This window comes from Brienomyrus brachyistius, chromosome 8 (genome assembly GCF_023856365.1).
Source record: "Brienomyrus brachyistius isolate T26 chromosome 8, BBRACH_0.4, whole genome shotgun sequence".
Taxonomy (NCBI): Eukaryota; Metazoa; Chordata; class Actinopteri; order Osteoglossiformes; family Mormyridae; genus Brienomyrus; species Brienomyrus brachyistius.
In genome coordinates, this window is record NC_064540.1 from 21,334,134 (window position 1) to 21,606,683 (window position 272,550).

At 45.7% G+C, this 272,550-nt stretch overlaps 6 protein-coding genes and 3 long non-coding RNA genes across 24 annotated transcripts; 5 read left to right on the forward strand and 4 right to left on the reverse strand.

Annotated features, from left to right (window-relative positions):
- The first annotated feature begins 40,916 nt into the window (after positions 1-40,916).
- Positions 40,917-152,158, forward strand: ephb2b (eph receptor B2b). Of its 6 annotated transcripts, none has more exons than XM_049022134.1 (16): positions 40,917-41,127; positions 84,998-85,077; positions 94,974-95,658; positions 116,802-116,957; positions 119,796-120,134; positions 132,529-132,653; positions 133,800-133,962; positions 135,251-135,359; positions 135,470-135,537; positions 137,368-137,490; positions 138,060-138,307; positions 142,796-143,011; positions 143,419-143,568; positions 147,324-147,517; positions 150,134-150,289; positions 151,514-152,158. In XM_049022134.1, the coding sequence occupies exons 1-16, from the start codon at positions 40,938-40,940 to the stop codon at positions 151,620-151,622; spliced, it is 3,111 nt and encodes a 1,036-aa protein (XP_048878091.1). In that variant the 5' UTR covers positions 40,917-40,937; the 3' UTR covers positions 151,623-152,158. The 6 variants fall into 6 exon arrangements, with proteins under 6 accessions (XP_048878091.1, XP_048878093.1, XP_048878092.1 ...); XM_049022136.1 differs by having other exon boundaries at positions 137,377-137,490; XM_049022135.1 differs by having other exon boundaries at positions 135,473-135,537.
- A 2,426-nt stretch (positions 152,159-154,584) lies between these two features.
- On the reverse strand, positions 154,585-155,129 carry LOC125747211 (uncharacterized). 9 transcript variants are annotated; one of them, XR_007399246.1, is made up of 3 exons: positions 154,896-155,129; positions 154,792-154,843; positions 154,585-154,713 (listed from the first exon to the last, which is right to left on the reverse strand). It is a non-coding gene; the product is annotated as an uncharacterized LOC125747211 (long non-coding RNA). The 9 variants fall into 9 exon arrangements; XR_007399251.1 differs by having other exon boundaries at positions 154,792-154,817; positions 154,870-155,129; XR_007399245.1 differs by having other exon boundaries at positions 154,612-154,687.
- An 11,067-nt stretch (positions 155,130-166,196) lies between these two features.
- Positions 166,197-185,336, reverse strand: LOC125748130 (uncharacterized). The gene is made up of 3 exons (XR_007399474.1): positions 185,211-185,336; positions 175,411-175,470; positions 166,197-166,846 (listed from the first exon to the last, which is right to left on the reverse strand). It is a non-coding gene; the product is annotated as an uncharacterized LOC125748130 (long non-coding RNA).
- Positions 185,012-208,403, forward strand: lrrc38b (leucine rich repeat containing 38b). Its single transcript, XM_049023982.1, has 2 exons — positions 185,012-185,697; positions 203,319-208,403. Exons 1-2 carry the CDS (start codon positions 185,070-185,072, stop codon positions 203,570-203,572), a joined length of 882 nt encoding a protein of 293 aa, XP_048879939.1. The 5' UTR covers positions 185,012-185,069; the 3' UTR covers positions 203,573-208,403.
- A 4,450-nt stretch (positions 208,404-212,853) lies between these two features.
- LOC125748042 (uncharacterized) lies at positions 212,854-214,703 on the forward strand. 2 transcript variants are annotated; one of them, XR_007399443.1, is made up of 4 exons: positions 212,854-212,988; positions 213,287-213,394; positions 213,794-213,955; positions 214,382-214,703. It is a non-coding gene; the product is annotated as an uncharacterized LOC125748042 (long non-coding RNA). The 2 variants fall into 2 exon arrangements; XR_007399442.1 differs by having other exon boundaries at positions 214,387-214,703.
- A 28,346-nt stretch (positions 214,704-243,049) lies between these two features.
- Positions 243,050-253,131, reverse strand: dhrs3b (dehydrogenase/reductase (SDR family) member 3b). Its single transcript, XM_049023738.1, has 6 exons — positions 252,342-253,131; positions 246,785-246,928; positions 246,058-246,177; positions 245,093-245,331; positions 244,436-244,561; positions 243,050-244,335 (listed from the first exon to the last, which is right to left on the reverse strand). Exons 1-6 carry the CDS (start codon positions 252,534-252,536, stop codon positions 244,251-244,253), a joined length of 909 nt encoding a protein of 302 aa, XP_048879695.1. The 5' UTR covers positions 252,537-253,131; the 3' UTR covers positions 243,050-244,250.
- A 2,395-nt stretch (positions 253,132-255,526) lies between these two features.
- On the forward strand, positions 255,527-263,507 carry aadacl4 (arylacetamide deacetylase-like 4). Its single transcript, XM_049023046.1, has 4 exons — positions 255,527-255,774; positions 257,144-257,369; positions 257,452-257,515; positions 262,335-263,507. The coding sequence occupies exons 1-4, from the start codon at positions 255,598-255,600 to the stop codon at positions 263,116-263,118; spliced, it is 1,251 nt and encodes a 416-aa protein (XP_048879003.1). The 5' UTR covers positions 255,527-255,597; the 3' UTR covers positions 263,119-263,507.
- Positions 263,508-263,857: 350 nt separating this feature from the next.
- Positions 263,858-265,812, forward strand: cfap107 (cilia and flagella associated protein 107). Of its 2 annotated transcripts, XM_049024014.1 has the most exons (4): positions 263,858-264,058; positions 264,638-264,754; positions 265,114-265,279; positions 265,414-265,812. In XM_049024014.1, the coding sequence occupies exons 1-4, from the start codon at positions 263,963-263,965 to the stop codon at positions 265,686-265,688; spliced, it is 654 nt and encodes a 217-aa protein (XP_048879971.1). In that variant the 5' UTR covers positions 263,858-263,962; the 3' UTR covers positions 265,689-265,812. The 2 variants fall into 2 exon arrangements, with proteins under 2 accessions (XP_048879971.1, XP_048879972.1); XM_049024015.1 differs by lacking the exon at positions 263,858-264,058 and having other exon boundaries at positions 264,669-264,759; positions 265,127-265,279.
- Positions 265,813-267,014: 1,202 nt separating this feature from the next.
- On the reverse strand, positions 267,015-270,786 carry klhdc7a (kelch domain containing 7A). Its single transcript, XM_049024013.1, has 2 exons — positions 268,188-270,786; positions 267,015-267,588 (listed from the first exon to the last, which is right to left on the reverse strand). The coding sequence occupies exon 1, from the start codon at positions 270,614-270,616 to the stop codon at positions 268,193-268,195; it is 2,424 nt and encodes an 807-aa protein (XP_048879970.1). The 5' UTR covers positions 270,617-270,786; the 3' UTR covers positions 267,015-267,588; positions 268,188-268,192.
- Between the last annotated feature and the right edge of the window lie 1,764 nt (positions 270,787-272,550).

Here is a 272,550-nt window from a genome sequence, read left to right on the forward strand (position 1 = left end):
GCTTTCTGAATGTTTCGTCATCATGCACTAAGGAACTGAAAACACTCAACATTGAGGAAAGCTATGCTGGAATAAAATATAGTGATCAACTGGCAACCTGCTTTTTTAAATGAGTTGAGAGAACGTTAAGTGAAGGATTGGGAGCAAAGAACAGCAGTCATACAACACAGGCACGGCTTGCTGTTGCAAGGTGCCACCTAGTGGCATTTAGTTATATTACAGCTAAACTCCAGTTAATTGTATTGCCTGTACTGGGAAACAGAGTATGGTTTAATACAATTAATGATACTAATCAGTAACACACAAACAAATTAAATTGCATAAAGGAAACCCACTGAGTTTTACTGTGTAATTAAACCTTACCCCCCCCCCCCCTCCCGACACATACACACACAAAATAACTATTTACATATGCTCCATTGCTATAAGCACCAAAGAGACAATACAATTACAATAAAGAGAATAAATGTTCAAAACAATACATTAATTGTATTGCTCCCAACACGCTTTTCGCTACCAGGAAGTTATGGCCAGAGATACTTTAATGCACGGGCTTACAAACACTGAAGCTCACAGGGCGCCGCTAGAAAGGAGCTTCAATTAACCTTGTTTATTGATTTATTTATGGGATCTTCCTGTATTGAAAGATGAAATGCCGCGTCTTGTTTTGAACCAGTATGGCAGGGTTGCCCAGTCTGCAGCACAATTTGCAGATTTCCCTGCTCAAATACACCAAATAAACCAGGAAATTTGCTGATTAAGACATGATTGAGCAGGGAAACCTGCAAACAGTGACCCACCAGGACTTGAACTGGGCAACCCTGCAGTATGGGATGAAATTCATACCAATTTTTTCATGCCCAGACCAAAAAAGAATTTAATAAAGATCATGTGACCAATCATTCCCATCCATCCATCCATTTTCCAAACTGCTTATCCTACTGGGTCATGGGGTGTCTGGAGCCTATCCTGGAAGCAATGGGCACGAGGCAGGGAACAACCCAGGATGGGGGGCCAGCCCATCGCAGGGCACACTCACACACCATTCACTCACGCATGCACACCTATGGGCAATTTAACAACTCCAATTAGCCTCAGCATGTTTTTGGACTGTGGGGGGAAACCGGAGTACCTGGAGGAAACCCCACGACGACATGGGGAGAACATGCAAACTCCACACACATGTGACCCAGGTGGAGACTCGAACCCGGGTCCCAGAGGTGTGAGGCAACAGTGCTAACCACTGCACCACCATGCCGCCCCCTCCACAATAATATATATATTTTAAAAATCTTATCATTTGAGGCAAATTTTATCTTTGGGATCCCCCCGCCCCCGAGGATTTTTTTTGCTGCACCCAACTATTGAACCAAATAAAACACCAAAAATATCCAGCAATAATTTTCCCAGTCTCTCTCCTGATTTCAGCTATCTGTTTGTTTTGCTGGAAACACTCAGGCGTCAGTCTGCTGTCGTCTCCCAGGGAAGATCCACCCTTTTTATCCTAGTATGATTTTTTTCCAAGCAGCCCACTCACCTGAAATTTTAAAATCATACAATTTGATAGATATCAAATCTTCTCTGTTATTTGTGAAGTTAAATACATCCGCAGAGCGCAATATTCGGTCATCTTCCGATGGATCTGTGAGTAATTTTGCTTTTTAACAATTTGAAAATGGTTTGACTAAAAATTTGACTGATTTGAGAAGGATGCACTTTCCCCTTGTGATTTACAAATGGTTTAGGGCAATGTTTCCCAATCCAGTCCTTTGGGAACCTGCAGACAGTCCATGTTTCTGCTTCCTGTCAGACAGTCCAACTGCGAGGTGGGAGGCAGCAAAAACGTGGACCATCTGTGGGTCCCTGAGGACCGGACTGGGAAACACTGGTTTAGGGCACAGCCTGAAGTTACAGTTTCATTATAACCTCATTATAGCTTGTAACCTCATTATCAGTGAAATAATTCAGCTGATCAAGGGTTTGGTAAGGGCGCAATGAACAAGTCCCATAATAAAATAATGAACAGCTGCTTTCATGTATAATACAGGACTCCATGTTAATAAAGTGATTAACTGCATATATTATCGTTTCAGTTATAAGCCGATTTTGAATTTTTGATAGATGGTCTTAAAGATTAACTTAGTCAGTGTCTCCCACTCTAAGGAATTGCTGTAAATTTACTAGATGTTTTAATGGATGGAATTTTGTGCATGTTTTTGCCACATCCCTTATTGTTTAAAATGTCCGTACTCAAAAACTGGACATTTCTGTGTTTCTCTGTGTGGTTGATAGTAACAACAGTGAAATGTCTCTCCTGTTAATCTTATCCATTGTTAGGGAGTGATATTATGGGTAAATTGTTGTAAGGAAATGTTAATATGTCGATATATTGGAACAGTCAAAGAAGTTCGGTCAGAGATCAGAAACTTCCATCAGAAGCATCAGTCTGACGAATCAGAGAACTGGCCTGAAACGTGCTGAGTGGAGAGACCAGAGTACTTACAGCACACGCAGCCTGGACCAGCGCCCCCTTGTAGTAGCAAAGAAGTACTGCAAGACGAGATTCATTTTTTTAGCTCTGCCTTCAACCAAATAAATAGCGTGCAGAGGAGAATCAGACACATAGTTACGGATCATCAATTGGCCGATCGGCCCCTCTGCATGACTTTGTTGTCAAGTCCTGTCTCAACATTTCTGAACCAACCCTGCTGTCATCTCTTGGATTGTCGCCTGCTTTTACCTTGTAGAAAAAAAGCTATTAGCATATTCCTCCGCCCAGTCAAGCAGTTCAAACATTAACATATTTCAAGCTTTGCATCCGTCTTTTACATTCAGCCACTATGATCAGTCACGACAATGACGAGCCACTAGATGGCGCTCTAGCTCTTCAGCTGCACCTGGTCCTGAGAAGGGGCTTTCAGAATGCAGTTCAGGGTTTTATGCAGTGAGGTTAGTTTGGAAGCTGCTTGCGTGTAGTGGGGTGTAACCTCCCTCCCTCTGACTTGCCCTGAATGGAATGCGAGGCGTGTCCCGCCATCACACCAAGGTCGCCGCATGCGGTTGGTACGGAAACCGCCAAACCGGTCAGGACATCGTATCTCCGACATTGTTCTGGCCCTGTCTCTCTCTGGGCCTGCAGTGACTCCGCTGCGTAATTCACCGAAATCCACACAACGCTCCTGCCAGCTGTTATAAGCCATGCCGTTCTCTTATTTTAACTCATATTTTTTGTCTCCGGCACAATATTTGCAATCAAACCATAATCGGCAGCCAATTTGCAGCTCCATTTTGTGTTAGAGTGTGTCCCTGCCGGCTCCCCTGTGCCGGACCCCAAAATTCACACTCAACACTCTCACTCTCACACCAATCATTCAAAGTACCAGTGATGTAGAAAAAAGAAAACAGTATGTTAATCTCCCATTACACTGCATTTATTTTCAATGAACATGTATGATTGTGGATCACCGCAAGTGAAGTATTACACAGTGCAACGTGTAATTTTCGTTGATTGCCGCACATAAATGTCTGGGTTTAGATGTTGTTTCTTGTAGACTTCCTTTGTCCTCTCCGAATCAGCTACACCAGGCCGTTGGGCAACCCAGTTCACTCTGCATTCTTGTTAGCGTCTTTCATCGATAACAATATCCGACTGAACCTGAACAAACTCGTGGACCGGCACGCGCAGTTTGCAGTGATTTTCGCCTCCTGTGTCTGGTAGTAATCTGCGCTCGGATCTGCAGTCTCGTTCACACACACGAGTATGTTTCTGCAGATGCTCCATTTCGACCTGATCCCAGGACCCACTGGACAGGCCTGGGTTATTATAGCTGGGTAGGCATGCGTTACTACCCTGGGTGGGTGCCCTCAGCCCCCGCTTCATTTGTTACTCTTGTTGACCCCTGACTTCTTTTTCACCCAGTATAGCTTGGGGGGGTGCAGTATTCAGCCTGCGCAGTGGTTTTGTTTAGATGATCGTGGCCCGATCTGGGTCAGATTCCCACCGCTGGCTTCTCCACTGTCCGCACTGGGTCAACGCACTGCTCGGCCTCCCCGCTGTCCGCACTGGGAAGGCACACCGCTCGGCCTCCCCGCTCTCCGCACTGGGTCGACACACCGCTCGGCCTCCCCGCTCTCCGCACTGGGTCGACACACCGCTCGGCCTCCCCGCTCTCCGCACTGGGTCGACACACCGCTCGGCCTCCCCGCTGTCCGCACTGGGTCGACACACCGCTCGGCCTCCCCACTCTCCGCACTGGGTCGACACACCGCTCGGCCTCCCCGCTCTCCGCACTGGGTCGACACACCGCTCGGCCTCCCCGCTGTCCGCACTGGGTCGACACACCGCTCGGCCTCCCCGCTGTCCGCACTGGGTCGACACACCGCTCGGCCTCCCCGCTCTCCGCACTGGGTCGACACACTGCTCGGCCTCCCCGCTGTCCGCACTGGGTCGACACACCGCTCGGCCTCCCCATTGTCCGCACTGGGTCGACACACCGCTCGGCCTCCCCGCTCTCCGCACTGGGTCGACACACTGCTCGGCCTCCCCATCTGCTGACTTCCTGGCTTTTATGCGTCCATCAATTTAGCCTGTTTTTAATCATCATGGTTATATCTGGCTACCATACAAAACTAAATATTTTGGAAGTACTTCTTTAGATTTTTTTCTTCAGTTTTTTTTTTTTTAACTTTCTGCTTTGTCTGGAGAATTTAGTTCGGATGGAATCAATTAATTTAACAAAAGACACAATTATATTACCAATCCCTAAATAAATTTCCTAAAAATGAGCTTTTAATGTAAATATTTATATGCATATGTAAACAGAATCTAACTTTTTAAAAATGTGCCAAGTGAAGGCGTTGTGACCTTGACCAGAATGAGTAATTAGAAGAGCGATAACGAAGTAAAGTTTCAAGACATGGATCACTTCAGTAAGTCTGCCTTGCTGATTCAGGAACAGGGTTCTCACGTGTCTGGCTGCCTGTCATGTGACTAGAGAGCTCCGTAACTCATAATTACATGCGTGTGTTTGCAGTCGGTAATGACAGGTTTGAGATGGAACAGAGATACGTCTCACTAGTCCAGAAGGAGCGCCTCTGGGTCCAAACGGGCCCGCTTTATCTTATTAATGCGCAAACCTTATTTCAGAGCCAATTCGGCACGAAAGAAAGGCTTCTTAAAGAGATTTGAGCAAAGAGTAGGATTTTTAAACTATGGGACTGCATTTATATACATTGTATTTATTTTAACTGCTCTCTGAGGTTTGTTACAAAAGGTTACAAAAGGTTACAAAATTATGACTTTGATACACAATATGGGAAACAAACAAATCCCGATTCAAGAGATTTTTTATAATGCAAGTAAACCATATCGTTTCGTAGTGCGTTAAGTTTCTGTTGCAGTAATACAAGCTATGTGAGATCCCAGCATATGCACCACTTATTCTCTTACTGGTACCAGTATAAATGACCCCTCAACCAGTGCCTGGTTCAGCTATGATCTTCTAGTGAAACACCGTCTAGTGGACGTGAGGATGTGTTGGAGTCTGGTCCCATGTTGTGGTGGCCCCAAACCAGTCAGTCAGTGATGATGTGAGGATGTCTTCATTAACGTCCCTGTGGAATGTTGGCTCTGCAGCCTGAGGATCCCTTTCAGCTGCCACGGAAAGTAGATCCTTTGTGGTGCTTCTCTGGGGATGTGGTCAGTGCTATTCTCCCACTTAAGGTCTTGGCAGATGATTGTTCCCAGGAATTTGAAGGACATGAGCTGTGGCTGGTAAGGGGGGGGGGGGCTTCTCCTAAAGCCTAAATCATCCCTACTGTCTTCAGAGCATTAAGCTACAGATTATTGTTACTGTACCAAGACTCCAGCCGATATGTTTCCCATCTCTATGTAGGCCTGTTGCCATTTGGTATAAGTTCAGATGTGTCATCTGCACATTTCAGGAGTTTAAATGTGGGGTCACTGGAGGTGCAGGATACCGGTCATGTAGGGCTGCAGTGTTGAGGGACAGCGTGACCCAAGTGCGCTTCCCATGCAGGAAGTCAGTGCGCCACCAGTAGGTGGAGTCAGGTACAGCAAGCAGAGAGCTTCATTTGATGGACTTCTGGAAGGATTGTATTGAGATACAGAGCTGAAGTCCATGAACAGAAGGTCTTTGTAGGTCCTGGATGGCCTACAGGATCTAGCAAAGGTATATATATATATATATATATATATATACAGACACTCCTCTACTTACGAACTTTCAACTTACGAACTTTCAGACATACGAACGAAGAGGACTGTAAGTCCAAATTGTGTTCATTGGGCTCCCGTTTGCTGTCCGCAACATAATTTTTTTTTCTGCAATTCCGTCTAGTACGACTTCTGTCCGCAGTGTAGCATTCTTACTCCCAGCATCCTAGTTCTTAGTTCTTCCGTATACCCTTAAAATGATGTTGAATAACCACTTACGAACATTTCAAGTTACGAACGGCCATTAGGAACGTATCTCATTCGTAAGTAGAAGAGCATCTGTATATCACACAAAGCTTACCAGAAGCTTTGTGTTTATGGTCGTGTGTTCAGTAACACACGTAAAATGTGCATCTTCAAACTAGGGTGAATACACACGACACTCAGTTCTGGAACATTTCTGCTAAATTCACTCACAGCATGTGTTTTTTTTTTTTTTAACAGGATTTGAATTTCATAACTCAGTTTTTACCTGGAAATGGGTCAGACAGTTCACTGCCAGAATATTTTTCTTTTTTACCTTGTGATATGGAGGGAAAACACAACCCAGTTATGCACCGCAAAACAGTGTGTATTTCGGCCTTGATTTTCTGTGGTTCTAGGTAAAATCGAGAATTTCGTCAGAGCACTTGAGACAGGTCTGAAATGCTGATTGTCTCTCGGCGGAAACAAATAATTTTTCGCGGAAAATCCTCTTTTCGGCAGTTTAATTCTAAGTTTATTATAAAATCTCATTTCCCTGAGTTTAAGAAGATGCCAGTTTAACACTGAGGGCTGTAGCATGGCTTCAGTTCTGGATGCTACTAAAATCCAGTGCAAAGTGCCGTGTGAGGAGCGAACTCCCCAGGAGGCCGTTTGCAGTGCTGCTGGCATGTCCTGCTTTTCAGAGGAGGGGGCACACTGGCAGATTGTGTAGCGTTCGGCGGAACGGGTCAGAAACCTGATCCCCCTGTTTACTTTTTCAAGTTGATTTTATACTGCTGGATCTCCCACATTCTGACATGAACATAATTCTTCCTAAACTCTAAGCACTTTAAAGTTCTCACAGACGGCTTTACGTAAAGCTGCTCGTTCGGCTCTCACGTGTTCTTCCCTTGTACACAAACAGTGGTTTCCTGGGACTTTACCGAATTGTTTTAATTGCTCATTGTCTTTCCTGTTCATTGTTCTCATGTATCTGTTTTGATACAGTAAAGACAAATGTAAAGTTTACGAAGGAGCGAGCAGCACAGTGGCGCAGTGGGTAAGACCCTCGCCCTTGCTTAGAGATTAGGCTCCTCCCCTTCGATTTGTGTGAGTGGAGTTTGCATGTTTATGTGGGTTTTCTTTGGGTTCTCTGGGTTTGTTCTGCAGTCCAAAGACATGCGGTTAAGTGAATCAGTGCCTCTAAATGGCCCATATCGTCTGAATGTCTGCCCTGAGATGGATTGTCATCCATCCGTTTTCCCTCCCTCATGTTCTATTCTGTTACCCGGGAAACTGGATGGATGGATGGATGGAGAATTAATAACAGCAGGCAGGAGACTGAAGTTCTTGTCTCTGCCTTTGTGTTGGCCAACAGATAAATATACACCTCTTCTTGACCTGGACAAACAAGCAGCCTGCTGGACCCACACGCTAGTCCAGTCCTGCTCCATAATGGAGGTTCTGCATCTGCCATGGAAGCCTGGCTCAGATAATGTGCTGCCCAATCAATGCCTGCACAATTTTATGTTAAAGTGGAGAAAGAAATTACTTTGGGAAGTATTGAGAAGAGAAGAGAAGAGAAGAGAGGAGAGGAGAGGAGAAGAGAATAGAGGAGAAGAGAGGAGAGGAGAAGAAGAGAGGAGAAGAGAAGAGAGGAGAAGAGAGGAGAGGAGAGAGGACAGTTGTGGTGCTTAGCTAGACTAACAAAATGAAGGAAAGAGGTTTTTGAGAAAATACTTGCTATGTTTAAGTGAATTACTGCCAAAGGAACAATTATGAAAGAACACTGTTAGCCATACACACGTTAATATCCAAAGAAAAGATTTTAAAACAGTTATTTTAGATTAGCTTTATAGGAAAAATGCCAAGGCGAAAATAAGCGGCTGTGTTTTTTGTGTTTTTAAAAACAACAAAATCTCCAATACATGAACTGAGTTATGAGTTTAATTCAAGATGCATTTGCAAACAGCTAGACTGGGTCAATTGTATCTATAAAACTCTAAGTGTTCTATTTATTTATTTATTTGTATTTGTTGTGATCGCCCGGGAAGCGGGTGAACGCGCTGGCAGGCGAGCGAGTAGGAAGCAGGCGAGCCAGCAAAAGCAGGGTGAACGGGGATTTATTTAGCGAACAGGGTGCAGGGAACATCTCACGACGACTAACATCAATGACAGACAAGGGATACAGGCAAGACTTGGACTTAAATACATAAGACGAAGTAAAATAACTAGACACAGCTGAGTACGATCAGGGAAGCACACGTGGATAATCAGGGGGGCGTGGCACACATGAGGATCGAACGAGCTGGGAGTGACAATATTTATATTTATTTATTTATCTATTTATTTACTTGTACTGTACTTAGCTTAGCGACCTGAGATGCTACTATATCTAAAAATGACTCGGTAATGCAAGCTGGTGATTTGGGCTGCCCTCTCCCATTGTGATAATGCAATATTAACACCAGTCTATATGTTCTTATTGCCCCCCCCCCCCCAATCATTCACTCTCTAGGGGTGGGGGTGGCAAACTCTAAGTGCCTTTAGTTTTCAGGTCTTTCTCTCCGGACATTGTTGACCCCCCCCCTCCCCCCAAATAGCAGGGGACACTATGCAAACCTCTAAGTGCATTTTTGGCTCGGAGCGGCTGGGTAACTTAACATGTCCGAATGTTTCCAAACAAAAAGGTGGGTGTGCCGGGCCCCAGTGCAGGGGCAAAAAGCCGTGCTCACCTCCAGGAGAAGAGCCTGGGACCCATATCCTGGCACGTGCCTTGGCGCCGTTCTGTCTGGGAGATAAATAACAACTAAGGAGATTATGAGAATGATAGACATACATTCTTGTATTGATTACCACTCAAACTTTTGACTTCTTTAAAGCAAAGCCTATTGTTTTAAACCTCAAGTTTAGGGTGATGTGAAATACAAAATAGCTATGTGCATTCTATAAGCTCCAGATTAAATCACCGTATGTCCACACAGTTCTTGGAGATGACTTTATGATGCCCCAAACTGACCCAATCCTAGCGGGGCACTTAAAAATAGCATTCAGCCTCTTCGGTCATGGTAACCCGATCAAATTCTTTTATTTGCTGTAGTGCATTTCCACGAAGTGATTGTCACAGAGTACTTTATAGTAGAAATAAAAACAAGTGAAGGAAAAAAAATCAATTTGCCAGTAGGAGAAGAATTGAAAATGATTGCCTGACCCGTACTATGGACTCCTGGGGGCGATGTGATCGGACTCGGAATCCTGCTTAAGCTGCCTGCAGGTTGACGAACGTCCCATAGGAGCCTGATTTAAAGCGGTTTAGGAAACCTCAGCTGCTCCGGATGTGTGATACAAACCCGCGTCGTCTCCCGGCCGTTTGCTTACGTGATTCCTGTACTCTCCAGCGCATTCTCATCATTTTTATCAGGAGGAGACCAGTGCTACAGATTTGCTTACTGGGAAGTTACCAGTTTCTGTTACTGGGGAGCATAGAGCACTGGGTTACATATGTTTTCTAATATGGTGACCTTGCTAACATACACACAACTGATGGATCCCTTCCAGTTTCCATAGCCGCTTGTTCAGTATGGCATTACGGTTGTGCATGGGACAGGATTGGGCACAGAGTACAAGCCGGGGACGTCCTGGATGGGACGCTAGTGTAGACTGAATACGTATTCAAGTGATCACTCTCTATGAGCAATTTAGAGGCACCGCTTCTGCCAACAGCATATCTTCTGCAGGAGCACAGCGGCACAAAACGCAGAAAGAACATACAAACGACACACAGTCAGAGCTGCAGGCCAGAGCTGAGTCGTAGTCATGGAGGTTGGAGGCTACAATTCAGCCCTTTGAATCACCACCCGTGTCCAGAGAAGTTTTGCCTTCTAATAATTGTGACTGACACTGACGTCTAACACAGCACGCCCTGAGATTATTATTTTACTTTTAAAAACAGAACAAATGTGTTTTCTTTCAATAAACACACAAAACGTGGGATTGAAAGAATGGCGCAGACAGATTTTCTGCCTTTTTCTCTTTGAACAGTCTCTGCTGTACACTGCCTGCCCAAAAAAAAGTCTTAGTTTGAATTTATATCAGCAAATACTTAAGAGCCAACGTCTGGATCATTATTACAGCTCAGCAACGTCATGCAGCAATAAAGTGAAGTCAGCTGAGTACCTGAATCTACTGACTGGCCAGGTTACACTTCCATCCATCCTCAATGGGATTTTTCATCCCTGTTGGCATGAGCATATTCCAGGACGAGAATTCCAAGATTCATTGGGTTCGAATCGGCAAAGAGTGGTTCAGGGTGCACGAGGAATCATTTTCACGCATGACTTGGTCACCACAGAGTTGTGACCTTAACCTCACTGAAGGTCTTTGGGACGTGATGAAGGAGGCTTTATGGAGGTTCAACTCACTTGTCAATACAGGATCTTGGTCAGAAATGAATGCAAATCTGGAAGAAAATAAAGGGTGAGATGTTGCATAAACCTGTGGAAGCAACGAGCGCCATAATCAACACTAAAATCGGTCCAACGACACTGGCTGGGCAGTGTGCAAACATTGGGGTTTTTCCACACAACGTATACTTATTGATATTTTCACTGCAAAAACCTGAATCTGAGAGGGTCTCTAGCAAAGGGAAGAACCTTTAAAGAATAATTCAAAAGAATGAACATAATCATTATTTTCATTCATTAAAAATGTATTATACATATAAAAAAACATTTTAATAACGTGCCGTACATTGGCACATTTTACACAAATGTATTTTTATCAATATAAAAACCACTCAGAAAAATCCTCATGTCAGAACCTCCGACGCAACAATGAGACAAACTCGTTTATATCGATTAATTTGTTATCATTTATTTAATGTTCGACGTCTTGTGATGAAACCCGGCCCTTAGCCAGTTGTCAGTGTTTTGATCCAGTTACTTCAGCAGAGTAATTGGACTGAAAGCCATGGCAATTTAAAGGACATGTCACTTACGTTAAAAGCTTTCTAAGAGAATAGTTTGATTTATTGTAGATGCAAACCGAAAGGATTTGCAGTCAAGTGTGACGTATTTGGCTGTGAGAGAGGTTTTCTTATTTGATAAAGTTGATTGTTCTACATACATACTGAATAATTGCTGTGGTTTTCTCTGATAGTGAAGTAATAGTGAAATAACATTTGCAATAAATAAGATGATCTCTGCCTTTTATGCTCGAGTTCTGTATTTAAGGTATAACAGCGTAGCCTTTGCTGGCAACTGAAAGTGCAGCCTTTAGGCAACACCTTTGTAGTCCGACTGAAATGTGCTGCTGAGAGTCGATGGAAAAAGACCCCAAGCAGGAAAGCGGAAGATGCGTCTTAGGGGAGAGCTTTGAAAGATCATCTTCTCCCACCCCCAGCAAATGCTACCAGTCTCCCCGAGCTAGCTGGACACGTCAGACTCCCTGGGCCGTGCCGGAGGTAACAGCATGCTGACAGTCATCGATTTCCTGTCAGAGACCTCACTGCATCCTCACTGGAGTTCAGGGAGTGGAGGTGGCCCTCCAGCTAAGGGGGGAGGGGGGGGGTGTGTTTATATAAGCCCTACTGGCTTCTGTTGATCTATATTTAGCTTGTGGTTGGGTCAGAGCTAGTAGGCGTTACGCAGCATTATGCGTCCATGTCCTGTCCGAAGGTGTCAGGTAGAGGGCGTCCCCATCTGGCCATTGGTGTAATCTTTCTTTAAACCACCAGCCACTGCTTACCCAACACCTACTGGGATGTGCTGCTTCACCTGCACAGACAACACAATAAATAAACACGGGTTCATTAACACAACCTCCAAACTGTAGGGGCATTACTAATAGGCCCCCAGCTAAATATCAAAATTCCAGCAGTCGTTCTGACTCTGACGGACATGAAAGGTTTATGAGACGAATTGTGAGACCTATGGATTTCCACATCGAATGTACATTTAATGTGTTTTTATTAAGACGGGAAGCATTGTTAGAAGGAGAGTAATGTCCGGCCATTGTCTAATCACCATCTTTCAGGAAGCCCCGCCCAGCAGGACCAGCCAATCCTGGAGCTTCTGAAATATAGATGAGAGCATGTGTTTACGGCGAGACTGACACCACCTCAGGCCGCAGATCTCCAGGCTGTTTGTCAGTGAGGTGTCACTGCTGTCAGCAGGAAGCTTTAACACGGGCCTGACCAGACTGTGACATCACTGAGCACTGATTGGTGAGGTGCATTCATGTGATCTACAACACAGAACAAAATTGTATTTTTATTAAGACTCTTTGATATCGAGTCTGTCAACCAACGAATGAGAATTGGTACCGGAATGTAAGTAACTGCTGGGACGCGTCACAAGGGCGGAGCTGTTGGCTTCACTTCTGTCTGTGTCCCAGTCTTTTCCAGCCTTTGAGATTCCACGTCTTTAATAAATCACAGTTGGTGGGGTGCGGTTGAGCAGGCTGTGTGTAGTGTTGGGGGGGGGGGGTGGGGGTCTGCCTCTAAAACCTGCTTATCTCTGAACCCTCCCAGCAGGAGCACTGAAACATGACAGCAGGAGAAGATGTCCTCAGCTCCTTACCCCCTCCCCATCAGGCCATCACCCTGAGGATCATTGTGTGTGTGTGTGTGGGGCGAGGGGTCGGGGGGTGAGTGAGGGGTTCCCTGCCCCTGTCGTCCATGATCATGATCAAGCTCTGTTACTGTACGTCTGTGCTGGTCCTCTAGAGAGAGACCTTGTTCGCGTTCCAGATATTAAATTACTCATGAAATATCTGCCCCCTTGCCCCCCTGCCCCCAGGCCTTGCGGGCGCTCCATTTAGCCCCCACTAACGTCTCCAAGTGCAGGGCCCAGCGTCACCTTGCCGCTCAAGGTCAATTTTTTCAATTTAGAACGGCGGCATTAGAGGGCCAGGCGCATTTCATCCTGCATCAGCGTCAAGGCCACTTCCTCCGCCACCAGGGGGGGCTTTCCCCTCCCCAATGAACCCCCCCTCCCCCAACACTGCCCTGTATTTAACCCCGACAAGTCTTCAGAGGCGAGTCTCTCAATACTAGAGGACACGTCTAACCGGGCGGCCAGCAAGGCTCGATTTTCTGCTTCAGACACCAGAAGCTGAACCCAGGGGAGGTTCTGAAGATGAGGGAAAGTGGCGCAGAACATTTTTCCCTGTTTATAACGGGAATTACGGGAGGCAGGCTGCTGCTGTCACTGCTGTGTGTTTGATGTTTGCAGTTTCACTGCTTTCAGTGTTTACATCGGTCTCCTTTGGGGACTCCAGTTTCTTCACGCAGTCCAAAAAACATCCACTCAGACTGACTCTAGATGGGCCTGAGTATGTTTGTGTGTATGTGTGTGTGTGAGAGAGAGAGAGAGAGAGAGGATGTGCCCTGCAATGGACTGGCATTCCATCAGTAGCATCATTTGCCTTGTGTTGCCAGGGATATGTACTACATTAGTATGTTGCCTCTTTCCAGTATTATCGATTAGTAAATGTTATGTTCTGTGTAGATTTACCAGTTATTAATCTGAATACATTTCCAAGGCCTTCTCACATGTGTATGTATGTACTGACAGCAGCTACCTACAGTTGCCACAGAGATTGATCCTAAACTGTGGTCTACTCTTCTTTCAGTCAAAGACGCTATTGTTTCCCTGGAAATGCGCCCCCCCCCCCCCCCCCATCCTGCTAAGTCCTGCTGAGTGTGGTTTCATGACATCATTCCCGTTACTCCTGATTTTATTCCGAACCCTCCGCTGGAACAGCCGATCAAAGACAGGTACGATCCATGGTAATCCATTGAAATGCCTGCATCTCAAACACACCCGGCCACACACACATCCCGAGATCACCTGACTGGAAAAGAGGGGCGAAAATAAATAAAGAAAAACAGCTGGACATGGCAGCATAGCAAAATAGGGGGGGGGGGGGGGGGGTCAAACAGTTTTGGCGGCAGCTTGTTGTCAGCTCCAATCACAATCTTTGTGTAAACTGTGGTTTGGGTATAGAAATGTTTGAAACTATAGAACCGCTGTAGGAAATGTTAGGGTTCAAATCAGTAAATTTTATTAAAATACTGGGTTTCTGGAGTTTCCTTTCACAGCATAAATAATTTTCTGAGTAACTGCATTGAATCGTTATCCCAGAGTAGACTTCGTGCTTTGGTCAGGGTTACGTTCACCAGCATCAGCCTAAGTCTAGAACTTTCTCGGTCCAAGTGATGAAGGACGATCTAGAACACCCTTTGGACTCCCTTTCCACTTGTTGCCTTTCCAGGTTTTCTGCGGGTGTAGGGGTTTTCACCAGGAAAATGCACCTCACTGGTACCCACACTGCAGCCTCTGTGTAGCTGGAGAACATTACTGGCTTTGCGGGCAACGACTTCAGCGACATGCATTAAGCAGAACTAGCTGGGACAAATGTAGCGGTAATGAGAACACAAGGTGGTTTCCAGAAGCTTCAGAGAACCTAGCCTTGATACTTAAAAAAACCCCTTTCAAAGTGGTGTATTTTTTGTTCCTTTTTAAAAACGGCATTTGTGAAAATTGCGCTTACTTCTGAAATCAGATTAGTCATGCGGATAGAGGCATGGCAGTCATTCAGAACTTAATTAGGTTACTGCTGATTTTCCGGATAAGAGTATTATTCATGCAGCAGTCTGATTTTCATCTGTGAAAAGACACGGCTCTCCTGTTACGGGAGTGTGCCGGGATGTCATGGGGGCGGAGCACCAATCAGTCGCCACGTCCCGTTTCCCCGCACTGCCAGCCCTCCACGGGCGTGTCCTAAACCCCTGACCCACAAGCCCCTTTTTCTCTGCTTGTGCCACCCCAACCCCCGCCCGCCGAAGTTTACACTGTGAAAGTAGATGATAATGATGGAGAAGAAAAAAAAGAGGGAAAATAAGAGAAAAAAGAGAAGGTGAAGAGGAAGAAAAGGATGGAAAAGAGAAGAAGAGATAATCCAGTCACCCATGGATATTAATTGGTCCATTCATGAAATTTGCAGCCTAGAGGTGGGGGTGGGGGGGGGAGGGCAGATGAAAGTAGTGCAGCATTATTGTTTGCCTCCTAATTATGAGTGGGGAGAAAGCTGATTGCTATTTAAAACAATCGCCTTGAGCCATTTCGCTTTTATTTGAATATTTAATTCCCCTCTGTTTTCCTTTCTAAATCTAAACAAATCAGCCCCTTGATGTAGAAAATGCATGTCGTGTTTGTCAAACAGCATAATTCCTTTGACCTCGATTAGGACCTGGGGACAGGCCCGACGTCTCGGGGAGGGGGGTGAGAGGGGGCCCAGGTGGGAGGGGTTGCGTGTCATGGGATGGGGAATTATTCGTGGCAGGCCTGTCTAGGGGAAACATTTAGGTTTCACAAGTTGGCACTACAGCCATAATAAGGAACCTCTACTTATCCGCAAGAGTGACGATTAAGGTCTAAAAAATAGATATGCTCATTATCTCACAATTAATGTCGTCTTCTTAGTCTTATGACAGATTTGAAGAGTCATGTCCAAACAGTCTTGGTGGATGAGTTTTACTGGAAGTTTCTGTAAGGTGAGGTTAATTATCTCATTCAAAGAGCACATTGACTAATTGTACTGCATAAAAAGGTGCCAGCACTTAATGTATTTCTGACACCTGAATTCGATGCATTGATGTTGGTTTTCAAAAAAACTCATATTTGAATAATCTTGCCTTGCTGGAGTACCACGAGATTGCAAATTGACTGTTAAGAGCAGCTTAACTACAGAATGCTCTCACTAGTTCCTGGATAAAAAATGGTTTGTGTGGTAAATTTCCCTTTTCACTAATCACCTGACTATTTTAATTAATCATCAATCAAGCGTAGTACTTGTGTCACATTGGGTAGTCTATGGAAACGTGTAACTACTGAGTAAAATCCTTAAATCTGCCAAAAGCAGGATATGATGTGTGACCTGTGGGTGTCATTGACGGGCACTGCTGCGATGTCCTGCAAACATGCTGTCTCCGGTTCAGTGATGAGGACGGTCCCTTGGCCGTGATCTGGAGATCCAACAGATGTGATGGGATGGTAGATCGGTGCCAGCCAGCACAACCACAAATCAAGGATGTCCATGGAAGTATTGGGTCGTGAGGTGTCGCCTCTGCACTCAGCGAGGGCTCTTATGAAAACATAACTCCGATCTGCTTAACGATCCGCGAGCTGTTCCCCCGCCTGCGTGGTGCTAATTCATGCCTGATTTGCTGTTGGATTTGTTGTCCAGATAATTACACCACTGTGACCTCAAATTAGCATAATTATCCACCCTGGTATAAAACATCAATAATATGTGGTTACATGCATCAAAACACAATATTTATCAGAGGGAAAGACAACTGCCTTCTTAAGATATACGCAGCACACAGCAGGAAGGATAGGTGCTGATGTAATGTGCTTTTTAAGTATCTTCTGTGTACATTTTTATAGGAAGTGGATGGAGCACTGGTAAAGGATGGATCTCACCAGCTGAAGCTTCTTGCAGTGGAGGTTGCCTGTTCAGATCCTGGGGGGGATTCTGCTACTGTACCCTTGACAGATATAGTTGACCTGAATTTCTACAGTCACGCATCCAGCTCCGTAAAGATCAAAAGACTTGCGATGAGAGCGTCTTGCTAAAGCAATCTGAAGCAGGGATGTGCTTTTATCGAGTTTAGAGTCGACCTACGCTGAGAAAACTGGTTGATTTTAGTATACTACAAATGGTCGTCGGTGATTGATTTTATGCCGTTGTTTATGAGGGGTAATATTGAGTATAATGAGGCGGAGACGTACAGCGAATGACTCCGGTCTGGAGAGCGGAGCCTGTCTCTGCTTTGTGTCAGATTATGGCAGTTATTCTCATGCTTTATGGGGTTTGCGTTTGGATCTGTGGCTCGTAAAAATCTCCAATCATTCCCCAGACTGAGAACTGCTGTTCTCGCCAGGGTAGAAGCCAGACTGGGCTCACTTTTCCAGGGTTCTTGACACGTCACTGTGGCAATGTAAGGCAATGCCATGGCTTGTTCTGTCTGTTACGGAGGCTTTAACGAGGGCTTCCTAAGTTCCCATTATGCTTGCAGGGGACAACTTGAAAGCTGTAAATTACACATATTGGCCTGTAGCATAACATGAAGTTCATAAACTGCAGCTCTTCCACCAGTCTGCGGAGGTGAAATCTGACCCCGGGTCAGTCAGTGCGACGTGTTGCGGAATATGGTGAGAAGTATGTTGTTTAAAATGGCCTTCTGACACTCCCTGGGGGGAGAGGGGGGGGGGGCACCGGGAGAAAGGGAACAAGTCAAGGACCAGGGGCGTCATTAAGCCTATTTTAGGGGGGCTTTGCCCACCCCCAAAAAATGTTTTTTAGGCTTGTTTATTGGCTTAAGTCATGAATACTTAGCCATCAGCCTCCCCGTCCCCCAGTGAAAACCCAGCCACCCTATCCATTCATCTCTAACTATGATCCTGTTGAGGACAATCTCAGGTCATGCTCTGGGGGATTTCATTGGAGGACGGAGGTGTCCAGTAAAACATTAATTCTTATAATGGTTTGTCATTTTGGGCCAGTCAGAAACATCATGCAGTACAATAAAGCGTCTTTCTTGTTTACTGCTTTTCCCAGGACGTCCGGGTTACGGCTTACTGCTATGGAAATGTCGTCCTCTCCCTCAACAATGTGACTGTATTCAACTAGTATGTAACTGTGAAGCATTAGATTAGGTGTAATCCATTGGAAAAGCCCTGCAGACATAGTTTTCCCATAATTCAGCTGGGTACCCCTCCATAAGATGAAGTCAGTGACCTGTGTCTGATTCACTATGTGTGCCAGTGGGCCTGCGTTTCACATTAACTTGGAATCAACTCGTCTGGTTGTTCATCTGTAACGTGTTAAACATGAGTTAGCTCTGGGCCTTTCACTGACCAACTCTGTCACCAAGGGAGGTGCGATGTCACACACGCTGCCTGCACTCTCGGTATATGATCATGCCTTCTTCAGGGAGTGGGGAGGGGCGCTTGGCGCCATGGTAATTACGGCGTGCCCGATTGGCTGGGGGGGGCTGCCGGCTTCTCCTAACTTCTGCTGCGGGGTTCTGGGAAATCCGAAGACGACGACGGAGCCAAACAGTGGACCGCGGAGGGCATGGTTCTCCATCTGTCAGCAGCCTGTTCTGCCAGAGTGGGCCTCGCTGTTCCAACAAGGAAGCCCTTCGCCGTTGCGGGCCGTGCCTTAATCGCGGCGTGGGACTCCGTCACAGCATGCGTTTGGGGAACGTGCCAACAACACGGGCTTAACCTCCGTCTTGCTCGGTGCCCAAACCAACCTCAGAGAGGAATTTCCACTGTCATCCCAGACAGGAGCCTGCGGATGATAGCCATGGTGCTGAAACCCTGCATGCAATCAGACCTGAGTGGAGATGTTTGCCTTTTTATTCGTGTTCTTGGCTTCAGTACAGATGAATACATCTTCCAAACCATACAAACTGAATTAATGCTGCTCATTACAGTGTGAACCTGTGAAATGCATTTCAAAGTGGACAGATTGACACATACACTTTATTGATCACAGGGGGAGATTTACGTACAACAGGGAGGAACACAAGGCATGCAGATAGAACACAATGCAAGCTCAAGGTGAAATGCACATGTGATCTACATGTAGTTGTAGCACAGGTTAGCATTTTCAGTGTATTTTCATATATTTTTAAATGTAATTCGTGTTAAGGCTCGGGGGGGGGGGGGGGGGGGTGTCTGGAGGATGCATTTTGGTGTCTGATAACAGTAAGGAAGGGGATCTCCAGTAGGGCTTCTTAGAACGCTATAGATCAAGGTTTCCCAAATCCAGTCTTGGAGAGACCCACTAAACTTGGTACTTAGCTATTAAGTTATGTGCTGAGCCAGGAAATCTGCCAGCTTTGCTGGATTCTAGCCTTCCAGGACCAGGACTGGGGAACCTTGCTGTAGTAGCAAGGTTCTCGAAGAGAGCACCCCATAGAAGAGATGGCCAGAGTTGTTTATAATGTTCTCCGCCACCATCCTCTTCACTGTCCCCCATGCAGTGGGTCCAGGGTCAGTCCTGTGATGGAGCGAGACTTCCTGGTGAGTTTTAGCAGGTATGAGCATTTGGCATCACAAGAACCGATGCTGTTCCCCAGCAGATCACTGCGTTAGACGGTACACTGGCTGCTGCGGACATCCCCACCAGCTTGCCGTCTTTCCATAAAGCGGAGTCTGCTCTGCTTTTTCTGCACTGCTGTGTCGTCCATCCAAACCATTCTGGTGCTCAGGTGGACCCCCAGGTACTTGTAGCACTGCGCCACCCCCGTTTCCTCCGAGCCGTTGCTGAATGGTCTCAGAAGCTCCCTGTCACAGCAGAAATCCATCACTAACTAATCGCTTTGCTGATCTCGAGCTGCAAGTTGCTCTCCCTGCACTACAAAAACAAAGATCTCCACTGACCCCTTATACTCTTGCTACAATGGAGGAGTCGTTTGAGAACTTCTGTAGGTGGCATCCACTGGTGTTATACAGGAGGTTCATTATGTAGAGCAGTGTTTCCTAACCTTTTTTGAATTGTGTACCCCCTGAGAGATTTTCTCATACCACAAGTACCCCCTTTGTCAAATGTGTTGATGATTCAATAAAAGTAGAACGTACAACTGATTATCAAATTTAAAACATTTTATTAAATCTCCATAACTTGAACATTTAATTCATTAAGCAACACATCCCAGATAGATTTTCTTTCTATACCAGGGCACAGCTAATGGAATGGCTGATAATATTTACCCATCATCAGGGAAATTAAATATAAAATTTTTTTCCACGTACCCCCTGTAATGTGCTCGCGTACCACTAGGGGTACGCGTACCCCCGGTTGGGAATCACTGATGTAGAGGGTGAACAGGAATGGAGACAGGACGGATCCTGTATGGTGACCCAGGATAACTCGTCACCAACTTCGACACACAGCACTAGAACCTCACTGCCGTCTGTTGTTCCGGAAGCCTGGCGATGGTGGAGGGGGGAAGCTGAGGCCCCTGAGCTTGTGCCTAGTTAGAGAAGATCCATTAAGGTACTGGAGAAGTAAAAATAATCATTTTGATTCCATCCATTAAAATAAACACATTCTTAAAGATGAATGCAGATGACAGTGGAAGAGTGATGCTTGTATATTATTACAGAGTATCACAGAACGGCAGAGTATCACAGTTACTATTAGCAAGAGTATATAACAGAGGATGAGGTATACTTATGCTTTTAGGAGAGTAATAGTCATGTGTTGTCTATTTTTCTTTTCTGTGAAAAGTTCAAATGAATATTTATTGCCATTTAAGTGAAACTAAAGAGAGCTTTTAATATATAAAACCTACACAATCAGATTAACAGTCTGGCACTCAAAACACCAAAGGCTCACAAGCAGCAGGAAAGTCCTTTATTTCCTGATAGAGATGTTCCTGTGGCAGCATAATTCTGTTTTTAAAGAGGTCGGTCAGGAACTTGGCAGGTTTTCTTACCATCGTTATCGTTTATTTTTTATTAAAAACAGCAGCAAAATACTGTTTTCTGCATTTTTAAATGTGAATTATTATAGCAAAATGGCCTTTATGATGAGAGAGCGTGCTTTAATACAAACTACACATGGTAAAAAGGAGGAAGTTAAAAGGACAAAATTAAATTTCCTAAAACCGAAACAAATGTTTGGAATAAAATAGAAATCATTTGCTTTTTTTTTTTTTTTAAAGTAATGCTTCACTGTGACTCTATACTGGAGAAGCGGTTTTGGAAGATGAATGGATGGAATTTAACATTTTAACTCCAGAATAGTACATTTTGATTCTGTCTTTAACCCCTCCCCCTCCCCCCCAGGCCTTGTTCCAGTGGTACGATCCCACTTTTCCATTTCTTGAACCCCCAGTGTGATTGATTCCAGCGAGAGATTATATCTAGTTTGCTGGGCTGTCTTCTGTGCCTGTGCCGCGTCGTCTCCAATACGCTGCGGATTCGGGAATCTGGAAACCGCCCACAGGCCCCCGCCTCGTGCCAGGAGAGACTGGCATGCCGGGGAGCATTTTTGGGTCTTCTTGTCTCGCCAAAATCCTACTGTGGTTCTTTGGAGCATCCAGGATTTGAAATGGTGACCGACTGGAGCCAGTACTGGGGCCACGCCAACCATCGGGTGGGCATGTGTGCCTCATCATAGATATACAAATACATTTACCTGCATAGCCATTACTTCTCACTGACAGGTGAACCAGACCTGAGACAATCAAGTTTGCTTCTGTTTCATGGTCTAAAGCAGTGTGGTCAGTTGAGAGATGCATTACGTGTCACTTAGCATGCAGATTCCATGCGTGGCCTGTCGCATGTTCGCCCGATGCAAGTCTCTCAGTCTGCTATGGAATCAGGCATCGCCAGTAAAGATACTTGGACTAGCTGTGTACCTGTGAATTCAGTGAATCCAGGTTTAATCTATTTAAGGCAGACAAATATATACTTGTTTTCTCGTGCCAGGCATAGAGGTTGAGCATTTACGGTTAGAAAATAAAGCATCCAAACACTGGGATTCGCTGGAATGGAGCTGGTTGGTTTAATAAACATCGTTCCTTCCTGGCGTCCTTTAAATAACTACTGTGGTTTTTCACAGTCGTCATTTCTCTCATGTTTTGTTTTTCGTAAACCATTCATTCCCCCTTCTGCTCTTCGGATGCTCTTGTGCTCCCTCTTGTGTCCGGTGTGTGTCGTCGTCCTTTGAGTGCCCTTATGTAATCTTTCAATCCATGTCTTGTTTGCTATGGACTGATTACACGACGGTCTGTTACCTTCCTCCTACCCCCCAATACCCCTGTTTTTTTATTTTATTTCTCCCATGGCCAATATTTCATTTTAATATCTGTCTTTAATGCTCTTTATAGTCATTTCAGCATATATTAGTACAGGCAGTGCACATTCTCCGCTGAGTTAAACAGGAGAAATTTGGTGTGTCTCCCATTGCTTGGAGCTGTATATATTTCCAAAGGGTGACAGCTTGAAGGCCTCGACTAATCAATGTAACTCAGAAAAGCGTAAGAAGCAGAACTATAAAATCAGCAGGATTAATTTTTCAATGAATTTTCCATGCTTCCTCAATCTGCCGCTCGTCCTGCTCTCACAGGTAAATCCAGACTGGCTCATTTACTTTACTGTTGACTTTATTCAGGAGGGAAGGAAGTGGGCTGGCACTGCTCCAGGGTCACCTGCCAGAGGATCACGAAGAGCTGCCATTGGTGCATATCTCATCACTCCTCCAGTCAATGTTTGGCCCTCCTACATACCAGCATCTGATTGGCAGTTTGAAAAAAGAGATGGAACACGATTGGTGGGAGACCATGTCACATGGCAGTTCCACCCGGGAATGACACAGAACTAGTAAGGCATAGAGTTTGGGTTTCTGTTGCTTAGCAAATGCTAAGCCTGTATCAAAAAGGGAAAGTATGGTAATTAAAATTATATTGCCGATTTACATTTGAATTCAGTTTAATATTTTTTCTGGCACAGTGGTTCAGTGGGTAGTACTCCCACTACCCTCATCTCAAAGGTTCTTGGTATGGTTCCAGCCCTCAGCTCAAGGTGTGAGGAGTGCATGGTCTCCCTGTGTTTCCAGTGGTTCCCTCCAAATTAGTGTCTCCAAATTGCCCATATTGTGTGACGGTGAGTCTGATGGACTGGCATCCCATCCAAGGTGTTTTGCGGCCTTTGGATTACAGGAACTGGATGGATGGATATTTTTCTAAACAAAAAATATAGGTTAAACAGCTTGTTCCCTGCTGGGATCTGATCAAACCACCATGTGCATTTCAGTGGTTGCACCATAACACCATAAGCGCCAGGTGTGGGTGAATTGTTTTGTCTTTTGAAGGATCCATGCTGGGCCTTTCTCATGTGAACATGCAAGACTCCTCAAAAGATGGCATCTTCCCATAACATTTGAAGGCCATAAACAGATTTTTTTCCTGGCTGTGAGATAAACCCAAGATGGACACCAACTTTTGTGGCTTAATGTATAACCCATGAGACAAGCCGCGTCACGTCTGACATGCGCAACCTGCAATCCGTATCGCCAGTCGGCAGGTTGCTGATCTCCCTGGGCAAAGGTTTCCATGGGAACGACCTCTGGACCCTAGTGTGCTGCTTTACAGTCGGGGTCTGTCTTCAGATCTGCCTTCTTCTGCTCTAATTCCTCACTCCCTTCCAAGCTCTTCCTCTCTGCCTTGCTCTCCATTTGATGGATTCCCAGAATGCTCCACTTCATTTCAATGCCTGCTATCTGCTGCAATTAATAGCGTTCCCATCTGGTTACGTTCTCTCGTGCTTTAGGTTGCACACGCGTGACACGTTTGCATATTCAGTCAAGAATATTACAGCAGGCTCCTCTGATGAAGTACCACCGGGGTTGTCGGGGGATATTCTATATATATTACATTTTATATCCTGCATCTACGAAAATGTGCATGAAGGCATTTTTCCCTCAGTGTCTTTGTGGCCCTTTGAAAAGGGGGCCACCGAAATCAGAGCTTGAGAATGCTTCATCCGGAGCAATCACCCGTAATCAAGAGACACGGACCCAAGCACAGAAGCCCTCTGACCTGACTGACCCCTCCGGCTATTAAATCTCTTTCAAAGGAACTTATACGTCTCAAAGCACCGTCTGGGCTCACCGAAGGCATTAAACAGCATACTGATGCAGCAGTGCACACACTAACAGATACTTGGTGGTATTGGATACTTTATTTAAAAAATGCATAATAAAAATATATGACAAGAAGGTGTTTGTTCATAAAATCCTCCTACGGGTAAAAGAAGTTGTCCAATGATTACATGGTTCTGAAAGAATTAAAAAAAAAATAATGATGATAAATTGTGAGAATTTCTTCCAGATGTACAGGGTTGTTAATCTCCTTGGTGAATGGGAGCATACAAGGAGAGCAGAAAGACTGTGTGTGTGTGTGTGTGTGTGTGTTCAGGGGCCTCCTCGACGAGGAGACTGGTCACAGCTCCTGGCATACATTGGGGGTGAGACACGGCCCGCCATTTCCGCAGATGGCACGGCTCAGACAGACCAGCCTGCCTTTGGCTGGGGGTCAGAGGTCACAGTGGAGGGCTTTGGGCTTGTCTAATCCCTGGCTCCCCTTAAATCACCCCCCCTGCCACACCCTGAGCAAGGCTGTGGGTGAGGGTGGGATGATGGTGGGGGATGTACTTGAGGGAAATCCTCTTAGCTCCTAAATCACACTTTCACACCTCCTCCTGCTGCTCCACGGGCATGGCGTCCTCACAGGAAGGTCTGGCAGGGGCTCAGTCTTAGCACAACCTGCAGCGATGGGACGTCTTCATAGTGGAAAAACGTGCATTATTATTAAAGGTGGGGGGGTTACTTTGAGGGGGCAGCAGCCTGAAACAAAGTTGGGGAAAGGAGGAAGTTAATCGAGTCCATAAACAACATTTAAGGTCCAGATATTGTAAATTCACGCTATCAGTTGGAAACCGAATCCGGAGATTATCCGGATCGAGGTTAAACGTTTGACGGATCACTTTCCAAGTCTGAATGTTCACACTAATCTCTTCTCACTCCTGGGAGTTCAGTCCCTTGCTCTTTACCGCCAAAGGAATCTTAAAAGCACACTGAAATTAAATTCTTCATTTTTTGTTTTTTTGGGAACTGAAGAACAAACTCGAATCTGCAGAGGTGGTATGTTTTCAAACAATCCTGCACATTCCGCGGAGCTACGATTACAAAGTCAGAATTTATTTGGAAAACGTGAACTTTTTCAATTTCAACTTCATTTTAACTTAAAAACCTAATCAATAACTTGCAGTCCCAAAAATGCCCAGGAACATACCTGAGGTACTCAGAACCAGAACTTTATAACTACTGTTGCAATTCACCAAAACTCGTTCCAATGACGAGTATCTTATAGACAGATGGAACCGTTCAGGACCATTCTGGATGCCCCCCCCCCCCCCCCCCCATGCATTTATTTGTTTATTCCAACACTCTGTCATCTAAGGAAACAATCCAGCTAATCGTGGAGCCTCCGATAAGTCGAATCATGTGTTCTGGTGACAGAACTCAGCAGAAGTTATTAATGGTTGTGAGGTTCCCAGACAAGATGATTTTGGCGGACGAAGCTAGCAGATCTATGAGCAGGATTTCTGGTACGGAGTGATCTCGCGGACCGCAGAAATGCAGGAATGTCCTAGCTAATGCTTTTCCCCTTTGCCGCTAATCCCTGGGCCGGGCCGCTCCTACAGTAACATGCACGATTTAGCTCTCGAAAAACCAGCCGATGAGAGAACTGTTCTTTTTGGGGAGGGCTTAGCACTCAACCTTGCATCCTGCCGCTACATAAAAGGAAATATATTACAGTTTACTGCTTTTCTGGTACTAAATTTAGGATTACTTTACTTTAATAGGGTTAAGGTCTGTTAGTCACTTATATTTCATTTGCGTTTTATATTTCAATATTGATATTACATCTATACATCAACCATCCCCTTGGTTGGTTACCTAATACATGGTCATAGATATTACATATATTCACATATATGGTGCAAATTTCCAAATATGTGCAAAATATGCACCATATGTCTAAAAATATGTGATGTCTTCGCATACGGAACATAAATATAATGTAGCCAATTTTTTTTATATTTAAATATATGTTTATTTTTTTTTCTCTTCCATATGGGTACAGTCTATCCCTACACATTCAGAAAAAAAGGATGAATATTTGTACCTTTGCTTGTCACTGGGGCTGAACCACCAGGGTCTGTCAATTGTACCCTTAGCTGTAGGTAAATGTTCCTTTAAAGGTACAAAACTGGACCACTGACGGTACAATAATGTTGTACCTTTGAGATGTTCCTCAGAGTACCATTTCTGTACCTTAAAAAGTAGAATTACAAGGGTACAGCACCAGTGGCAAGAAAGGTATAAATTCTTACCCCTTTTTCTTAATGTATGATATACTATACATTAATACTATACATAAACAGACGTGTAATATTTACTTTTTTGCATCAGTTCAGACATATGATCTCCGCTGTAGAACATGATACAGATACAGAAAGCTAATAAATTAAGTTATGCATCTATTTATCCATCCATCCATCCATCCATCCATCCATCCATCCACTAACCACTTCAGGGGGGGCCTGGGGCCTATCCCAGGCAGCACAGGGCACAAAGCTGAGATTTCCACTGAAATCCACTGAAGAATACAAACACACTCACAATGATACTCTGTGGGTAATTCGGAGACACCAATGAGCCTAAATGCATGTCTTTGGACTACAGGAGGAAAGTGGAGGGACCCGGGGGGGGACCTGCATGACACCGGGAGAGCATGCAAATGCCGCACGCACACACAGAGTGGAGGTAGGACTCCAATTTAGATAATAAATTAGATATATTAGAAATTCATTAAATTGATAATTTAAATTTAGGTTATCCAAAAAGTCAAATCAAAGTAAAGTGAAGTGAAGAATTATTTATGTTTCTCTCTCATACTGGAGTGGATTACTGTCTCGTTTTGCAAAGTGTTATAAAATCGCTGGGGTTTTCTGTTGTCGAGGGGTGAGCGTAATCAATAATTTGGGGTGAAGGTAATTTATTTCATCTGAGGTGGACAGTGACAGGTTCAGCCAGGTACAAAATTGCCTGCGCATCCACCCGAGACATTTTCTCACCGCTGCTGCCAGCGTGTTCGTGATGCCTGCCGGTGTTTCACGTGGCAGTTTGTGGGCAGCCAGTAGGGAGGCGCCAGTGCCCGTCACCCTGCTGCCCGTGGGAGGAGCGGGCGGTGATGCCGGAATGGGCGTCATGGCGGAGCGACAGATGCTATGGGGCTCATGCGCGTCTTTTGAGATCCCTGCATAGCCACGCCTTCCACGCGTGATGTCATCACAGGGGCCCATCGGGTTGTGAAGTGGCAGGCCCATGGTGGTTGTAGTTCCACCTCCCCCTCCATTTATAATACATTGACACGTCTATTGAATCAGAATAAAAAAGTGTGTTGCCCACGGTGACCCTTCTTAAAGGGACATCGCCACAAAAGCGTCACTGCGAATACTGCGGCATCGCTGGATGCAGCGTTTCCCCAGGAAGCGGTTTTTGTCTTGGGAACTCCAGGCTTTATTCGGAACATCTGTGCCCTCGTCTCAGCAAATGGGGGGGCAGCCACAGCAGATATTTTAATGACAGCGATGGGAACATGCTCGACGGACATCAACCGTCCTGGGGCGCCACGTCTGTCTTCTCAGTGGGGGCGCCTGCCCCCCCTTTTTCACATTTCAAGGTGACTGCTGCGCACGTCAGTTACTCTCTCTATATATGTTGATATATGTGGCAGTACTTGTTTTCCAAATCTACTCTCTTTAAGTACATCACTGTATCCTAACCCTCCGGCTGGAACTTGAACCCGCAGTCTTCGGAAATGCAAGACCAATTTCTTAATGCTTAGACTTCCTACTGTCCTTTTTGATAGAAAGGACATTTGCGCTCTAAACTGATACAGATTTCATCACCTTTACATATCATTTACACTTTTTCTTTTTTCTGCGTTCGTCTTGCCCCGTGTCCTGTTACTAAGCGTTGTCCTAAATCTTACCACCTGTGTTGAATTGCCCAGCAGAAAATGCACAAGTCAGCATCACACTGTACTTTCTGCTTTAAACCTTGTGAATCCTTCCTTTGAATCTCAAGACTAGTGACGATACTGTTTGAAGGCTGAAGCACGACGGTGGATAGGGTTTCAAGGCCCAGCCATTTGTAAATGACGCCCATCTGACCAACATGTACTTATAACCAGCTGGGCTGAAGAAGGAAGGAAACATGGCAGGGCAGAGCAGATCAGGGCAGGGCAGGGCAGGGCAGAGCAGAGCAGAGCAGGGCAGGGAAGGGCAGAGCAGGGCAGGGCAGGGCAGGGCAGGGCAGGGCAGAGCAGATCAGGGCAGGGCAGAGCAGGGCAGGGCAGAGCAGATCAGGGCAGAGCAGGGCAGGGCAGAGCAGAGCAGAGCAGAGCAGAGCAGGGAAGGGCAGAGCAGGGCAGGGCAGAGCAGAGCAGGGCAGAGCAGGGCAGGGCGGGGCAGAGCAGGGCAGGGCAGAGCAGGGCGGGGCAGGGCAGAGCAGGGCGGGGCAGAGCAGCGCAGGGCAGGGCAGGGCAGAGCAGGGCAGGGCAGAGCAGGGCGGGGCAGAGCAGAGCAGGGCAGGGCAGGGCAGAGCAGAGCAGAGCGGGGCAGGGCAGGGCAGGGCAGAGCGGGGCAGGGCAGAGCAGGGCAGGGCAGGGCAGAGCGGGGCAGAGCGGGGCAGGGCAGAGCAGGGCAGGGCAGGGCAGGGCAGAGCAGGGCAGGGCAGGGCAGGGTAGAGCAGAGCAGGGCAGGGCAGGGCAGAGCAGGGCAGGGCAGAGCAGGGCAGGGCAGGGCAGAGCGGGGCAGGGCAGAGCAGGGCAGGGCAGGGCAGAGCAGGGCAGGGCAGAGCAGGGCAGGGCAGGGTAGAGCAGAGCAGAGCAGGGCAGGGCAGAGCGGGGCAGAGCAGGGCAGGGCAGGGCAGAGCAGGGCAGGGCAGGGCAGGGCAGAGCAGGGCAGGGCAGAGCAGAGCAGGGCAGAGCAGAGGGCTTTCTCCGCATGTATCGGGTCTCATTCCGCTCCAGCTTCTCTCTCTTTTATACATTCAGCAGTTCACCTTCCTTAATCGCTCTGCCCCTGTTTTTGTCACCGGTGTAATTCGTCGATAAAACACATTTTCAGTTGGTATCTGGTGCTCCTGACCTGGGTGCAGCCGCCGTGAACGCTGCCATGGACGAAAGACAATTTTCACTTTCTTCTATATTTCGCAATTGCCTTTTTATCGTTGCGATAAAAGACAGTCTCAGGCCAGCCCACATGGGAGCCCAGAGATAGGTGCTGGTTCAGTTCAATGGATCCAGCTCGCGAGTCCCTCTGTGATGCGCACCAGACGGTCCGTAAGCATCTTCCCACGAACCCTCAGCGAATACTAATATCACGTTCGTGAGTTTTTCCAGGAGTGATGTGAGCCTGCAGAGTTCCCTGGCGGCATGCTTCTGGAAGGATCCGTGCACCACACAATAATCCCGCAGCACAGTTGCTCCAGTATTGTGCTTCCGGGCCTTTGTCTCTTCGTCAGACAGGGAGTGGAGTGTCCCTACAGCTTTTGTTTTCTGGGAAATTACTGTTTATTGGGAAGCGATGTGCTTGTCACTGGATTCAAATCAGGCGGCGAGTACGATAATTAATGCGTGTCAGGGATGCGAGATTATTGATTAAAGCTACACACACTGACGGGAGATTCATTTTGATTTTGGCAGACAGGCAACATATGAGACAATAGCTTGATATCTGTGTCTTTTTTCATAATGGGAGTGGGGGGCGTAGGGGCAACTTTATTTTCCAATTTAACGGCGGAAAGGAAAAAACAAAAAAGTGAGGAGATGGTAAAAGGGCAGCGAACGTGACACCTGCAGCGAAAGAAACAGAAGCTCGTCGTACAATAACCTTTACAGGACTGTCAGCCGGAATTAAGTTCCCAGGAAATGTTTCGAACGCCTGGCATTCCTGAAGACGTCTCTCTCTCTCTCTCTCTCTCAGATCAGCAGCTCCCCTGAAGAAGAGTTACAAAAAACGGGGAAAGGAGAACCTGGGAAACCGGGGTTTAGGGTCGCTGTTATCATTCTGTCATTTGAGAGCAGAGTTGGGGTGTTTCCGGACTTCGAGTCTGTTTTTTGAGATTCTGGGAGCGAGGGGTTGTTCAGTGTGCCAAGCCCCCTCCCCCAGCTCAGATTAGAGAGCTGCAGAAATCCACTCGGGGGGGGGGGGGGGGGGGGGGGGGTGGTATATGGAACTAAACACAAGCTCAATGAAGTACAGCGCCTCCTTTTGGCTTCGTGTTGCGGACGCAGCCTGTTTCCCATGTTCCTTTGCACTGGCACTCAGCCTGGGTTAAAGGTCAGGCTCGTTTCAGCATCACATACACAAGAAGAAGAGATGAGCATATTGCATTTTTTAAAGCAGGGATTAGACTGCTGAGCCTCCAACTGCTCTATGTGTGGTCTGCACAGACTAATGCTGTTACCCTGAGTAGGATTTTAAGTGGGCCCTGCTATGTTTGGTCTAGAGAAAAGCTGATTTTTCTTTTTTTTTTTTTTTTACAGTGGTGGGGGTCCCCTCCTCTTTTCCATGACACTGATATTAAGGAGTAGTTGTGGTTCAGACAGCAACACTGGAAAGGCTACTGTCGACCCCGGAGAGGCCTGTCACACACCAACACACTCAGATCTTTCTCAGGAAAACTGGAAACCACAAGTCTTACATTCACTGACCAAGATGCAATACAAAGGGAAGGAATCATTTCATATGATTATTTTTTAAAATTCTGAATATTCCTGATCATTTTGCAGTCCTGTATGAATAATTTACATAGACAGTGTTAATAGGAGACGTCTTGCTTTTGTTGAAATAACAGAAAATGGTGCAATTTTGCCCCAGTACCTTTGCGCACAGATTGCTTTCATCTCTAGGTGGCAGTGTTGATACAGTTTGGCTACTTATTAGCTAAACACTCGGAAGATATTCCCCAGTGAAACAAAAGTGCGGGGGGGTTGGGGGGTTATTTACATATTTATTGAGCCCCTCAAAGCTTTTACGTACTGCATTTGGGCTTCAAGGAATTACTAAAAAATTGAATTTCAATTCGGTAGCACGGAGCATAGTAATTAATCACTGACCTTTGCTTATTTTTTGAAACGATTTTTTTTTTTTTTTTTTTACCAATGCGTTGTGGAGCGGAACTGGCAATCTCCCATGACCCCTATCTGACACGTTCCCCGCTAATACAGAAATCCCTTCATCTAACGTCCCAGATCAGTTATGATAAAAAGTACATGACAGTTGGCCAGGCTTCCCAGGGAGCAGCTTTCAGTGCCTCTGGCTGCGCCGCCTGCATGTGTCAGTGAGCCATCGGCGTCCCCGTCCCGGACCGCGGTGCTTCCCTGCGTGCGGTTTGTGTCCGACAACATGACATCGGGAAGAAGAGCCCGGCCACATTGTCAGAGAGACGCCAATGTTTTTATCCTCAGAAACCCACAAGAACGTGTCTGTTTCCGATAATTCCGGTATTTTAAAACCAGTCGCTGGAGTTATAAGCAGTTAGCGTGCCATGTTGAAGATGTTCCATCACACCGCCCTTTTAAGAGAGAAGAATCCCTCATTTAATTCAGTTTTTCATGATGGGAAAATTACCACCAGTACTGAAATTTTACATAAAACGTATTGTGACATTTATCATATTATTATACATTTACATGTTCTTTGTATTTGGAAACACCTGATTTACACTTGAAATGATCACACAATGTCAGTTTCTGAGCAGTTAAACCCTCAAGCCGGTTTTGGTCTGACTGCAGCTTAATGCAAATGATGTTCATCGGTTCTTTACCATGACGAGCAGGTGCCAATAGCACCGTTACCACCCCCGAGTTTTGCGTGATGTAATGCTGCTTCCATGTGACTCAGTGCATCTGACTGTTAACGTCCAGAGTGGTAAACGCTTCAAGGTCGACGGGGGCTCACCCATCATCAGCCCCGACACTGGATGCTGTTCCGCTCACGTGATTAACTAACACTGCCAGTGCAGCACAAACACTGGATTACGATATGCTTATATACATATAGCCTATGGAAATACGCAATATCACTGAAACAAAAAATAAAACATTGTAATGAAGCATAATAAAATGATATAACCCGGTGACCCTGCATAGGACAAGTGGGTGGGGAAATCAAATGAATTCATGGAAATTACATAAAACACAAGTTTGGTGGCACGTGATCAACAGTCGAGAAGCTTAGAAGATATGACTAGGAGAGATAAGACTCAGCAGGCCGGACTACAGTGGTATATTTCGGTGTATAGCTTTGAAATGTTTGTAACTGATATGTTAACATTGTGTCTGTGTGTGCTGGAGCCAAGGACATAGATTTGGTTTCAGCATTGGTAGGGACCAAATCAGCCCCTAACCCTCAACCCCCCCACCTAATTACACACAGTACTCCCATAAAAGTGGTAGCGACACGTCCTTACAATCCAGACCCAAATCTGTGCCCCTGGTCCAGAGGTGGGGAGAAAATCCACGTCTCTTTCTTCACCACAACTTATCTCTAAACTTCATCCAGTAAAATACATAGAAAAACAAAAACTCGGAAGAATACCATTGGATTTATCTGACGATAACAATAGATGGAGAAGCGGCCGCTGTCTATCCTTCACAGATGAGACGCACGGTGGGGACTGACCCCAAGTTTGGCTTCCCATGTCAGCCTCTTTTCCAGCCCCCCGGAATGTGTCTCAGCCTCAGCTGCTGGGTTTACTGGGAAAAGAACTGTACTCTCTGCCTTGAACCTCCCGCCCCGGACGACCCAGCGGGCTGGTGCCATGGAATACTGGGAATGTGTTAAACGCCTTACGTTGTCAAACTCAGCCGGGCAACCCCCCAGATGGATAATCCTTTAATAGTCATTCATTATCCGAAAGTATGAGGTGAAGAAAAGCCAGACTGTGCCCAGTACCCCGGCCTGGAGATCAAGGAGACCTATCTTATCAAGAAGGGCCTCAGAAAGCTGTGTAAGCCCATCTGCTTCTCGGCTCCTCTGCTATCCAGGGCACGTATGTCCGAAATACGCGTACGTGTAAGAATGTTGGCCGGCCCTGCATTTTAACACGCGCCGTAACTCGCCTTCCTGGAAATTCCCCAGTGCAGGACTAGCGTTAAAGCCACTAACTGATTCGGGCTGAAACGCCCCGTCAGTGTTTTAGCCTCAGAATTACAAATTGCATCATAATGTGTTTTATTCATCTACCTCTGAATTTGGTCTGCAGGGAAATCTGTTTGTAAGGGTTTCAACGTGGAGCAATGCAGACCGCATGTGTTAATGGCTTAGGGGTGATGCAGCCAAGAGGAAAAAATTAATTCTGAAGCTTTTGTAAAATGGCAAAAATGTTTCACAAATATTAAATACAACTACACAATAATTCCATGCTGCTGCATGTAAATAATTATGTTGTTAAGCATGTCAAAAATATTATATTTCACTTATTTTATTGGAATGTTTGCACATGTCATACTGAACTTTTTGCAGCTTAAGTTTAGAGGGTTGCGGTGTTGGGAGTGTGATATGCCTGATATCTGTGGGCTGCGCTGGGTTATTAAGGGATGGATCAGTACGATTATCATGCTGCATGGCAACCGCAGACATGTAAACACTGCTTTACCTAGTTACCAGGGTGAGGAACAGGTGAGATTCAAAATTCTCATTAGATTTCACACATCAGATACCTTAGCAACACGTTCAGAACACAAAGGGTAAAGAACTTAACGGTATATGATAGGCATGCAGTTAAAAAACTAAATAAAAGTATTACGTGTCTGCTGTAGTTTGTTATGAATTTGTTTATGGTTTAACATTTAATATATTATTTAAACACTAGTGTATAACTGCACGCGATGGCACAGTGGTTAGCGCTGCCCGCAGCGAGAAGGTCCTGGGCTTGGTCCTGGGTCCTTTCTGTGTGGAGTTCGCACGCTCTCTCCATGTTTGCCGGGGGGGGGGCTCCGGATCCCTCCCACAGTGCAGGTTAGGTTGATTGGTGAGCCTAAATCGGCCCTGTAGTAGTGTGTGTGTGTGTTTGTGTGTGTTTGTGTGTGTGTGTGTGTGTGTGTGTGCGTGTGCGCCCTGTGGTGTGTTGGCGCTCGCCCAGTTGTGGTTCCCGCCTGCACCCATTGTTCCCAGTATAGGTTCTGATCCCCCCTGCAACCCCAGTTAGGATAAAGCAGTTTCAGTAAATGGATGGATGGACGTATAACTGCATAACAATAAGGGGGAAATGTACATAGACAGTACATTTCATGAATATATAAAATCTATAGCATTAAAATGATAACACATATTTTTCTAACTGATAAAGTATACAAGGTAAATAAATAAAAGTTATATGTATTACATTCTAGATCCCTAGTCGTACAGCTGAGACCATACGAGGTGACTGGAAGAGGAACATTGGTTTTCTTGTAACCTCGTGTTTTCATTTATCTTTGCTGAGAATAACTCTGTTTAACCTCCACTGCACTGCGCTGACAAATGGCTGATTCCGCAGGGATCTGCGAGCCTCAAAGCCTCCAAGCCAAGCCCTTCACTTACCGAGGTCGCGCTCCTTCTCACGGCAAGAGGAAAGTAAAACATCGCATTCTAAATTCAGTACCTAATCATTTCCAAGTCGTCTTTCATGTGTGTAACTAAACGTGATACAACAGGAATGATGACTCATCGCTGTTGTCATTCTGTTTTTGTTCACTGCTAATTAAGCGGCTCAGATTGTTTGCGCAAACAATCTTCCTTCTGAAAGGGACCGACCAAATAAATATAATGAATTTGATTTTCAATCACCAAAAGTCACATCATTTACAGTTTAATGGAAATATTCCAACTTTCCCTACGGACACCTGGCCACCCTGCTTTGGCACACTTAGGTTTTAGAGGGTGTGACAGACAAAGTCACAACATGCAAAAGTATTCAAGGGACTTAATTCTTATTCGTTTTCCTTTTACAGACGACCTCTGACTGAGCTCCATTACCTGCATGCGGAACAGATCACACTTCATGACCACCTTCAAAACGTTGTAAACGTCTCGAAGCTACGAGGCCAAATGGAACAGGGCGTGGACGTCACACAGACTCTCCGTTTGACGGAGCGTAATCCCGACCGGTTCTGTGCAGAGAAGCTGCAGCGGGACCTTATATTAAAACAACTTAAAACATCTGACAGATATTTGCTTTCAGTTAATGGGAGGTTTGAATTGCATTCATACACTGAAATTCTGTCAATCAGGTTTATGTCAGTTTGCTTTTTTTAAACAACAAATAACAGCTAATCATCACTCTTGGAATGGTGGATAGATTAAATGGATTTAACTCCCAAGTTCATTTATGATTCTTATTGACTGTGAAGCTGCAATTGCTGGGTCGCATCATCCAGCTCACATTCTGACCCGTCTGAGTTACCACTCTGTCCTCCGAATGTGTGCCTGTATTTTTACATGCCTGACCTGTTCTACTGTCATGCTGATTGGGATTTAATAAGCAAACGATTCCTCCCTTAACCCCTTCAGAAGCCAGGACAGCTGTTGCCTTTTCATCTGCTTGGGCTTCCCTCTTGCAAACGTGTCTCTCCATTCCGGTATCTGCCTTTCTATCCATATTTGGAAAAGCACCAATTAAGAAACAGAAGAACCAAAAGACACTAAAGAAGACTACAAATAGTCCATTTTTACTGGCCTGTTTTTGTTTCTTGTTTTAACAAACTCACCGCAGGTCAAATTAGAGTACATTTCATACTACCTCAAACACAACTCATCCTTCACTCGATAGCCTGTAAAACCACCCTTGTAATCACAACATGCCGATACCGTATAGCGTAGCAGGTATTTCAACTTATTCTTCGAAATTAATACATTATTCTGTAATCTGTTACTTTGGAAATCGACACCGAAAAGGCAAACGACTGGACAAGTTTTAACAAATAGCTAGACGTCAGAGGAGGATAACAGTGTTCCTGGAATTAGAGGAAGAATGTCAATGATGAAAATGAGTATAATCTTGTAGGAAAAGCTTGGCGTAATATAGAAAACTGCTTGGCTGATGTGTTAAGCGTCATTGAATGTCAGAACGCAAGAGGACTCGCATCCACTAAGTCTGGAGTTCTTGCCATACAATTAAATGGTTTCATGCCAGACAGTCTGTCCATATTGTTATTTATAGTGGCAATGTTGACATGACTTTATGTGAGATTTTGAAGAGTTTATCCACTTTCATTTCCTTGCTTTCCAGCACTCAGGATTACCCTGGACTTCCCTTCGCTTGAATTACAGAAAATGTAATTGTGGTCTGTTTACTCAGAGAGTAAATTAATTATATTTGTGGTTTGACTATATCATAATTCTGCATACCTTGGCCTCAGCTGAACGATTAACGAGGAACCGCCCACGTTACAAATGTGTTACGTGTCAGATTTGTGGACAACTGACATCACTGCATCATTTTATGTGTCCAGTCACAGAGCCCAATGTTAACTATCCTTCAGTTCTGTTGGTGGCAGATCTTAGCTCAATGTCCTAAAATTCTACGTGAGGAGGCATCCACAGCCCCTATTCCTCTCTGATCGAATTATATATAACGATTCTCTGAGCTCCAATCCGCGTTCAAATATTTGCCGTCATTCAGGTGTTCGGGTCCCTACAGCCATTCTCAGCACAGTGCTGCATATCGCAACTGCCTGAAATATTTTTCCATTTCAGTAACGGTCATAGTAGCAGTGAGCCAAATGCTGAAGTATTACTGCACCCTTCCATACAACATGGTGGGGAAAAAAATTCAATACAGGATAGGTGGCTTTTGGTTAGTGGCCCAAAAGGGTCATGGAGTCCGTCCGAGCCTGTTTGGCAGATTGTCCCTCTTTGGACGAGTTATCCGGATAAACTCCTTCCCTTTTCATTCCCCATTCATATTTCAGCATCTTCCCAGAATCCTTAGGATTACCCTAACATCTGCAGAGAGAGGAAATCGGTTTTATACTGCTTAAAAGAATTTCCAGATTTCTGTTTGTGGCCTGGCACATTTAACACCATAAATTTAGTCTTCTTTTTTATTTTTAATTCCCTCCAACCAATAGTGACAGCCCAGGGTCACTCATGAATCAATATTCCGCTCGACAAAAAAAAAGAGGAGTTTAAAGTTTCTTCCTCCCACTTACCACTCACGGTCCCATTTTTATTTTCATAGCAAGAAAAGCAGCTCCGACCTAGAGAATAAGTCACCGCATGGTGCGAGGACAGCGACTACAGCAGTTTAATCACGTTACCGCTGGTGTGCTGGTTTACCCTAAGCTAGCTGAAGAGATTACATGAGCTATGTTTATGTTTCGAATTATCACCGAGTAGCGACACGAGATGCACAACAGCGCACTTCGTAAACAGCAGTGACAGCGGCTCGCTCTCTTCTGGAAGTTCAGATTCTTGTGCAAGTTAAACTGATTTGAGTGTGAGTGGGAGGAAAAAGAACTGCTTTCTTTTCATCTGTGAATAAAAATATACATGGATTTCGAAATTTTAATAAACTACAGCATTACTGTAAATATCTATTTCTGTTATTCTGTAGCTTTAGCATAATCATCTGTACTTTGCTTTTCCGATTGTTCCGATGTGTCCGAGATATACTGCCGGAATGCTTTATATGCCACTACCTCCAAGAAAGCTTTATAGCTGTGTTTTTTTTTTACCCAAATAAAAAGATCAAGTTTTAGAAATGGTGTTTCTGCTTTCATGCGCTTTGCTTTTACTTTTGCATAACTAGTATTTTGTGTAGCCATCTCAGCTTGTAATTCATGCTAAAGAATAAAAAACTGCTGTAGGTTAAAATGAAAGTGAACGTCAGTAGCAGAACTGCATCAAGGCTTAGAAAGCTGGTGAATTAAGTTTGCTACAGAAGTGAAAGACACTTATGATACAAATGACCTGCCAAAGTGGTATTTTGATTGCGACAATGACTAAACGATTATGACTTATATTACTTATATTGCATACAAACAATAATTTATAATGTTTAATCCATTAATTGTAAATAGGCTCAAAAATCTATAATATAGAATGTTAGAATGTTTAATCCCATGAATGTTAAATGCTTTGTGTAGGCCTAGGAATATGAATATGAACATAATACCTCTTTAACAAAAACATCAAAATGATAGTATCGCAGCGATTACATAAATGAACCGAAAATATTAATTAAATGCGATGTGATGTAAAAGGTGAATCTGAACCTCAGTTTAATGTGTATATGTATACATACAATATTATATTGGTAACTTTACTTGAATTCCTACAATATTAGAAAACAGTGAATATCCATAAAGCTGTTTCTGATTTGGCCAGAAGATTCACAGTGTACAAAAACAGCCTTAGACAAACATAGCAGCAATAAGGAAATATGTTTGCATTTCCTGCGCATTTTTATTTCTGGATTGTGCATTTCTGTATGTTCTGTTACCATTCGAGACCCTGTCAGGCAAGACAAAGTCATCGCAATGTGGAAGCAGTTTGCTCTGAATAATCTCAAGGAAACCAGCACCAGGTTTTAGGACATGGGAACTAATTGTAGGATTTCTCTTTGCTCCAATTACTTTGTGAAAAAATTATCCCCCCCCCCCTCAGAAGTGAGCACTGGGGGCCCTCGTACCTGTCTGCAAACCAGGCGCGGCCATCTTTCCCGGGATGTGGCTGATTCTTTTCAGCCAAGATGGGCGAGTGTTTTGGTTTCAAGAAAAGGCCCAGTCCTGCTATTTCAGTGCAGTGTCTGATCATGTGAAGACAACTATTGTTAATCAGCCTGACACCAAACTTCAGCTCAGTTTTTTGATGATTGGTAGGAATGAAACAAGAATTTGTTTGAATGGGTGCCATTTCCACACCTATCACATTATGCAATTCTTACATAGTGTAAGTACTCAGATGCAGGCATATTGTTTGTTAGTAGCTGACAGTAGAGAATTACAGCATTGCTTGCGAATAATAGTACTTAGTAGGTCAATAACTCAAAGTAGCAATCACTAAAATTTGGTAATTATAGCTGTAAAATAAACCATTAGGACGAATATTAAAACTGATTCATGCTATACATGTACACATGCACGAACATATACACACATACAGACACACACACACACAAACACGTTCATACACACAGACACACACATTTTGTGGCAGCCTGTCAGTGTGAATCACATGAACCATGAATCTAGATGCATATATTGATCTGTGAAGATTTTTATGCTTATATAATGTTCCACAGTGCTTTTTCCAAGATTACATTTTGATATTAAAACGGTTTAATCTGGGTGGAAAAATAATTGCAATTAAAATTCCACTTCATTATTCACATGTATCTATTTAGCAGATGCTATTATCCAAGCGATGTACAAGTGAGACAAATAGCTTTGATTTCTAAATAACATAATTTAACAGTCTGTTGACCTTCCTTATTCATTGTTTCCTGTTTTTGCATATTTTATTAATTTTTATTTAGTTGAAATTTGAAATGTCAGACTTTATACTTTCTAATAACTTCAACTTTAAATGGATCCTAAATTATAATCCTACAGCTGTTTCGTAAAATTTAGCTAAAATGCTTCATTATAAAAAAAAACACACACACACACAAAAACAGAATTAAGTAAATATAACAAAATAAAATAAAAGCATCCAGGTCGTCTACGACAGGTAATTTCTACACTTTCCCTCAAAGAAAGTAAGGGTATTCTTATTTTAACTCAGAAATCTCCTCCCTTAGCGTACTGTTTTCTGACTCAGTATAAGTGGAAACAGTTTTTAACACTTGTTTTAAATATCATGGGAGGCTTTAATTGCGTGTGTAATATAGAAGGTAATTAAACAGCCCGCACCTGCATTTTATGAGCCACGGTGCACAAATAGCGTGTGATGAATAACATTTTCCCGCACATACAGGCAGAGAGCTGTACTCTCATGTCAGCGGGTATATCTTTCCACGTCTTGCATTACAATGAATCCACTTGTTTGTAGCCTACTTCCGACTTGTTTTGGCCGAGAAATCGCAACGTATCTTCGCTAATTTTAGGCTTACGTGACGAATAATCGGCTCAGTCGTAATAACCGAGTTAAACCACATAATGCCTGCCCTAATAAACAAGAGCTACCTTACGCGAATATTCATCAGAGACGGAGCCGCCATCCCTATTCGGGGTAGGTATGGGGATCGCGATTCATTCTGGCTGCTGTCACGGCTTCACATTCAGCTCAATCTGTGGATTAACAGTTTCAAGATCTCTTAGGTGTTACATTGTATTTAATCCGCGCAAATCACTTCTCACCTGTCAAGAACACAAGGGGAACAAAATCAGTGCTGAAAAAAGTGATATATAACACGGTTCCTTAAAAGTTAAATCCCCGATAACAGGGAGATTTTACATACTTGAAAAGTCCGTCCGTACTTCGTTTTTTCATGCCCCTGGTCCTTAAACTCCTTAGAAGTAACGATCATTGATGAACTGGAAACCCCCCACTTCTTTATCTGCCTGATTGACAGCGGGTGGAGGAACTGGAACATTTCAATGGGGTGCGCGTCCATCACCATTCCCATCCCCATCATCCATCTCTCCATGTTGAAAGCCAACAGAAATCCGAGGCGCAGCCAGCGTTGCACCCGGTTATTGAAACGAATGACTTTAGTGCAGGTTACGCTCTATTCCCCCAAACGTGACGTGTACGACATTCCACAAACGTATAGATTAGGTCTGGTTGGATAGGCAGAGGCACCCCCCCCCTTTGTCTGGGTCGTTTTGGTCTCGCCCAAACTTGGTTCGTATTTTTGTTCTCCTTCTATGAGGAATCGCTTCATTCTGTTCTCGCAAGAGGCTGCATACGTCTATATACACTCCTATGGTCAATGGCTGTCTGCACGTCTTTTATTTGAATGTCTGGGCTTTGTATATTTCTGTCCTGAGAACCCCCATGCAGTAATGGATACCTTATGGATTTTATGGATAATACCCGCAGTATTTGCTGTAGAAGGTAAGACGGTCTCTCCCTCCCCCCCATTGTGTTTAGGAAGCGTTTCACAGAACGTGCGAATGTATCTGATCGCAAAATCTCATTCCGTGGGGTGTGGAGAAAGAAATCAGTGCTATTTGCAAGGTGGGGAAAATGTGTCTTTAAGGGGCTGGTGTGTTGTGATATTGATGTGGGTTATTTAAAAAAGCATGCATCAGTGTTTGATGAGGAACGCACCAAACAGGTACGAGATGCATCGCTTTACAATAAAGGGAGAGCCGGATTTTAAAACGAATCAATTGTACTTTCACAAATTCTTATACATTCCTATACCCCAAGAGGCAAAAAAAGTAACAGGGCTTTTGGACAATGTGGCATTGTTTTCCTCACTATAAAATTATTAAAAGGTGTGCCGTAACAAGTCGCAGCTCAAAGCCGAAGGGTGCTTGGCTACGTGAAATAATTTAAATCCATCTGCGTGCGGTTCATCCATCCCTGTGTTAACCCTTGTGTGGACGACACCGCTGTTGTACCACGGTGAGACTGATGTCCAGTCGGGCTCTGTAGCTGATATTCGCATCTACAAATAAGTGCATTGGAAATAAAAGTACTTACACTTGTGCAGACGCATCTGTGTGTTAGGAAGCCTTTGCGGCGAGAGACCGGCTTCGATTGTAAGCGCGGCGGCTGGCAGCCAGCTGAGGAGCCGATCCTCCACTGAAGTGCGTCTAACGGGTCGGTGACAGTAGGACAAGCCCGTCTCCGCGTCTCCACACTTGCGGCAAATGTTCAGCCCCCCCACCCCTCACCTACCCCGGCTGAAGCGCAAGCCGTCGGCGAACGCATGCCTCCGCATTTGCACAGCTGCAGACTCAAAATGTCTGTATTTACGTCGCGGCCATGCGGCTTTCCAGTCGTTGCTTTCTTTTTTTTTTTTTTTAAGCAAAGCAGCTCCAAAATTTTTATATATTATGCGGTACTTTTGCAAATCCATCATATACTGTAGCATGTCTTTGACAATAGCTTAATTTTTTGGTTACATGGGTGGTAATGGGAATAGAACACTCATGGATGTGTTATTAGTAATAAAAAATAATAATAAAAAAAATACTACGGGAGAATTTAATTTTCTAAGCTTTAGGTGTACCTCAAGGAATGTGTAAGCGCCAAGTTGCACAACTATATATTTTTAAACATGTATGAAATATTAATTTTCATATTAAGGCAGTGTTTGTTTTTAAAAATTTTAAGATAATGTCATATATCAAATTTCCTTTGAAGATTTGATTGATGCGCTGAAGGTCTGTTACAGCCTACACGTTTTAATAAGGTAACCGACAGTTGCCCGAAGTCTGGCATGCTGTGAAACTTTCATAAATACGGTGATTTATAAGGGAGGAAAAGGAGGGAGAGAGACTGAATATCGGCACCAAGAACACTTTCTCTCATTTTTTTCCTTATAATTTTAATGACGCGCTAATGCCTACACCAGTGTCTGTGATGCCTACTGAAGCTGTTAAATTTGTCTTAAACCTACATGGTAGCATATAAATCCCCCCCCCCCGTTATTTATTGTGTTAAAAATCTTTTTTTGCACTAATTACAATCTTTACACTGTAATTAGTCATTTGAGAAAACATTATTTTTCTGTGTACTATTAAGCCTGCTTATTTTTTTCTGTGAATAACTACACATTTTTATATTTGTATTTCGTGTAAAATTAATTGCACGATTTTTTTCTTTTTATCTGTACTTTTTCGGAGGAATTTCCACTAAATTCTTGATGTCAGCCTACGGAGTCTGCATGCTCGTTATTGTGAGGTCCTGATATTTCTGAAAAGTCAGTGGTTGCTTATTTCCATCAGTGCCAAGTCTCCCTCCCAGGCATAACATTGTTAAAGTTTGTAAACATGTCCTTAGTAAATGTTGGGAAGATGATCTGGGGAGGGGGGGGCGTTGGGGGACTCCATTTTTATCCTGGTCATGATGTAGACCTGTAGATGCCTACTAATCATGGTGTAGATACTTGCGCCTTCTCAATAATACCACCCTTTTTGCAGCAAACTGGTGGATAATTCTATTCTCAAGCCACTTGAGGGAAACGGTAAGTTGTTCGTGTCAAAAGGCTCCTTCTCTCTGAAAGTCAAATCTCTATGAAACACAGAAGCGGCTCTAATGTTTAATTCTTCATTTTAAGATGATATTGGTACACAAGTACTTTTTAGCTAATTCTGACTCATTGCCAGATGCATTGTAGGATTGGCTTTTGTCACAATATTTGTGGTGGCTAGAATTTCACATAGGCATACGATGCACTTGTGAGCAATGAAGCACATAACTACTAATGAATCTGTTCATTATATATCAGCTATATGACATGTATTGGAATATTATTCCATTTGTTTCTTTTGGGGCAAATTTCCTTTTTAATTTTTTCGATAATGCAGGTGGCCAAAAATAGGGCTCCATCACAGTTGTCAGCTGAAAAGAGTAATGCCATTTAACACACAAAATTCGAGGCAATGTCATTCGGCTGCCCATCTGTATCTCGCCGTCAGGATTGGCCAGTCACTCACCCACTCCGCCCCTCTGCTCGTCAATATCACCCTAGCTAACTGTCCAATCAAACTGCAGCACCTCAGCTTTGTATTAAAAAACCAAGAGTTCACAATAGATCACTATGGCAGTAACAGGAAATAAATACAAATAAACTAATGTGGTACTTGATCGCCATGATGTAGTCGCAGGTTGGCGTGGGACTGTCGCTCTCCGAAATCACGACTGGTACTTTTCCCAGCAGATGAATATCTTTGATGTTCACCAAACATATCGTTTAGATGTCATCACTATATTTTAGGTAAAACGAATTTTTGAAAGTATTTTTTCCTCTTGCAACTGATTAGGCATTAAGTGAAAGGGATGGCTGGGTTTTTAAAAACTTTGCCTTGTTAATGTACTGAATGTTTTTAAAACATCTTTATAGGTGCTTATAAAAATGCTTGCTTCATGAAATTCACCAGGCATTAAGAAATAAAAAATGTAATACTTCTGTGTCCCCCTGCTCTGTGACTGGGGGGGGGGGTAGGCCTAGCCTTAAGTGTGATTAGTCATTTACTACTCTCCAGCACAGAAAGCAGATGAATAAAGATCAAATAAGTTTCATGTTAAAAAGTCGCCGAGCAGGCAGGATGTTTCCCAGGCCATTTTTACCAGTTTAACTACAGTGCTTTTGAACTGCTTTATAGGTTCATTACACATCTTTGGAAGATGGACACACGCTGTGTAAAAAAAAAAGTCCATAGGCTTGAAGTTGGCTTTTAGTATTTTGTTTTTTTTTTTATCGTGTTTACGAAATTCTTAGGCCAAGCTTAGCTTTTGTCAGCGACAAAGTAAAATATGTACAAAATTATAGAACGACTTTCTAGAAAAATGTTCTGTATAAACAGTATTTTTATGCTGAATTTTAGAGTATTAGCCAAAAGATATATTTGCCCAGTATTCTGCTTATCCAAAGATGATGTGGTTCATGCTAACAGACAATGAAAATATCTTAAAACACGCTTTGGGATTAGACCATGTGTGCAAGATTTTCCCCTGGAAATCCTTGATTTGAAGTATATTCAAAATTGTATATGTGCAATATATTTCAAGATATAAATCTGCAAATTGATAGGAATATGAAGAAATACACACCCATTCTCCACATGTTTGTGATTATTATTTGCTTTGGACAAAAGTGTCTGGAAAAAAACTTACATGCAAAGATTCTGTGCAAGAATAGTTCCTCAAGTTATCTGCTCTTGTGTTAAAGACTTTAAGTTGATTTATGTTGATGGTTTTCACATCACATGACCCGACAAGGTAGTAAGTTCTTTTCAAGCCATTAAGTTTGCGTTGATGGGTATGTAATTGCCAGCAGCGACATTGCCTGGACCACCTGCATCTTCCTTCGTTTCCGCTGGAGTTTTTTTTTCCACAGCGATGGGCTGATTTCATTCAGCTAGCGACCGAAAAGAAACACAACAATCCCGCCTGCGTGTTTGTTTGGCCTGCCCTTCAGATATCCAAGGACTGCAAATTAAAGTAGCACATTCGTATGTGACGTTCCGCTGATTAAATAGCCGTCTTCCCTTTTGAGATTGCTCTGCCCATTCGCTCGGCGCTTTCAGTCGGTCGCTAAGTGGTAATAAATTGCTCTTCTGTTTTAATCACGGTCCCGCGTGATGTGAAACTCCTGCGTCTTAATTAATGAAATTAGAGCGCCCCATGGTGTAGGGTCCGTTTTCTTGTTTGCAGTGGGCGGCCTTGTTTATCTGTTTGCCTGCCCCTCTTTGGCTCTGTGAAATGAGCAGCAGCCAGGTGGAGCCTTACCTTTTTGGGAGGGGGGTGGTGGTCTTATTTTGTTATCATCTGATAAACAGCGAGGGCAGTTTGAAAGTGCGGAACTCGCCTAAAGGTCCTGGAAACCTTTCGTACTGGTTCATACTAGTGAGCACTCCAGTCCAGACTGCATATTGCCTGTTATCATTTATGTATCTTTGTGTCATTCCTGACCTCCTGAAATAACCCTTTCAGCTGGTCTCAGTGTTTATGGTTCTGGTGCTGTATGAGTTCAAACACTTACAAATTTTGCCGTTTTTCTTTACATATGAAACGTACAAAAACATTTACCGTTTTAAATGAAATGCAAATTCATTGAGTTTGGATGCATGAAAAAGAAATCTCTTTGGTTGTTTAAATCTAGTATTATTAATACAATGTTTTCTCTAAAGGAAATATCTTCCGTGAGTACATTTTTTAGGTTTAAATAATAGAAAACTGCAATTCTTTCATGCCTGACTGACTCGAAATCATTTTAAACAGCAGATTAGGCATTGAAAAAGCCCACTTGTTCGTGTGAATTCATTTTACTCCCGTTTTGTGTTCCCTACATTCATTCAGGCGCTTTCTTCCATCTGGAATGCAGGACCCACAGGGATGCCACGTCTTTTTATACATATATCCCGAAGCCTTTGTCTCTGCTGTTACCGCTGCCGCTGTTGTCCGTGCGTGCATGCCCTCCGTTTTGGAGGTGTGCTGCGAAGTGTGGAAGATAAGTTGACGGCAATTCGCTTCAGATCTGCCTTTTACAGATAAAATACTTTATCTCCATGCTCCCAAAAAGAACTAATAACGGCAACGACGCAAAAGCTGACACCCAGACCCTTCTCTCAGCGATCATCAGGTGGACCTTCAGTTCTGACGTGCAGTTGTTAAACTGCATCTATTATAATAGTCATTAACAGCATCATCGGCGGTCGTGAAAAGCCGGAATCTGTCTTCCGACTCGCTTGTACTAATTTCTAGTTCATATAAGGCAGCACAGAAGGCAAGAATAAGAAAAAAAAATTAATGGAAAACTCCCGATTTACTCTTACTAAGGAAAACGACCCAGAAATCTCCGTTTTAATTTTAGGAGGCTGCTAGAAATCCCCGTGCTTTACTGTTTGCTCTCTGTTTACATTTCATTCACGCTTTATAAGCATATTTAGTCCATGTTTAAAAACAACGTCCCAATAACAACACACGCCTTTCATATACATTTTAATGACTTGTGTAACCTATCTGCCTGTTTGAGCAAGTCCGGCGCTTTCATTCATTTTTCTGCCAAGTTCTTGCAAGCCGCTTTCAAATGCAAATGGGGGCATTTAACCGTTTCCTTTTCCCCTCGTATTAATTTTTTTTCAATGTATATTTCATCTCGACAATCATTCGCTTGAACTCTGTTTTTACAGAAATATTTTCTCTCCTTAAGTATTGCTCGAATCGCTGCACGGCGTTGTCTGAAATGAGATTAGGGGCGGCGGAGCGGCTAGCCCAGTCGGATCGGGAGCCTCCCGGACCGCGGGCGATAGCAGATGCAGCCCGGCTCGCCCGCAAGCCAGCCGACACAAAGAGCCCAGCCCTATTCAAACCGTAATCTGCTCCGGGCCCGCGCATCCCCCCCATGCTAAATTTCAATTAGTGCTGCTGCCAGTCGTTTCTCTTCAGACCCACCTTGCCCATGCGTTAAATCCGCAGATTATTCATTTTATTTATTTGGCCGCGAATAACCGAAGAGATGCCAGTTTCCATGAAGGGGAAGCGCGATCTCCTCCAGGTCCCTCCGTGTCACACGCCGCCAGCCATGTAAAGAAGGCGAAGGACTCGTCTGCGGCATTTTTATTATGTTTGTACACATATACGCATGGCCGTGAGTTATTTAACTTAAGCGAGCAAATAAATATATAGATGTCACTCAATATTATGTATATTTTGGTTACAATTAAGTAGTCATTCATAATAATAATAATAATAATAATAATAATAATAAAGTCATATTCTTTGCTATAAAAGACATTTTGAAAATGAATTTATAAAATTTTATGCCAAGTCGGTGTACGGATGTGCGCCGGATCAGCGCCGGTCCCGCCGTCCCGGTTAATCCGTCGTACCTCCCGGCCTGTGCCGGTAAACATGTCGTCCTGGCGTCATATACGTGCTTTTGCTCTGTTGCATCCTGCTGCAGGTGTTTTTCATTAACAAAGACAAGACGTCGGTTCTGTGCTTTAAAAATTTATGCACGGCTATTATTTGTTTATTTGTTTATTTACTTGCTGGGTTCCCAATTCACCGACTCCGTTTAACGCGCCATTCCTCACTAGTTTTGTTGCCGGGAAATACCGCCGTATTTTTTTTTTTAATTTGTGCAGATGAAATTACCTCTCAACAGTAATTCCATACATAGACTGGTCTAATGCGCGTTTTAATTAATTATTTTTACAAATCGTTCTTGTGTGAAACAAATAATTATGAAAATAATAAGTGGTGCTAGCCTGTAAGACGCCGTGAGTGCCATTATACAACGACTTAAATATTTTGAGTCAGGCATTCAGTTAATGTTACGGCGTCTGTCTTGTTCAGGGTTTAACTTTAAAAGGCTCAACTATTCGGCATTGTTGATACTAAAGTCGTTTTTATTTATTTCTTTTTGTGTTCTTAACCTGCTACTAGGTATAGGCCTACTGATTTGTTTGAAGGTTTTTGTGTTGATATAAAAGACATTAAGCGAAAGGGCAGTAGATTCTTTAATTATCATTACCTGGACCAGACAGATTGCCAAGTAATAACTCTTCAGTAATTGCTGATTTGCATCTTGTGTATATTACTTAGTACAATAAATAATTATTTTGCTGTTGTCAGGACAAAATCATTCTTGAGCTATTTTCCTGTCAAGAATGTGCTAACACAACATTCTGCTTGCCCCATAGCTAATTTAGAACTTATATTTTAATGAGCGCAGGTGACAACTTTTAAAATTTTAATTTTCAAAACTTACGGCGGAGGTTTGCCTGGATTGTTCCAGTTAGGAATTTTACTTACAGTTCTACATCTGGGCTTGAACTCACTTCATCTTGCACTTTAGTTCATGGGTAGGACATCTCGAAGGTGACCACATACATGTCTGTCCAGATGTTAAGGTGATTTGTCTCTCAGTTACAGATGTGGAGGCTGCGGGCACCATTAGGAACCTCCATAATCTTCTCAGATCAGGTCCAGACTCTCCCTATCCCTCCAGAACACAAAGCCATCCATCGTTTATCCGCTGACATGCTGTCAGTTGCCGGGGCTGCCTTTGCCGAAAGCCGTTGTCCACACCTTGGTGTGTGATTAGATACCCTGCATGTAGCTTTCTCTTGGCATGTTTGATTCAACAACATGGTCTGCTGTACAATTACCTGTTTCCCCTGTGATTTGTGTAGCTTATTTCATAATGGATCCCTTATAAAGTTGTTTTTTTTTTTCATTTTAAAAAAAAAAAAAACAAATAGAAATAGTATATGAATAGTAATAGAAATAGTAAATGTTAATAAGTGTAAAATCACAAACCTTGATTTATTATGGTTCTTGGTCGTGTTTTACGGCATCACAAAAAGTGGCAGGTAGACCAAGGTGGTTCCTGGTATACTTCCCCCCAGCATACGTGCCATGGACCTTTAAAGAGGCTTAGCCGATTGGTTTAGCATGTTTCAGTACCGCTCTCTGGCCCAGTATTCATACGCCCTTGCAGACAGTGGAATAACTAGAGCCCAGACATCATTACGCCCCCGTAGTCTGTGATGACGGACTCCTTGGGTTTCGTGATCCTCCTGTGCCGGGTCCTGAGGACCCTTGTGTGTGGTGTGTGAAGCAAGGGCCCTTGTCTTCATGGGTTTTGACATTTTGGGGGGCCTGCTGGTGGAGTGGTGTGTGTGTGTGGGGGGGGGGGGTGTATGAGGAATGTAACTGAGAGATACAGTTACATGCTTCTGCCCCAGGCACCAGAGCCGGCTGTAAGACGCAGAGACGTGGCACAGGTCCTCGGATGTAATGTATCTCCCTTCAAAGCCCGGCCCAGACCTCGCCGTAAAGGCACCCCGGAGGGAGAAGCTTTCCCATGTTTTGGCCTTGCAGCCTAGGGCTCCCTGCCTCCCCCAAGGGCCAAAGCGAGTCTGAATGAGGCAGCCGGCAGTGGCCCTTGTAGCCTCCCCGCCACAGAAAAGGGGCAGGCGGGCAGAAATCTGGCTGCAGATACCAAACTGTGGCGAAATTCCACTATGTTCTTATACATACAACATGGGAGGGACATTTCCCATAAAAATAACAGAAAATGTCAAAATTGTTAAATAATTTTTCCATCCATATCCATAAATCCACATTGAGCAAATAGGAATTATTAAATAACGCCAGCAGTTTAATCATCAACAGCATGCGATTGCTACTTAAATATTTAGCCCAGTTATTATGAATACAGCTTAAGGGCTCCTCCAGTCTCGAGTCACAAATACCTTTTTCTTTGGGCCACCTGGCATAGCTGTGGAGTAACCGTACTCAGTTATGACATAAGGTTCAATGGTACTTGATGGTGTGGTCACATGGCAATTCAAGTGTCCTTTGTTTAGGGTCAGAACTGGGGCGTGTTGTCCAGTTTGATTCCGTCAACCTCATTTATTTATTTGTTGTATGTATTTTTGTTCTCTTTCCTAAAAGCATGTTGGGACACTTGGCGGGGGAGGGGTGATTCTGAAGAGGTAATTGAATGAGTCTGGTTATGTAAGTAGATTAGCATAATGAGTCCCTGGTCAGGGACACCCACAGGCTACGTAGCCAGGTCGCCTGGAAAAAAAGGGGGGGGGGGAGTCTGCTTAGGCTTATTTGCAACATGCCTGGCATTTATAATCATCTGCTGGGTAGTTGTGGGGGGCAGAGCAGGGCTGTGGCTGGCTACTCCACTGAGCCATAGTGCATGTGGATAGATGGATAGATGGGTATTTATGTACTTACTTGCATACTTATTTACTTGCGTATTTGCATACTTACTATATTGATCCCAAGGGAAATTTAGGCAGTGTAGTGGATTGATGATGAGACATGTTCTATTGAACTGTAACTCACTGTAACTCACTGTACAGGTTAATGAAGGACAGGCTGTCTCTGACACACACAGACACACACACACACATACACACACACACACATACACACACTCACACAAATGGCTTGCATTGTGTGCTGCTGGAGAATCTTGTAAAGTGTGTATAATTGCTTGCATTAAAAAAAAGTTGTCTGTGATATAAATGGTACTTGACTTTTGACGTTTGGCCATAACTCTCCCCCCGCAAGAATCATCCATGGACCCCCCCCCCCCCCCCTCCCCCGGAAGAGGGGTGAAATATTTCAGGCTGACCTGTCGATCCGCTCTATGGCCCGTGACTCGTCGCGGCCCCTCAGTCTATCACACCCTGTTCCTATATTTTTACATGGTGGTGGTCAGGGGGGGGGGGCACTGGCTTGTATGCAGGTTGCAGAAGGACAAGGTGATTTGTCAGGGTGCTGTGGTGGTGCCTTGACCTCACTCCTGTCCTCATCTTGTGTTTTATTCCCACCCCCCCCGAGTTACCTGTCTCTCCCTGAAATCGGCACCTGCCATCATCGCCAGCCCTCTAAACCACGCAGCCCTCCAGCACATTGTCACACCAGAGCAGCCTTTTTTAAGAAAAACTGTGCTGCTTCTTCCTTAATAAAAATATTCATTAAATCTTCCCCAAGATAAATATTTGACACTAAAACGTTTGAACTAAGGTTTTTCTGGGGTAAGCAGATTTCTGGGTCTTTGTTTATAGATCTCATTATGGAATTGCTCTGTAAATCTCATCTGAAAATGGAATTAATCTCATTTTGAATTACTTTTAATAACACCGGCATCTCTTCCCGATGGAGTTCGCCGTCCGCCTGTGTAACTCATCAGAAACTGGGACTAGGACTCATTAATGGGGTGTAGCAGCTCCTGGACCTCTGGTGCTGTGGTGGGTCCTGAACTGTTTGGCCAGAGGTCCACGCCATCTTGTTACTGTGTTCCATTGTGGCTGTCAGCTCCTGGGTGAGAGGCTCGAGGATCCTCCTTGGCTGATCCTGTCTCGGGGTAGTTTTTTGGGGGCCGGGGCAGACGGCACCGGTCATGTGGCGTGTTCAGGTTTATTCAGGAGCCTAACACTTGCCCGTTTGTCAGAAAGGAAGTCCCCCACTGAAAACGTTCAAGCGATATCCAAGGCAGAGTTCTGCGGCTCTGTGGCTCGCGGGAATCCCGCTGGTCCCCTCGGGTCATGGGTTTCCATCCAGCCTCGGCTCTTTGTGAATGTGGAGTCCCCGTGTCTGCTGCTGGTCCGCGTGGGGTTGCCTCTCAAACGTGCCGCATGGCTAAACCGGCGCCTCTGTATTAAGGCTCCCATGAAGCACTGGCTTCTCGTCCAAACTGGGACTCCGATCCCAAGCCCTCCTTCCCACAGGCTGGGCCGCAGGCTGCCCAGAGCATGCCTGCATAATCGGTTGTTGCAAATGAACACACAGAACTGACCAATCACCGACCTTCATGCTCAAATCGCAACACAAAAGGCGGGGAAAAACATCTGTAGTAATCAGAGGCATTTGTTTGCATCCTGTTGCATTATGCAAATGCATGAGACACTGAGGGAGACGATTAACTTCTGCGGCCCCATGAGTTGTGAACTCGTTCCTCACTGCCCCAGGTTTAATCAGCAGACCCTGCCACCCGCTTTCTGCCGGGGGGGGTGGTGGGGTCGTTTTTGATTTCAAAGCTCCTGGGCGGGCGGGGGGGAAGGAGAGTTGCTGGTGAGGGAATCAGAAGAAGCCTCCAGACGGTAGAGTATGACAGGTGCAGGGAATCCTGAAGGAGCGACCCGCCGATCGGCCGCAGTCGGATTACTCGGGACCGCCTCTGGAGCCGGGGGGCTCAAGTTCTGCTCTGGGGCAGAGCCGCTAATCGCCGGCCGCCTCCTGCGGGGCACTGGCCTCTGCCAGGTGGCGTGTGTCACTCAGTAATGGAGACGCTCCTTTTGAGGCGTGTAGGTCTCTGTGGAATATCCCATACGGCTCCACATTCTGGTACAGTGTTCTGACCACTGCTCTCTGGGTTTGAAGCCCCTTTGTACCTCTCAGAACCCACCCCCAGGGGCGCTGCTGGACCCCATGTTTGCCATATTGGGCCCTTAACCCAAACCAATCCAGTTATGTTCCGATACACCTCCCCTAAAACTCGTAGTACAGAAACAGTGTGGAAATAGAAGTCTGGGTTTTTAGGGAAGAACTTATGGATGCGCCACACTGACGGGCTCTGGATTCCGAGTTCAGAGGACACTCTTGTGGATTAAAAACCGCTGCCATGAGTACCGGGTATCTTCAGGAGACCGTCCAACGTGGGGGCAGGGATCTCTCCCCATCGGTGCTGAATCTCTCCAAAGCGAGTGAAGGATTGACTCTGTCTGCTCTTCTACCTGCACGCCTTCAAATTCATATCGGGACACTGATGCTTGCCAATTGGGGGGCAGGGCTCCGCGGTGACGGGCGAGGTTTACGGATTGAGGTCTGGGGAAGGATTGCTCTGTTACGCCGTCCGGAAACGGGAGCCGTGAGGCGTATTTTCCGTACCTTCCACAGGCGAGTCGTTGCGGATTGACAAGAGTCTGGGGGATCGTTCTGAGGGTGGCTGGAAAACCCATAGAGATTTGAGGGGGCCATTGATGCCTCTAGACTGAGTCAGAAGTCCAACAGAGCCTGTTAAACATGAGGAGTGCGGTCTAAGAGTGTGCTGAGCCTATGCAGTTTATTAGTGAAATACTGAATGTAAGATGAAGCCTGTGTTGCCAGCTCTTGGGGTCACATTGCATTTTTCTTTCTCCACATTTGCAGGAAGGTCCAGTTATACATTGTTGTATACCTACTTGTGGACAGCAGATCTGTGTGTGTGTGTGTGTGTGTGTGTGTGTGTGTGTGTGCACAGGTCTTTTTGATTATATTATATTTATTCGAGCTAGAAATGACAATAATTAAGCTATTGCTCAAAGAAAACAAACTGTTAAGATTTCACAACATTAGGGTAAATTTCCGGTGTTTACGAAAGTCATGCATCTCTGGAATAGGATCGATTCTAATGGTCGGGCTTATCGAGCGCCTCTGTGGAGGTGAAGCCAATCCGCGGTTTTCCCCAGGGCTGGGCTGTGAGCGAACTATAGCAGTGATCTGTGACCCTGTACAGGAGGCAGGTGGTGCAAGTCTGTGGACTGTTTACTCTGCTGAGTGTTTTTCCACTTTAAACTTTTCCTGACCACTGCCACTGTGTGTGTGTGTGTGTGTGTGTGTTTATGCAGTCCAGTCATTTTTATTTGTGATAAGATTACATTTTCTGTACTTTTTACACCTTGCTGTTCAATTGCTTTGTTTTAATATGAACTTGAACATGTTCTCCATTAATTGAGTGCAACAGTAGATACCTCTGAACTTTCAAGTTTGGGATCTTTGCATTTGTCCGCATTCAGCAGAATAATTATAAATTAAATAACCCTTCAAATGCGATGTGTTTAATGCATAACTGTCACTCAAGTATTTAATCTGCGTGTTTCTTTATTTGTTCTGGGCCAGAATTTCATTTCTGTAATCCTTTTTTAAAATTTATTCGCATAAATCTTATCTGCATTTGTGTACACCAACCGCAGATTTGGATTAATAACAGCGCAAGCGTAATAAAACAACGGATGTTTTTTCAGCTCAAAGAAAGCTTTGGAGAGACCTGAAGGAGCTCATCACAGTACCACCAGATTATCAAGAAATTTATTTGGTTCTTAAAAAGAAGTTTAAACTTTTTTAAGTTAAAAAAGAATAAATGGAGAAAAAAAATCTTTCAGTACACCCAGCAGTCATATTGTTTTTGTTATGAAAATTTGGAATTTGCGTGTTAATCAGATTTATTACAGATTTTTTGTTGTAGTATTTGCACAATTTTGCAGACTTTTCTGAATATTTTTGACAGTATTTTGAAAGTTGTGCAATTACAGCTAATCCGTTTTCCTCTTCCACTCAAACTGCTCAAAATCAATGTGTTCTTTCTTGCAGAGCGATTCAAGCCCAGCAGACAAGCACTGATTTGAGTTTAAATGACTTTAAGGAGTAATTGGAAGGGACTGGAGAGGCGAGTGGAGCCGGCATCTAAATTAAGATCAGTCCTGTGTAACTGGCAAGGCTGAGCAGGAAACTCTCGGGGTTGTGAATCTCAGCTTCGTGGAGAGAGAGAGAGAGAGAGAGAGAGACAATGTCGCCACAGAAAACCACCTTAAGAGGTGACCACCTTAAAACCCATTTGTACCAGAGTACATGTGGCCGACAGGCTGATCCCATGTAGCAGGTCTGTAGCATAGAGCTGATCTTCGGACCGTTCCATTGGCAGTTCCACTAAATATTCGTAAGGTGATTGAAGGTTATTGGTCCGATTCCGCTGATGATCCATTTGTCTATGGCAGGTTTCTGTACACCTACCTTCTGCTCATAGCCTCTGAACTAGGCTCCAGGCCCCCCCGCGACCGTGAATAGGACATGCCGTTTCAGAAGATGGATGGATGGATGGATAGATGGAGGTTTCTGTACATGATTCACAGAGCTACAGCAATTAGTGCAACTGGTTGTTCTGGTGTACTGGTGGGGTGTTTTGGTTGATATGCTTGGTTCAGCTGAACTGGCAGCCTTTGTTAGTCTAAAGGCTCTGTACATGTCAGGGGTCTGGCTTTATGGGAGGGATGGATATGACCTTGGCGTTAACCAATCATGTGTTTGTTTTTAAAGTCATGGTGGGGCAGAGCAGGGCACATACAAGCATGAGCTGAAAACCAATCTACCGCAACGATTACAGAATCGGTTTGAATCATCCTCTCATTCACAATGATAGGTTATGTGTACGTTACATTCTGGGCACCATTTGTTCAGTCCCCACAAGTGGAATTTTATGAAAATCGGTGACTGCAATTGAAAAACTAAAAATGTCAAAGTCTTGTATCTTATCTAGTTACTTATGGTTAAGGGTAGAGTTGAATAGAGGTTAAGGTCATCATTATTGAGATTAGGCAAAATCATTATTGAGATTTTGCCCATAGTAATGATGGATGGTCCCCACAAAGATCTGACTACAAACGTGTGTGTGTGTGTGTGTGCATGCATGCTTGTGTGCGCGCAAGTGTGTGTGTGTGTGTGTGCACGCAGTTTGAATTGGCAGAGCATCCAGCTCCATAGGTCAACATAATTTTCGTCAGCAGTATAATTTTGATGCTGAACATCTCTGGCAAAATGTGAAAATCATTTCCATCTTCAAAATAAGACCCTCACCTGTGTCTTCCCACTGGCTGGCTGTGAAACACCGCGGCATACAGCTGGCATTCTCGAGTTACTGCCGCGCTAATTTACGGTGCGCCTCACCAGAGGAATTCAATGGGAATCTGCAGATGCCTTGGGCTCGCTAATTGCTCCTCTGTCTCTCAAACCACTTTGACTCCATGTAGACACAGGAAGCAGTTCTGCTCCTGCTCTCAGGTTTCCTCCAGTCCGATCATGGACTCTCAACTTCAGCTTGTCCTCTTCTTATCTCTTTTGAATCTTTCCGGAAATGTCAGATAGACAGGAGGATGACAAAATGGATAACACATGCTCTGTCGCTCTCCGGCTTTTGTTTACCTCGTTTAGCTGACAGAATTGTCAAATTCCCCTTTGGCTGCCCTGTAATTACTCAGAAATGTAAACCCTTCACACTACAGACTTTGCCTTGTGTGCTACACAGGCAAACCACAGCCCAGGAGCATGACACTGGCGTTAAAACAAAGGTCCGATGTGTTTTTCATACACTCTGCAACCCTGCAGCGGCTGGAAGGTAAATGTAATGTTTAATTTGGGCTTTTAAGGCATTTGGAGTCGCTTGGCACCGGTGGAGTTCGGTGGCTATTGTTCCTCTCATTTTTCCCAACAACCCGGCATTCGGGGATCGGCGTTGACGGAGTTCAGGTTTCTAAGTCCGGCCTGCCTGGCAAAAAATATTTTCACCGTCATCTGACGGAGAATTGCTTCCGTTGGCAAAGCCGTAAATTGTGCTGGTGTGAGCACCTGCAAGCACGGCCGCCCTGGTCTCGCCCACCCGTTTTTCCCTCCTAAATTTAGCAGCAGATATGTGCTGAGACCCTTTGTTCCCACTCCGGACCGGTGCCGTGTCAGCTGGGCCTTTGGCCGGACCCCAAAACCCAGCGGCTCCTTAAGCAGAGCTGCCCAGTGCTTCTGCCTCCCCAGCGGAGGCGCGGACGCTGGCCCAGGCTGCATTCTCAGCCCGTCACCCACGCTGCGTATATACATGCACACACATAAATATACTCACATATTTATTTATTTCTTCCCACTCCAGAGTAGTCCTCACGCCATGTAATTACTGTTCTTCCACTCATTTTTCCACTCTTACAGTGGGAAGGTGGGGGAATGGGATAGGCCTGTGACTTTGAAGGTTTTATAAATTCGCTTCTTCCACCAGGCCGAACTGCACATTCCAGTTCAAAGTCTGATATGGTTTCTGCATCCTTTTGATCTTTCTGCATCCGTTTGATCTTTCTGCATCCTTTTGAGCTGAGGCTTTCTCTGAATTGTGGGTGAACATCTAGAAGAGTTTTTCCCAACCCAAACCTTCCACGATTTTGCACCCTCCGGTCTCCCTGCCTGACAGTCTACATTTTTTTGCTCCCTCCTGGGAGCTGGGACTTCCTGGGGGTCCCTGAGGACCAGTTTGGGAAATGCTGATCTAGACATCAAAACATTTTTTTTTCTCCTCACCTTTATTGCATGAGCAGTACGAGCACCACCTTTTCAAACACGGCCATCCGAAATTTACCAACCAGAGACTTTTATGGCTGTCGTTGCTGGCTTTGCGTGGACGTACATGTAGACTGTCTGATTGCTTTAACAAGCCGGCAGTTTGCTAGACCTTGTCAGCCATGAGGAGTGAGACAGACGACACGCCGTGTGAAGACCGATGCTGCTAACACTCGCCTCGTTCAGGTCGTGGTCCGAAATGCGAAAGGTGCTGCTGCTTATGGTTTTCCTAGGTCACAGAACGGCAGCCATGATGGAATTAAAACCTTCAAAATAATAGGTGTCTGGCTTGGATAACTCTGACGACGTTCCTGTAGAGTAACTCCTAGTTTTTAATGATGTGATGCTCTGTTAAGCCCCCTGCCCCAACTCAAACACTACAGCAGCTGCGAAAGGAGGAAGGAGCTCTGCTTGGGAGCTGTCCCCAGCTGTCCTCAGCTGTCACCCATGTCTCCAGGAAGGTAAAAGCGGCGAGACATGGACACACTCACACACACAGACACAGCCGCATACACATCTGGTTCCTTTTCTCAACCATTCTCAGCCCTCCCCCATCCTCTCGTGCAGTGCTCTAACACTAAAGCACACCTAACTGGAACGACCAGCCTGTCTCTTAACAAAACATCCTGTGCTCTGACTTTAGGCCTCAACCCCCGCCCCCCACCTCCCCCCCCAGCGCTTGAAAGATGACAGTTTTACAAGCACACAAGTGCGTTAAGCTAAATTGAAGCAATCGCTCAGTCTGTAGAAGAGAACAAATGTCCAGCATGAAACGCCGCGTTTATTTACTTTTTTCCCCAATCCCCTCCACTCCTTCCCCCCAGGGGAGGCCTGAAATTTTAATGGACTTGGATGGAGGGGTGAGGGATTCGATCTAAATAAACTCGTAGCTGTCAGTTTGCGGCGGATTTTAAACCCTGCACTGTGGCTCCTGTCAGTCTAGGATGGGGGCCCCCGACCTCGGCCCTGGAGCGCCGAGTCCCAGCAGTTTCGTCTGTGACCCTGAACTTCATTTGGGGCCTCCAGATGTCAGCAAAATTAGTGGTTATAAGTAAGTCTTCATCTGGTCCATGCTCCCTCCAGGAGTGGCTCAGTCGGCGTGATGAAGCTCTTTGCGTCTGAGCAGGCATGTCCAAGCTGTTGGGTTTTTTTCCCCTTTTTATGGGCTTTCTTAACCATTTTTTATAGAGGGACGTTTTACTGGATCCTGGTGAAATTCCTTGCTTGAGGGCAGTGCAATGTTCAGACTGAACCCTCTACCAGTCTGGCTTCTGTGGGCGGTGAGTTGTGCAGAGTGGAACCAGGGGAGCTGTTCATAACATGCTAAACGTGTAAAGGAGCCCCCCCCCCCCCCCCAGCCCACCTCCTGAGCCCCTGGATAGGGGGTGGCAGGCACGTATGGGACTGAGGAATTCCCCCGGGACACTTTGCAACAATGTGGAATACCCAACCGTAGAGCCTGGTGACTTAATTACTGTGGTGTACATAATTCCACACTTCTGTCATTTACTGTGTAATGGTGTGTGTGTGTGTGTGTGTGTGTGTGTGTGTGTGTGTGTGTGTGTACGTATTCTTCCTCCCCCACATTCCCTAGAGGAAATACACTTTACACAGCATAACAGTGCACAAGAACACCCTCTGTCTCCCACTCTCCTGGGATTATCTTACCTTTCATTCCGTATTCATAAGTGCAAAATGTCAATATGTCAAACGTCGGGGTGGGGTGGCGAAGGCAGCTTGTTTCTCTGGGCTGCTCAGTAAACTGGATTTGACTTACAAATTGTAACCTTTTCCAGTACACTGGAAAATGGCCGAAACGCTTGGAAAAATTAATGCAGTGAACAGGGACTTTCCTCTTATCACTGCTGTTTCTCTCTTACCAGGTACCCCCCTCCCCCAAAACATTGTAGAAGTTTGTGGTTTTTAATTGAGGATGGAGTGTGTTTTAGATACACAGAAATACCTCGCAACCAACACTCAAAGAAAGGTATTCCACCACAGAGGTAATTTGGTGGTTTGGCTCGGCAGCCTACGTAATGTGCATGACATACTGAGCTGCTAATTGATGACATACTGCGTCTCGTTAAACACTTCCACAGCATCCATGGAGCCAGTAACGACTGCGAGATGGAAAATAGCAATTAACACAACAGCGATCACACACGCAAGCCTCCTGGATACCCAAGGGGCACGTAGGTAATCGTAACAGCCGTGATGCTCAGTCGTTTGGCCTTCAGTCTGGGTTTTTTTTTTTTTCTTGTATTGCCTCAGGTTGGTACATGTGTTAAAGACAGTAGCTATGCAGTTGGGGTTAAATTCTCCAGAAGATGGGTCTCTGGGGGCTTCTGCTCCTTTGCCCTCTGGAAACATACTTAGCTGGGATACTGGAATTCCTTCCACATCAGATTCCTGCTGCGCACAACCACATTTTCAAGGTATATGCATGTGCCTTTGCTTTAGATCAAAATTAAATCCAGAAGGAGGAAATTTTTCACTTGTTCCTGGGTCAGCATGCCTAGAAGCAGAATGAGGAATTCTCAGTGGAGGAAATGCACCAATCCACCGTAGCCGCTTCAGAGGGGGAAGCCAAAGGACAGGCTCTCCAGCATTCTCAGGTGACCGTGGGGCATCACCAGCCAGTCACAGTGCCCCAGTCTTTTTTGGGAGGGAGGGTGGGCAGTCCGATTTCCACCACCCCAAGTTCTCCCCCGCATCATTAGTGCCCCCTTCCAACTCTCCAGTCACTCCCCTAAACGTTAGTGGAGTTTTCTGCTTCATTACGGCCAGATTGGTTCTGCGTGATGTCGCCATGGCGACGGGCCACCGCCGCAGTTTGTGATGGCTTAACCCTCGCCACACTGGGCCTGCCGGAGGGACTTGGGGTGGCCCATTGGTGCTTGGAGGGACACAGGGGTGGCATTGTGGGAAGGCAGAAAAGGCTGTCACCTCAAATGCGGCATGGAAAGCATGCAACAGCCGGAAACACTGACACCTCTTTTCTTGGGTAGATTTATAGCCCGGGCAGTTTACATGCATGAGTAGAGTGTGAAGGTGCCTCATGGAGTTGGCCATCTGTGTGGCTCCTACCAGCCCTAACACTACATAGAGTTTTGTTTTGGGACTGACAGGACTATCCATCCATCCATCCACCTTTCAACTACTGATCCAATACTGGATCGTGGGATGGGGTCACAGAGCATGGAGCACCAATGATTGGATGCTAGTCCATAGTGGGGTAGACCTGCTCGCACACACAGTGAAAGGACTATCGATGGTTCAGTCATGAAGTCTTTTCATCCCGTCAACAAGACAGCAGGAAGGGACAGACACTTTGGTCTACAGGATTCACAGATCTCAAAATGAGGGGTTCGATGAAGAGGAATAAGAGATTTCTGCTGGAAATCTGAACCTGACTTACTAGTAAAGGCTACAAACGGCCTCCTTGTCTCCTGTACTCTTATTGCAGTTGTTACTCAGTCTTGCTGGTAAGTTTGAGTCATACATCCTTCAGCCATTTGTGTTTGTTTCTCTCTTGACATTGGAACAACGCTGTCCCCCAGTATCAATGGGTATTCGCCCTCGACAAACGTAGAGATGCTTGTTGGACAAAGGCTCCGTCAACTAGCCGAGAGCATGCAAGAGGGCAAAGGTTCTGGATTTGATGGTGGCCGTAGTTAACTTGTCTTCAGAAGAGAGCCGCTGCATTTCCAGCTTCACCTCTGACCTGGGCCATCACTACTTCTCCAACCTCCGTGATCGATGGTCTCCTTTCTCGGGTTCAGGTCGGTCTTGCCAAAACGGGAGGGTCATGAATCTGCTAGGACACCAGACTCCCTAAGTTGCACAGATGGTGCGCCCTTTGAGTTTACTCTACATCTGAGTTTGATTTCCTTATCTGGGCCCAACTCCAGCACGAGGTACATAACCGGTGTAAAGGGGGGAACCGTAAGATATTTAGAGCATCAATGATTTGTGTGGAAAAAGTATTCAGTAATGACAAGGCAAATAAGGCACATTAGTAGATTTGGCTCTGTGATGAACATTGAGCCCAGTGCAGTGTGTATATGTAGTCTGTGTAGTTCTCATGCAGTACAGCATGTGCACAAGCTTGCAGTCACCTAGGGAGGGATCCAGTGCAACACCGGTGTATGATGGCTAGTCTCTCAGAGGGGTTATATATGCTGTCTTTATTACCTGTGCCTTGAAGAAATGGACAGATGGGAGAGGAGAAAACAACGTTTTACTGGAGTGGTATGTGATACAAACACAGGACCGATGTGGGGGACGACTGTTTTATGGCACCATGTCATTGTGAGAAGAAATTAAATTTTTTTGTTGCTTTTTTTCCTCCTCCCTCTAGTTGTGGATGTCTCTCTGTTTCTGCCGCACCCGGTGACTTTATAAAATGCCCCCTTCTCCCCTGAAACTCCAGACACATGTTTCCACCTACGCAGATAACGGTCTGGAGAACATCTCTGTAACATTTAGGCAGCCGGCATTTTAGAGCTGAGGGGAGCTGCGGAAACACAGACCATGTCCCTGACAAAAGGGGTCTCCTTCTGTGGGGACCTGTCCCCCCCCCCGTCCTGCCACTATCCCACTACAATCCACTCACTCCTGTAGCAGCGTTGCAAGATCCATCTGCCCTGGCTGAATGCCAGCAGTTCCCTTCCTTCGCCGCTCATTCATGAGCCAAAACTGATGCGTCGAATACCCACACAGCCACCCCACTGTCCCATCATTCAATTGTTTCTGAGATGTTTCTGTCTGGGCCAAGCTGGGACAGGACTTGGGGTGGGGGGGGGACTTCCTTCAATGGCTGGCAGCGATACAAAAGTATCACTGAGACATCTTAAAGTGTGCTCCAAACTGCATAGATAATTCTGATGTGAAACAGCAGAGTGTATCTCTTTCCATAAAGTCAGTCTGACTTGACCGGAGAACCATGCTTGCTGAGTTTGCCGGATCTGATAATATTCCCTTACATGTGCTAAAATCCTCGATTCAGGTCTCCCCCTGTTTTTGAAATTCGGTTGATTTTTCAGGCGTGTCGCATCACCTCCAGACATGTGCTCCACTCCATTCCCACTGGTTCATTTTTATATCCTCGCTTGCCTCTTATCGTGAAATGCCCCTTTAAGCACACGCTTTTAAGCACGATCAGGGGGGTACAACTAGGCAAGAGAGTTCCGTCACAGCAGGGTGACAGAAATATTAATAATATTTGGTCAGTGGTTTAACAGACAGATTTGACTTGAGTTTGGGAAGAATTTGGGCGCAGAATTTATCGGTAAGGCCATCGATCTGAGTGCAGTGAGTACGTTTGCCAGTAAGGCCCTTTGTTTCGCCTGCACAGCCCTGCTAGACTGTGAAAAACAGGTTGATCTATCGTTTGTTCCTGGATGTTTTTGCTTTCTGATTTGTATCTGTGGATACTTTTTGCTGGCGGCAAAAGGAAGCAGCCAGGCTTTCCAGAAAGCTCTCCATCCCCCCCCCCCCCCCCCCGTGATTAAATCCGGAGGTACAGACGTTCACAGATGTGACTGGCTGCTAGGCAGAACCACTGTCTTGACCGATGCTTGGTGTGCTAATGCGCTAAGGCCGATACCACGCCAACCAGTGCAATACGTGTGACTTGGAATAATCATCAAGAAGGCGTCTGCTGCTTATGGCTAAAACAAGCAGGCTTCTCAGAGAACCACCTGTTTAGCTGAAAAACCAATTGGAACCGCTTTCTGCTGGGTCGGGGCTTTCCCAGATGACCTACCTCATCTGATGGTGAGTTACCGCAGTCACAAGAACTCCTTTTTAACCAAATCATCATCCATCCCATCCATCCATTTTCCAAACCACTTATCCTACTGGGTCGCGGGGGTCCGGAGCCTAACCCGGAATCAATGGGCATTGAGGCAGGGAACAACCCAGGATGGGGGGCCAGCCCATCGCAGGGCACACTCACACACCATTCACTCACACATGCACGCTAGGGGCATTTAGTAACTCCAATTAGCCTCAGCATGTTTTTGGACTGTGGGGGGAGACCGGAGTACCCCGAGGAAACCCCACGACGACATGGGGAGAACATGCAAACTCCACACACATGTGACCAGGCGGAGACTCGAACCCGGGTCCCAGAAGTGTGAGGCAACAGTGCTAACCACTGCACCACCATGCCGCCCCCCCAAATCATCATCATTATTATTATATTTTTTTCACTGAATGCTCCCATGGTGTCTGGCAGCTGAGGGTTATTCCATGGCAGGTCTGACGTGGCCAAGATAGGGACGCATGCCCGAATAATACAGAGACTATGGTACTGCGCTCTCCCCGTCACTGAAGGAGCCGATGCCTCCCAAAGGCTCTAACTGCCACCCATCCCCAGATGCCAGTCTCCCCCGGTGATGTCAGAGGTTTTGGTGGGGGCGGGCTCATGAGGGGAAAGTTCAGGATCCCTGCCCCCAATCTGCTGTACATGCGGTGAAGGGTCCATACAATAAACTCAAGTCTAAAAATAGGCAGGGATATCTATGCCAAGAAACGGCTTTCGGTTCACGCCGGGGTGGCGGTCAAAGGTCCAGGTCGCTCACTATATGCCACTTTTCTCTCCTGTCCATTAGGATAAAGTCCCGGAAGCTGCATAGATATATGCTAAAGTAGATCAATTATTTATTTATTTTTTGCTTTTGCTTTGCTTGTCTTCCAAAAGGGTGATATTGCTTTTCCTGTGTTTTCACAAATGCTGCGACTTTGCACATTTGTTTTGTCAGTATTAGCCCAGTTTCAGTTATTATTTTTTTTTTTTTAGTCAACCAGCCCCTGAAACATATGTCACTCTGCTGCAACAAGACTGCTCTTAGAAACTGATGTAGCTCATGGCCTAAAGTATTGAGTCACTACATTCCTTCTATGGATAACAAAATTGCAACACAGTTGGATGGACTGCTGGCGTTCATGTAATCAAAACCACTTTCCCTGCACAAAAACATGGCCCCAGTGCAAAAACTGAAGTTGATAAAAGTCCTTTGAGAATTGTGAGGCTTGTAGTCTGGGTAGATGCTTTTGTAACCTGTACAGTACAGTCATTTATCTGAAAATGTGCTTAATCAATCAAAACCCCAGCCATGATTGCATAGGCCTTGTAGGAGATGGAGCTTTGGCAATAACTGCTTCTATAGAAGCTACTTTAGCCACTTATGCTAATATCCGCTAATACGAAAGCGCCTGGCTGATATATCGCTATTTTTTTCCACATCAGATGGAGTTTTACGAAAAGCAGGGTGTGCCTGGTCTGGTGTGCGTGATTTTTAAATTCATTTCCACCCTTCAGCTTTTCCTTCCCCGGGGACCTGCTCCGTGTTGGAGATGCTTCAGTGACAAGGAGCCTTGTGTGTGGTCTACCTGGGTGGGTTGCTGACAAAGGGTGATGAAGAAGACTATAACAATAGTAATAATTTATTAAATGTGTTCATTTGAGGGATTCAGGTTCAGCGTTTGGACTCCTCACAGAGACGTATGAGGCTGAGATGTCGCTCATGCCAGTAGACCGTCTTGTCAGGTGTGAGAGAGTCAGGTTGGCACAGTAATGGCCTTTTAGACCCTTCCGACACCCCTACAGCCAGCTTGTGTGCCCCACACACATACCCGTGCACATAGCTTGTTGCCTATGAACATGCCCAAGCATAATGTGCTTTGATTTATCGGTGTGGTTTTCTTATAGCTTACAACATCAATGTCACACACACTTGCCGCAGTTACAGAAGGGGTATTGAGGCAGAAAATAACACAGACAGGCAGCAGCTAGTATAGTGAATATAAAAAGTCATACCCTGCTGGATGCAGGTTTGAGCCCCCGACTGACCCCCACTGTACATTCTTAAACCTGAACTGTTTCATATTAAATGTGTTTTCTAATGAACTTTAGCAACCAATGAAAGTATGGCTTGTGGTTTAGTGATAAACCAATCAGCTGCCACTTTTTTGACATTGTCTTGTTTTATTACAGAGGTTAAGGTTTTACGGTATACAAGGAGTGAATTTCAACACGTCTCGATATAGATTGATGTTTGAATTTCCTGTTTAAACAAGCAGTAATTGTGTTCATTTGTACTGGAGAACTTGGTTGCAATCAGATCTGTCAGTTAATGCGATTACCCAGTATGTGTCTTGAGAGTTTAGTATCAGCAAAATCACCAAAAGTTGTGTTTTTTTTGTTTGGTTTTGTTTTTAAGCAGATGGAGTCACGGCAAACTCGTATAAAGGAGTTTCAGCCACCTAACATGGCAAAATCTCGCACTAATTTTTATTCCTGTGGTGAGCACTACAGGTTTTCCCGCCGCCTGGCTAATTTTTGTAACTGCGGCTGCCAAGGAATGAAAAGATACAGAGTTTGAGGTTGCAGTGGAGGTTGTGTGTGTTGGGAAGCTCATTTGCCTAATCTTGGGAACTAAAGTGGATGCTGGATGTGTAATGAGCGGTAGGCTCTGATGGGGGTGGGGGGGGGAGGGGTGCGGTGGCTTTGGGGGGGGGGGGGGTTCTTGTTCAGGAGCGGTGAAAGACACGAAGGTATTAATCAGACAAAAGGCCGACCCCAAAGTTTCAGTAGCTGGGGGGGAGGAATGCAAGGAGTCCAAAGAATACTTAATCGCTTCACATCCCAATTGCTACTGTGCCCCCCCCTCAAAGTTGTGGAATAAAGGGGGGGAAGGTGGCGGCAGGGGGAGCAGCGTCCCAGAGGCTGGATCTGACTTCTGAGTGACAGTTCTTCTGTTATGTCGCTACACGTCCCCAGTTTACCTCTATCCCTGTCGCTAGGCCTGAGGCTGCCCTGCCTTGTCTGTCAAACTGTCAGGTCAAAGCGATCGAATCCCCAGATATCAACCAGGAGTCTGCATTTCTGGCCTCCTACTGTAGCTGGGCTCTTTCCTTATGGATGGAAACGAATTTGCCAGCCGAAAGTGGTTCTTTAAATAATGCATGTGGTTCGACCCATGTAAAGCCAGATATTGAAAATTTTGTATGTTTCTTGTACTCAGATTAGCTTTTAAATGTGACTTCATCGAGGACGTTTCTCTGTTCTGTTTCCTTGGCAATTCAGAGGCTGCCAGTTGTCCTGTGTGTTTTGGTTTGTTTGAGTGTAATTAATCCTCATTTCCCCTCTTATGATCGCTGGGGCTCCCAATGCAGGACCGCCCTCTTTGCAGTCTAACGTGCAGCAGACCACTCCACAAAAATAACCCCATCTCTGTCAGTGTCGTTTTTTATGATGGGGCATTATCCAGATCAATCTGCTAGTAAATTCATCATAGTTAATTATAAGTGACTCCTTACCTTCGCCTTGGCACTGACTTTGGCCTGCTCAGGAGGCCTGGCCCCCCACTAGATAAAGCATTGGTGGTGGTGGACAGATGCTGGTAGACTCTTGTGGACATGCACTCCTGCAGGTGGACATGTCTGTGCGTAAGATTAGACTGGAAGGCTGGAGTAAAATTAACAATTGCACCAAAGAACTAGTATTCGGTTTTACTGATCCAGTAGAGTTTTACACATTTTTTTAAATGATTTATAGCCCAAAAAATATCTCTATAATAGAATTCATTTCTTATTGAGTTTATTTCGTCTTTTGCCTCCTTTTCATTTCCTGATGCAGTTACAGAAACTGAAATCATGAGAAAAGATTCAAAACACAATTTCTCAAGCGTCACAAAACCCTTAAGCGTGTTTGAAATTCCTATACAATTTAGGACATAACATACTTAATTCCCAGTCTCAACATGCCAAGGAATGGACTCCTAACGCCCTCGCAGCAAAGTTTTTCATGGGCCGAAAGCTTGATTAGGGGAATCCACTTTCCTTCTGTGGTTTTTGACTCAGGAGAAAAGAATTGTGGGTAACTTGAGAAACCGGCCAGTGAATTACTGCCTGGAGCGGAATGGGTGCTGGAGTTCAGCTAGCATGGAGTGCCAAGCATCTTATCATCCCAGTTTCTCACAGCAACACGGAAAACCTTTGTGTCCCTGCTTCTCATGTTACCTTTGAGAATCCCATGGTATTTCAGGGTGTTGCTCAGTGATTCAGTCAACTCATCAGTGTGGCTAGGTGGGGGGGGTTGGCTTGTCTTGTCACATGGCCGATTTGGCCTTAATTGTACATCAGGAAGTACGTGGGGTTCAGGTGGACTGAATGCTTGTCGTCACGTTGGCATAGGCGTGATAAAGTCGCCTCATTTTGCATCTTTCAGAAACATGGAAGTCCCTTTATTTTGGAATCTGGGGGATTAGCGTGAAGTCACCGGAACAGGCTCTGTCCCCCAAGCACTTGATTTCAATTCAGAGTCGCAGGATTGTCACCATGCAGCAGCCGCATGGAAGACTGCAGCAGCGGCAAAGGCAGGGCGAAGCATTAGGGGTGTGCTGTGTAATCCCGGATTCACATTCATGCACACACCGATCGTCCTTACCAAGCAGGCACGCAAATATCCATGTCGGCAGGCGAGCACGCATCCTTGTGCGTGAGGGGTCACGTCACTGCGGCAGCAAATGCAGACATCTCATGCAGGCACACTCTTCAATCCTGGAGTTGTTGGGGGTGGGGATGGTGGGGGGGGGGGGTTCAAAAATGAATGTGCACACACTTTTGTGGAGATAACCCCCCCCAAGAGTCCATTAGGGGTAGGTTGACCGACTATGTCATGGAGGACTTTCCCACATATTTGCATTGAAGATTCTGTGGATTTGCAGGAATGTACGGAGCATGCAGCCCAGGGCCAGTTACTGTGGATGGGTCCCGTCACCGGGCGCCTGTTCTGAATCGTCATCTGAAACTGAGCAATTTGTGCATGGAGCCAAATCGCTGAGAGCCTTTTGCCGAATAACAAGGTGGGTCTCTGGGCCCCCAGGCGGTAAACACTGACTCGCAGCCATGCTTTCTCTCCGCCTGTGATCTCAGCTCACCTGCTTTTGGAAGAAAAAAAGTCGCAGATCAAAGCAGCCCGATTTTGTCAGGAAATTTGCAAGGAATGCATTTGTCCCGAGAGTCTTCACTCGGTCAGTCATCAGTGTGGTTCCAGTGCTTTGGCGCTATGACTTTCTACCAGCTGGAAACTTTCACTGCAGCACCAGGGACAGACTAACACCACCAGCTGCCCCCCCACCCCAATACCACTCTTCTCGATGTTTCTGCTCCAGCTATACCCATTCAAAGGATAGCAAATGCTAGTCTAGCCTGTCATCATACTGTTAAGTCATGCGTTAATTAGCACAAACGAATCAATTAACAGCCTCACATCGGACTTTGTTCTCCCTTGCGCCTCACCCACATAGCTAAACGTCGTAGTGCCTTAGCAGTTGATAAATTAGTCTAATGAAGTGGCTCATTATGGTGGAGTTCTCAGCTCTCCAACACGTTCAGTGGCCTCCTCAATTCCTTGCTGCAGAAACATCTGTTTCATCGCTATCCTTATTTGTATCGGTTTGCTCGATAAAATCCTTTTAAGAGATTCCTTCGGTGGAGATCTCTGGCCACTTGCTCTTTGGCTCTGAGGACCTTTGTCTCCATTCTTTTCTTCTCTATATTGGTTTGGTTCAACAGCATCCTTCTAAAAGCGTCCCTTGGTGGAGATGTCTGGCCACATTCCCTCTAGCTCTGTGATCTGCTGGCTGCACCTTGGCCTCTGTGGGTGGCTTTCCATGTCCCAATGGAAGAAGACAGAGGATGTGAACAACTTCTGGGGTGAAAGTAGCACTCGTGTTCTCCAAATTTCCACCGAAATCTCTCCCCACGTGCATTGAGGCGGGACGATGATACAATAAACCATCCCTCGCTGCATTCTGAATGGACGCCATAGTAGGAAATAAAATCTGAGATGGTCCATGTGTTGTTCGAGAAGCTTCCTTGGCAGTCGAGGTAGATGTTGTGCAGAAGTGGCGAGTTGTACTTGAGATCTACAGACATGGCTCTTGGTGACCTCAGTGCATTATCATCACATTACCCAGAGAGAGGCACAAGGCTGAGTCTGAGGAAATCTTCCCCACATGTCATTATGCCAGCGGTTACTCGGTAACATCTCAACACATTCATTTTAATGAATCATGCACCAGGATGCTGAAGATCACTTAAGCTCCTGCACTGAAGAACCATTAAAGGCACTGAGTTTTAACCAACTATTCGGCCTAGTACGTTTACTTATAACTAATCTTTTCTAGGTTATTAGTAACCCCTGTTACCACCTGCTAGCCACCTGTGACTGTGTGGAGGTTGTATTTACCTTAGATAAGGGGTATGTGACACTGTTTTGTATAACCTAAATGTTATAAAGCTCTGAAGCTATTTTTCTTTGTCCAAACAATAAATGGCTGGTAATGGGATAAATGATTTTGGGTGGGCTGACTAGTTATTGTGCAGTAATTGGTCTTTTCCTTGGGGGGGGGGGTTGTTTGAGGCTGTTACTCAAAGCTTAAGCCTGTGCTTCTGACATTTGTAACTTTGTGACTCCATCCACCCTTGAGTTCCTCCCCACCCAGCCCACCCTCACATGTCCTCAAATCTGCCTGAACCCCTCTTTATTCCTGTTCGGGGGTGGCTCTCACACCCGGTTCTCCCCCCACTGCCCAGCTCCTCATGAATCACTCCTAGCAGTAATAGGAGCTAAGCACGGGCACATTACACCCACCAAAGCCTCGTTAGACCCTGAATGCCTGCGTGCCGGGGCTGATTTGCACGGCAGTTGACATTTCTTTAGCTATTCTGTGCAGACCCCCCCACCCCCGTACCTTCATCTTTAACAGTGGGGCTGACCATGTACTAATCGCCAAACCTCTCTGCTCATGTTGAAGGAAAGCTATACAGTGGCGTATCTTCTAATTTGTGGTTCCCATGTTTTCCTTTTACGGTCTGGATTTGCGGCTTTCACAGAGGATGGGTCCAAACACGTTGGTAAACGCCAGTGTGACCCCCCCCCCCCCCCCTACTTTATCATGTAAGCCCTGGCAGCCACATTCGCTGAACCACCTGTCAACGCTTCGTTCTCTTGTTATCAGAAAAGAAAGAGAAGAAAGAAGACCGTTTCTCTAGAAGACAAACTCATGCACTGGTATATGTGTACACACACACACACACACACACACACACAAGTTTGTAATTCTATCTTTGTGGGGACTCGCCACTCATTTCTATGGGGAAAACTCCAATCATAACATGACATCCCTATCCCTTAACCCTCACCTTAACCATGAATAACCAAATCAAAAATGAGACTTATGGCATTTGTAGTTGTTTGATTGCACTACTAGAGCTTTGTGGGGACCTGACATCGTCAAAACAGGTTTTCATCACATTGTGGGGACGTGTTATAAACATTGTCTACACGTACACACACACACACAGGCACACATTTGTGTTCGTATTTTTATGGTCCTCAGAATGTAATATATACAAAAGTCCCCCGTCCCGCCGCCCCCCCCACACACACACACACACACACACCACAGACACCACAGACACACACCCATTCTTTAAGGAACCTGACACCTTTAAAAAAATCCTCCAGCCCCTGCTCCGGTGTCCTTCAGAAACCCCAGGAACACTTGACTCCTGTGGAATCATCCATTTGGCACGGAGCCCTCAAATAGAGGATGGGGTACCTAAAATCTTCCTGGATTGAGGATTCCGATGAGGAGTCCTGTTTTTTTTCCAGCAGGTGCTATTAAGAAACACACACGCATTTTGCAGAAACACAAAATCAGGAAGAGGTTTGTTCATTTCCTTCCTTGTATATTTATTTTTCATTTGTTTAGTCTTTTCTATAACCATGTCAGCAGAGTGTAGAACCATATTTGTGTTTATTGCTGTGTCTGTTTATGGCTGAGGCCTGTGTGCGGTTATGGGCTTTACACTAAGGAAGCTGGCATCGAGCAGCCCGCCCGTGCCCTCCGGTGTTCGTCAGGGTTTTGGTTAATGGGGGAGGGGGTCACTTCACTGGAGGGATGAGCAGACGAATGGGCTGTTCTCTCTCAGCGACATCTCAATCACCCACGACGTCTGCTTTTTGTGTTGTCCAGCCAATAGGAAAGCGGCCTGGCTTGCTACATCTCAGTAATGTAATAACCCAGCCACCACCCCCACCCCAACCCCCCGCCCCCCCACCACGTCCATTTCGTACCCGACCTGCGGGGGGGGGGGGGATGCACAGCACGAATGGGTGGGAATTAGCTCCCTGCGGGAGCCATGTGTTGGGAGATGGCGCCGAATTGTTGTGGTGCTTGGCGCAGGAGAGCAGAATTTTGTGAGAGAAAATGATGCATCTTGCCACGCTTTGCTTCCTGGCAGCAGGAGCAGATTCTGCACAAGCTTTGTCAGTGTAGTTTGTTTGTTTCGCCTGGTATGCACACTCCAATAGAGGCAGGCGGGATTTACATGAAATCTTGGGGAGTTAGTTCATAGTGTCGCTTGAGTACCTTCAGATTTCAGTTTAAGTAAAAACCTTAATTCTGTTAACTGCCTGATTTAATCTTGACTTTTTGAAAGTCATTTGTGTCTCCTGAGATATGTAGGTGGAGCAGTGATCTTCTATCTACTGTTTTTTTTATTTTAACCTTTACTCTTTGTTCGCCCCTTGTCAGCTGGTCATCTTTCTTTCGCTGACCTTGGTCCCTGTAAAACAGGGTAGTTATATAGGATTGGCAAGAGGAGCTCGGCAAACGAAGATGGTAAACAAATTCCAGGCATTGCTGACGCTCACACAGTTCTATCCCACAGGGAAATAATTCACTTCATGGTGTGACGTGACAGTAATTAGCCTATTAGCGAAACTGCTGCTGTCAAACGCGGGTGTGATGGTACGCATGTTTTCTCAAACACCTGTGTGCCCGCGTCTCTGCAGCATGATGCTGTGGAGGCCATCTGAGGTGAAGGAGCGCAGAGGGGCCCTGGGCATGCCAGGTGCATCAAGATCTCCTCTCGGCTCTGTGTCCCGTCTTCGCCTCGGTTGTTGGCTCACAAAGCTTTGCATTGTTCTTCTCTGGGTAAGTAGTTAGTCGACTCAGCAGAAAGCTCCTTCAGCCCGGCTGCTGTGCCTGTTGAGGATCGGCAGACCCAGTTGCAGAGACACAGAGGCTGTAAACGTGCCGTGGGTGGTCTGCTCCCTGTCCGGCCTGGCGCGAAGTAGCTCATCCTCTGCTCATCGTGTGGGTGTGAGTTGTCTCGGGGAAAATGGAGACTGGCATGTTTCCGGCTCGTACTCAGCTACAGCTGCAGGGAGTGCCGTTGTCTCACACCGCCCTGACACTTTCCCTTACACTCTAGCCTCCCGTGACACCCCCTGCTTTTTTTCATGGAAGTATGGCTGTTACTTGAGGGTTAGTTTGGGTCACCTGCTGCACAGATGGGGGGGGGGGGGGGTCCTAAAGCATGTGAAAGGGAGCCACATCTTCAGGACTCAGAGAACATGTAGATCGGAATGTCATGTCAGCAGCTTCCGTGGTTCTGCTCCAGTACCTGCTGACAGAAGTACCAGAGGACCGCTGACCATTTTTTCCTGTATTTTAGACTAACAGTAGTGGTGATGATCTACCTCATGGACCAGGAATCTAGAGAGGGTCTCACTTGACCCCCCCAACCCATCCATTCCCACCGTCTCGGTATTTGGAGAACTGTCATGGTTGAAGGGAAGTTCACCCCGATCCAGGGAAATGGAGTGCAGAGAACAAGATTTTAAAGGCTTCTCAAAACTCTGTGGTGGAGTTGAGATCCACACCTACTCTCCTAGAGCAACAGCCTCCCCATGAATTTTGGACTCAGCTGTCGGATCTGGAGCTGCTCCTTGCCGACTTGCTTACATTTTTCATCCCAGTCCCACAATTCTGCGTCATATTTAACTGAACACCTTGATGCTGAAACGTTTATCTGTGTGTGTGGAAAATATTACCCTGAGGAGAACTGAGAGCGAGATCCTATCAGGCGGTCTACAGTCAGCCTGGCCTGGCCCCCGGTCCTCAGCGGATGCTGCATCGCTGACCCTCAGTTGATCTGTAGTGTTTTTTTAGGTCCTGCTCTCCCTGGATGTGTAACTGTAGCCTCTGTGGAACCTTCTGTTCAGCTGAAGACTTAACCTCTCCCATTCCTGAAGCACATGACTTCACAAGACCAGCTGTGCAGAATAATTACTGCACTCTAATTAACTCTGGGTAGAAGTTCTGTCATGCTGGAGAAGGATGTGAGCATTGGGAAGATGTATTTTTATATATATATATATATAAACAAATATATGTTCATGGAAATTATCAGCGTAGCCGGTGACTGTCTGCGTAGAGAAATGGCCCTTTAGCTGATGAGGGATGGGAGCCATGAAACCGATTCCTGGAAGATGTGGAGAAAATTCCTCGGATCGCTGCTCAGCTCTCAGCGTGTTTCACAATCCCTTCCTTGGTAGGGTGATGTTGTCTGCATCGGTTGTTCTAGTTTTAGACGTTCCGACCAGAATGACCTCAGTGGGGAATGGGGCAGCGGAAAGCCCACTTTTTACGACCCTTTGAGATCCGGAGGCAAGTCCTACCCAAAACCCACTGAGGGACACCGATACTCATATGTCCGAAGGGATGGGAAACGCTCTGTATATGTCTTACGCTGCATTACCCTCCACACCACACACACTGCTAATATAGACAGAGTTAATGACTTTGTTTTTAGGAAAAGGGGATCCCCACCTAGCACTCATGAACATTTTCATGGTAGACAGAGTAAGATCCACTTGGAAAGACCTCTGAGAGTAAGCAGACGGCTCTGCTCAGCACGGACAGAAAGCAAAGATGTGCGTGAGTGTGTGTGGGGGAAACGTGGCCCAGGAACGTACAGCTGTCTCGCGAACATACAGCTGACAGTCTTTTTCCCTCTATAAAGTCCCTGAATAGGGTTACGCATGTTTTACAGCCCCATTCAAACTGTAGCTATGCTATGATTGTACGTTCCATCCATCTATCTTCCAGGCATTTATCTTGGTCAGGGTCAGCAGGGGATTTTAGGGCTGCACTGCTTTAGATAAGTTGTCCGTCCATGTCAGATACATACATGCTAACATACAGTGGAGAATGTAAAAACGGAATTTATCCTAACTGCATGTTTTGGGGCTTTGGGGAAGATCCAGAGTATCTGGAGGAAATCTTCACAACACAAGGAGAGGAGATTCAAACCCCCAAGCCTGCACACGTCAAGGTGGCACTCATTACCGTATCTTACAGTGTACTTAAATAATACATAACAGCTGTATGTTTGGGTGGAATATTTTTATTTTAATGTTTTTTTTTTATTTTAAATCCTGTGCATGGATTAGAAGGCAGAACTTTAAGGTTTAATTAAACATGCACATGAATGGTGTGTGAGTGTGCCCTGCGATGGGCTGGCCCCCCATCCTGGGTTGTTCCCTGCCTCGTGCCCATTGCTTCTGGGATAGGCTCCGGACCCCGCGCAACCCAGAATAGGATAAGCGGTTTCAGAAAATGTTTGAATGGATAGACATGCATAATATATTGCTTAACATCAGTGTCATTCAATATCCTTTAAAAATCAAGATATCAGCATCAGTCCAGCAGGTCAGTCAAGCCCAGTATCGCTGCCTAATATTCAAACTTTAACGGAATTCAAATTTAGCTAAAGACATAGCAACTGGGATGAGTGATTTTGTCGGCTCGTTCACCACTTAGAGGAGGTGTCAAAGTACCAGGCCGTGAGATGGTTTTATATGGTCTGTTTTTAATTCATTATTAAATCTGGCTCACGGATGAGTCTTTAGTTCTCCGCAAAAAAAACGTCATTCTGTTAGTCCGTTACCGGTTTTGGTGATATTAGTATTGCTAGTAGTATTGGTTATTGGTATCAGTCATCATTTTCCCATTGTGTACCACTAGGTTTAACGTGTGTCATACTGTGTGTGTGTCTTTGAGGGATAGAAAATTGGGGGCGTGAAGCGAAACTGATTATCCCACTGCAGCAGCAGAAAAACTGAAATGGACTCTGTTGTTTTGCTCTAAGTGATTATGGAACCATGACGAGCTGTCGGAACCTTTGTGGGGTCCCTGAGGACCCCAGGGCCTGGCCCACTTCTGGTCATTAGCAGGTCTTTCCTTCTCTGAAAACCAGAAAGAGAGACAACCGCGGGTTTATGCCAGTGGTGCCACCAAGCTTGATGCGCCGGGCAGCATTTTTGCAAAACTGGAGTCCGATTCTCCGCTTCTGTATCTGAGCTTCTGATCTTCAAAGCGGGACGATATACGGGCTGCACTCCGCCTATCCGCAGACATGGGGGTCGCCATCACTTGTGGGCGTAGCGAAAACCTCAGTGTAGCAAAACAGCCAGTGATTTATACTACAGCAGACAGTATCCAGGAACAGAAAATGTAATGACTCACATTATAACCTGTTTCTGCTGGCCTGCTGGCTTCCCCCCCCCCCAAGAAACCTTGGCTTCCTTCCCTCTGCTGACTTCTGTGGAAAAAAAAATATTTTGAGTGAGTGTTCCTTCTACAACCGTCCATCCACTGGATGTCAGAAAGAAAACTGGTTCCTGTAGAAGATTGGTTCCCGTTTATGATTTGCTGTAAAGGAGGCGAGGAATTGCTTGGAAATTGAGCTCTTTTTATCTTTGCAGTTTCTGGTTTATTTAATAATTGAGTGGGGCTGCGTGTCCCCACCACTACGCTCCGCCTCCCCTCCTTCATGAAGGACATAAAATTAGCTGTAAACCATCCCAGTATGGCAGAATAATGGAGGGGAGGGCCATCGATTATCCGGCAAGTTTGTGTATCGGCCTGTCCCCCTCTCTGTAAGGCGGACATGCTGTAAATCTTCCAGGCTTACATGGTTGTTAATGCCTCTTCTACAAGCTGCTTGTCATTTAGCACATGGTGGCCTGGTGACCCCAGGACCCTGGCGTTCAAACCTGCCCCCATCTATGCTTGGAGTCCCCCTTCCCGGGTGTGAACCAGGCTCTCCGGTCGGGAGGCATGCAGTGATTCCCAGACTGGAGCTGCTCTTGGTTCTCGCAGCCCCTTGTATTTTCCTTCTAGGCAGACTTGAGCAGCGTTGGCACATGCTCTCCACACGTGGTTCTGCCCCCCCCCCCCCCCCACACTCTTTTGACGGCTCGTAGGTAAGGAATAATTGTTTCCATTAAGCCAATTAGCAGCTCAGAATTTAAGTTGTCCGTTTGAACCGATGTGCTTTTGTGTCTCTTGTTTTTTACCTCACATCTGTAGGATTTTCACATATAAAATACGCAGTATTGTCTGCAGAAACTTGTGTGGGGCCTCCAGAGGTATATTCCGAGCAGACCGAGGGATTTCTGGACGGACGCCTCCGAAGGCACGGCTTCTGGCCGAGCGTTTTCTGTGGCTGTTTCTCTCCGGATTGTTTATATCTGCAGTCTTTCAGATCTGAAGCAGACACGCAGCATGCTGGGAAAAAAAAAATTGGGGATCCGGCCAAATGAGACACGCTTCATTTTACCCTAGTAAAAAGGGTCTCCACAACACCGCCATGCCTCCTATTTGACAGTGGGCACGCACCTAACCCCTGAACGCCAGTTAGATCTGTGTTCAGAAAGGTCAGGGATGTGCGGCCGCACTAAAAGGAACGGCCTTTACCAAAGGAAGAAGATAAGAACTTGTTCTTTGGAGAGAGGATGCACACCAGCTGCCTTGCTCTCAGAACTGTGTTTTCAAATAAATCAACTCTTGGCAAAGAATTTGTATAATATTTTCCTTCCTTCACATTCGTTTTGAAAGTGCTTTACACATTTTCTTCTGACCTACGTATCTAACACCCCGGGCTACAGTCGAGGTGTTTGATACATAACAGTGTTTGTCTGAAAAAAGAATGAAACATCCTTTCCCCCCCAAACGATAAAATGAGTCATATATTAGGTATGAAGCCTAAGTGATAAACTCTGGTACATGTGTTTGCGAAGAATCATTCAGAATGCAACCAGTCTCCTTTCTTGTGGAATGAAATTTGGTAACGCCCTTAACTGCCCGTTCATAATGCCTTTGTAATGCATTCATCAAACATTCAATGCACCTTTATAATGCATTTATAACCATCCTAACATACCTTTAATATTCATAAGAAGCAAACATTACAAGATTATATGATTATAATATGTACTGTATCATATGAGGTTCAAAGCTGATATATGTAAATATTATCAAGGTATACTTACAAGCTTCTTATGAATGCATTATGAATACATTATGAAGGTGCAATGAATGTTCAATGTATGTGTAATGAATGCACTATGAAGGTGCAGATAATGTAAAGCGTTATTCAAAAGTAGTTCATTAGCTTCTAAGCATTTTCTTAAAAACAAAAAAATGATGCCAGGAACAGTAAATAACAGGTCGGCTAGTTTGGAGGTCTCGGGATCACTGTAGTGTAACACAGCCACATGTATTGCGTAAACGGTTCCGAAACGGATTTATACAATATCAGTGACCTTTTGACAGAGAGTTATATGCTTGCAAAAAAGAAACTGATGAATAGTCAAATCCTTTTGAGCGGGTTAGTATCCAGATTGCAGCAACATCGACAAAGCCAGTGCAGAAATTTCAGTCGTCTAATTTGACTGAAATGTGCGCCACATTTAATTTAGTTTCTGTGTAGTGTTTTTTGTGCTTTTGTTATGATGTTTTATAACAAGAATAAAATGAAATTGTGAAGAATCCGGAAAAAAATATGAATTTGGATCCTGCCGTTTTGTTAAATAGTTGCAATTGGTTACTGGAACAGAGTCAATACAGACGTCGTTCCTTCATTTGAATCTGACGTCGATGAGCATGTGACGGGTGGCCCCCTCTTATCAGAAGGGCAGCACATAAACCAAAACATCACATCCTCATGCGGAAAGAGCACATTTTAGAAGATTTTGTCAAAACGTCAGGGTGCTATAACAGGGAATGATGTAAGACTCACTCCTGGAAAATTTATTCAGTTTTTATTTTTTTGGCCAATATATGAAATAGTCATCTGTTGTGACAGGTGATTGGTATCCCAGGACCTGCCTGAAGCTAGCTGGGACTCACACGTGAACAACTGGTGCTTGATGTCCAAAATGGGGCCTGTGACACAGATTTATCATTATCATTATTATTTCTGCTTAGTAATTATATATGGATATGACGATCGCTTTCTTAATGGGGTATGGGGCTGCCGGGGGGCTACCATGGACTATATTTATTTTTGATTGTGCGATGGCTTGAGTATCCCTGACTCTCCTCAGACCAACATTCCCCAGTTTGCCCCTCTCCCATTCAGGGTGGACCTGATACACAGTGCTGGTTATTCCTCCCTTCCTCCCTCACAGCCCCTGCCTCACAGTGGGGCCTCTAGTTCGCCATCCTGGGTCTGCATAGAGTGACGTCTCCACGGAAACATATGTAAGATGCCGCGGCCTTGGAGAGCAGACCCAGCCCACGTGGGGATTGCTGGGAAACGGCCATCGGGGGCCGATTCCGGCTTTGGGCAGCCCCCGCATGTGCACACGGCGCCTTGATGCAGGCTCGGCGTCGGGGTGCCCCCCCGGCACGCATTTACACAAATACCACCGGTACCCTTATGAATCTGAATGTGGTGTTTTTATTTTTTTCCCACTACTTTCAGAGTGGAAGCTAAACGCCGTAAGAGGGGGAGGAGCGATGTCACCTTGCCGTTCCTCCAGAAGACAAAGGACTTTATCTGCAGTGAATGATGTGAGATTGTGCCAAACACTTATGCTAGACAGTGGAAGCCTTTGTCTGAATTACTACAGAAAGGAGAGAACTTCAGCTGCACGTCCTCCCCTCCCGTGAAGTGTGGTAGCTGCGTTGATGGATCTGTTCCAGAACAGGTCCTTGCAGCATTTCGGCAGACTGCTTCTCATTGCTTGAATAGACATCAGCAGAATGTATTCCCTGGGTAACAGGTCACAAATCAAACATACGTTAACGTAACGCACAGTATGACGATATTGCCTTGATTCCGTTTTTTCGCTCCTTGGCCTGGAAGGTGTGGCGGTTGGGTAGCAGCACCACTTCGCACGTCCAGGGTCGGAGGTTCGGTTCCCGCTTCTGGTTCCGAGTGTGGAGGTTGGATGTCTCTCGCCATGTCCCAGTGGGTTCTCTACCGCGTTCCAGCGACATGTGGTTTAAGTGAATCCGTGCCTGTATTGTGTGAGAGCGAGGTGAGTAGCTGAGGGAGGAAGGCGTGCTTTTTCACACCAATGCGCTCTCTTTGTGCTGGAACCGTGATGCCTGGGAGAGTAAACCTGCAAACAGTGTTTAGGGCAGGGCGCCCGCTTTGGCCCTCGAGTGTCCTGCAGCGCTGTTGCTCTTCCTCATTTCTACTGGAGCCTAGTGAAGGTTCTCCCAGAGGGGAGCTCATGATTATAATGCATTTTACATTCGTTATGAAGTACGAGAAATTTCCAGTATGGATGGATTCGCGGTGACAGAGTCAATGGGAGACTGCTAATCAAGGCCGCGATTTTAAATGAAAACCGAAGTGAGGAAAATGTGGTGGAAAAAAGTGTTTCGTTAAATAAAACCGAGACCAGAATGAAAATTGTGTGGAACCACAAAAGCCCAAAATAAAATTAAAATATTGCTTTCATAACAAAACACTATTAGGTGCTACTTTGTTCCGTTATGGGATTGCAGATAGGAGGTGGAACTAGTGTGAAACTAACAGGTGCGTTAATCATCAAGCTGTGTATCCTGTGCTGGATCGTAGGGCGGCCATCGCTGGACACACACACTTGGCTATTTAGACACACCGATTGTCTGAACTGCATCCAGTGGATCAGTGGGCAGCTCTCTTGCCACACACTGCCAAGGTTGTGTCAATAGTGAAGGGTGGGGATGTGTTGGAAGTTCAGGACATCAACTGGCTACTGCAGGTACTAACAATCCATTACTGGGATGCCTCCTCCATTGAATGTGTCTGGCATGGCTCCAGCAGGAGGCTGGATGGCCTGATTGATCGCTTGTCCCTCGTCCAGTTCATTGGTTGCAGATTACATTCCAGAGCAGCTGGGGAGTTCCTGGTTTGTTGGTCTGATCAAAGTGGGGAAGTGAAAGATTTCCAGAGCTAAATGTAAGCCTGCAATGAGGCACCGGGTGGCAGAGAAAAGGGCTGATGAAATCTTCCGACTCTGACTGCGCCGCTCCGTTTTTAACTTACTGTAAAATGTGTGCTTGACGGTTCATTTTTTTTTTCTTTTTTATAAGTTAAACACTTTGGCTGGAAGAGTCTGAAATTCTGTCTGGCTGCCAGCGAGATGCATGTTCTTTTAGGAGTTTGAGCCTTGGGGGAAAACCTCCTGTGAGGCAGATTTGTCATGTGGGTAAAATCTCTGCTGACCTACACATTACAGGCAGAATGACGCGTCCCGGAAGGTCCATTTAGCCACTGCTGCTTGGAGGCAGCATTGCAGAGAATATTGAGCAATTCTGTTTATGTGCTAAAGTATCTGGATTTAGTTGACTGTTGCTTCTTGACTTGAGCTGCCAGATTGTGGGGGTGGGGGACCAAGGACCATAGCATAAGCCGGGGGAGGGGGGGGTATGGACTGCTTTGGGGTGGCCGGGATCTTTCCTCCGGACTGCCATCATCGCCAAGACAACGCTAGCCTTCCCGCTTAGCAGCCTGCATCATCTGCCGTGTAAATAATTGAAGCCGTGTCAGACTGTGCTGGTATTTCTGGAGCACCCCCCCCCCCAGTATGGGGAGGGGGGCAGCATGTGAAGGCTGTGGTAATGAATTGGTGCGTCTACTGTGGCCGAATGATAGGCAGACTAATCCATCTTTCTGGGTCAACTGCCACTCCCCGCCTGCCCCTGGACTGCCGATAGCAGGTAACCGCGGTGCATTATGGGAGACGGCGTGCATCGCATATTCCCGCCGGGGACACCTTCTGTCCCGTCCAATGCCAGGCGCTGGCTTATATTTCACCGTTCGCTTTGTCCCCAGTTCTCATTACCGTTATGGGCTATAATTCTCATTTCCTTCTGTAAGCTTTGCTACATCACATTATATTATCAATGGCTGTGCAAATTCAATTTCTCCTGCTTAATTACAAGATTAAGGCTTTATGATAAATGGGGGGGAGGTGGGGTAGAGCCCGCTATTACGCTTGCCTAGAATTGCATGTCTTGGAGATATTGTACGTCCCTAAAAATAAGTGGGGGCAGTGACAGCAGCCCTGTTAATTAAAAGTTAGCGGTTTGCACAGGAATATAAATCAGAAGGCTGGCTGCTCTTTGGGGAAGCGACCATCACTTTTGTCCTTCACTGGCTTCCTCTGTCCAGGAGAGGACTGAGTCTCGCTCTGTGTGTGGTTACGTATGGTGAGGCTCCGGGATGGGTGGTCGAGGCCAGACTGAACGCTGCATCCGTGTTCAGTCTAACCCAAAATCAGCACTCTGGGGTTAGGAGACGAGATTTAGGATTTAGGGAATAGGGTTAGTACTTCTACCCACTTAATGACAGGAGTATTTATTACCAGGAATAGCAAATAACTGAGAGGGAAACCATCTTGCTTCCAAGTAAGGGTAAAAAACATCAGTTTTTGTTAATAGCCTGTAAATCTGTAGTATGAAATGTAGCATCAGCTACACAGGCCAACGGGATACCTTTTCTTTTACAGACATAGCAGTTGACAGATTGCCTTTTTTAAAACCCTAATTCTGTCGGTTTTCCTCCCTGCCGGCCCTGTGATGTAGTAATTTACCTGGCACCCCACTGATCCGCCCACCCTCCCCTCCCCCACTTCACTCTCCGTCTCGAGTCCGGACTGAACGAGCAGGCGAATGGGACCTGTCTGCCGGTCCCTGCAGAAACCTGACGGACGACGCTTCTGTTCGCCGTCTCCCTGGGAAATGGCCGGCACAAAGGCCCTACCTGATTTCCGGAACGCCGTCTGCCTCCATCGTCACGGTCACCAAAGACAGGCCTTCTCTGCACACCGGCTACAACCCAGAATCCCAAATACTACCATGGGAACTCCCAGATCCTTAGTTCGGCGAACACAGTAGCTCAGCACACTTCTTGAAGGTGTGATGGTTTTTCGTACACCTTCACACCCCTGTTGGAAGATGTCGCTCTTGCTTCAGTACCACCTGTATCTAGGCATTGCTCCTTCACAGAGCTCCACCCCCCCCCCCCCCCAACATTTGCTCCTCTGTTATTTATATAACTTTTATTGTGCTGTTTGTTGAGCTCCATGACATTCAGATGCAGTGTTTTTTGGCTGTTATTGGGGGTGGGGGAGTTCTGGTGCTCCGCCCATGTGGGGCACTCATCCCGGCAAGGTAACCTCTTCCTCTCTAAACTGAGATACGGCTCCCCAAGGATCTGGCGGGGGGGGAACTGAAATGGTTGACACGACGACCCAGCCTGTAGCGTTAATGTTTCCCGGCTAGCGTGGCGACATTGGACCTGTGCTTACGTGGCAGGCAAAGAGACAGATATGTGTTTCGCATCAGCCCACCAAGCTTGAAGCGCAAAAACAAGCACGGCGTGGACCCCAGGGGTGTTCTCGGGGGGGGGCATAACAGGGCACCCCCATCACTTCTTCTGCTATTTGCTATTCTCATGTGACATCTCTAGCTAAGGAATATAGGATACCTATTTATACGTAAACAAAGCTGCTTGTTACCTCGACTTACGGGCTGTGAATCATGGGGGGTGGGGGGCTGATGGAATAACATTGCATACATTATAAGCACTGTGTGTATTTTTCCCAAATGTGGCCGCCTGGGGGCCGTGGTAATTAGTTCGAAGTGGGGAGCTCTTATAAATCCTCGATGGTCACAGCGGAAAAAGCTCCATGTGCTTCTCGTTGAGTAATCTTGGGTAGCCCCGTACGTTTAATGCTTGCCCTCCTCAGGGATGCATTCCGAACGCTACTCGCCAGTGGTGGCGGAAAAGGGGGGGGTGGGGGGAGAAGGTGCAGAGGAAAGAAAACAACAAAGGAGGCAGCGGCTCTTTCTGGAGAAAAGACGGCTAGGAGCGGTACCAGGAGGGCCGCTGGCTTTGTTCCTGCGACGTTATCATGCCCGCTTGCACCTCCACTTACATTTTGCCTCCTCCCGCTCGCTTTTCTGGATCTAGTCCAAACACAGGACTCTTGTCTTTCACTTGCCCTCTGGTTGGAGGGCTATGCCCTTCGCTGGAGCAGTGCGGCCCCCATTGTCTCCTGCTCGGCTCTGTACGGGCCCACGGGTGTGGGGAACGTTCCAGCGGCATTTGGGACGGGTGCACTCACTGTCAACAGAGGACCAAAGCCAGTAGAGGTCGCTCACAGGAACCGGGAAGCGAAGGTTTCTGTAAAAACCTGACTTGGTCTCAGAACACAAATTCAAATCAAGAGGCGCCATTCAGTTTCTGCTTGTTTGTTAATTTTATGGGCTTTCTTTATTTTCATGGCCTATTCTAAAAAATGTATGTCCATATTCATGAAACTGGGATGTAAAAATCCAGGCCAAGATTTTGTTTCAACCAGCTAGTTGAGCATAAAGAGTCACAGTCACAGAGTAATGTACTTCTTGGTTGAATCTTGTTCTGGATTTTTACTTTCTGGACCGGAAATGTCCACTTTTGTCATTTTTTGTAGGGAAGAAGGGAAGGCAGGAATGTAGTCTGTTGCCTGCAGAATATAAAATTTCTTTCCCACTTCTTCAGCACGAGCAATAAATTAGCTGTGAGGGTAAAGCACTGATTATGGCCAATACTTTGTCAGGTGGGGATTTTAGAAACCCATAGAGGGGGAACCTGGAGGTAAAAATCAGATGGAGTATCTCTCTCCGTGTCGGAACTGGGATAAAAACGTCATTAAAAACGTCACTTCCTGTCCGAAACACACCCTCCTTTCCGACGTTGATGTAAGACAGAATTATGTTGTTCACGATTCTCTTGTGACATCATTTCAACATGGCAGCTTACACAGTCAACAGTAATTCTGTTTTATGAATACTTTTTGTTAAATGTATTAATAGTTATAAATGCAATTGTACGTGGTCGATTAAGAGAATACCATATTATGATATCCCTCACAGTCCAAAAACATGCTGAGGCTATGATCGCTATGAATGTACTAAAATATTATAAAGCTTTTAATGTGGTTTGACTACTTTGTATTTCTTGTTTGTTTGTCTCTTGGAAAAAAGAATCTCACTCCAAATCTGCTACAATATAAAGCAACAACACACAGCAGTGTGTTCATGGAGGCAGCCATGTTTGTTCCGAGACGTGTAGCTCGAATGGGAGATTGGTCGGACGTGACATCACGCACCTCTGAATTTATGACTTGGAGATAATCGAACGCACTAATAATATCTTAGGGCCAGCAGGATTGATGAGCCCCTCTCTGAGCAGCATGCTCTGGGGTCAAGAGTCAGAGGTCAGGGTGCATCTGCTGGACCTGTTTGATGTTGGCAGTCTCTAACAGCCACTCTTACCGGGATTTCAATGCTCAGACATGTTGCCTTCGTCTGGTTTGCTCTCTCGGGGAGAGGCTTGAAGTTCCAGATTTGCTGCCATGTTTAACAGTGTGACGGTTGGGGACGGACTCGGGCTGACCCACTTTCATTCTGTGATAGATCAGCAGGCTAACGGTAAATTCTACCCCCCACAGAGATGCTGATGGATTCCACCACGGCCACAGCCGAGCTGGGCTGGACGGTGTACCCTGTCTCCGGGGTGAGTGACAGCAGTGTAAGTATTTTCATTTTTTTCTCCTTACACGTTTTTGTTTCATGTCTTGTTTTTAGCACTTCATATGGAACGATTTACGGCGTTATTGAATTTGCTAACGTGTTTTCTGCTTTTTAAGTTCATAGGACAGCTCGTCGCCCCATATTTCTCTTTTATTCTCTGTTCTGTTTTCAGTTTTTTTGTTCAGCTTTATTTCTCTGCTCTTAAACCAAAAAATCATGGATGAAACGCGTCACGGTGTCCCAAAGCGCATACAGTCTTCTCCCGCCCAGGGAGGCAAATGGGGCTGCGACTCCGTCAGCTGTTTCTTAAGGCCGTGGTTTGGCCACGATCCCCTGGGGGCCCCAGAAGTGATGCGGTCTGGGTGGAAGGTCACCGGGCCTTGCCGACTTTTGGAGGACGACCAGGGGATCTGAGGGAACGAGGCCGCGTCTGCAAGTCTGTGGCACCCGGAGCTTCTAATCTGCGTGTTTGTATCTCTGAGGGCCTCCAGTCGGTTGTTTCTAATCTAATTTTAAGGAGCTGTGAGGAGCATGCTGGTGGTTTTCAACCAAATGACACTATTTTCTGGTGGCTTTTGCATACACACTGATGCTGCTATTTTCCTAGGGGGTGGGGTAGGCAGACAGGATCCATCCATCCATCCATGCTCAGTAACCACTGATTCAGTACAGGGTTGCAGTGATCTTGGAGCCTATTCTAGAAGGCACTGGAAGCATGCTGTGGGCAATTCAGAGACCCTAATTCACCTAATTAACCTAATACACCTATCTCCAGAGCCTGGCCAGGAACCGATCGTACGCAAACATAAAGAGCACAGCCCAGAATAAGATTAGGTTCTTTTTCTCTAGTGATCCACAGCTTGTGACTCCAGTCTTCAAACTAAATATTTAACCATTCTCTGACCTCTTTGTAATCAGGTGATTCTTTTGATTACCAATCAGGGGCATATACAGCAGTGGGGCCACTGGCTCCAGCTAAAAGCTGATTGGCCTGCGGAGGACCCCTGTCCCTGTCACTCACCGTTTCAAAACATATCATTGGTTAATGATAAGGTTGGCACTCGCATATGAATTATGGTTCCTCATACCAGCCTGCATCAAAAATTCCTAGTTGCCCTTGGTGCCAGTCAAGTGCTACGTATATTTCTTCTGGCCCAGGAAACCAACATGAGCCAATGGGTAAGATTGTTCCTTGACACCTGGTCAACGCTTCATATTCATGGCTGTGTCATTTTACTTTGATTCATCTCAAGGAGCTGAGCTGTGTTAGGACCCATGTGCTCCTCACACCAGATCTCCCAAATAACCACCCACCTACCCACATTCCTGCAACTCAAATGAACGAAGCACTGGACGTGATGTGGAGTGATATGGTTTGGAGGCATTATTCTCTAGCTGCCCCCCCCCCCCCCCCCAAGCTTCAGGCCTTCACTAACACCCCCGCAACCTGAGTCTTTGAGCCCGCCCCTCCTTCCCTTCTCTCTGCACACGATCTGGCATTTTCAAAACAGGTTTCAGTAGAGAAAAAAATGTACTATAATTTGCCGGTGCACCCTAAAATAAAAACAAACGAAAAAATACGCTCCATTTTATTCAATTATTTATGCTTCTGCGGAATGTATTTGGGCTGGTTTAAATTATACACTGCCTTCTGTCAAAAGAAAAAGCAGAAACTGACAGACAAGAAAAAAAGAAAACACTTTCTCAACAGTTCTTTTGTGGAACTACAAAGTTTTTTTCTTCTTTTTTCTTAACGCTAATAGTCTGAATTCACCATCAGCGCCGTTTCCTCAAACCTGAGGGCTAGCGGACAGCCTCTTTCCCGCCGCCCGGACCGTGGCAGTGACAGCGGAATGCTGTGGACTGCTGCTGATGCTCACTCTCATTTCAGCTCCAGCCTCAGTCCTTCCTTCCTCACAGGACGTTGCAGCCATTTTGCATCACTCCTCTCCTGGACTTTACCACTCATACAAAACTTTCAAGAACCCCATTAGACTTCAGAGCTGTGTGGCACAAATTTTTTTGCCCAGAGTAAAAGAACCATTAAACCAAAACCTTTGTTTATTATATCAGTCTCTGCCTGCGGGGGAAAATAGTGTTCTCAGAGCTGTAAGTGTCTGCATGTTGTTTCTTGGGACGCCGCAAAGAAAACCGGCTCTCCCTGCTTTCAACATGCAGGCGTAAAATTTATCCAAAATGAGCTATTATAAAATGAGCGTGTATTTTCATATCTCGGACAGTAGATGGTGTGGCTGTTAAGGATGTGGATCCCTAGCTTAAACTGTAGGTTTATGCCCCTTGAGGGACTGATTGCTGTACCCTTGAGAAAGGCACTTAACCTTCTGAAATGTTCCGGTGAAAATATCCCGGCACATAAATGGGTCAGTTGCCTCCGATAAAAGCCAGGCTGCGAAACGGAAAATACCATGATCTCAGCAGGACAGATGATTTATCTTTCCCCCTAAATTTAAATATAAAACAATTTTTAAATTAACATATTTATATTCACGCGCAATCATTCACTGCTGTGTTTTTTTAAGCAGCTTATCCAGGATCCAGCCCCAGTGGAAAACATGATCATTATTAAGATTCCGAACAGGGAATTCTCTCTGCACGCTCGTGCAAACAAGCCGGTAGCCACACATACTGAAAGCCACACCAGCAGTCCTGTGCCTCCCGATACACTAACAGGCTCAGACAGAAACAGATGCCAAAAGTGCCCAACCTATACTTCCTGCTCTCCCAGCTTCAGTGTGGCAATCCCTCTTCTTTGGGTACCCTGACAGCTCCGAGGCGCGGTGAATCCCAGAGAGGAAGCATGGGGGGGGGGGCGGCGACATGGGGGTGGCGCACGTGTGAAAATCATTACCTCCGCTGCGGCGAGGCATGAGCCTGTCAGCAGCCTCGCCGGGGTGCAAACTCCCCACTGTAATGGATGGCCCCCCCGGGGGGTGTGGGCGGTCTGACGGCTCGCGGCGTGTGGAGCTGGAGGGTCCCTGGTACACGACGGCGCGTGGCGTTTATCATTCGTTATGACATGTCAGCAATTAGCAGCAGGCAGATGCAGAGATTTCTCCATCAACGAGATCGTCCTCACAAAGTGTCCTCTAGCTGGATAAGAATGTACTTTTCTGTATCGCTACAGTTTACGATGGTGATTTTCAGACTAAAATTAAAATAGGAAATCAAAGCTTTTTTCCTGCTGTCGCTGAAGGCAAATTGGTTGGGCAGAACAATCTGCATATGAGTGCACATTGGGCTGAGCCGTGACCTGTGGTGCGGAGGGAGGGCCAACACCACGCCCCCTCCCTCGTTCTCGTAGACCCGCCCTGAAGGCAAGCCGGCGCTGTTTGTCATGTATTTCCAAACAGACAGCAGCAGCTAAGCACTGAGCCTCTCAGCGCCTCTAATGGGGGGAGGCGGGGGGGGGTCTTGTGTTTTGGGTCCAGCGCATCTGCATTCACGCTCCTGTGCAGCTCAGTGAATCATAGCACTGGAATGGGTGCAAGTGGCAGTTCACTGGGCCGTCCCAGATAGGCATTAACGGCCGTTAAGAGCAAGCCCCCCCCCACCCAGAGTGCCCCCCCCCCGTCCACGCAGAGGCACCTATTGGCGGGACGTGTGTCTCCACACCTCCGTCAGCCACGTTTGCCAGATGGCGCTGATGACACGGTTCTGCTCAACCCAACCCCCCTCCCCCCATAAAATCTGTCCAAGCCTGACATCAGACGGGGGAATCCCCCGGACACTATCAAGCGAGAGCGGCAGAAAAACAGATGGCCCCCGAAACGGGCGCGTCTGGCTACTCGCGGGGGCGTCTCGCGCCGTGCCGTGTTCGGTACTGTGGCGGCTTTGTAGAGGTGTTCGCTCCGTGTATGTGTGTGTGTGTGTGTGTGAGCTGGGGATTCCCGGTGTCACTGAGCGCTCTGCATGACACGTAACCCATACTGCCGCGGACACTTACACCTCGTCCCGATGCCACAACTGTGCAGACCTGCCTCTATTATAATATCATTTCTGGTTATATTAAACCAGAAATTGTTTCAGTTGAGGAATGCATGTGAAAATTTAGTTTGGAGACTAATATGTGCGTTAGATTAGTTTAGTGTTGCTTGACAAATAATTGCTTATCGAAGTAAGTCTGACAGTCACATATGCTTCAATTAAGTAGGTCTAATTTCGTGAAAAGCCTGCTATTGAGAAAGTTGTTTTTCTGCAGAGTAAGGGTATAAATGCCTGATCAGGGGATTTGAATCAGGTGATTGATTTGCTTAAGGCCCTAACTTTAACCATAAGTAACCAAACAAAATACTAGTCTTTTTGCATTTTTAGTTTTTTGATTGCTGTTAGAGATTTCTATAAAATTGAGTTTCCCCTTGTGGAGACCAAAATAACAGGTTTTTATAACATTGTGGGGACATTTCGTCTCCATGATGTAATGTAATGTATATATATATATATATATATTACATAGGCAGACAGACAGACAGACAGGCACACACACACACACACACACACACACCTCATGTTCTGTATGGCTGTTCTCCCCCCCCCCCACCCAGCCAAACTTTGTTACACTTGACAGGTTTCTCCCCATTATTGCTGAAGCTGGTCCTGGGCATCCTTTCAGCTTCTGAATTATTTACTCACCAGGGTGCATGAGTGGGGGAGGGGGGTTCTGTCAATCCTATATGTACTTTCTGCCCTCTTCTTCTGCTGCCTGACATAACCTGACTAGCTGTTCGTGGTCATCTGGAAGTTTCCATAGCTATCGCGCTGCTGGGATCCTCTGTCCGCAGATCAGCAGAACCGTCCAAAGGATATGTATGATACACCCCGACTTCATGACATCCAGGCGGGGGCGTGTATATACATCTTGAGGAGGGGTTGGATATGTCTCACCAAAAAGCGGGCATCTAAATATTGGGTGTCACGAAACAGGGATTTTGGTAGAAGGAGCATCACAGATCAGCGAGCCGCTGCTTGAGTGGTGAGAGCTTGACTTCGCTGGAGAAGCTTACGGCTTCTGTGGGCCCTTGTCTGCCGCCCCCTCAATCCCACCCTCAGTCTGTCGTTACACGAGGCCTTGGAGCTCTTTGGGACAGGAAAGCATTTCTTAGACCATAATAATTACTCTTACATAGTGAGATCTAATCTTACCGTATTCTGTACGTCACGTTATATCATTAAAGCTAATGTGAGTGAAAATGTATCGCGCTATTAGCACGCGGCTGCTATTAAATAAGCCAGCAGTGGTCTGACTCAGCAGAGGCCCAGTAATTCTAACTGACACCTGGACAGGCCCTCAGCCCAGTGAGCCTGGTCGCCGCTTTGAATGTCTCCATTATTGGCCTTTCTGACATTCCCTGAACCCTCTCAAAAAAGGTGGAGTCACGTGGGATTCGCCAATCCCGGGTGTGTGACCACACCCCCTCTATGCTAGCTAGCTTGATGGACCCAAAAGCTTCGCTCCTTAACCAAACGAGGAGCAGGAATTGGTGCCGGCCTCTCTCCAGACCCAAACAGCCCTTTGATTAGCAATGACACTTTTGGTGGCGTTTCGGTGGGTAACAATAGCACAGCGAAAGGGGAAATATGACAGCGCAGGTCAAAACGAGAACTGACACCTGCTGCAGACGCGAGTTCGGCTCACACCTGGCTGGGGGATTTTTGTCACATAGCTATTTCATTTCTTCTTTGTCCAGCAAACACTCTAGAGTGGTTGGGGGGGGGGAATTAAAGAGATTGCTGGGCCAAGAAAGGGTGAAATCTTTATATTTCCATTTTCACCCCGAAGACCTTAATTCCCTTAGTTCAACCAATCACCTCCTTCATACCTTAAATAAAGCACATGACTGTACCAAAGGTGATCTGACATGGGGGTGTGGAGGGAGAGAAAATGAAGACTCCTTTCCTAATTTCACACTTGCTGTTTGATCGCTCGCCTCCTCATCATGCTCCATTTGGTTCCCTCCATGACAGGAACAGGAGGAGGAATTATTACATGGTAAAACTCTGTTTCTAAACCCCTGTGGAGGTGGTGGGAAATGGGAGGGCCCTCACTCCCTGTCCCACCCTCTGCTTTGATTCTGGGGGAGAAGTGACACGGGTCAGTATCGATAGGCATGGCCGCCCAGCGCAGAGCCAGTTCTTGATGATTTCTGCGGGCCAGTTTATCCACAGCCGCCACATCTGTCTCTTCCTGGCGTCCTGCCAGGCTGCAAAGTGTGATTTATCTTAAATGTTTGTGGAGTCTTTAATGGCTATTTACCTACAAATCTCAACGCTGCTTCATCATTCGTTAAATATTTGCGCGTGTGCCCCACCCGTCCGCCGTGAGGGAGGTCCGCACAGCATTTATTTGTTTCTGCCATGGTGCGTGTCATCCGCGGCCACAGATGTAGTGACAGGAAGCAAAGCGTTTAGCGTTTAACGAGCCTGATAGCCGTGCGGTGGGTGCGGTGGGTGCGGTGAGTGTGGTGAGTGTGGTGAGTGTGGTGAGTGCGGTGAGTGCGGTGAGTGCGGTGGGTGCGGTGAGTGTGGTGAGTGTGGTGAGTGCGGTGAGTGTGGTGAGTGCGGAGGGTGCGGTGAGTGTGGTGAGTGCGGTGGGTGCGGTGAGTGCGGTGGGTGCGGTGAATGTGGTGGGTGCGGTGAGTGCGGTGGGTGCGGTGAGTGCGGTGAGTGCGGTGAGTGCGGTGGGTGCGGTGAGTGTGGTGGGTGCGGTGAGTGCGGTGAGTGTGGTGGGTGCGGTGGGTGCGGTGAGTGCGGTGGGTGCGGTGAGTGCGGTGAGTGCGGTGGGTGCGGTGGGTGCGGTGAGTGCGGTGAGTGCGGTGGGTGCGGTGAGTGTGGTGAGTGCTGTGGGTGCGGTGAGTGTGGTGGGTGCGGTGAGTGTGGTGAGTGCTGTGGGTGCGGTGAGTGTGGTGAGTGCTGTGGGTGCGGTGAGTGTGGTGAGTGCTGTGGGTGCGGTGAGTGTGGTGGGTGCGGTGAGTGCGGTGGGTGTGGTGAGTGCGGTGAGTGCGGTGGGTGCGGTGAGTGCGGTGAGTGTGGTGAGTGCGGTGAGTGTGGTGGGTGCGGTAGGTGCGGTGAGTGCGGTGAGTGTGGTGAGTGTGGTGGGTGCTGTGGGTGCGGTGAGTGTGGTGGGTGCGGTGGGTGCGGTGAGTGCGGTGAGTGCGGTGGGTGCGGTGGGTGCGGTGAGTGCGGTGAGTGCGGTGAGTGTGGTGGGTGCGGTAGGTGCGGTGAGTGCGGTGAGTGTGGTGGGTGCTGTGGGTGCGGTGAGTGTGGTGAGTGCTGTGGGTGCGGTGAGTGTGGTGAGTGCGGTGAGTGTGGTGAGTGCTGTGGGTGCGGTGAGTGTGGTGAGTGCGGTGAGTGTGGTGAGTGCGGTGAGTGCGGTGAGTGTGGTGGGTGCGGTAGGTGCGGTGAGTGCGGTGAGTGTGGTGAGTGTGGTGGGTGCTGTGGGTGCGGTGAGTGTGGTGAGTGCTGTGGGTGCGGTGAGTGTGGTGGGTGCGGTGAGTGCGGTGGGTGTGGTGGGTGCGGTGAGTGCGGTGGGTGCGGTGAGTGTGGTGAGTGCGGTGAGTGCGGTGAGTGTGGTGGGTGCGGTAGGTGCGGTGAGTGCGGTGAGTGCGGTGAGTGTGGTGGGTGCTGTGGGTGCGGTGAGTGTGGTGAGTGCTGTGGGTGCGGTGAGTGTGGTGAGTGCGGTGAGTGTGGTGAGTGTGGTGAGTGCTGTGGGTGCGGTGAGTGTGGTGAGTGCGGTGAGTGTGGTGGGTGCGGTGAGTGCGGTGGGTGCGGTGAGTGTGGTGGGTGCGGTGGGCCGGCGGCATGAATGGCATGAGAAAGAATGAGAAAGATGGGGTCTTAAACTCGGAGGGGGGACTGAGCCCTAAATCCTCATTAAGCAGTCACTAATTTGGGGAATTATATCAGCTGTGAAGTGAGGAGTAGACTTGTTTGGGGGGGTGGCTTGGGTAAATGGGCAGGGCTGGTGCCCCTGGGCAGAGGGGTCAGCGAGGCTGTAGAAGTCACACGTTAGAATTTCAGATTTTCACCAGTGAGGAGCATTGGGTTTGCCAGGGCCCCGGAATGTTCCAGAACACCTGCCTGGTCTCTCACAGTGATACAGGAGTGGAGCCTCTGATTGTATCATGTTTTTTTTTACTACACCCTACTTCCTTTGTCACTACAGAACTATTGCTATTGCAGATGAATCCTTATCATGTGTGTAACAGAAAACTGAAACAAGGCTCTGATTTCATTTTTAAATACAACATTATCAGTTGCAAATCTTTCCGACTCCTGATATTGATTTGACCCTTAAATCTTAACTCCAGCAAGCCATGATCGTTTTAATTATAAGACAGATTAAGAAGTTTACAGGATGTAATCCAGGGCTGGGTGGGGGCTTGGCTGGCTTCCCGAAGTGCCGCAATCCTCCAGCGAGCCACTTAGGACTTTGAGCATACGGCTGCTTGCATTAATCAGCGGTAATTACTGAACTTGATCGTGTTGTCAAGTAGGTTCAGTCATGATCCCAATTCATCCTTATGCTTCTGAATTATGTTAATGCGTCGATTCGTTTTTGTCGAAGGTGTATTTATAATACAAAAAGGCCCAGGAGCCCAGTTATTCATTAAAGGAACAATGTGGCTCCAGATGCAACTAATATCAGTTATTTTAAGGGACTAGTTGAATGGTTATTTGTTGCTGTATGTACTTCCATTTGAGGTAACAAAGCAGGTTAAAGTGAATTTAGTCAAAGTTAAAGTGAACTTTATTGTCATCCAAACTATATAGAAGTATACAGAGGGTCAGAACAAAAGGCACATAGAATTTGCATATATAAATCCCAGAAAAAAAACATTATAAAAATATAAACTCAAAAACATAAACCTAATAAAGCAGACAAGATGAAAATGTGCAAATGAATTACATGCAGTGTTTCGATGGTATGTGCAAGTATTACTGTTCAATATGACTTTTTTTATGGTTCTTCAGAAGACACCCCATAATAGGCATGTAGATCCAGGGGCATGTAGATGGTGATCGATTGTTCATTTGCATGAGGTTGGCATGAACAAGCAGATTGAGTGTGACCGTTCCCCCGAGAGCGGTTCTGCGAACCGTGGGGCTGAGATCGGTGTGACGGTGTGACGATCATGCCAGCCGGCCTTAGAGGGTTTTGACGGATTGTGGAAACACAACGCATGATCTTTTGGTGTGGAGGTAATGCAATCGGAGCCAAGTTGTCTCTGCCGACACACTGCAGATGCCAGCGCAGCGGCGACCGAGAGAGAGAACGCTTCCGGATATTACTGAAACACACGGAAGCGGGAGGTGGTGAGGTTCCTGCACTGTACTTAGGGTGCTCAAGATTTCAGGCCAATGCCTGAAATGCCGGGTGATGAACAGGGAGCAGAACAGAGGGGTGGCGAAGGTGTGCTGGGGATGAGATTCAGGCCACCTGAGACCAGGAACCAAGCGGGACTCATTTTCAGCCCAGGATTTTGTCTTTGATCTGGCGAATTTTGATGAATGATGCCACACTTCAAGTGTTATCATCCCGATAACTTTGCAATGGACATTTCAAGGAGAAAATAAATAATAAATAGCATATTGAACTGTTGAAGCAGTCAGACCAGGGTTTCCACTCCGCCTGGTCTCATTCTAACATCCATCATTTGAGGAACCTCTGCCCAATTGGACCTCTGTTCCTTTAGCTTTTATAAATTAATTGTATTTATTTATGTGACTCAGGATTTTGATACTATGTTTTAACCATATGACATATGGAATTATTTTGTATCTAATGAAGCAGGTTGGGGAGAAAAGGGTCAGAGGTCACCTGCCGACGGTCGGGATGAGTGTGTGCATCACTGAAGGCTTGTGTCTTTGCCCCCGCAGTGGGAGGAGGTGAGTGGCTACGACGAGAACATGAACACCATCCGCACCTACCAGGTGTGCAACGTCTTCAGCAGCAACCAGAACAACTGGGTGCGCACTAAGTACATCCGGCGGCGTGGAGCGCTCCGCGTCCACGTGGAGATGAAATTCTCCGTGCGAGACTGCAGCAGCATCCCCAATGTGCCGGGATCCTGCAAGGAGACCTTCAACCTCTACTACTATGAGTCTGACTCGGACACAGCCACCAAGACCTCCCCCCCTTGGATGGAGAACCCCTGGATCAAGGTGGACACCATCGCGGCCGATGAGAGCTTTTCGCAGGTGGATCTGGGTGTTCGCATGATGAAGATCAACACGGAGGTGCGCAGTTTCGGCCAACTGTCCCGCCAAGGATTCTATCTGGCCTTCCAAGACTACGGCGGCTGCATGTCGCTTATTGGCGTCCGCGTCTTTTACCGCAAGTGCCCCCGCGTCATCCAGAATGGCGCCATCTTCCAGGAGACCCTGACCGGGGCAGAGAGCACTTCGCTGGTGGTGGCGTGGGGAGTGTGTATCCCCAATAGCGAAGAGGTGGACGTCCCCATAAAACTCTACTGCAATGGCGATGGGGAGTGGATGGTCCCTATCGGGCGCTGCATTTGCAAGGCCGGTCACGAGGCATCTGAGAACAAGACGATCTGCAGAGGTGAGGCTGTGGGGGTCCTTCCTGTCCTTTCTGTCCCGGGGGGGTCCACTTTTCCATCTAGACCGGCTACAGCCAACTGTTGATATGTCAGACGCCCCTTAGGCTCATAGGGAACAGTGCCACACCATGCATGGTCTCTGGCAGCACAACTTCTTCTCCTTGATGACCAACAATGTCTGAAACGCCTCTGGTCCTTCGCCGCCTCATTTGTTGTTAGTGTCCCGTGACCGGTTAACGTCTTCCTCCCTCCCTTCCTCGAAGCCCGTAAGTCTTCGGCAGCTGCAGGGCTCCTCGATGGAAGTGGCCGCACCATTAGTTTGAGTAATGGGATCAAAAGGTGTCATTTATCGCCCTGGCAACTCTCCCCGAAACTCTTTCGGGGTGCAACCAATGGGCTTTCTGTGCCGCATGCGACTCGGAAAAGTTCCAGTGACGAGTCTCTGTGGTCATTTCACTTCTGTCACGGCCCCCCCCCCTGTCCTGTGTGGGGGCCGGATCAACACACACAAACACACAGACACACACATGGAGTGGCACGGCACATGAGGAAATGTATATGAGTCAGGATTAATTCCCTTCACCAGGGAAAGGAACTCCTGGATTTTGTTCCTCAGTCATTTGCCGGCTGTGAGCCTTTTTCCCGTTACAAGGTGGTCATTTCCCACATTCTGCTCAGTGTAACAAATGTAATTTCACCCGTCCTTCCATCCCTGGCTTGAAAGGACCATGCTTTCTTTATTGAGGGCATCCAGTAATGTTATGTAAGGTAATTCCCACATGAGAAATTATATATCAGTGAAAAACCCGCCGGTCGGGGAATGTAATTTCGTATCCTTATTCTATTATTTATTTAATCAGCCTGTCGTGATGAATGGGTTTCCTATTCTGCTCTAAGTTTTAACCTTTTGTCTTCAAATTGTCTTGAGTCGTTTTTGATAGCAGGTACTTTGCAGGTGAATCAAGAATCTGTTTTAGATTTGAAAACAAAATTATTACCTGTAAAAACATAGTGCTGCTTAGTGGTTGAACTCAAAGGGAGAGGGTAAGATTTTTTTCTCCAGGGTACCATAGCTGGACTCTCTGATCCTGGAGTTGGGATCCTGGATTTTGTGTTTCTCTGTCGACATAAAACTTGCATCCCAGTTCTCTGAGTTTCTGCCTGCTACTGATTTGACATAAACTGAAATGGTGCTTCAGTGGATATTAAGATGACATTGTTTCTTCAATGGGTAGTGGAGCTTGAACCATATGGCTGTTGTGGGGTCTCATGAGCTGATTGACACCATTCAGCATTAGAATTACTGTAACTTGCATAGATCTCTCACATTACTCTAACTAGAATAGGTCTGTTGCATTTCTATATCCTACATTGATCTGTCATCTCATTGTAACTTGTGCTGATGTCATATCATTGTAACCTGTGCAGATTTCTCACTTCACCTCATCCTGCATAGATCTGTCACATTTCTGAACCCTGCATGGATCTGTCACATTGCCTGTAACCTGTATAGATCTGTCACCTTACTGTAACCAGAAAAGATATGTTGCTTTTCTGTAACCTACATTGATCTGTCACATTACTGCAAGAAGCATAGATCTGTCACATTTCTGTAACCTGCATAGATCTGTCGCATTTCTGTAAAATGCATAGATGTGACACATTTCTGTAACCTGCATAGATCTGTCACATTTCTGTAACCTGCATAGATCTGCTATCCTGGGAAGCAGCTTTCGTGGTGCTGTGGCCCTGGGCTGGGGATGCTTCACAACATGCCTCTTCACACTGACATTGAAGGAGAACGGCCGAGGCAGGAACACTTCCTGTTATTTATTCGAGTCTCTGTCACAAATTTAACAAAACCTGCAAGAAACTCGCAAGAAGAAAAGCAAACGCTGCTGGGATGAATCAGGACTTGGGTTTCAGAATGTCAGGCTCTCTGGGGGGTGGGTGTGGGGGGTGGGTGCATGTGAGGCTCCGCGTCATATTTCAGAACCTCTCCATCCCCCGCAGCGTGGCGGAATGCAGAATGTTAACGAGGGGACTGTCCACGTGCCTCCCCCCCCCCCCCCAGCACGCACACATACACACACACACCCCCAAGTGATCTGTTTTTCAGACAGTAATATATCTGTAATAATCATGGATGCAGAGAAGAAACTCGTTAAACCCATCAATAAATAAATAAATGAATGAATGAAGCAGGAGAGGAATTAAATGGTTATTATGGGCTGTGTTTCCTGCACATATGCCGCATGCATGGAGAGCAGAACTCAGACACCCCAAACCCCCCCCACCCCACCCCACCCCTGCTGGATTTGTTGGCAGTGTAAGCCGATACGGCCATGTGGGACATGATCTCGCGGTAGCCTGCAGTCACCACCTTTTACGCACCCACGACTCCCCACTATGGTGTGTCGATTCAGGAAGAATCAGCTGCGTTACTTATGACCGGAGTGACACCGTGGTAAGGAGGGGGGCGTCGTTGGCTGGTGTGGATGGTTTGGGGTGAGGGTCCCCGAGACAAGTGTGCTGTCAAAACAGGAAGATAAATAACCACAGACCGAAGTTATACTGTTTGAGCAGCTTGTAATTACGCTCAAATCACTTAAAGCCTCCCTGGGCTTTTCTTTGCGGAAATAATTACAAGCCAATGTGAAACCTGTCAAAATATTTGACAATATCCAGGAACATTTATGTTTCTTTTTCCCCCTGATCATTTTACTTACCGGGTTTGATTTCCATTATTGGAAGCACTTAAGGAGATTTTAGTCATCTTGCAAGTAGACATGATCATGCGAAGACCAGCCGAACAGAAAGATGAAGGCCACATGTTGCTATGAAATGATGACGTTCATTTCTGGAACATGCATCTGCATCGCGTCCGTTGGTAAAATGTTAAACATTATGTACCAGGGACTGTTTTGTTACTTTCGTCACCTCAGCTGGGTCTTCATGCGAGTCTCTCCAGCCTGTGTGCTTTTTAGTAATTTGCGTTTTTTTAAGGCTTCCTATACTCATTCAATGGCAGCCAATTATGGTGCACGGAACGTTACACGGAACATCGCTTAGCCGAGCCCAGTCGGTCATGTGACCTGGTGCCTGTAATTTTATCATCCGTCTTGTTTTCTTAGAAAACCTCCTGGCAGCTGGGTTGAAGATTCCCGCTGTCTCGTAAAGGGCTACAGTAGATAAGGGCAGGACAGAGGACGACTGCAGCTTGGATATCGTCTGACAACAAGCTGGAAAAGAAGCCACCAGTGTTCAGTCGGTAGCGAGAACACATCATAGTTACACAGCCCTCTTAAAGGAGCCCTCTGGTCCGGGGGCTTTGGTCCTGCCATAGAGTTATCCATGTGGTTTCTGGGGATATACAGTCAATGCCTGTGACAAGAACAGGGATGTTTCTATGTGTAGCTGGGTACCATGAAAAGAGGCTGGTCTGTGGACTTGGGAAGTGTGGTGATGTCACCTGGCTTTGTGTGGGGTGGGGATTTCCCTGCAAATTGCCTAGGGGTGAGAGTAAGAGAGGGGGTGGGCAGTGAAAGTGGGCTTCCCTCACATCTCATTAATTCAGCATCAGAAACCTGTGTATATAGAACTGGAAGATTCAACCCAGTGAATAACCACCTCTCAGCAGCAGGGCAGTGGCGCCCCCTGTCCCCCCACCCACATGCCCTCCCTGGCACGCACGCTTTCCAGGACATTCCGTTCAGGCTGAGCCAGGGCATGAAGCCCGGTACCCTTGCATCTGTGGAGAGGAGATTAAGGAACCGCCGTAGACCACCCGCGCCAAGTCAGATGTAGACGTACCAGGTCAGTATTGCAGGGCCGTTTCTGTGATTGCCTTGAAAGAAGGAGGGGGGGGGGGTGTAGCCAGGAGGTAATTAGCAGGGGTTTCTCTCAGAGGCCAACTGACAGAAGCAAAATCACTCACTCCATTTGGTCTGGAGATGTTTAAGGCTGGAAATCGAAGGGGCTCCGAGGTGTCTGCTGCAGTCACGGATGGTGCGGCTGTTTGTGCCGCCCGGCTTCCTCGCCTTCGTCCTCATTACTCACCTAGCAACAAGCTTGCGGGAGATTTCCACTCGAGCAAGAAAGACCCTCCTCCCCAAAAATGGAAACTGATTCCCGTCAGGGGAGACGCCATTCTTTGTAACTCTAAACGAAAAGAGAACTCGCACCAAAGCCAACTGATTGAAATTTGCCGTCATTTTTTTATATTTGTGGGCTTTTATTGGGAGGACAAAAATGGCTCTTCGGTGATACGGAATGAAAGGGTGTTTTAAATAAGTAGAAGCTTTCAGGAAAGCACGCAAATTCGAATCTACGTTTTGTGCTCATAATAACAGCTCAGCCGTCCAGCAATTTGAAAGCAAATGTTAGTGGTGGGGCTCGGCTGCATTCAGGACGTGGGTGCTGTTCCGTCTGCAAGCGAACATTGCAACCTTTTTGTTTAGTGTTACTTTGAACAGCAAAAAAACAAAATTCAAACAAAAATGTGGGGAGTTTGGATAACACTATGAAGATTATTCCTAAATTACTTTTGAGTGATTCATCTGAAGCAAAAGCTATTTCCAAAAAGACATTTCGTTGACTGCAACTTCTCTACAGGGTCTTGTCGTTGTGCTTGCCCAAACCTCCGCCCTCAGATCTGATTGGCTGCTGCTGGGCAGGGGGGTGGGGTTTGCAGCCCCCAGGGCAGCTTCTCTTGGCATGTGGATCTGTGGTATCGTTGCGAGCTGAACCTTCAAGGCTTGTCTGTCACCACTTGTGAAAACAAGGAAAGGAGAAAACAAGCCGCCCAAGCAGAGAGCTCTGGCATACGATTGGTCGCTGAGCCAAAGCATTATCACATGGAAAGACTTCCATGCTAATTTAACCATACTGCTGCATCAGCATCGAAGGCGGTTCTAACCCGTTCCGCTAAGATCAGCTTGACGTTGCTGGGCGGGGGTAGGGGCAGAGGGTGGTGAGAAGAGGGTTTATGATTCTGTCAACGCTCGACAGCAGGTCTTATCTGTAGGATACTGGAGCCCAATCTTTCCATCACTTTCTGAGTGCTAATACATTTATTATCCAAAGTGACCTTGCCTAACCCTAACCCTAACCCTAACCCTTTTTACCATTCGTACTGGGTCATGGGTAAAACAGCAGGTCCTCCTTGGACATGATCCGGCTCCACCCGTGCACACTGTGGGCCTGATTACAGGGAGTCGCATTCCTGGGTTCTTTTGGGAGGGGGATGCCAGGCAGTACGTGAATCTGGAAGATGGCCCATTTTACAGCTACCAGGCAACTAGGCATGCGTTACCAGCACCTGTCATGGGCCAATTATTTCTGAAGGAACACTAATGGCTATTGTGTGTTTTTCTTTGTACTTTTTAAATACAATAAATAAATAACCATTTTGTTACTCATATTTAATTGATATAGGTTTATTTGCTGTGTTCTGCTGAGCCTAAAATTTTCGTTTTTTCACGCGGTTTCGCAATTGGGTATTTCCCCAAGGCTGTTCTGCTGAGCCTTTGCCATCTGTTGAACCTGCTCACATCATTTGTCTGAATATCAGAGTACCGGTTTGTTGTCATGACGTTCCGGTAAGCGGCCACGTGAAGCCCGAGCCGCCACCGGGCTCTCAGCAGCCCCCCCGCATTCCCGGCTGGCCCCATCTCCACTTACCACTGGGTGCAAACAGTCGGCGGTGAAAGATTAGCCTGCTGCATCATGCTGCTGGCCCCCAGGCGCCGGTAATCGCGGCTCGGCTTGGAATGGAGAGCCATTCCGGGGGCAGACGCCATTGTAATTTGTCACGGAAAAAGACGTTTGCGGGTGAAAAATAAATAAACGTTTTTCAGTGCTGGGGAACGGCCCCTGGAATGGGCGGCTTCCTGCTGAGCCCCTGGGGAGGCACGTGACATGGGTTGTTTCATATTCGTGGCTGTCACTGAGAATCCAGCTATGATGTGTGGTTTTGCCATCGGCTGCAGTGGGCTGGGGGGAGGGGGGAGGGGGGGGGGGGGTAGGAGATGTCCTGGCAAAGTGCACTAAGGCCATGAGTTCGACCTCTTACGTTGTTTGCCACCCTGCAAGTCAAAATAGGATTCTCCACAACACACACCCAGCAATATGCCATCCCATCTCCCCCCCAGGGGGAGTGTTTGTACTGGATTTTCACCAATCTGGGGGGGGGGGGCACCTTCCCTTTGCTCATCGCTGAGGATGGGAATTCCCATGATGCATTTCAAGGCCACACCCACTTCCTAACCTACTTTTTCCACCTAATATAAACTCAAAATCCCTTATATAAAATCATCTATAAATACCTGCTCAAAATCAATAACTGGTGGCTCTGTAGTTCTGCAGTTATATGTGAAGGTCAAAGGTTGAGTTTTGAATTGACCCTGCTCACCTGAATTTCTTGGAATAGGCTAGATTACACCCTATGGTGGACAGGTGGTCCTTATTATAGACCTGGGAATCACAGATATGTCTGCTGTTAATCATTGGCTACACACAGACCATTTCAAGGTTAAGGATTATACCTTGCAAAACAATGTGTACTGATTATTTTTGTTCCCAGATTATGTGGCCATGGTTTCTGAGTGAAGAGGAGAGAAAATAATTCTTCACTGTTCATGATGACAGATAGACATGTCTGGCTTGTCCTGGAGACAGTTGACATTCGGACACCGCTGGAATATGAAATCAGGACTGCGATGGCCAAAAGATCGTCCTTGTGATCTTTCTTCTTCGGTTTTATTTATTTATTTGTTCAAGTGCATGAAAGGAAGGAGAGTGAGTGTGGAGAAGGACAGGAGTTCAGTGTGGTGTTACTGCAAAGAGAGTGTGACCAGCTGCTTCTGTTCAGATAACACAAGGGTCACTGTCAAACTGCATTTCAGTTGCCTGATTTGTTGCCCACTGCAAACTTAGACATTCAGGCCATGGTCCGAGTTCTTGTGTTGTTGGCCCACAGACCAAAACGGTCTCCAATGTTCATCTGTCATAATTGCATGTTGTCCCAACTGGTCGTCTTGGGAAGTATAGTCTGGATCGATAGACATGCAGTGATGACTTTCTGCTGGTCGTCTAAGGGAGTATAGTCAACTTCGCTAGACAGGCAGTGAAGACTTTCTGCTGGCCATCTTAGGGAGTATAGTCAACATCGATAGACAGGAAGTGAAGACTTTCTGCTGGCCGTCTCAGGGAGTATGGTTTGCATTGGTAGACGAGTGGAGACTGGTTTCCACTGGCCATTTCAGGGAGTATAATTTGCCTCAGCAGACAGATGGAAATGGGTTTCCACAGGAGAAGAACAGTAACCATAAGATGACAAGTGACTGTGAACTGCAGGCACTTAGGTGTGAAACGGTATACACTTGTCAGCCTCCGACAAGAAGATTAAGGCCTCTCTTGTATCACAGACACATACTTCTAAGGATTACCGCTTGTTGGCTTTGTCAGATTACTGCCGTGATCCCCTGCACTAAGGTTTGAGGTTTTCTCCTCATTTCCCCATCTATTCAATCACTGCACCCCTCCCTCCCCATGGTAACAACAGCTTCATTTGGCACAAAGTCTGCCAAGATGCCCTTCGAAAGTCCTTCAGAAGTTCTTCACACTTATCTGTAGAGAGGCACTCCTCTCCTACTTCCGTTGAACGCTAGGAAGAATCCACTCCCGGTGGAGGACAGATATTTCGAGAGGCATTTCCAGAGTCTGGTGCATAAATTAAAACCGTGGTTCTTGGCGTATCCCCTTTAGGCTTTGGTGCCACTAACCTCTTGACTTGGTAATTCTGAAGTATACTTTGTAAATGTAAAACAGCAAGTCGAATCTCAGGACATGTACGGAAAACCTTGGAGTTGCATGTTTTTCCAGTGTGTCACATCTCAGGACATGAACTGAAAACCTGAGGATTATGACCCCATGTCCGTACCTGCTGGACCGGAAAGGAGAAGCTGCCAAACCCTGGAGGCGACCGCTCTCCACGTTTTGCCTTTTCAGCCAATGCGCTGTATTGTATCACCCTGGATTAAAAGCACATCCATAGTCATTGTTCCCACAGCTTAGTCTGAGCTCAAGAAATGCCTGTTTTCAAGTCAAGTCAAGAGTTCTATTTGTCACATGTGCAGAGCAGAGCTAAGAAGGCAGGTTTAGTCAATGTTCACACCACATGGGCTGAAGGAGGATTTAACCTGTCTTCAGTAGTTCTGTGATACACAGATAGTCCTCTGCTTTTCCGTTGCCTTCTGTCTGTCCTGTTAGGATGCTATACTGTCCTGACATTGATGGAATGCCAGTCCATTGTCATGGGGCACAAACTTTCACACTCGATCACACACTGAAGTCACCAGTCCATATACTACTTATGTTTGGATTAGGGGAACTGATGCAGGGAGTCAAACCCACAACCTCAGAAGTGTGAAGCTCCATTACTACTCACCGCGTCCACCAATACGCTTTAAGCTTGACATAAGAAGCACCTAATGGTGGTGGGTTTTGTGGAAATACTGCAGCTGTTTCTGAACTGGGGGCCAGCGTCAGTCTGACGTGGATCTTGTGTGGCTGTACTCTCTCATTGGTTTCGTGTAGCCAGTTAGATTGCTGCGATGCCTTTTTATCCCATTTGCCAATTTATTCCCCAAATCCCGGCAAGCTGTACAGTGCAAACAGATGCTCAGTGTACTAGGAGTGAAGAGGAGTGGAAAAAAACAGGTGAGCGGATGAACTATGTAACACACTTGTCCATCAGACCCCCACAGATGTAGGCATGTCATTGGCCTTGAGCTACTCACATGTCAGTGCTGTAGTGCAGTACTTTATGGCCATATTGGAGCAATCTGTTAATGGGGATTTCATGGGGTAATTTCACAACTGCTCCAGTGCCAGCAGAGTCTAGGTACCGGCACTGTTAGTGTCATCTGTTTATTATTATTCTTCTTATTATTGTCATTATTATTAACGCAATTGCTTCTGTTGTTGCTAGGTGAGAGACAATTTGGTTTAAAGCCTGGCTTTGTCTAGCTATAAACATCATGCTAAAATCTTTTTGATTTTTTTTAGGGGAGTGGACTAAATTCTTTGCCTCTTATTGAGAGGCTTGCAGATTTTACACAACTGGCCATGACATTATGACCCTCCCCCAAAGCAGTTAAACCCAACCCGGGACTCGGCGATTGACTGCGAGTCCTTTTGGCTTCCCAGATGACCCGTGCCACCTGCTGCACTGTAGTAATGGTGGATGGGGGGCAGGGAAGGGAATTTGTCCATGTTTCAGTGATGGCCCTCCCCCCTTACCCTTTCTGTCCCCGGCAATCATGGCATAATGTCCCATTTTCCCCCCTCCCTCCACAAAAGCAGACCAGTGGGCACACTGTCTGTAGCTCCACACTAGTTATGAGAACCCAGGAGTAACCACTCTCATTGAGATTGGCCGGCCTTTGTGTTGCTGCTCAAGAGATATGGAAGCCTTTGACAAATGTATTTTCTGAACACTGACCCTCACGGTTTATGATGACATACAGGTATGCTTCTCCCAGTTTCCAAAGGCCATCTGCAAAACTGAAGTGCCCGTTTAGAGCTTGTTCCCACAACCCCCCCCCTCATCTCCACCCCACTCACCATGTCTATTACCAGATGCTGTTTTTTCTGTCTTTAAACTCCAGATATAAAATGATACATCGAGGAATCTGTGAAATGTCAGAGGGGTTCAGAATGGTGGCTGAGGTTTCTAAATATATGCGTGACATTGACGTTGAGTGGAACGTCTCATGGTTCGCCGCGTTGTGGGATTCGGCTATGCACCACGTGGGAATCAACCTTTAGCGAGATCCTTTAAGGAGACACCGGCGCCTAAATTAATCGTTGGCCCCCATTCAATACATGGGCAATGCCGTTCCATCTCTGTGCAGCCTTGAGAGCCTTTGTACTGTGACCTTGTTTCCAAATATAGAGCCTTCATGTATTGATTTGACTCCTTGAAGACACGCTTTACATACGGTGACCTATTTTGCCTATTTGCACCCGACACGCAACGGTAATCAGAAGGATTTCTCCTAATTATGTGTCAACGTCTCTGGGCAACATTCTATCACTTGTAGGTTGCCTATTTAATAATGTACATGTGCAGAATTCATAACAAAAGAGAGAGACGGTCGAGAAATAATGTCAAAAATATAAGAAAATGTAATATTAAATGCATAACATATCTTTGAAGCTCATATGCTTGAATATTTTTATCTGGTGAAATAAATGAATATTTGCCCAGGAAAACACCATTTAACATTAGAATATATGCAAATGAACAATAACACAATAAAAAAATAGCAAGAATATCTTTGGTTCTCCAAAAAGTTACTGATAACTTGCTGGATGGCTAGATGAACACCGCTTCTGTTGCCAAACCTCTCCTCAGGGGCACCTCAGCCATTCCATGTATTTCTTACATTTTACCACTTGCTTACATTTTACTTCATTAGTTCAATGACTTGCTGAGGTATTGATTAGGCAAACATGATATGCTAGTGGTTGAGTCAACAAATACTTGGATATATTGGATAGTTACTGTAAATACTACTATGACTTTAGGAGAGGTTTTGAAATGTCTAAGCTGATGTACTTTGCCACACATAATATCTTAGGTTTATTTCAAAGTGACGATCATTTAAATATAATTTTCTTTGACTTTTGCACAATACTATATGTCTGTTTTCATCCTATTTTTTATTGTTGTTGGGCTAAACAGCGTTGGCAGGAAATGATGTCACGTGAGCGTGGCAGCTCTCACTCCTCATTGGCTGGTACGGTGACCTACCTGCAAATGCAGGACCACATTTTCGAATTATGTGTGTGAGGCACCAGTATCAGAGATATCCGTGGTGCTGGAGATTAGAACTTCAGGCCAGGTGCCAGTGCTCTGGGTGTCAGGGGGCTGCCAAGCTAATGTGTCCCAGGAGCGGACTGGTTTTCCCAGCCTGCAGAGCTTCTAAAATGGCCTGGCTCACATTCTGGATGCGAGGCCCTGGTGGTCGGAACGGTGCTGACAGGATGACAGAATTTTCTGCAAGCTCACTGCGGCTCGCTGACATAGACAGGAAGTCACATCCCATCGCATGAAGACGCGTGGAGCTACACCAGGTACCTGAAAACCCAGCTGGACGGCTGCGGGCGTGACGCACTCAGCCCGTGACGTAAAGCTATCGTTGTAAATGTCGTCACGTCAACAGAAAAGCATTTGCTTCAGCAATGCTGCTCCGATTCCCGCCACATCTGAAATCCAGGAGGGGAACTTCTCCGCTTTCCTTGAATCAAATTCCAGCATGCTAACTCGCTGCGCCACTGTGCAAGAGCCCATGAAATCAAGAAAGTTGTGAGTGACTCTTGGCTCAAAATTTTCCCCCGACTTCAGAGAAATCCCTTAGTCCCAGTTTCTCGAAAATTACCCATGAGTGTACTTTCCCCTCCAGTTCCTCACCCCCGGTCGTCCCAGCCCACTACATCTATCTCCTTACCCCCCTCCCAGCCCACCTTCAGATAATCCCACCGTCTCCAGGAAACAGGGACTAATCCATGAGTCTCCCCACGCAGCCACCCTGTGGCGACGGTCGCTCCGAGGTTTGTTTTACACGTCAGCTGGATCAAACAACTATCCACGGCACCTGGGGTGGGATCCTGGTAACTGAATCAGTATTGAGGTAACTATGTGCTGAGCATCTCCACATGTTAGCAGAGCCACTCAGTTCTTCGTCTCTGGGCCCCCGATGAAGCTCTTTTTTATATAAACACTCAGAGGTTTCTGTTTCAGGCGTTTACCTTTGTTATGGCTACCAGGACAGTCTGTGCTACTATCATTTGTTATGAAAACGTATACATTTCTCCTGCAGCCTTTGTGTTGACTCAAAGTCCAGACTTTCCGCTGTCATTAGATGGGGGTACTGACAGTAGTATCTCTAATCTGCTGCGCTGGAACCTCTTGCCACCTAGAGGCTGGAACAGTTTATAAGAACTAAAGATACCTTCCCCCACCCGTCAGTGGTGGAGAAGGTAGGCTTCTCTGCCTTCCAGATCTTCTACCCAGCCTTCCAAACCTCCATAGCATGACAGATTTGAAATACTAAAAAATATAAACACAAGCGTGACATATTTCTTAAACCGACCATGGTAGGAGTTGGCTTTGTAGATGGCGAAGCGTGTATTTGCATTGGGATGTTTAGCTGAAGATCTTAACCAGCTCTATTGTGCTGTTTCTTACTGTGGGGTCATTATAATGCTCACGATCGCAGTGAGTGATTATGCGTGGATTCAGTTGTACAAATTCTAAGGAGACTTGGAAAAAAACTGAATGTTTTCATTCAGGAGATGCAGCACCATCTAGTAACGTCTGGTTCCTGTTTCGTCGGAGAGCTCCTCTGGTTCCTTGAGTGCGCAGCCTTGAGTGGGGGGTTGGGGGTGCAGCTTTAGACGCTGTAGACACTGGGGGTCATATGGTGACCTGAGGTTTCCTTGGAGACCCTTAAATTCACTGCTAAGTACCGTCTGAATCGATGTCTCAGCTCAAACTCATAGCTGGGAGTAAAATAATCCTTGTGGTGTCGGTGGTATCTGGACGTGGCCAGACCACTGCATGGTTGGACTCACCACTGGTGTCTGGAGGACTGCAGTGGGCTTTAAACCTGGATGAGGATGAAGCCTTGTGGTAAAGCACAGACAATACACTGTGCATTTAATAACAATATGATAGTAATCCAGCTGTTTAATCTAATCTCTGAGTTCAGATGGGTCACTTATAGCTAAATAAATGCATCACAAAGGCAGACGGCATATCGTCAGTCAACTGATTATCTTGTTAGGGAAACAAAAAAAACAAAAGATTATAATGATCAAGCCAAGAGCAATGACACCTAAACTGAAACCGCTAAGTGGCATCGTTTACTGTCCTTTTTGGCATAAACAAAGCGAGTAAACAATCCGTCTGGGTCTGCAGAGGTGTCGGAATACGTGACAAGTCGATGTGAAGGTGTGTTTGCATGTGTGGTTGTGTGTGTGTGTGCGCTCGTGTGTTGGAGTAGGGGCAGCAATTTACTGCCTGGGGATCTTTTAAAGGAGTTTCCATGGCAACGGGGGCCTTGTGTACCCTCCCCCCCCCCCCCCCCCTACCCCACACTTGCCGCATGTCGAAACCTTCTTATAGTACAAGCAGAGAGATTCATTTTGCTGACCCCCCCCCCCCCCCCCCCTTCGGGCCCCCCCGTCTTAACAGGCAGCATTGATTGGGACAAATTAAAGGCAACAAAAGGCAGAGGCACTTTTCTGTATCTGGGTTAAGGGGACAGTAGCTGAAAGAAGATGTTTGGGGGGGTGGGGGGTGGTAAACAACCACAGGCGTTTTGAAGAGGCAGCGCTGTATGGTTCAGTGGTTTAAAGGCCAGTTGACTGATGCTGTCACCCACAGGTGAAACCAGCAATGCAAACAACCGGGAGGGGGGGGGGGGGGGCTGCTGAACTGGGTGGGTGTCTTGAATGCCGACCCCATATCTCCAACCAGCACGAGCATCATTCCTGCAGCTCTGGAACTACTTTAAGGCTGAACACGTGTCTGTAATTCATGCCGTTTATTTAATGTCAAGTCTATATTTCAAACTGATTTATTTGCTATGACAGTCCTTATTTTTCCCAGGGTTTAAGACGTAAATCTTTGGAGTTTGGCTTTCTTTTAGACGCATATAACAAATTAAAAAGGCCACACCTCTGCCTTATGCGGTGTGAGAGGTTACAGTGAACAGTGCAGCTTGCGTGGTTAGCTGGACCTTCGACAAATCCGAAGTCGTAAATTATTATTTTTTTAGATATAAATATCCCCCCCGACTTAACTGTGGAGCATCAGACTCCTTCCTGGATTAGCCTAACTGCTTGTATAGAGAGAAAGGTTAAGATAGCTCTGCAGAGTAAAAGCCAAACAGTTTAAATAAAATATCTACAGCATCTACCAGAGAGTTTGTCATAAATTACAGGCGGGAATATATTGTTTGTTTTAAGACTCCACAGAACGGCATGAAAAAAACAGTCTTGGTGAAACATTTGCTAAGCCTAAGAGGCTAACGTTTGTTAACAGGCTTGAGGTTTTGATCCAAGGGGCTGTTTTCGTCAGGAAGTTTCCCAGCGCAGACGCACTCGCTCACGCATGATTTCCATGTGAGGCGACAGCGACGGCAGCAGCTGTCACCGTGTCGCTAATGGTTAGGATCCCTTTTGGATGGAATTGATTTAATTTCTGCTAAATTTACACCGGGGACACAGGGGCAGAGCCCCACCAATGCGATACCCTCACAGGGACTTGGCGGAGTTTGCGGAGCAGGGAAGAGTGGGGGTGGAGGTGAGATGGAGGCAGGATTGGGCACAGCTGCCCCCACTATACTAACCCTATTAGCGCCTCGTCTTTCCTTGTCATGTAGCGCCCTCACGGTCTTGGGGAAAATCGCATTCTTTAAAGACAGTCGCCTCACGCCACACGATTTGGTCCAATGTAAAACGCTGGTAAGCAGTGGTTGGTCCTGAAACCATCACCATTGCTCACTAGTGGGTTTATGTCATGGGACAGCTTGTGTTTATGGAAAAGTGATATTCTTCTGGCACAAGTGCAGGCCTGGCATGATGTCACTTTGATAAAATAAAGTGTTAATAGGACTGACCACTAAACCGATGCCAACCATGCTTCCGAACCATTGACCATTTCCAAGGAAACGCCTCTTTAAGCAAAGAGTCCTTGTGGAATGCAGGCCATGAACAGCCAACTGTTTGACCTGACTGGACCCAGCCCTTAAACAAGCTCTATTTCAAGAACAAGCCGCACCGTCCCTGAGCTGGTGCCGAGGGCATCTGCGTACCCCCACGAACGAAGAAGGGAAAAGAATACATCCCATAATGTACACTGTGAATCAGGGGTCTGCCAAAGCCCAGCTGTGCCCTGACAGGCAGCCCGCTTTGTGCCGTAAATCCTGCGGGCATCAGCGTTCTCGTAGAGCACAATTGATCATTAACCCCGAACCATTATGATTAAAAGGGAGCAGATTTTGTACACATGCCTGTTGGGTGTCACCTTAGTGGCCAATCGATTGTATGTGTCTCTGCAGGAGCAAATAGAAGCGTGACCCCTTTCAGACCCTCACTTCTGTGGGGGTCACCCAGACTCACATGTCAGTTATTTCCCAGTGTTCCTTTGTTATTGGGTTGAACCAGACGTGCGATTGGCTCACAAAGAGCCGGTGACCCCTGTGTGTTTAGGCTCCTCCCCTTCATTTATACCATCCAGTAGGATGTTAAGCAATAAATGATCTGAAGTGTATGACATGGCCTGCATTGAAGATCCCTGCTGGTGCTCCCCCCACCCGCGTTGCCACTGCCCAGCACCTGTCAAAGTATCCTAGGCATCAGAAATGCCACTGATTCCTTCTGGGGGGTGGAGTTCAGAGCTGCACTGTGTTTAATTGACATCCCCCCTCTCCACTCACGATGCAAGCTTCCTGTGTCGACCCGCCCTGTTGCAGGCCGATCGACAGCCTGCCCATAATGAGGATAAATGTGCTGTGGTTGGCCACAAACCGCTGGCATCTCCTTCCCCCCTGGGGCAGCCTGCATCCAACACGATTGGGTCCTCATGAGCGACAGGTGTCAAATTATTGATAAAAAACGATCCGGTTCGCATTCCTTTGTCTGCTTCCACGCCGCAATTATGGATGCGGTTCTTCATGCGTCTCCGTGCTGCGGGAGGGGGTGGTAGGAAAAACAGCTGTGATGAAAATTCCAGGCTTTGCCGCCATGCTACAAGTGAGAAATCAAAACACTTCTTCCTGCCAATAATATAACATTCGTCGTCTGGAGTAATAATTCCGGTTATTTTTCACGAGCTGACATTTTACAAACTGGGTTCTGCTCAGTGCAGGAACGTAACTGCCACTTCCTTTCTGACTCAAGAAGCCCGGTTTCTGTGCCGTCAGCTACTCCTGCGTGCACAGGGTGCAAGTGCGACACCCCCACGCTCCCAGCTGTTACCGACTGCATGCACGTTTTCTCCCTCCCCGCACTCTTGCGGGGGGCAGGGGTGTGGGGGGAGGCTGTGTACCTTTGTCAGCTGGCTTCCTGCTTTCCTGGCCCATTTCCTTGCACTTACCATTTCTACGTTGGTTATCTTATGTAGAAAATGAGTCAGCGCATTTCCTAAAAGGTCCCTTTACGTGTATTTGATCTGTTTGATCCCCTTTAGCCTTCTATGCACCTTCATTCCGGCTTTTTATCTGCTGCCCCTTCTGTTGGCCAAGGATGAGAAATACAAGCAGAGTTAGCGTTAGCGCATTTGACTTTGGATATGAGCATTTGTGCTGTTTCCATTGTGGATGACAAAGACCTTTTGAAAATGCAGACACTAAAAGTGCCCTAATTGGTCCCTGCATTTTTGATCCCACTAGGTACACCATCGCATTGTCTGAGTGCTTAACTGGTCACCCTGCACAGAAGCAAACAGTATGCTGGTATGGCGGGTATACAGGGGCTGCGGAAAATGGCACTTCCCCTGCAACTGATCTGTACGCAGCTAAATAGCACGTTAGAGGGCTGCATATTTGCAGAAAAAGAAACAAATTTACTGGTCGCTGCACTGACGTGTGCATGCCCAGTGTAGGATAATAGCTTCGTCATGTGTGTTCTGTTTATTTCAGTGTATGGAAATACTGTCGTACATGTGAAAACACCTGTGTGGATGGAGATCATTTCCATTTTGCATTCTACATTTTTAAAAGATAACGTAGAAATGTTGACATTGATAAACATTGCCAAATCATTGCCATAACGTTTAATGCGTACGCAACCAAAGTCGTTGGCAAAAAGCATTTTTTTTTCCTCTCAGGTTAGATGAGAAATGAATGTATTCATATTTTTAAAAGTGGAATCTTGGAAAACATTGGCTGGAGCAAACAGCACTGTTTTCAGCATTGGGTGGGACGTGTCCCACATGTCACCCCCTTTGAGTGACACCAATGACAGCATCACCTGTAGACCTGGTGACAGCAGAATGCTCTCAATTATGCCCCAAGGTGAGCAGATGCCATACAGTGAGGGCAGTGGACGTCCTCTTCCTGCCCCGGCCAGCAGGGTAATGGAAAATGTGATCTAATTGCCTTCACCTTCTCCTGATTGGAGTTGCTGGCAAAGATAGAGCCTTAATTAAATTACCAGACCCTGTAAGCTTTTGCCAAAGAGGAGCTTGCTTACTGATTGGTGGGTGGCAGCGGGATTAACAAACACACAAGCGGAATTTCCCTGTTACTACACAGTCTACAGTGAGGCAGCCAATCAGAGAGAAAGGATGAGCCGTGATTGGCCAGATGGGAGGCAGCAGTCTGGAATGAAATGTCTTGTCAGTGGGGGAGCAGATGTTGCTGCTGTGGGTGTATTTTCTTTATGGGACACTGCTAGTGTCTGGTACAGGTGACCACGGTGGGAGGCAGAGGGGTCAGTATTTAAAGAGGGAGAGAGAGAGAGAGAGCACCCAGTCATAGTCTGAGCTTTTACGTCCACATAGAAAATGCTGGCCACGTTCACGTTCACCACCATCAGCATGTTTTTTGCTTTACTGACAAAACCTCAGATCTCAGTTTTTTTTCTGGCATTTTTTTTACATATTTCGTTTTGGCCTCCCCCATCTCTCAGATCCTCGTGCCCACAGCCAGCCCAACACAGACACACACACACACACACACGTATCATGACAATGGGCTCGCTTCTACGCACACACATCTCACATTTTTCTTCTCGCCTCCAATTTTTGGTCAAAGGCAGCAGATTGGAGCTGGGCTTCGCGCTGTGGAATGGGCATGCTGCTGTATCAGCGGGGGGGTTAGTTCTTCCGTCAGCCGAGCAAAGAGACAAAGAGACCAGCCATTTCATGGTGCAGGGGCTGGGGGTGGGCCGAGATGGTGCAGAGTTACCCATGGATATGCAACTGATTTTGGCTTGATTGTGGCATATATCCGAGCCGGCAACTGTAGGTGGGGTGTGTCTGGGCGGGGTTTTCATGATGGATTCATCACAAAGGCTACTTTTGCAGTCCCCCCCCCCCCCCCCCCTCCCCAATGCCATCGCCACGCAGCACAAGGACCTGTCAGTTATAGGGTGCTTTTTTGCGACAGCGCCACCTAGTGCTTTTGAAGAGAAACTAGCTCTGTTAGAGCTCCTACCAAAAAAGAGAGGGGGTCAGCACCACGATGGCGTTCCATGGGTTTTTTGGGACCCAGCGTAAGTCAACCCCACAGGATAAAAAAATGAGCAAATCGCTTGTCGTAAAAGTGAAAGGGCTTTCTGGCACAATGGCTCCGACTCCTCGTATGATTTTTATAATGGCGAGTTTGGCTCGACAGGCATCCAAACGTCCAGCATTCGGCTCCCAATGAATCATGTCTGTATCCATTATTAAAGTCATAAACGCGGGTAGCAGTAGTTAACTTCTGCCTTTTCACTGGCTCCTGCTATTACAGAGGCTTTGGTATTTTCCCCAAATTACTAAAATTAGTGTGACGGCTAACTTTTTCTTTTTATATACCGAGAATTTCTTTCTGAATGTTCTTGGGCTTGTAAATTGAATGTGTCGATAAAATTCCATTTGAATGCTCAGAATTCCGTCCCGTCTTTTAAGATTTCCGGAATCACCGGAGCGTCTGTTTGTAGGACGATGTCTGATGGGGAGAGGCTAAGCAGCTCTGTGCTCTGACCGCTTGCAGCTGTAATTAGGCAGCTGCAGACAGGGTTCTGGAAGGAACCCAAAGTCACGTCAGGAAGCCCCAACGGCGCCTGTTGGGTGAAGATGCGCAGATGGGGATCCAGCGATTCCGGGGCGCTGGAGCCTCAGAAAATGCAGTCGGGACTCCAGGAAGGAGTCAGAGCCTGTTTGGAACCTTTGACTCTCCTGGCCAAGGAATGGGCTGATGGTGAGGCTGCAGAAGCAGGGTTTTGGATTCCTGGGCTCAAAGGAATATCAGACATGTCCCGGAATTTTAGTTAATTATCCAAGATGGACAAAGTGATTGAATTCTCGCCACGATTTGCAGGATTTCTGAGTCCTCCTCAGAGATATTTTTGGAGTGTTTTCCGTACTGATTGGCTAAAAGAACAGATACTGGGTCTTAAAATAAAAATTAATTATAATGTAATTACTTAACAGTTCAAGGCCCCCCGAACAATTAACTGATTGATGGATTTATCCTAATTAAGCCGAATACTAATTTGTGCCGATGTTTGAAGCCAAAGGAATGGAATCAAGTTAAAGACAAATTTTGTTTTTCACTCTGCTTGGAAAAATGTATGAGGAACAAGATTTATTTATTATATAAGTCTAGTCTAGCCTCAGTAATTACAGGGTCAATGGGGAGAGGATCCCCCAGGGCAGGCTGGCGATTTGGGTGCTGAGTGTGGAGCCCCATGGCTGACGTGGCTTGGGGGGCCCCGATCTCTGGTGTTTCATTAGCTTTGCTGCAGACTGAAATCCAGCTTTTTCATTCGCTCCCTCCCTCTCTGCCCCCCTCACTCTCTCCCTCTCTTTCTTTGTCTGTGTCTTTCCCTCTCAGACAGTATCAGAGCCCCCCCCCGCCCCCCAAACCTAGGTCCTCGCCAACTTCCTCTTCTTTAAAATCTGTCCATCCCCAAACCTTGGATCCCGTTTCAGCCGGTCGTGTCTGACATCTCGCTGTGGCCCCCTCGCTGCACCACAACACGACTGTGAGGGATGCTGGGCCGGCAAATGTGGCCCCCCCCTCCCTGCCATTAATCATGCGGGGGTGGGGGGTCGAGATTAATATTTCTTGGCTGATTTAGCAGAGTGAGGAAAAGGTGTGCTGCACATTCTCCACATGCCCCCCTGCCCCCACCGTTACTGCTCAGTGCCGAGACACACACAGGACAAAGCCGCACTCTGCAAATAGTGCAGATAATGGTGCTTCATTCCTAATTAATAGATGTGATTAATTATTTTAGTCCAGCCCAAGAAAACTGGTAAAAAGATTTACTGTCTTATTTTCGGGGGATTGGTTTGACTGTCTGCTCCATCAATTCCCTTCCAGCAGCCTTTAAATCACAGTGACCCCAGTGGTCAGTCTATCCCAGGGACAGCGAGTCCTCGCAGGCAAACTTTGGGATTGTGAATAGAACGCCTGCAGTCTGTGGAGGGCAGGACAGACTGGGCGTGGGGGGGGGGGGGCACGTCCTGTTTGTCTTTGTGAGATTTACAGCGGATCCTCAGCAGACCTCACAGAGTCCGCTCTGGCCCTCGTGTGTCTTCTGGGTCTCTTCTATAATCCCGACAGTCAAACTTGGCCGGGACCGATGGGGATTTTGGGTTGGAAATGGGGAGGGAGGAGGTTACAGCAGCCTGTTGCTCAGATGTGTCCGGGGGAGGGGCACAATAAAGACTGGAGATTGCCGAAACCCTTTTCGGATTGTGTGGGACAGGCTGTGGCGTTATGGGGGCGTGGTCATATGTGTCAGGCCCCGCCCCTTTAGCCCCTCCCTCTCCTCTCAGTTTCACATATCGGCTAAATATGGTGCTTTAGAGGGACCTGCTTTTCTGCGTGACACAAAGCCTCTGTGATCCAAGCAGCACTACATACACGGTAGCATGGCTGCGCCACAAGATTTTTTTCTTCTGCTCTGTTGTCTTCTGACTTTTATTAATTGATTTTTCTACCTGTTGTATGTCAAATAGTGACACTTGTTTGTTTTTTTTGTGAAGCACTTTGGGGCATCAGCAGGTAGCCCTTCTGGTGCCCAGAACCAGTATCAAGATTTAGGACCCCGCCGAGCACTGAAACGTCTGCGACATCTTAGCACAGTGTTTCCCCATCCAGTCCTCGGGGAGCCACAGAGAGCCCACCTTTTTGCTCCCTCCCAGCTCCCAGGCAGAAATGTGGACTGTCTAGCAGGGAGCCGGGAGGGAGCAAAAACATGGTCTGTCTGCAGGTCCCCGACGACCGGGTTGGGAAACACTTTCTTAGCGAGCTGTTTATGGGGAATAATTAAAGAATGGCACACAGACGGCAGTCCCGCTGGGTGTTTGGTCTGCTTCCTGCTTTTGCTCACTGTCACCCCCCTTTGTCCGCAGCATGTCCCTCCGGCTTCTTCAAGCCCTCCCAGGGCGACGAGGCGTGCCTGCAGTGCCCCATCAACAGCCGCACCACCAGCGAGGGCGCCACCAGCTGTGTGTGCCGCAATGGCTACTACCGCACCGACTCGGACCCCATCCAAATGCCCTGCACCAGTATGTATCGCCCCCTGCTGGGATTACTGTTGCATAATCGCTAAGTGAAACCCATAGATCCACGCTCTGCTGCACCTTTACGGTCCAGGCTATGTGTGAGGCAACCCCCACCTCCTTGAATGTAACCACCATCCTCACCTCTGCCTCCTCCACCTAGAGAAATAGCAGTCCCCATAGGGTGAAGACAAATGGCATGTGGAGAATTATAGACTGGAGGACCCCAACCCCCCCCAGACAGAATGAGCCTCAAAAGCTCCTCAGGCTCACCTAAAGCCTTGCCCCAGGCACCACCAGATGGATGGCAGGGGTGCGGAGGAACGGGGGGGTTGGTGGGGGGCAGAGTTTACAGGAGAAGCATTATATTTACATAAAACTAACACGACAAACCAGCAGATACTTTGCGCAGGAAAATGACGTCATGTGACGTGGGGCCTAAACAATGAGCCACATCCTAAGCGAAGCTGTAAAGCCCCCTGCCCCCCCCTGGCCGGAAGGCACTTAAACACAACCAAGTCCACGCACAAGGGGGCTCTTAATGAGAGCCGATTAGTGGACAGGCAAATGAGCTGTCAGCTTGGGAGGGGGGAGATCCTTATGTCTGAGGGTGACCCACAGCCGGCCTGAAGGGGGCGGTGTGTCGCGGCCCGAGGCAATATACCGACTTACGCCCCCCCCTCCAGTACGCGCCCCACAGGTCGTCCCTCTTTAATTACTCACAGTGCAGGGCTTTATCTAGTCATCTGAAAAATCACCCGCTATTCAGAACGTCCCTGTCCTGGTAATACCATCAAAAGTGTCACATTTCTGTTCAGTCATGCAAACTGTAATGGCTACTTGTTTGCAGACTTTTTGAAAGAATTTTAAAGGTTATCGCCACAAGTTGAAAAGAGCTGCACCCTGCTTCTGAAATATTTAGTGTCCATATCGAACCACATGATGTCAATCACTCTGACCCTCCCTAAGAGCACCTCACCTTCTCAATCAACATTTGACCCCTTGAAGAAGAACGACATACCATTCATTCCTGTAAATGCTTTTTATCCAGAAACTCTCTATTAGCCCCTTATCCAAATAAACCGAGTGCTTTAGACCCCGGAGACAGGAGGAGGGGCCTTAGCCGAATAGAGTAGGTGAAGTAAGTACCTTCTACATTCTCCAGCAGACGTCCTCCTCTCTGGAAGTTTTAGTTGTATAAATGCGATATGGAGCTCCAGTGGAAAAGAGCAACTTTGAAGACCTTTCGAGGCCGAGTTCTCCTGTGGGCAGCTGCTGCCGTGTCCCCTTGAGGGAAAGTGCGGGGGGGCGGGGGGGGGAGGTAGTTCACGTGGAAACGACCTTCCCTTTCAACGCGGAACACATCTCTGCTTTTTTTTAACACCTTCCCACTGCCGGTGTTTTGCTTCGTAAGCAGCTCTGAGGTACAGTGTCTGCTGAACAGAAGTCATGCAAACTCACAGAAACACCACAGCGCTTTAGGCCGGGTGTGAACTGAGGGATCAGGGTGTCCTGGGAGGACGGCAGAGGCCTCGCTGACAACTTACCGTCATCATCATCATCATCATCATCATCATCATCATCATCATCATCATCATCATCATCATCATCATCATCATCATCATCATCATCATTAGTATTATTTTTTTGGGGGGCAGCATGGTGGTGCAGTGGTTAGCACTGTTGCCTCACACCTCTGGGACCCGGGTTCGAGTCTCCGCCTGGGTCACATGTGTGCGGAGTTTGCATGTTCTCCCCGTGTCGTCGTGGGGTTTCCTCTGGGTACTCCGGTTTCCCCCCACAGTCCAAAAACATCCTGAGACTAATTGGAGTTACTAAATTGCCCGTGTGAGTGAATGGTGTGTGAGTGTGCCCTGCGATGGGCTGGCCCCCTGGTCCTGGGTTGTTCCCTGCCTTGTGCCCATAGCTTCTGGGATAGGCTCTGGACCCCCCGCGAACCTACATCCATTTATTTTCACAAAGACAAACACAAATCCAAAAGCCACAATGAACGACAGGGTTTGATCCTGTAACCGAGCAACAAACTAAACCAAGGAGTAAAGGTCAGGAGTAAGTACCTGTACAGTGGTTAGTAGGGAAAAACTCACAATGCCTCACAATGGCACACTGGACAGAAACGGTATTTATGATACAGCAATTAATTAATGTAATGTAATTAATGAACTGGTTCTATTGAATATATGGACTGGATTCCGAATCTGGAAACTGATGGGATGGAGGACATGATGTAATAATAATAATAGGCTTCTTAGAATATACTGCTTATCTTAGAATATAGTTTACAGTTTTTCAACTTTATACACCTAGTGGAAAATTTATTATTATAATGCCTTTATAATGCATTCATAGGACATTTAGTGCACCTTCATAATAGATTCATAGAACATTCATAAGCAGCAAGTAAATATACCACAACATCCTAACATACCTTACCAGTTTTAATATACATTAATAATGAACATTATATGATAATAAACTTTATAATCATATAATGTTTGTCATTAATGGATATTGAAGTTGTTGAAGTATGTCACGATAAGGTATACTTACATGCTGCCTATGAATGTTCTATGAATGCATAATGATTGCATTATGCAGGTGCAGTTAATGTAAAGCATTATCTATTTTTTGTTATTATTATTGATGTTGTTGTTGTTCATTTTTAATAACTTTTTTCATAGTAGGACCTGTTTATATAGTGATTAGTTTAACCATTCGGTGGTAACGTCCCAGCTGGATATTGTTGGTTCAGGTTAATCACTTATTGGACCATTCTGCCCCCCCCCTAACTGTAACCCTCTTCCTCCACCTTTCCACCCCCAGCGGTCCCCTCGGCCCCGCAGAGCATCATCTCCAGTGTGAACGAGACCTCGCTGACGCTGGACTGGTCGTCCCCACGGGAGTCGGGTGGCCGTGATGATGTCGTCTACAATGTCATCTGCAAGAGCTGCGGGGGCAGGCGTGGCGGGGGCTGCACGCGCTGCGGCGACAACGTGCGCTTCACGCCGCGGCAGCTGGGCCTGACGGAGCCGCGCGTGCACGTCAGCGAGCTGCTGGCCCACACCCGCTACACCTTCGAGGTGCAGGCCGTCAATGGCGTCTCCGACCAGAGCCCCTACTCGCCGCAGTACGCTGCCGTCAACATCACCACCAACCAGGCCGGTGAGCGATCAGGGGACAGACCGGGGGTGGGGTGGTGGAGGTGGGGGGGGGGTGTGTTTCAGAGGGTGTCTTCAGTATGATTTTTAGTCTCAGAAACTGCCTTCCCTACATCCGGATCAGTATGCGATTTCATGTACATAATGGCTTTTTCCCCTAAGTAGGCCGTGGTTCCTTTAACCACGTTCCGGTCATTCCAAGCCGCTACCAGAGAAAATGAGACTCGACCTGTCTTTGATATTTGTGTCCTGGACCAAAACTTCACTTTCAGAGGGTTAGGCCTCTGTACCTGTCATCCGATGGTCGTCGTCTTAAATCCCGCACTCAGCAGAAGTACCTGTAAAAAACTAGTGCATCATGGGATGAGAATGCAAACTCCGCACACAGTGGAATTCGAACCCCCAACCCTGAAGGTGTGATACAGCAGCACTGTGTCACCATGCCACCCAAGTCACGAATAAACCGAAAATCGAAGTTTCACGTGTGCCTGCAGCCAGACGTTCCGCGCAGCTGGTCCCGTCTCTCCTCCACACACGTAAACACAATGGAAATTGTTGCCGGACGCCTTCAGATTTCTCCCTCCCTCCTTCGTCTTTCTCTCTCTGCCTGCTCCCCCCCCCCCCCCCACCCCAACTGATTCTGCAGTGTATCTCATTAGTGCGAGCAGCCGTGAAAATCCAATTAGCCCAGAACGTTACCCGAAAAACGCTTCGCATGTCTGCCCGTTTGCTCAGATGCTCCCATATGATCGCATGCGCCAGGTCGAGAACAAAGACGCACTAGGTGACTCGCCTGGTTTTTATTTCAGCCCACGTTTTGTCTCCTGAAGCGATTTGGACCATTTCAAAGCAGCACTGCAGTAAAATCTGTAGATTAACACAGCTTTAATAAATTTTCCCTACATGTTAAGCCATTGTGGATAGGAACTTGAATTTGGGGGGGGGGGTGTTTGGTTTAGCGTGAGAAAAACTGCGTCTCGCAGCAGAACCCTGTGTCGTCCAACACTAGTCAAATGTAGGCAGGCTAAGGCACAATTCCCTTCAATCGCACCACATCAAATCCAAGTTAGAGACTTTCTTTAATTAATTGCAGTTCGCGAGACGGCCAAGACGCACAAAATACGTTTGGAATTAATAAAAAAATAAGATTTGATTTAACAGAACCTCTCCTCATGTCAAGTGGTAGAATAGAGGTGGTTTTTCCAGAAAGTGAGGCTGGGTTTACACTGGCGTCCTTGACTTGGGCTGTCCCAGGCTGGCCAGCTACACCGCTCCACTTTAATTAAGAGCAGACATGTTCACCTTGAGCCTTCCAGAAGCTTGCCAAATGTGTTAGGAAGTTGAGAGTAAGAAGGCTGTTTTCATTCATTAAAATCCAACCCCCACCCCCACCCTACTGGCATTTGTTCCTGATGAATTTAATCTGGGTCATTTTTTTTTTTGGCTAAAAGAGACCTTCTGCGGTCCGATTTCGGATTTTAATGAGGCTCTGCTCCTGCCCCTCTCCTGGAGAGTGGGGTCGCAGCAAAGCGGGGCGGCCCGGCTGTTGCGATTGGTGGGACTCTGAAGTGGGAGGGGTGAGAGCGGGAGTCCTGGCCCCATCTCTGCCCGTATGCCTGTCACTAGGGATTATGGGTTGGGGATTTCTGTGGAGGGGGAGCACTGGGAAGGTTGAACTCTGGTTCACATTGGCATCCCATGATTAACCCCCCCCCCGGGTAGGGGGAGCCCGTTGGACTGAACCGTGGGTCAGCTGGAGTTACCCTTGGCTCTTCTGTAGCGCGGTGGGGCCCCCAGGTTACGTAAACATCTCATCTCCCTGGATTAGTGGCGGCGGCTCCGGGCCCCGGGCCCCGGCCCCATCGTTTGCAGCGCGCACCCATGTGTTAATTGGACATGTTTAGAAACCCAGCTGCCGTCTTTGGGCAGAACATTCCGTGAAAGAAACAAACAAATAGATAAATTGGAACTGATTAGCGCGAAAGCTTTTCTCCCCTCGCTCTCCCTCACATGAGTGCTTTTCATCCTTAATTTGGCGACTTGTTGGGGGGGGGGGGGGGGGGGGGCGTGAATGTGCAGGGAGGAGGGCTCTGGTTTTACTGTTTCTGCTTCTTTGCAGCATAGAGGGGCCGGGTACAAACACTTACCGCTTGTCACCCTTGTTTGGGCACGTCCCGTCGCATCTGGTGTGCCAGCGACTCTGTTCGGAGCCGATTCGTAGCGAGAAATTCAATTTCTTGCTGCCTAACATGCTGCAGTGAGTCTGTAGCAGAACAGCGCCAGCCGTATATTACGGCGGCCGTGTGTAGGATGTATTTTCCCCACACGGTTCATTTGCAAACACCCAAATGACAGAGATGATTTAATGATCACACCCTCTTAAAGTGCTAAATTTATGTTTAATTTAATAATTATAAGTAATAACAGAAAGATCATATGTTGAAACGTATACTGTACATTTGGACTTATATATTCAAGCGCAAATAAAACTTTGGGAAGGCACATATTCATATTTTATTGCAAATAAATTTTCATTCATTAAATATCAAGCTTTGAAGTGTTAACATTTTAGGGTTTTAAGACCTTCACAGACACAGAGATTTATAAGAATCATTCAGCTTGTTGAAGAAGACATTAAAATGGAGAAATGGCAGATAATTTGTAATATGGGTACTTGCTAATTAAATCTTAGATATTATTAAACCTTGAGACCAGTTCCTGTTTAAACTCCTATTGGTTGTGAGTTTTTTTTAATGTATATTAAAGAAAACAAAAACTTTAAAATCATCGGAATCTTACATTTGTTATGCATTAATTGTTACATGGTTAAGCCACTTGGCATAGGTAACACCTGGTTAAAATTTGAATGCAAAGTTTGAATATTCTGACATTTAGCGATATTTGCAATTTATGCCAAATAACATTCTAGAAATATTATTACAAAAAGGACTCGTTCTATTGTCGTGGTATTTTGGAGTGCTGCCCATGAATACAGATCATTGACGAGCTGATTGGCTGAGCCTCCGCATGACAACGGACTCAGATTCTCTTTACAGAATTTCCCTTTTTAGCAACAATTACCATAGCTACTCTGTATCGGTTAAGCGGGTGGACAATGGAGGTAACAATAACGGCACAAAAAATGTACAAAGATTGTTGTGTCTGGGAAAACAAACAAAGAGCCAGGTGTGTAATGTTAATGTTGAATAATCAAAACCCTGGTCTGGGTCTCCCGGCAACAAAGGGAGCTGTGTCAAAACCAATGACAAATGGACCTATTGGCATTGAACCACAGAGACTGTGTGCCTCTGTCACGGTCAATTCAGGTCGATGCTGGTTAACCATTTTTTCACACACGCAGGATGATTGCAGTTAGTTGTTTTCTGGGATGGGGTGCTGGATTGGGGGGGTGGATATTGCTGCCCCCCCCCCCCCCCCCAAGGCCACCGTAATCACACCCCACCCCCAACCAACCATCTCCCCATGTGTCCTACAGGTGCTGTCGACTTCAGTCAAACTTATTCACCTTTGCCCTTTCCCCATAGAAGGGCAGCACACACGGGGGGGGACGCCAGTTTTGTCAGCTTGATGAACGACAAGTGCATGCAAAAGGACTAGGCTCACTCAGTTAATGAACAATTAAGAGGTGTGATAAAGAGGCCGATAGTATATCTGAGCTTATTCAACACATTGGCTGTGTACCGGCTGCACCCGTGAAGGCCGATCAATGGTTAACCAGAGTTGGTCTTAGCCGGGTTATTAATGGCTATCCTCTACCCTGCAAAAAAAGGCCCAGCAGGGTAACAATTTAACAATGAAAGACTTCATATTGTTGAGGGGGGGAGGACATTAATTACCACACCATTCTGCTGGGAAGTCCAGCCAGCCCGTCAATATCCGCATCTGGAGTCCTGCCCCCACACTGCAATCCCACCTCGCTCGCCCAGACCTGCCTGCTGTGCGATCGATTCTGCCCATGATTGCGAAGCAGCCTTAGACATTGGCCCCGTTTAACACTGAATATTTTTAGCGCTAACTCTGTGCGTGCCATGCTATGTTCTGATGGAAGACGGACGTATTTTGGCAAAATTTTGGCAGCCCTTCTGCTATTGACTATTGTACATATCAGGTGCTACATCCTGGCACGAGAACATTGGCTGTGCATTGACCATCAGTGTCGTGTGTCGTACATGCTCTTATATGACAAGCGGCTATGTATTGTTAGCCATATAGCATGTTGTGCTACATACCAGCATATGGTTTCTGTCATGCTGTATAAGTGTTATGCTACATGCTAAATTTTGCCATTTGACTCTGTGTAACCTGTTAAACCCAGCAGAGCGTGAGCCGCTAACATGCGGCGGGTGTCGCTAGCTGGCCATGCCGGCAGGTAACTGCTGCCATTGTGTGGTGCTCTTGATGCAGAAGAACAAGGGAAGATTAATGAGTTAATTATCTGTGAGACAGCCTTGTCGAGCTGTGGCCGGGCCGCTTGGGACTCCAGCGTTAGCGGCTGTCACGGAGGGGTGGAGCGACGTGGTTTGACGTTTAGAGTAGCCCGAAGGTGACCGCATATCCCCAGGTGCCGCTGCTCAGGCCGTCGTTTATCTGTGAGCTGCTGGAAGTGGTCAGTAATATTTTTATGTCGTGGTCGATGTCTGGAAAATAACTGACAGAAAGGGGTCACAGTGACACATGCTTATTACTAACCGCTGTCCTTTTAAGTCGGTTGTTAAATTATTATTTACTTCATATTTTAAGTGCTTTGAAATCAGTGGACGTGTCTGACACGGGCTGAATGTAACTGGGCGGAAATGAAGGGTTTTCAGCCCTGTTCCAGTCAGGAGCTTAAACCTACCCCAGGGACAAGGCATAGAGTCCCCGTTACAGGCTTTTACGAAGGGGGGGAGGGGGGGGGAATCATGGGGAACATCATGGAAAATACAGGATAGTGGTTTTTTGGCACATAGAGTGTCTGCGTATGTGTGTGTGTGACACCCCCATAGCATCCCCTTCTCCACCCACCCCCAAGGACTGCGTACACCTGACCGTCACCTGGGGGAGAGGGGGATTGGGTGTGTGTGACTAAGACAGAAGGCGTCGAGCAGGGCGCATATGGAAACTGGCAAATAAGGTATCCAGAGTCCAGCGCTGGCCGCCAACCAATGGGCTACCTCCATGCTAATTAGCCGGGGTGTCGTCGGAATGGAAGCAAAGGTCAGCACATTAGCATGGAGAGGGGCTGTTTACCGTCATCTGCAGGCAGAGTCAGGGGACTTTCAGCAGGTGTGAGACGTATGCTGTGACTGCCCCGTCCAAAACGCCTTTAATTAATAATTGCCCCCCCCCGGCAGCGTTCGTGTTTAAGAATGCAACCCTTAAATAATTCAAGCATCAAGCAACAAAATTATACTGCCAAGATTTTTTTTATTTATTAATTTTTTTGCAGATGTCTAATTTCTCAGATTATTTCCATTTTTATTTCCATTTTTATTTCCATTTTTAAATGGGCTGTTTCAGAACAAAGCATTTTGTTGTTCGCATGCAAAAAGTTCATTGAAAGGTGATATTCAATCGCTGCACGTCCCACTCAGCCAGCGATATAGAATTACATCCTGTGCTTTTTCCGTCTCACTTTAGAACATGTTCTGGAGATCGTGATTCCAGAATCGGAATCCCATTGTAGCCCTTCCTGAGACCCAAAGCCTGTTTTTCTTTTCTCCGTTGGTGCTTCTCAAGACTAGAAACACAAACATTGTAATTTTGTAAATTTACTCCCAGGAATTAATTTGATGCGCAATGAGTCATGCGATTGGTCTCATTGCGAGGATGCAGATAGTGTATCCTTGATATTTGGGATGGGGCTATGACAACATCTGGGGATTTTTATCATCCTCTTGTACTTGTGTTATTCGTATTAGAGCTGGTTTCCAGCATTGGAAATTGACATAAAGCAGGTACCCAACAACAAAATATGGCCAAAAAAGTGTATTGAGAAACACCTCGTGTTTCTATTGTGCTTCCAGTGAAATGGTTATATTTTCATTGCTTTCCAGCATCCATCTTTTTTCTGAAACTACTTATCCTATTCAGGGTCATGGGGGGGGGGTGAGCCTATCACAGAGGCTATGGGCACAAGCCAGGGAACAACTTAGAATGGGGTGTCAACCCATCGCAGGACACACTCACACATCATTAATCCACATTCACACCTATGGGCAAATTGGTAGCTTCAATTAACCTCCACGTGTTTTTGGATTGTGGGGGGAAACCAGAGTACCCGGAGGAATCCAGACAGTGACACAGGGAGAACATGCAAACTTGAACTCAGGTCCCAGAGAAGTGAGGCAGCAGTGCTAACCACTGCACTCCCCCCCCCCCCCTCGTGCCACCCGTCGGATCAAATCGAACAGTAACATTTAGATTTGATGCAGTTCGTACATGGGATTCAGCAGTGAAAAGCACAGACCGTGTGTAAGTGACCACAGTGTTTATTGGGATTTCTCATTTTCTCACAGCTCTCCTATTTACCATTGCCTTTTAAACTGTCGCTTTTCTGCAACTCCGTGTAAGGAATTGCAGATTCGGGCATTTAAAGACGGAGTTGAAAGTTTAGTTTTTTTTTTATTTTAATTGAACAGCTGAAAGCGAAGAAAGAGTGTAATTACATGTTCAGCCCTGTCCTTGAGCAGATCACGGTGTGGACCATCTGATTACTTCGTAGATGTTTATTCATTTTAAAGGTCCAAGTAATGAGAGCCGTTATTAGTGTTACTGACCACGCAGGCCTACATATTAAAACCGTTCTCCTTATTACACATGGTGTAATTGGATGTAAATATAAACGCTTATGACTTCTTATTTTTATGTAATTAGTTCAGGCAGTTGATTTGTAGGCACTGAACTTGGTGCGTTAAATGAGCATTGCCCTGCTCTCCTTCTGACGTGGGTGGGGGGTGCGTTTGGCTGCCTTTCCCATCAGCATGCTGCTATGGGTTTTGTGTTGTCACCTCGCCACCCGTGTGAGGCAGAGCAGAGACTCTGGCCTCTGCTTGCATGCACTGTTCCGGAATGGCCCGGACAGTTTGATGGTGATAAATGGCCGAAGTGAAACTTGAGACTTTTCAGTCCCATACATTTACCGTCTCCTCACGCCCTTCTAGCTTAGATGACAGACAGTGGGTGACCGAGCTACGACGGCCTTACTCAGCGGGACCGATTCCCGGCTGTGAATGTGGAAAACGCAAAGCTGGAGAGTGTGCGGCTCCATGCTGAAAGCGCAGAATGGGCCCGTCCTTATCGGTGCATGTATGCAGTCCACAGTATCGCAATACATTTCATTTAAAAAAGATTCACTTTGTCATACTGAGTCCAGTATAATTTTATGGCTTCTTCAGAACTGCATTTATTCGTGTGTTTTTTTATTATTTTTTTTACGTAGATAGATGTTCAGAATAAATATGTATATTCCCCATGACCATCGGTATAACTGCGTCAGTCTTGCTGACGGTAACTGAAAAGCGCCCTTCTCTCTTTCCCTCACACTCACAGCACCTTCACCTCCACCTTTATCTCTGAGGACTAGCCACATCCACCCTGTACTGGGACCAGCAGGTGTAATGCCCCCCGCCCATCCCCCTGACCCCCTAAATCTGCAAAAACAGCTGTGTCTGAAATCATCCTTTTTCTGCGCATCTGTCTCTGAGTCAGATCATGGGGGGTGGTGCTGGGGGGTGCTCTTTCTTTACGATTGCAGCATTCTTTTGCAACCAGGTACACTCCAGTCCCTTGCTTTCCTCTTGCTTGGGCTCGAAGGTGAGCATCTGCCCACACCAAAGGGCATGGCCTGTTTCCTGATGGGGGTCGCATTTACCAGCATCCCCCTGGGCCACGCCTGCATGCTATAGCCCCCGGGTAACTGTGGTCTGTCCATCTGCTCCGGGCCGGTCCAGCCGATGCCAGGCGGTGCCGTGTACGAGGAGCCGGATTCCCTCTGCCCCTTGCTGTCAGCCCGGACCCCTACAACCCGACAGATCCCATCAGAACTGCTGAGTTTGCCCTGGAATGGTCACACGCAGCGAAGCTACTTCTTCAGAAGCACCGGGAGATGGAGGCACCAAGCCTTTCAGTGAAGTGAGAAAAAAATGAAAGGGCTTGCTCCCTCATTCGGAATAACTTCGCAATCGGTTTCAGACGTTCCGGGACTTCGCGTTACGGGTGCTGCGAGCACCGCTGAGATTAGAAACTTCGCGGTAAGCTTTGGTGAACTTTTTAAGCTTCTGAAGTACCTATTTTGGAGCCAGCTTACGGCATTTGGGTGATTACATTAATTCTCAGATCTCCTCCACCACAGATGGTTTAGCGGCTGACGAACTGAATTCTCACAGCGCTGCATTACTGTAATGGAAAGTCTTTGGAGACATGAAAACTCTCAAATGCATTACAGATGGAGAGCGGGGATAATTGCCAGTCTGCTTTCCATTCTGCCGTTCTGAAAAAGACACGCATGTGCCGGGTTTCTCCTGTTTTCGGGACGCCTCGCAGAAACCAGGAATGGCGAGTGTTTGAAGGAGGCCATACTCATTCCAAAATGGTGGGATGTATTTCAGAAGCAGATACTCCCCTCCCCAAACAGCCAGGCACCATCCCCAGCTTCTGATTAGAAGTGACTGACATGCAGTCAAAAGATTCCACCAGAGTCCAAAGTAGGGGTTCCAGTCAGATCCAGTGGTGCCTGGGAAGCACAGAGAAACACAGTATTTGAGGACGATATCACGAAGATCATGCATCATTTATTCATTATTCTGAAAGTTTTATCAAAAGTAACTTTTAGCAGTGGGAAGGATTTCAACCTATGTGTTCTTTGTGGGATTTGAACCCACAACCTTTGTATTTTTAGCATAATGCTGCACTTGTTGGTTCGGTGCCTTTGGTACCTAATAGGTTCCTGTGATGGCTGCATTTTTAACACTTTCTTGGTGTTGTTGTCGGAGGAACGGGGGAGACACTGTGACTTTCGTAGGCGCATGGCACGCAACTTAGGTCATGATTTGGTCATTGTGGTGAGCAGTCCCCTGTCCTCTAACCACGACATGGTGAATTTATGATCCCCTCCTATTTTTGGTCCCCTCCTATGTGGTTGCGGCGGGAGGGTGGGCATGTGCCATGCGTGGTCTGCCTTGCCTGGTGCCTATCAAAATCCACTCAATGGGTTCGCTTCATGAAGTCATCCACTGTTGCCGAGAGACGCCCCTCTATGAATCGGGGGGGCCGGGCCAGGCCAGTATCCCTTGGAGGGCAGGCGTACGGAACCGTTAAAAGGACCGATGACAATGGACCCCCATTTATTTACCCGTCGGACCAGCTTCTGAAACGCACGGAGCAAAATTCCGGAAATTGCTTTGGAGTGTCTATGGGCCTGGGAGGCAATCCCTGGATGGGGCCCTAAATGGGGTGGGGGGTGTGTTTAATCGACTGGAAAGGAACTTCACATTGTAAATCACAGCCGTCATCGATCATTGAAGTCGCTGGACAGAGGAAAGATCTCACTCCTCCTTTATAGCAGGTCCGTCTTCGCCTTGTGGCTAAGTGTCTCGCAAGGTCGGCTATGGGGGATCCAGCGACATCCGCTGGTCAGCTGGCCGTAGCGGCAGTCATTACAGTCACGGCACAAACCCTCCGTGCCCCCGTGCTCGTCTCTGTCCTCTCTTGTTTTAGGAGAAAGTCTCTCTCACACACACACAACACGCCCCCTGCATACCCTGTCATTTCCATCCTTTCAGCTCCGGAGGCGCATGCTGACGGCAGTTTGAACCTCTCCCTGTAATGAAAAGGATCGGCTCTCATCCCATCATATCTTGGCTGTCCGCCCTCCATATGCTAATGAACGCCGGAGCGTGCGTGCGTGTTTGTGCGAGTGTGTGTGCGCGTGTGTGTGCGCGTGTGTGTGCGCGTGTATGGGGGCCACCATGCCTAGCATCACAGAGACATTTATGGTCAAATTATATGATCGTGTTAAAGTTTTATTGCCGTAATATTGTTTATTTACTGTGCTTCGTCATCATCTTCATTCGCTATGGAGGCACTGTGCCATGCCAGAAAGCGATTCATTCAATATCCCATTTCTGTGTAGTACTTATGCTTCCAATTTATTGGAAGGCATGCATACATTTTATATATATGAAATGAATCAGTGTTCTTAGTGCCAGTGGTACAGGTCTAGAGTTCGAATTTGACGGAATGAGAGCAAAGCAGGAATAATCGGGGGGAGAGGGAGGTATAATCCTTCCTCCCTCGACGACGCTTAAGACTCTTGGCGGATTTTCCTGCCCGCGGTGCTCTGGCTCACGTTACATTCACTCCATTCCTCCCTCTGCAGGCGCACGGGCAAGATTTACCTGCAGGCAGCGCCACGTGTCACCTGGGCCCAGATCCGGGCCCCTGGTATACAAGCAGGCGTGGGTCTGGGGTGGTGAGGCGCAGCTGTAGCAGAAAACGCTCACTGCCAGTGAACTGTAAAAGGGCGATTGTGCGGAAAGGTGCAACTGCGTAAAAGATCTTAATAATTGCGATTACTGCCAGCACGCTGGAACGGGGGTTGACTGCGCGGGGGCAGCACTGAAGCCGCCGACTTGCGCCACATTGAGTGGGAATTGATACGATTAGTGGTGGCAGACGCCGGCCGTGTCCCGCACTGGTCGCGTGGCGTGGCGGCAGTGCAGCACACTGGCCGAGTGGCACAGGATTTGGGCGTGGTCTTGATCTCATTGCTCCGCCCATTGGACTGCCTGGGGAGAGGGGTGGAGCTCCGTGATCCCGGATTGGTGGGTGTCACATATCTTTAGCCTGGTGGGGGTTACCCATGGAGACTAGTGACACATGCGTGTGAAACAGAGAGATTCTCACACCGTACTGAGTTTCTGTTGGGCTGCCTGAGCTGTACATGTAGTATAAAGAGCATGTGTTGCAATATTTGGAATATTGATTTTATCAGCAATTTGTTAATTACTGTTCAGTCTCTACCTTTACCCCTGCCTTTTCCCTCATATCCTCCAAATCAGCATTGGCTAATTACTCCATTTATCATTCACCCCCCCCCCCCCCCCCCCCCGTGTCCCCAGCTACCAGCTCCTGTCACGTACCATAAGCCCATGATAAATGGTGATCTGTTTAGGTACTGGCTTCTACGTAGGCTGGTCTCTCCTTGCTGCAGGCTGGTCTCTCCTCGCTGCAGGCTGGTCTCTCCTCGCTGCAGTCTGGTCTCTCCTCCCTGCAAGCTGTTCTGGAGCAGTGGCATTAGTGCTGCTTTTGACTTCTCACCTCCGTCCGCATTGCACTCCCCTACCCTTCGGATTTGGGCTCCTTTTCCTCCATCATCCCTTTATGCTGTAATTCACTCAATGTCTGTTCTAGCACCCCCCCCCCCCCAAAACTGTACAGAGGGCTCTGATTCACCCGTGACCAAAAATAATCCCGAACGCGCACCGCAGACATGAAACCCAAATGCCAAAGGGGAAAAAAATGCTTAATTGTGTGTCGTCGTATTTGTGGTTCAGGCAAATTGTTCTGCCGTTTATTTGCATCCAGAAATGAGCTTGCGCCACAAATTTGTACCACTTCCTTTCAAATTAGTGGATGCGGGCAGAAGTGGGGCAAAGGTCGGGCACATGGAGGGGGACTAATGTGGCTGCGGGGCCCCTGCCCCCCACCCCTGCCGGTCCTGAGTGATGCCGTGACTCTTCAGTTTAGGCTGTGCCCAGTGCTGCATCTCTGGCTGAGTGCACTGCTGGCCTGGGTCATACCGGTTTGCAGTTTTTAGGAATTAGAAGTGTTTTATAGGTGGACGGCGGTCAGGAAGGGTAACCCTAACCCTAACCCCTAACCCTAACCCTAAGTTCCCATAGAGATTCACCCATGTGCGAGTGTGTTCAAAATTAGTATTTGAAGAATATAACGCTATAGTAAGTGCATTATTTGTTAATCAGAGAGTGCCAGAAGGCGAAAATCATTTGAGAGCAGAGAGGTAACAAGGCGAGCACCAGCCCCGGGGCATGTAAAAATACATAGTGCTGAGAACAGGCTGTGTATTTTTAACAATGTAAACTAATAAACGATATGAAATTGTGTGCAAATTGATCTGCAAATGAACATCCATACCTGTTTTATTTTATTTTATTATGTTAATGTTTTTTTTTTTAACCAAATCTGCCAAATCCATGCACATAGATCTCAGAACAAGTGTAGTAATTTTGATGTTTGAATGTGTCTTGAGACTGACGTAATTTGCTAATGTGTAGGATCTGAATTGTCAGCAGCATGTGTCTATGGCTCAGTAGTAGCTTAACTCCTCCCACACGGTCACCTGACTCTTCTGCCCCGCCTTCTTTCTGTCTCTGTAGCGCCTTCAGCGGTGTCCATCATTCACCAGGTGAGCCGCACCGTGGACAGCATCACGCTCTCCTGGTCCCAGCCGGACCACCCCAATGGGGTCATACTGGACTATGAGCTGCAGTACTACGAGAAGGTAAGGGAGCAGAAATGGGGACTGCTGGATGTGGGGGCAGGGGGTCACTTCACTGCCAGGTGTGTGGCACTTAAACATGATAAAGAGCTTTGACTAATGGTGCGTTCGATCATCTCTTGGAACTCAGAAATTCTGAGTTGACATCACGTCCGACAATCTCCCGTTCAAGCTTCCACATCTTGGAACAAACATGGCTGCCTGCATGAACACGCTGCTGTGTGTTGTTGCTTTATATTTTAGCAGTAGACAAACAAACAAGAAACACGAACTAGGCAAACCACATTAAAAGCTTTATAAAGTATTTTAGTACACTCATAGCGATATTCTTTTTTCGAGAGGCAAACAAACTACAAACTAACCAAAAACACTAACAAGTGTGGTAAAAATCTGATATTGCATGCTAGGATACTGTTTACAGTCACGATATGGTATTCTCTAAATCGAACACGTGCAATTACAGTTATAATTATTAATACATTTAACAAAATAATTTTTTTTTAAGATTTATAAAATAGAATTACTGTTGAGTGTGTAAGCCGCCATGTTGAAATTATGTCACGGGGCAACTTGGACAAGAAAATTCTGTCCGACATCAACGTCATAAAAGAGGCGTGTTTCCGACGGGAAGTGACGTTTTTCATGATGTTTTCACCTGAGTTCCGAGTTGGAGAGAAATAATCGAATGCACCATAAGGACTCCCATTCCATGTCCGTCAGTCTGAAAGGGAGGTAGTCACCAGGAGACAGCTGGAATCAGGCTGGTGTTCATTACACCTGGGTGTTAATAGAAAATGTATTGACTAGGAATGATATTATCTCCGTCAAGATACCTTCTTAGGTTAGTGCCCCATCTTGGGCTGTTCCCTGCCATCTGCCTGTAACTTCTGGAATAGGCTCCAGACCCCCAGGACCCTGAATAGGATAAGTGATTATAGAAAATGGGTGGATGGATGGATGGATAAAAGGAAGATGCCATTTATTCCTAACCCAAGCTCCTCTTTGAGAGAACAAAAGGAAAGAAAAACATTCACCCAACTTGGGTACACAACCAAATTAGACAATGAGTTGGTTGTACCTTTAGTCCAGACTGAACTATCCCTAAATGACACGCTCCTATTCATCTGATCTTCTGTGCTGGATCCCCAGGATCAGTCAGAGTACAACTCTACCACCGTGAAGAGCCAGACCAACACAGCAGTCATACGGGGCCTCAAACCCGGAGCCATCTACGTGTTCCAAGTACGGGCCAGGACTGTGGCAGGCTTTGGCCGCTACAGTGGGAAGATGTACTTCCAGACCATGACCGAAGGTGGGTGAGCCCTCCTGGAAGCTGGATGGGGAGAGGTGGTCAAGGTTCACCCTGTGGTGGACTTTGCCCTGGACTGTCAATTTGTTTGATTTTTAAACACTGAAGACAAGCTACATGACAGTAAGACTGATCCTGCCATAAAGTAGGTCAGGCTTGTTTCCATAGTGCTCCAGTTTTCCACAAACTGCAGTCAGTCTGATACACATCAGAACTTTAGTGCCAGATTTAGAGGGCATCGCCTGTGACGGATTCCGTCTGCCCGCCCATTTGATCTCGTTTTTAATTTCTCAAAAGAACTACTGATTTTAGCTAGACGAATATTAGGTATTTGCAACTTGGTCTTCTAAGATGACTTAACATCAACTTTCTGCATTGCAAAATCACCTGTTGTCATTGGGTTTCTAAGGGGCAGGTGCTAGCTGTCAGGCCTAATCACTTGTACATAAAGCTTTTAGATGCTTAAGGCTTTTCGGAAAGATCTTTGTGATTCGCCTGTTTAGCATCCTGTTACATAGTAAAGTTAACAGGTGAGCTCAATGGTTCATACCTTTACTCACCCTGTTGAGGTTTAGGGCTTTGAGAAGATATCAAAATACCACTTAAAAGGTACAAAGGTTGACCTCTTGTGGGATTTGAATCTGTGATTATTGGGTTACTGGCCCTGGCTTCATACTATTATGCTTACTGACCTACACTTGTGGAGATGATTAATCTACTGTCTGAAGTTGCTTGCATCCTCTCCCCATGGACCACTTAGCGTAGCCTGTCCAACCAGCAGAGCTGAAAATCCAAGACATTCACTCAGTCCAGAGGGACACATATGGGTCCATACTGCATATACAAGGAGCACTACCTTCAAGACTAGCAAGCCCGTTGAAATTCTCCCTAAATATCCCATTACTAGTATCGCTTAGGGACAAAATTAGCTTGATACCAGCCTCCCTCCTGCTCTCTACAGGAAGCAGATAACATTAGTAAGCCCTCTGCCAGCGAAGCAGCTGGCCAGCACAGTGCAGCCTCTTCCAGCGCTCTGGCCCTGTGTAGGAGTGGTTAGGTAATTAACAGGTGATTGGACAGAATTTACATCGCTGCTAAAAAAATTCTTGAAGATAAAACAAACATAGGAGGCCTGACCCAAGAAGCACCCAATTCCCAGAGTTTGGGGCAAGGGAATGTCATAAAAAGAGCCAAAGCAGGGCTACTCCATTGCACCTTCTGGCCAGAAACCATAATTTCTTAGCTTTCAGTGTTCTTAAGTCTTACACTTGTAATCGTTTTTTGTTTACAGATGAATATAACACCAGCATGCAAGAAAAGCTGCCGCTCATTATCGGCTCGGCGGCGGCCGGCCTCGTCTTCCTCATTGCTGTGGTGGTCATTGTCATCGTCTGCAATCGGTGAGTCATTCCTGTTCCCACCCTTTTTGCCATGGCAACACCAGGCACCATAATGTATTAGCCGCCCGACCCCCCCAGGCCACCGTTATAGCTATTTGTATTTCACCCAGGAGGATGGGCTTTGAGAGAACAGACTCAGAATACACAGACAAGCTACAGCACTACACCAGTGGCCACAGTGAGTAACATCCACACATCTCTTCGACAGAAATACGTTTTCCTACGTAGACGCCGCCCCATTTCTTTTTGCCACACCCCATCCATGAGTCTCCTCTCCTATTGGCTCTTTCCTGCGCATGTTTCATTTTAAGTATCATTCATCTCTCTTTCATGTTATGTGCCACAGCCCTAGAAAACATTTTTAAGTACCAGAAAACACAAATCCATGTTCGAAATAATTTTGTTAACAGACATTTGCAGATTAGAAGAGTCTCGCATCCATGGGGATGCCTGGGATTCTAATTTAAATCCAGCACAGCTCCATTTCTGGTTGGAGCTTAAGGGTAATCGCACCCCAACCCCCAATTCCCTCAGCTCAAATATTAATGCAGAGACACGGTTTACCCACCCACCCCCCTCGACCTTAGTTATCAGTTTAGACAGAATCCTCTATGCATAATCAATAGGATCAGGTTGCGCCAAATGCGGTATTTACAGAACTTGTTTCTGCTTGAGTACAAACAGCATAGTGCCCCAGCAGTGGTATACCCCCCTCCCCCCCATCCTGCCACCCCGGTTTAATCCCACAGTGCTGCTGCTTCTTGGCCACTCAGTCTGTGGCTCTGGATCGTAGCCCATTTCCCGGGTCATGCAGACGCTACCAGTTGAGTTCAGTTGCCGCCCTTGAGGATAGTGCTTCTCAAGTCCTGTCACCAGGTCATCTCTAGGGGAACAGCGATGCCAGAGTTGCTCCCTAAATAGGAAAAACATGCTGAACAAGCGGTTAACGCTCTGCATGGCAACTCCTGTCCCCAGACTGAACCTCAGCATATCTGCCCAGGGAGAAACGGTGCTTATACATATTCACTAGCAGCAGAAACTGTCACTTGTTTCTCTTTGTGTATCATCTTGATTATTGTTATGGACCAGTGTGAATCTCCATGTCTGCCAATCATCTGGGGCGAAGATGCACCCCAGACCACCCCTGCTTATGAATATTCATGAGCGGCGACAAAAAAACGGGAGGGGAGCCCGCTGAGCCGAGAGCTTGTCACTTAGGTAGATCTGTAACTGCGTTCTCGAAGCTTCTTTTCAACAACATTAGTCGAGGCATTTGACTCATAGGCTTGTTTGCTTGTTTCTTTTCTCAATGTCTGTTAATCATGGGTCTGCTGGACCTGACCGCAAAGGCCAACCGTCGCTCAGATACGTCTGTACTTATATACTGCATGTAGAGGCCAAAGAAATGGACCTGAGACCTGCTGTTCCCTAGTTCTTCCAAAGCCCACCCTAAGTCAATGTACTTGTCTGCCAGGCTTAAGAGAGACAATTTATTTCTCAGACCAGGCCTGAATGATAAGGGCAGTGATAAGCCATTAAAAACTCTTCTCCCACTGTCTGAACTCCCTCTGTCTGGCAGAGACTCACACAGTAAGCTTACCATCCCTGGGACGTTTAGCAAGCAAGTGCAGTAAGCTCACCCAAGGCTGCTTATCTGTCCGTCACCGGCAGCTGCAGCATTTTAATCCTGACTCTTAGGTGTGCTTTACCTTGGACCATGTCAGTAGTATCGGGGATTCACCTTTCCCACAATGCACCTCAGCAAAGTCCCACACATTTCCACGGTTCATATGAAGTAGTAGTTGTTGCTGGCTCAGTGAGTCACACCAGATAATTTCTGAATTCGGTTCAGCTTTTGTGTTGGGTCAAAGCGAAGTTCAAACACACAGAGCCTCAACAGAAAATTGCACAACTTCCCTGACGTCATTCTCTTCCTTCATCTCCATTCTTTGCACCGTTTCCTATTTGAGGAATTGCCTGTATTGTAGCTGCATGTCCTTCTTCCAAGTGACTCCAGGAATGAAGATCTATATAGATCCGTTTACATATGAAGACCCCAACGAAGCTGTGAGAGAGTTTGCCAAGGAAATTGATATATCCTGCGTGAAGATTGAGCAAGTTATTGGAGCAGGTAATCGGACACCCAGTCGAGCGTAGTCCCAACATCAGAAATGGACTTAAACAATTATCAATAGTTTTGAGAATATATTATAATAACAAACCAATTAGTATTGTTCACTTTTCTTACTGGGACATAAATGCCATTGATGGAGGAGATGAAGTTCACACATTATGCAGATGAGACAACTAGGATAATGAATTCTGAAGTTTTGAAATAAATTGTGGTAAAGAGGTAGATGTTGGTTTGAACACAGTCACAGCAACCTAACCATGCCATCAGCAGGTTGGAGTAAAGGTGTCTTGGTCTGACACGTCTTTCCAGGGTCACCAACTCTCATGCATCTGGTGTGACACTCACACGTTCAGACTCTCACACTCACGTAAGAAATCTTAAGGCAAGTTCCATTACAAACCTAAAATTAGTTATATGAAAAGCATTGTGGGTAGTTTGCAAACCCTACAGACTATTTACAAGGTAATAGAACTGTTACATACATGTAAATGTGTGTGCAGACTTGTCTCAAATTAAAAATCTCACTCGAACCAGCTGACCAAAGTTGGTGACTCTGTCTTTCCTAGGGGAGTTTGGAGAGGTCTGCAGTGGGAATTTGAAGATGCCGAACAAGAGGGAGATGGTGGTGGCAATCAAGACCCTGAAGTCGGGCTACACGGAGAAGCAGCGCCGTGACTTCCTGAGTGAGGCCAGCATCATGGGCCAGTTCGACCACCCTAATGTCATCCGCCTGGAAGGTGTGGTCACTAAGAGTAGCCCGGTCATGATTATCACAGAGTTCATGGAGAACGGCTCACTGGACTCCTTCCTCAGGGTGAGTGGGGTGGCCTCTTCTTCTGCTCTGTCTTATTTACTTTGTAACGTTGAGAAACCCCAGTGCATCATGGTCACGCCATGGCTTAGTAGTTGTAATGAAATTTTCATGAACCATTTGCTGTGTTTTTTGACCCCACTAGATGGTGCTCTTGGTTTGCTTTGGGGCATGCATTGAGCCCTTTTTTAACCAAAGGGTGAATTTCAATACCAAGAATGCAAAGACCGTACTTATGATCTTGGCAAGACCGGTTTGGCTAACTTGCCTTCTAAGAACTAACTTTTGGTGTAATGAATCATGGGATTGGTCTCGTTTGACGAGGATGCAGCCGGAGTATCCTTGATATTTGGAGCAGAGCAAGACCATCATCTAGGGATTTTTATTGTATTCTTGTACTTGTGTCCTTAGTATTGGAACTGGTCTTCAGCAATGGAAGATGACATAAAACTGGTACACAAGAACACAAATATTTTCATATGCATATTGAGATTCACTCAGAGAGCACCATCTAGTGGGGTCAGAAAATACAGCAAATGGTTCATGAAGCTTCACTTAGCCATCACTACTTAGCAGGTAGCCTGCTTCAACTTCATTGTTGGATTTTGCCCATTAGCAGACTCCTCTCTAAGCTAAGGCCTCCATTGTAAATGGGGCTTTCTATCTGACCCATGCTGTATTAATAAACGCACATCTTTACATTTTCAGCACTATCCTTAGTAGAGTGTTACTTTATTGATGCTGAGTTTTGCATTGAAGTGGGAATTCTTAAACCAGGGACCTTCAAATGAAAACAGACCAGAACTAGGGACCCCATACAGGGTTGGTGGAGGATTACTGACATGAGTATTTCTTACTCTGAAGGGGGGGGGGGCATGAACGTGAGTGCTTTTCACAATGTGTGAAATACCGACATTCCGTAAATTTACATCTCTGTGGACTCCCTCCCGTGGCTCTCCGGACCCCAGACTGAAAACTGCTTTAGAGCTATCGCTTACTGTGCCCCCCCAAAAATGGACAAACGCCAGCTCTCCCGTAGTCCTGTCTCTCTCTGCTTTCCTTCTTCATTACAGGTGCACACTCTCTGACCCCCAGACCCCAAAGCTCAGAACCAGATGAAGAATGATTACAAACTCGTTTTGCATTGTATCACTAAAATGATTCATTATTCAAATTCAAAAGTAAAATGAAGCATCTATCTCATCAAGATGTCATTTTCCACGGTTTGTCATCTTGTTACCTCACACGATTTGTCCTGAAAAGGTAGCCAAGCCAGCCCACAAACACCATTCCTGAATTTTCCCTCCAGAGTTGATTTGGCAACTTCCAGATTAATTTCTTCTTTTATATATCAAGTGCAGGCATTATCAGGTGCTCCATAAACAAAAGCAAGTCATTCTACCTCGCGATGAACTACAGTACCATAACCACCATGGAGATGATCAATAATCACCCAGTGGAATATTTAATAGGTTTTTTTTTTTAGTTTTTTTTTCTTCTGCAGGCAGTTTCTGAGCTGCACTGCGGCTAAAGACCTTTTACACCGTGAAAGACACTGAGGACAGCTAGAAAAAAAATAAAACGTGATTCCGATGAATAAACAGGCCCTGGGGAGGGTGGGGGGGGCGGTGTGAGGCCTTAACCTGTCCCGTGTATGGCATGCATTATCATGCGATGCACAGAGACAAGGATTAGGAGCCATTAAAGATGTATGCTTTTGCATGATGTCACAGGTGCACATTTTTCAGTTTATTCATTATGTTAATGCATCATAATCTCATGTATTATTCATGACGTCCTCGATGACATGCCAGCAACTGGCAGATAGGCCCCCACCCGGCCGTCTCCCCACTCACGCCTCCACCTCCCTCCATTTTCCTCACTTTCTCTTCGTTCAGTTTCAAATCATTACACATGGGAAAAAAATTTGCCTCCCCAAAAGTCGGAGATGGCAGTAATATTTACATTCCTCCATAAATGAAACTGCACGTGACAGTGGAATTTTAATAGCAGAAACATTTTAATAGGAGGGGAGCATCATGGAGTCATTGCCATTAATTGGCTTCACTGCACTTTTGAAGTGCAAAAGAAAAGACATTTTTTTATTGAAATTTCTGAAACGCCTGGTCTTGAATAACAATTGATTCCCCCCCCCCCCCCCATCAGTTTTGTTTTGATCAGAAAAACTGCGTTCCCCAAGACTTCAATATTTTTTTGGAAGGAAAAAAAAAGGTATTTTAAGAAAAATCCATGTTTCACAGCAGTGTGTCACAGCTCTGTGAATGATAAACCCACCATAAACAATACCTTTATTCTCAATTGCCTGTCATTTCGTATGTCATCCTGTCAAATGTAGACTGCGTTTTGTTTTTTTTTTTCCCCCACTGGTGAATTAAAGATGTTTTTTTTGTTCCTTGTCTGTGCAAATAGTCAGTGGTCCTATGATCAGATGGATATGTTCCAGAGTGCTAATGTAATATCCTCTGACAGAGCAGGGAAGGCGCCATCAGAGGAATAAGCGGTTTTACTGTCTGTATGATTTGTTGAGGGGGAGTTTGTAATCCAGTGAGAAAAAGTGTGAAGGTTGGAAAATCCACTTCCATTCCCTTGACTTTTGTGTAGCTGTTTTCCAGTGTTAATGCCCTGATCTGTCTCAAAGGCGTCCAGAGCGATTTGCCCACTAGCCTCGCTGATGGCTGTCTCCCCTGGCTGGAGCCCCTGAATATTGTCGGTTCTCTTTAAAACTTCACAGTGTCCATCTCCATGGGTTGTGTGCCGTGAGCTTTTAGAGAGTTTCAGACACGGTGATAGATGATAAAATATATAGAGAAACCTGAAGTCGAAAATATATAGTTTCCCTCTGGGATAAAATTAAACAAAGACAGGAAAAAAATTGAGCACTTGGAGGGAAAAACACAGAGAGACACACTCATTCCTGTCAGCATTTTCCTTTTACTGATGTTGGAGAAAAGAGATTTGTTTTCCTTCCACTTCAGCCTTGTGGAAGGTTCCGTTTCAGCTCTGTGTCCTTCTGGCTTCCCCAAACTTGTGGCGTGTAATGAAAGCAAAGAAAAAAATGGCGGGAAAACATAGAGTGTAAACTCCTCATGACCTACGGAGTAACGGCCGGCCGGTTCTGCTGTGTCTGCACGTAGCAAGCAGGGCAGCGGATTGATCGAGGCCGGCAGAACAACGTGAGGGTGAGATGGGGGGAGCAAAAAACAGCTTCATCAAATAGTAATAGGCTTAGCTTGAGAAATAAGTGGCAGAGTGGTAATGAAGCTAAGCCCCTGGTCCTGGCAATACATGGTGACCATGGCATGGAGCCTCAATGACGCCTCACGATTGGCTGAAACCCACGTCAGCAAAAGCGTGAGCATGCATTTTCTGAACAATAATTGGCTAGGTTTCTTTTTGTCTCCAGTTCCTGGAGTGTATTTGTGTGTGGGGGGGGATGTTTGAGCGTCATGAATAATGGATAGGGTTTCTTTGCGGCAGGGGATTGGGGATGGAGGACAGTGAGCTAGACAACGTGGTGCGAAACCTCTTCGCCTGTTAATGAGGGTGCTCTTTGGGGAGGGGGTGCGAGATGGGGAGGCAGGGAGAATGGCTGAATCGCGTACGGATTTGTGTACCACAGCAACTGAGTGCGATTATGGCAGAAAGAGCCAAGGTTTGGTGTTGCCGTAGCTCCTGGTGTCCGGATGAGGGTCTGGGAATACAGGGGAAGGACTCAGGTAGACGTGACTGGAAGTCGGCAGAAGGAGCCCAGGAAAGTTGACATGTTACTTATTCACACCGACAGTGGTTGGAGCATCTCAGAAATGGCATCATGCTATTCACAGCTACTGACAGTGGTTGAGACATACCAGGAAATTGCAGTTACTGCTGTCAGTAGTAGGACACTCATGTAATGCTATCATGCTATTCTGAGATACTGATAGAGCTACTAGCAGCACAGGCATACTAGCATGCTACTCACAGATAATTATATAGCTACTAGCAGTACTTGAATGCTAGCAAGCTACTCACAGATATTGACAGAGCTACCAGCAGCACAGGAATGCTAGCATGCTACTCACAGATATTATATAGCAGTACAGGAATGCTAGAATGCTACTCACAAATACTGACAGATACTTTGAACAACTCATGAATGCCAACACGGTATTCACAGCAATTGACAGTGCTGCAAACAGCCCAGAAATGCTAACATTCTATTTGCAGCAACTGACAGAGTTGTAGACAGCCCAGGAATCGAGGAATGTTAACACGCTATTCGCAGCAACTGACAGAATTGTAAACGGCCCAGGAATGCTAACATGCTATTTGCAGCTTCTAACAGAACTACAAACAGCCCAGGAATGCCAACATTCTACCAAATACTGACCGAACTGAAAACAGCCCAGGAATGTTAATATATTATTTGCAGATACATCCAAAATAACAGCAAACTGAGAAAGCTAACATGGTCGCTTTGCTTTCCTCCAGCAAAACGATGGGCAGTTCACAGTGATCCAGCTGGTGGGCATGCTACGGGGCATCGCCTCGGGCATGAAGTACCTGTCTGATATGAACTACGTCCACCGGGACCTGGCCGCCCGCAACATCCTGGTCAACAGCAACCTGGTGTGCAAGGTGTCCGATTTCGGGCTGTCTCGCTTTTTGGAGGACGACACTTCGGACCCCACCTACACCAGCGCTCTGGTGAGCATCCACATTCATTAGCACATCATGAGCAGTGTATAGTATGTTAGAAATGGCTGTACCTTCTCAATTTCGCAAAATGTGCAAATTACGTGTATGTTTAGTGCTCTTTTTAATTTGATCTACAAGTCTGTAAAGTGATTAACAATAGCAATTGACTTTGGATGAAGCTATCGGCTAAATTTACAACGTGAACTATCGTACCTCTTGGTCGTCATGCATGCGTTCTCATGCTGTCACAGGTGGCCTTTCACATTTTAGGGAATGGGCTGTATCACTTGTACTGTGACTACACACCAGGGATGGTTCCCCGAGCTGCTCGTGCCTCATATCACACATGAAACATTAGGAGTTAGTGCTACTCGTTATCCTATTTTTCTTGAGTTTGCTTCCTTTTTCATTCCCAGGGGGGGAAGATCCCTATTCGATGGACTGCACCCGAAGCAATCCAGTACAGGAAGTTTACATCAGCCAGTGATGTCTGGAGCTACGGCATCGTCATGTGGGAAGTCATGTCATATGGGGAGCGGCCTTACTGGGACATGACCAATCAGGACGTGAGTATATAAGGCTGGAAGTATTTCGTCCTCTATAAGTCTCATTCAGAATTCCATGCTTTTTTAATGTTCTGTTTCCAGGTATATTGTACTGATTAAAAATGCACTGCAACTGATATCCCTCCTGGCGAGAGTGGTCCCCCTAGTGGTTAGGTTCCTCGATGGCCGCCTTCTGCAAAGGTAGTCTCAAGAAAAATATTTTTGAGAACTTAAGCATAACAGTGCAGCATGAGTGACTTTGCCATTCTGGATTTGCATCGGATTTGCTGGCTTAGGAGGGAGGGTGTATTTTAGGTAGAAAGACACGCTGATGTAGATCGACGGTTCAGTCAGCACCCTGCTGTAGCCCCCGGCTCGCGTTTCCAAAGGAGTGTGTTCCTTTCTGAAGGAAATAGCCTGTGCTAACACTTAAAGCATCTCAAGAGCTCCCCGCTTGCCATTGCTGATCAAAGCAAACAGTACGCACTTCTCCGCTAAGTGTTTGCCAAGTCCTGAAAGGCCAGCGGATTTGGATAGTGGGGGGGTTGGTTCCTTGAAACAACAACAGGGGGCATTTTTCTGGCTCGGGTGAGGAGTGCAGTGGTGAATAAAGTCTGAGATTAAGGTACACACCCATAAGACCACCGTAGATCTCTCCTCGGCTGATAGTACGCCAGCTAGGTGCCTTTGAGGATGGAAGAGGCCTCAGATTGGGCTGCGCACTCTTTCTCAGTCTGTCCGGAGGGTTTGACGCTCCAGTTGCAGTCAGCTTGGCGTGTGAGACTTAGAGAGATGGAGTCCAGTACCACAGGATTTGTCCAGGCCTTCAGCTCGACATAATTTTTTTTTTTAATTGCCTAAATTACTACAGTGGAACTAAGATCTTTAAACCAAATAGTGTAAAGTTTTAGGGTACTTCAGGTGTGCTTGCTTTGCCTTCCACTGAAGCCACAAGTTTTAAACTTTTTGTTAAACAAGCCGCCATTCAAAGCAAGGTAGAAAAAATGGAACTGGGAGGAAATGATCTGGGTCCAGTGGAGTGGTGTGCTCTGGGACGTGAATGAAAAGCAGTGTCTGTAATATTATATTCATTATTTTCACTCGCCCAGCAGATGATGATATTGAAAGTGATTTACACATGCTTACAGTTCACATTTACGCAGCTGGGTGTTCCTATTTAGGGATTTTTTCATTTAAATACTTTCTCATGGGCAAAAGAAAAGTGCAAGAGCAGGGTCCCTCCCAGGTCGTTAAGACCATGTGGAGTTCTTAACTGCTACATGAGGCAAAGTTGGGGGATTCATAGAGTTATGGGCAGGCCAGTATGCTGGTTGGTTTAAACCTGAGAGCTGGTTGGTTTAAACCTGTATTTGGATATCCAGGCAAGCCAGCTTCCAATGGGAAGCCTCCCTCTGCATTATTCCCCGCCCATTCCTCCTCGTGCTAATTACAAGGGTCCCGTAAATCATTCCCCTGGCCCTTCTAATGCTAGGCTTTCCATTGGCTACATTTTATTTATGGCAGGATTACCATTCATGCCTCCTAATGAAAAACACACCTGTGAAAGCTGGCTGTAAATCGTAGTTTGATGCTTCTTTCTCTTCATACTGAGTTTTCATAACTATTTATTGAAAGTATTAATGTTCCCTACCCATGTTACCTCAATTCTGCCTCCAGGCTCTCTTTACCAGGTTCGTTAAATGTATGGAATTTCGCATGCGAATTCTGTGGATTCGAGGGACCAAGAGCTTCCTCTTATATTGCTTCATCATCACTTGCCTCCACCCCCGCTAAAAATCTGTGCTTTTTTTCCCCCCAAGACAAACACATTCATGCAACTTTGTAGCTGACCCTTACCCTCCCTCAGCTTGCGGGGTGTGTGGACACCACACATAGCCAGACCATGCTTTTTCACTCTAAAATAGAGGGTTGCAGACCTCCATTTGTCAACAGGAACGTTTGCCCCTCCCAGTGGAACGCTCGCACCCTCAATCAGAGATCTTTTTTCATGGACTGGGCTGAAAGACAACTGCACGAGTGAAAGAAGTGCAGCTGTAGAAACAGTAACGGTAATGGATGTACGTGAAAATGCGAATGCTAAGGGGATTGATACATGCTAGCGTCTCTTTAATTTGTACGCATTCTCATCCAGAGCTCAGGCACGGTCGGTACGGACTAATCTCTGGCAGCCGTGCCATGATCACCTTCTGCTCGCCAAAAAGCACAGAGAGGCTGGATGAGGCAGCCAGAGGCCCGTGTTAGAACAGACATCTGGGGAGCCGTTACCATAGCGTGTTAGCGGAGTAGCCGGATGACTTCCCATATGGTTTTGTAGCCACGGATGTATGTCTTTGTTTTTTAAACTGCCTCACAGGGTTGCTCTTCTAACTGTTTTTCTGAATAGTTTTCTGAATATTTGCAAAGTAGAGGCTAAGACTTTTGTATGGTTATTTAAGAAGTTCTATGTGTAAAGTAAGAAACTGAACAGAGGTGGATAGTTCAGGTCCAGAGAGTAAAAATCAAGACCAAGATTTTGTTTCAACTAACCAATCAGTTGAGTGATTTTTTTATGCTCAACTGGTTGGTTGAAACAAAATCTTGGTCTGGATTTTTACTTTCTGGACCTGAATTGAACAAATTGTCTTGATTAATTTACACGGCTCTGTAGGACTCCCCTGTGACTTACTGTGTGATCCACGTCGTACCAGTGGAGGACATCAAGTGGTCCCATTCTGGTATGAATGTGAGAGCACAGTTGCCTGGTCTCCGCAAACTCAGCTTTTAGTGGCACAGTGTGAAGATCCAGAGCAATCTTTGACGGATGTATCAACAGCCACATTTAGCCACACCTTGCTTTCTCAAATGCATATTTTCCATTCGCTTATGAGATGACTAAATCAACACTGAGTTCCACCTGCCTGCCAATGTTGCTTAGTAGCAAAATAATATTGTTTTTAACCATCTCTCCTATTTGACTATCCCTGCCGGCCCCTGGAGGATGGACTCCCCCTTTGAGTCTGGTTAGGGTCAGGGCTTCCTCTGCTGCCCCCTGGAGGATGGGCTCCCCCTTTGAGTCTGGTCCCTCCCAAAGTTTCTTCCTTCTTGGGAGTTTTTCCTTGCCACTGTCGCCTTTGGCTTGCTCACTGGGGGCTTTGGGTGCGGATGCTGTAAAGCGCTTTGAGACGATGTTATGTCGTGATACTGCGCTATACAAAAATAAATTTGTTTGTTTTTTTGTTTGTATTTTGTCTTTAATAATTGCAAAACCCAGGGCCCACACAATGAAACGACCTTTATCTTCAGGCAACAGTCTTGGATTGTTGTGTCCATGAGGGATGAGCAAGGGGGCCTAGTGATTTATTTTTGGGGGCTGGGGAGGGATGCATGCAAGTGAGAGAGTGACACCAAAACTGTGGCTCAAGGACGAAAAAATATAGATCAAGCACCTGAAGGAGAGAGTTGAATCAGTCAACATGAGAATAGACTGAGGCACATCCGACCATAGGAGGGCCAGTAGATGCACCAGTATGCCGTTGTAGGCGGCGGATATGGGAGATCTGAGTCTGTGCGATACAGTGCTGGCTTCATACCAGCTTTATACGACATAACCTCCCCTAGGCATGACCAGTCACGATAGCCTATAGCACTTGGACATACTGTAGCTAGACCTTGATTTTGTCCAATGGGAATCTTCTCTGTTTCTCCCAATTCCTTACCCCTTACCCCCCTTGTAGTCCCTGGTAGAGACCACTAGGCTTCTGTATGTTCCCCTACAGGTGATCAATGCTATCGAGCAAGACTACCGACTGCCCCCGCCAATGGACTGCCCCAGCGCGCTGCACCAGCTCATGCTGGATTGCTGGCAGAAGGACCGCAACAACCGGCCCAAATTTGGCCAGATCGTCAACACGCTGGACAAGATGATCCGCAACCCCAACAGCCTGAAGGCCACGACGCCGCTGTCCTCTAGGTAGGGGCCCGGGGGAGGTGTCACTAGCTCACGCAGAGATGTGTAGGAGGGAATGGAAGAAAAGGAAAGATAATGGGGTGGTTTCATCTTCCAGTAGAGTAGAGTCTGGATGCTTTTAGAAGCATAAATCATCAAGCACAAAATTGCATAATTTGTTTGTGGTGGGCATGCAGTGCAGAGCGTCAGTAAATCACCACCTTCCTGCTGGAGGTGAATGAATTCTTGGTAAACTGAGCCAAGCCCACACAAGACCCCTGCAGCTGAATGTCACATATTGGTATCATTTAAATACCTGTAAAGAACAAGTGATTCTTTGGTCATATTTTTCCCCATTGGTGGATAGCTACAGTAAGATTATAAAACCGCATGCAGTTTTTTGTTGTTGTATTGTCCTTTCTTAGACTGGTGTGGCATCACTGTTTTGCCTGTTGTTCGACAGCTTGGGGGTTCTAATGAAATGATGTCGAGTCTCAGCTCGGCTGTCACCAGCTGAAGCTTATCTTGTGCCCTCCATCCCCCTGCTAAAATTATTTCTTGGCTGGCTGTGCCAGTGATGTGCCGTCACGTACCCCTTCAAAAAAAAGCACGGGGATGGAAGGGGCATGAGAGTGGTGGTGAGACAGCACGGCATTGTGGGAATAGCTCAACATCCTGAGAAACCCACCGTGATCAAGAGGTTCCTGCAAAGCAGACAGCACACACAATTGTCTTTTGGGGGGGTAGGCTGCCATGGTATCCTCACAACTTACTTTATCATTAAACTAACTGTTATCTGCCCACTATATAACATAGCTGTTCCACATGCCATTGACACTTTTCAGGGCCTGCGCTCGCCTCAATTAACACACGTTTCTCTAAGTGGAAAAAAACAAACAGTCCTTTTTAAATGCGTGTATTTTCTGCTGTTTGTTTCAAGGACGTATGCTTCTCGTTACACCAAACATACTCAGACTGGAAAAGTGGTCACCATCCAGCTTAATTTGTGTTTTTCCTGTGAGGTCCAATGCTTAGCTGAAATAGCAGTGTAATTTTTTAAAGTTTATCTGTGCCGTACATTTTGTTTCATGTTTCCTTTGGCAACGGGTGGGTATGTAAATAAGACCCTTCTTTTTTTTGTCGTCCCAAAACATCGGCGACTTGGACGGTCTCCTGGGGCCAGTCGTAATTCAAAGCAGTTGTACAAATTCAAAAACAGTGCAAGGTTAAGTGAGATTTCTTCCCAAGATGAGTTCATGTAAATATGCAGTACATATGAAACATACAGATTTTTAAGATAATGCCTTAATGGCTTGCTTTTATGGAGCTGACAATTAAAACAGACGTAGACAGTCTTTGCGAAAAGGCAAAGGAGAGACAGCTTGTCACGTGCAATAATAGTAACGTAAGAACGTGTCTTGGTGGAAATCACATACGCGCTGGTCTGCCTGTCTTTAATTTACCTTGAATTAAACAGATAATCATACGGTACAACACATACAAAAATGCTAAAGTTTGCCATATGATGATCTACTGGGTAGCTGTCAAGGACACTATGGAGATGCTGATGTCGCCTTTTCAACCATCTAAGATGGCCAGAGAAGAAAGAGCTGTCACATTTATCTACATTTAATCTGTGGTATATTTTATGTAGAAGATGATGTGCTACTCTTTTCCGTCAGCCTGTCCTTGACAAGGAAGACAGACTGGGAGAGGCTGAAGGAAATTATTTGTCAAGTTCCTCAACCGGACCTAGTTAGCTGTGATTATTAGGTGCCGTCAAGTCGAGGTCAACTCTTGGAGACCATATAATGGCCATTTTTCCAGAATTTCTTCTGTCTGTGTCTACAGGCTGTTAATATAATCCATCTACTCTCAAAGAGAAGAAAACTGGCCTGAGCATCCTAAGCTAATCAGTGTTTGTGGTCAGAGGGGACATCGTGATAAGTATTCCACATTCTGTATCCCTCGACAAAGTAACATTCCACGTACTTCGTTTTTTTAGATGTGGGCCCTCAAGCCTTCATATCTCCTGATCCACTGTTTGTCTTGCCTCTTGGTTTTGATTCTCTGTTATATATGTCACAATAATCAGACCAGATGTTCTCCTTATTTTGGTATGCATGATGTCCTGATTTGTATTTCATGTGCCTTTTTGTTTGCTTTTTATTCTGGACTTGGAGAGGCCCCCAATGGTACACAAAATGATAAACACACAAAAAAATCCTGTGTAGCTCATGGAATGATGTTGCATGGTGGACACGTTTTATAGCCCAGCAGGAATCGTTCCTAGAAACCAATTTTTTTCTTTCCCTGATATGTTACCAGCCTGGTGACCCACCTTGCTGTAACAGTTTTGTCCCCAAACATGCTTCTCTCTCTCCGATCTGTAATTCTGCTCTGCCTGAAGTGTAACTTTGCTCTTCTTCACCACTGTCTTCCTCTGCTTCACGATTGTGTTCCTGTTTCACCACTTTGTTTCACCTCTGTTTTCCTCTACTTCACCTATTTATTCCTTTGTTTGATCTCTGTGTTCCTCATTTTCACCACGGCGCTCCTCTGTTTCACGTCTGTGTTCCCCCCATCTCACATCTCCGTTTTGCCGTCTCGCCACTTACTCTCATCCTCCCTTCTCCCCAGTGTCCACTTGCCCCTGCTGGACCGCAGTGTGCCAGACTTCTCCAGTTTCAGCACTGTGGACATTTGGCTGGATGCCATCAAGATGGGCCAGTATAAGGAGAATTTCGCCAACGCCAGCCTCAGCACCTTCGATGTGGTCTCGCGGATGACGATGGAGTAAGTGTCGCCCAGTGTGGGGAATTCTGGCAGGGCCAAGTTCAGTGTCTCTTCCAAACACCTAAATCGAGGACGACACCACAGATCTGAGGAATCTCGGGAATTTTTATTCTCCGCATTTACTGTGGTAGGAATCCAGCCCAGTTTTCGCTAATTTTTTCAGCTTTATATAAATATTACCATAGGCGTTTCCATTGTTGCATTTTTGGTGTGTGGATCAAAGCCAGATTTCTTCACACGGTTTCCAAGGAGAATTTCTATCAGCAGTTCCCTAACCTCTCAGTGCAACCCCGGCCATTGGATATCTTTATTATAGTTCACATCCAGTACAACCTGATTCAGAAGATTATGTGCTTTGAAATTAGTTGATTAAATTTTTTCAGATTATCTGGTGCTTTAATACAGCAGATATATGAGTGGGCTGCGGGCTGGTTGAGGAAAAGCGTGACAACTGTTAATCTGGATTATGGTTTAGCTTTTCATAGTCCAGAGTGCTTAGTGTGTGGGAAACTGTCATTCTATGCTGGGAACAGCCTGGAGGTGAAAGGTCATTGTAATAAAAATCACATTACGTAATTTTTTCCATTAAAACATTGATTCACAGAATCCTAAGGATACATGGGGCAGTGCGTGGCACTGCACTCCTTTCATGTAGTGTCGCCTCAGTGAGTCGAGAGACTGGCAATAAACGAATAAAAGCCAGTGTCGTTTCGGGGCCAAAATTCCCTGTGAGTTCTTAGAGAAATTTATGAACGAAAATGAAGACAAAGTACCAACTGTCACTCCCTCACTCTTTTGACAAGTCTTGAGTTACACTTTGGCTAGACAGTGTACCAACAGGCGGGGAAACATTCATTACCACAATTGTTTTGCAAACTTATTACTGACAAAATACTTATTGTTGAGCCTGTACATGTTTGCATTCTGATACTGGGAGATTGTCCCTCCCTCATTGTTACTAATGATATTTTCATAAGCGAGGTACATTGTAGTGTGCAAACAAAAGAAATGTGTTTGTTAATAATGGTGTTGTGCAATGTATCTGAGTGTGAGAGTAATATTGTTTGTAGATTAGTTTGGAATCTAACTAAGCTATTAAATCTTGATGCAGCGGCTTGACGGTTGGCGTGCGATCCAAGTGCTCGGCACAATGGGATTCTTTGTCAGCAGTGAATGTCGGCACCTGGCCGAAAAGGACTCATTCTTGCACAATTCTCTCCTCAGCGATATTCTGCGGGTGGGGGTGACGCTAGCGGGACACCAGAAGAAGATCCTGAACAGCGTCCAGATGATGCGAGCTCAGATGAACCAGATCCAGTCTGTGGAAGTCTGACCTACCGGAGAATGGCTGGAGGAGGGGGTGCATCTCGTGGGGTGTGTGTCGGGGGGGGGCGGTGGTTTGATAGACCTGGAGCCTGGTCTTCCTGCCAGATCTTCTTTTTTTCCACCAGCGACACCCCTCTTTCGCACCCCTGCCTCCTCCTCCCCCATAATGCTCCATGCCTCACTCATCCACCTCATCCACAGCTGAGAGGACAGGGGGCCTGAACAGCAGACCAACAATATCCAGGCTTCAAATCATGGGGCTTACAGGAGGTGGACCCAGCCCAGTATTCTTACCCCCATCTACTACAGACCCCCCCACCACTTTTTGTCTAGTTGACTTAATTTTTTTTTACTTTTGATTTTATTTCTTCTTTTTAAGGATTTTGTAAAAAAAAATGTTAAAAGAAATAGCTAAGAAAACACAAATCTATATGACTATAGATTGTATAATTATGTAAACAAAATGAACTGAACGATAAGGGTGCCCTTTAAAAGGGCAACAAGCAAAGCAGATGTGGAGTTTTTTTTTTTTTTTGGGGGGGGGGGGGGGGGGCAGATCTCTCAAACAACCTGAGATTTTTTTTTAAGTTTTCCTTTGTTGAAAATATGTAAATTAAGAGAAGCGTTGCATCCTCTGATGAAGAGAATCGATGACAAAAGGCGCTGAAAGAAATGGAACGGCTCTCTTATTAATGACACAGTAAATTGGAATCCATGAAACAGGTCCTCCTGCCATGATCCTCTTCTTTGAGTGAGCCTCGCCTCTTCGATCGGTACAAGGAACCTCATTGATATGGCGATTTAGAATGTGTACACAAAGGAACCAAGAAAAAAGAAGTTTCTGGTTAAAGAGGAGTTTTCCCTCACAGTGACCAATCTCTTTGACAGTGTGGAATTTGTGATGAAGATTTTCTTTGCATCCCTTTAACTGGGACAAATAAGGTTATTCTGTTTTTTTTAATTATTATTATTTTTATTATTATGGCCTGCCAAATGGAGATGCCCCCCCCACCCACACCATGGGTGTTGCCATCCTGTACATATCAGTCGCAAGCAATCTTGTGATTTCGCCTGTATCCTGACACCGTTGCTAAATCTCGGTGGTGCGTCAGTGTCACGATGTCACAGATGTTTTGGACGGACTATAAGGAAGGTATCATATGCAGTTCTGTTGTTTCTTTCATTTTCTTTTGAAATGTTAATGGTGGACTTTGAAAGGACGGTAACATTTCAAATGACATCATACATTCTTCTTCCACAGGCTTTTTCTTTTTTCTTTTAAAGTGGGCTTATTCTTCCCTCGGTTGTTTACAGGGAAAAATGTACTTATGTGGAGAGAAGCTGAATGAATCTCTGTTTAGGTGTGTGCATCCAGATCCTCCATCGCCATCAAAGCCCCATGATCCTTGTTCCCAATAGTGATGGGCAAAATGAAACTTCATGAACCATTTGCTGTATTTTTTGACTCCACTAGATGGTGCTGTCTGTTCAAAAAAGGGCTCAAAGCATGCCCCAAAGCAAGCCAAGAGCACCATCTAGTGGAGTCAAAAAATACAGCAAATGGTTCATGAAGCTTCATTTGTCCATCATTAGTTCCCAAGCGCACCGCTTTGCAGGAGGGCAGGCTCTGCTGCCGTTTACATTTTGTCTGACCCACCACCGGAGGCAGCTTTGTCTGTGTAACCCCCTCCCCGGCCAGTGTCAGTAATGTCAGTATTTCTAATGAAGTATTAAGGTTTTACAAGTGGACAATGACTAGGGCATCACCATCATCTCCACCAGAACGATGTAGCATTTTTTTTATATATATATATAATTGTGTGGTGCTTTGCAGATTCGGGTAAGCAAGATCACTTGTTAATTTGTTGCTATTATTATTATGTAGATGAAATTCTGGAAAGCACAGACATTAATGCACATTTTTTTCTGGCTAAGTGGTGGAAAAGATGCAAGGTAAAGGCCCTGTTGCTTGTGGACGTACCTTGGACTCCATGGCAGAAGTCTGCTGTTAAAGAGCGTGCTTAATATTAAAAAAATAAGAAAACAGAAGCACAAGTCACGAACCACTAACCCTTTTTGTTTTTGGCACCAGAAGGAAGAAGCAGTCTCTCATGACCCCACAAATGGATTAGCTTACATAGTTTACAGGTTTACTGGTGTTTATTTAGCTCACGGGTTTGACTTCCGTTAATCCAAACTTACAGTCTTCTGGTGTCAAGTCGAATTATCTAGCTGTAATACACTGCGCATTTGCCTGTCAGTGCAAAACATAGCTTAAAATATATAGATGTACTTTCCTTATATGTTCATCAAAACAGGCCTGGGTCTAAATGTACCTGTAAGTGTATTGCATTTTTTTTCTTTCCTTTTAGAAAGTTCTGTCTGTGGGTTGGCGCCCAGAAAATGTCTAATAATAGGGTCTCTTGTCGAATTTTTATGGCACGTCTGTTTTGATGAGTTCTGCTTCCTGGAAGGGTTGTCAGAGGATTAGAGGAGACTTTTTGACAAGTTTGTTCCGGGCCGCTTGAGAACTCAAGAATAGGTTTGGCTCTCGTTGTTCTTAGTGTCGCGAGGTAGAGAATCCATCATCATCTGTGCCTTCAGGAGAGATGCCCTGAGCCAAAGTGGATCTTCCCCACCCTCAAAGATTAGTGGTGTCAGAAGAGGGAATACTAATCTGACAAGTGATCTGAAAATCTTACCAGGGACAGAGCACCCCCCCCCCCCCCAAAAAAAAAAATAAAAATCCTGCAGCCCACTTTCCTGTACTTCATTGGCAGGACATCTCAGATGTTAGCAGGATGCTATGGTGCTCTGGTTCATCAATATGTTCATAACTGTACTTGTCAGAGCGCTACCCTCCTCCCCCCCACTTCAAAGGTATTCTTCACTGGCAGAACTTGGAACAAACAAGCTCACCTTCTGATGCCTTTGTACTGATCCGGCAGATCCCTGAGGCCAGATACTATCCAGCTGCAGTTACTCAGGGCATACCTCTGTTGAATTCAGTCTCCCCATACCTTTGTTCATTTCAGTCTCCCCATACCTGTGATTATTTCAGTCTCCCCATACCTGTGATTATTTCAGACTCCCCATACCTGATTTCATTTCAGACTCCCCATACCTGATTTCATTTCAGTCTCCCCATACCTGATTTCATTTCAGTCTCCCCATACCTGTGATTATTTCAGTCTCCCCATACCTGATTTCATTTCAGTCTCCCCATACCTGATTTCATTTCAGTCTCTCCATACCTGTGATTATTTCAGTCTCCCCATACCTGATTTCATTTCAGTCTCCCCATACCTGATTTCATTTCAGTCTCCCCATACCTGTGATTATTTCAGTCTCCCCATACCTGATTTCATTTCAGTCTCCCCATACCTAATTTCATTTCAGTCTCCCCATACCTGATTTCATTTCAGTCTCCCCATACCTGTGATTATTTCAGTCTCCCCATACCTATGATTATTTCAGTCTCCCTATACCCATCTAAGTGCTTCCACTGAAAATGTAAAAACAAAACTAAAAAACACTGTTCTTCCAACACTATAGAAAGAGCTCCCAAATGCTCCAAAAGCCCTCGTGCCCCATTGCCCCTCCACAGAGGAGCTGAGGTGCAGTCAAGGGTCAGGGACGGGCAAACGTGTCACTGCAGTGCACACCTGCCCCTCATTGCATTCATTGTTCTGAAGCAGCACACTGCCATACTTGTCAGCTGTTTTGTTCATGCTTGTATGAATTCTTAAGAGCCTTCAATGGGCAATTTCCTGTTAAAAAAAAGAACCTCTCTGACTGCCTTCTCATTATGTGGCAGCTTACTTTTGAATATTCCAGCATCAGTCAGCCTGATTCAAGGGGTCTTGCTATCCTTAGGTCAGTGTCCTCCTTGCCTGGTTAAATGATGCCATTTTAATTTGAGGGGAGAGAAAGCAAGCCCCGATCGATATCTCATTCTCAGCCACGAGGCAGTGCAAAGGTGAGTAGCCAACAGCCAGGCTACAACTCACTTCTCTGCAACCTAGATAAAACCTTTTATGCCCTCCAAATTTTATTTTCTCTATACACAACGATAGCTGTAAGATGAGCTTCAGAATTAACTTCACGAAGACGTGTTTTAATCCTGAGACCAAATACGCAGTCGGTCCTTTGGTATGGTGTTAAGTCCCTGATTTGTCTTGATCCTTTGCTGCACAAAGAGGTGTGTTAAGGGGGAAAATGTCAGAACACGTTGGTAAGACTCCTGCACTTGATTTCTGTGTGAAGGAATGTGCATAGCATGCTCCTTTTAGATAATTGGTTCGCCCAAGCTGAAACGCGGTACAGGCAGCGGGAAAGGCATGTAGAAGAGAGGGCTGTGTGTGATACTGTTAATCTAATGGTGTACGTCTCTTGCATGGTGGTTCTTCAGTAAAATCAACACTGGCTTCCGGACAGCGTGATACCCGAGCCGTATCAGTTTGATGTGCTTCTTACAACTGATCGGGTAAAACGGTGCTACTATGGTGAATTAAAAAAATCTTGATATTTGTGATAATAAGAAACAGCACACGTTAATCTCTGGGTGTGAAATAGAAGCTGGAATTTGATATTAGTTGTTGACTAACCTTAAGCTAAGAGAATCATAGAGTGGGGAAAATGACCTTTCACCTCACTGGTTCCCTGGAAGCTGATGCAAAGTAACTGGTTACGGTAAAATCAGTATTAAAGGTGCATTGTTTTGAAAAGTGAACTTGGTCAGTTTTGGGTGCTTAACTACAGAACAGTCCTCTATCCTCAGAGTTAAGCTAAGCAGGTAGTTGTCTAATTGTTGTTAATTGTAACAATTTAGGTTTTAAATCAAATGTTTGAGATGGAAAATTGTGCACCAATGAGATAATGTCTAATATAATTTTTTTTAATGAAATGAAAAAATATATAATCTCCTTTAAATATGAAAACAAAATATTACACTACTCCAAGAAGGTGTGTATAATTGTGGGAATAAAACATAAAACATAATTTACAAAAAGGAATATCTTTTACATATTCAGTAAAATGCACTTTGTATACCAGTATGTGCATAATTGCTATGCCTCTTTGATAAACACATGATGCTATATGTATTGTAATATAAATATATATTTTACTATTTATTTACTTTCCTATATAGGTGTGAAATCACACTCATGAGACAAGGCAAAAATGTGCTGGTATACATGTGTCTTTTTTGCATATTGAAAGTATATTCCTGCTTTGCTGTTTGAGTTTGGGGGGGGGGACTGTAAGATAATTGAATTTCATTTCCATGTACAAAGTCAAGAAACAAATATCCAGTAATAGGTAAATCAGGGATTGCCAGACTCAGAGAGATTATTAATTGTAGTTTTCTGTAGTTAGGTTTTTTGTGCACTATGCTGCGGAAGACTTTTATTACAGAACACCTGTTTTTTTTTATTATATTTATTTATTTATTCTGTTTTCACGTTGTCATAGTGCATTGTTTTGCAATGTTAGCGCACCTGCCACCTGCCGTCCATGTCTGTGGAAACACGCAGCGACCCGAAAATGCCGAGGGGTGGAGCGGCGGGGTCCAGAGAGATTTCCGTACACCTTCTTCCGCCGTCATTTCAGGCTGATGTCACCCAGATAGGATTTGATTGATTCCTCAACCAGCCATTCTCATACAGATGGAGATTCTCATAAGGACCTGTATTAGGTAGCACAGGAAGTTAGTGCCCATCCCCCAGTAACACGAATTCTGATTGGTTGGATTCCCAAGCCATTTTACTTATGACCAAATGAAGCTTTATGAACCATTTGCTGTTTTATTCTGACACCACTAGATGGTGCTCTATATTGAGGGGTCTTTGCTTAAATACAGAAAATGGTTCATGAAGCTTCATTTGGCTTCACTAAGCCATTTGTGCCCGCTATGGTTTTCCCCTTGTTAGGGGTGACTTCCATCCTGCATTAGGACTCGCTGGGGTCACCCACTGAGCCTGTGGCTGCAGGGGTGTCTTTTCAGCACCTGGTCTCAGAGTAGCAGTTGGGCAGCCTGCCTGAGCATTCGGTCCTGTCAAAACAGCACTTTTATCATGTATGATGTATTCAGTTCACAGGGTTTAAAAATAAGCACTTGCATATCTTACCTGTTGTTTTTTTTTTGTGTGTTTCGTACTGTTTGTGAGACATCTAACATGTAAGGATTATTTTTTGATAAATCTTACATATTACATATTCCATAATAATATGCAGTATACATTCTAAATATTTATTCATTACTGGTAAATTATGGTGAAGACTACATACATGAAGGTGATAATTGATTAATGAATTACAGTATTCATAAAATGTATTTAAACATTGCCGTTTTTAGTCAGAATAAGATTTTTTTTGCAGTGAAATTGTTCACTTTTGGTGATTTTCTCGCCTCCCTTGGGAGAGGCAGTCACTTTGCACCTATCCCAGCACTAGAAAGTTCCTTGCTGTGGAAGAGAAACAACAGGTCCGATCTGGGTGACAAAATCATCATGATAAACAGAAACATCCCATTGGTGAGTTTCACTTTCATTTCCGGAGTCTGTGTTTGCCCGCCTCGCTCACATGTTCCTCGCAAGGGGAGCCGTGGTGATCGTGTGCTCCTCATAACATTCAGGTTTCACTCTTTCAGCTTCTTCCAGGTCTGAAGGCAACGTTTGCAGATATTATGACCTCTTAGGATGTTGTTTTTTCAGACCTTCCACTGAAATAAAAGTGCTTTCCATTTTTCCTAATTATAATCATCTGCAAAGGTCAATAAAAGCCTGAGCGGCATGTCGAATGGTGTGAGGCTGGGGTTCTTTCTGGATCACTGCTTCCAGGCATGTGCTGTGTTCCAGGTCTTGTGTACTTTCCCTGCGACATTGCAGTTTTCATTGGCTTGCTTCCACCAGTCCATCTTGTTACACCATTTGAGCGCCGTGGGATGGACATGGAAATGGCTTACGCCAGTTATTGCGCTAGGAGGAAAAATGAAAAAAACACCACAGCACCCCCTGCTGTTTTGGAGTTATGGTACAGCCAGCCATGGCAGACTTTCCTTGGAGCTCCCATGTCAGGCCCACCCACCTGAGCCTGGCCCACCCTAAACGCCCTGAGAGGCACTATCAGGGCAGTAGCCCTCAGCTGTCTGCGAACAGCCCTGTGGGTCCTGAAAACTGTGACTGAAAGGCGGAGCCTCCTGTTCTTTGTATAAATGTACATTGACTGTAACCCTGTGAATGATGTAACAATTTCATTATTTGTAATATTGTTATTGGTTTATTTTCTAAAAATGGAAACCCCAACACTCGACTCTCCTCAGTAATAATAATAATAAAAAACAATAAAGTTAATTTGCTGTGTTTCCTGGTTTTTTGATTTTTATTCCTCTGCCTTCATTGTACATTGTAGGAGTTGCATGAATATTTTTTAAGCAAGCCATTTTTATATACAATTGAAAATCTAAATTATAGTCATTGTAATTATCTGTTGAGAGCCATTTTTAATTGCATGAGTAAGAAATGCTAATTTGTAACTAGCTTTACTGGTAAATGGCAGATTCTTTCCAGCCATGCCTGCCATTCTCCTGCCCTCCCGTCAGGACCTGTCGTGCATATGTCCACCTGCCACGAGGCGGGCCAAGAGGGTGCTGGGTTCAAAAGTTTATCCCCAGACACCTGCTGAATCCCCCCATCCCCCAAAAAACGGCCACCCACCTGGCCCTTTTCATGCACCAGTAACCGCGGTGACATTGGACCTGGCAGGGAGGAGTCAGTGAATACTGGGAGACAACCACCGTTTATGTGAGACAGGCATGAAAACTGTGGAGCAACAGTGGAAAGGAGGGTAAAATCTGTGAGGCAGACTAAGTGAACCAGGGAGGGTTATGCAAATAAGGGGATTAGACTTTCAGTGGGTTGGTAGTCAGCCCCATCCATTGGGCTCTCAGATAATCTGGATGGGATAATCTGCAGTCCCCAGCCCAGGACAATGAAAACCAGTGTCATCCGGCATTCTCGCTACCTTAATTCCTTTACTCAAGTAATTGACTAGCCGTATGATATTTTAAATTGTCCCTTGAGTGCTGCCCAGGTGAACCATTGCAGGATTCTGGGCTTCCTGGCATCAGGACCAGATAGCCCTCTGTCTAGGAAGGTGACTGCCCCATACTAGTGATGGGCAATTGAAGCTTCATGAACCATTTACTCTATTTTCTGACTCCATTAGATGGTGCTATCTGTTCATAAAAGGGCTCAAAGCATGGCCCAAAGTGAACCAAGAGCACCATCTAGTGGAGTCAAAAAATACAGCAAATGGTTCATGAAGCTTCACTTGCCCATCGCTACCCTCCCTGCGTGCCCATGGCCAAGCTAGTGCTGAAAGCCAGAGATTAATCAAGCTTCTGGTCTGACTGAGTCTTGTATATCGACTCACCTGGGGCCAGTCAGTTTGGAAATCTGCATTTTGGTGTTTACACTGGTGCATAATCTGAAATGCGTCATGCTAAAAATCTAGGGCAGCCGAAAAAAAATGAAAAAATATAATGAAAAATAGAGATTTTCCTGCCCCTACATGTGTACACTAGTCTTACATGAACACATAATTAAAACTCATTCAGTCTTTTTTAAAATAATCTGTTAGACTTTGACCCTGGAGCTGTGATTCTGAAGGTGAACATATGAAAGACAGGCTGTCAAAAGCATAGCAGCGTGTTCTGAGAGCCAGTCTGTAGCAGGTGTTGTTGGCACCACCCCAGAAGGCCACGTTCTTAGGATCTGGGACAGGGGGGATCAAGGCACAGAAGGCGCAGAGCGAGGTCACATGTTCCAAGGGTCTCATTGCCAACTTAACAGACAGCATGTCGAATGACCTTTGTGGCCTCACACCCCCAGGGCGTTGTCGAACGATTTTACAGGAAAATGTCACGGGCTTCGTGGGTGACGTTTACCAGCAGTGCAGAAGTTTTCCTGCTGCTGATCAAACAGGAAATGCTCCCTCTGGCTGTAGTCCGCATTGTGACCCTGCTTTTGGATTCCCCTTGAAGAGTTTCAGATCTTCGTGATGTTCGTAAACCTGAATCCCGAAAAACCAGCACTGTAGCACGAAAAGTGTCACATGTCAAGAACAACTGAAGTTGTCTTCTCACAGTCTCAGCTGCCGCTGACAAGCGATGTCCTATTTGTCCTGAAGCTAAAACTTCCTTGAAAAGTCAGAAGGTAGCAGTTAACTCTGTGACTGCTGCCCTCTGCTGGACAATCATATGCTGGCACAATGCATAAAAATCAGGATTCATAAAAAAGGATTCATCAATATCCTGAGTCTGTAAACAAAGTCATATTTCTGTCTGTGTGAAGACAACACATGAATCAGATGCAAAGACAAGAAAGCGGAGGGGAAATAAATAACTAAATAAAACGTGCTACATGATATTAAATGTAACCGACAGATTAATTTAAAGCTGTTTAGTTCCCCTGTTTTTTTCCCCTGTTTTGTTCCCATTTTGCTCCCCTGTTTTGTTCTCTCACTTGCATTAGGGGCTTGCAGCAGCAGTGCTGCTCTTGAGGACAGGTTCCTTCACCCTGTCGGCCCACACAGGCCAGACTGCACCACATATCCATGACCTTTGCTCACTCGGGGGTCCAGGGGGAGGGTCGCAGCATTGGACGCTGAAGCGGAGGTGGTGGTGTCCTATCGTCTGCACGGTCCAAAATAAAACCTGGCAGGCGTGGCTTTAAAAACTCTCAGCGGGCGCAGGCCTCTGACCCTGTTGCCATGGAGATGGGCTGGATTATTGGCGTGGGGGGGGGCTGTCACAGAGGTGAGGGGCCTCTCTGGCAAGGCGGTGCTTTAGGGACCCATTATGGCCTATTTGGAACAGAGAAAAGGGAGATCGGCAGACTGACAGAAACAAGCTTTTGTTCTCTCACGAAGGTGCTCCAAATGGCCCCAACCCCCCAGCCTAGCCTGCCCCCCCCCATTTCAATGTCATTGTTCCCTAATTCACCCCTCTCCTATTCTCTCTCTCTGTCTCACCCGCCGTCAGTTGCTCTCTCTTAAATACAAATCTAAACTCCACCACTCAACAAAAATAAGACACAAAAAAATAGCTTTGCCATTAAATGGCAACAATTAAGTATGGTGCCACCGGGAATCCTACTCTGAGAGCTGTTGTTACATAATCTGTGATCCGTGTTCTACCTTCTCCAAGCCCCTATCCTGAACAAAGCACTACTGTATGTGCTCCCACTATGACTGATACGCTGTCCAGCGGACTCCTCTGTCCCGGCCTTCAAAGATGGATCTGCTCTGCCGGGATATGAGGGCATGACCCCTCATCGCGTGAGAGCTGCCCCCAGCCATGTTGATCCTTGTCACAATATAGGACCCTATATGAGCACGCCCCCTTCAGGACAACATGTGGAACACTTCTATTTTTTTTCTTTTCACAACCCCTGATACTGGATGTGGTCCAGGTGGCTTGTCTCTTTCTTGAGACATTGCAGTTCACCACACAAAACCAGAACTTTTCTTCAGAGAAAAAACTGTACTTATTCATACTTTATCCATTTATGTGCAATGATTGTTATAATGATGAGCCATTCATGTTTTATGGAGAACCAAACATATGTCAGAAACCATAAAAGATGATCCAAAGCAGATATTTTTCCTCTGGATCCTTTCTATATATGTGATTACGTTCCAGTTTAGAATATTTAGTTGAGTCCTAGTTTTAGCAGCATTTTGAAAAGAGGGCGATGCTTCCATCTAGTGGCAATTTCCGAGTACTGCTCGATTTTTTTACGTTAAGATTTCATATCAAAGCCGTCTCTCTGTCCATATATTCACTTATCTCTTAGGCTTCAGACTAGTAGGGCAAACAGCTTTTTATGGCCATCCGCAGAAGCATGCAGAGATTATCTTCTATAAATAACTGTGGAATATTAAAATTTGTTTCGCAGTATATGGTTCACAAAAAAAGTTCAGTAAAAAAAAAAAAATAGAAAGCTGAGTCTTTTCCCATTCTGGTCTCAGAAGAAGGCCTGCTTGCAGTTTGTTTGTTTACTGTTCATCATTGCCGTCTCCTTTGAAAAATTTTGCTGCAACAGATTAACATTTATCACACAAATAAACCTTTGATGACCTTATATATTAAATTAACATTTTCCATTTTTCTCCAGCTCTTCTGAAAACAGAACGAAAAAAAAAACTTAATGTAATTTAGTTGTTTGATGTGGTTCCATACATCTGTTTGTAGGGATTTGGTTTTATGCTTTATGCGGACAAGGGATTTCAAACGATTGTTCAGGTTTGTTTTTCTTACAACATTGGAAACATTGGTTAATCCTTTACAGCACCTGGAATTAATTGCAAATGAAGTAAAGGTCTAAATCGGCCATAGGGGGGCAGTGCAGGATAGTTCTGGAAAAAAATAATCTCTAAGCTCACCTTGACCACCTGAGGTTCTTTTGCCCTTTGTCGAGGAAAGATCTGCTGATGAGACCAGCAGACACATCCATCAAATAAGACAGATAAGTGTCACAAAAGCTAAGAGTAACGTCTTCCTTAGCATAATTCCCCCAGAGATCCCCATCCCATGCTTCTGAAGCAAACTATAAAGGTTATTGCCCAGCCACACTGTCCTCTACTGTAATCGTTTGGAGACTATAAAATATTTGTTCAAAGTGTTAGGGAAGCTGAGTCTATGTGAAGTGCTAGCAAAATACCAGTGGTTAACAGACTCCAGGGGGTCTGTCTGCTCCGATATTCAAAAGTAATGTGGTTTTACCACGGGTCATAAAAAATGAATCTCATAAAACTGAATAAATAAAATAATTTATGCTTTTTAACAATACAATGTACAGAAATAAAAGCTGGTAGCAAATTATGCTGATAGCAAATTATATCGAGCTTGTGATGTTGGTTATTTTAGGAGTTTTTTGCATCCTCTCCTCCGCTGTCATCTGGCTTTCTTTCTTTCTTTCTTTCTTTCTTTCTTTTCCCTGTTTTTGCATTATTCTCTCTTCATAATGTTGTAATGCAGGGGTGGCATGGTGGTGCAGTGGTTAGCACTGTTGCCTCACACCTCTGGGACCCGGGTTTGAGTCTCTGCCTGGGTTACATGTGTGTGGAGTTTGCATGTTCTCCCCATGTCATCGTGGGGTTTCCTCCGGGTACTCCGGTTTCCCCCCACAGTCCAAAGACATGCTGAGGCTAATTGGAGTTACTAAATTGCCCGTAGATGTGCATGTGAGAGTGAATGGTGTGTGAGTTTGGCCCTCCATCCTGGGTTGTTACCTGCCTCATGCCCATTGCTTCCGGGATAGGCTCCGGACCCCCCGTGACCCAGTAGGATAAGCGATTTGAAAAATGGTGATGCATCACAGCACACCCATGTACATTCACCGGCCACTTTATTAGGCACACCTGTCCAACTGCTCATTGACACAGATTACTGATCAGCCAATCACATGGTGGCAACTCAATGCATTTAGGCATGTTGACATGGTCAAGACGAACCGCTGTAGTTCAAATGAATGGGGAAGAAGGGTGATTTAAGTGGCTTTGAATGTGGCATGGTTGTTGGTGCCAGACGGGTTAGTCTGAGTATTGCAGAAACTGCTGATCTTCTGGGATTGTCACACACAACCATCTCTAGGGTTTACAGAGAATGGTCCGAAAAAGGGAAAACATCCAGTGAGCGGCAGTTCTGTGGGCAAAAATACCTTGTTGATGCCAGAGGTCAGAGGAGAATGGCCAGAGTGGTTCGAGCTGATAGAAAGGCAACAGTAACTCAAATAACCACTCGTTACAACCAAGGTATGCAGAAGAGCATCTCTGAACGCACAACATGTCGAACCTTGAGGTAGATGGGCTACAGCAGCAGAAGACCACACCGGGTGCCACTCCTGTCAGCAAAGAACAGGAAACTGAGGCTACAATTCGCACAGGCTCACCGAAATTGGACAATAGAAGATTGGAAAAATGTTGCCTGGTCTGATGAGTCTCGATTTCTGCTGCGACATTCGGATGGTAGGATCAGAATTTGGTGTCAACAACATGAAAGCATGGATCCATCCTACCTTGTATCAACGGTTCAGGCTGGTGGTGGTGGTGTAATGGTGTAGGGGACATTTTCTTGGCACACTTTGGGCCCCTTAGTACTAATTGATCATTGTTGCAACGCGACAGCCCTTTATGACCACAGTGTACCCATCTTCTGATGGCTACTTCCAGCAGGATAATGCACCATGTCATAAAGCTCGAATCATCTCAGACTGGATTCTTGAACATGACAATGAGTTCACTGTCCTCAATGGCCTCCACAGTCACCAGATCTCAATCCAATAGAGCATCTATGGGATGTGGTGGAACGGGAGATTCGCATGATGGATGTGCAGCCAACAAATCTGCAGCAACTGCGTGATTCTATCATGTCAATATGGACCAATATCTCTGAGGAATGTTTCCAGTACCTTGATGAATCTATGCCATGAAGGATTAAAGCAGTTCTGAAGTCAAAAGGGGGTCCAACCCCCCCCCCCCAGGGTGTGTATGTGAGAGAAAGAGAGAGAGAGAGAGAGAGAGAGAGAGAGAGATGGGCTGCTCATCTGTTCCATCCCCAACGCAGATTTCATTAGCGTTTCTCCCAGCAGCCGCGGCAGCGACTCCCGAGACTCGTGTCTAAATAAAGCCGCGGCTGTGATGAAAGAGCGAAGCTGCTCTGCCCCCCCCCCCCCCCCCCCCCCCCACCCTCGCTGATCTCCTCAGGATTCCCTCCCACTTCTGAAGTCCCAAAGCCGCTTAGAATGGCCAAGGCCAGGTTCACCCTCATTCCAGATTCTCCTTTTTTACGTTTCTTCTAAGGGGGCGTGGCACGTCATGCACCTGTTACGCAGGCTGTGGGCCATTCGATGAGCGGTGGTGGTGATGGGGATGGTGGTGGGGGGGGGGATGGTGGTGGGGGGGGGGATGGTGGTGGGGGGGGGGGGGGGGGGGGATGGTGGTGGTGGGGATGGTGGTGGGGATGAGAAGAAAAATAACGATGTACCTTTTGTCTCAGTAAATCCTTCAGTAAATCCGCATTAAATGAGTCCCTGCAGTAAATATCTAATTAATAAACAGGAAATAATTAGAAATTTTAAGATAGGCAACTTGTTTGTTTTGCCGAAAATATTCACTACCCCCCTCCCCATGGGTCACCCAGCGCATCTTAGTCCCAGGAGGCTTCTGAGGCATGTTCATGTGACCCCCCCAGGGGAGAAATCAGATTGGCATCATGTCCCAGGAGGACAGTTGTCTCTAATCTTTTCCATTAGCTGCAGCTAGTGCTGCCTTCCCACAGGGGGCGATGGTGAGTCCACTCAGCCATGTCTGATGGTGCACCAGAGCTGCCCCGGGCTGGCTGTTACCTGCCAGTTGCCATGTGCACAGCATCACCGAGAGCTGTGACGCATCAGCTCCAATGCCCCCAGGGCCGTGACAGTCACCTGTAGTTGCTAAGTGGCTTGTTAGATTCACTGCATTTACCATGTGACAAAAGGATGGGTCGCGGAATAGGCAAGATTGAAAACGGGGCTGACACAACAGAAATAGCCATTGTGGTGAGAATGAGACAAGCAGTGCTGGACTCGGCTCAGGTTTGCCTGAGGGACAGCAGGGAATGAACGGGGGACTGGTGACTCACATCAACCGAAACAAACCAAATCAACCTCCCCCCTCCCCATCTGACATGACACATTTTTTTATATATTTCTGCTGTGAACATGATAATATATATTTGGTTTGACTGCCCTAATTTTGTAAAGCAAATCGCCATGGCTGCTGTCCGAAAAAGGGTAAGCTGAGCGATTCCCGCCAGGAGCGGCAGCAGCCCTCGCTTGGGACACGCTTCTCTCCTGAATTTTGCCCCTGACATCATTCGCTGTTCCTCCAGCCCTGAGGTGACCAAATTCTGGGGGAAATGCTGTGGTCACACCTAGCATCTCTGCTTCCGTTCCCTGACCTGGCTGGAAATCCTCCGGAGAACACACGCGGCCCGGGAAGCCTGCCGATGTGGCATCATAATATCTATCAAGGGCTTCATATTTCTTGCATAGACAGTTTTCATAAAGTTTTGGTCAAACATCCAGGTCTTCTGTAAATCCAGAACATAGGATTGGCCTGGAATTTTCAGATTCCAGCCCTGTCTGTGAAGGCCAATCTGAGGTCAAGAGTTGGATCCTAATTAGCCTGGATAAAATGGAAAGGAGAAACATTTACTGGGATGCAAACATACATACAAATGGACAACATATACATTTTTTGGAAATAAAATGGTAACATTTTACATTAACTGCACCCTCATTATACATTCATAGAACATTCATAGGCAGCATGTAAGTATACCTTATCCTAATCCTAAATACCTTATCCTCAACAACTTCAATATACATTAATGACAAACATTATACAATTATAAAGTAACATTATCATATAATGTTCATTATTCATGTATATTAAAACTGTTAATATATGTTAGGATGTAGTGGCATATGCTGCTTATGAATGTTCTATGAATGCATTATGAAGGCGCAATGAATGTTCTACGAATGCATTATAAAGGCATTATTAGGGTGCAGTTAATGTAAAGCCTTACCGTTTATTAATGTATATTAAAGCTGTTAAGGTATGTTAGCATGTTGTTATATTTACATGTTGCTTATGAATGTTTTACAAATGCATTATGAAGGCGCAACAAATATTCTACGAATGCATTATAAAGGCATTATAAGGGTGCAGTTAATGTAAAGCGTTACCCTTAAAATTAACTGCACCTTCATAATGCCTTTATTATGCATTCATAGGACACTCACAAGCAGCATGTACAGTATGTATTCCTTAACATCCTAACATACTTTGATAGCCTTACTATACATTAATAACAAACATTACATGATTATGCGATTGTAATGTCTGTTATTATCATATAATGTATATTAAAGGTGTTGCAGTATGTTATGGTATACTTACATGCTGCTTATCAAGATGCAGTTAATGTATAGTATGACCCATTGTTAGTACATATTATTAAGTAGTATAACATAGTTCTTTGAAATTTTTGGTAACACTTCAGTTGAGGGGGCACAAGTAATTTAGTTACTCGGTTACTACTCAAGTACAAATCATGAACAAATACTGTAACTGCATGAAATACATGCATGATTGATTAATGATAAACGAACGTGGGGTCAGTACTTGACTAAGACTTAGTTTGAGGTTTATTAATACATTAAGTAGGAATGCATTACTGCAGTATTGGTGCCCCCTCAAATAAAGTGTTAGCAGATTTTCTGTATAGTGTTACATGGGCCTAATGGTTGAAACTAAACTGAAAGAAACTGGAGAAGTAGCCTTAGCCAGTAATGGCCTAGCCTCCCGTCTGGGGCATCTGCTGCCTCGTGACCCCCCCCAGCTCCTGTGATTGGCTCCAGGCTTATGGTAACCCTGCACTGGCAAATCAGTTACAGTAGGTGTGGCTAGAAACTGGAGCGCTGCAGATTTTACACAAGGTCAGGTCTCAGGCATAGCAATCTACAGTCTCATTCCCACATAGACGTGATATGCAATGGCTTATGAATATTGTAATGAGAATCTGTACACTGCAAACATTTTTAAAACTAGGCCGGGTACCACACAAAGCCTGCCATAATATTTGTGCTTCTGGGTTGATTTTATATCCATTTGCAAACCTGTTCTTAAAAACCCTTAAAGCAGTTGGGGGTATTTCGACATTTTTGCGTATTTGTTTAAGGGTATTATATACATAAATTCTGGCCCAGTTTATCCTGCAGCTTGCTCTATATTCATATTCCAGGAATTATATATAAACACAAAGAGCTTGAACCAGTCAAGAGAAAGTACCTAATGCCTGGAGTTAAGGGTTCAAGAGCAAATGGAGAAGACGCAGTTTATGGGGGCAGCCTTGTCTTTTGCCTGCTGCTAACCGTGATGGAGAGTAAATGTTTGTTCCTGTCAGCCTGTTGTTTTTTTTGCTCACTAATGCATTACCCCCAATGGGATGGTGCTGGAAATGCGGTACTCTGCCATTATTTCTGTCCCACAGCCCCACAATTGCTGCACCCCCAGCATGCCCTGTGCCTGCATCTGCGGCCTGCCCCCCCAGGCCTACCCATGCGCTACCAGCCCATAGATTTCTTCCAGTGTGCTTACTGGCAGTCCCGAGGTTATGGATGAAATCCCTTCTCTAATAATAATAGTAATAGTAAATGTTTTCATGAGCTTACTGACGCAGTGCATGCGTTGGTTATTACGAACCGTTGTATTTAACCTGAATATTTAATATAATAGGCTTTATAGTAGTGCCCTTGTAAGTACCAGTTGTCTGTAGGTCCGACTTTTTTGCCTTGAGGACAGAAGGCACATTTTTGACATGTAGTCAGATGGTTTATTGATATATGCAGGGATTGATATAACCGGTACGCAAGTACGCATTCACCTTTAAAAGCGATACATACGGCAATCGATTGTTGTAACAGCGTGAACGCGTACGTATTTTATGTGCATTTGCGGTGTTATGACAAGAAATTACTGTATATTTTAACCTTTATATGTTAATTCATGCTTAATTTGCGGTTTAGAGGTTAAAATGCAGGGTAATTTAGCTAACTTTCCTGATGTGTCCAGCTGTGTACCGTCAGTTTATCTGAGTGCCATGTCTGAACCCCTCCCTCGGTGGCCAATCAGACCATCGATCCGCCCCTTCCGTTGACAGTGGCCAATTAAGACGGTTGCTTGAGGGAGAGGGCATCAATTAGCCGGCCTGCTAAATAGCACTCATCGCTAAAGACATGAATGGTCCTAGAACATCTTTCGACCTACTGACAGGGTGTTTAAATAGGACGTTGTGCGTGACAGTGAAAAAGGAAAAGGTTTTTGGCACATTTATGAAAGAAGTCATTATAATAGCTTAACTGTAGTGGAATTTATTTTGCTTAATCTAATTGTTGATTGTCATCATTGTTTTAAATAAAGCAAACAAAGGAACTATGATGACTGTATATTTCGCACCAGCGATTTTTCACAAAGCTTTTCAATATCACTTAACAGCAAATGAAATGTTAATGTAAGACCCATCAGTTATACTAGTAATTCTGTGGTTGCATGACAGGCAGAAGCCCTTCTGGTCCATCACTAGGGGTCACCTTTCGTCTCCATGCATCGCTGTACTAGGTGAGGCATCTTGCAAATCTGTGCCAGGACTCCACCTGTGTCTCATAGATGATGCCAGCCCCCACGCTCAGCCCAGTCCTCTATGCCTCCCAATGCACCTGGCTGCCTCATCCTTGTCTGATTCACCTAATGTCCTCTTTTTTTTAACCCTTTCCTGGAGTGAGTTACCATTTATCGCTAAATGTGAATGTGGCGGGAGTTGGTCTTGCGTGGTTCGTAGTGCACAGATCAGCTCCCAGATCTAAAACGATTGCACTGGAGACAAAGTAGATGAGCCGCAACGCTGATCATGGGTCCCCCGCCCAAGCATTGGGTCTCCGAGTTGGGGGGAAGTGGGCTTCTGAAGCTTAAATGATGTATGATGGCCTCCTCCTTTGTGACATTGCTAGCAGTGACGAATACAGAAATCCTGGTAACAGCCTGTCCTCAGTTTACTCTGGAGGTGCTTTGCCCTTGAGGAAATTAACTGAGGTAGACTATAAATGGATTGCAAAATTCACATTGGGGCACAATGCTGAATGATGAAAGAATCCGTTGTTTATAATGTTAATCCAACTGCAACAATTTCCCGAGTTTAAAGCTTGAGTAGGTGAGTTTTTTTTTTATTTAATTTTTTATTTTATAATAGCAAGCCACTAAGAGGCACGGAACAAGCTATAAGTGTGTTAGCCATAGATTAGCCAGTTAGCATCATCAGTTAATGTGACTCATGGTTCTGGACCCAGGCTAGTTAGTTAAGATGTGCTATGCACAAGGTAGCAGAATCAGGGTGGTCAGTTTGCATGTTACAGGCTCAGTGTGATAGCACAAAGCCTAGCCAATAAACATGCTTATAGCAGAAAATGCGAGCTCCAGGATAGCCAGTTAGGGTCGAGGTAACAGGGCATCTAGCCAATCATGGAGGATGTGTGCATCGGAAACCAGAGAAATCGTAAGTCATAGGTGTCATAAGTAAGGCATTGGTGGGTAAAACCTTACTTGACGAGAGACAAACACTCAGTTACAGCGGCATTTCAAAAAAAGTCGGGATTCTGTTTAAACTGTACATAGAAACATAACACAATGATTTAAAAACCATATAAATCCACATTTAATTGAAAATATAACAAGAACAATACCGTGTTGAAACTGAGAAACTTGATTGTTTTATGGCAAATATATGCTCACTTTGAAATTCCAGCAGAATGTCGGCATTCTGGTTTTATTTACATTTTGCACAGTATCCCAACTTTTTTGGAAATGGGGTTGTACTACTGAAGTGAGCAAATCATGAACAAATAATGAACAAATAATGAGCAAGTAATGAACAAATATAGTGGCGATTTGAGAAAAGATGCATCATGATTCATTAATGATGAACAAACTTGAGATCAGTATTTCACTTGTTATTCATGATTTACTCCTTCAGTATTCAAGATTTACCGAATTAACAGAAATAGGAAGAATTATAGTGATTGCCTGAGATAAAACATGTGTCACGATTCATTAATTACGAACTAACATATATCAGTATGTAACTAAGACCTTGTTTGTGGTTAATTAATGCATAAGTAATAGCGTAATACTATATTATTTGTGCCCCATTAAGTGAAGTGGTTCCCATAGGTGTCATAGGTAAGACAAAGAGATTCAAATCCTCATAGGAACCTTATGGAGCTAGTGCCAGGGCATCCTCCAAACCTCACTGATACCCTCACCCACCCCTGAGCCCACGGCTTCCAATATCATTCCCTCTTCCAAGGGGAAGCTCATTCATTCCATGCCAGCTCTCAGTCACCAGGTCCCACGGCCTGTCAGGTGTGTAACAGGAGGCGACTTCCAATCTGTCCCTGTGCTCTGACCCGGTGGTACTGCTTCACGTCACATGACGTGAGGTAACAGCACAGTGTGCACGTATGCTGCCCTGTGCTCAATTACCCTCAAATCCTTTTGTTTCCCTCAAAAAATAAGCAGCACAGAAGCATCAATAATTTAAATGTTCATCTGACGTTTACCGATGGTTCACTGCTTAGCTGTGATGTTTACTGATGGTTCACTGCTTAGCTGTGATGTTTACCGACGGTTCACTGCTTAGCCATGACATTTACCGACGGTTCACTGCTTAGCTGTGATGTTTACTGATGGTTCACTGCTTAGCTGTGATGTTTACCGATGGTTCACTGCTTAGCCGTGACGTTTACCGTCGGTTCACTGCTTAGCCGTGACGTTTACCGAGGGTTCACTGCTTAGCTGTGTTTACCGACGGTTCACTACTTAGCCATGACATTTACCGACGGTTCACTGCTTAGCCGTGACGTTTACCGATGGTTCACTGCTTAGCTGTGATGTTTACTGACGGTTCACTGCTTAGCCGTGACGTTTACCGATGGTTCACTGCTTAGCTGTGTTTATCGACAGTTCACTACTTAGCCGTGACGTTTACCGACAGCCATGCTTTTTGATTTACAGTCTTACAATATGGTAAAAAGGGATTATTTTACTGGTATGAAATGTAGCACAGCGTATATGGAAGCCACTGAAATTCTGCAGACATTCTTTTGAGGACCCTGGCTATTATAGAAAGTAATGGAATTCTGAATTATGGCGTGAACATTAGCTTCTAGGCATCTTTATCTGGCTCATTTTGCACCAGACATGCTCTGCTAAAATGCATTACACTAAATAATATGGAATTTATCATATTTTTATCCTACCACACTCTTTTGGTTTACCTCACTGTCGCAATATATACATTTTTCAAATAACTTTATCGGTTGTTAAACATCCTAATTGAGCTATTCTCAGCGTGACTGAGCTCACATCATAACTATCCCAGGACAAGAGGGAGGGCTACTGCTGGGGAAATGCAACATGTGTGTTTGTGTGTGGGGGTGGGGGTCAGGGCTGCCAAAAGAGCCCCCAGGGATTCACAGACAGTGTCAGTAAAAATAGCATGTGTTCAGCGTCATGCCAGAGAGTGGCACTGGTGCTCCCTGAGAATGCTGGGATTGCCACCATGGGACGGAGAGCTGAAGTGTCCCCAGCTCCCAGAGCTCTGCCTGTCGTGCAATATTTACGGCTCCCATCACTGGAGAAAATGATTAGCTGCCTTGTCCTCTGTCTCGGAGACATGTGACAGTGACAGAGTGGCGCATCCTTGAACGGAGAGCTTCCAGACACCCTGGGTCTGGTGCACTTCCCTAAATGAGCAATATGTCTTCACAGCACGTGAGTGTCTTCTTGCACTTCAGCTAAAGCTAACATTTCAGTTTCATCTGCACAGGTGGTGGCAATAAATTAACATTTTCCCCTGTCACTGAGTCTTGTTTATAAAATAGCACCAAAATTTAAATGAGGGGAAGACTTTATCCTTGACTGACTTTGCATTTTCATATAGGTGAAGTAGGTCAGGGTCTGATAGAGGTCATAATATGGCTTGAAGATTTAATTTTGCAGGGGTTTATTGAAAAGCATGTTATTTATGACAAAATAGTTGTATTCCTCAGACAGGGAATACATATGGTTTTAGGACCAGTCTTCTGCCGCCGCAGACACTTTCTTATTAACGCGATAACTTAAAAAGTATTTTACAGATCTTTTTCAAACTTTGTAGACACATTTTCGGGATGATGGAACTGTATACATTTTGAGACTGATTTCACCAAAACTGAAGCAGCACTGCATAATGATATCACAGAAAACTGCAGTTTCAAACACTTGATCCCATTAGCACAAGAATTCAAAAACTATTACATGGATCTTTCCCAAATTTTGTTGACATATTCTGGGGGTGCCGACATGGAACTGATTAAATTCTGACAGCTCACATTATAATTGAAGCAGTGCCTTAATGATAGCAAAGAAAATGGCAATTTTTACACAATCTAGAAAGAGCAATAACTCTTTTTCAAACTTTGTAGATGCATTGTATGGGTGAGGTATTGTAACTGTTGAGAACTGGAAAAATCAGAACTGGAAGAGGAACTGGGGAAATGAATCCAGATTTAATTTTGCTTAGTGGTAGATAAGGAAAGGTCCAAAGTTCAATGTACTTTATTGTCATCAGCATCTGTGTACACACACATAGTTAGATTTTTCTCCATGGAACATACATTGTGCAACATACATTGACATATAACAAAAGTACAATGTGCACATGGACAGAAGCAACACTAAACACTAAAGAGTGCAATAATATGTTATATAAGGAAATGGGGCATTGGGGTATTTCTGTACGTAAGTATAAATATAAAATGAAATAACCGGCAAAGTGTGACAGAGAGCCACTTAGCGGTGTCCTGGGTATCAAATTATTGCACATAAGGGGGTTAAGGGTGAAAGCAGATGACATTTGACCTGAATGTGATAAGTCAAAAAGTATTTGATGGGTCTTATTTCTGCTACATACATAATGGATGAAGATCTACATCTGACTTTATTTTGAGACAAAATGCCCCTAAAATGAAGGAGCAGTGCTATTTGGCAGAAAGGGAAGGAAAGGGCAGCCTTAGAAGCCACTTGGTCTTGTGAATACAGTAACTATAAAAGTATTTTACAGATCATTTTTAAGCTTTGCAGATATTTTATGGGTAACAAGTTGGAAGTGATCAAATTTCGAGACAAATCACACCGAAAGCAATGATGCTTAGTTGTTTGATCTTCTGAACAGGATTACTGTATTTGACCTTTGATGGATCGTATTACTACTTCACAAAAACATTCTCTGAATGGAAATATACGCCTAAAAATCTTCTGCTGATAGACCTGAGACAAATCACCCCAATATTGAAACAGCAGCAAAATAGTTGGCAGCAGAAGATGGAAACAGCAGCGATATGAAGCAATTGTTTTGGGTTTGTGTTAAACTATTATTATACCTTTCAATGCGTATTAACATAGCCATTTCGAACACCTCTACGTCAGTGTTCGCAGTAACCCTCCAATAAATCCTAGCATTCCATGTTTGGCATCATCATCTTATTTAACTTAAATTAAGTTTTTTTCTGAGCAAATATACACTCACTGAGCACTTTCTGGAACTTAGGAACTTTAGGAATCAGGCACTTTAGGAAATTAGGAATTAGGAACACCTGTAGACATGCTTTTTCATGCAGTAATCTAATCAGCCAATCATGTGGCAGCAGCACACAGATTCCAGTCAGGCGCTTCAGTGAATATGGAGAAAATGTGACCTCAGTATTTTTGACCGTGGCATGATTGGTGGTGCCAGACGTGCTAGTTTGAGTATTTCTGTAACTGCAGATCTCCTGGGATTTTCACACACAACAGTCTCTAGAGTTTACTCAGAATGGTGTGAAAAACACAAATGTCCAGTGAGCGGCAGACAGAAACACCATGAGGATGAGAGCGATCAGGAGAGAATGGTCAGACTGGTTAAAGCTGACAGAAAGGCTACACTAACACAGACAATCACCCTGTACAACTGTGGTGAGCAGAAAAGCTTCTCAGAATACACAACACATCAGACCTTGAGGCGGACAGGCTACAAGAGCGGAAGACCATGTCAGCATCAAGTACTGTTAGCCAAAAACAGAAAGCTGAGGCTGCAGTGGACACAGGCTCACCAAAACTGGACAGCTGGAAACTGGAAAAATGCAGCCCGGTCCGATGAATCACGATTCCTGCTGAGGCACACAGATGGGAGGGTCAGAATTTGGCGTTAGCAGCCTGAATCCATGGACTCAACCTGTGTCAATAGTCCTGGCTGGTGGTGGTGTGATGGTGTGGGGAATGTTGTCTTAGCACACTTTGGGTCCGTTAATACTAATCGATCATCGCTTGAATGCTATAGCCTGAGTATTATTGCTGTGCATGTGCATCCCTTCATGGCCACAATTTACCCATCTTCTAATGGGTACTGATATTGCACAATGCATCATAAACTGGATTCATTAACATGAGTTCAGTGTTTTTCTATGGCCTTTACAGTTGGCAAATCTGAATCCCATGGAACACCTTTTGGATGTGGTAGAACTAGAGATTTACACAATGAATGTGCTTTTGAAACATCTGCAGAAATTGCATGATGCAATCAAAGGAATGTGTTCAGCATCTTCTGGGATCCCTGGCATGAAGAGCGAAGGGTAATCACCCAGTGTGATTACAGGGATACTTTATAAACCCAGTGGGGAAAGTCTCTTCTTGCTTTGCCCCATCTTGCTCTATACAGATGAGATGAAGGTTGGGGGTCACAGCAATGGGGCACCCAAGGATTAAGGACCTTGCACAAGGATGTGTAACTATTCAGGCTTGATCTGGTGACCTTCTGATCACAAGCACAGAGGCTTAGCCCACTGGCCCTTACCTCACCCCTAGCATGTTTCTAAGTAGTGTTCCTAATAAAGTGGTCATTGAGTGTGCACTTATTGCCCAGATTTAAACATTTACTTTGAGTACCTCAGATTTTTGCACAGATCAGTATATAAGAAAATCCACCCAGAAATCACACTGAAAAGTCCATTGATGGTTTCTCTCATACATTATGCAAGATTATATACTATCCATACATCCATTTTCCAACTCCTTATCCTACTGGGTTGCGGGGGGTCTGGAGTCTATCTGGCAAGGAACAACCCAGGATGGGGGGCCAGCCCATCGCAGGGCACACTCACACACTATTCACTCACACATGCACACCTACGGGCAATTTTAGCAAGTCCATTTAGCCTCAGCATGTCTTCAGACTGTGGGGGGAAACCAGAGTACCCGGAGGAAACCCCACGATGACATGCAAACTCCATACACATGTAACCCAGGGGGAAACTCGAACCCGGGTCCCAGAGGTGTGAGGCAACAGTGCTAACCACTGCACCACCATGCCGCCCCTAATTATATATTATATTTTCACTATATTGGATTGGGGATTAGCCTAGCGGCTAGCTCTGACTCGTAAGGTCTATTCTCCATTAATGGCATTGGATGTGCCATCTGGACAGGAATGTCAGTTGAAATGGAGGGTCTCTGGGGCATAATTTCTCAAAGGATTTAACACTGTACTAGTCAACCAGTCTGTCAGTCTGCCTCTATTCCCCGGCTTCACCTTTGCCTCTGACGCGAGTCTCAGAGTCCTCTCAATTACACAGCTCCTCTTCAGAGAATCAATTATGGGTGGATCGTGCCTAAACTGTCCCCGTCACCCATGAATAATTTGATTGATTGAAGTCAAGAAAGAATCCACCTTTCAGTCCTGAGGCTGGTTTTCGGCATCAAGTATTCAAGTATTGAGGAAAATAGATAATGTATCTCTGACAAAGCTTTTATAATTACGGAATTTTAAGTAACTTCACCATGTAGTCAGCATGTTAATTATGGGGCTTTACTCGTCATAATGAGGCTGTAAATGCATTCTACAGTTTTTCCATCTTGGACGGAAAAGGTATGATTCTGACCCAAGCCCAGCTACATATTAAACTACGTGAGAATGCTGGAATGTTGTTTAAGGGCTGTTTATGGGTTATTCCAGAAACCTGCCCTGTGTCAATTGCTATGGCTTCCAACAGACTCAAACAGAGCTCCTGAATATCTGAAGAAGGCATCAGACAAAGCGCCAGATTTCCAACATGGATTCCAAAAAGCGAGGTGACATTTGCTGTCCCGTCCCCACCGTGTAGCCTGCTGGAAAGCATCCGGCCCTCCACATGGGGGGCCCAGCCCCCCCAGCAAGACTGACGACACGCTGTGCCTGGCATTCATCATTTATTAACAGGCTTCTGCTTTAATTGGATCAGGGGGAAGCGGTCTGCCATTCTCCCCCCCAGCAGGTTGGCCCAGCAATGGCAGGGAAATCCAGACTCGGGTGCCCTAATCCAGTAGCTCCAATTGTACTGCTAACATTTACTCATTTTTTACAAGAGGAATAAGAGAGATTCACCATGCTTAGGGAACGGCATCTGCTCTCCGTCCACTAGTTTGACGGGTGTTAATAAGGGCCGAGCATCTGAGATATCAGGACCCCAGTGAGCGAACCCTCAGCGGCGCTGAACTCATTAAACTGTGAGAGGAGATCAGCCATAAGATGGACAGGGACCGTGCTGGAACTGGCCCTGTGCTGGGAGAGGAAGCTACGTGTGATGCCTCAAGCCAAGGCGACATTCTAAACCCGTGAAATGTTTGCAAATGTTTACTGCTTGCTAAGAATAACTAAGAAGTAGCTATGAGTCTATGACCTTAAATGTTTGTATTTTAGTGGTGAGCTCTGTTGCTTTGGAGACCAGGGTTCGAGTCCCCGCCATGGCTCCGTGTTTGGAGTTTGCATGTTCTCCCCGTGTTGTCATGGGGTTTGCTCCAGGTACTCCATATTCCCCCTGCAGTCCAAAAAATGCAGAGGTGAATTGGTGTTACCAAATTGCCCATCGGTGTGTGAGTAAGTGAGTGTGCCCTGTAGTTGGTTGGCACCTGGTCCTGGGTTGTTCCCTGTCTTTTGCCCGTACGCCATGGGACAGGCTCCAAACCCCTTGTGACCCCAAATAGGATAGACAGTAATGGAAAATGGATGGATGGGCTACAGGAACTAGATGCATGAGCTACAGGAACTGTATGGTTGAGCTACAGGAACTGGATTTATGGGCTACAGGAAATGGATGCAAGAGCTGCAGGAACTGGATGGATGGACTAATAATAGAGAACAAACAGTAAAGCTTCACATTAAGAATCCATGAGAATCCTTTGTTGTGATACACCTCTAGTCTAGGACTAGCTGTTAGCCTCAGTCGGTTAATGGCCGCATTACATGTGTATAGCTTAGTGATAACCATGGAGGGCTTTCCTTCAGTGTTCTTGTGCTCTGATGCTGCCTCACAAACGACTGAGGAAGATAGATGGTGCTAATCATGGTTTACAGATTTAATGCCTGATGAACGATATCTCTAACAGAGTGTGATGCATCGAGTAAACAGAACTTCACCTGTGATCTCAGAGTTAGTAAGTTAACTGTGTGTGGTTTATGCAGATAGTCACCATACAGTTATACTCCCATTGGTACTGAAGAAAAGCTATTACCGGCAAAGAAAACACTTTAAAAGAGGCATTTATTTTAAAAATTAAGTTGGGAAAAGCCTGATCTTTTTGGGCACACAACTTCTGCAGCGGTTTCGATGATGCAGCTTTTTCCTCGGCATGTATGTTGTAGGTTTCTCAGCTACCTCACTGGTCTCCAGACTACAAATAAAAACACACAGCCGTTTCTTTGCCTCCGTCAACGATTTGTTTATTTTTTCAGCTCTCAGAAGCTCTTGCCAACCATTGTATATTTTCCATGGCGAGTCTGATATTAAATTCCATCAGCACTGCTGTGCCCCCCTGCCAAGTGTAAAAACTGAGAATTGCATTTTTTTTTTAATTATTTAAAAATTGTAATGCAGGACGAAATCGATGTGCTCATGGGCGTAAATTATAGGGGGGGTAGAAGGGTTGTAACCCCCCCCCCCCACTCCGCCCCAATTATCAAAACCAGCCAATACACATCCTTGGACCCCCTTAAATGGGCGGAGATTTCAACCCCCCCAACTAACCTAAAGTTACTTGGATGTGCCCATATTGTAAAATCATCTTGTAGACTGAATTAAAGCCTTTACGTTGTAATTAAGTTCACATGATCGGCGTGAAATGATGCATTCGGCCTGTGGGTCTTGATGTGACAACATCATTTCCAGTAACATTATTTGACTGCAGAGCCATATTTTATTTTATTTTTTGGAAGTTTCGGAGATGAGAGGAATGAGCCAGCAGTGCTGGGTGGGCCACTGGGCTCTGGGTGACGACTGAGGAAAGTGGCAGTGTGGTTATTCCTCAAAGCTAAACTGCATGAAACAAACCTGCGTTACCAGGGCGACAGCCTATCAAAATTCTTCCTGAAGTAAAAATGCACTGTGATGCACCAAACACACACCCATATGGAAAAGTTTTTGAAAAATTACATATTTCTCTCATGCATTTTACCCAAAGCATATAAGCTCTTTATATGACACTTAAATACCATCCATATTAACTTATTAACTTATTAACATATTAACTGTGTGGTTAGACATTTAAGTCCTTTATTAATGTATAATGCATATGAAATTAACGTACCGTGAATGATATAAATCCAACATTCACATACACCATATTAAAAGAATGTGTCATTAATCGTATATGTCCTTTATTCATCCATCCATCCATTCTCCAAACCGCTTATCCTACTGGGTCGCGGGGGATCCGGAGCCTATCCCGGAAGCAATGGGCACGAGGTAGGGGACAAGTCTGGATGAGGGGCCAGCCCATCGCAGGGCACACTCACATACCATTCACTCACACAGGCACACCTATGGGCAATTTAGCAACTCCAATTAGCCTCAGCATGTTTTTGGACTGTGGGGGGAAACCGGAGTACCCGGAGGAAACCCCACAACGACATGGGGAGAACATGCAAACTCCACACACATGTGACCCAGGCGGAAACTCGAACCCGGGTCCTTTATTCATGTGAAATACATATCAATATTTAAACAAATATTTCAATTTGACATTGATGCACGATGCATATCAAATGAATGAATGTAATATAATAGCAGTATAAAATTTATTAAGATACAACAAGCAATGGGCATGTATTTCCCACAAAAAGATGTAAATTTCATGTAAAAGTTTCCTATAGGCTTTTCCCTTGAGTGTCTTACAATCATGTTTTTAGTATGAATGGGGCTATAGTCATACAAGAAAAACAGACTTGTAGTCAACATATAAAAATCATCGTCTGCATATATAATTGAAATTGGAAAAATTATTCATAGCGTTATATGAGCCAAGTGAGAAAGAGCACATACAGATTAGGCGAAACAGACTCAAAGGCCTACAAAGACCACCATGAGACACACAGTTGATGCTATATATCATCCTCCTATAGTGATCACCATCTTGACAAGAAAGACATGTAAAACCTACAAGAATTAGATGTCATCCTGTCAAAAAAAAAAACTGAATCAAGGTCCAAGTCATTGGTAGCTAGTAGTGGGGGGGGGGGTATCCATATGTTAGATATCTAAAATCAGTTCCACAGGCTCGGTCTTGTTGATCGCCATGAGTCAGACTGACCCCTCCATAGCTCTTGAGTTCTGTCTACCCATGTAATTACTGCTCCTAGACTGACACAAATTTTGATCCCGAAGGATAAATGTCAGCCTCAAGAAATGTCAGGAAAATATCAAACGTCACACTTGACCCTTGAATTTGACTTGAGTGATTAGTTATAAATTAGCACTTACTATGTAGCGTCACAGACCTGATCATTTTTACATTTATTTCTCTAAAAAATTCCTCAGTGTACATCTTTGTCCAAAGTGAACTATTTTTCCCATTTTATTTTTATATGTACACCTTAAATACAAGCATAGCATGAATAAACTTTGAACTGCAGGACCTTTCATAGGATTTTAAAGGGCAACCTTTTGGCTCAGTAAATTTCAGCCTCTCTGCCATCAGCTGCTCCATGACAATCACCTTCCTTAAATTTCAGTGTATTGGATCCTCAATGAAGAAACACAAATATGTGAGAAAACTGCCTGTAAAAATCTGGCTAGCGCACCTTGTGCCATACTAAGCTGTGGGAGAATCCTCACAGGACAGGAGCACTTCACGGTTCTACTTTGATAACCTTGCTTTTTCCCCTGTGCTTCCTAATTTCAGGAAGCCTCTGGCTGTTTTCCACTTCCTCTGCTATTAAATTTGTTTACAGAGATCTTGCCAAGTGTATAAAATGTAATTTGATTCTACCGTCTGAAACAAATTGTGAAGAACTGGCTTCTACAACATTTGTGGTCATTTTCTGTTAAAAAGTATCAAAGAAATGCCCTTTAAATTGTAACAAATGATGCTTTGAATAACCAAAACTTTTTTTCAATATAAAAAAAAGCTTAAAATGTAACCAGCACCATTATATTGAAATGTATTAGTGATTATCAAAAAAATCCACTTTGGATTGACTAAAAGGAAGAGGAAGAAGAAAGGTAAAAATATCCTGTCGTATATTACAAATCCCACTGGCACCATAAATTGTAAACTAAAGGACAGTAATGGGTCCCCAGCGAATCACTCTTTCTCTTAATAGGAATGAGGAAGGTTGGCAATGGTTTTATCTCCTGGCATTCTACTGCAAGAACAGCGGTACCTAACCTTCTATCAGGGCTGAACCTCATGTAGCACAGAGCTGTCACATGTAACCCTGCCATGCCATGTGCCCTCAGTAATAGGGCTCTCCCTCAATAGACCTTGGTAAGGTTTCATCATGCAACACTGGTTTTTTTTATAAGCTAATATGCTAATCTGAAGGGATATTGCATGGTATTGCATGGCATGGTAATCCAGCTACAAATGAATTTAATGTTTGTGTCAGCTCAGTCAACTGAAAATTTCTATACTACCAAGTGCAAACTTTTTAATCTGTAAGCATCAATTTAGCAGACCAGTCTGATGATCGATTCTTGATTCAATACAGTTTTAAGAACTTAATGAACACCTGAATTTTTAGTAACATAATCATTCTACACCAGATAGTTCAAAATCCACAGTGGGTGGAAAGTCGTATGCTGTCAGTCACCTTCAGATATAATCCAATTCTCATTCGTTACTGTTTTGGCTCCCCTACATTCCCATTGGTTTAAACCATCCAATCATAGACAGCATAAGCTCATATGAACTATGAATTCCAATGACGCCCTCAACTCCTGTCAAGTGACTTTTACTGTAATGGTGTGCAAGTCATTTGTGAGACGACTCATCGATTGGGAAGGACCTCTTCATACAGTAAAGGACGAGCAAGTGATCATATAATCTCAGGGATCTCACAGACACACAATCAGTCGGGTGACCTTCAACAGGCATGAATCTTGAATGCTTGGTGACAGCATTATTGGGCTAGATGAAGGGAGGAACTGGAGATTGAAGAGTGACTTTAATATGTCTGGGGTCTGGTTCATGGCCCGGTCATTGCACCAAGGCCACATATGGACTTAATGGTGCCATTTTTATCTGTGTTAATTATGTATTCATCTTCACTTTGAAGCTTTAGGAGTAAGTCATGGCAGGTCCTTAAAGTAGGAATTTGAGTCATGTAGATTCATCATATTTCACGCTGAACAACTTTGCCCTTTTTTAGCGGAAATCCAGCCCCCTCTTTACCCCTTGAGATCGGGCATATTAAGTCTAGATATTCTATCCAAGGACTCTTGGAATGGGTGTGAATCACCTGAACTCTCATCCGTTGGGCAGCCCACTGGGCTCAAGTCATTTTTGGGTATGGTTCAGTGAGATCGCCAGCAATGTGAGTCTCTCTACGGCAAAGGCATGCTGTTGCATGGCCTAAGATTTTATATAGCCGTATCATTTCATGGGCTCCTTCCTATTTGTTGGATTGCTGGATCACTCAGGTTTCATGAATCATGCCATTAACATTAATATTAATGTTACCTCTCATGGGACCTTAATTGGGGATGACTTAATTTCGATGATAATTGTTAAGTAAGCTCCATGATTAAATCATAATTAAAGATTTTAGTCTCTCATTTTTTTTTTTTTACAAAAGCTGCAGCTTTCAGCATATGCTGGCAAAGTTCAGGTCTTTGATGTTTTAATATGCAATAAGTTGTTAATAATTATTAACATATTTGATTATCTGATAGGGGTGGTGTGGAGTGGTGGTGGTGCAGTGATTAATGTTGGTGCCTCTTTCCTCTGGGACCAGAGCGCAAACCGCTCCCCATGCTCCATATGTGTGTCCTTTGTATGTTCTTCCTGTGTTGTGGAGTTTCCTCCAGGTATTCCAGTCCCCCCCCCCACCACAGTCATAAAAACATGCTATGAATTGTTGCCAAATTGTCCATAGGCATGAATAGTGTGATGAGCGCTTGTTCATCCTCTCTTGGTACGGCTTTACTATAATATTCCAGTTTATTCTTATATTCCAAAAACATGCAGTCCCACAAATTTGTGACTAACTATTGTACGTAATGTGCGACTGTGAGTGTGTCTACATTTACATCGATGACACCTTACCATGGACTAGCATTTCATCCAGGGAATAACCTGAGCTTCTTGGTCCTTCCAGACCAGGATGGACCAGAATGGTTGGAAAATAGATAGATTTATCGATTTGTTTTGTTAAATGAAAACAAATGAAATTCAGATTTTTCTGATGCCATTGCACCAAATGACATGTGTGTATCCCCATTTCTGATAAAACTCACACATGATACACTAAGCTCCCTGTCATCCCAAGAAGTGACATCACATTGTAACCTCAGGTATTACTATAAACACGCAGACTGACAGAACAGGGGACGATAACCGAACTTAATTCACCTCGCTATCAGCGGCTGTCAACCAAAAATCTTTCCTGGCGAGACTCAACTCGGTTCAAATGTTTTCAGCCCTTCACCATGGCAACAGAGTGGTGCTGAGTTTCCACAGGGCTGGAGAGCTCCGCCAGGAAGCCATACAGTGACATGCTGTGACCGCCATCCCCGAAACCCGTGGCCCTTCTGGGCCTCCTGCTGCCACCATGACACCATCGCACGCGCTTTCCCCGAGTCAGCCCCCCGGGCTCTAGCTCCCAGGGCACCGTATTGAAGCTCACAGGCCCCCCACGACATTTCTTTGTGTCCAAGAGGCAGATGCCTCATTAATTAGGGCCCCTGAGGTTGACAGCGCATTAAGCAGCCGTCTCCCCCTGTCAGCGACACCTCCGCCCCCAGACCAGGCTCTGCCGGCTCGAGGTTTGCTTGTTTCTGTTTACCTCTCTGCTAATCTTCCCTGCTCGCTCGCTGGCTCTCTCTCTTGCTCGTTCTCGCTCCCTCGCCCGACTCGTCCTCTCTCTCTCTCTCTCTCTCGCTCTCTCTCTCCTTCTCTCTCACTCTCTCAAGCTCCCTCGCCGTCTCTCCTCCCCTTCTTCCTTCAATAGCATGCAGGCTGCCACCCAATCCGGTCGACTTTGCTAGATGATCCCTTGGAAACACGTCGCCGGGCATCTCCCGTGGTCCACCACCACGCTCCACCAGAGTGGGACTTTTTGGGCATGCCGGGATGACTCTCCTGGAGCACTGAATTCTCCGCCTTCTCTCCTCTGTCTGCCCCCCTCCCCTGTCCTAATCTCCCACCCTCTGACCCCTGCCCCCCTCCCCCTTCCCTTCAGTAACCCTCATCCCAACCCTCCTTGTCCTAAATCCCTGTCGACCACCCCCGCCGCCTCTTGACCATGTTGCTATGTGTTCACTGGACCCAGCCTCTCCTTGCTTTGCTCTCCTCTGCCTTACTGACGTGGGGAGCAATCTGCCCGCCCAGTTGCTTGTGCCCGGACCCCCACACGGTGGACTGCAGTGGCCGGGGGCTGACTCACCTGCCAGATCCCCTCCCGCTGGATGTCCGCCGCCTCCTGCTCTCCAACAATTGGATCCCCAAGATTCCTTCTGACTTCCTGGTCCTCTACAGTGACCTCGTCTACCTGGACCTCCGTAACAACTCAATCACCCAGATTGAGGCAGGCACCATCAGCCCCTCCTCCAGGCTGGTCTTCCTGGACCTGGGCAGCAACAACCTGACAGAGATACCGACGGGAACCTTTGGGGAGTCCCGAAGCCTCATCAAGCTACGCCTGGGAAGCAACCCGTACCTCAGCATGGTCAGCGAGGACGCCTTCTTGGGCCTCACTTCCCTGCGTGAACTCGAGCTGGAGCGCAATGCCCTGTCCAGCCTGCAGGTCGGCGCCCTCAGCCAGCTGCCCTCCCTTAAGGTGGTGCGCCTTGAGGGGAACCCTTGGGTATGTGACTGTGACTTTTCCGAACTGTTTGCCTGGCTGGTGGAAAACAGGGACAAGCTTCCCAACGGTAAGTTAGCCAGGAGGCTGCCACACATGCATGATGGTTGGTGTATCCTTAGCAGCAGTGCCCAAAAATTGTACGCAGATTCCTAACCTGCTGTTTTGTGGTCCATCCCTCCCTCCACTAGTAGATCTTTCTGTTTACTTGTATTGTTGTGTTGTTCTCCTTTAAACAACAAAACCGGCTTCCCTGGTCGTCCTCATTTTGTCATTCACCATCTCCTCTCCCTCTCCCCCCAGGGAGCTTTTCAAAAGAACTGAGTTTTATAAATCCTGTGAAAGAATTTAGCGGGAACCTTTCCGGTGTCTCCAGGTTCTGCCCCTCGGCTATCGGAAAACAGTTCCCTCTGCATTCTGCTCCGGAATATTCCCTGCGTTCACGGTCCCCACATGCCGTGTGTATCGGGCACCTGTCACTGCCACCACAGCCCCTTCTCCTCCCAGTTTGCGCTCATTCCCATGCCATACGTGCATCAGCTGTCACTTGTGCTCTGACGACTCCTGGAAACTGTCCACCGGCACGTCGTCTTGGAGTCATTTACCAAAGACAGGTGCATGGGAGGGGAAGGAAACAACCGAAAAAAACCGGAAACAAAAACAGCCTCCCACATTGTGTCACAACTAGCTATTTATCAAGGAGCAAATGAGATGCCTTAATTATTTATTTGACTTCACTCCCTTCTTCTTAGGGTGAAATTGAGCATGTCTGCTCAGTGTTAGTTATTAAACCCTAAGTTTACTCGACCTCAAACTCTTATACCTCTCACTTTTTACAGAAATCAGTTTCGCTAAATATCTCACTGTCCTTGTGACTTGCTGAACTTAAAGGAGGGTCCCAATTGAGCCCTTAATTTAAGGCCAGGAACTCTGATGTATAGACTGGACAAACTCTGCGTTATGTTAAGAGAAGTCTGTCTGCATGCGTAACAGGGGAGTGTGTCACCTAACCGCTTGCAGCCATTCGGAGAGAATCGCTACATTTGCAAAGTTAATTTTTGGCAAATGGGGTTTCCGAGGAGTATGAAGAGAGTTGCTGTTGTCCTTTGGAGGCTGATGTTTAACATAAGCAAATTGAAGGTAGACTGGTACTTTGCACCTGTTAGAGCTGACAACCCATTGTGGTTTGCCCTGACGGCATTTGCGGCGAGAGTGTGTCAGCCTGCCGCCTATGAAACATTTGTCTGCATTTTCAATTTTGTTTTGGATCGAAGTCTCTCGCAGACGTATGTTAGAGGCCTGAAGTAGGACAAGGAGCTGTGTGTGCCGTCCGTTTTAATGCAGTTTGCTTTCCCTGCAGGTGATGTGGTGTTGCAGTACCAAGGGGCATTATTCGCATCTCTGTGGCTGTGGAAACCACACGTACGATCCTGTATTTGTGCTTACAAACGGGCTTGTCTCAGGGGACTTTGGCCTCGGGGCTGCTGGTCTGCACACGTGACGTCTGCAGAGTTACAGACGCGCCGCACAAGTCCATCTCCGCCATGTCATTGCCATACCCTCTGGAAAACACAGGGACAGTTAGAGACATACCCAGATACTGGTTCAGACGTAAGCGCTTTGCCAGTTCAGGCAATAGCTGCTGCAGCATTAGATAGCATAGGGGTTAAAGCCGCAAGCTTGTAATCTGAAAATCCCCGAGGGGTCATTCTACTGTATTTTTGATAAAGTACGTTAACCTGAATTACTCTAGTACTCGGCTAAATATGTGGGCAAAAAAGATGAGTCTCTAGATATAAAGCTGTGAATATAGGCCTGTTTGCCTCGGTGTAACCAGGAAAAGTCAAAAATACACGTCACGGAGCTCTCAGGGAGAAAATGTGATTACAGGCTGGGTGTATGTGCGCCTCGCAATGATGGGGGGGGGGGGGGGACTTGCTTCTGCTGCACTACACATTTACAGCCCCAGCAAATGAAATTTGTATGTGGGGGGGGAGGTGGTGTCAGACTCATCGCTTGGCTGCTGTATGAAACCAGGGTGACCTTTCAGTAGGAGGTCAGTGTTGGCTGGTGTTTATGGGGCGATGGCGTCTGTGAGCATCTCTCCTGTGAGCGTCAGTTTCTGAAATGGCGGAAACTTTCCTCTCAATAGACTCCAGCTAAACAGAAAGTTGAAGCTCAAGGAAAAATAAGCCGATGAATGTCTGGGTTTGACGCCCAGGCACTAAATCTTCACCATTCTTTGTGACGCTCAGTGTGGAGAGCAAAGACACAGATTGTTCTTTAAAGACCCAAGTGATTCTAGCAGGTAATAAGAAAGACACAGAAAAAAGTACTGACTGTATAGATCTTAACAGCCGAATTTGCAATTTAAGATTTAAGTTGGAAAAGTTTGGCCAGCTAGTCCTATGGATTGAGTGTGATTCTGGATCCGCTCTATGTAATTTTCCCCATCACATCATTTGGCAAGATAACTCTGCTACATCACTAAAAACAGTCAATGCTTTGCTGCATAACAAAAATGTGTAATTCAGAACAAAGCAGAGAATATCATTTGCTATTTTTCTTTGAAAAAGTGTTTTAATTGTAAAAAATGGATCAACATCTTGCTTCTTGAACCAAAAATAAAATCACATTTGATACAAGGGACAAAATTGATCAGTTTGACAAAAATGACAAAACCCAGCGGAGAGAAACCTTGTCCAGTCCGGGTCTCCTGAGCACCCAAAAATGCGCGGATTCCTCCCAGCTCAAGAGGCATGTCAGTCAGTCTCAAACTGCCCATAATGTCAAGCGTGTAAAACAAATGTTTGGGAGATTTCTGGCTAACAGCCAGAATTGACCAGCCACACTGCCACCTACCCCTGCTTCACAGACGTTTTTCTTCAGCCAGTTTTCCCTGGATAAATTCTTAGTAAATTGGTTCTGGTGTCTCTGACTGTTTGAGAATCTAGAAAACAGGCGCCAAGTTATTCCGGCAAAGCCTTTGAGAAACCTGGGAAATCAGAGATCAAACACAAAAGCAGAGAACATCAGGCTGCTCTACGTTTAACATACTCAATGGGGTTTAACACTTAACTTGGCAAATAAGCTAATGTCAAGCTTACTCACTTTTCCCCAAAAATAACAGCAAACTGTCATTGCCTGCCTAGAACAGTCACACGGACCGTAACGAAACATACTGTCCGGAGGTGCCGTTCCACTACACCAGCGATCCGCTGAGTAGCAAATTATCTAGCAGAAATACACCAGTGGGAGTTTCTCAAAATGTGGCACATTCGAAAGTAGGGAAACGGTTGGACTGATACCGGAATTTCAGATGGAGACTGAAGCGAGAAATGCCCGAAGCACTAAGTGTTTGACTGCGCTGTTGTGAGCCACCTTGACACGGACGACTTCCTTGTGATGCCACGTCCTTGAGTGAACCTGCGTTTCAGTCATTTGTAGGTTACCATGCAGAATTAAGTGCTTTTATCCCCAACGGCCACTTCCTGTCATTTAGACAAAATGAGTGAGAAAATCTGAGCTGAAGCCAGCGGGTCGAACTCTTCTTTATTAGATCGACATGCTTTTGTTGGAGAGCAAACATGGGTGCAGAGGCAGATGACCAGCGAGTCTTATCATTATTACGGCTCAGACGTTTCGCCTCCGCAAACAAGAGCAGCCTTTTGCCCTAACCTCAAAAACCACTACTGACAGATGTACTCCGGTCCTTGGGGGAAGGTTTAGGAGATATTGTGATCATGGTTATGTGTCCAATTGTACCTCCGTACGACATATCGGCAAAGTGCCTCTCGACATGTCACCTGGACTGCCGCACTGCCTCATGTCTGTGGAAACTGCCTCCGGAGGCAGCAGCAATGGGCTAAATAAGGTGGCAGCGGTGATAAGCAGCTCTTCCTGGTCCTGAGAGGGAAATGAATACTTACAGAAGATTCCAGAAGGCATAATGAACATGTTGAATGAGTAATTAGTATAGTACTGTTTTTAAATATGCTCATCATTTCACCTTAAGGAAATCTGTCCAGAAAGTGTGATTAACTTTTGATTTATGCGAGTGGAGCATAGAACAATCTGTCTGACATGCAGGGAGAATGATTTCACCCTCGGAAACTGAAATGAGTGGACAGCAAGCAGGCAGCCCAGAACTTTTCTACCCATACAGTTTCTCACATGTTTGCGGGGGTGAGGAAGTCCTTCATTTAAGGCACCTGATGTGTGCTACCTTCTCTGTTGCTTATACTCAAGTACATGGAAAAAATATTGTGCACTAGTTAAACATAACATTCAGTAATTTGTCAGGTTTACTGTCCTGAAATAACCTCTTTTCCAGGTTAAATAGCTAGACAGTGCACCCACTTGAATAGTAAAAATGATGTTTTGTCTCTTCATCTTTCCATATGCTTCTTTTCCCTTGCTGAATTCCTGCCTTCCCTGAAGGTCCACCATTGTAACGTTTAGTATCAAATCATCTTCTCCTTTAGCTCTTATACAGCTTGAAGAAATATGTTTAATTTCCCAGCCAAATAACCTACACAGAAAAGATAACAAAGTGCAACATTTCTTTTTATTGCTACATGCATGATGTCTTGAGAATACTTGTTCATCTAAAATACCTTAATTTGTTTACTGGGAAAACAATCCCTCAATTCTCACCCAAGTTTTCATGCCTGCTAACAAAAAAAAACTCACATTTTCTCAAGAAGAAAATGCAGATTAGAATGCAGTGCACTTTGTTTTATAATTAAAATTATTAGTTTCAGCTCGTTCCACTACCACACAAAAATGTTTTGAATAGATGGGAGACAATGGCCTGCTTCATCCACAGCGTTTGTTGGCACGCTGGCATCTGTGAAACCGCAATGATAAATACTGCATCTGATGCATTTCTGTTAAGAGTCTTTCAATAAATGGTCCATTGATTCTGCACAAATGAAATACTGCCAGAGGTGAGTGAAATATCTGACTGGGGCCCTGTAAACCACGACACCTCACATACACACATGCACACACACAAACTGACCCCTGCAAACGCCCCCCAAAAGAGACTATTCAAATCTTCTGCCAATTACACTGAAAAAATCCACACTGTATTTTAAAACTTCACTCCCATCATTGTATTTTACACTCTTTGAGGCATAGTGATTTGTGTATTCATGTCAGATCATATATATTTTACCGTACTGTATATATTTCAGTTTTGACTGGAAATTTGGCAGTCGGCCTCCTGCAGGTTTCAGCTGACTTCAGCGTTGATGGATGGACTCCTCTGAGGAACGGGGATCACTCTCTATTCTTTGGTGTGTGCAACAGAGCTTAAAACAAGGTCCCATCCATCCTCATTGGCTGCCACACCTCATTTTTCTGTACAGCACACTGCCTGTCAGAAGTGCATGCTGGGAAAGAAAGGTGTGATGTCAGCCCCGGAATAACTGTGTCTTAGATGCTAAAATTCTCAGACTTATCGTTCAGTGAAAACATGTTAACACCGGGGTCATTTCCTGGTGTTTTATGTTTTTGCTACCAGTATGTTTAAAGGCTCCTCGGCGGTTATGTGGCAGGACTTAATGACTTAGAATCGCACTGTGTTTTGACTGCCCATTGATTGTTTTACTTCCCATGTACCTTTGTCCTGAGCACTTTTCGAGGAGTGCTTTGTATCTGTGCTTGTTTGTTCCCATAATATTCCACCTGCTGATGGGGATTTTGTCATGATTGGTCAATCCTCTCGCCCCGTCCCATGTGTCTTCTCCCTGATTGGCCAGCAGTTCTCAGTGGCCATCCCGTTTGGTGTGTGGCTTATGGGACTAAGTGGTCGGCAGTCTGTCCAGACTCCCCTTTTGTTGTGGATTTGAGGCTGGCTAGAGGCCCTTAGGGGCGGATTTATACTCTATGTGTGCAACGTGTGCATTTATGCATGTCGTTGCTATGCAAGCGGCGCTGCTGCATGTGTAGTTTACTGCAATCTGGAGGAATACAAGTTATGACCACCGGAGGCAGTGAGAGAAAACCATCTAGCTCTGCTCCTTCACTTCTGGTCTTGCTTGTATGAGGTTGTGTGTGAGATGTTTTACACTAGCTGCCTCCAGAGTGACTTTCTGATTCTGTAATACTACTGCAGCGTTCTCTATGTCCACTGTGTCACATTGTATAGGTACTTTGCTCTGGCCAATATCACTTTACTATCTCATGCTGAATGTTCCATTAAATGTTGCTAGATATCTTGTAGTGGTTAGTGTTTCATATTTAATATTAGGGCACATATAAGGGAAAAAATCAATTTATTTTAAATAATCAATACTACAGTATTTATAAAGCAAAAACTAATAAAAAGAATCAATTTCTCTGAAACACATCTATGATAACAGTACAAATGTTTACGACTGGCTCAAAAAGCACAGGAAGAGGCTCCTGCAAAAGTAACAGCGATACACTTTAATTTGAAACATTTTCTAGATCATCTTGAAAAGCAACGATCATTAAAATTGCAAAGCTACCCAAGAGAACAAAAAAAATGGCATTTAGCGAAACATAAACCTCCATTCTCAGCAAATCTTATCACCAAGATTTCTAAATACTGGACCTGTTTGGAAAATACCTTATGCCATGACAGTAAGAACAGTACAGTAAGAATGAATGCAAAAGCCTAAGATCAAGCCAGCTGAAATGTGAGAATTGCATGTGCATCGCTTGTGATTTGGATATTAATATCGTACATCACCCATTCCTACTTAGGAATTTTTTGTACTGTAATGTTATACTGTCTTGTTAATTGTCTGTAGTCTGTGTTGAAGGCACATTCAAGTAAGAATTTCATTGTACTTTGTACATGTGACTCCAGCTCAGATTGAATTTGGAAGCAGAAAAAACCTTAACTGCCATGACATTTTGAACATCTTCCAGCTACTCATCCTTTAAAAAAGTAAGACACTACTTTAAGAGTAACTGTTCCTTATATAAACACATAGTCCCGTTACAAAAGGTGACCACACTGCCCCCAAGATTTATGTTGGTGCTTCATCTCGTACATGTGTAGAGTTAATTCCCAGCGAAGGTGCATAAGGGATGCATGGAATCAATGTGGGAAATGCGTGGCGGCCATGATGCGTATGCGGATGTGTGTGAATATACTATAACGGTGACTGGGGCTGCAGTCCCCAGTGGCACAGGCCGGCACCCTGCCTGAACCGTTTATGGATGAGTTGCGACAGCATTCTCTCTATAGTCATGTGTGACAACTAGAGGTCGGAGAACCAGAGACCGTTAGTCACATTCTACAGTGACTTCTGCACAAAGCCTCAGCTAACGCCTGTGGAAATACTTAAGTTTAATGTTTTTTTTTTATTATTTTATCGACAAATAAATGAAAGTTTTCATGACCACAGAAACCTGTCTCCGCAAATGAGAGGTACGTAGCTTCTGTCAAGATAGTTCAGAATGAAAACTTGTGCTTGAGTGCCCACAAACAAGACCAGTTGCTCTGTTTGATCATCCATATTCTTGCACCAGATGTTCTACTGAAAAAAAAAGTGCACCAAGAATTAAATGCTTTAGAACTGGAAGTAAATTTAAGTTGTAGAACTAGAGCAACCTGGAAAAATGACCAGAGTAGGCAGAATGAAATACGTGAAGTATGACCGCTTCAGTTGCGCATAAATGGCAGCCACAATATTTGGATTAAAATAGTCTCTTTATTTACTAATAAGGTCAGGCTGCGTGGTTGGTATGAGGTGGAAACGCCTACAAAAGACTGGTTCCCTAAGTACTGCCTTATGGTTATAGCTGTCCCAAGATCTCAGCAATGGCTATAGCTTCAGTGCAGTGATTGCTTTCCAGTGCTCTGTCTGATTAAACACCCCCTCCCCTGGACCTCTGCCACTTAAACAGGGAGATTGTACAAATGATTACAACCCACATTTACAAGTCAGATCTCTATCTTGTAAATAACCTTCATGACTTACACTGCTGTGTAGGAATGACACAGTCCAGCTTTGCAGGGCATGATAACCCCATTCAATACCACAGCGGAAGGCACAGAACCAGTTTCCTACATTTCAGTGTTTATCTTATAAGTTATGTTTGTCCATACTATGTATGCATGCATAATTTGATTCATTGGCAAACAGGAAATAATCCTTTTCAGAATTCAGGGACTGTTTCCATCAGCTGTTTACAAATATCTGGTGAGTTTACCAAATTACTACTTGGATCTAATATTTCCTCAGGCCTCCATCCATATGCTGTAAGTTGGCTTTAACTGTATGTACATAATATTTAATCAAATCCGTCTTGTTTTATGGAAATTAGGTACATATGCTATCCCCATAATGTATACACATGATGAGTCTGAAGACGCCCCCCCTCCCCCATAGATATAATGGTAACTACTGGCCCAGCTAAAGGTTCATCTCGGAAGCCAAGATGAGGAGCACCTTGGATTGGCCACTATTGTCTACCGCCGTTCCAGACCCCGAGGTGTCCTGGTGCAGTGGGTAACCCAAAATGTCACAGTGCTAAGCGGTAGTGCCCTTCGGTCAGCTGGGTCACTGTGACCCAACATCTGTAATGCATGAGTCTTGCGTAAATAACCTCCTCTGTTCTCTCACAGAGTAGTCGACCAGGGAATAGCAGTAAACACCATCTGGAAATACACTGAATGTAAAGGATGCTGTGCGAGTTGTGGGAGCCGTGGGTGGCCGCGGGGTGGGAAGGGCACCATCAGTGAACCAGGAAGGACAGAGCTGCTCACTAAATTCACCACCTTTGAATCTCACGGTCACATAAATGGAATAAGCAGACTGTTACCCATTAATGATTAGCTAAAGCATATCCCAAAGATGAAATTAAACTGCAGGACGGAATTTTGTTAAGGTTGTGTTATGTAATGCAAGCAGCATCTGAAACAGCTTTACAAATGTTTAAATCAGAAACATCCAGAGGTCAACGGTAACTAATCCCATGATCCCTGTGTCAAATTGAGAAAAAAAAATGTCTTTTTCAGAAATAAAATACTGCGGGGATTTTCAAACAGAGACTATTTGGATGTCAAATGCTGGCATCTCCTAAGTTCTAAATCACATCAGGGTTCATGAACCAAACACATCAGGCTAATAAATTTGTGTGAAGCTATCGGTTAAGTGTAAATACTGCTTTCTTCCTCAAGGTGTACTTTGTCATCGTTCAACTGTCGGTCTCCTTACTAGGTGTGTTATCTCGCATTCATCGTCATCCTAGTATCATCCTCATCATCATCCGCTGTGGTTTGTTTTTCTGAGGAAAACTGAGTTTCTTCAGCCCTTTAATTATATTTGAACTGGCAGTATTATGCTGATTGAGGGCAGCCATTTTTGTTTTTTTTTCTACACTGCTGGGCTTTATGGAGGGATATATGGCAGACAAAATGAGAAATATTATTTAAATTTGAGAGAAGTTTCTTTTCAGTTACCCTGGAAAAATGTAAGTCACATTTTGGTCTAGTTTACTATTTGGCCCAAACCTGAGTTATATCATAAACTAATTACTTCAACGTTAGTTGACGAACCCAAAACATCCCTGGACAAGCTACATATGCATAGCTATCTTAGAAATGAGTTGGCAACAATGGAGATCACAAATTTCTCTCAAGGTTTTGGTGGGAATCCAATGATGAGAAGAGCAGTTACCACAAATCAGGCATTTCCGCTGTATTGAGCAAGACACCAACAGCAGCTCGACTCCACTGATATGTGTCATTACAAACAATGTCGTTTGATAGCCAGAATGTATTCTGATATAAACTTGAGACCTTCTTTGATTTACAGCTAAGCGTTCCCTAGAGACAAAACAATCTCCAATCATCGTGTCTGGTGCAGGGATATTTATGCTCATGTCCTGTAACAGAGTTTGACACGAAAATCATGGTATTGTTTTCTGTTTGCTAGTTCTTCTGTCAAATTAATTACCCAAAATACACTTCCAGTTCACTGTAAAAGCTATTAATGTCATGGAAACAACAGTGTCAAGGACTACTAGATTGAATATTCTAAACTCTAAAATAGATCTTTTCCTAATGTGAAGATTTTGCTTATAATAAGCATTTTAAAAATATATTACATTCATAAGACATTTATCTGCTGCTAAAACAATGAGGCTGCCATTGCAGACACTGTAATTACCCGCAGTTGCTATTAATATCACTGTCAACTGGGCGTTAGCACTAGCCGGGTCCACAGTTTGCTGTGGAATAATGGGGCAGTGCGTTTGAGGTCAGGGCCCAGTAAGCAAGTCATCAATGAGAAATATGTGCTAAGTAGACAGTGAGGAGTTCATGGAGCCACGCAGGCAGGATCGTCACGAAGGGAGGAAATAAGGTGATAGCAAGGGGCCCTAAAAATATTGGAACATAATTAGATTAGTCTGGGTTGGGGGGCCCTATATGGTGTGGTTTCATGGGGCCACAAATCTCTAGCAATGCCCCTGTACACAGGTGCAAGCGATCCTCGCTTCCTGTGACACACACCATCAGTTTTGCAGGTCACACCATCCCTGTGACAAACAGTGGAGCTGTTGTGTGTGCGGAATGCTGAAATTCCACACTCAGCATTGAGACGATCTCCCCGTTTTGGGCCCGCGTCCTATTCAACCTAATTTCCTAACATCTGTGTGCCTTTTTTGAGGCCGCTTAAAAGACAAGACGGTGGAACACGAAGACATAAAAACTCCAAAAGAGGATTTATTTTAAGATGCTCTTTTATTCCAATTCTCTCTTCTTTTCCAGCACATTGTGTCATTGATAAATCACAATGAAGGCTCTGTGGAAACCGGGTCAGAATCTGCATGCGTGAAAATATTCCTTTTCCCCGCTAGGAAACGTTTGATTTATGTGCCGTTCTGGGAATAGGTGTTTTGGAGTCCACTGCAGGAAGGGTGCAGGGAGAGGCTGCTAATCAAGACACAGGAGATGTTAAACAATGCAAACTTTGGCTCTGGAGGTGCATTAATCAATCTGCGGCGGAAGGTCGAGCACGCAGACGGGCCAGCTCATCGTGGGAAAGGCCATCAGCTGGCTTCCAAAATGTGCAGCGCCGACACAAATAGAAGCCATTAATCACAACCAGAAGTGAACCAGATTCACGGGAGCTATGCTACCGAAAACTCCACTTATTTGACTTTTCTTGCTAAAAACGTAAAGATCCTTTGTTCTAACAGCTTCTCTGTGTAGTAATTTCTGTGACTTTTGTTGGTGGAAAGAGGTTTACCAAGTTGCATGTGTTGCTTTTTCTGTATGTCCTTTTTTTGCTAAATACCTGTTTTGTCAACGTAGCGATTGCAATTGGCATTTTTTGCCCTTCTTCTTCTATTGGATGCTGCAGTTGACAGCTTTGCAAAGGCAAACAAATGCAGGTCGTCTATCATTCCCCTGCAAGTGTACAGTTACTGTTGTGGCTCTCAAAGCTGCATTTGATTTTGTTTTGATTTGTTTTGTTTCCATCTATCTACCTGTTATCTGCTGTTTATCCAGGGTTGGGTCATGGGGGCTGCAGTCTAAACATGGATGGCCAGACCTCCCTCTCACCAGCCACCTCCTCCAGCTCTACTTGGGGAACCCCAGGACGTTCCCAGGCCAGCCGAGAGATATAACCCCTCCAGCGTGTTCTGGGTTTGTCTAGGTGCCTTCTCCCGGTTGGACATACCCGAAACACCTTCCTAGGGAGCCGTCCAGGAGGAATCCTAGATAGATACAGTGGGGCAAATAAGTAATTGGCAGCCACCGAATGTGCCAGTTACCCCACTTAAGATGAGAGAGGTCTGTAATTTTCATCACAGGTACACTGCAACTGTGAGAGACGGAATGTAAAAAATATCAGGAAATCACATTGTATGATTTTTAAAGAATTTATTTGTATAATGGTGCAGAAATTTGGTCAATAACAAAAGTTCACCTCAATACTTTGTAATGTAACCTTGGTTGGCATTGACAGACGTCAAACGTTTCCTGTAGGTTTTCACCAGGTTTGCACGCACTGTAGCTGGTATTTTGGCCCATTCTTCCATGCGGATCTTCTCTAGAGCTGTGATGTTTTGGGGCTGTCGCTGGGCAACATGAATTTTCAACTCCCTCCACAGATTCTCTATTGGATCGAGGTCTGGAGACTGGCTAGGCCACTCCAGAACCTTGAAATGCTTTTTGCGTAGCCACTCCTTTGTTGCCTGGGCGATGTGTTTGGGATCCACGTTTTATCTTCAGTGCTCTCACTGATGGAAGGAGGTTTTTAGCCAAAATCTCACGATACTTGGTCCCATTCATCCTTTCCTTAATACGGATCAGTCGTCCTGCCCCCTTTGCAGAAAAGCAGCCCCAAAGCATAATGTTTCCACCCCCGTGCTTCACAGTGGGTATGGTGTTCTTGGGATGCAACTCAGCATTCTTCCCCCTCCAAACACGGCGAGTGGAGTTTATACCAAAGACTTCTATTTTGGTCTCATCTGACCGCATGACATTCTCCCAATCCTCCTCTGGATCGTCCAGATGGTCTCTAGCAAACTTTAGACAGGCCTGGACTTGTGCTGGCTTAAGCAGGGGGACCTTGCGCGCGCTGCAGGATTTTAATCCATGACGACGTAGTGTGTTACTAATAGTAACCTTTGTTACTGTGGTCCCAGCTCTCTTCAGGTCATTGACCAGTTCCCCCCGTGTAGTTCTGCGCTGTTTCCTCACTGTTCCCAAGATCAATGTACCCCACGAGGTGAGATCTTGCATGGAGCCCCAGGTCGAGGAATATTGTCATTGACCTTGTATTTATTCCATTTTCTAATAATTGCTCCAACAGTTTATCTTTTCTCACCAAGCTGCTTGCCTATCGCAGATTGGCTGATCCCAATCTTGTGCAGGTGTACAATCTTGTTCCTGGTGTCCTTAGCCAGCTCTCTGGTCTTGGCCATGGTGGAGGTTGGAGTGTGACTGTTTCAAGGTGTGGACAGGTGTCTTTTACACAGATAACGAGTTCAAACAGGTGCCATTAATACAGGTAACGAGTGGAGGATGGAAGAGCTTCTTAAAGAAGACGTAACAGGTCTGTGAGAGCCAGAATTCTTGCTTGTTCGTAGGTGCTAAATACTTATTTTCTGCAATATTATACAAATAAATTCTTTAAAAATCATACAATGTGTTTTCCTGATATTTTTTACATTCCATCTCTCACAGTTGCAGTGTACCTGTGATGAAAATTACAGACCTCTCTCATCTTTTTAAGTGGGACAACTGGTACAATCGGTGGCTGCCCAATACGCTTTTGCCCCACTGTACTGTACTACCTCAACTGGATCCTAAAAGTGGCTCTACTCTGAGCCCCTCCCCAATGTCCGAGCTCCTCACCCTCTTTAAGGTATGAGCCCAGCCACCCTACGGAGGAAACTCGTCTCGGCTGGTTGCATCTGTGATCTCATTCTTTGGGTCACTAACCAAAGCTCATGATCATGCGTGAGGGTGTTTGTGTGTGTTTGCAAAGCAAGCTGGTTGAAAAGTGGTGGTGAGAGAAACTAAAAGATGATCAGAAGCTGATGCACAAACCCAGCTGACCGTAGGCAGCTTCCTTCTCTCCTTGATTTTTTTTCTCAGGGCAGGTATCTGGCAAAGCTGTGGGGGGTTGTAGACACGTGGGACAGGTGCGTGACTGGGGTGGGATGGGGGGAGAGGCAGATACAGCGTACTTGGTCTTGTGACTACAGATCCTCAGGAGGAGTGGGTGGGGGAAGCAGTTCCACCTATCATGTGCCGGGACACCTGACTCTCCTTGATGTCATGCAACGTCATTGGCTATATGGTGGCAATTCAATTCACAGCACACTCAGCATTTCCGCCAAGATGTTAATTTCTCGCAGCTGTGTACCCGTCACGTGGAAAGTGGTAAATTTAGTGCAAATCGGCCCCCATATCCAAGACATTTGTCACATGGCACACGTACACGTTGTCCGCATGATCTTGATGGTGACTATTTTTGAATCAAGAGAGGATGCAAGAGAAAGGGAGAGTGAGAGCGAGAAATATAACATCTGCTATTGGTTTGTTTCGCTGTTAAAGGCTGCAGTTCATTCTGCGCAAAGCAGAAACGCAATCTGATTAGCACGCTGGCGCAGCTGGTCTGAAAATGGATGCCACAGATCTGACTTTGGCTTCTCACGACACAAAATGTGTCTCGTGTTCAGAAGCTCATTGCTGACTTTCCATCCCCTGGTGCATATATTTGATGACCATAATCTACGTAACTACACTACAGTAGACCACAAGAAGTTCAACGTGACCAACAAAATAACATCCCGTATTTGGAAATGTTGCTAAAGGTCACTTCTGAATGGACATGGCAATGGTGGAATTTGATGCTTGTATCTATTTAAAGACTTTTGTAAAAGTGTTAATGTGTTCTGTATACATCTATCTCACATAACCACCTACCCTGTACTTGGTCACAGTGGGCCTGGAGCCCATCCCAGGAAGCGCAGGACTCAAGGCAGGGCGCTCCTTGGATTCTGGGTCATCCCATCCCCCCCCCCACATACACACACACACAAAATGGGGAAGTTAAAACATGCTCTAAATAATGCAGCAAGAGAAAATGCGGTAAAAGAAATTATCATTCCATAAGTCACACAAAATGTTTCCATCCATTACAAAACCACCATTCCACACTAAATCCCTCCCTCTTACGCACGATGTAGCCAATGAACACTTACCGCTCTTAAAGGAGCAGCACCCTTAAAATATTTTTCAAGCATGACATCAGATATGATCTGGTGAAACAGAATCACACAGGGTGGTGCAGGGCAGTCTGAATCTTGCCTTGTTTATCTGCTAAAGGTAGGTGTCGTACATCCTACCGTCACAGAAACCGAGAAAACGTCTTCGCTCTACTGATGCCCCCTAAGGGCAGTGAGTGTCTGTCACCATGCACTCTACGGGGGTCTCCCTCCCAGAAGTCCCAGTCAGAGAGCTCATCAAGCCATGGGTGCTTTTATTAATTCGCTCAAGCTAAATTAAATCCCCACACTGGTTCCCAAGCCGCTGTGTGAATTACGGGACCTCGGGGGAAACGGGAAATCGATTAATGAGGCGGACAGCCAAAGACACGGCCCAGACACGCGCCTTTACATCCCCGCCCAGCTGGGACGCGACTCGGCCGGCGAGAGCCTGACGGCGTGTAATCTGCGCATCCTTCTTGCTAAGCGTAATCTTTAATGAGTGACAAATGTATTTAAGGGATATATTTCCAATATATTTTTCTCAATCCATATATAAAGGGACAGATGGTGAACAAGGACAGCTGCCCTCAAGGAATCATAGGCTGCCTGTGTTTTTTGTTTGTCAGCAGTTGAATTTGAATTTCTTTATTTTTGTGGAAATTTCACTTAACTGAAGACGGGGACACAGGACGTTGAATCACGGGGGCCTCAGCGATAGCGAGTAGCGACATCATCATCCTGCTACACTATTTTCTTTATCCAAGGTGTGCATGCATAATCCCCATGGCACCTGGAAACTGATCCTGAGTCAGACAAGCCGGGTCGCACAGTAACACATGGCCGATAATGTTCTCTGACTGAAGCCAACAGTGACTTTTGAGTCGGTCACATAATCTGTAGCTGTGTCACTTTTCACTTATTGGATAAGCGACATGTGAAGCTGCATGAGGTTTAAGTACAACCAAAGATAGCATGGTGTGTAGCGCTTGACATTAATACGCTTTTGAAGGGGAATGCCATGATTGGAGGAACCGCAGGAAATGCAGTTCAGAGGCAGGGAGCAGGTGAAGGACAATATGGTTTGATTTTGCTGCACGCATGTGGTTTCGCATGGTGTGCCAGTATGTGGGATGGCACAAGATTAACACCCTTACCAAGTGAGATCTAACATAAAATCAACACGACAAATATTGAGAAGCCTCACACAACAAGTGGTAAGAATTCGAAAATGTTTATACAGGTTTCCACCTGGAAATCTGATGTATTTAAATTGCAGACACTATGTGTGTGTGTCTGTGGGTCATGGACAATATATTGTGCTGGTAATATGTAGTGGGGTCCATATGTCCCCACAAAGTGATAAAAACCTGTTATTTTGAGTGTTGTGGGGACCATTTTTTCAATCCCCACAAGGGGAAGTTCAACTTTATAAAAATCTGTGACTGCAATCAAAAGCTAAAAAAAAAATAATAAATTCCAAAAGTCCTGTATTTTGTTTGGTTACTTATGGTTAAGGTTAGGGCTGGTTAGGGGTTAAGGTTGTCATTGCTGGGATTATAGTTTTTTCCATAGAAATGAATGGATGGTCCCCACAAAGATATGAATACAAACATTTCTGTGTGTCTGTACATATATATTAATGTGTGTTTTTATTTCTAAATATGAAACAAAGTAATTATACATAGTTTGATTGTTGGAAAAGAATTGTACCCAAGCTGTAGGTAATTTCACCTTCTACGGTAAAGAATTGGACTCGGCAGAGGTACACAGACAATATTAATGGATACAAAAATATACCTTAAAATGTACATTTACCTACAGCTTGGGTACAATTTGTAGACCCTTGAGGGTACAGCCCCAGTGACAAGCAAAGACACAAATCGATGCTCCTTTTCCTGACAGTGTAAGGAGTGTTATTAAGCCAGAATGGTAATAATTTCATATTCTTGTACCGATGACCCTCTGGCTGTAGGCTGTGGATGTCCCAGGTCTGGGTAACAAGTCCCTTTATCCTCCTGTTTCCAGTTACCAATCATATAAGATGGATTTTGTATTATTTGGGTAGAATGTTTGGTCATGTTCATCACCATTCCCCAGATGTATAACTTCGTTCCCCTTAGTGTCTCCTCTGCTGAATCCCGAACAGCTGTGCTTTTTTTTTTTAACCCAAGTCCCTGTTCTGCTTTCCCAACCTGGTGCTACATGGTTCTGTTCGCGGTGCCGCCTACAGCAGGTCTCACACTTTTATTTTATATCATTACCCCCATTGTTCACACCAGCTAGTAAGTTGGAATGGAAAGTGTCTGCCAAACAAATGGGTGAAAATGTACCGTAACAGGCTACGGGTATAAGTCTGTCACAAGGCAGAATAGCAGGCTTTTGTCACTAATCTTTATTACGAGAGAGAAAAAATAATAAAGAAAAAATAGTGTCATGGGCCCTTTAAGAACATGAAATTGAAAGGCAGCTAAACCGAGAATGACAATATACCCCAACTCCAGCAGCTGTGAAGTAGCCTCCAGCTGAACTTTCTCCACACTTCTTCAAGTCTTCTGGCGTTCCTCGCTTGCTTCCATGCAGATGATCCCGTAAAAACCCTCACAAGGACATTAGTCTAATCAGGGATAACTAATCAGATTGTAGAGGAAGTGGGTTCAAGTAATTAGAGTAATGCTCTTGCCTCCTCTAGTTGCTTGAACCCACCTCCTCTACAACCTGATTTGTTGTCTCTCTGAACCAATCATTTTTTTTGCTGCCCTCAGAACATCTTTGTGTAAGTAGAACTCCCATGAGCCAGGTATTATTAACTGGGTTGCTTGTATGTACAAGGCTAGGTGATTAATCTCCAAGTTAGCAGCAAAGATCACTCAGCTGCACCCCTGTGCAGTCACGGCTTGAAGCATGGAAGAATAGTTCCCCACTCTATGGTTATTTGCAGTGGTGGGACATAATGACCGTGTCTCTCCCCATCTGCAGGTGTCGAAGGTTTGGAATGCATGCTGCCCATGGATGGCCAGAGGGTGACGCTGGACCAGCTCACACAGGACAGCTTCCAGAAGTGTAACGAGACCCTAACCCTCACCGACTTACTCATTATCATCTTCTCCGGCATCTCAGTCTCTGTGGCTGCTATCATGACGAGCTTCTTCCTGGCCTCCACTGTCCACTGTTTCCAGCGTTGGGGCAAAGGTTCTAAACCAGATGATGATGATGATGAAGAAGAAGATTGAGGAAGGGCCACCCCCCCAAACCCAAGAGCAGAGGGCAGAGCTTGCATCTCTCATGAAGACTATATCCAGGGCTCAAAGGTCGTATCACTCAGTGATAAAATGCCTGACGGCCATGTCTCAGAGCTATTGAGAACATCTGATCTGTAGCTCCAGTGTTCAGACATTGACTTGCACACCTGAGTGTGCTCACCCCTTAAAATCGAGTACTGCATTAGTGTCTAAACTGCCACGGATCTCCATGAACGTTGTGCTCCTTTAAGGGCACTTCCAGTGTTTTCCAGTTGTTATTCGGTCTGCCTCTCCATGTCAATGTGAGTGGTACATCTCACTCTCCTGGTTGGGCTCTTGGCCCTGTGATCCAGACCATGCAGAACCTTGCTAAGGACAGAACCCAAAATAAGGGGTACAAAACTGCCAGTTTTCAAAAAAGCTGATTATAACCATGAAAAATCTATTTACCTACGTTTTTTGAGCCTAAGATACTGCTTTTCTTCTAACCCACTATCCTTAAATTCTTCCTAGCTGTAACATCCTCATATATACATGTATGTATTTAGAACGTTCCCAAAAAATAGGTATATGGAAATTTTGAAAGCAGTATCAGATTTTTCAAGTCTCGTATAGTTCTAAGGGACGAACACCATTAAATAAAACAAATAGGTTAGTTTAGAGCTGAGCAAAAATTGCACTTTAAACGGGAAAAGCTGTATGTATCTCCCCTAGGCCGGTGGCCATCGTGATTTTTTCGGTAGAAATGCCGAACTCTGGGATTCTGGGGACTCTGCCACTTGTCGACTTGCGCCGTGAGTGTTCTCATCCGTGTTCGTCACGTACAGCAATACAGCCACACATGCACATAATCTCCGGTAAACTCGTGCGTCAATGAAATGTAACCAAGTGTTCCCAAATCTGTGTCCTTTGCTTGCTGCTGACTTATAAACTGAGCTTGTACACAAAATCTTAAAGTGATAGAACCTAACAGAATTACCACAGATATCTAGTAATTTAGCTTGTCACGATGGCCGTGCTTAAGAAGTCGACTTATATACTGGATGAAAACGTTGAGAAGCTACTAACACGCCTGAAAAATTTGTAAAATAACTGGGAAAATGTGATGCCTCTATTAGTCAGGAAGGGGTGTGTTTCCCATCGTTTTACACTATACTCTCAAAGAAAAATTTATACAACGTTTGATGGTAGTGGTTTTATAGGACAATTAACTAGCTGTGGATTGTAGGTGAATTGCTAAGCTTGTAATGCTAACTTGTTACTTTTAGCAGACCAAAATAAATTTTAATGCAGGTGTTGCAATAATCTCAGGGGGCAGACAGGTAGATTTGTGAGGTCCTTTGGTTTGATAGACACTCGTTATCAAAACTCTGCTGGTCTGTTTGATTCCTGTCCGGATTTTTCAGTCTCCCCTTGAAACTCTTAACTTGAACCCAGACTGCAACTGATGTCCAAAGAGGGTAGTTGGCATTTCCATTCTTTGTGGGCTGTTTAGTCGAAGGAGTGACTGTGTCCGTTTAATCCCTCTTCTCTACCATTCTTGTCTACTTTATGTTGACTGCCAGCCTGGGCTGTCAATGGTGAATCACAGTAGCATAGTGCTGGTTTACTCTCCTGTTACTCTTCTAATTGTGTCTTCTGCCTAGGCCCCGTAGCAATAATTTGGGGAATCATTTTGGTTTTATATGTATCAGAAAATCTGTAACAGCGTTTCATATCATATAACTGCTATAACCGATTCCTATGAGAATATTGTATAGTACAAGCCAGCATTATGAATTTATATAACTTATAAATAGTGCCATTTTTACCAAGGAAAACGGTTCTTGGCGTTGTGAGCATTTTCATCACCTATGTACCACTAACCCTAAATATTAAGTAGGATTGCTTGTGGGCTCTACTCCATCTAGGTGGGATGCTGCCTGTCCTTCTCACATGGGTCTGAGGGAAGGTGAGAGGCCACAGTCGCAGAGCCAAGCACCTCTTGCTGTCTGATCTCTCTGCTCTTTGTAGCACACATTCTTTTTAATTAAGATAAGCCCAAGTGCTAAAGGTCAAATGTTCATTATTGACACATCTCTCTCACGCTTCTGTGGTCACATATACCATGTCCTAATTTATTATGATGACATTTTTGGTTTATTCTAAATATCGACTTTATTTATGTACTTTTTATTGTCAACAATGCTATTGAATATAGATGTGAACAGAAGTAAATAATACCTTATAACATTTTGTTTTATATATTCTGAAACAAACACAAAATGCAGTGTTCCAAATTATTATGCTGGGTGCAGTTTTGGAATAGTCAGTGTGTCCTAAGTGACTCGAAACAGAAATCCATTGTATTCGATGAATAAAAAATGTTGTTCTTCAAGAAAACAAACCTCTTAAGAGAACTAGATGCCTGTTAATGTATATGCCCTTGGTGAAATTACTTTAGTAACTCTCTCTCACTGCAATTTCCCTTTTTTGAAAACGCTCCACCCCTTAAGTTCTCGATAAGGTAGAGGACCGGGGTGATGGTGGTCCAACCATGATTCGCCCCTTTTTATGCCCAAGGCCTCCAAGGAGTCGGTAGCGTTCATAGCTGCATGTCATGGTGATGTTCCTGCAAGAACATCATTTCATTTTGGAAGCCAAGACTTCTTTTTATACCTGGATAGGAGATGTTGTATTGGGACCGTCACATGTACTGCCAATTTAACACCATTAGAGATTCTAAAGGGCCCTGCCATCTCTATTCCCATAATTCCTGCCCAAAACATTACTCCAAGGCCACCTTGTTGATGCCAGAGTCTAGTGGGCGTAGGGAGCCATTGACCAGCCATCAGAAACTGAGTCATCCAGTGTAGTTCAGCATTGATAAATCTGTCTGAAAATGATCGTTTATGAATGTCTGAGCTCATTGGATAGGAGCGGCTGAAATGTAGAAGTACCACAACTTCCAGCTTGTGGGGGGATCCCACATCGAGACGTTCCTGGAATTTCAGGACCGGCTGCAGTTTTAAAAAATGCGTTTGCTGCTTGATGGTGGAATTTTTAAACGTAGCTGCCCCTTTTAATACGAACTGTCAAAAGAAACTTTCTGTAATGTTCCTGCATTTCATATACTTCATCTGATCTCTGAATCGCTCACAATTTTTAAACGTTTTTCCTGATAAATCAATTATTTTCATGCTTTTTGCAAGACATTGCACTATTTCACGCTTTGCAGCACCAGAACGATTTTTCTTCCTACCCAAATTTAACGAGAACTGTGACTTGCCAAGTAATGTGGAACGACTCCTTTAAGTAGGTTTCCCTTCAATTATGATCACCTGACAAAGCAAATTACGAAACTCTCTTGGATTGGTGTATTTTATCTAAAGAGGCATGAAAAATAAATGAGCTGCATGAAGATCACAATAAATTTGTATTTTGGAAGGGTTACTGATACATCACTTGCATAATAATTTGGAACACAGTGTAGTTTTACTTGTGATTCAGGTTGGCCCCTTCACCTCTGTGTATGACCTGGTGACAGAAAGCCTTCCCTGCACCCATTTGTACAATGTGGTGTGTCGTAAAGGCTCAAGTTTTGCAAGGATTATGCCACATTTATTTTTGTCCTGTTTAGATTTCCTCACGAATATAGATTTATAGACCACACCCTCACCTTTCTCTCCCGCTCTCCATTGTCACTTTCTTCCACGTCAAGGAAGCCGACGCTTTTCAAAGAAATGGATTTTTACATTTTTTCCCTCTCTTCATCAGTCACGCTGGTCGTATTTCAGAAAACATGGAAGGCTGCAGCTACCAGCTTTAACGAAAATAGTCCCGCCATCGTCTGATAAGCACTTCTGCCTGCCAGAGACATGTTTTACAGAAAAGGAGTGAGAGGAAGAGGCAGCGGAAATGCTGGGAATTCAGCTACAGCCATTAGGGGACCCTTGCATCGTTTTTTGTGGTTTTGTGCTGCATCGCTGGCAGATTTCTGCAGGACGCTCCCTGTTTTTCTCTCACAGTTTGTCTAGGAGTATCTCTTCGGATCCAACTACCGTGTAGTTGCAGGCAGATGCAGTCGCCTGCGTTCCAAACACACATGCCCATGTGTCAAGCTCCGTGTCTTTGGGATGAGCTCAGAGCCGACTATTGGAATGAGGGCCTGTCATCTCATCTGTTTGTGTTATTTTCACTCATCGGCGATGGTAATGGGAAAAAAAATCTGTATGTCTAAAAACAAATTATGACACATGATTCTTATTTTCAAGTTAACGTCCAGATTCATAAGTATATATTTTTAAATAAAAAATTTTGGGGTGATTCTGCATTGTGTTTCTCTCGCAGGATATCGCAGGTATTCCGTGATTTTATGCCATTTATCAGCGATTTCACACTGATCCCGACCATAACAGATTTTTTTTTTTGTTTCCTGAGCAACTAATATTCAATGGAAAGGTGTCCAAGCACATTCGGAATGTACCACTGATTGGAATTAAAGGACACCAACTGAGATAAATGCTAGAATAAACATCAATAGTACACGTGTGATTCCTAAGAAGCTGTTTGTAATGGTTGAACCATCAACGTTGTTCCAATTAGTTATAGAACGCCAGTCCTGTTAGTTACATATAAAATGTGGCTCTAATTTATCACAAATACTGGAAAGGAAGTTGTCCATTAAGAATACAATTGCTATCTGCAGGTAAACTATATTGAGTTGGTAATTTGTAATTAATGGGAGTTAAATGGTCATTGATGAGGAGTTTATAAGGCCAGCAAAGACCAGAGAGACACTCCAGCAAATAATCAAGAGAGCACTGTAAAGACTGTGGCAGTATAAGGAACATATGTCCCATTTCACAAGTTTACGCAAACCACAATTTGCTGGAACAGCCCAGAATATTCCTAATGTCATGAACAATCCCGCCTGGCATGGAAATTATAGTAAATTATGAATGGGGTGATATGAGTTATCCCTGTTGTTTTGGGAATTGGTTATCTCATAAATGTCTGAAAACGTGTTGGACTCTGCGTGTGACTTCACTGTGCATGGAGGCAGTCTGGGACAGAGCTGCAGACACACTGATGGTGGGGGGGGGGGCTTTCCTCCCCTGTCCAGCATCACAGCTGAATGGAGCATGTATGTGCGTGCTGATACATGTGCGTGTTGTGGGAGAGCAGATGTAGAGTAATATTGCTGTGTGTGTTCTGCTTTGTCATCCTCTCCTAAAACCAGGGTGGGATGAGATGAGTGGGGGGGGGCGGGGGTGGCAGACAGTGGAAACGAGGGTCCGCCTGCTGCCGTCGTGCCACGTGTGGTTGTCATGGTTACAGGGTTGGGGGCCAGCAGACGGCAGAGGGGAGCGAGCAGTGTGTCCCCCCCCGCTTTCGCTTTGACGTGGCCGGGGGCACCTTGCGAGCCACGTGCCAGACTTCATTGGCCGAGCCGCCATCGGTGGGGGTGCTGCCACTGGCAGCGTCATAGTGACGCTCCAAGCTGGGCGTGCTTAGCATGCCAGGGTGTTTGGGATGTCGGCTACGTTGCTGGGATTTTCTGCATGCTTGTGTTTTTTTCCATCACTGCAGGACATAGAGCTATAATACATAGAGCTATAGGACTTAAAGCTGAAGGAAATAGAGTGAAATTTGTCTTGTTTGGCCACTTAGATTAACTAGCCAGCATCTTTTTAACTCGGTTTCATTCCCTCTCATCTCTGTCCCTTTCCCTCCCTAACCCTAAATTTATCGACTAGAAATTACACAGAGAAACCAACATATAATGGTGAAGGAGAGACTTTGTCAACACAAGTGCGAAGGATTCGGTGAATCTCAAAACTCCGAATAAGACAGGGCGAGGTGACTCAGCATCACTGTAATTAGTCAATAAATGATCCTGAGATGAGCATCGTGGGGGCACAGCGAGCGGTGTGGATGCCTCACACCTCCACGTGTACCCCGCCCTCCCCCAAAAGGAGCCCATCTGGACACTCATCAGCGTTTGCCCTCGGTTCAAGTGAGAGAGACGCTGATGAAAAGGATCAGTTGCTCTATGAAACCAGGGAACACCATTTCAGAATCCTGGCATCAGGGACGCACAGATTGCTGCTCTCCCCTCTGCTCTGGTCTCCCACTGGGGGCAAAGACACCCCCTCGTAATACTTACTTTTACTCTGGGCCAAGCCGATGTTTTACACCTGGGAAGTCTCCCAGCTGTTAATGTAATTTATCTAAATTTTATTATTATTTATTACACACACTACTGTACAGACGTACTGCTTGCCAAGCCACCCCCGTACGTCAATTTTACTGCTTATCCTAATCAGGATGGGGGGGCGGGCGGGGGTCCGGAGCCTATCCCAGTGCAAGACGGAACAACCCAGGACGGGGCACTAACCCATCACAGAGCACACTCACACACCATTCACTCACACACCATTCACTCACACACCATTCACTCACACACCATTCACTCACACACCATTCACTCACACATGTACATTTACAGACAATTTGGTAACTCAGAGGAAGAAGTATTATTTAGGGGAGAAGATGCAAACTGCACACACATGGAGCCCCGACAGAGACTCAAATGCTGCTGCCAGAGGTGTCAGGTGACAGTTCTACCCACTGCCTCTTAGCCATCCCCATTATATACTTATACTTATATATATATATATATATATATATATACTATTTTTACTTCCCTTTCATATTTAACACGAGTCATTTCAAAATGACATTCCTTCCACCGGTGATCTTATTTTCCATCATTACACGTTATTTCTTCTAAGACCGTTTGAACAGCATAATTAAGATATGTTTGCTTGTGGCTAATAAAATAGGAGTGAAAGTCAAACACGACAGGCTCTTTTTTTTTGCTCTGTGCTGTGCAGCTTAAAATAATCATATTGATTTGGTTTAAGAAAAGCTTATGAAGAATTTGATATAGATAACTAGCTTTGGGCCATGTTTATCGAGTCAGTAAAAGGAAGTTGACCAGAAATGTTAGTGTGTGGGAGTTTGAGAATTCTGATTTAATACAAGAATGATTTCCTTTTAAAGGAGATAAATTACAATTCAGAACACAGATGAGCTCAACATTGAAATGAACTCAGATCTGATGTCACATCGATAAGGTAAACACAGATGCTTGTTCAGTCAAGGACATAATCATTAAACATGAGTCACTTTCTTTTCTGGCATTGGGGATGTCGGCACAGAAAATACAGAGATGGAGCGAGTCAGGCGAGGCGACGATGGAGACACGATGGGCCGGGGTGTCGAGGTGGGGAGGGGCGGGGGAGTTGCGTCACTGGTCGTCTGTGACAATCAGAGCGTGGTGATACCTAGACCTCAGCCAGCCGGCCAGGATGAAAAGCGACGGACATCGGGCGTCGCCGTGGGCTGGGGCTTTGCAAGTCTGCCCTGGGAAGCAGTCTGTCTCTTCCTCTTATGCTCTCGAATCAATCAGGGCCAGCGCTCCTGCCTCTCCCCCAGCCCCCCTGCCTCTCCCTCTGCCCTCCTGCCTCTCCCCCTGCCCTCCTGCTTCTCCCCCAGCCCCCCTGCCTCTCCCCCTGCCCCAGCGGCCCCCCTGCCCTCCTGCCTCTCCCCCTGCCCTCCTGCCTCTCCCCCTGCCCTCCTGCTTCTCCCCCGGCCCTCCTGCTTCTCCCCCAGCCCCCCTGCCTCTCCCCCTGCCCTCCTGCCTCTCCCCCTGCCCTCCTGCTTCTCCCCCGGCCCTCCTGCCTCTCCCCCTGCCCTCCTGCCTCTCCCCCAGCCCCCCTGCCTCTCCCTCTGCCCTCCTGCCTCTCCCCCTGCCCTCCTGCCTCTCCCCCAGCCCCCCTGCCTCTCCCCCTGCCCTCCTGCTTCTCCCCCGGCCCTCCTGCCTCTCCCCCTGCCCTCCTGCCTCTCCCCCTGCCCTCCTGCTTCTCCCCCGGCCCTCCTGCCTCTCCCCCTGCCCTCCTGCCTCTCCCCCTGCCCCAGCTGCCTCACAGACCAGGCTAACAGCTTTGCACGCCTCCTGAGCACATAGGCATCATACTTTAGCCAAGCCTCATGCTGGGGCCAGGTACCAGCGATCGAGCACAGCGCCACTGCTGTCGTACACGTTAGGGACAGTCATCGCAAAGCCGGGCTGTCGTTTTCTGCGTTAGGTCTGCATCGAAGGCGATCGATTGGCTGAAGAACTATGTGGTCGGGCCTGTTTTTGGCTAGTGAGGGAGCTGGGCTGTTTATCCGGGCCCGGCTTTATTAACTGCGCACTGCAGGCTACCCATATGGGCTCAGCATGGGAGCCAGATAGCATGGGGTACTAAAATAGGCCTCCCCCGGGTCAAGCTTCAGTTTGTTTACGGGCCTCGGTGATGAAATGCCCCCCCCCCACTACTGTTTGCTTACAGCTTTAGTCCACCTTCAGGGCAATGAGGAAGAACCCCTACTCGCAGCTTGTGTGTGAGATGGTGTCTGAGCTGCACCATCATAAGGTGGCACCTGTGGTAGTTTGCAGGAGCAGATTCACCTGAAGAAGCTTGTCTAGGAAGTGTGTCCATGAAGGCGAGGAGAATTGCCAGTGTCTCAAGCCAGTGTCTTATCGAATTGTCATCACACTGGAGAGTATAACTGGATTTAACTCCAATAACTTTAATTTATCCATATGCCCCCCCCCCCCCCTGCTTACCAAGCCCCCACACCGGTGGCTGGGTTGTTAACACATAAGCTCTCCAGTCTCCCGTGTCACCATATCTGATGAGAGAAGCTGACCGGACAGCTGCGGGCCGGCAGGACCTGCTCACTTACACAAGCGTTCACCGTCATGCCGCTCCTGCCAAACTCTCCAGAGAAGAGATCTGTCAGAGGCGCGGGGTGGGGGGGGGCAGCACTCCAGAAGGCTCCGGCACCCACTGGGACGCAGAAAGGCTCCAGGTCCTGCCCTTGATCTGCGGGCGGCTGATTCTCTGCTTCTTCACCACCTGCCACTATCAGGGCCTCTTGTCCGTGTCCCGGCGTTTGGAGGAACCTTTAGAGCCGTCAAACTGAGCAAGAATGTCAAATAAAAACTAGAGTCCTTAAAAAATTAAGTACAACTAAAGTTTTGAGGATCAGCAGTAAAGCAGAGACCAAAGCTAAATGACTTTATTATGGCAAACAAGCACAAATTGAGGGCAAGGCCCCTTTAAGAAACAAAAACGTCAACACAGTGGAAAGACTAACACCCCCCCCCCCCCCCCAAATCTCAGACCAGTGACACAACACACCTGGCAAGTCATTTGCCTCTTACAACCTAGATTCCTCCTAGCACAGCCAGCTGGCCTAACTGGAACCTGAACGGGGCCAGCAGTCCAGTGCTGTAGGTGTTCATTGGTGCGAGGTGGCCGATCGCTCACCACGAAGACACCGACAATAGGTTCATACCATCGCTCTGTCAGGTAATGTTTAATAATAGCTTTACAAATCAACCCCTGAATGAACCCTTTCGGAGAGATCAATTATAGCCAACAGCGTGAGTGGAACGGAATACTTTGGCCACATGCCAGTTGGACTGTACAGTGAGGATGAGTATTTGCATTAGTTTACTGCACTGAAAGTAAAGCATTAGAGCACCAAGAATTTTAAAAGTGATCAATTATGACACATTTATTGCCAGGGGGGATATTGTAATTAAAATGTGAAAAGTATTTCCAGTCAGAAAATTTCCATAATTAAAACAGAACGGTGTGCTTACAGGTGAAGTGCATTCTGGGGGCAATGCGTTTGGGACATGCAGCCGTGGATGGTTCCTCTGACCTGTACGAGGTCAAGATGTGTTTAGGCAGTTCCCGCAACATCACCCAGGTACATCAGCCTCTTTAAGGGAAAGGAGTGAAGGACCAGTTGGATGTAGCAAAGTAATTAGATTGTGTTTTTTGAGGAGTTTGGGTTAGACTTGCTGGCAATGAAGATAGGTAGCATCGTGGTTGTTGATTTTTGTTAGGGAGGGAGAATTGATTGCTTCCGGTAGGAAGTGATAGTCACTTATTACCATAAACGATTTGCAGCATATGCCAGTTTGATGGTAATACGATGCCAAGAGCAGAGAGAGGGTAGCTATATAGTTATGAAGTCCCTGCTGGATGGGAGGAGTTATTACAGCTCTTGTTTTTGATGCCAGCAATTGTGGGTATATCTGTGTGACCTTATTGTATGTTCAAGGACTTACTAAGCGGCTTGACTGTCTCTCTCACTCTGTGTTAGTCCATTGCCCACGGACAGCCATGGTGACTCACTCAGCGAGCCTCTCTCTCTCACATCTCACCCCCTCCCTCCTCCGGACGCCTGAGTGCCACCCCGCGTTGTTCCTGAAGTCCGCCCACTGAACCAGCCCGGCAATGTGTGCGGACGTGGAGAAAGAATTGGGTAAGCTACAAACTGAGCCAGTCGTGTGTACCACACTGCTGCACCCACAGCCATTTGGTCCAGTCGATTAATGTCTACAGGCAGAAATGCATTGTGGGCAAAGATACTATAAAAATAGGAAACCATGTCATTAACAACTAGTTCAAGAACATACTCAAGACTATCAGTTCCCTTCCCTCCCTGACAGAAAAGGAATGAAACGTAAAATAATTTAGATTGATAAGCTGCAGTGTGGTGTTCAGTGATTACAGCCTTTTCCCTGTATGTCATACGAGTTTATATGGTCTTTCAGTCACTTCTGATGGAGTGTAAATGGGTCATAATTGGTCTGTCATACTATTGTTGAGTAATCTGAAATGTCTTTATTCTGGCCTTTGCCCAAACTGACAGGGCATTTTGCATGTCTTGTCTTTCCTTTGTTCCCAGAATAGCAATGGCATACAAAGAGAGTCAAAGGCTGACTGGACAGTATCCTTCTAAGAGGACAAGAGGCAGCTTCTCCGGAGCGCTGGGATTAACGGGGGTGATTAAAGTTAGGGCTACCATCGGTCAGGGGTAACAGAGCAAAACAACATCAACAACAACAACAACAACAAAATAAAAATAGCAAGAGCCTTTGACATTCCACTGTGTTCACGCCGGGGGATGTTTTCCCATCTAGAGATTTTAAATATAGCCAAAAATAAAAAGGCGACCCTCGATTTCAACTGGGAAATTCTGAATACAAATGTTACATGATATCATCAATGTCTGACGCGATGCAAATATCATTGGCCTGAGCGAGGAGAGCAGTTTGGCTTTGGGGTGACCTTTGTCGCCCGTTGACCCGGCATCCACTGAAGTGACTCTGTGACACAAGGCTTTGGGTTGAGATGCTTGACATCTTTTCTAGTTTGCACTGCAGAAGGTGACAAAGGTGCGAGAGAGACGGTGGGGGGCCGATGTTCAGTCACCCAGAGACTTTCCCCGCTAAATAAAGACTGGCTTAAGTAATTGCAAAATTAATTAATGTAAATGACCCCCAGCAGCACCAGCACCTTCAGGGAAGGCTGTGGAGGAGAAGCCCAGTTTGCCTCACACATACCGTCCAGTGGGAGGCCTTGCCAGGGATTGCATTACATCCGACGCCAAAATCCGGCTATAATAGCAGCTTAGCTTCGCACTAAGCACCCTTAAAGTTATCCGCTGACATGCAAAGAAACGCAGGGTGAGGCAAATCGAGGGTAATGGCGCTGTCACGTCAGAACCGCTGCATGGTTCCGCTTCCTGACGGTTCGGTGACACTTGCACTGTGCTTAAAATAAATTTGCTAAAGTCTTCATGGAAACTTACACCCGAGGGACCAGCAGTGCCGCTCAATATGTGCTGACAGACTAACATGCGGTTGCTGATATGTCTGTAAACGATACGGAGTGACGTTTGCATATCCTGTGTGTATTTGCATGGGTTCCTGTTTACATACATCTGAGCTAAGGACCCTGAAATGCCATTAGTGTATAACTCTGTGTGCACGACCTACAGGCTCCAAACAGTCCCAGCCTTCGCTGGCTTTGAAAGTGGACAGTTTGTTTATATATTTTAATCAACTTAATCTGAACTTTTTCCCTCTCTCTTATTTGCTCAAATCAAATTTACAGCAAACAAATACAGATTTTAAAGTCGCAACTATCATATTTGAGTATTGTGGTTCCCTCTAGTGGCTGATTTGTATTATTACACAGACCGGTTGATATTACTTGAGGCCTCCTTAATCAATACACTCGTTATCTGAGGAAATATAGCATAACCTCTTTGATAAAAGTATGTGATGTGCATATCAATATGTGGTGAAAAGTGTAAAACCCTTAACGTAAAACTCACCTCACATCTTGGCATGCAGCCGATCAATAAAGTAGACCCTTTAAGTGAAGTCGAGTAGGTTTATTCGTCATTTTGGTCATATACACATTATATAGTGAAATGAAACATTGTTCCCCCAGGACCAAGGTGCCAAAAAAATAAATAAAAGGAGAGAAACAACTCAGGATTACACATGTGCAGTTCACAGGACAAGACAACGTACCCAGCAGTCGACCACTGTAACTGAGCTGCTTTTAATGGATATTTGAGGAAACAGTATTACGACAGACATTATTATGATATAACCTGTATTCTAGCAGCACGACAGCAATGAATAGTAAATAAATAAAAGTACAAAGAGTAAGAACAGGACAGAGAGTGTGCAGCATATCATAAATGCTATATGAAATACAGTTTTTCATGATTCAGTTCTGATGCAGAAGTCTGACGACTGAGGAAAGAAATTGTTTCCCATTCTGGCAGGTCCGTATGCTACAGAACCCTTTAAAGACCAGTATGCATGTGATTCCATTTTGGCCAAACTCCATTTACATGTTAATTACAGCAGGTTTCTTTGACAATTAACACACATGTATCAACAAATCATATATATCAACAAATAACATTCTTTTTCATGCTTACACGCTTTGCAATCATAAAGTAGATTTCACAGCAACCTCATCCTGTATAATGATATGGCTTAAAGAATTGTGCAAGGTCTTATATTGGGGGTACCGGGTCATCTGTGGCCAGGACAGGAATACAGTAAAAGCTTGCAGGTCTCTGCAGGAAGCGCCTGGGTAGCTACGTTTCCCGGATAGCTGGTTGTTGCACTGTTTCTTACAGTTACTTGAATCTTTTGACGCACAAACACATGTTTGTATTAATGTCTTCGTGGGGACTCTCCATTCATTTCTTTTGGAAAAACCCTAATCCCAACTGTGACGACCTTAACCCTACCCAGCCCTAACCATAGCCATAAGTGGCCAAACTAAATACAATACCTTTGACATTTTATTTTTGTTTTTTTATTTCAGTCACAGATTTTTAATAAGATTGAATTTCCTCTTATCCAAAGGTTCTCCCCCTAAGGTCAAAATAACAGGTTTTTTATCACTATATATATATACTGAACAAAAATATAAACGCAACACTCTTGTTTCTGCTCCCATTTTTCATGAGATGGACTTAAAGACCTACAATTCATTCCAGATACACAATATTACCATTTCTCTCAAACATTTCTCACAAATCAGTCTAAATGTGTGATAGTGAGCACTTCTGCTTTGCTGAGATAATCCATCCCACCTCACAGGTGTGCCACATCAAGATGCTGATCTGACATCATCTCATGAAATCGCTGATCTTTAAGTCCATCTCATGAAAAATGGGAGCAAAAACAAAAGTGTTGCGTTTATATTTTTGTTCAGTGTATATATATATATATATATATATATATATATATATATATATATATATATAATACAGAAATTGACATAGCTATTGTCCTGTGCTTTTGTTTGTTATTTCTCATTACTTCAGTATAACTTTTAATAGAGTAGTGTTATTACTTATTATTATGAAACTTTAATTTTTATACTAATATCTTACAGTGGTTTCCGATACTTCAGCACGCCGGTTACTTAGGGCAGGCTTTGCCTTCAGGCTGTCTGGCAGAACCTTCCAGACAGCCCTTTGCCTGCCACGCATGGGTTACGTAATGAAGCCTTACTCGCACACCATTGGTCAGTTTCTACTATCTGCTGTGCAAACTTGCCCTGCAGTGGAAAGCATTTTTAATCGTGTTAATTAAAACCAGGAGTCAGACAGCGGGTAACTAAGCTCCCAATAAAACTGAAAGCTTTATTGTTTGGGTTTTAGTAAAATTACACCTAGCAGAGAATTTAAGAATAAAACAGAAGATTTATATCTATTTGCTTTACTGCCTAATAAGAGTCACGTTTTCTTTCCCTGTGTGCATTGTACGTACTTCTCCTGTTATTATTGTTAATCTGGGTGCAGTTCCCTTCGTTCCCCAGACGATGGCAGTAGCTCACTTCTGTGGGCCTACTTTTCGCCAAAAGTATAATTTTCTCAAATTTTCATTTTCGGTTGATTTTTCTGTGGATTAGAGGGCTGGAAAAGAAATGAGTGCTGAAGACAGACAGGAGCAATCCTTCAAGAATGAGGCAGGCTTAGAAAAATGTGCTACTCCGATCGGTATGCCTGCTTATAATGGGGAATCATTTTCTATGTTGCGCCCTTGAGCTTAAGAATATTTCAGCCTTCTGAGATGAACCTTGAAATGCAGAAGCACAGTAGAAAAGGACACTTAAATTGGTTCAAGGTGTGTGTGTGTGTGTATGTGTGTGTATGGTCCAGGTATTCCTTACTTTGTGGGGACCAAATGTCCCCACAACGTGATGAATATCCAGTTTCCTGGTCCCCCCATGGGAAAACTCTGTGTGTGTGTGTGTGTGTGTGTGTGTGCGAATGGTTTGTGTGTGTGTTAAAATCTGACAAAGTGGTGAGGTTAAACATCCAAATAGATCTCTTCTACTTTGAAATACCATCATTCAGAGTGATAGACAGGTGAGGTTGGATAACTTATCCTACTTTGCTATATATAACATCAACATACACTAGGTTTCTGATATTGATTGTATTGATGCTCTTCTGTTTATTTTTAAGCATGTAGATATTTATATATGTATTTTGGACATGCTGATCTGCCAAAGCAATACTTGACCAAACCACGGTAAATGGTTCTGGTAGCCCGCTGTGTTCATCTGTCCCTGGTGTTTGGGTCTTGGTTCAGGCTTAGCCCACGTCATCATTGTGGTGAAAATATTTAGTCAGTCATAACTGGACGATCACAAGAATCTTCATCTCTTTATCATGTTTTTGGAAGTTATTCTGTAGTCAAACCAAGTCCTTTTGTTACTTAACTGAGAGAGTAAGCACACTTAACATTACCTAATATTTTATACATGAAAAAGTTATGGCTTTGTGATTGACTGAACCCAATTAAACTATTCCCTGAGTTGTAAAATTGCACTAATTAATTTAAGCAAATTAACGTAACTTTTTGTTGGCAGAAACAGAGTCATAACGCTACTGATCTGTTAAATTTGTTAATGAATGTCACGCCCTCCTTTAATTTGCAGTTGTTTAATTGAGCCAGGTTAACTGAAAGGTTGGGTACTTTGCGGTCATCCTCGTGTAGCATCCTCGTTGGGTAGGGGGAAAGCCTATATTTCTCGTACTCAGTGATGGAGCCAATGGAAGTTGGGGGCGGGGAGAGTCCCCTCCCACTGCCAGAAATCGGATTGGCCTCCTGGGTGTCCCCCCATTTTCATTGACTTTGAGTGTTGTCAATCATAGAACTCAGAACATATTTTCAAGGAATCACATATCTGAGACAACTGTAAAATAAATAATAGCTCCCAGAATTATATGAATATTTACAACAACTAAGGTTTTCATGAGTGGCGCCTTGATTGCTGGTCCCACAGATGAGGATTAACAGGTAGCTAGCTGGGAGGTGAAGGCTCTCCAAGGACAGCGATCACAGGTGGGGGCTTCACATAATCTGGGCTTCCTATGAAGTGCTGGACCCCCTGAATCTTTCGTCCTGTCTGTGACGTTTCACTTCGCAGTTACCAGTTATATTTTAATTGTTTTGTTACTGTAGAATTTTATAACAGGTAAATGAAAAAAAAATATTTTCACGTAAGTTTTCTGCAATGACTCTCAATGACATTTCTGTATAAAGAAAAACAGAGAATGACTTCCAGTGCCATGGAAATGGACCTTTTCCAAGTCCACAAAACACATGTATACTAGATGGGCAAACTCCCATGAACCCTCCAGTATCCATGCGAGGGTAAAGAGATGGTCCATTGTTCTGCAATCGGGATGGAATCCGCTGGACGAACCCTCCTCTCCACCCCCGGCATAGAGCTTCCCAGGGAGTCTGAGGAGTGTGATCCCTCTAAAGTTGGAACACATCCTCTGGTACCCTTTCTTAAAGATTGGGACCACCACCCCAGTCTGCCAATCCAAAAGAACTGTCCCTGACTACTGACCACTTCAGTGACCTCGGCCTGAGAGAAGAAGACTCCTCCAAGTCTTCCAGCTCTACTTCCTCCAAGGAAGTTATATCAGTGGGAATTAGGAGTTTCTCGAAATATTCCTACCACCGCCCAACTATATCCCCAGTTGAGGTCAACAGTCCTCCATCCCTGCTGTAAAAAGCATTAGTGAATCCCTGAGTGACCTGACGGTTTGCCAGAACCTTTTCAAGGCCGACTGAAAGTCTTTCTCCATAGCCTCACCAAACTCCTCCCACAACAGTTTTTACCTCAGCAACCAGCCAAGCCACTTCCCACTTGGCCTGCCGGTACCTGTTCACTGCTTCTGGAGTTAACCGAGGCCTGAAGGCCCCCTTCTTCAGTCTGACAGCTCCCCTTACTGCTGGTGTCCACCACGGGGTTCAGGGATTGCCGCTGCAACTGGCACCAACAGCCTTACAGCCAACAACCGCAGCTCCACAACGTTGCCGCAGCAATGGAGTGAGGAATATGGCTGTAAGGGGAGAAGAGAACTTCTGCTGGAGGTGTGAGCTGTTGATCTCCCAGAATGGGGTCTTCGCCAGACGCTCCCAGCACACCCTCCCTATGCGTTCAGGTCTACCAGATCTACCTGGCATCTTCCCCCACCATCGGATCCAACTCCCCACCAGGTGCTGATCAGCTGACAACTTAGGTCCTTTATTCAGCTGAGTGCCCAAAAGATATGGATGCAGATCTGACAATATGATTAGAAAATCAATCATAGAACTGCACCCTTGGGTGTCCTGGCTAAGTGCACTTATGAACACCCTCATGCCTGTCTATATCTAGTTAGTATTTCTCTACCTCCCACACCAGCTCAGGCTCCTTTCCCGCCACAGAGGTTACATTCCATGTACCAAGAGCCAGTTTCGGTAGCCGACAATCTGTCCACCGAGGCCCCTGCCTTCGACTGCCACTCCATCTACATCGCACCCAAACCCATGGCTCCCCCTGCAGATGGGGGGCCACAGCAGGTACAGTAAATATCAACTGGATCTTATTGATACTGATACTGTAACCATCAGTAAGATTCAATTCTGGTAAAATCACATTAAATATCAATATAGGGCAGACTCTTTTGTTATTAACTTCGCATCTAATACCGCAGTATCCTACAGCAGTTATACAAGGTATTATATAAATAGATGCGATGACATAACTTTAACTTTAATTTGTAAGAGTGTATTTGACCAGAAACCCTGAAAACACGCCCTTTCACGCCCCCTAACACATCCACAGTCTTGTGGTAAGTTTCACCTCCATCGGAACTCATTTTCAGAGACTATTTTTGGACAGCTGTCTGGGCAGCAGGTCCCTGTTAAATGCCTTGTTCCCCATGCAAGGCGACAGGAGCTCCGACAAGCTGTTTCGAAATGATATCGGTCGCAGTTAATGACTAATAATCACCCAATATTTACAGCGTAGTCAGGGTAATGGAAGGAAACTATTATTTATCGCCCCCACCGCAACTGCCCATCCCCGTTTGTCGAAGTTTTATCTGGATTGACTCAACAGACCTGCCCAGGCGACTGGAAGAATCTCTTCGCTATACAGATTTATCAGAGTCCCTGTGGACCTTTTATTAATGCCCTACTTTAACTTATGGTACCAGTTCAGAACACACACACACACACACGCACGCCCATGTAGGGTATACCTATCCTTATGGGGCCCGCTCATTCACGTCTATGGGAAAAATGCTAACGCTAACTATGACAACCTTAACCCCCACCCTGCCCTAACCATAACCATAAGTAACTAAGCAAAATACAAGAGTTTTTGCATTTTTAACTTTTTCCTAGCAGTTACTGATTTTTATAAAATAGAGTTTTCCCTTATGGGGACCAGGAAATCGGTCCCCATAAGGAAAAAAAATGGATATTTATCACGGTATGGGGACATTGTGTCTCCATAAGGATAGGTATACCGACTCATACACACACACACACACACATAAACCCATGTTTTTATTAAAATCTTTGTAGGGGGCCATCCATTCATTTCTATGGGAAAAACTCTAATCCCAACAATGACAATCTGAACCCTTAACCCAGCCCTTTAACCATAAATAACCAAACAAAATACAGGACTTCTGGCGTTTTTAGTTTGATTGCAGTCATAGATTTGTATAAAATTCAGTTTTCCCTTCTGGAGACCGAAAATATAGCCGTTTTTAATTGCATTGTGGGCATATTTGGTCCTATATACATGACCCACCCACACACACAAACACACAATTGAGTAAATTAGCCCAATCGCACACATTATCCGTCTTATGTACCGAACTTAACAAAGCTGTCGTTAGGTCCGATCACTCGGGGCTACAGTCATCATTGATCAAGACACAAAAAAAAAGAAAAAAGTCAAGCCCCAGGTAAGCTTGATATAGCTCCTGATTTATTCAATAGCTAGAGACTCCCCTGGCCTGCAGTACATTCACTTTCCCAGATGTGACCCGTGGCGTCTCGATCCTTCCTTTCTAGCTTCGACTTTTGCGTTTCTGTCAAACTACAGTTCGGCACTTTCTGCACCAGGATCATAATAAACCGGGTGCGTAGGAAATATTTCATTTGGTTTCATTCATGCACCTAATTAATAGACTTTTGCGTTTAAATTATTAAAACTCTTCTCAAACTCTGTCCTACGCAATTGTAATAAATGCATCCCAATCGCTTCCATTGTAACCTCGGTTTAGCATTCGTTTTAAAGTAGTAAGCATTAAAATATGTGTAGCGGGGGTGAATGACCGCTGAGTTTTTCCTAAATAATATTTGCAAATGTGATACGATTTAAACACGAAATTACTGTAATTGCCTACTTAATAGGCTATGGGGGTTTTTCTGCACTATACAGTGCGCCGTTGACAAAAACTCAGAGCATCCACTTTGCTGCAACTTACTGATGAAAAGAAACGCAGATCTGTCAGCTTTCTACACATTGCCGATATATTTGAATCATTCAAAAGTGTCATAACAAATATAGACTAGATGAAATCCATTACAGTTTTGAATAATAAATCTAATTATCTTGCCAAACTTTCACAATATGGTATCCCAGATTACTGGACACTAGCTTTTTTCTTAATTAACTTTTACTCCGCTACAGATACAGCATAATAATGTGTAGAAAATGCGTTTTTCCCGTAAAATCGCTTTATGGACATTTTTGGCCAGAAGGGGGCGGAAGTGCTCCAGCTGCTGTTGGCATCTCACTCAGCTCTGGTTTTACATGCGTTTTCTCACACTCCTGACAGCTGGAGGTCAGTGGTAATGGGCTCCTCTTCACGAGGCAGAGGTATATCTCCAGAGTGAATTTTGATGACTTATTTCTTTTACAGTTCTTTTAGGGGGAGCCATTCAGAATTAAAAACACAGAAACCAGTCCCACAGTAAGGCGGAAGCCATTTTGAACTACAAAATTCTTTTTTTTAGGCTGCAGTTTATGTTCCCTGGTCTTTTAATTGTGTCCCAATTCTTTTCTGGCACTGTTTCACCAACACACAGCCCCCCCCCACGGCCTTGTTATTTTTTCCTGCAAGCATGATCCAATTTTTAAACTTTCTGATTCGAGTACCTATGCCAAATCAGACACTAGCAACTGCATTGTCCACGAAAAACGTAATAAGTCCAAGAAACCGCAGAAAAGAAATATACATGCAGATATCGACTGAATGCATGCAGGGCATGTTGGCTGGAATTGAGAAGTACAATTGTATTCATGAAGGTATTAGGAATGCTGGTAAGCGAACATGTAAAAATGAAACATGACTTTATCAAAAGGACTTTTACATATTTGGTACTTTCCTCCTCGCCTTCTCATCACAAACTGATAAAGTCAAACGACTCTGCAGAGGACCACAGACGACTGCATCACTGCGATCCCAACGAGACAACAGTGACATCTGTGAAAAAGATTAGGTGGGAGCTATTTTGCATGCTGGCCGAATCTCCCGGCCCTTGTGTCTTTGCTTCTAAGCCCCCAACCCCCCCACCTCAGTCCCATCCTGTTTCATTTGGGGAGGGCATTTGGTAAAACCTGCAGGTCAGTGTCGCATACCGCCCGACAGCCCCATTCCTGCCCCTGAATGGATGCTGTAAGCTAATGCCGAGTTTCCCCAAGCATCGAGCAGGAGGGGGCTGCGGCAGAGGCTCTCCTCAGCAATGTGTGTGCACAACAATGCTGTGGGGGGCACTGGCCTGTGCGTTCCGAGGAGTCGCCCCCACCCCGAACCAGTGAGTTCTGGAAAAGAACGGCCAGTGTGTTTGGACCAGGTGTCCTGTCATGGGTTATAAACCTCCCGTCTGCTGGGGCTGGATTCGGTGCATGCATGCGTGTGTCTCTGTGTGTGCGTGCTTGTGCATGCATGCGTGTGTCTCTGTGTGTGCGTGCTTGTGCATGCACGCGTGTGTCTCTGTGTGTGCGTGCTTGTGCATGCACGCGTGCGTCTCTGTGTGTGCGTGCTTGTGCATGCACGCGTGCGTCTCTGTGTGTGCGTGCTTGTGCATGCATGCGTGTGTCTCTGTGTGTGCGTGCGTGTGCATGTATGCGTGTCTGAGCACGTTCCTGTCCCCCGAGTGGCTCAGAGCACTGACAGTTACTCTTTCTGAGTTCGTTTGTATTTCATGCTCTTGGCTGATATTCTTACCTCGCCTCTGCTGATTCGATGCCGTAGTGGAGAAAAGGTGAAGCGCATTGCCTCTGTAATATATTCAGTCTGCTGATGGATGAGCCTAGAATATGAAACATGGAGGTATAACGAGGTGCGGCGTCTCACCTGTGGCCTGTATAATGCTACAGTAATCGACTGAGTACTCAAAACCCTGTTTGTGAGATCTGTGAAGTACTCACACTCTCTTTCTCAGGCCTATAGAGTACTCACACCTGCTTTTTCAGGCCCATGGAGTACTCGGAACGGTCCATGAATTGTACTTGCGCCCTTTTTGTACTCAGGCCAGTCCTTCTGGCTCAATGCCCGTCGGAGTTCCTTCTCCCACCCCTGGATCAGTGTCTCAGCAAGCCGTTCTCCGTCGCCAGCTAAATCCCTGTCTTTCAGCGGCCTCCAGCTTCGTGTCAGCCTCTCTCTTCCTCAGCCCCTTTCCCACCGGCTGGGCGGATTATCCACCCCCTGGGCCCGGAGTTCATTAGTCATGGCCGGGCTGGCAGGTCCTGATGGAGATCCTTGTCCTAGCTCTTGACCAAGACAGGACCCAGGCAATGTTCCCAGGCCTCTGTGTGCCCTCGGGAGTGCCAGGCCCCAGAGGCGTGTGTCTCCGTGTGTGCGTGTGCGCGGAGAGAGGAGACCGGCTCCCAGCATCCTAAAATAAAGCCATTTTCTCCCTCAACACCCCCAATATGATAGAAGCTCCTAGTTTCACGTCCTACCTTGCTAGTTTAGTACCTCCTGGAACCTCATGTCAGCTTGGACTCCACTATTGCCAGGTGGAATGCGGCAGCTTGTACTATTGACAGATCATTGAACGGAGACGGCCATCCCGGACTCGCCTCCTTCCGATAGGCCTGGAGAGTGTAACCGCTGTCTGCACGTGGGAAAACCCTCACTGATCCTTCCAATGTGTTAGGTAGAGAGCTCGCCAGCAATGTGCAGAGACCACTCAGCTCTTTAAAATGATGGCTGGTGCCAAGAGACGACGATCTGCCTCGTTAAAATTCCACGCCAAGGTAGCTAATGGAAATACAGGTTGCGTGAAAAAAGGCATGTGCCCGTCGCTAGCCAGGTGCCCGGCGGTGCTCTGCCCGTGTGCAGGGGCACGTGTGGAACCATCTCGCAATCTGCCGCAACAGGGTCAGCGGCTCTGGTGGGACCGGTTTTACAGCCCGTCGGGGGTCGTACCGATTATGCTTCTGTTTCTGATGCCCGTCGATGTTGGTACCTTGAGGTCTGCGGATTCAAATCCAAGGATGACTATCCCATTTGTACCCTTTAGCTGAATAATTACTCTGAATTACTGCAGTAAAAACACCCAGCTGTGTAAATGGGTGAAATCATGTTTCAAGTTCCCAGAAAGTGCCAGGATGTTAACCAGTTGTCTGCTTGCCCTTTCAGTATAAGGGTGATTTAAAAATCACTCTTTCAGTTAAGGAGATGGGGGCTGCATTGATCTTTGCCTCTTTGTTCTTTCACTTCTTACCCCTTCCTTGTGCATATGTAACCAGCACTTGGCTCCAGACCAGTTTTGGGATGCCAAAGTATGCCCTACAGAAGCTTCTAGATTCACGAAGCGCTTTCCTCCTCCAGAGCGTTCTAAGTAAGTGAAAGAGGGCAAGGAGAGGGATATTAGTGGGATGGGGGATGGAACTGAGCTTGAACGTGCTTTGTGTTATCCAAGAGGAAAAAAAAACAGGAAAGAATCAGAGTTGGCCTCCGGATGAACTCAACAGGGACTGAGCTCTGCGGGGTCATCCCAAGTTCAAGCCTTTCCCTGACCGGCCGTGTGCTGCCAGCATGGGCCGCGGGCTGTCCATGCGCGGAAGTCACAGGAGGGCCTGCGCTGGGCTCGCCTGCTTCCCGTGGGGCCCCCTGCTGGCCACTTCCCGACACAGCATTAAGACAAGACAAATTGCTGGCAAACCGATCTGAAAGGCAGATTCTTTGCTTCCAGACTCTCACCATCGCAGAAGATCCTTGTTGCTCAAAGTAGTTGCTCCCACTGGATCGGCAGAATTAAAGCATGTTTAAGTTAATAAGAACTCAGCACCACCTGTTAAGCGGGTTTCAAATAACGCAGAAGAATGCGGCGAGTTCCCCTTGCTTATAAAAACAACAGAAGACGTTTTCTCCAACATAGAGCTTTATATTACTGTTCTGTTTTGAATAACACGAGAAATTATTATTACACATCACAATAAGCTGATTATTTTGCAAGACCTCAGTATCTGATTCTCATCCCCTGTTAATTCCCGATAAAAACCTTTGTTTTTATAAAAACTTCTTATAACAATCATTCTCAGATCTACTTTGATTCTATGTCACATCACCGAAAAGCTGATTTTCCTAACTTGCTATTACTATGGATAATGAAGACTTTAAAATAACCCAGAGTAATAGAAACACTTCAGGCCTCCCAGTTGTTACAGATTTCTATCCAAAATTAACTTGCTGAAAATCTAATTTATGTGCCTCTTGTCTATGTTCTGCTATTGTGACACTCTTCACTAATTTTACGCCAGAGTTGCCCCATGTTTTCTTTACTTGTTTGAGTAATCTCCTTGTTTGGTTCACCACTGAGCGCAATGTTTTCGTTTCATGTTGAGTGGGGCAGAGCTCATATGCCGTCATGCTTGCCTACATTCGATTCTTATTTGGGTTGTGATGGGGGATAATCAGTCCTTTCCTCGAGGGTTAAATGTATCCAGGTCTGAGCAGTTGACAGTCCAAGTGTAGGTTTGGTTTCATACTGCCTGGGATATGCAGGACAGGAGGTTACTTCTGGCCTGGTGAAAGGGCTAATTCGAAAACCCAGGCTGTTTTGTGTCCAGGAGTTATTTGGCATACGTGAGTAGGCTCTGGGGGTGGGGGTGTTTGGAGGGAGTTGCCAACACCACAGATGGAGCGCAGGACTGCCAAGGTTTGAGTGAGATAAACGAGGGCCAATCAGTCATACCCATAGCCATGGGTGGCTGCTTAATCGGGCGGTTTCCATGGACAGCCCCCAGGGGTCCTTTTGACCGGTTAAGTGGACCTGCCTACTGTGGGTAGGTGGGGTGGGCCACTGATTAAAGCTCTGTTAGGCCTTATGACTGGCCTGTCTAACCCTCTGGAGACAATCTGTCATGGCTGAAAACCTGGTCATGCAAATCTCACCAGATTTATACTCGGCTCTATCAATGTATATGTTATGGAAGGACGTTTTGATATAAGCCAGTGCTAAGCAACTAAACTAAAAATAAAAACAATAATCAGAGAAGAAAGGAAGGTTCCAGATTCTGGTTTTCTGCATCCTGTATAAATTTTAAAAGTTAAATGTCAGCCAGCCCCTCAGACTTATTCCCATTTGAATCTCACAGTCACACTCAATCTCATAAAAAAATGACACCTTTGAAAATCTAACTGCTAGTGTAAAAAACATTCATAGTTTTAACAGTTGACATCATGTGTCGATTGAGCATGTCAGATTCCCAGCCGCCTCATCGCTGGGTCACTCAAGCGAGCTGCAAGCGAGCAGGTTTTCTGTCCCGTTTCCCGTAAGCGGCGGGTTTTTCCTGTCCAATATGCGTGCGGCTCAGCTCTGATTCCCAGGAGAAGAAACAACTCCCTTCTTTGGAAATCCATCACCCCTCGAAAATACGAACTAAGAATTCCTGTACGGAGATGTAATTCCCTATAAGTTAAGACACGGGGATGCAAAAACAAGTCAACTGCCGGTATGAGACTTAATTTAACGATATGAAATCATTGAATAACATCTCATTTCACTATACGTCGTACTTATACAGCTATGAATGTAACAAATAAAGGAATAAAGGGATCTTTAATAACAGAACAGGACACACAGAAGTATCGATGTATTGATATTTGTGGCAACATTTACTTCCTTTCTTGAGTCACTTCACTGCTGTTCATAGATACATTAATCTCACATATTTATTGGTAAATTCATACAGATATATGCAGGGGTCCTTGCCTGGCACTCCCTGGATCCAACCATCCATCTACCCATTTTTTACCCGTTATCCAGGTGCGAGTCATGGGGGCAACAGTGTGTCACCCTGACCTCCTTCTCCCCAGCCACCTCCAGGGGAATACTCTGGTCATCTCAGGCCATCTGAGAAACATAATCCCTCCAGTGTGTCCTGGGTCTGTCCCAGGTTCTCCTCTCTGGAAACTCTGGAGGAGAGACACATTCCACAAGGACAGTGTAGAGATCTCAGGGTGCTCTGCATCGGAGAACTTTATGCAGACTCGGGAAGCATCATCTGGGAGCGTGAAATCAGGGACCGCTCTGAAGTTACTTTGAAGGAACGAAAAATAGTCTTTGCACTTTTACAAGGAGAAATGTACCTTCATGCAGGCTCCAGCTACTCTGTGTGCATACTGATGAAATTCATTTTCCTTTAAGTGTCATTAACCCCTTTAAATGTTCTGCAGGAAATATAATTACATTTTTACAGGATTAGTCACACCTTTAAGGTTCCTGTGCCTAGTGAGGGACCAGTGGTTCTGGGACCAGTTCTATGTAGCTATGCATTATGTATTCCTTACCTGTGGCTGACTTGGTTTTTTAAACAGAATTTTCTAGAACTCTTAAATGCTTTTAGGGCAATATGGTGGCTCACACCTTCCAGGTTGTGGGTTTGAATCTTGTTCTATATGTGGGATCTTCATATTTTCACTTTTTTGTGTGTATTTCATCCGGCTTCTCTGATTCCCCACACAGATGTGCAGCTAGATGAATGTGCGAGTCTAAGTTGCCCGCTGTGTATGTTGCCCTCCTGCAGCCTGTAATAGTCTCCAGTCCATCCCGTGATGCTGCGCTGAAAAGGCAGTTGGAGGATGAATGGATTAACTTCTGTTTGGTTGATTTATAAGGTTCACTGGCCTAGTGAGGATGGGGAAGCAGGTACCTTTGGGGTTGTTTTTGTCCCTTGAAGCATAGCTATCACCAGTTGCCCCCCCCTCCCCACAATCTGTAGACTGCCATTGCAAAAAGGGGGGTGATTCAGTTCTCATGAGATGAGACTGTCATGAAACATGACTTTGGATGCGAATTGCAAAAATATTCCCTATGATTTGCATCACCCCCAGTTCACATTTCCTCCGAGGAGACCTCTTCTCGCTGTATGACGATGAAGTACATTTGAAACCTTTCTCACTGCAAGGTTCTGCACATTCTTTTATAGTGGAATGTTCCAAATAAAAAACTTCTGGTCCAGGAGAAAACCAGAAAGGCCTTTTTGAATTTTTCCTTTGCGCCAGTAGAGGACATAAAATGTTTCCTCAGTGGGCTCCATCTCAACTGATTAATGAAAAACTGTCATGAAAGTCTCTCTTGTTTCGTGTCTTTCATAGGCTTTCCTGGGCTTGTGAGTGGGTCTGTTCGCTTTTAGAGTCTAGCTGATCGGTACACCATTACATATCCAAGCGTGCTTTTTTAAAATCCACTTCCAAACCTTGGCAGACAGTCTTCCAGTTCAGAGGGAGGTGGCATAGGGGGTGGTGTCACTCTTTAGAAGTCAAATATCCAGGAGTTATGGAGCCGCACAGCAGTGGTACTTAAAGCAGGTAGCAGTGGTTGCTGTTCTTTGTTATCGGAATGTAGTTTGTTACCAGATAGATGAACCCAAAGCAGAGTTTACAGTAATATCTACTTTCTCGCCTCCAGGGTCATAGTTTCGAAATTGGTCCTGCAATTTGTGGGCGAAGATATTAACTTGATTCAGCTAGGTGGGTGGGTGTCGGTTCAGGGCAATACCTGGGCACCTTGCTAGGCGTGGCCAAGTTTGGTCCATATTCTGGGAATATTCTATTATTAAATCTTTCTCTTGTGACGGAAACACATCTATGCTGCATCCTCGCATATTATTCTTGTTCGGTAAGAACTTGAAATTGCTGCTGGTCAGAAGCCAAGAGACCAACGAGAGGTTGGTGTAGATTGGACAAGAGCTGAAGTAGGAGGCAACGAGCAGATGTTCTTCACATAAACAAGGGTCAGAAGAAGTTGTGAACCAGCATAGAATCTGATCACTTATGTCCAAATGACGGATATTCAAATTCAAGTTCATTATGGCAACGAATTACTTAGGTTTATGATTCGGCACAGAAAAATTAATTATTTTTTTGATTAAAGTCTACAAAAATCTTAATTTTCCCTCCATGCAGAAATATTTACTGCATGGCTAAAGATTAGACTTTGTTATTAGACATGCTGCATATATCTTACTGTTCTGGGGAGTTTCACGCTGAACACAAAACATATCCTGCCGTTTGAGCTGAGCATGGCTGTTTCATCGAGTGCTAAAGTCTTTATTTAGGTCATATCCAGTACAAGTCTAGGGCAACAACACTGCAAGAGAGGCAGACTTTGAAGTACATGTAAACAGGACATAGCTAAACAAAAGCAAATGTGGAACGGCTAGCGACAGGCTAATGCTAATCAGCAGCACAATCGCTGCCCTCATCAAAAGTAGCTGCGTGGCTAATGGGCCCTTATGAGAAGATGAGACGCAGTGTTAATCCCGTCGGAAATGTTTCTCGGGTTACTGGGAGGACCTGCAGCGCGTAAAACCCACTTAGTCGCAGTTCTCGGACACCAGAAGCAGCAGGACTGGCTCAGGGGACAGGAACTTTGTGAAGATGACAGCGGCCTGTGGTTTAGCCAAAGGAAAGAGCCAGTGTTCTGCTTTTCCCAGCAACACGCTGGCTGTCGGCAGGCCGAGGACGGGGTCAGGGAGAGGTACTGGGAAAGCCAGCGCAGGGAACTGGGAAAGAGTGGGGAAGGAGGTATGGGAGCCTCCTTATGGACTGGGCGAGGGGACAGGGCTGTTTGTGTGTATATGTGTGTGGGCAGGCGGCGGCAGCGGGGGGGGCACTGACTGGGCTGTGCCACTGCACGCTGGGGCTCCACAGTCTGCCTGTAAAAGTGATCCCAGGAGTTCAGCCAGAGTTCATACAGGAAACGTATCTGACCCATGCTGACAGACACACACACACACCAATGCACACGCAAACACGCGTGTACAAAAATGCATATGTGCCGTATCTCTATCTCCCCCCTCTCCCACACACACACACACATGCACACACATTTGTATTTACATCTTTGTGGGGACTCTCCATTCATTTCTATGGACGTAACCCTAATCTCAACAATGACGCCCTTAAGCCAAACCCAGCCTTAACATTAACCACAAGTAACCAAATTAAAGAGAAAGATTGAGAAAGACTTTTGGCATTTTTAATTTATTCTATTGCCGTCACTAATTTCTATAATACACTTTCTATGATGGCACAAAAAGGTCAAAATAGCAGATTTTTATCACATTGTGGGGACATTTCTTTCCCATACTATATTATGTACATGCTCACACACACAAACACCCACATTCACACACACACACACACAAACATGCCTTTCCTCGTCTCTCTCACACACAAGGTCTTATTCCCATACAACAATTAGAAATGTTATTTTGGAAAACAAGGAACATTAAGGAAAGGACTGGGATGTATTTCTAAGTGCGATGAAACAGGATCCTGCCTCTCAGCACTCCAGTGACCCTCCGCGACTTTGTCAGCGGCCAGCTGTCATTTTTCCAACCTGTTTATCAAACGACGGTGACCCAGAAATCGTGGCCATTTCGCTGTTTTTAGTCCCTCGATTTTGGGTGCTAAAGGCTAAGATTAAGGCTGATGCTTCTCAGACCTGTTCTTGAGTTGTTTTTTTTTTCTTTCCTGCTGTCAGTCAGACTTTCCGAGGCGGCGCTGGCCTGTGCGTGCAAGCGGCGCACACTGACGGTCCCACGTCAAGGGGCGCTCACGCTCAGGCATGTAAACAGACACGGGCAGGCGAGGTGGAGCGGCGCAGGAGGCGCAGAGAGGATGGGAGGGGACACGAGACCCCGCTCAGCCCCAAAGCTCCACTGCCCTGTCGATGAACCCCCCCCCCCCCCGCTGCCCCCGCTCCAGGCCAGGCAAGCATCCAGGGCCAGCTCACTTACACCCCCATGACAAGTGAGAGAAAAGATGGAGGGAGCCGGCGGAGGAGGGGCAGAAATAGCCGTCAGGAACGATTCTAACGCTTCGGGGACGGCGTGTGCAGCGCACCTCCAGCTGGAGGGGCCCTGAGGAAGCAGGAATGCCGTGTGGCCGGGCCGGCAATGCCATGGAGCCGGACTTATGCGTGATAGCAACTGTATAACCGGGCAGTAAAAGCAGCACAGAGCAGTGATATCTGTCCCCTGAAAGGTAGTCAGACGAGCTCTCCCAGGACGTGGAGGAATCAAACGAGGGCAGGAACACCTCGTCTAGTCTTAGGAACCAGACATGCACAGAACAGTGCAGCAGACCAACACATCAAATATGTAGCCAATATGGCAAGGCGATATAATAACATATATACGATCTATCTTCATATATGAAATTTGTCTTAGTTTAAAATTGTGCACTCAGTAATCTGCTTGTGTTGGCATGTTTTAAGTATATATATATATATATGTGTGTGTGTGTGTGTGTGAATGATATAAAAAATATATAGTAAAAATATGAATATGTGGGATATATATTTTGGTGACACAGCACGCCGACACTGGCGGAGCGAGCGGGAGGCTGGGTCTTGGCTTCTCACTGCCGTCACTCACGGCCGGCTGGCTCTGCTCCAGGCCCTCCCTCAAGCATGACCTGGAGTTGAACCTCATTAACCGGGACACAGAGAAGCATGGGGGGGGGGGAGGGGGGGGTTGAGGTTGGGCGTTTGAGGACGGAAGGATATTTTGGTCTCCTTTCACAGTGACCTGCAGGGCTGCCCGATAAGGCGGCAAAACTTAAAACGTGAGCAAAACGTCTGATAACAAAGAGCTATTCTTATCCTGCGAGCAGATGCGGGACGTGGCGCAGGACGTGGCGCAGGATGTGGCGCAGGCTCCTTTGCATGGTTTACAGGCCACGGCACAAACAGGGCCTCGAGCTACCCGGATAAAGCAGACGCTTTATCGCGTGTTTTAATTGCCGTCGGCAGTTCGGCGTGTTTCTCTGCCCTTGACTCATTTATACCATGGATATTTGCAGAAGGAGTTTGCGTTGAGCTCTTCGCTCAAGGGTTCATCAACGGGCCGCTCCTGGAAGCGATCACGGGACCCCTTCAATAACCGTTACACCACCAGCTGACGTGTGTCTGACTTTTGGCCAACTGATGTTCAACACGCCATTTTGCTCAATCCCAGTGCCTCTGCAGCCTTTGTCTTTTCGCTGCGGTATTGTTTACGGCAGTAGGGCGCGAGCGGGGGATCGGAGGTAAGCGGTATCCTCGACAACAGTGGAATTCGCTAAGAATACGGCCGCTTTCTATCCGTGCTTGAGGCGAACGCTATTAAAAGCAGCAACTGCGTCATTTCTGAAAACAAGCGCACTGCACATGCTCCTCTTTAAACAATCAGCTTTATGCAAATTAGGTTGTATTAAAGAATAAAACGCTTGTCTTGTCAAGACCCCGTGACGGCGAGCGGATCCGAAACGTACGGAGACGTCAAGGCTCGCCAGTCCCAAGTAAATAGAAAGAAAGGAGAACAGAGCTGACAGAGGACAACATTCTGTCACCAGGCCTGTCGAACCCCCCTGGCCCCTGGGTGCCCCCTCCTCGTCTCGCCAAGGCCCACCCCGGGCAGACGGCACGCTTCGTCCGCCTCGCGCCGCTGGCCCCGACTGCCCGGCGCCGGAGCCCCTCCTCGCCCCCGGTCACGAGCGAGGTCCCGGAAAGCCCGGAACAGTCCGGCCTTTGTGGGCCGGCTGGAGAGGCCGGCAGGGCCGTGATTAAATGACCGCAGCCCCAGATTCAAGCCAGATGTAGGAATTCCAGCATGCCGTTTTCTGCCGCCGCTGCCAGGAGAGAGAGAGGGATTAGGGGGGAGGTGTGGTTAAAAACTGCTCCTGCTCAACCACACAGGCCCTTTGTTTCACTGTTACCCTGAAGGTGGAGGAAGAGGCCGAGGGGGGCAGGCTATCTTGGCCCAGAGGTGACAGATGTATAGTCATTAAGGAGACCATCAAGGAGAACAGGCAATGCAGAGGCCACCCCTGTCATACACGGTCCAAGGACCCGAACTGGCTTCCAACCGTGGCAGCAGGCCTGATCTAGGAAGCAGACATCAATTAGCCAACTCCCTAACCTTACTCTGGCTCAATAAATCTCCATTAAAACTCTGCACTTGTGACTCTCCTTTTGACTAGATGAAAATTCACAAAATGTATCCGCCTGGAAAAATGCTAACGAAAGTTGGGGAAATGGTCTCCGCGACTTCATTCTTTCCGTTTCTTGACCAGTTATACCAGTCTCTTCATTTTTCAGTTTTATTTTTTTAGTTCCCCCACTCCTGCAAAATTTGGCTAAGATTCACCCAGCACCCAAGCGAGCTGAGGTGGGTTTGGAAAAACACGCGGACACGCAATCCATCAACCCCTCCTGCTCTGAGGAGGAATCAAAGTGCAGGTCAGCTTCTGAAGCTGTTCCACACGGAGACCAAAGGGGACAAATTGCTGAGCGAGGATTTTTCTCCCCCCTCCCACTTATGTCTTTGATTTATGAGTAGATATGGGTTTAATTTCAGCTGTCTTGCTTTTATTAGTTCGTTAGCGATGTGACGTGTGTCCTGAGCTCCTGCTAAACCTGTTCCATATGAATGGTGGCCACAGCAGAGCCGCGCATCACCACCTGTGTGGTGGAGCACGTTGCTGATGGTCCTGCCGCCTCACCTGAAGACTGTCAACCAATAGCTGCTTGTTCTTGTTGCCTGGGTGACCAGAGTCTGTGACATAATGTCCAGGTCAGTATCTCTCACAGACTAAGGTCACACTGAAAACATCTCGTAACATTTTAGGAAGAACGCACGAGGCAGTACACAGTGTCATGTTCTTCTAGACAGTCAGGGGATTCTCTTCGGTCTAGATCAGTTTTCAAGAGCACTATTTTTTTTAGGGGACTTGACTGGTTGGACAACCAATAACGCTCCTTTGGTTTTCTAGCCACTTGGTGGTAGGTTCCTGGCATTTAAGTTGCAGAACACTCCTGGCAGCCATGGACATGCCGCGGTGCACTGCATTTATTTACTTTTGGGTGTATCTTGGGTCTGGGGGCGGGGGCTGTGTGCTGGCTGTCAGATGTAGGGAGGTGCAGAGGTCACAGGGTCCCCAGGAGGGGGCCAAGGTTTGAAAGAGGTTTCTTGTTGTCCCACGTCAGCCAGGGCATGTTGTAGACCTGGGCAACTCTTTGTACTTCTCTGATGAAGGCTGCTTGTGTTGGCCGTTGTCGGCCTATAAATCAAGGCTAAATTACACGGCATCCTCCATGGCCCACCCTGCATTCATCCTCTCGGTCTACCAGCAAATGCTTTCTGCTATGCGCTTGGCTAACAAGACGCCTGTCTCTGTGTTTTCATCCACAAGCTTCAGCCTCCTATCCGGAGCGGTCGAGTGCAAAGGCAAGAGTGTGAAGGCAGTGTCAGTCCTCCCGAGCCGATGACCACCGCCCCGTCCGGCAGCCATTCGTCTTGCTCCCGCTGACCCCTGGATGCCGTCTAATCTTTGAGGGATGGCCGGCATAAATCTGACGCCTTTTCAACGGCTGTTAAGTTCCCTGAGTTATTTGGCCCACGGGGTCAAGAGAGCTATTAGACATCATGGAGATCTTCTGGACCTCATGCGGAGATGGAGCTGGAGGCGAAGGTGGCACATGACGTTTCCGACCCATTCGAAGAGGAAAAGCGAGCAATGAGGGAAGGGGCGGGAATTCCTTCGGAAGGCCTTAGGGGCGTGTTCAGGGTTATGCATGCAGTCACATGACCATGTGCGCTGGACCGTATGTCCCCAGCAGCTGAGTGCTCAACCTGAAGGAGTTCATTTGTCACCTTGTGGGCTAATTAATCCAGCCAGAGGGACCCCCTGTGTCTGTGGGCGACCTTTGACCCCTGAGGTGTGGAACAGGCAATTACTCTTTTAGGCTTCTGTGCACACAGCCTGCCGCCGTGTGCCTGGGCACATTGAGTGCGTGTGTCTGTTTGAGCAGCACAGCTAGGCACGTGTTCCCGCTCCCACGGCAGCAGGTGGACGGCCCCGGACGTTTCCCTGCATGCTTGGATATCCTGCCCCTGCATTCCAGGTTGAGGGCTGTGTGTTTTGTGTGGGAAACTGGGCACATTTAACGCCTGCAAATGCACATCGCAGCACCCAGAAATACTAGCTAATATGATTTCTGTTTCTTTGTAATTTATTAGCGTAAAAAAGTTAAAAAAATGAAAAAAACAGACCTTTGAAACGCATCAGTTGATTGAGGACACTTTGGTGGTTGAGAGCTATGGGAAGTCAGCAGCTTTCACAGTGATTTAAAAATATAATTCAAAACTGAAACCGTGACGGAAAGGCCCCTGGTTCGGATTCCAGGAGGCCACCAGCTGCTGGACCTTGGAGGAAGGCGGTTGCTTTGTAGAAACAAAAAATCCAGCTGTCCAAATAGCCAAAAGTGAACAATTTCAGGCTGCGTGGCCCCCTAAAAACGCAATAAAAAATAATTAGTCAAACTGCCGCCGTTAGCGTCACCAGGCAGTGTGACTCTCCACCTTCTGTTGACCTTTGAAGGCTCCCTGAAGCAGACCTTCTCCCCAACTTTGCCCGCTGGTGTCTCTGGACAACCTTATGAGTTAATCAACAGATCAACCAAATGCTGGCCCAGGTATGCTCAAATCAGGAAGTTTCTCAGTAATGCCCTGCATCTATTTTTGTCATTTTGCATCAGATATTGTCACTTTTGTGTCTACTCAGTTTCTGTTGATCATATTAAATTGTATGTATTTAAACTTTTCTCTGGCATCGAAGCCAAAGTAAAATCTATCTGCAACTCTCTGCTCCTAGGATTGGATAAATAATGCAAAGCAGTGAATACGGCTGACCAGCCCCCTTGGTAAGCTGTCAAATGAGGATATTCTGGGAAAATTCCAGTTTTCCCACTCACTATAATTCTTGGCACTATAAATCATGATTGTAACTGTAATTTTATAATGGGTAGTTATGCTCGCAACTTTTTTTTAACATCAGCTGTTCCAAAAATATACATGAATATGTAATCTAATCATTATCCCAAATGCCATAGTTCTAAGTTTCATCTACATTAAGTGGGAGTGTTGAGAGACTTCGCTTCTTTTTTCAGACACAGTTGCGGTTCATTTTCGGCGCTGTGTGTACAATCTGTAGCTTCTTTCGTGACTGAGTGGCGTCATTGGCTGATTCAGCTGTCATGAAGGTTTATTTACCCTCTTGCGGGTCGCTGTCTTGCACCAGGCCTGCTAAAGCACTCTGGAGTGCGCGCTCACTCCTGATGCAGCTTTTTGCATCGGTAAGTCCCCTGTAGTTTTTACACGTGATGCTCTGTGCAGGTGCTGTTAGCTACGACGTAGCACTGGGGGACAGTAGCTGGACTTGTTCGCCTTGTCAGGAGCTGATTGGACCCAGGTGAAGACAGTTTCCGTAAGGGCCATGTCTAACTTTTCAGGGGCCCCGGGCAAAGCTTTCCGGGAGGGCCCCTCATGATCATTTCACTTCTATCATAATGCAGGTAATTCAGGTGCTCTAGCTAACTGCCTGTTCTGCGTATAACTAAACCCCTGCATGTTTTAGTTTGTTCATAAACATTTAGATTTAAAATAATCTGATATATGTGTTTTTTTATATATATATTTTTAATTTAGTGTTGTTATTGTTTATGCATGATATATGTGTATATATGATTTTTTTTTTTCATGACATGATCCGGGCCCCCTTGTTCTGGCCGGGCCCCAGGCACCCCTGTAGGTTGCCTAAGTCTGGATCTAGCTGTGGTTACTCTGGTTTTCGGGCCTGGTCCTAGAGCTGCCGGCTGCTTTGCCACTCCGCCCGCCCTCCCCCTCCACAAGTGTCAAGCGTGTTGCTGTTCAGCGTGGTCACTTGACCTGCTAGGAAGTGGCCGTGCTGTAAATCACCACTCCGCTTACCATGCTGGTCCTCGCCTTGCAGTATAGCATCGCCGCCCCCCTCCCCCCAAGCCGTTTTCAGGGCCGGTGGGTTTTAAGAACCATGAAGCTCACCCCGAGGTCAGCTCATCGCCCCCACATTTCCTGACTTCTAACTCTGCCCTTCACACCCCCTCTGGCCCAGACCCCCCCCCCCCCCCCCCCCCCAGTTCTGAAGGGGAGCCTTTTCATGAAATTAGACTCGCTTGCGTTGCACTAGTTCAACCGAATCATGACAGTATGTGGAGTATTTTAGCACGTAAAAGGCTGCAAAAGATCAATATTGACCGGGTTATAGAAAACATGATTTAATATGATTTTTAAGTTGGCTTTAGTGGTTTTAGAGCTCATTGGTCACAGTGACCAAGAAATGGTTCTGAATGGCCGATAAACCAATTTTCAGCCTTCAATTTCTCTTCAGTTTGAAGAAAAACCCTGAAAATTTCCACCCAAAAGTACTATAACTCTTTCAGAAGTATCAAGGCAGTGTGGAACACTGTTAGCCGCTGCCGATGCAGATGGCGAACGGGCGCTTTCGGAGTTCCTGTTACACCAGTCACCGCGGCCTTCTCCCTTGTGATCCGCACCGTTGTCGTGCCTGTCCCGATCTGCCCTGCTGATATGTCGTTCCAGACACAAACGTTGATCAAAAAAACAAGCGACACCAGACGGGAAATATGTCACTGTGGTTACCGTACGCGGAGACACACAGCACAACCTGTTCTTTTAATATAATTGGCTCAACCTTATCATTTGCATTGGAGTTATATATACGCACATTCTTTTAACCGCAGTGCATCGTGTCAATCATGTCGAGTGCTTCCTTCTGGCTTCCTGCAGCCTGATCTTCACTCAGAACTTCCTCGTCCACAGGGGGCGTGTCAGAACCTGGATCTTGTCGTGACAGAGCTTTTCCTGTACAGAGTCACTAACACAGTGTTTCCCAACCCGGTCCTCAGGGACCAAAACAGTCCACGTTTTTGCTTCCTCCCAGCTCCCAGCCAATCAGGAACATCAAATACCTGGTCCACGTGCGCTAGGAGCTGAGAGGAAGCAAAAACGTGGACTGTCCAGGCTCCCTGAGGACTGGGCTGGGAAACACTGCCCTAACATTTGCGAGAGTCCCCTCAAAAGACCGTACTGAGATAGAAGTGTAGATATTTGGGAGCAGACTTTAACAAGGACAATCAGTGGAAAAGTACTTGATGAATCACAGTTTGGCGTAGCTGCCCCCTTAAAGCCCCCCCAAGTGATATGGGAGCTAGTTGTGTTTTTTTTAATGCTATGAAAGTTCAGACACAAGATTCAAAACAATGCATCCAGAACAGACTCCTTTCAGAAGCATCCAGTAATTGACTTAGATCCACCACAGATACTCCGAGAGTTACGATGGGGTTATGTTCCGATAAATATATCGTAATGTGAAAATAACGTTATGTGAAAATTCATTTTAATACAGTACACCTAACCTGACAAACATCATAGCCTAGCCTACCTTAAACAGGCATAGAACACTTACATAAACCTACAGTTGGCAAAATCATTAACACAAAGTTAGATAATAAAGTGTTGAATATCTCATGTAATTTATTAAATAACCACACCCATTGTAAAGATTGTGTACTAAGCCTGGTCTATACCTTCACCTTCTGCCCATGACACTGTTTCAATGCTGCAGAGCAGTTTTTCTGTTGGATGTTAGTGCTTCCTGAATCAATGAGAAATAGGCATGAATCAGCTGTGGGATCGGGGCCCATGTTCCAGGCCTGCTTGGGTGTCATGAAGGTGTCTAGAGCAGTGCTGAGGGGTGTGAGGTGACTACATTATCTGGGCTTACAATGGCTCTTTTGTAGTCCTTCCAGAAGCTGAGGGGACATCCTTGCCGATGAAGAATCCCAGTGGGTTTCTATTTTTTCCTTTGTTTACCCTGCGAGGTTTGATATGCAGCTTAAATCCCTGTCTTCCTGGTTGGCCTTGTCCAGGATCCTCACCTTCCTCACTGAAGATAGCAGGGGGATGGAGATTAATCCCCAATCTTCTGGATCTACCCCAGAATACTGTGGTCCAACAGGTCCTTCACTGGACACCCCAAGAAGGCCCAGCACGAAGAAGGTCGTGAAGCTCCAGTAGCCCACAGTCACCTGGAAATGGAGATGATAGGCACTGCATGGTCTCCCTGCGGGTCAGAGATGTAAAAGCTTTAAAAATTTGGGGCAGGGCTAGACAGAGAGACATGCCTATCCTTCTGCCCACAGCACCTTCCCTTGGCATGGAAATTTTTGAAAATTCATTAGAAAATGAGGCTAAGCCATTTATGGCTTTAGCAGACATCGGAGTGAATCTTGTTTGATGTCAAGCCAGATAATTCTCCATCCCCCACCAAGAAATACTATCAATCTGTAACAGAGACAGGCTGAATAGCATAAGCATACAATGAGGTGTTGAGCACAAGCAGGGCTGGCTCCTTCCCTTGAGTCTTAACGACCTCGTTCTTCTTGTAGTTTATGATTTGGTTGTGGAAAAAAAAGCAATGGGGCTGTCAGTGCTTCTTACATTTTACTGACACACAAATTGCCTACGTTTCCCATGGGGCTTTGGGCTGCCTGCTCAGACTGGATGGGGTTATCTCTGTGGTTGATGTAACGATGTGACAAGCAGTGAGTTACCATGGGGATAATACAGCTTGCAACATCCCCCCCCCCAAGGGTCCTGCTTTCCACCTGTGCCTCTGGCCTGTGCAGCAGTCTGTCTCCTGGGATGGGGGGGGGGAGCAGGGTTCATGGCACGGTGAGCTGTCTATCTAACCCCCCTCCGCCCCTCAGCCCCCCAGTTTATCCACTTATTTGGCTAACCCTGCCCTGAACTCGCACAGCCCCAGCCTCCCTGCACCCGTCCCTCCCTTTCTTTGCAAGGCTTGTGCCGTCTCTTTCCAGTGCACATGCACTTGGGTCCCCACCAACTCCCGAGGCCCAAGACAGCCCCCTCCCCCCCACCCTCGAGGAGGCCTCTGTGCTCGGGTCCATGACACATTTTCCGTTTCGCAATGGAGCTCTCTCGGATTAAGCTAGAACCTCAGAAGGAGGTGACTTTTCCAAGTACCTCCCCCCACTGAAGTTAAAAAGGATAAGTACATCCAAAGTTTAAAGTTTCGACATCTTCCCTTGATTCCCCCAGTCCCACAGAGGGGTCACCTGCTGGGTCACATTGCTGTCCTCGCTCAAAGGGTGAACATTGGTGGACACCAGGATTTACAATTTGCTGACGTTCCAGAGCTCCTTGCCAACATGTCCTAGCCCTACATCTATGTGCCAGTTGTCCACGTTTGTCTCGAGGAGCTTCTGCACCTGCTCATATGTGGAACGCAATCCCAAGGCTTCTTTGATCGAGCTTCATGAGACGGGCACGTCCGTGCTCTGTGGGTGCATCCAGCGAGTCTCCAGATCATTCAAAACCAACATCCCTGTTGTCCGTGTACATGAAGATCTCCCTGGAGAATCATCATGGTCCTTTTCGAAATGTATGAATCACACGCGATTAGCAAAGCTGTTCTCTGCTGTTTATTTACATCCCAAAAAAGAAAAGAAAAAATGTGTTCAGGGTGTTGCAAAGAACTAGAATATCTACGCCAAAACATTCGCTTTGAAAAAAATCACAGGCCTACGGGGAATGTGTTGGACACTTTTGGGGTTTTTTAGATTTGAGGGCTTAAAGGGGAAGCACAAAGCTGTGATTTACCTCCGCTGGTTTGCCGGAGGACAGGGCCTGCCGCATTTTCCGGCAAACAAATGCTGACTTTCCTGTCCATTGCCCCCATCCCCTCCTTTGCCGTTTTTATGACTTCTTTGGCAGTAGGCTCCCCGCGTTCTCCCTCGCTTCCTGCCTTTGAAGATAACACATCTCCAGCTTAATAAGGTCACCTTTTGGTGTTAGGGCGCTGAGGTGCAGACCTGGCCCCAAAAGAATGCTAACAGCCTTTAAAGCAGCTAATGTTAAACAGGCATCCTTCCCGGTCTTTGCCTTATTTCCAGGCCGAGTTACAGTCGTGATTGATCTACCGAATAGATGTTTTACACAGCAAGAAAAAAGAGAGTCGATGAAATCTATTTCATATTCTTCACTCATGTTTCATACTTAAATACAAATCTCTTAATGTTAAAATTCTCCCAATCCTATCAAAGTCTAGGTGTCATACACGTGATACCATCTCTCACTTATTTCCTTTACCATCATACCGCTGTTGTGTTTCCTGCTTGAGTCCAACAAGCAAAAATCAATTTTCAGTGTTAACTGACTGAACTGGGGTCATGGTGACCCAGAAAACGCAGGTCTGAAGGCCGGGTGCTCTCTGGATGGGATGCCAAGTCATGTTTTCAAGTGCCTCTTAAGAATGCTTTCATTACCATACCCTAAGTGACATACATACATACAATGCACCTCAGTAAACAAATTTTATTGAGTCAAATCAGATTACAGAACAGCTTTGTCACAGAAGAAATCTTAATGTTTCCCTCAATACCATAACAAACATCCCTGCTTTTAAAAAATCCATTTTCTGCAATGTTCACATCACTGTCATTTCCCCCCTCCTGGCTGTGTTTGACCCACATACGTCCAGCCAAAATTGGTTCCTCAGCCACGTTGCGTCCTGTTTGGCCAGTTTGATGAGTGGGGGAGAGACAATCAATGCTTTGTCTATGAAATCAAGGTGCTGAGTGTCTTTTTTTTAGGTTTCAGGAACGCTTAGAGAACACCGGAAAAGGTGACAAGAGAACTGGCTGCAGACATAACGGAACTCTAAACTACACGCAAATGGTGGCCGGAGACTCCGTCGGCAGAAGAATTGACATCAGGGTGGGGACGTGACGTGTCGGAGGGGGCGGGCAAAGTGAACTGGGTAAACCCCCACTGTTTCCTGCCGCATTGAAGTTACCCCTAGACTGGCGCCAGTGGAGCCGTTAGACATCCCCCCCCCCCCAACAGCTTCCAGCATCTCTCAGGCACCCCAGCCAACCAGCTCGTGCTTTGTGACCCCACAGTCTGGAAGAGAGGCCGCTGGAAGAGAGTCTGTTGCGTTTGGCAGGGTCCCGACTGTCCGTTCCTCTCTGCAGTCATCCCAGGAATGCAAGTGGGGGGGGGGGGGATGGGGGGGGCTTCTAAAAACTACAATTACCTCAGCAGTTCGGGATTGAGGTGAAGCTAAAATGATATTTTAAAATAATATATTTCAAAGATTTAAGGAAGCAAATGCATTTGAAATTCTGAACTAGTCTTTTGTGCTCTGAACAGGCCTAACTTCTGTGGACTAAATCCATTTTCCGATCCGCCTCCCACAGCTGGCCTCTTCTGCTGAACACTTGCCCCTTTATTTTACAGGATCTGCACATGCTCACAAGCCATCAAGGTCAAGCTGGCGGAAAGAAGCGATCAAGACGCGGACATCTATGAGGTCGGTCACCCAAATTTGCTTAACAGTGACAGTGTAAGCAACTGGCGACCAGGACACCTCGGATGAAGACCCCCACTGCGTCCACTGGCCCTCCCTGTCCATCTCAAAGTCATAAGGATTCTTATGGGACCCCAGGCTTTTCTCCAGTGTCCCTGTCTTCACAGCCCCCGTGTTTCTGGACCTTTCCATGTTATGTCCGTCCTTTGAAGGTGTTCATGCAGGAATAGGTACCTGAGAACTTGTAAATTTCCTCAAGTGCATGTTGTGGCATGAAGCTGTTGAAAAGGGGCAAATGGGGAGAACAAATTAATCTAGAGCATTCTGAGTTTTGCATTTTAGACTTGGTCCTTAATAGGGTCCGCTCCACTTGATTACCTTTTCAGAAGGACGAGCATGCGCATGGTCCAGGGCAGGTAGACAAAGGCAGTGTTGGTCCTCATGGCATCCACTGTCCTCTGTGCCACCATCTCTGGCTTCAGAGGAGGGAACAACTGGGGAAAGCTGGATTAAGACAAGAGCATCATAGGTCAGAGGTCACCTCCTTGGGTGATTCATAAAGCTAAGTGTACCACAGATTAACAAATGAAATCTAACAATTTCTTGGGTCCAGACTCAAGTTGTGACACATTTTATCCTCGGTGTCCTGTACTGTGTCTCTAGATGCCATAAAAACAGGTGTGAATCACAGCTCACCAATAGCTTTTCTGAGATGCCTCATCTGTAAACTTAGGCCTGTGTCCTCACAAATAACATCTACTCTGAATGCAAACCCAATTCCTTCCATTCATTTAGGGGTTCCCAATCCAATGCTTAACCCATGCCCCAATGTACATTTTTGTTTTGTCTCACCATCAACCTCATTTTACATGTGAACTATTTGTAAGGCTCTTGATCACCTGGCTCTGGAATGCAAGTGATGCACTAGGCTTGGCTAAGGACTGAGTTTATAACCACAGATCTACATTTGACTTTTTGGCTGTGGTTTGCTTCTGCGTCACACTGCAAAGCAGAAAAAGATTTACAGAATCTTACCGCACTCTCATGCCTTGGAACATCTCCGTGTTGGTATGGAAGGGTAGAACAGTGGTGCAGGCCACGCCTGGACAGTCAAGCAGGCCCAACGTAAGGCTCTCCATGAAGGCCAATGATGAGGCCTTGGAGGTGCAGTAGTCAATGGCCCCAGGAATAGAGGAGAGGGACAGGATGGAGTTTATACAGACCACATGGCCTCTACGGAGCTCCAGCATCCGGGGCAAGAAGGCCTTCGTAGTCTGAGGATGAAGAGGTCATGGAGATAAGAGCTCCTGTACCCATAATGCCCTTCTGCCCAGAGATGGGGACCATGCCTTCGGTACAGGGAAACCCCGGTCCATCAAAGGCTTTCATTTCTTCGAAAAATGCCTCCTCTAAGCGTGCAACTCAAAGGTGGACGTTTGATCTAGTGTGAAATGCTGTAAGGCTGGGTCCCACACATATAAAAACTACAACCACCTCTCAAGATTTTCCACATGCCTACGCGTTAAAGTCATAGTCTGGCATCGCCCACCCTCCCCCCCCCCCCAACCCCCATCATCTCCTCGTATTCCCACTAAATAAAGCTGAGAAAACTACAACGGCTTCAAGGACCATCTGGTCACGGCGGTTAACGAAGGAAACCACTTCCTTCCATATGCGAGGCGTGTCGACTCAACACGTTAGCTCGCTCTCTGCCGAGAAGTGGGCCGGTTACAATAAAACGGTTTGTTTGAGAGTATGAGCTGGTTCCATCCATTTTTAAAATCTGGAATACTGTTCTGCGCTGACAACTTCTGTCTTGGCCCAAACATGCATCTCACTCATGGGAGAAATGTCATGTGATTAATTAGTGGGGGTGAGCCAACGGAATAGTTATGTAATCATAAACAGATTTATGTGTCGGCAAAGACCTCGTGTGGAAACACGTCCACCTCGTGCCCAGAGAGCGAAACCAGCAGATCTGTGACTGAAGAGAAACGTACCCAGAACTGTCCCAGCGTGTTGATGTGCTGAGACTTCAACAGGGCGTCGTCGTCACTGTCAATTAAACTTTTCCCATGAACCACTGCAGCGTTATTCACCAGGATAGTAATGTCCCCCACCTGGAAAATTCAGTAAAACACTTGATACAATTTTTCCAAAGAGATTAAGCAGTTTGTTTCAGTCCTTTAAAATAATATTTTGTTGCTAGTGGTGATAATATGTTTCTTTTTCCAATCTTATTAAGGTACATCGAAGACGTAGGAGTTAAGTCAGTTAAGAGATGTCATAATTTATTTCCACAGAAGTTCTCTCATGTTAAATTGGCTATGATTTTTTGCCATAATACTCAGATTAACTTCAGCATGGACACTGTGACCTCCATACAAATATGATTATGTCTGTTCATTCCCCAGAGTTACGATCTGGAAATGACCTTAATTTGGAACTGGAATCCAGGCGCAGTAACAGTGCATACCCAGCAAACTACTGCACCATCCACAATGTCGAAACAGTATAACAAATATAATATTTGAGATTTATTCTCAAACAGTCAGTCATGCCTGATTGTAATGAGGACAATACTTTACTTCAGTAAGTCCTTTACTTCAGTAAGTCATAAACAACACAAACAATTAACGTGCTAGGTAAACCAGTGCAATGGGCTGGTAGGCTTATATAGTGATAGTGATAGTGAGTTTGAGAAGTAGAAGATTGGAGAAGCCTCACCTTTTCCCGCACCACCATGGCCTGTCTGTACACCTCATCCCTGTTGGCCACATCGCACACAAAGTAGTGACACTCCGAACCCCCCAAGGTGACCTCCTCGCAGGTCTCCTTCAGGCACTTCTCAGTACGTCCCCACAGGATCACCTGGCGGGGGATCAGAGACCATGGTCAGTATAGCAAGCAGGAAATTTAGGCATGGCAAGTCAATTTACGCATCTAACCAAGGAAAGAAGCTAAGAGGAGATACAGAGGAGATGCACACAAGGACAGGGAGAACATTCTACACGTTTAACCTCCTAATATTATTATCTGCGTTTGCAGTGGTTCGGAGCACTTGAGGGTGACTTTACAGTTATGTGAGAAGTGACAACAAATGCTAAATTTAAGCCCTTCCATGGATATGTGGCACTGCTGCTAAATGGATGTCACATTCCCTGTATCTCAGTACCACATATGTAAATGATTCAAACACTGCATAACTAATATGCTGGGGTTAGTCGAGGGGCCAGTGGTAGGGCAGGTGGGTTGGGGCAGTTGTTTGCCAGTGTAGATTATCACCTTGCACAGAAATCTGGTCACGTGGGGCAACAAACAATTCTGGGATTAAAGGGGGCTTAGCTGAATGGATTTGGGCTGGGGGGGGGGGGGGGGGGGGGGTCATGGGGTAGTGAGGTGAAAAGGGCATGACCCCCTATGGGGCAAGAGGGGGAGGTAAGACTGGATGACTGGTCAGGGAGAGGTAATGAAGGCCTGTAGCTGTCATGCATTCGCTGGGAGATTAGAGAAGTCTGTCATCATGGGGACCGGGGGTGGGGGCAGTTTGTAACATACAGCCGTACACGTATCACAGGTGGGTCTGCCCTGTGCATTGGTGTCTCCCAGAAGCACCTGCTTGCCTCCATGTTTTACAGCCGTCATTCGTTTCCATGCCGACGCTTAACTCCCCAGATTCTGCCCAGAGAAGCCACAGATCTGCCATGCTAGCATACGCCGTGATAGCGGCCTCCTGTTACAGGTTCCTGGCTGTTAAACTTGTGCACACAGCTTTATAATTAAATACCCTTATCTTAGTTAACGGGCAGCTCTAACTGTTTGTTCAGGATTTGCATGATTACAGCAGGAGAAATGTGCTGCTCGTTCCGCAATGCTGCTCTCTAATCACCCTCTGCACTTAGAAATTCAGATTAAAGTTTATATGTCATGCTGACTAGATAACTGCATGCCAAATAAGTTTCTATAATATGTTGCAATATTTGTTGCATTATTTCTTTGCAATTAATTACATTTTAATGTGAACAACACAAAGTTACGTGTGATGACAATAGTGCCTCCCACACAGACCATGACACTCAATGGACAACCATAAGTTTGCAATTAAAGCTATTCAAATTACAATGGTAACAGAGTCATTGACTCCTCCATCCTCCAACTGCATACTCAGCGCAGGGCTGCGGTAAAACTGACACACGGATGCCTATTCATCAATTTAACTTCTAAAGGTACTTAATTGTCTGTTGATAAAAATTTTAAGAAATTATTCACTCTTGAATAAGTCATGGCAAATAATGTGAAAGCATTGTGAAGTTTCACATCTCCTTCAAGGAAGATTTTATTTGTGAATCGCTGCTTCAGTCCTGCTCCAATGGAAGCTCTCCCACCTCCCTGCTGAGCACCCCCATGGCACGCTGACACCAAACACCCCCCAACACATATACACAACACACACACACGGTCTCTCCCCCCCCCCCCCAGTTTATCCTGCCATGGCAGATCCTATTAACACTTTGTGGATGGATGGATGGTTCTATGTGTAAACAGACTGTTTTCCCTATAGATTGATAACCCCCCTCACCCCACCCCTTCCACACACACAGAGTTGTTTCAAAGCAGTCGTATCAAAAGCAGAGTTAACCCAGATGTCTATATGTTTCACTTTTTTGTAGCTAACGGCAACACTGCAAAATAATCAACAGCCTGGTGGTTAAGCTGCAAGTTTGCTTAACATCCACAGTCCATAAGCTGGAGGAATGAAAAAATAAGACGCATTAGGCGATTCATTTCCATTAAGGTGGTTTTTTTTCATAAAGCATATTTGTAAAAACTGGGACAAAACCTCATTTCTACCAGAAGTTCCATAAAAGGAAGCCTCCAGTTCCAGTGGGTTTCGCTGTTGAACCCTAGGGAGATGTACTCAAAGTGACCTTCTCCAGTACACACCTCCCAGCTGTATAAATGGGTGCGTGACTTTTCTTATAAACACAATTGGCCACTAATAAAGATCAGAGGAGGAACATGAAGAACATTACTGGACGGAACTTGGGTCGGCGAGCTCCAGGCAGCGCACGCGCTTTGGCTCCACCACCACCACCCCAGACCTTTGTTCCTGTTTGGGGTGGGGGGGACACAAGCGGTCTCTGACGGGATGGGGGGGGGAAAGAGGGCCATGGAAAGTTCATGAGTCAGGCGCCTGCTGCCGCTTCTATTAGCATGGAGACAATGGGGTCAGCTTGAGGTCAACACCCAGCTGGGATTCGCGTGCCCCCCCCAGCACCCACCCCCCAAACACAAAACCATCCATTTACATACTCACTCATTTCCTCATCAAGACACCATCAGCTGGATGCTTTCAGCCTGGGAGTGACCGCTCTCATTAAGCAAAAGTCAATATCGATACCGGCGTCTCATTAACAAAATAGGCTGGGTTCACACAGTCACCTGATTTTTGTGAATCAGGCTCTCAGGTGATCCCTAAATGGCACCGTGTGCGTTTCATTTGTCTATTTAAACAGGACCTGTTTGTACCTTTAGCAGGTAGCATCACTCTGGGGTCTGTCATTACCTGGGCTTCGGTTCATAAAGGACGTGGCAGCAGAAGCAGACTTCCAGTGTGTTACCTCCCCCCCCCCCCCCCCCCCCACACCCTATGACAATGAGCCTGGCAAATGGAAGGTCCTCCCTCCGCCTGCCCCCCCCCCCCCCCCTCCACTGCATGTCCACGGACTTCCGAAGCAGCAGCGATGACATCACCGCTGGCGGGCTGGCTGACCTGCCGCTGAACCCGGCTTTGGCGAGAGATCCTTTGGACCCCCCCCCCCCACCATCACCACCCAAAAACTAAGCCCACCCCTTTGCCACACCCCCAAGATACCATAAGTGTATAAGCACTATCAGTGGGAGGAGCCACAGTTAAGGGGCGGGGTTAACTGAATCCCAGTCTGATGCTGTAGGACACGCGGCAAAGTTGTTCACCCCCGAGCCCCCCCACACTCCCTGCTTGATCTCATCCCTGTAACTCCATGCACCACCAGCTACCTGTAAAGCAAAAGCACTCAAACTGCATGAAAAATAAAAAATAAGTAAGTAATCAGCTTTACATACCTCAGTGACAATAGAACACCTATTTACCGGAGCCAGTTTCCCTACAGCCATTGTTTAAATGTTAAAATATTCATACTGAAGATTTACCCTGGTTCAGTCGGTATCCAGCCCCAATCCAAATCTCAACCCCATTTTTAGCCAATATGACACCTATCCTACTGGCACCCCTTCTGGGGAGGGGGGAGGCTAACAAGGCAGACCCCCACAGCCTCTCGGCATCAAAAGGTCCGTCTTCACCTCCTCGTTAGCCTTAGCTGAAGTGTGAATGGTTCAGCTATCAAGACTGAAATCAGCCCACGGGTGCAGACCTAAAAATTATACTCGTCTGTTTTGCCATGCCACAGTGACCGTAACGTGTGACAATGGGACAGGAACAGGACTGGGACAGATTGTCAGTTACGTGTCACATTTATGTGATGCCACTGTTATACATTTAAAGTGAAAGTCTGTTTAACTGTGGTGTTTCAGCTTCAACCTCTGTCAGTTTAACATGTCACCAGTTCCAAAGCTTAATAAAAAAAACATTGCAACATGATTCCTTTCATTTCCTCAAACAGTTTCCCTTTGACGAGTTTTGACACACTAGCAACCACTTTCCTTAGTCTACTGCAGTTATGCTACTTGCTATTATTTTCCCCCGTGCATTCATCCATTTAATACCAAGCTGAGAGCCAGAATGTGTCCAGGCAGGGAACTCTCAAACGCAAAGATAAAAATCACGTGATATCCGGGTCGTTTTAACAGTGCAGAACATATGTAAACACACGCACGTGTGTATTATGTAGGCCTATAATTTATATGCACATTTGGATATGCATAAAACTATGCATGCACTAATTTCGGTGTGACGCTTGGCTACGTCTGGTTTACAGCCGCTTTTATCACGGAGGCAGGGGCGCCTTTTCATCAAGCGCTGGGGCAGAGCGTAAGAAAAGTCTGCTTCTATTGCGTCGGAGGTCGACCGATCTGGGGATGAAAAGGGGTCCTTTTCTTCCCCAAGACCTGCCCGCCGGTTGACCCAGGGTGTTGTGCAACCTGAACCAGAAACAGGAGAAGCTCGCTGGCCCACTCTTCCTGAAGGTCGCAACCCCAAACGCTGATATTTGCGAAGAGACAATTGGGCGTTATAAAAAGCAGCAGGACCGACAAAGGAAGCCGCTCTGAGCGTTTACGGACCTGCTGAATATTACATGATATGCTGCACAGTGGAACCCAAAGAAAGTCTTTAAGAGGGGTGTCTGTAATGAGAATCTCACCCAGTCATACACACGCAAGTTTTATCTTGAATCTGTGCTTTTTTTTTTTAGATATAACCGCAATCCTCCCGTTTCTTATCCTTAAAACGCACATAAGTCTCGCATAAGTGTTGCATTCTCCTTCCCAGAAGCGGATCTGTCTAATTCGCCCCAGATGATTATTTGAACTGATTCGTATTATATAATACCCTAAATGTAAAATACACGATCGTTTTATTGAAAGCCGTCCATCTTGTGAGCCCAAACGTTAGCTATCATCTGAGTTTTGAAAACAACCAGCTTCGACACCCAGGTCGGAAATTCTCCGGTTCAAAAAAATTATGTAATTCCCGATCTATGGGTGCGATCGCTGCTCCTGTTACTGGCTTCGTTACCGTCTGTAAACACTGCGGTTGTCGGGCATTTAATTTTACAGCTGATACATTCGCGGCGAACTAGGACCCGGTGTATATCTAATATACCTACAGATTTGAGATGAACGGTATGCGTGTTCTGTCCTTATACTACCATTTGGTTAGGAGTAATTGCGGTAATTGTCGCAAGCTGGGCAGAGACGCACCGCACATATAGCTTCCTTTTGGGACAGATCCACTGGCATCGCTATGATCTCCAAGGATCGGACTGCAGGGGCGTTTGATACACGTGTTACCTACCACCCTTATAAGCAACCCCGGTAACAGCAGTCAATAATCTGTAATACCTGCGATCGGCTACCTCTACTGGTTATAAAGCACCGCTTAGACCTTTTAGATGTAGTCTAGTTAGCAAAAACAAACTTAGCGCAATAAAATTACGCATATGTTAAATGGGGGTTTCCACTCCCTCCTTTACTCATGGCAACTTTCGTAACAGTCAGTATCACGTAATGTCAATAATAATTAAAACAAACTCCTGCCCCGTGTGAGCTAGGCGTCTTCGCTTACCTTTTTGACCCCTTGCTTGGCGAACTCCTTGGCCAGGTGGCGACCGATGCCCCTGCCCCCGCCGGTGATGAGCACCACCTCGCCGCTCAGGTCTTTGCGCTTGCTGGGCAGCAGAAAGCAGACGCCCGCCTTAATAAAGCAGTAAGCGATCTGGAGGCAGAGCAGCACTAGAGCGCACAGCGGCTTCACCGTCATTTTTAAAAAATTATATAGCCTATAATTAATTCCTCAAAACTGATAATATCCCAGAAAAGTTCAGACAGCTTTTTGCATTACTCTATACCCTCTACTTTGGTTTGGGACATAAGTCTTCAAAGGCGATTCTTCTTTAATATATATCGCTGCAGTATGCACTTAATCACTAAAAAATTGAATTTTTGCCTTTTTGAGTTATTTTTTAGGAATACTGGGAAAGTGAGTTTGCGGCTCTGCAGCAGGTCGGCAGCGTCCGAGTTAGTGCCTTACAAAGTGCCCCATGTCAAGTCGCGTTTTGCGTGCTCCTCATAATTTAGGGAACCGGACGGCGCTCATTCCCCTTTTCGGACACCCCCCTCCTCCTTAACCTCCCTTAAAATAACAGTCGGCGAATGTGATTCAGCAGCCGACGTTTCCTTTTTTAAAGTTAAAATTGGAGAGAAAGATACGCGTTATTGCCGCTGTTTTAAGATTCGGACTCTGTGTTACTTTTTTTTTCCTGAAGACGTTACCGATCCACCACGGGTCGCAACTCGGTGATCCCCTCAGTGTCTGGTAGACTTGGATCTGATGGGAGTTTTTAAAGGCCATTAATCCTGATTGACAGTTTAAGTGTCGGGGGATATTGCACTACCGTGCCGTCTGTGGGTGGTTGTTTTTCGGTTCCCTGTTTCTCCACCCCCCCCCGACCCCCCCCCCCCCCCCCCCCCATGCAACAAGCGGACACTGCATAAATACCCTCACCTTTTTCGATGTTTGCGAAGGACATTTTTCGTCGTGAGTGTCACCTGACTGCAAGACAATCCTTGAAGAAATTGCCTCCCATTTCGATCTCTGTTTATTCTCTTTATGTATTACTAGACGGATATTTTTTATTCAACTTATTCCCGTTTATACCAGTTTAAGCTTCATTTCAAAAGGGAAAAAAAGTGGATGGGATCTGGCATGTAGACTCTTGCATAACTGCTGCAATGTTTTTTTCTTTAATTCTGAGTCATTCTGAGACATTCGGAGGATTCGTATGTCCGTTATAATGCGGTCGTAAAATGTCTATAATATGGCGCGGGGTCTTTTGTTAATCAATCAATTGTTATCTTATGTCCAACTATCCATCTGTGTATGGAAATGACACTGAGCTGCAGGCAAGGGCGAAGGTTTGGTTTCAACATTAATAGGGACCATATCAGCCGCGAACCCCCGCCCCCTAAACATACACAGTACTCCCGCAGTATTGATAGGGTCATGTTCCTACCGTCCGTACCAGAATCTACGCCCTCGGTCAGCACAGACGCTGCGGTCAGATATGAACGGGTCTGGGAACCATCTCCAGGGAGAAAAGAAAAACAGCAAATCGAGGCATGCAGATAACATGAGTACCTGAGCCGATTTACGCGAAGATTACGGCGAAAAGCATGTGGTTCTCAAACCAGAGGAGAGCTGCGTAAGTGGATAAGTATATGGAAATTCTGCACCTTAACTCAGCAGCAAGTACCTTTCTGCCAGGTACTTCATACATTCATAAACTTTGTAGTTACTTTGTAGAAATGGAAGTTTCGACTGTGGGATAACTAAAGTTACAACTATATTGTTGACGTGGAAACTTAGGAGGGGGAAGATACAGCCAGGCAGCAGTGCCCTGCCCCCATTGGCTGTCCCTCTGGTCTTAGTCTGGTTACCTTAGTCCTGTAGGTGACGTCTCTGAGTTCAGGGTCACCTGGGTACGTCCTCATCAACCTCATTAATCCTGAGTATATGAGGTGTGTGTACAATGGATTGATCTGAATAACCAGGGCACCGAACCCCTTTATATCTCACAGACACCCAGATACAAAGACAGGCATGCACATAGAACACAGAACAGAACTTATTGTGGGTAATTCTCCTCGACCATTCATTTAACACGTGTAATTGGTCTCAATAAAATTCTAGTGGAAGGCTGGTTAGCATCGACATGTCTACTTCCTTAAGAAAGATTAAGTTAATAAAAATGCAGAATTACTCTCTATATGGAGGCATTTTCTCACAAATAATGAAACGAAACACAGCAGCCAAACCTTCCTGAGTTGACACCCCCCCGCCCCCCCCCCCCGTGCAGAACAGTCTATGCTGGAGTCCTCTATGGATCTGTGCAGAGAGCCACTTCACTAAAGCACTAAAGCAAATGTTTGTTGGGCTTTCGCTAAGCTACAAACCTGTGATTTTTAGGCCTTGCCTGTGGGGGGGGTTGGTGATATCTGTTGTCATGTCATCAAAGATGGGGAAATGTCTGTTAGCTGAAATAAATGCCGCGTGTGTCTTAGCCCATGTGGAGGGCACTTGGTACTGGGAGGTGGTTAGTGAAGGATTAAGGGGTGATTCTGGTGGAGAAATACATACAGAGTGAAGAGGTGCGTCACACAGATAGACGTTACCTGGAGACCAACCTCCAGATGTCATGATCAGGCTCCGACAGCCTGAATGCTGCCCTGCACCTACGATCCTATGAAACTCAAGCCAATAATGAAAGCCTGACTTCTTGTAGTGTCTTAAGGTTCAGAAGCCATGTAGCTTCACTCAGGTCAACATCGCCATCTACAGATCATTGCTGAAAGTTCTGGTGTTTCCATAGCTGAAGATTCTGAGTGAGGTCAGATTTTGATACCTGTGGAAATACTTTAATTCATGTATGATTTTCTATGCAAACAACAAATGGTTTATTTGAATCTGTTTATATCAAGTCAAGGAAGACATTGTCATTTCAGCCTTATACACAGAACAACAGTGCAGCGAAACGTTCCTCCGGAACCGTGGTGTAACACAAAGAGCAGAAACTGAATCTTCTGAAGGTTACACAAGTGCAGGCAGGACAAAACGATACTTCATGTTAATTTTTTTTTAAATGCTGGCGGCCCCCACCTTAACAGTAATAAGTAACTGGTCCACATAGCCGTCAGTCAGTAGAGGCTGAACTGGGAAAGCTGTAATCTGAAACCTCACAGTGGGTTGAGAGGTGGGGAGAAGTGGTAACCGTTGGGTTTTACTCCTGCACGCTGCCCATTTTCCCCGTCGGCCTGCAGTCAGAATGGACATAGGTGTCGCGATTCTGATAACGGGCTTCGCTGCAGTTTTTGCAGCCCTCCTGCTGCTTCTAAATGGTCTCATCTACTCGGAATTCACAAATTCGAAAATCCCCCTTGGAGTCGTCAATCGCCGGAAGCTGCACCTGGTCCACATGCTACATGTTGGGTGTGCGGTTCTGGTGAGTGTTGGGCATTTAGGAATGATGACTAGGCTATAATTTCTTCTTTATCATCATCATCTTATTATTATCATAATTATTATTATGCATTTGTTTGTACCTTGTGATACACTGTCCTTGCTTTCCACGACCCTGTGTTGATCAGTGGTTATGAAAAATGGATATATATTATTAACTTGTAACATATGTTAGTCCAGTGATCACCAGCCCTTCTCTGGGAGATCTACCCCCCTGCAGAGATTAGCTGCCCTAATTTAACACACCTGATACAGAAAATCAGGCCCTTCAGTAGCATCTCAATATTAGAACCAGCTATGTTGAAACCAAGTTGGATCTAATACTGTGATGCTGTTGAAGGACCTGATTTTCTGTATCAGGTGTGTTAAATTAGGGCTGCACCCAAGATCTGCAGGGGCGTCGATCTTCAGGAGTGGGGCTGCTGACCAGTTTGCTAATGGGAAAGAAATATTTAAGAAATTTAACATCAGATGATAAACTTGTGTTCTGTGCACTTTTTCCTTTGTGCCGCTTGACTTTGATAATAACCTGGTTTGACTCTGATAAGTGGAAGGACATTCCCTTAAACCACAGCCAAGCCTGGCCACAGAAATATTACTATTGTAACCTATTACAAAGTCCACAAGATATCATTTTGTTTTCTTTGGGAAGTTAAAGGTTAACATGATTGTTAGTACAATTCCAGCGTGAGCCACAGGTCTGTGTCAAACTCAGTAGTTAACTGATATTGGACTAATGATGCATGACAATTCATTATTTTTTTCTCTCTTAATTGTATTTAAGTTAAATACTTCATCTGATCTAGTTCCATTTTGTATTTTGGCTTGGAATCTGACAGCCTATCCTGGTTGATTTAATTTTCCTTTCTAGGGTCTGTATGAAACAGCCTCTTTGCTTACTGAGACTTTGACCTTTCAGTGAATTTTCTCCTCCACACACTTGCCGTTCAGTACGAGCTTGGCTAAGGAATTCTTGTTAATCACAAACATTAAGAACAGCCTGCTGTAAACACCATTGCGTTTTGTCTTTTTTTGGCATTTTTAAAATCATTACACTTTTGCTGGAATGTTTGGTTGCGTGCAAACTCTGGTGAAGTGTCTGTGGCTTGGAGTTTTTCCCGTCAGCAAACAGGATTGGACCTTCCCCCTCCTCCGCTTTGAACATCATAATCAGGAAAATGTCACTGAGATGCAGGAGGGGTTGTGGACAGCTGATGTGATGATGAAAGGAATTTGATGGCTTTTTAGCTCTCATAACTAAACCAGTCTATTCAGCTGATAATGGACCACAAAAAAATTCCTACATTTTTGCCAAAAAAACTGTTGATAATTGATGCTTCCCGCTTCATTAGGGTCGGATCCTGGACCGCATGGGCCTCTGCCACCAGATCACATTTACACGGAAGGTGCTATCCTGGCTCACAGTTCGGAAGGAGTCTGTTCCCTCAGGACTGCGCATCAAAGACCTGATGTTTGCCGATGTTCCTGTCCGGGCATATGAGCCTACAGTGCCCTCTGGTGGCAGGAGGAGAGCTTTGGTTTATTTCCATGGAGGAGGTTGGGTGTTCGGCAATATAGGTGAGAGTCTCAGTATGGGTCGTTTCAGTGCCCATGTTTCAGTGGGAGCCATCGTAGCCTCATACAGTGTGGTTCTTCACAGACAGGGCTGATGCAGTCTGCAGATACATCGCCAAGGAGTCTGACACGGTAGTGATATCTGTTGGGTAAGTTTCAGTGATCCTATTTTTGCTAACTTGGTAAAATCACTGCAGTCTTGATCTAGAAATATTGCATTTTATGCTGACATTTTTAAAGTGTCCTGCCTACGTATTCACTCACTTGGATTATTCCATGTTTTGTACCGTGACAACCTGGAATTAAACTGGGATTGTTACTGTTTGATTTGCACAACATCCTCAATACTTTGAAGGTGTAAAATATTGTAACGAAAGTTAAACAGAAAAGCAGATATATGCTGGTTGTATATAATGTCAGTCTCTCCCCACCCCATTCAATAATTGGTAGAACCACATTTGACAGATGTACATTGCTCATTCCATGTTCATTGTTAAGTAGCCATTTTTAAGTCTTGCCACAGATTCTCATAGGTGGACTGGTGACTCTGATGCTAGGGATCTGGGCTGGCACTTGGAAGGTTGTTGGTTTGAATCCTGTGAATGCTACTCTGTTGGGGTCTTGAGCAAGGGGCCCTTAACCTGCAATTGCTTTGTCCTGAGTATGACGTTAACCTACATCCAGCCTTATACGGAGGTCCTATAGCTTGCAGGGAATATTTGGGGGTTGGTGACAGGGTAGCCACTCCAGCCACTGGAAAAAACTCACACTGTTCCATCTGGACTAGTGTGGTGCTGAGGCATCACCCGCCGCATGGCTGCACTCGAGTTCTCATCTCTGAGGTGTTTTGTTGTGTGGTGGGTGTGGCTATGCTCCTTACCTCATTCACAGATTCTCGATCAGATTGTGGGATTTTTCACAGGGGCCAGGGGAATTACATACACTTTGCTCACCCTTTCCTCCAGACCTTCTTCACAACAAGGTTAAGTCTTGCTGGTGAAGACTGTACTGCTCCATGTTTGAGCCAACTATCCACCACCATCCGCGTTGTGTTAGCATTCCTTGTGGTGAATTGTGAGGAAATAAGGTTAGTATTGACCTGCACGATGCTGATCACCCCCTGCTGGTGCATGGTGGAATCTCAGTGGACCGTTGCATCACGCTGGAAGGTGAACCTCTGCCTCAGTTGAAATAGGTTTTCCTCTACAGTTACCATGTGTTCGGATCCATCCATCTTGCTGATTAAATGCGTCTCCACAGCATCATACCAACACCAGCATACCTCACCCTGGGAATGGAGTTCTCGAGGGGATGAAGAGTGTTTCGTTCTAGCCGCACATAAAGCTTTACTAAGGTGAAAAAGTTCAATTTTGGTCTTATCAAACCGGAGAACCTTTTTCTACATGTTTTCGGTGTCTCACACATGGCTTTTGAAAAACTCCAAACAGGAATTCATCTATTTCTTTTTCAATAATGGGTTTCCTCTCACCACTCTTCCATAGAGCCAGTGTTGAGGAACATCCAGGTTATTTGATTAACCTCCTCATTATCTTGTCACTGATGCTTGATGGCCTTTGCGATATTCTTTCCATTTTTTATGAAAGGATTTAACAGCTCTCTGGGGCTGTTCAAAGTCTTTAAAGTATTTTTTTATAACGAAACCCTGACTGGTGTTTCTCCTGAACTTTATGCAGACTTGTTTTGATAGATCTTTGATCTTCGTGATGTTGTTTATCGAGATGTTTTCTAACAATCTCTGGGGCTTGGCAGACACAGGTATATTTATTTTGGCTTGATGTGAAACTCTAATTGCTCACAGGTTGACTCCATTCAATGAATTATGAGTGACAGTTCGCTGCACCACAGCTGATTTAGTGGTTCCACAGGGGGTGAATAATTATGCACTCAAGACTTTTCAGCTTTTATATTTGTAAACAATTTTGAAAGCTACATAGATTTTTTTTGACACTTTGATATGGGCTGATATTTTTGCCAGTAGAAACTGAATATGAATTTTGTACATCTGAATCTGCAGTTGTCGCCATTACAAAACTGAATCTGAATTCATTAGTTTGAATCCGAATTCCAAAAACTTGAAACTGCATTTATCCTACCTGGAAAATTTTCAGTTCATAAATTCAATATCAACTTATGGAGACACACATCCGGGTCATTGAGGAAAAGTAATCCACCGCAGGTTCACAACGCAACTCATTTCCACGTTTACGACAGTTCTGCACGTAAAGTACCAGGATGGGTAAAGTGCCAGGATGTCACAAACGCAAATACGAGATTATATTCACAGCCCATCCCTACCGCACCCCCGCTGCCGTTCTCAAGGTCAATACAGTAGCGACACTCTTATTTCTCCACTTCGAGCACTGCTTATACAGATCAACGTGTTAAACGCCAGTTCAACTGATGCTCCCGGTTATTAGCACAGCACACAGAGAGCTCTGTACACATGCAGCAGACCAGAAGCATAGCACTTCAAACCCGCTTTATAACTTTACATTTAGATCGGTACAGGAGTATGTGTATCGATGCACTTGTGTTGTGATTTTTTCTTCCCTGCCAATCAGGAGTCAGGAGTTGCTTGTGTAGATCTTGAGATTCAGCGTTTATTGCAACAGTGAGGTTCCAGCCAAGGCTGGACACCCTGCAGGAGTGTGTCCCATACTGTTTTAAACTATTTTTTTAAAATAAATTTTCTTATCGTGTAACAATATCTCGTCACTTAAGCATCATCATTTCTTCAACCATTCACCATCGTTGTATTCTCCATTGATCCCCACACCCCTAGGTGATAAGCTTGTCAATCATCTCTTTTACTGTTTGGTTCCTCGGCTGAACATAATGGTGGCATGACCATCTCTAGTTGTGCTTTTAAAATACCCAGCCGTGAACTTTTGCAAACCTTGCATCCGTCTTTGTCAGTCACGTGTCTGCACTGTTTGCCACGCCCCCATTCGCCATTTTGAGTGTATCGCGGATGTACATTTCGTTAACAAACCTAAGTCATATTCAGTGTTTTTTTCTCCACAAACATTTAATGTTTTATGTAATCAGTAATAGGCAATTACCAAAACACACTAGCAATTTAGGTGTTTAAGAAAGGAAAAGAGTCAAGAACACCACAAAAATGTCATTGCATGGACATAACTTTATTGGCCATATTTAAAATAAAAGTGACAAGCAGAATACAGGCTCGGTATACAATGTGTTTATACAGATCCTTCCAGACATCATGTGAAACGTTACAAACCGTACTTGCAAATGTTTCTAAGCTTAAACTATAGTTGGGCATTTGTCAGGACACAGCATCCATGCACGCGAATATACACATACATGCACTGATAAATGTGTCATTACAGTTTTGCCGTTTACTTCTGTCTTTTTAAAAGCATTCACTCTGCAACCCTAGTTTAACACGAACAGATTAACCCATTTCTGCCCCCCTCTGTATTGAGGCTAGCTTGCTAGCATAGGTTAACGAATGTGAAAAACACCAACTTAGAAAACTTTAGAATGCATATTCAGTAATACTACTTAAACAAAAACATCTTACTCGCATTTATGAAAATGCCGAGAACAAACGCATTAAAGGACATATCGCGTTGAAAGTGATATCTTTCCATCTCATTGCTGCAACCCAGGCCACCCGACGCCTCTTCGTTACCTCCCCTACCTGCTGTCCATATCCTCTTTTCCAAGTGGGAAACCGGAAAAATCTCATGTTGTGGTCCACCTTTCTGCCATTTCTGCCTTAGTACGACAGCCTTCCACACAGCACGAGTGTCCCATCTTACCAAAAATAATGCCACACGCAAATGCTCGCTCTTGGTATACAACCAAAATGGCGATTCGCCCCACAATACACTGCGGCTACAGCGAGTATGACGTCAGCTGAAAAAGGTTATATTTATCCTTCAACAAAATGATAAGCTGCAGCACTAATAAAGTACAGTCATACATCAAAGGCTAACAAAACACCTAACAGATGCAGAAACTTCCAAGACAAGGCACTAAGCTAATTCATACATGTTTCTCGTCACATTCTGCACAGCAGTAATTGGTCTGCGTTCTCTGAAGGTTACAGTCAGTCTCTGCACAATTGACATCAGCTTCTTTTAGAGTCCTAATGATTACATTCTCTATGCATTATGAAGTGCTAAATAACATTCCATACTCACATAAAATTAATACTGATTTCCGCCTCATATCGGCGGGATGAATATTTTAAAAGATATTTAGCATAAACACTGCTAGAAAGCCACATGAGATGAACAGGCGAGCCACAACTTAAACCAAACTAGAAGTAAAATTCATATCCCTAGCTAGTTTTGCGTTAGTCTACCATATTAACATAAACTGCCAGAAATCGTTCATTTAACTACATATATTACTATACTAACCAGACGTATGGTTAATTTTTATGCTATCACTTGTGTATATAAAGCTTATTCTCATATATCATAAGGTAATGCGCTTGTGACATCCCGGCACACGCCTCCTCTTTACCCCGACCTGCAGAACTGTTGTAAACATGGAAATGAGTTGCGTTGTGAACCTGCAGTCGATTACTTTTCCTCAAGGATCCAGATGTGTGTCTCAATAAGTTGAAATTGAATTTATGAACTGAACATTTTCCAGGTAGGATAAATGCCGTTTAAATTTATTAGAATTCAGATTCAAACTAATGAATTCAGATTCAGTTTTGTAATGGTGACAACTGCAAATTCAAATATACAAAACTCATATTCAGTTTCTAGTGGCACAAATATCAGCCCATACTTTGATATTATGTACTATTTTATACATATGTGTAACATAAAAGCCTGATTAAACCATTTTTCAAATGGCGCTTTATACGACTATGTTACAATATTTGACGCAAATGTGTAGGATTCCATTTTCCAAAAAAATGCACGCATCACAGTGAGAAAAACAGTATTTATTTTGCCACAGCTACCGGCTGGCCCCTGAGCATCGATACCCTGCCCAGCTGGATGACTGCGAGGCTGCTACGCGTCACTTCCTCTCCGTGGCTGAGGCAGAGTTCAGCGTGGATACGCGGCGCATCGCTGTGGGCGGGGACAGTGCCGGGGGCAACCTGGCGGCGGCGCTGTGCCAGCGTCTAGCGCAGCAGGAGTCAGGGAGTCTGCCACCACTACAGTCGCAGGTGCTTATCTACCCCGCCCTGCAGATGGCAAACTTCAACCTACCCTCGTATGTGCAGAACCAAGCCGTGCCCCTTCTATTCCGCGCACGGTCGGCATTTTACTTCCTGCAGTACCTCAACGGGGAAATGTCAGTGTCCCAGGATGTGCTGGAGGGCAGCCATGTCCCCGCTGACCTCCAACTGCAGTACCGACGCTGGCTGTCCCCAGACAACCTCCCACCGGATTTCCTACCTTGGGATCACAAGGAGCCGGAGCCAGGCGAGTTCGATGGGGAGGTCTATCACCTAGTTCGCGAGGGGCTGGACCCTGGCATGTCCCCCCTGCTGGCGGAGGACTCTGTGCTGCGCTTGACCCCACCAACTTTCCTGTTAACCTGCCAGTATGACGTGCTCAGGGATGACGGGCTGCTGTATCGTAAGCGACTCGAGGACCTGGGCGTGGCCGTCTCCTGGCACCACATCCCAGACGGATTTCATGGTATCCTCAACTACTTTAGCAGTGGATGGTTGACCTTCCCGTCTTCCCGTGTGGTCGTGGACTGCATTGTGGAATACGTCAAAACAATCTGAGGTTTCTTCAGGCCCAAATGCACCGTAGATACACTCCCTGGTCTCCCAGCTGAACTTATCGGTACATCGGCTGACAGTGCTTTAAAATCAGTCGGTGCACCGTCTCCTTAACGAAATAATGACCTGAACATAGGACCAGCTCTACCTTTTCAAAGGCAAATCTTTACATGGGGGGGGCGCCAAAGAAATCTTCATCATTTTACTTCTTCCATAATGCAGTACAATTCAGGGGCCTTCGGTAACTGCCTATTCTCCAAGAGCCTTCTGTCCAGTCAAGACCATGGGCATGCATGGGCAGAGTGTCCACTTCCCATGAAATATAAAATGTAGATAAACAATGCAAACTGTGGTGAATGCTTATTTGGAAATATTAATAAAAATAAATTCTTTTTGACGGGCCAAATAAATGCATTTGCACTGTATATTGTTTTTTATTAATTTTAATAATGTCTTTGATGTCAGATTTTCTTTTTGTTCAAGTAATAATTATGCCTCAAATCCAAGTCTGCCTGCGATGCCAAGGATATATACCCGTGCGGCTTATCTTCTATTTGAAAACGCAATGCGGCACGGAAGGCGCTGCGCTTTCCAAAACCACAGAAGATTATCTATTATTTAAGGTGCGTTTTTTCTTTATTTTGGGTGGTAGTGGTGGTGGGGGGTTAAAATCCACTTGCATTAATCTCATCACATCTATGAGGATTCGCGTTGTTTGTCGTATCCATAGCAACAGACTTCCGCCTCCCGCGGGAATCATTGCTCTAAATGTTGTAAACACAAAACTAAAAATTAATACGGATAGCAGCAGCCTCCCTCCACCAACAAATCAGTTATATATGAAGGAATGGGGAGACCCGAGACGAAGCTTGATATGTGGAAAATAGAGAGGAAGTACAGCAGCAGAGTCCTCATCGGGAACTGGCTTGAAGACAAACTTAAGGTTTGGTGATTTATTCGTTTTCTCACAATAGGAATGAAGCAGCGCTTTTTAGTGATTATCCAGGTCTCGAGGAGAGACGGTAACTCAGCTTTAATAGCGGCAATAGTGATTTTGTATTTTTCAAAGTTCTAAGGCTGACAATTATGGGTAATGCGATACTATCTCGTGTTATGAAAAAAAAAATCTTTCCTCCGGTAATGGGACCGTAACGAGATTACTAGTATTATTAGTAGTAGTAAGTGTAGAAAACGGTATCTGTTATAATAATTATACGTAGACAGTCATTTTATAAAATGCTTAGTTACTTTTAGGTATTTTTACTGATGCTTATTCTTGGATCATTTGAATTAGAAGTTCTCATGTTAAACCACCATATGAATTTCAGATTCCGGGGCGAATTTAAAGAGATATAACAACATAACAGGATTAATATTAATTTGATACATTTTAGTGGCATCTTGTCCAGAATATCCCAGAAAATGCCCTGATCCTGTACTAGGTAATTAGTTATATACACTTATAGATTTTGTACCGATATGTTTAAACACCTGGTGATCCAGTTATGCCTGCTGCTGATAGTTTACTAAGGAGTTTCCCAGAACTGGTGGCAGCAGCACCTACCAGCATGATTACCGTCCATGGAGGGACCATGCACCCGACGTCCTTCTCAGAGGAGACGCGCTGCGAAGAGCTGAGGTCAGGTGACTACCAGCCTTCTCCCGCCACAAAACTTAGTGGGCAGGATGCTGCTTGCTAAATGCTAGCTGTCCCTGTAGGTGCTGTTCAGTCACTTCTGAACTGTCTTCAGTCAAAGAGCACATAATTTTTGTCAGAGCTAAGCTTCCAGAAAATGCAGTGCTCCATGCTGGCAAGAACACCAAGTCCTCAAAGGGAGTGGGAATCATCTTCCTGCACGAAGGATGAGAAAAGTAGTCACGCCGTTTTTTGGCACACAAAAGGGTCTGGTGCAATTTTTCTTGTACAGTGAGGGGCCTGCTGGGGAAGGAGGTGGGACATTGTTAGAGATTGGCATTAAATGAGCCCCCACCCTGCAGGGCGTCCCTGCAGAGCTGCTCCTTTCCCACCACGGCACTCCACGTTCCCACTGCCTCGTCAGCCTGTACGACGAGATGTACGGGCGCAAGCCCAGCTCTACCCTGAGGTCATGGTACCCCGACAAGCTGGCCTGGGTGCCCGAGAGGTCGGACCATCCTGTTCAAAGTAGGTGTGGTCTGGCTGCCGTCATATGATAATGACATCATAACGGTGCTGGAGCATCTGTTCTGTTGGTACAAGGAACAGCTGTTTTTATTATGGCGCCAAACCCAACCCGTTTCACCATCTCATCTTTTCAGGCCCTCCAACGAACTTTGGCCTGGCCGAGTCGTGGCGAGCCAGGTGGGGGCAGCAGCGGGGTGCCCTGCCCGCTGTGTCCATGTACCGCTCTGCATACCTCTGGCACTCCCCCTCTGCCTTTGTCCAGACCCGCTTCATCCGCTCACCTTCCGCGCCTGCTGGTAGCTCTGCTACTGCCACCACGAGCGATGCGGCACGGGGCCTCCCATGGCGTCCAAGCAGCTGCACAGTCAACAATACCGCAAGCCGCCTGCCTCTCCTACCTCAAGTGTAGGCACTCTGCTGTGGCCACACTCCCTGCTGCTCAACCAGTTCCCGGCTCCTCCCTCTAAACTAGATCCTTTTCACGAAGTAACATGTGGCAGTAAATTATTTAAAAATAAAAAAATCTCATTTTATCCTGTTGTAGTTCACTTCAAAGAGAGCACATCTAAACAATTACCCTGTTACGCTACTGCTCATGCCCAGGAGTCTTTGTCAATCTGTGTCGGATCAAACCGCTTGAAGGAACGTCCTCCTTGACACCCCATGGGTTGACCAGGCTGTTTTGCAAGTACTGGAGCAGCAAGTGATTCTGGGACACATCTAAAGGGAGCAGTTGGACTCTCTTTCCATTAGGTGTTTAATTACAGGGAATCAAAGTGTTTAATTATGGGGAATCAAACATCCTTATGTTTGATGGTCAGCCATCTGTGTCTCTGCCCTCCTGCTGTCGAATCTCCCCGCACGTCTCTACCTCTGATATTCACTTCGGCATGAGCGTGTGCACATCGCATGTATATGAAATGCGTTCGCGCATTTGCAGCAAAATGTCTGTGCAAGGAGGACGATGATGCTTTTTAGCCTCTAGGTGGCGGTACGTTCCTGGAGCTAAGCTTTTTGAAACTAGTGTTCATTTTAGGTTTTCAAGATGACCTGTTTTTGGTTCAAGTACAAGGCGAACCTTGTGCGTTGTGACCGGTTAAACATTTTTCAGTATTGAAAAGACAGGCACATCAAACTGGATACAAGTGTATCTGAGAGCTCTGTTTGAAATTCCAGGTGAAATACAATTATTCCAAATCATAAGAATAATAATAATCATCGATACTTTATTGATCCCCTTGGAGAAATTGTCTTTACACCTCCCTCAGCTTTCTCTTTTTTGTAGAGTAAGCTGTCCGTGAAGGGTAGCTCCCCGTAGCGGCGCCCAGGAAGCTGGGGGGTTAAGGGCCTCGCTCAAGGACCCGCACACATGCTGAGGCTGAGTTTGAACCAGCGACCTTCTGATTACAGGCACACACAGGAATCATAGGGCAACTGTTGACATATACGACCCATCTTTCATTTGTTTGTTTTTCTCTGTTGGGCGTCTTCACTGCAAGGTAATCGTTCACTGTCATGGTTACCTCTGAGACCCTAAGCTGGACCTTGTTAGTTTCATATGTCCTCCTCTAAGCAATTATAGCGGAAGAATTCATGATCAAATAAGACCTGTCTGCGCAAAGGAGCGCTGTGACGGGAATGTAAATATTTGATGCCATTTTATTTTTAGACACTGATTAGTGTTATTCATCGTTGGTTCTCCTTTTGAAATTTGTTTGTGGCACTAAGAACAGAACAGGCTTTAGAAATTTTATTTAAATTGCAAATACATATATGTTTTTCACATAGAAAAAAACAAAACAAATATCTATCTTAATAAACAACGTAAACATGCATTCAAGCAAGATAATAAAGAGAGATTTATATTACATATCACCATAAAAACACAAACTGTAACTGATCACTTTGTTCCCTGTACATTTCATGCAAAGCTGTTTATGGGCAAACTCATAAAACATTATAAACTGTTACTGAATTGCTAACATTGCACAGAGCTGGCAGTGTATTTCAGAAAAGCTGTTAACCTGTATTTTCATCCAGGCAAACCTTCCTGCACCATATAAATAAAGACTTATGTTGCCCAATAATGGCAGCAGTTACTTTCAAGAACTGCAAAAAGAAAAACAAAAAGCAATAAAATATCTAATTTCCTCATAAAATTTAACTGCACATTTATTATTTCAAATTATCTGTAAAATACAGGAGTGATAGTGTGGTGACACCATCAGCTTCTCCACAAATGAATGGAGCACCATGGTCTCTGTGCAAGAGTCTGCGTTCATGTATATCTCTGTTGACTTTGCTCGCCTCTGGCAACAGAAAGGCCACAGAAATTATTGGAACAGAAAAAGTGCTGTGAAAAGCAGATCCAGAGAAATGAAAATAAAATGCATGGTGCTGAACGTAGCAACTGAAGAAGGAAAGCTTAAAAAAAGTGATATTAAACAGTTGAATCATAATAGATTACTTTGTGATATATTTATAAACACAAGCCTGAAGCATCTGTACAGGTAAATTGATTATGTAAAGCATTTTGTGTTCTTATCTTTATGAAATTATGTCGTGATTCAAAAAGCAGCACACAAAGACATATTTATGACATATTTAGAAAAAATATTATATGTATTTTTTCTGAAATAATTAGCATCTATATAGGCCACAAGTGGTAAAAGAAACTATTACAACGAGTGAATTACTTTCAAAATAATTCTATGATACTTTGCAAGGGCATAGGTTTGGTTTCGACATTGGTAGGGACTTGAACGTCGAACTCCCTTAAACACGTGGTACTCCGACACTTTTGGTAGGGACATGTCCCTACAGTCCATGCCCAAATTTACACCCTTGATATGGAGGATAAAGGTTGCAACGTGTTTTGTGCAGGGCTGTTACACTGACAAGTACTGACCTTGCTCACACCCTGGTTTGGAGAGTCTCCTTGTCAGAAAAGGATAGGATGAAGGGGAAGAGCATGCCCTTCGCCTCAGAAAGGACCTTCAGATCCTCGGCAACAAAATCGGGGGACACCTCATCAGCCAGGAACCTCATGTTGAACTGGCGGTTGACGCAGTAGATGACGTCACCCAGGATGGAGCACTGGAAGGTCTGGCAATCCGGGAGTCGCCGTGAGCAGCATTCGTACCACAGTCGAGCCACAGTGTGGTAGCGGTACACAGAGAGGCCCAGCGACGGGCTGATATCGAAGCGGTACAGAAAGCTCCTCAGGGCTACCATCTCCGTGGTCCTCTCCTTGCTACCGACAATCAAGCTCTGTCTCCAGACGTTGGCCCGGGGGTTGTAGCGCAGTAGTGTGTACCTCAGGGTCCCTCCCGACACAAAGAGTTCCCCTTGGCAAGCTGTGGCTCGGTGTGCGACGGCAAAAGTGTCATTGGGCAGTGGTGCCACAAAGGACCAGCGGTCTGTCCGTGGGTCGTAGCGCTCGACGGTGCTAAGGCACTCACCCCCGATAGCATAGATGTAGCCCTGCAGAGCCACCAGTTTGCACTGGGGCCGTGCCTCATTCATTGGGCATATCTCCTTCCAGATGGAGGTGACTGGGTTGTAGCAGAATACCCTCCTCGATGGCCTGATGTCCCGGTCGACACCCTCACAGCCCACGGCAATGAAGAGGTAGTTGTCCATGGTGCACATAGAGCATCCCTTGGAAATGACTTCTCTGGGCAGTGTACAGAGGGTGTGCCAGCTGTCCATATAGTCGTCATAGTAGTACAGACGACTGGACGTCTTCGGATGGTCCAACTCCTCCACCTGGCACCGGGCGCCCGTCCAGTCTTGGGGGTCAATGTCGGCGACAGTTAGGTACTGCCTGCCCCGCATGCGCTGCTTTTGAATTTCAGCCCTGTCTCCAGCCTTGAGCCTTCCATACAGCTCGGGGTCTCTCAACACCTGAAAGTAGTTGTCGGACATGACTTTGAGGGCAGCTTGCTGGAGGGTCTCGTGCCCATACTTACGGGCTAAACTCAGGGCTTGCAGACAGTTGCCCAAATCTAGTTTCCCTTGTAGGCTGTCCAGCTCTGGAATGCCAGTACCATCCAGAGGCATCTGTAAGAAATTCATTCCCGCAACCGTTTCTAAGCTGTGTTTCGTAGTTTCGTTGTGGCCAACGGGGTCTTCGACGGGACTTGAACGGTTAGAACTGTCAGAAGAAGGGGATCGAGACCTTGAAGCTGGGCTGCCACAGGGGATCTGCAGGTCTGAGTTCTCCATGATCTGCAGGTAGCTGTCCTTCCGGATGAGCCGTGGCTTGTTGAAAGGCGAAGAGCACCTGTCGATTGAAGCAGGGCTTCCCTCACTGTGGTCTGGTGGGATGACAATGTCACGCATGATCAAGGGCGAGGTGATGGGGCTTAACAGCGAGGTTGTCTCACTGCTGCTGCTGCTTCCACTGCTGCGCCTGCTTATCTGCAGGTCTCTGGAGGCACCTTCACGGACTCCCAGATTGGGCCCAGGGCTGCAGTGGCCTGCAGTCCCTGGCCCTCTATCTAAGATGGACTCAGAAGAAGATTCCACATAGTACTCATAGATCTTGCCCCGCACTTCCACAAGCCTGTCCCCAGGCATATCCAGCAAAAGGTCTCCATCTTTCACTACAACAGCGGCCTTTGACTGGAAGCTAGAGAAGGTGCCCAGGTTTCCAGCATCGTGCCTGAGCTCTCGGCCTACCTTTGTGCAGGGTTCCAGACTCCGTAGCAAGCAAGGGGACCGAGGCCGGCTCGCGCTCACCTGGCCGCTGTCAGAAGGAGAGTGTTGAGTTGCAAGGTGAGGAGAGAGGGTAATTCCCGTCCCGCACTCATCAGCTTCCTCCAGATTTGACAGGCTCAAAGGCTTAACGGCTTTATGGGCAATGTCCTTAGCTGAGGCTGTCAGATCCTTTGCAGGTGCATCCTGCTGTGCGGTGCCATTGTCAGTCTCCTTTCCTATCGTCTCAGCCTGCCCTGGATACTCCGCACTGCCTTCTTCTCCTGCTCCCATCTCTCCGTCAGGCCGGGGGTACAGAACGACACGCTCCTTCACATTCTTCGGGGGTGACTCATGCTCTATCTGTTGCGCGGCCCCGTCGCCAAGCTCGGTCGCGACGTCGTTTTGCTCCTGCAGCTCCCCTTGGCAGCTGCCGCAGTGGCCCGGGGACTGGGTGGCGAGGCTCGGTGGCAGAACGCGGTCGTCCGGGGGAGCCAGTTGCCCCTGTTGTCCCGTCTGGTTTCTGGAGTTGTAAAACCTGTACGCCCAGGATACTAGCAGCACGGCCGCCACCGAGACCGTCAGCTTCCCCAGCATCTGCATGTCCAACTGCACGCCCAGCAAGTCTGCGATGGGCATCTCTGTGCTCGGCCCGGGGGGGAGGTGGTCAGGTACAGCGCGTGAAAACAATGGCTTAGAGCAGAAGCCTGACCTCCCGCATCGCCAGCTCCGGCTTCTGTCTGTCGCGTCTTAGTTTTACTTCCAGAGGGCATCTGTGAACCTGACACCTGACCACTGGCCTCTTTTGTTTCCTGATTTGCATCCAGGGTGGGGCCACAGTTACAACCTACCTACATTCGGTTCGAAGTCTTTTTTTAACTTGCCTAGATGTTTTTTTTTTTTAAAGAAAAAAAAAAAACACACACACACACAACAAAACTAATAATCATTTTACTGATCCCACTGGTACAACCTGGCATGTTTGCTTTACAAGGCTGCAATATAGGACCAAGCTCTGTTTGTCCTCTTGTGCTGCTTGATCGCAGGACTTTGTGATTGCCCTCCCCTGCCTGTGCTGCTCAATCTGTATTAACTGTAGGTGCACGTGCTGATTCCCCAAGGGCGCCAGCGAGACGCTGCAGCACACATTCACAAACATGACTCCTATCACACGTGTGCTTGTTTTTGGGAGAACTATGGTTTGCTTAAAGGGTGGGAAGCACCAACTGTTTACCTTGCAACAGGACACAACTCTTTGCATAGACGAATGCCAGGAGTATTTCCCACTCCCCTTCTTTCTGTAATCCTCTTTACTCTGTGTATATTTCATCTTTTTATTTGCTTAGTGCAGCATTTTTATTCAACAACACAGCCCTTATGCATAAGAATGTGTGGCTGGATACTTATATGGGCAAATTCAGGTTAAGTACCCTGGTTAAGGGTAAAGATGGAACCTGCTGAGAGCTGAACCAGTGGTCCCCAGGGTACAGCGCTACATCTTTAATGGTACACTGGCCCATGACATGTCAGAAATGCGTCGCGTTGATTTTCTCGTCTTTTAATCGCCACCGTCGGCACTGAAAATCGAGCACCTAATCACCCGATATAGACGAGTGATTGATTAGTGATTTTATTTTTTGTTTTTTAGAATCCTACTCGTACGATGGCGCAATCTCAAAACAAAACAACAATAGTCTGCCTTAGCCGCCGTTTCCATGACAGCAAAGCGCTGACCCTTGCGAGAGAGGTCACAGGCAGACACATGAGTCGCTTCAGACGCAGGAGTTACCTGGACACCCGATAGCAGTGCCTGCGAGCTGAATAAAAGCAACCCGAACCAGAAAGGCTCTTTACGTTGAATTATTTACCACCACCCCCCCCACTCTGGAGGCTGCTCTCTACCCACCGCGTCTTGCATGCCAGCCAGCCATAGGCTTTCGGAACAATGAAGTTGGCAGTTTTTTTTTTTTTCTCAAATTTTTTCTTCTGCCACATTTTTTCTTCCTAATGAAAACGGAAGCCATCCAAGCGTTTAAAGGGCTTCCAAACTACGCCTCCGTCGCTTTTCCTGCCTCTTTAACCACGCGGCAGGGAAGCTGCCATCTGGGGAAAAAAAATTCTCGGCAATTTGTTTTCTTTCTTTATTTTTACATTTTTTTGATAAGCTATAATGTTTCACAGGCGGTTTTCAAGGAAGTGGATGGGGGTGGGGGCCGGCGGGGGGCGGGTGGTGGAATGGCAGAGCCACCGTCAGCATGCACGCATAAGAATGGGCACCACATGGCCAGGCACATAGGGTGGTAGGCTGTCAGGTTAACCTGGACCCACCCGACTGGCTTGTGGTAGAGCTTACAGTCAGTGTTTTTGTGTGGCTTAGGGTAAGATGCGGTGGACACCCTACCTACATTTTGTTGGTCATTGAGAAGCGACACTTAGAACCTTTGAACCTTTGACACTTAGAACCCTCCCCCCCCATCGTCCCCCGCTGGATGTGCCTGCTGTTATGGCTGGAATTTTTATAAATTCACATACACACACACACCTATTTATCCAGAGAGGTATTTCACTAGAAC

What these genes read in the sequence shown, in the direction of transcription:
- ephb2b (XM_049022134.1), top strand. Translation starts at nt 40,938, where the DNA reads ATGAGGAATCGCTTCATTCTGTTCTCGCAAGAGGCTGCATACGTCTAT. An exon ending in GAACAAGACGATCTGCAGAG is followed by an intron (nt 95,659 to 116,801) that starts GTGAGGCTGTGG and finishes CTTTGTCCGCAG; the next exon opens with CATGTCCCTCCGGCTTCTTC. An exon ending in CCACCTACACCAGCGCTCTG is followed by an intron (nt 143,012 to 143,418) that starts GTGAGCATCCAC and finishes TTTCATTCCCAG; the next exon opens with GGGGGGAAGATCCCTATTCG.
- lrrc38b (XM_049023982.1), top strand. Translation starts at nt 185,070, where the DNA reads ATGTTGCTATGTGTTCACTGGACCCAGCCTCTCCTTGCTTTGCTCTCC. An exon ending in CAGGGACAAGCTTCCCAACG is followed by an intron (nt 185,698 to 203,318) that starts GTAAGTTAGCCA and finishes CCCCATCTGCAG; the next exon opens with GTGTCGAAGGTTTGGAATGC.
- dhrs3b (XM_049023738.1), bottom strand. Translation starts at nt 252,536, where the DNA reads ATGACGGTGAAGCCGCTGTGCGCTCTAGTGCTGCTCTGCCTCCAGATC. An exon ending in CCAAGCAAGGGGTCAAAAAG is followed by an intron (nt 246,929 to 252,341) that starts GTAAGCGAAGAC and finishes ATCCCCCGCCAG; the next exon opens with GTGATCCTGTGGGGACGTAC. An exon ending in TTCCAAGGCATGAGAGTGCG is followed by an intron (nt 244,562 to 245,092) that starts GTAAGATTCTGT and finishes GTCTTAATCCAG; the next exon opens with CTTTCCCCAGTTGTTCCCTC.
- aadacl4 (XM_049023046.1), top strand. Translation starts at nt 255,598, where the DNA reads ATGGACATAGGTGTCGCGATTCTGATAACGGGCTTCGCTGCAGTTTTT. An exon ending in ATGTTGGGTGTGCGGTTCTG is followed by an intron (nt 255,775 to 257,143) that starts GTGAGTGTTGGG and finishes CCGCTTCATTAG; the next exon opens with GGTCGGATCCTGGACCGCAT. An exon ending in TTGGGTGTTCGGCAATATAG is followed by an intron (nt 257,370 to 257,451) that starts GTGAGAGTCTCA and finishes GGTTCTTCACAG; the next exon opens with ACAGGGCTGATGCAGTCTGC.
- cfap107 (XM_049024014.1), top strand. Translation starts at nt 263,963, where the DNA reads ATGGGGAGACCCGAGACGAAGCTTGATATGTGGAAAATAGAGAGGAAG. An exon ending in GGCTTGAAGACAAACTTAAG is followed by an intron (nt 264,059 to 264,637) that starts GTTTGGTGATTT and finishes TGCTGCTGATAG; the next exon opens with TTTACTAAGGAGTTTCCCAG. An exon ending in ACGCGCTGCGAAGAGCTGAG is followed by an intron (nt 264,755 to 265,113) that starts GTCAGGTGACTA and finishes CCCACCCTGCAG; the next exon opens with GGCGTCCCTGCAGAGCTGCT.
- klhdc7a (XM_049024013.1), bottom strand. Translation starts at nt 270,616, where the DNA reads ATGCCCATCGCAGACTTGCTGGGCGTGCAGTTGGACATGCAGATGCTG.